The 279,136-nt window shown below is 40.0% G+C and overlaps 2 protein-coding genes across 2 annotated transcripts; one reads left to right on the forward strand and one right to left on the reverse strand.

The window, feature by feature from the left end:
• Positions 1 to 19,178: 19,178 nt before the first annotated feature.
• Positions 19,179 to 151,911, forward strand: luzp2 (leucine zipper protein 2). Its single transcript, XM_071896172.1, has 11 exons — positions 19,179 to 19,240; positions 90,743 to 90,860; positions 94,971 to 95,041; positions 97,995 to 98,076; positions 100,990 to 101,052; positions 125,245 to 125,307; positions 133,994 to 134,056; positions 138,536 to 138,610; positions 140,295 to 140,462; positions 149,013 to 149,117; positions 151,822 to 151,911. Exons 1-11 carry the CDS (start codon positions 19,179 to 19,181, stop codon positions 151,909 to 151,911), a joined length of 960 nt encoding a protein of 319 aa, XP_071752273.1.
• A 100,782-nt stretch (positions 151,912 to 252,693) lies between these two features.
• Positions 252,694 to 264,908, reverse strand: LOC139909194 (uncharacterized). The gene is made up of 4 exons (XM_071896183.2): positions 264,830 to 264,908; positions 259,355 to 260,194; positions 256,487 to 256,657; positions 252,694 to 254,820 (listed from the first exon to the last, which is right to left on the reverse strand). Exons 2-4 carry the CDS (start codon positions 260,172 to 260,174, stop codon positions 254,699 to 254,701), a joined length of 1,113 nt encoding a protein of 370 aa, XP_071752284.2. The 5' UTR covers positions 260,175 to 260,194; positions 264,830 to 264,908; the 3' UTR covers positions 252,694 to 254,698.
• Between the last annotated feature and the right edge of the window lie 14,228 nt (positions 264,909 to 279,136).

Raw genomic sequence — 279,136 nt, forward strand, 5'->3', positions numbered from 1 at the left:
TCTCTCTCTCTCTCTCTCTCTCTCTCTCTCTCTCTCACACACACACACGCACGCATCCATACGTGCCATATGCTGTTTGTGCCTTTATGCTTGTTAGTTAGACTGATAGTTATAGTTGTATAATAAGTTGTTGATTAACTGCAGTGTTATTGATTATTGATTGATATTGCTAAAGTTAAATAAACTCCATTATACTTTTAAAGAGAAGTTGTCTGTGATTCCTTGTGCATATGTGTTGCAATAACTGCTGGTTGTGAGGGCCTGTGTACGAATTCACCCTTCACTGTTCACTCATAAATGTACAGTGGTACTCAACCACTGTCATTTGGGGGTGAACAGCCATTCTGAGACTGTATTGAAGGTTCGGTTATTGGTCCCTGATTCCAGGGTGGTGCCCCGTTTATATTGACTCCCGTCAATAATTTTATGAATATTAATAATCTCACAATTATTAATTATTAATTGCTAATAACCAAACCTGCCCCTATCAAAGCCCAACAAATGGTGCCCCGTGTGAGGCCTTCTAATACCAGTATTATTGCAATATTTATGCATAATAATCCAGAATTTTGAAATTTTAATTTTTTGAAATTTTAAAATTTTTTTTGAAATTTTTATTTTTGGAAATTAACATTTTGTGTGACTTTCCAAGCATATAGCCAGTTGTGGTTTGTGGATTGCTTCAGTGTGTACCAGTGGTTGGTAATTGATAAATTACTTGATAATTATTGAGTTGTCAGATTGAGCTTGAGTTGGACATACTCTAACACTAACATAGCTGTTACTTATCAGAGCTACTGAGGTCACCTCATTAACGTCCTAATAGGATAGACAGCCAGAGAGTAACTAGCTTTAACACTTCAGCTTACAAACCACAGGTCTAAAGCCTCTCCCCTGTGCGTTTGTTTGGTATTACAGCGACACTCCTTGTCATAACAAAGGAGTGGGCTACTAAACGTGTTGATCAGGAAAGATAACAATGAGTAGCCAAGACCCCTCCGCGTCTGGAGCTGCAGCTCCCTGGGAGGTCGACGATCCAGAACTGCTGGATGTGGTCGCCGGTCTTATTTCCCTCACCCTTGAGGAAAGGAACAACCTCAAGAGCTATACGCTTAGCGAGTGTGAGGATGAGCTAAAGGAGCTCATAGGTTATGTTAACCACCCAACAGCGAGGTCACCCCCGCTCACCAAGCCGGACGTGCTCGGGCGGATAAGCCTCCTCTACCAGCGTAAAATGCAGCTACAGGCTGTAGCATACGAAGAGATGCTTGCCCACCTAAGGCAAAACTACGAGTCCGCGCAGCTGACTAAACATCACCTGCGTCAACAATTAGAAAACGTGGAATCAGAGAACTCTCAGATGAGGAGACACAGTACAGATCTGGTCAAGCAACTCCAGGCTGCTGTACGTACATTTGCCGACACCTCTGGTCAGGGAACACCTGTCGCCACCTCTGGTTCCCCAATGGGTTCTCTCCTCGACCCCCCTGGTTCAAACCTGTTTAGGAGAAACCCAGACGACCCGGCCGAAACCAGCCGGCTGCGTCAAGAACTTCAGGCCGCTCAAAGAAGAGAGATGGCCCTGACCCAACGGCTTGAAAGTGGCCGACCGAGCAGCCAGGCCACCCACGTCCATCCGGAGACCATGCCCAAGAACCTGAGAGCCCCTGAAAGAGCACTCTCTGAGTTCCTCACATTGGATAGCTATAGAGCACCCCCACCGGCAAGCCGCCAGGTGGAGCTAAGCGCCACACCCTCCTGGGACGTACTCCGGCCTAACCTCCGCCGTGCCCCTACGCACCTTGACCGGACTCCTTCCCCACCGCGAAGGGGGGAGGAACGCACTCAACTCCTGAGTGGACGAAGTGGTTTTGAGCCCTTGTCCACTAGTGAGCCTTACGCGTCACGCAGTTTGCGACCGCGTCGTGATCAAACCCCATCCCCCCCACGGAGGGAAGAGGAGTACAGGCGACTACCGAGTGGCCGAAGGGACTTTGAGCCCTCGACAACTGGTGAGCATTCCGCGCCGCGCCGTTCACGCCCACGCCATGACCGAACTCCCTCCCCTCAAAGAAGGGGGAGAGTTAGTCCTCATCGCTATGACGACCTGAGCGACTCGGGAGCTTCGGACGACTGGGACGGCCGACGGCCATACCGAGAACCAGAACCGCGCGTCCGCCTGATTGAGTCCCTAGCGAGGGACATAGAGCGATTCGACCCAACTAATCAGGAGTCGAATGTGGACGACTACCTCCGAGAGGTCGAACGCTGCCTCATTGAACTGCCGCGCGCCTCGACGCGCGAGAAACTCAGGTTGGTCTGGAAAACCACGGCCAGGAGCGTCCATGCATTCATGGAAACACTCCCGCCCAGGACTCGAGACCACTACTCAACCCTCTGTTGGGCCCTACGGGAGGAATACTCACCGTACACTGACCCAGCCTCCGCCACCCTTGGTGCCTTCAACATCACGCAAAAGAAGCAGGAATCCCCTAGGGAATACTACCGGCGCCTGAGAGCTGCGTATTTCCAAGGGCGTAGTGCTCCAGGAATGGAAGAGGATCCGGCGTTTAAGTCCTTGTTCCTACACAACCTCCATGAAAGCGTGCGCCATGATGTCACCATGCACTGCAGGGTGAACAACCTCACTATGCAGGCGATCCGGAGGTATGCACAGATGTCATGGGAGACACGTGTGCGTCCTGTCAAGAAGTACGACGACGACGCCAGAGTCCTGGGGGTCCAGACCTCAGAAGTCCCCTACTTAGCGCTTGAAGGCAACGAAGTGCCTCGCCCTAAGGGAACCGTGAAAACCGCCCCCCAGAGGCGTCATTCGCCTCGCCAACAGGGTGAGCGACAGGACAAATGGGAAGGGAACCAACGACGACCACAAAGACAGTTTGGACATAGACAACAAAACTCCTTTCAGCAAAACCAAAAGGTTAGCTTTGAGAAGCACTCCAAACAAGAGGGTAAGTACCAAGGTAAGAATGAAGGTAGAAAACCCCATTCCCCCAAAAGAGAGAACTCAATGGAGAGATTGGAGAGCCTGCTCAGGAGATGCGTGACAGAGACGGTGAGACAGCTTGAGAAGTCCCGTCAACCGCCAGCGCTGCCGGACCCCTCCACGAGGCCCGACAACAGTCCTCCTTTGGCATGACTAGGCCGAGCGCCCCTCCCTCCTGACGCCAAGGTTTACCTTGTAGGTTGGGGTAGGGAACCAAGAGAGCCCAGGGCTCTCCCTGGCGCCACCACTCCAAACGTCCCGCATCCACCTTCCTTAACCTTCTTGGGCGACCTTGTCCGCAAGGGCAACGCCCGACGCATATACACCTCCGTGGAAATAGAGGGTTGTGTAAGCACCCTCGCCTTGCTTGATTCCGGTTCCGAGATCAGCTTGATGTGTCCCAACACCTTTGCAAGGGTCGCCAGAGCAATGCGTTCCCTTGGTAAACCACTCCGAGTCGAGTCCTGCAACGTTAGCATCACCAGCTACACTCAGGACAAGTCGCACATCACCAAACGCGCCTGGGTCGACATCACCTTTCAAGGGATGAAGCTTGTGCATCCCATCCACATCTGTCTTCTCGACACAGAACCGCTGCTCATCGGCCAGGACCTTCTGGACCGACTGGCGCCACTCATCGACTGCCACCATGGACACATTTGGGCTCAGGTTGACTCCCCGAGACCACTTGGTCCCACAAGCAGTCTGCCAGATTCAGACAGACATGTCGCTGTCATCCAGGGGTCAAGAGGACCCTTGCCGATGCACATGCCTCTTTTGGAGCCTGATTCTGGCTCTGAGTCTTCTAGGCCGCCCATGAGCCCACGTCCGCCGCAGGCTGGCAGCCTTAACCTGTTTCACCATCACAGGTCTTTCTTGTGCTCGTTGAAGAACACTAACGCAGCACTGTACAGCCCCCGGGTGGTTGGAGGTGTACACCTCAACGGTCTCACGACCCCGGACGCGCTCCTAGCGCCCTGGTCCGAGAAATCCGGCATCAGTCAGGACCTGCACAACGACCTGTGCCGACCGAACCCTCCGCCAGCCTTCGCACAGCGAAGCCACTGCCTCCTTTCAGCAGAGTCACCACAGACTCTCTGTAAGGCGATTGGAGTATGCGCCCTCTCTATCCAGATTGGGAGAAAACAGGTCGAATGCTTTGTGAGCATGGTTCCTCAGCTCTGTCCCCCATTCTTCTTAGGGGCAGACCCTCTTGTCAGGTTCGGCGCCCAGCTGGACACAGTCAACCAGGTCCTGTGGTCCCAAGCTGACGCTGTAAGCTATCCCCTGACCGCTGAACCAGAACATATAACATCAGGGCAGACCATTCCCCAGGTGTGTCAAGTTGCCAGCGAGCTTGATGTGATGATCCCCGCGCGAACAGCAGGTGTCCCCACCCGCCTCGTGACTCTTAAAGGGCAGAAGATGCCTGGCACACAGGCATTCTTTCAACCTTTGCCCCATTTCTGGGAACTCCACTTGACAGTCTGCGGCACGCCCCTTCTTGAGTTGAACAGTCGTTCAACCTACCTTCTGGTCCAGATCCTGGTCAAACCCTACAAGCCGTTCTTACTCCCAGGAGGAGGGGCAGGCTCTACACCCGAAAGGGGGGAGCTGGCTCCACTCCAATAGGAGGAGGACGCACCCCAGTAGGACCACAAGGGGGAGTCGCATGCCCCAACTCACTCCGCCGGCATGCACTAGCTCCTAACCTTATCCCCCTCCCCCTGGTAATAATCTTTGGTAAAACCCTGCAGGGTACCATAGTCGCGGCGAACCTCCACTCCGCTCTCCTCAACAACACCTTGCATGCCTTAGAGACTCTGTCAAAAGTTGTCCAGGAAGACATAACCTATTGGTAGTTAGAGATTTGATGCAGGACCTCACTAGGGAAGTAAGCTCCTCAGCCAACAGTCTGAGTGGTGGAAGGATTCCATCCTATCTGGTCTCCCTAGACCTTGTTGAACAAATCTTAAAATCAGCTACTACCACTGTTGTGCAACCCTCACAGGTACATCTGGCATATAGTCTTGGCAGTGCAATTTCCTATTTTTCATAGGCCCTAGGAACTTCAACGACAATCAACAACGCCCTTCAGCAGCAGCTTCTGGCTGAAGGGACTAAATTGGTGCAGTTCAGTCTCAAACCGACTGGACTCACTACCACATCCTCCTTAGTGGTTGAATCATCACTGCTATTGTCGCACACTTCATGTATAAATACATCCGGAAGCTACAAGCCAGACTGGACTGTTCGTGTCACCACGATTCGCACACAAGTCTGAGACCATCACACTGGCCAGCTCCAATACTTTCAAGGAGTAAGCCTACTAACCACTAACCACCTTCCCTTTTTCCTTTTCCTCCCTTTTCTTAGAATTCCTTACAGGGATCAAAAGCAGCAAAGGATTGTGTTGGGGTTAATATATATTGCTTACTTAGGATGTGGATGCCTGTGTTTGATGTGTTTGTTCATTGTAGTTAGAAAAGTAAAAACTCTGCCCAGACCTTGCCTCACTGTCTGCCCAGACACCAGAGCCCTCTGTGAACTTGTGAACTCTATGAACTGTATGGACTGTTCCCATTTTCTCCTATCCTCAGGAACATATGGATTGCGTAACCCTCAGGATTACACCTATATGAACTGTCCGGCCCTTGAGTTGCTCTAAAGACTGCGGCCAGCACCCCACTCTTCAGACCAAAGGGGGGATGTTGGGCCAGGCCATGTGGTCAAACAAAGGAAAGGCCTACATGTAAGATTGAAAGCCTAAAACACCGGCCTAACAAGGGAATCAGAAACCTGAACTCTAGCCCACCCGCTGGGCTAGGACCTTAAACAAAGGAAAGCAGCGCCAAAATTCCAACAGGCCCTGAAGTTCACACCTAGGTGCGAACTGGCTGAAACCCAACCTCTGGTCTCTCATTGGACGAGACTCGGGAGAACCCCGGGATGTCCCCATGACGTCACCAAGAGTATAAATTCCAGAGATACCTTTCCTCATCGCCCCTTATTGCGACCCCGTTGCTAAACAAGGTGGTACCTGAAACGTTCGAACTATTCTTTTGTTTAGCCGAGGCGCAGTCTTCAACTCGCGGGACGAGACCAGACTGTTTAGTGTTAGCCATAACACTGTTGGATCCAGAAGGATTAGATTAGCTGTTTGTGCATCCGGCATTCTAACTCCTTACACGCACTGCCGTGTGTAGCAGACCTGCAGAAGTGGACTGGAAGAGAATACAGCTAAGGACACTCCTTCCCTCCAAGAAGACAACGTAAGGATACGTTTCTTCCACCAAGTCGACTCCTGGCTGACATCTTCGCTGCCTACGAGGAAAGCCAGCTGGCCGTTGTTCCGTGCACGGAGAGATAACGGTCCCGCAGATATCCTGGGAAACCCCCTGGAATCGATAAGACGGACTCAAACACACACCAATCACTCGAGAGTGAATCCCAAGTAAGAGGCTTTGGTTCTGGGCAGAGACTAGAATAGGTGTGTTGAATAAGCTTACTGATCAGAAGCTGTATTTGTGCGTATTGGGAAGCGCATCGGACCGCCGCGTCCATATTATGCTGTATGAATAATACCTCAATCATTATGCTTGCTGCTTAATTTGATTGTGTTAATGTGAAGCTGATTTGTGTTCAATTGCATGCCGCTGAGCTTGCATCCATGTTAGTAGCCACCGTATAGAGCCAATATACTGCCTTTTACCAGTTCAAAGACCAGTAACCCGGCGTACTATTTCCAAGTCGTACCCCGAGTTCCTGTGTGGTAAAAGGCTATTGTTGTGTCTCTAGACGGCGAGTAGAACCTCTAGGTTTACCCTGAGTGTTTCCCCCTTTCTCTCTCTCTCTCTCTCTCCCTTACTAACCCACACACACACACACACACACACACACACACACACACACATCTCATTACCCATTCATTGCTACTTTAGAATTAGATGGTGTTGGTTTAGCTGCCTAACTCCAACTCCATCTTGGTTCCAAAACCCCCTTTGTTCAAACTGCGCGGTCACAGCCGCCATCTTGAACTCTCGCGAGACCTCCCACTCACGTGGTCACGTCCGCCATCTTGCTCTCTCTCTCTCTCTCTCTCTCTCTCTCTCTCTCTCTCTCTCACACACACACACGCACGCATCCATACGTGCCATATGCTGTTTGTGCCTTTATGCTTGTTAGTTAGACTGATAGTTATAGTTGTATAATAAGTTGTTGATTAACTGCAGTGTTATTGATTATTGATTGATATTGCTAAAGTTAAATAAACTCCATTATACTTTTAAAGAGAAGTTGTCTGTGATTCCTTGTGCATATGTGTTGCAATAACTGCTGGTTGTGAGGGCCTGTGTACGAATTCACCCTTCACTGTTCACTCATAAATGTACAGTGGTACTCAACCACTGTCATTTGGGGGTGAACAGCCATTCTGAGACTGTATTGAAGGTTCGGTTATTGGTCCCTGATTCCAGGGTGGTGCCCCGTTTATATTGACTCCCGTCAATAATTTTATGAATATTAATAATCTCACAATTATTAATTATTAATTGCTAATAACCAAACCTGCCCCTATCAAAGCCCAACATGATCTCCTCAGTTAAGGGCTTGTATTTAGTGTTTACAGTTTCAGCTGAAACAACGCAGTTGAGTCCCTTGTTACCGTGGTAACCGCTCTGCGCGATCTGCAGAGGCTCGAAATTCCCTTAAGTGCAATCCATCAACAATAATATGAGGATGACTTAAGGATCTTTCATTATCTGCAGATTTATCTATGGATATTCCCAGAGGGGGGAGATAAGTGGGTTTTGTGCAACTCACTTGAGTTTAAGGTGAACCTTAAAGAGAACTTAAGGTATAAAACTTAACTAAGAGTTTTTGTGCAACCGGGCACAAACTTCTAACTAACTTCACCGCGGTAAGGAACCGGTGTTTGGATGTAGTAGTGATGACATGGCCGTCTAGCGTCCCTTTGGGGCTAATCGAGCCACTCTCTGCTGTTAATTTACATACATCCACATCTTTTGTTGCCCTATAAACTTTGACGTTAGGTAACGTTGTTACCTGTGGTATCGAAGTGACGTTAGTGGAATTATTTAACCGATAACCGTTGTAAAAGCTTCAGTGCATTGAATTGAATTGAACACACGTGCCGTGGGTCTGTACAGGATCTGTGCTTGTTTTGTCTCTTCCAGTGCTTTTGTTTTATTTTTCTTTCTGTTTTCTCTCTTCTTTTTTCAATTTTTTTAGATGCGTAATAACAAATGTTGCAGTTGTCTGCACACTTGGTTAAGTCATCATGATCCAATCCACTTTGGCTACTCTCATTTCCAACCCCCTTTATAGTTATCAGTATTTCATGTGGTGTAATATGTGGCACAGTCCTTGCAATTTGTGGCCTAATAAGTTGTATGTTAATATCTCCACCTGCATCCACCAGATGGCATCAGATGTTAACTAATGCGTCCCTTCAAATTCCCTGTTGCCTCCCCTTTTTTTGTCTACTCTCACCTTGGTCTTTCATAGTTTACCATGACCTTGCGGATATTCACAGAACAATTATTCCAATCACAGGATGCATCCAGTGCCTGAAAAACAGATGTAAGGGGAATCATTTTTGGAGCCTACTCATTGAAAATGATATCTCCCAATGCATTTTTTTTATTTCCGTATTTTTTTTTTTCACAATTAGAGAGAATAATGGTGAGGAGAAAGAGAGAAAGAAAGTAAAAAAACAAAGGGAAGAAGAAAGAAAATGATTTTTAGTGTTTTCAAAACACAGCTGTCATAAAACACATACTGTCAGACTCAAAAGGTTTTGATTAAAGTCTCTTGAAAGACTCTGACACTGACTTGGAGAGATGTGATCAAATTATTATTGTGCATCACGAAGATTTGTACCAGTTTCACCTCTGTGTTCATTATTTCTTTAGTTAAGTGTAAAGAGAGAGGGAGGGTTACTGTGAAAAACTTCACTGACTGCTATGTTAATATGGAAAAACATTTTTTTAAATAAAGGTGTAGTGTGTTGATTTTAGGACAAAATTGCTATTAAATGAGGACATATACAGTTGTAATTTTTACCTTCCATCTGAAGAAAGGACACAGTTAATGGCCTTAAATTAGACTCAGGCTACACTGTATTTTGCCGTTTTACCTTATCACATTCAAATAGGCTTTCTGTATTCTGTACTTGCAATTTCAAAACTTCCCTTTAGATGGTAGTAAAAATCTACCACTGACTTTAAATCAGGGAATGCCTTTGGATTTCAGCACTGTTCTCCCTATACTCCCCAAGACAATTCAGTTGGTATTATTGTATTAATCCACTGCTTCCTCCCATTGTTTGAACTAGAAGAGTTTATTAAGGACATGTAAACATGTGATGTCACGGCAATGTTTAGTTACCTTAACAATTATTTGGCAAGTATGAGAAGTTGACTGTGACAGTGAGTAAGATTGCATTTTGTAGTTCATATAGCTCTACCAGGAGGGACAGCTCATTTAGGTGCAAGGTAGATGCTCAAATCAATATTCTATGCAAACACAAATTCAATCACTCTCAATTCTCTGCCTATGGAGCAACTCCAATTTGTATATCATAGCATGACAGATGGGAATCTCGGTGGCTGTCTGGTTTTTCGTGCTCTGTAGATCTTGTTAATGTTATAAAATGCAAACTGAAAAGCCTGTGGCCACAGGAAACACATGGCTTGGACTAAATTATGCATTTTAATGGATGCAATGGGTATTTTAAAAGCTGTTTTATTGAGTAAACAATTTCTGAGATCAAAGTTGAAGAGCACAACTGAGTAAACTGATTCAACACATTATGAACTTGCCATTTCTGGCTCAAAAATATGAGTAATGTAAGTATGCCTGCATAATCCAATCCAATGCTTCTCCAATAGTGGAAAGTAATACTAATGCAATGGTTGAATGACTTTATATCCAATGTCATAGTTTTTTTGTGAACCCCAAGAAGAATAATTGCTGCTTTTGTTGGAGCTATATATGTACTGTGTGTGTGTGTATAGAAAGAAAGAAAGAGCATTAAGAGTCCTAAATAATTGTTTTTGCAAAGCAATGTTGCACCAAAAGCATAAATAAATAAAAAAAATAAAAAGATGAACATGATGGAAACCGTGGTTGTCAGAGACAAACTGACATATTGACAAAAAATGTTCATCAGGGTAGAATTATTCTTGCTTGATCAGTACTTGTTGCAACAAATTACAATGGAAATGACATTTTAGACATCAATACATTACCTTGCAGGAAAAATAATTGCAACATGATAAAACTTAAAAGGAGGTGAACATTTTCTGACCCCACTACTGGAGGTCAGTTTAGAATCCATGGTGCCGTACACTTTATATACCATACCATGTGCCAAGACGCCTTTACATGCCTGACACCTTTATGTAGACCGTCAGCATCGTGTTTTTATGGCAGAACTGACATTACAAGCGGAAATGCATTTGAGAACATTTGTCTTCACCACTCCATATAATTCACCTGTATTTGTCACATGGAGTCATCTTGTAAAGCCAAGAGCATGCACTCTCTAGTGAGAGCAGGAGTATGTGAAATTGTGAAAATCAGCCCCAGAATAAATGGTCATATAATGGTTCACAAACATTTGAATGTTGGAACATAAAACCTGGGGGTGACCACATGGCAAAACTGTCCAGCAGATAGTCCATGCCTATCAAGATGTGTTGTTTGAAAGGAACAAGAACTCTATATATTCATACATCTGCAAATGTATAGATTCTTTGTTCTGAACTATGGCACATACTATTAACAGTCTTTTTTCATTATATGAAATATTGATTACATGTAGCAGTAGGGCTATCTCCATTTCGAAGTCCCAAGACATGGAACAAATGGGCGGTGGACAATTGCCAATTTATTATAGCAAAATAGACCTGCATGTTTTTCTATAATGGAAACATACTTTCTGTTAAACATTCTCAATTTTACATTATTATTTTTGGTTGTGATATTGTTACAGTACATCCCTGTGTTTTGTTGACCTGTGACAGTTCAATGGAAACACATCTTGAGAAACATTTGTTGCACAAAAAATACATTTGATCCTCCAGATTGTCGACATACACAAGTCTGATAAGAAAATGGAAACCCGGCAACTGACAGTGAGAGCAGGATCTACAGTATGTTAGCCATCCAACCCTCCCATATCTTCCTCCTTTACCTACACTGCTGAAAACGCTCCTGTACTGGTTGAAATAACTATTTCTGTACTTGGCCCTTCTCTAACAAAAATGATCATTCTAGGGTCACAGAAATATTTGTTACATCTGTGTTGTGGCTTCACTCCTTGCATTCTTTACAATTAGTTCCATGTAATGTTGCTGCTACAGGAATTTAAGCTTATCCGGCTGTTGCACTTATTACAGTATAAGTCACTTTGAATAAGATTATCAGCTAAAGGCCTGAAATGTAAAATATAATCAGCACTTACTTACTCATAATCATCTTACTTATAATCATCCAATGGGTGAATAATTTATGTAAAAAATGTTCTGCTGTTTTCGCCATCACGCCAGGGTCCAGCCTGGTGCAGGGAGTGTAGCTCGCTGCCCAACTAACTGAATCACAATGACTGAGTCACAGTCCCACACAAATGCTTCTCCCTAGTGGCGGCATCGCCATGGTTTAAGTCCGAGGTGGCCCTGGTCCAACTGGCCTAGCTGGACTAAGATTACAATGTATTAGAGTGAACAAACATAGACAAATATGACTGAGGTTTTCCTGATTGGGTTGACTTGTGTGGGGTTTAATGAGTCCTGTACTGTGTAATTCAGGGTTGGGGCCATTGGAATTGGAATTGGAATGTCACTCAGCTCTAAGGAAACAGAATTGGAATCGAATTGGAATGACAGGAAACATAATTGAATTGAATTCATTAAATTCCATTAAAATCCATGAAATTCCACTTCTAAGAGAGAAAGACAGTTAAGCAAATTAAATGCATTCCATCATAATGTATGTATTGCGATTACATGTTATGCATCAAATACCACAAGAAAGGTCGCTTTAATTACCTTTATTTTATGATATTCAGTAGCCTATTGATCATATATAACACAATCAATTTTATTGAATTAAATTCAACTTCCTGAAATTCCAATTCAATTCTAATTCTGTTTCCTGTAGTTTTTTTTCAAATTCCAATTCCAATTCCTCAGTTGAATTGGAATTGATGAGTGGTGTAACTACAGCCGTACCAATGTATGGCTGTCCTGCCACTAAACATTGATGTCCTGCTCCTGCCTTGTTGCTGAATGTGGGTCCTGGCATCATACTGCAGCAAAATGTGGGTGTCCTGGGATTGTACTGGCTCTAGATGTGGGTGTCCTGGGATTGTACTGGCTCTAGATGTGGGTGTCCTGGCATCTTGCCACTAACTGTGGGTGTCATGCTACTAACTGTAGTTGTCCTACCATTGCAGTCCCCTGGTCAGTTCTGTTCAGCTGTCCTGCAGTTATAAGCTCTGGTGTGATGCTTCCTCTCTGAGTGCATTGACTCTTGCCTTATGAAATGAATCAGACTTCTTCACTCTACACTCTTGCATTTGTATGCATTTACACTAGCAACGTTTTATGGGATTGATACTATTATTTGTACCTCTACACTACACCTGACCTCTCTACTTAAGAATTGAGATGAAGTACAGTTAATACTAAAATGCTCCTGTATTGGTTGAAATAAAAACTATTATACCTGTCTTTTATTTCATTACCTGGCTGTTTTCTATACTTAAGCATAGAGGTCCTGTAAGATCATTCAAGGCATCCGCAGGCCAGTGATCTTTTCTTTTTGAAGAGGGAAGTCTTTAAATGTGTTAAGTACCCAGTGTATTGCCTTCTTGGTGTTCTTCTCACGTCAATCCTCCTTTACTTGATTGAGTTCCTTTGCTATTAATTCTATACGCCATATCTTTTTCTTCATTTCTTGCCCCACAGCAGTGTCCCACTCAGCGGAATTATTGTCTTCCTCAAAAAGCCTAAAGGGGATGTTGAAATAATTCAATTTTTGTGGTTGCTGTAGTGTTTCACATTCTGTTTTGTCAGCAGATGTTTTCTTAGCTTGTTTATTTTGAAGGTTCCAATAAAGGAATTGTAAATTGGTATCAAACTGTTGCTATGGATCATATTCATATTTAGTCAGCATTCAGAATTGATAACATTGATTTATTTTGATGAATTTGTTCTGGTGGATTAGTGGATACCAACCTACATACCATGTTCTCCCAATCAGGACTGCAGTACTTGAGTCTTCAGTTTTCTGTCGTCATGAAGTTTTATCTTGTGCCTATTTTGACTCAGACATGGTCTCACCCACTATTGGATGTTGGCTCAAAATTTTCAAAGATACATTTTTCTCCACCTGGTCCATCTTGATTTATTTTCTCCCCAGCAGCACTACAAACAATTTAAAGGATTACACCTGTGCATAGTCCTCCTGATTCAAACTCACCTGACTGGACCTGGTCTTGGAATTGACTTGAGCTCAACAAATGTCTTTACTGTCACTATAATGTATTGCCCAATGAAACAGAAATGCCTTTAAAACAAACAAAAATGTGAGTCAGTTGTGATGCAATGACTAGCCAAGTCTTAAACAGAAACTCTGTTTGTGTGCTGGTATTGGTTTGGGAAACTAGCAGCTCAGTGTTCAGTATTTACCTTCTCAAATCATGAAGGATGAGGTTGTTTTTTGTAGATAGAATAATGGACAGCTTAAATACAGTTGACACAAGTTTAGGGTTAAACATGAAATTTGTTGTCTCAATTATTTATTTATAGCTAACGTAAAGTATAAGTGAAAGATTTATTTTACACTTGCCTCCGGTTTTTAAAGGGTTAACCACTGACCAACGATAGCTGCCTTGGGGATTTGTATTTACCACTGACATCAAGACTGTTTTTCCAGCCTCTCCATTCATTTGTTGTGTATGTATGCTGGGAAGCTAGTCTAAACATCACGGACATGATGTTTAGAGCATACTTCTACCGGTTCTGTGAAAGCACATTTCCATACGGCTGCGTTGAGTGAATGAACCGCATGACAGGGAAATGCCTTAAGCTTCAGCTTTGCTGCCAGACTTCTCTTTTTTGTTTTCCCTTTCCTTTTCCACACAAAATGTTGGATGGCACAGTAGATGTTGACGATGGAAATTTATGGAGGGAGGGTTGGGATTTTTTTTTCCTTCTTCTAGTGCAAACCCTGTGTAAACAGAGATAATAGACGATGAAGATTTTAACTCTTGCTACCTTACCTTCATTAGCTTAATATTCATGCTGAGGAGGGATGAGGGGCATCTTTGCAGAAAGTAAACAGTCTTTAGTAAAAGTGGCAACGTTGTTGACAGGCCATTATTTTAGCCTGCTCAGAATCAGGATAACTTGATTTACTCAGGGAACTGTCAGTCAATATCACTGTCCTTGGATATGTTATTGCAGACAAGTGGAAATAATGCCTTCTGGGATGGTGGTAGCCTGAAGGTAAAGAAGAGGGTTTGTGACCAGAAGACCAACAGTACGAATGCCTGGACTGAAAAAAAGATGTGGGCTGGAAAAGTGGTTGAGTCACACACTGTCTACTCCCTCAACAACCACTGTCTGTGTGCCCTTCAGCAAGGCACTTGACCCTCAGCTTTTCCAGTGTATCTGCTCAGTGGCCGACGGTAGAAGAGTGTGGTTGTATACTGGAAAGCTCCATTGGTGAATGTGTTTATATCATTGATGTGTTGCTGAATAGGAAATCTGCGCTCCGAAAACCTTTCCTGGAAAAATAAAGGCTTAAAAAAGAAAGAAAACATGTACAGTCATGGTCACTCAACTACTCGACTGTGATATATGGTCGGTTTGACTACTGTTGACAAAATGCACTTACTGTAAGTCGCTCTGGACAAAAGCGTTTGCTAAATGACATAATGTAATGTAATGTAATGTAACTAGAGGCAGTCGGCTGTGCATGCTAGTTTTACAGCTAGTAGGAAAGGTCTGCATTTTCCTTGCTTTTAAAAGATCCTCATAAAGCCCCCCACCCCCAACACAAACACACACACACACACAGAGAGAGAGCAAGTAACATTAAAACATTAAACTAAGTGCCTACAAAGTAGTGAATCAGCAGCTTACAACATTGCCACAGCTAAATGAATTCTGACAACTGCAAACCAATACAGCATTCTATCAAATCATCTTCCCCCAAAGCCTGATTGTGCTGCTTATGCTCAATATTCATCATTTCTTCCATAGTCAAACACAGCAGGAATGAAAAGCTGAGATTGAAACTTTTTTTTTTTTTTTTTTTTTGTACTTCATAGCCAAAAATGTTGAAAATTGCCTGAGTAAGATTTTTGTTGCATCACGCTTTTGGATGTTTATGACTTTGACTTGCTTACAGGCATTAAGAGTTGATTTAAGGAAGTATGCGAGAAGAGAAATATGCACTTATAATAATGTAAATTCTTCACATGCCTCACGGAGCTCCACGCCAGCTTTTTTAATTTCTCATTTACTCCAAAGTGCCCAAATGAAATGATGTGACTCTAGGTTGTTGGGGATTCTGGAAAAGCAACTGAAAATACTTGACATCTGCAGTGAATCTGTTTTCCTGGGAAATATAAATGGCTGAGTATAATGGAAGCCCAGCATAAAAGCATGAAAGCAGAGAGTCTACACTTTCTGGCAGCAGACTGACATGTAATTAAGGAGGAAGCCTTTTCTGTGAAAGGTTGCTGGTTTGATCGCTGGTGCCAACAGTGCCAAGTGCCACAGAACAATGGGACCAAAAGACTTTTTTTTTTTTTTGTTTACAAACCCGCTGTATGGATGCTAGGCTTGTGACACAATGCCATTATCTGTATCTGTATTGATCAAGACTCTAAAATATCTATATCTGTATTCGGACTGGAGACCAGAGGTGGGCGTGGCCTAATTGAAAAATGTAAACCTGCAATAAGCGATATCAGACCTTATAACCAATCCTGAAGCTAATGTGTGCTATGTGGAGATTTCCTTGAGACATAATGATATAAACCAATATCCACACAGCAGACAGCTGTGTTGCTGTTTTCACCTCTTTTGCTTGTTGTCAAATTCAGCTCCTGAAGAAGCTCCTCCCGCTCCATTCAGTAGCTTTTCATTTTTTTAAAACTAGCTCGTCTCCTCCCTCGCTGTTTAAAAACGTCCCTCACCCCCTCCCATTCCTGAAAAAAATGATCGTAATGGCGGAATCGATGAAGCGAGCGAGTAAAACTTAAACTAGTAAACTTGCTACCTACCTCTTCACTTGTCATTGTGGGACATGTAACCTTCAGCGGGAGAAAGATCTGTCAAAGTGAGACTAACCGGTGAAACTTCTCTGTAGGTACATTAAGCTTAGCTATTAGCAGTTATCCTTCCATTTGTCCTTCTTAGGCCTCTGTAGTGCAGTGGCTTTGCTGTGTGTTATTTACAAATGCATTGCGGTCTATGTCGCCCTCTAGTGGTCAGAAAAATCGCTTATTGTGGCTTTAAGCAGTAAAATAACAGCTGACAAGATTTCTTAAAACAAGATTTCTTATCATGCCTTTTTGTCGCCCTGTCCAAATTCTTCACAAAAACCTTGGCAGACCAAGCGCTAACGTTTCACACAGTTTCCCATCAGAAGGCATGGCCTGCAATACAATCCATTAGTCATCATGAGACTGTCCACTAGCCAAGGATTTCTCTCATACCAACACTTATTCACGGTGGAAATTTCCTGAAGACTTGATCTAGCATCTTTCATTGTAAGCTTTACCTGCGGAGTCGGTCGTCCGGCGGTCTTGATCCGCAATTTTTCCACATAATCCAAAGTATGGAATGGGGTTGACAGCGTGCTCTTCCCCGTGCCTCTCTCTGCCTCCCTGACATTAGTGTTGTTAGCAGCACTCAGTGTTTGCTGGGCAGCAGGTGCCAAAACAATATTCCCACCGGGAGTGTAAGAGAGTTATGTTTGAAAGGCTCTATTTGCAATTTGCACTTTGAATCCTAGTCTCTGTTGTTCTCCTGACTGTCACAAGTAGAGAAGAAGATGTGTCAGACGGCTAGAAAATCTACACTCATTGGTTAGACAGGCAGTACGTGATGTCAATTGCCAATCACAGGCCAATATAAGAAAATTAAACCCATTAAATTGACATGATAAGACCCTCCCTAACGCAGGACAGCAGGATTTCTCCTCCTCACAGTCTCTCTGCTTTACTACCATTTCCCTCTTGCCTTTAGAGGCCGCTGCTGAGGCGTTTTGATTTCCAAAGTTTCACTAGTGGATTTTTGTCCCAAAGGGCAAAGAAGAAAATATTTTTTTGAAGTTTTTAAAGGTTTAATTTCATAGTTATAATTTCCTCTCTCTCTATTTTCTCTCAAAAAATAGAGGAGCATTCTCCCCTGCCTCCTAAAAATAATGTCTAGCCTATACACACACTACAGTCCTACAAAAAGGTTTTTGTCCATGCAGAACCCACAAAAACGTTACCCTCGGGTCTGATTGAATCAAGCATTCAATTTAGGCATGATCAAAATTCAAATGAAGCATTCATAAACAAAATATACAAATTAAACGTTGTGACATTTAGGATTAGCAATGGGATTTATCCGAATAAAATCTTGCATAATATCAACAATGTTAATTTTATGGTAATAATTCTTCATTATGGTAAGAAGCTCAACAGGTTGGCTCACAGCGCTGGGACTACAAGTTTCTGGCTGATGTGATACATGATTAAGACAGATTATGGTGGTCCATCGAGGACGCTCTCCCCGATAACCAAGGCAAGCTGCGGTCTAGCAGACTCATTACAACTGGTCACCATGGGTTTCCATGCATGAGCTTCTAATTAGACCAAATAAATGGGTGGAAGTCATTCAGTATGGTGAGTGGGCTACTACTCGGGGACAATAGACTCCAAACTCTATTAAACCTGTAATGGAAATCATTTATCATGCCTATGGTGTGTGACCTCCACCTTTTGTATGGACTGCTTAATATTCTGCCTGGATTACATAGCTTGGAGCCTCACTTGGAACATCTTCACAGTCCTCTACATCATGTTCAAGAGCTGCGTCCGCTTTCATGAGGTCAACCTCAAATTCCAAAGAGATGCATAGGGGAAATGAGGCTGGAGGTTAGATGTACTCATTACTGGATATTTCTATTCTTCTATCACTGAACAATCGATCGGTAATCGGGCGTTTGCCATTAGAGCCCCTACAGTGGAACGGCCTGCCTGAGGATAGGAAAGTCAGTGTCTTCTTTTAAATCACTTCTCAAGACGCTTTTATAGACTTGCTTTTAAGTAATTGTTTTTTGTGTTCTTAATTTTGTGTTGTTGTCTCTCGTCTTGTATTGTTGTATTTTGAGTCCTATTTCTCTTGCTCTCTGTTATATTAAAGTCCTATATAAGTAAAGTTTATTGTTGTTGTTATTATTATTATTATCCAGGAGTTACTTTTTGTGGTTGAGAACTAAATATGTTATCTTTATGACACTAGATTTCACTCATCCTGGACAAAATTGGGATGCTAGTTGCTAAAATATAAGAATTCATAACACATTGGTTTCAACTTTCACTGAACTGATAATGGCTGTCACATTAAAGCCTGAACCCAGTGGCGGATAAAGGACTGAGTGTTTGCTTGCACTGACGACCCTATCTGTCCACTATTCCAGCTAATTGTTCTATTGTATCTCCATCTCTCAGAGCGCAGGTAATAATAGGCAGATTGAAATGAATGGAGAGGTGCATTGTTGGAGCAACCGGCGCAGAACAATGGCAAGAAAACCTCTCACCAATGGCTGAACTGGGCGCTGACATCACATTGCCATCTCTGAATCACTCCCACATCTCCCTCTTGATTCAGCCCCTCCCGCTCCTTGCCATTAGCAAGTCGGTCTGTGTCCCTGTGTTATTTAAAGCCAGAGATCCTCCCTCTCGCCGAGCCACTGTGTTGCATCTGTCTGCCTCGCCGCTTGTGTGTCTGGGTGTGTGTGTGTGAGAGTGCGCTAAAAACCCAGGCAGCCAGTGGGAGAGCTAGAGAGCGGAGAGAGAGAAGCGAGGAAAAGGCAAAGCATCTGAGAGAGGGAGAAGGACCGGGAGTGTGAGACAGCTATGAAATTCATCCAGGCTATTTGCTTACTGCTTCTCTGTCCAGCTTTGAGTCTCAACACCAGGTAAGTCATAAATAAGAAGAGGGGCTTTTGTGTCAGTTTCACCCTGCCAGAGACTCTGAAACAAAAGGGGGGGAGGTTCAATGCATACAATGGCCAATCTTAGATTATACTAATCTGAGGGTCTGTTCAGTCCTGCCAAATAGGTTGAGCCTTCTCTCTGGCAGGGGCTTTCTGTGTGCTAAGCATGTTTTTTTTTTAGGAGATTGGAAGACTGAAGGCAGGAAGGAAGAGCTTATCTGTTGAACTAGGCTATTCTCTTTCTCAGTTCTGGGCAGGCTGAGAGACAGTTGTCCTTTTGTGGTGTAATTCACTGAATGCAACGCCTGCTGAATAGTGGTGACATTGCTTGTTGGGAGTTTTGCTGCTTACTGGTCTGGGAGGAAGCAAGTTGAAGTCAGAGGAACTGAGAAAAAGGAAAAGGCTACTTGTGTTGCAGTGTCTTGAAAGAGAGCAGGTGTATGTGTGTGTGTGTGTGTGTGTGTGTGTGTGTGTGTTCAGTGTAAGGCATTGGAAGGAATTGGAGGAAGAGTGATGGGCAAGAAGAATGAAGACAGAGAAATGTGTGGAGAGAGGGAGTTTTGATGATTAATTAAATCATTGATAAAATCATCCTTCTTCTCAACCAGTGCCTGACACCACTGCCTTAATGAGAGTCGTGAGAGAAAATCCAGGGCTTTGACTATACCATGGAGACATCACACGCAGGAAGGAATGCATTATGAAACTTGCCTTTCCTCTTTTTCTCAGTGCTAAAACAGTTCGATACTGTTTTCATCTTAGCTTGGTGAATAAGTGCAAACCTGGGTTTAATTCAGTTGTTGAGCAACGCATGCACAGGAAGAAAGATGGTTTTGAACTTGGGGCTTTGTTGTTGATAATAAAAAAAAAAAGTATATGTACCTGACTCAGTTGGTGGTGAGATACCGACCACTGTAATGGACTCTGTGTGAATTACTGTTTTTGCCTTTGGAGTTACAGCTTTACAGAGAGAGAAGTCAAGGTTATTACCTACATCCAACATACAGTATTAGTCAATACCAGCGAGGTACATTGATGATGTATGACTCATGTAACCAGGGGCTGTATTGATGTATTAACCTCTAGCATTTAGTAGTCAGCAAATTAAGCACTCATATACCTTTTAGTACACCTACATATTTAACCCTCCCATAAAGCAAGTCTCTAGTTACATAAATAATCATCAGGGAAGCTTTAGAAGCATCGGATCTGTTTTATCACCCTGCAAACACATAATTTGCCTCGCCTCTTTCAAGAGCCTTAGGAAAATATTTATACACTTAGATTTGATTTATTTATAAAATGTGTTTGTCTCTGTAGTTTGCTTTTTAAATAGGTGACCTTTTGGATGCTAATTGGAGAGGGGAGCGTCACGGTGGTAATTTGGCAGGTCAGTACAGATTGTATCTCTTGAGAGGGAATGTCATGAAAAGTAATTACTATAACACATAGATATAATCAGTGTTCTATTAGATAGCATGCTGCCAACCTCAACATAAAAGATGATGTGCTCATAAGGCGCTTTGTAAAGAGCTTGTTTTCGCTTGTTGGTGTGACGGAACAAAGTTTTTAGCTCCCCTTGCTTTGATCTACAACTTGTTCAGCCCTGATTTTTTTTTTTATGTAAAACATACTTGCTGGTCAGCAAAAAAAAAGCAGCAAAAAGGGAAAAATATTTCACGTACAGGTTTTCAAACCTTACTTCACTTGACTAGATTAGCTACTTGAATGCAATAGACTACAAAACCCCCCATCACCTTTCTTTGTTGTTATTCCGGGGGACACGGGCCAGAACAGGGAATTGCGTTTGTGACATCTTGTCTTTAAGTGGCATTAGTGTAACGCTGAAGAGACTGACTGTGCGGTGCATGTGGAACAGGAAAATGAATTGTGACTAAAGCGTTCGGTCCTCACATTGCTCGGCCATGCTTTGCTTGACTCACTAGCATCACATCAGTGGTGCATGAGAAAATCCAGTTCATGCATTAGCTGCAACCTGGATAGTCTGACCTGATAGAGTCGCCCCAGGTAAAGAGAATTAATGGCCTAGGAACAAGTTCAATTTGCTGTGTATGATAGCAACATTTTGTACAGCCTTTATTCTATGCTAAATTCAATTCTATAACCATAAAATTTTAAAGTCATCCCACAGGGTTAACTGATATCGGTATGATTGCAAAAGCCCTGACATACATTTCAAACGCAACACATTTCACAAGATACCCATTGTACAAGGGATACAATAATTCATAACCACGTAATAATATAAGTATCAGTATGCCAGAATATTATTTCTTTAAATCTGACAATTTGTAAAATGGACTATTTTTGTGCCAAGTCCTGGTCATCTTAGGGCTTGATTAAGAAAGAGAAATGTACCAAGTTGGGCAGGAAAGATTTAATTGTAATGAATTGATTGGCAGAGAAGGGTGGTGCAGGGCTTTTGCCATTGCAAAATCAATTGGTGCTTAGCCAGAACAAAGGCCTGCATTGACACCAGCCCCATGGGATTTGACTGTCCAGCTCTGGGTCAGGGTGAGGAGGCAACACACTGAGACTGCTCCTCTGCATGTGGCTTGTTTTTTTTCCTCCACAGATCAAACAGCTCCACCTTTTCACACTTTCAAATATTCCCTTTCAGAGGATTTCTTGGAATTTCTTTGACACATTTTCTTGACACTATGTTTGATGTCTCTTACCTTAGCAGACTCTTCTTGGAAACGGTGATGTCTGGTGGGATCTCCACAACATCAAATATTGAAGTGTATTTTGGACGGCAATTAAAAGGACTACAGAGAGCCTCGGATGATGCGTTGCAGGCAGGCAGCTGCATTGCTTAATATCTTCACATCTGGCTGTGAATATGAGCATATTGTAAACGAAATGGAGTCTCTCTTTAACGTTACATCGGGTCAGACGTTGAAAGGAAGGTAGTTTATGAGATGTGGTAATTAATGACGGAGCTGGGCAATAACGGTAATAAATGATACATTATATTATCGGCGCAGGTCATCTCCCTGAAATGCGATGGTTAATTCAGTGAGGTTTTGTAATGAGTCTGTTGTCCTTGTACCTGTGCATGACAATATCAGCCGATGAAACCCAAACTGATATCATAATTTGCATCAAAATGATTAAATGAACTGGCTATCCTCTTTGAAGACAGATAAGGTATGGTATGGGAATTTTGTATATATCTTTGAAAAAGTTGAAGTTCTTGTCAGAAAATATATATTCAGTATTATTGTCTTATTTCAAAGGATAGAACTATTTTGGGAACACCTCATTTTGTAACTATTTTCCTGCGGCTTGTGTTGTTATTGAAGTACTGCAGAAATTTATTCCAACTCCCTTTCTCATGCAAAATCACAACAGGAATTGCCTTCTCTGTCTCAATCTGTCACACGCTTACTGACCAGAAAACATTCCACAGATAATGATTTACATCCAATCGATACTTTCTTACAAGTGGCAATCAATTAATTCAATCAAGATGTGCGCCAAAGGAGAGAAACTCCACATGACATATCACGGAAAAAAACACTAAAAGCGATAGAACTCATCATGTTATTTTGCTTTGCACTTGAAAATCTCTGGATTTACTTTTTTTTTTAGACTTTTATCAAACAGATATACAGTCCGGTCGTTTACAAACACTGTCTGACACATTGGGAAAGTGAGAATTGACTAGAGGTCAAGTGTGGAGCAGATGGGGAATTAGACCTAACTATTGACCAAGGGGAGATGGTAATGTCAATCTATACATTGATGGACTGCAAATGGTTAGCAGGGATAATGACTAAGTGGAAGCAATCCACCTCTTCTCCTCGGCATTGTTTAGCACTTGGGTGATGAAAGGGCAGCCATTTTGAACAAATAACGCTTACCTAAGTAAATGTGGAGTGCAGTGCTTGCTGGTATTTTGTTTCTTCAAGTGGGGCTCGGCTGTGTTGCCAGTTAAGTTGTCTCGATTGTTATTGAGTGAGAGGTCCATCATTATCTAAATGAAGTGGTGGCTTATTTATATTGCAAGACTTTGCAGAAGTCTGGCATGTCTGAGTTGACACCCGCGTGTAAACAATCATGCATTTTGCAAAGCAGCAGTTTGGTGGGAAGCGGTAGCAGTGTCTGACTAGAGCGATGGCACACTATACACGATGGGGATCTTTTTAATTATTTTGTAATGGCAACGTTGTAGTGATTTTTAATGAGCAGCAATGATCTGTCTTGTGATTTGTCCCATGCAACATAACTATAGAGGTGAGTGTGAAAAAGGCTTGAATCTAATTCCCCTCCACATTGTTTTTTATGCCATCAAATGCCATCTTCTGCAGAGACATGATTATAGATATGACTTTTAGGGGTGGGGTTTGTACCCTGAAGATGAGAGAAAATGACATTTGTGTAGCTCGGTAATGTCCTCAGCGCAAATCAGACTGTGAATGATAATTGAAATTCGAAGGACACAGCGTAATGGCCGCACCATGGCAACCACATTGGCCGCATGACAGTAATGAAGTGGGCTACAATAAACAGAACCTTGGGTGGCTCCTACAAATGAGAAAGTAATTAAAAGGACACCAGGAACTGAGCTGGGTGAAGAATATCTCAGACGTTTTATATTCAAGACCACATTTCAGGTGCTGCGCTTGCTGCCATTCCTGTCACAAGACATTTGAAATGACAGCAGTGTTTATTCTTCAAACACAGGAAGCCTGACTCATAGATTGCTTGTTACCCCACTTCCTGGAACAAGAAGTTTCATTGTTGAGTAGCATCAGCGTCTCATGTGGTATACAGTAGATGGGATGATATTCGCCTGCTAGGTTGGCGTAAGAATATGGATGGGAAGGATGGAGAACTGCTTGGGATATGGATGATGGCATCATCAGAGATTAATGCACATTACAAAGCAAAAAGGCATTTTTAGGGTAAAAAAGTGAATAAGTCAAGGGAATTCTTGCAACAAGAAGTAACATTAGTCAAACTTATGCAGTGTGACTGATAGGCCATTTATCTGACCTGTCACTAACTTTGGCTTTAAAAGACAGAACAGAATTATTGATCCCAGCTGATAAGGTTCGAACATATTTTGACATTATTGCAAGCTAACAAACTAGCTAATGCCATTTCTATTTTCTGCGATAATTTCTTGCTATCTTGCTTTGCTGCTTTGCCAGATTCCCACAGCAGGTAATGTCGCACTGCGATTGCAGCTGACAGGAGATGAACTGCACCTCACACAGAATGTTGTTAGGCTATAATATGCAAGGAGAAAGAGGGAATCATTGCGGGAAATCGCTGAATAGTACACAAGAACCAGGAGGCTGAGAAACACTGGTCAAAGAGAATACTGCACATTACATTTTTTTCCCCATTACATTTTTTCCCCAAACAACAAATATTTTTACAAATATCATTTTGTCTGAAGTTGTGTGACCATAGCAATAAAAAACAGACCAATCAAAATGTTGCTTTCTCAGTATATGTGCACCTTTGCAAGTTGATGCCAATATATTTGTACATGGGGTCCAAAATTGTCTACTGTCATATTGTTATACTGGATAACCTATCATAAAATAGGATTGCATTAAAGCTACACCACTTTTATGGGTCATTAGAAATAAAGTAAATTATGTATTGACAGGTAATGACAATTGACCCTTCGATCAATGGGACAAGCCATCATGGCACACATGTTCAATACATTAAGAGGCTTATTAGCTGACATAACAGTAGAGATGAGTCTTACTCTTCAGTAGGAATCAGTGGACTATATCATCCCAAGAATTGTTCCAGTTTGTATAATTTTATTTGTTTAATTTCAAAATAGGGCAGACTTCATCTCTTACTTAACTGCAGCAGCAAGCTTGTTATGTTTGCCTGCTAGCTGACTCAGCAGGCTGCTAGCTAAAGAACACATTTCACAGTAGCTATAGTTGGGTTTTTTTTTTTTGTTCTTTTTTCCTGTTCTTTTTTGGGACAGGATTGTGATCAATACAGAACTTTTCAATTTTCACTCATGTTTGTTTAGGAGTTTCCTAGAATCACATTGCTCACCACATTGATTTCTGTCAGTCATTCATTACTGATCTTATTTCAGCCTCTACCCCATTTCTTCTTATGTTCCAAATAATAACAAATAATGCCTGGCAACAATAGTTTCGTTACATTGAGAGCCAATGTAGGTGCAGATATGTGTTTAGCAGAAACTTGTCACAATGCATAAAGTATACAAGTCTTTGGAGCACAAAGTTGAGGTTGTCCGTATCGGTCATTTGGCATTTGATGTAGAATACGAGTCAAGAGTCCTGAGATAAAGATATACAGTATCACAACTGTTAACACATCAAGCGTTACTGTCCTAAGAGTCTGAATTAGTCTTTCCCTTCCTTTTGCATCACAGGCTCGTCTTCACAGTTCATGTGTTGCTATTTTCTTTATACACTTTGAATTCATTAAAAACACCATGCTTGAAGTTGAGACTTGTTTATTGCTTATGCTGTATCAAGCAACACTTGATTCTTCCCTTTTGTAGCTGTCAGTATCGATGTTAGTGTTCCTCTGTCACAGTCACTGTTGTTATTGGCAGGAACCTAATTGTTCAATCCCTGTAAACGTGATGCTGATGTTCTTTCAATGATGAGTCATTAGTGGAAAGCATGGCTTTTTGTTTCACACTGAAGTGTGAGATGTATGACCATAATAAACAAAAGCTGAACACCATCCCTCGTCAGTATGGCATGACATATAAAATGGCTCTGTTGTTTTCAGTGGATTGTTTGTGAGCCAGAATGTAAACAGCTGTGAGTCAAAATGTGTTTTCCACAATGGAATCTCCTTCTGCTTGCTTTTGAAGTTTAAGGAAAATACAGCCATTATTCGCTCATATCTGTCATTCCAACAGTACTTCTGACCCTATGGATTGATGTTCAGGGTCTTTCATGTGTCGCTTAATGTAGATTTCAGTCATGGCTTTAGATATAAGTCAAATTGGCATTATCTTCTCCTCTTCATAGGATCCCATTCAGTTTGAAACTGACAGACGTCCCTGTCAATCCAAATCTGTAATCCCTGAATGTGATCTAAATAGTGTCTCAATATTTTGGGACCAGTAGCTTCTTGGTTCATTTCAGAGAGTCATTTTAGTAACTGGCACTGAGCCCCCAAGATAAGTAGCATCTGAATCAATGCACTCGGCAGGAACAGTGTAGTTTACATTAGGCTCATAACTATAAATGTTTGACAAGTACTATCAACTGGAAATCACCCAGCCTTTTAACACCCCCACAGTTTTAAGATGGAGCATCACATAACCTTTCATTAAAAAATTAAAAGTAATAAAAGTAATTTAAAAACAACGCTGATTGTAGCAGTCCTAGCTATTACATTATTGAATTTTACTGACAATAATTTTCCTGGAGTTATAAAGATCTATATTTTTCATATAATTCTAGACGTTGAAAATAGCCTCAATAAAATGATGCTCCATGACTTTTTTAGGCAATGCAACACAATAATAATAACGGATAGCATTTCCTTGACTGTGAGAATTCATAAAGTAACAAAAATGGAAAATTTAATGTAAATGTCAAATTTTGCAGAATAATAACTTTAATTTCAGTGAAAAACCCCTTTGACTGTGTTTTTAATGCTGGCTCAAGTGTCACTTCACTCTTTACACCAATAAGATTATGCATGCTCATATTAAACATCACTCTGGATGAGTGTCAGCTAAATAAAGCAGTTGAAGAGCAAAGCTCAGAAGTACTGGCTATATGAGGCGGACGGTGCACTGAGTGACAAAGACAGGTCATTAGCTGTCTTTATCCGCACATCAATCAACATTTTAGTGCGATTCCTGAGGGTTTGGGGTTGCAAACACTCTCTTGACAACTGAGGGTTGACACTCAAGTAAATATACTCTTGAAGAGCAAATCTTCATTAGGCCATTTTCTCTGCCCCAGTGTTTCTTTTGAACATTATGCAATTCCTCAGGGAATTCACATTGATTGTAACACTTACACAAGGTTTAAATGTCAGGCTGTAATGTCATCCTAAGCACAGGAGTACAACAGCATCACAACATTATCATATCTGTTGTTTGAATTATTTTCCTGCTTCCATGTCTCCCAGCTCACATCTTTTTTTAACCTTCATTTATCCAGGGAGGCGTTGCTGAGCAAGACATGCTCTTTTTCCGCAACACTGTGTTTCACATTCATAAAGTTACACTCATTCACACCTGGGAGCTGCCCTACACAACCATGGTCTTCTGTTCGGCTGTTTCACTGAATAGCTTCACTGATGCAGTTAGTTTAGTGCCCGCTCAAGCCCACCTCGACAATAGTTATCAAGGGATAGAGGAGTGTTACTCGCTCACCTTCCCCACCCAGATTTTCCCAGCCAGTCCAGGGATTCAACTCTCTGTCAGAAGCCCACTTCTCTAATCATTAGGCTGCCACCAGCAATCTATCCATTCCCCCATTTTATTCTTTTGGCTGGTTAACGGCCCATAATTGGTTCACTATGGAATGAACCAAAGTGCTCAGAGGCATTATTCACAAATTATTAGAGAGATCAGAGAGTGTGAAGATATTGGTTTTGGCATGAACAAAAGAAGAGCATTATAAATAATACAGGCCAACACAAAATGCTTGAATCAATCACGTAAGCAAGAGAGAGACAGAGCTCAGTGGTTTGTATCACTATATTTATATGTCAAAGCATTTGTCTGTTCTTTTTACTTCTGTCGCTGTCTGTCTGTCAAGACTGGTCTGTTTTTATTGCTGTCATTAATTGTCCCATCATTTACATTAAAATCCCTACTGATTTTTCTACCTTGCACAAGCCATGACAGCACACATGAAAATGATAGGATGTTTCACAATTGAGATATTCTCCTTTGATTCAAAGCACAGAAATATATTTTTTCATTCTCAAATCATTATACAAAAATTTGCAAGCGTCTCACATTACCACCATTATCACTGATATGCCCGTCATTCACACCTGATTCTCATCTGCACCCCTTCAAAAATCCCTTGATCCATCCTTGTCTTCTCTTATTATTCACAAATTCTTGTAGCAAAAACTGACAAAGGTTTCTATTTTTCCTGAGCAAAACTCATACAAGTCTATAGAGTAAAACTTGACCTAGGTTTAATATTTAGCTATGGCTTTGAATTAGAATTGGCCTGTTGGTATTTCAGGTGGAATTTTCAGCAAAGGATTAAATAATTACTTGTATCTAGCAGTAAAAACTGCTGGGAAACGTATGACCTTATGAATGATTAGCCAAGTACTAAGCCCTCATTTACAGTCAATAGTGTAGGTAAACCACTAAGGGAGATGTCACATGATATCTGTGATAGGTGCCATCTAGTATTTAAGAAAATCTCTAGGCGTCCCATGCTGTCTTAGCAGTGAAGCACTGTGTGGGAAGGAGATCCTTGAGTTACCTCAATTCAACCTAACAGAGCATTTAAAATGTGCAAAAATAAGACTGGAGTTAATGCTAACACTGTCTTAAAACACCCATAAGAAGCACTTAAGCTAGCGCAACCAGCAATTATACCTGGGGGGATATCAAGTGTGGAGGCCTTGGTCATGGAACAAACAAACCTGTATAGAACAAAGTGGCACCATTAGAAAAGAGGAAATTGGTTGGTTAATTGGTAAATTGAGAAAGTGGCAAGAAGTGCCATTTAAGAAAGTTTATTAAGCTAAGTAGGGACAATGAATGGACTGGGAAAGTGTGGCAAGGAAGAAGATTAGTTGGAGAGAAATTTGGAAAATGGAGGCATAACATTTATATTTAGGTTAATTACTGGTGCAATGTGCTGGCATCACTCCAAAACCTCAAACAGTTGCTAGTTAAAGACCCCACGTTCTCTGTGTCAAACACCAGCATCAAACAACATTAGACACACAGCATCCTGTCAGGGTGCAAAGTTAGTCTTTCCCAAGGTTGATACACTCAGCAGTGATTGAGAGGAAACAAACATAAATTAATCCTTATGCTTTACTGCTATGCATTAAATTCGATTTTTACATGCAGGAGAACAAGCCAGGAAAGAATCATTATTGAGAAGAGACACGTTGGGGCAACTGTGGGAAGAGGAAGGATTCGAACAGGCATAGCTCAGCAAGTTACAGTCCAACCAGAGATACTGTAGCTGGCACCAGCCAAAGCCCTGACCTGTTATTGTGGGCCAACACTCAGCAGTCTGTTTACTTTGTAGAGCTCACTGTGCCATGGGGAGATGAGACATATGACAGGAAGGGGGATGATGTGTTACATGAGGCATATGAAAGGAAGAAGCTGAGATTAACTGAACTAGCAGCTGAGGATGAACAGTTCAGTTGGGATGCCAGGGTCTGCCCAATGGAAGTTGGGTGCTCCAAATCTGTGGCTTTATCTGCCACCAGTTTACATGCAGTGAGGCATTCATGGTCACAGCTAATGCCCAACAGAGTCTCAAAAAATTGTGTGAAATAAGTACAAACTCTAAAGCGCAGAGTATGTGTTATGGTCATGAGTTATGCAAAAAAAAAATGCATTACGCTCTGGATTATGTGACAATACCATGAACTGGACACGCCATTTTCACCTGTCATGTGAAAAGGTTAGCTAATGGTTAAGTTTAGACAGGTAAAACAGCTTTGATTAAACCTGCAATAAGCGATTTCAGACCCTGCAACCAATCCTGAAACTAACGTGTGCTACATGGATTTCCGTGAGAAGTAATGATATAAACAAATAGCCACACACGCAGACCAGCTGTGTTGTTGTTTTCACCTCTTTCCTAAAACTTGTCAAAGTCGGCCTGAGTAATGGCGAATCGATGAAGCGAGCGAGTAAACGTTTTCAACTAGTAATCTTGCTACCTGCCTCTTCACTTGTCATTGTGGGACATGTGACCTTCAGCGGGAGAAAAATCTGTCAAAGCGAGACTGGTAACCGGTGATATTTCTCCGTAGGTACGTTTATTTTAGCCATTAGCTTTTATGCCCGGTTTGTCCTTAAGGGCTTCCGTCGCCCAGTAGCTTTGCTGTGTGTGTTTACAAAATGTGTTGCGGTTGCTGTCACCCTCTAGTGGTCAGAAAAAATCGCTTAGTGTAGCTTTAAGGTTAGGGTTTAGGTAAGGGGTTGGTGTTAGGTTTAGGGTTTTCCTAACATTGATCTTACTTTCTGTCACACTATTTCAACATCAAACTCTTTCTAATTGTGTCTCCTTCACGTAATCCTAATAATAACGTAATAACTTACTTCTGTCAGTTTTTGGGCTCAGAGCACATATTTGCATTTTAAGACATCATGCTCACTTCATAAAATTTCAGGAGGCCAGGCTTGGCCGGCCACAAGGCAGGCAGCCTCTGAATCAGGCGAAGGAAGCAGCAAGTGACCCCGGCTGAACAGATGAAACCAGCTGGCATGGTTCCTGGCAAAATTACGTGATGCAGTTAAGTCCATTGTTTGCCGATATGGTTCAATGTAATTTCAAGACAATAGATTTGCTGTGCCTTTGGCCTGTGATTGTTAGTCCAATTCAGTTTCTGAAATCCTGAGCAGCTGTTCCCCATAGTCTATTATTGTTGAGACTGAGGTGAGGTGGAACATAATTTGGTGAGATACTCTGGACAAAGTGTAAGTCTTTTTTGCTCATTCTATCATACCATACACCTATTTGACAATTTATGCTAAAAAAAAAATTGCAAACATTTTAATTTGAATTTGATTGAATGATATTGAATTTTTATATCAAAATCTCATTACTTTTACCTCCTGGAAAATGGAAAATTCCAACCAATAAAACCATCACAGATTTGTGAACAGTCCCGCCCCTCTGCCCTTCCCATCAAGTAGAATTGCCTTTCTCTTCCTAACTGATATCCCATTGGTTCACACATTTGAATGATCACGCCCCACATTATGTCCCGCCCCCAATATCTGGTTTCAACAGGAAATAAATGACATTAAGGAAGCAAGACGCTCTCAAAATGCAGTTTCATTGTGACTTTAATTCAACAAAACATCTATGATGCCAGTTGGCCAGTTGATAACTCTGCTCTTTCCCATCCCTCTTTCCTCTAAACATACAAGCCAGGTTTCTACATAGGCACTTGCCTTAATAGCACATTCTGTCTATTGGTAAATGGCAAAAGTAAACAAAAAAACGGGGTCTGAAAAAGATACACTGTCAATACTCAAGGACAAACAAAACAAAGCCTCTACATGCAAGAGCAGAAATTGATTTCCGAAGATATCATAGAGACCTGTCAAACTGATGCCGTGTTTTTCATTTCCTGTCTTTTATTAACCCCTCCTTATTTGTTCTATCCTTTCTACTGAGTATACTGTACATCACAGCCGAGCTCCCTTGTACCATTTTTCAAGAAACGTAATATCTGCTTCTTTCGGTGAAGGCTACATAAATCTGAATCCTTTATCAGCCGCCAGCACACCTCCTCGAAGACACCCGGGCGGATTCTGTTATTTTTATCTAATCATTTCCTGAGCATATTCTGGTGTCAGGATCCATCTTGGCTGACAAGTGCTGGTTCCATTTGAGTCCCCTATCGCCCTGTTTTCCCAGTGTTTTGCCATGACACCTGACTGATAAGTGTGTTGTTCTGTGTGTATGGAGAAGGGGAGGATTTCACCAGTGACACAGGGCATTTAACATGGAGGAGCCATTCAGTAATGCCCATGGTGGCAGTCTGTCTCATAAATGTTTGTGTTTTTATATTTGATTGGTTTTTATGCCTACAGACCTCGGTATAGGATGGCACTATTGAGACTAATGCTTATTCCATGCAAAAATAAAATGGTATCCTGAGGAAATGTGTGTCAGAGATTGAATTTGTGCACATGGCTTTGGTCAAACGTATCCACAATTCGCATGATTTTATGGCCACTGCGACCCTAATTCCAGATTTAGGTTTGAGCAATATTTCCACACTGCCCTTGCTGAAATTTTTGCAGCTGATGCTAACAATTAGGTTACTGAATTAGCAATTACACTAGCATTCCTCAGTTGATCATGCTGAGGTGTGTATCCCAACACTGCGCTTGTGCTATCGGAGCCTTTTTCATTGATTGGCAACTGTCCAACCACAGTGAAACAAGCACTGCTACGAGTCTGGCATGAGAAAATCTTAAAGATCCCGTAGCACACAGTATTTGTCGAGTGTCATCATGTTTGACTTAAAGCAATGTACTTCAGGGGACGCTTCCGAGATAAAGGGGGTACTGTCGTTTGCCAATCCATTTTTAGTGTCAGGTTTACTGTTTGCAGCTAATGGAAAGCTATTGATGCAATTCACCATCTTCCCGATTGCATCTCTATGATCAATCTATGCTATGATCATTTGCCCAAGATAACTGAACTGCCAGAAAGCGAAGAGGCAGTCCAGGTTACAAAACATGGCCTCGCTTCTTTTGTGTGTGTGTATGTATGTGCATTGAACCTCACCGCTGGGCACAGAGAGGGCAGTGAGAGGGTGTTATGTTGCTGAAGTCCACCTCTCCCATTTGCCTGTCTGTCAGATGTCTTGCTTGGCTGAGCTCCACACAGTGACGGTGTTGACAAAATGACAGGAGGGGGGCATACTCCAGTGAATGTCAATTTGGCTGCAAAGCACTGTTTCCCCAGGAGCGCAGAAGCTCCCGCACGCTGAAACAGAAAGGGAGAGAGCTGTAGTGTAGAAAACAATGCCGGCTCCATGCGATGGGTCATCGTCATGAGACACACACATAGCCACACACGTCTGTGTACAAATTACCCAGGGTGACACAGATGCATAACAACATAGACAATCACAGCTCTCCTCACACACATATGTGCACAGAAATTCTAACACAAACTATTAGTGAAATTACATCCCACCAGCTGCAAAACTTGGCAGGTAGAATATATCACTATCAACACACCAACCAACATTTTATAACTGTGACAAGATAGTTCTGGTGTGTGTCTACGCACAGATTCATTGCCATTCATTCACATGCTGTGTTCTCCTTCCTCCGGTTGCCTACTGTCCCGATTTGACTTGTGGGATTAGAGATGCATTCTAATGTGCCTCTAATCTTATAATCTGTCTAATAGGGGCACAGTTACAAATACTGGAGCCCTTTTAATGCATAAACAGAGATTGAGTCAGAGGACTGTGGAGGTTACTGGGGACATTTAGTGCAGAACTGAATCTACAAGAACCACATCAGAATTCACACCAACAGTATTCCCATTTGCAACTGCATTAAGTGGATGGAGTTGCATTCACAAGACTCACCTCAGATGTTTATTAAGCCATACCAAACAACCCCCCTTGCCTTGTTTGACAAATTAGCATTTTGATGACAGGTGTTAGGATTTAACACAGATTTAATGAGCTTTATGAAAGCCCCTGAAGGGTGAATGCAGGGCTTTGGAATCTCTTACTTCCAGGATACTGTTAAAGACAGACAATTGGAAAAGCTCTGCTCCACATCCATTAAAATGGTGTCCATGTCCTTAAATCCACAAACCCCAATAGGTACAGTAAAACATCACTGTTATACCACCACTTTCCATGGTTTATACTGATTTGCAGCTGGAACAGATGCCAGTATTGTAGAGATGTGAATCTCAGCTGTGCCAGCCAGTATCTGGGGAATGATGTTGGACTCTGTTAGACTGGTCTTTTTAAAATGATTGCCTTGATGGCAATTTTTTCTTGATGGCACATTTAATTGGAAAAATATGCAAGTTCATTTGCAGGGCGATGTTGTACAAGGTATATGTTTTGACCGGTGATTAGGAAACTAGCGATTCTGATGCCAACAGCAAGTTAAGGCGATAAAATATGACACAAATGTGTTTAATTTCTACCTCATTAATTTTTTCATTGCAAACTCCTCAAAAACTGTAATCAGTTGCTCCTGTGGAGAGTTTGGCTTACACTTCACCACCCTTCAACTTGTAAAACTTGTTTCACTTTTTTGTCTGATATGATCAAATTAGCAATTTTAAAATAAAGAAAAGCTAAAAAAGTTAATCGTTATATTTGATCACAACAAAAACCTAAAAGCAGATTATTATCTTATATTCCTTGAGTACTTATTCCTTGATTCCTAGTTATGACGTGACAAGAATGTCCTATTGTCCTGCCTTCAGACTGGACACCTGAAAAACTAGCTTTATCAAACATGCGTCTTCATGTACCGGGGTGTTACAAGATTTCAGCCTGTTCAACGTGTCTTTCACCCGGGCAACCTAATTAGTTTTACCACAGAGGGCCTCTAGGTGTCATGTGTGTTAGGATACAATGATGTGTGTGTGTGTGTGTGTGTGTGTGTGTGTGTGTGTGTGTGTGTGTGTGTGTGTGTGTGTGTGTGCGTGGTTAGTGCCTATCTGCACTACAAAGCACAGTCTGTCTGCCTACCTGCAGGCATGGTGAATAATTTGCTCTATAGCTAGCAGTGTTTTCATGGCTTCATTCTGGTGAGCGCATTATGCATGCTTGTTGCATAAATCCCAAAATGTACAACAAAAGGTTAGTGTTGCTTTCATACAGCACTTGCAAACAGAAATAAGCAGATGCAGAACTCTTGCGAATCTAGCTACATCAATATGCGTCAGTATTGGCATTATACAGTGTTATATTTTCACCAGAAACAAGGTTAGAGTGTATGCAGCAAAGATGGAAATTGGTATAACCTATTTTTTTCTGTCCGGGAGGGAGACATGGCCGTAATACACATAATTTCTTTCAGCCGATTCTTTGCATAATGTTAAGATTAGTCCATACCTGGGGATGCACCGCGCAGACTTGCCAAAAATGTGCATAAACAGCGTAAATTTGGGAAAATGGAAAAATCAGCTTCGTCAGTCCCTGCCTATGCCAATGCTCAATGCACATGTGCAGTTTCAGATTGATTGGCCAACCAGTTGAGGAGCAAAATGGATGCAGACAGAAGGACAGAGTTTTCCTCATTTTATAGTAGGATTGTGTGTAGCATGCAGTTGCCTGGGGATGAGGGCAATGTGAATCTGCCTGGACATTGCTAGTGTCGGCAAGTAATTCACTCCCATTAGAAAATACCATAGAGGGCACAATATGTTAAAAGCCATAGGCTGTTTTATCCCTGACAGTGTGTGAAAGATGCCCTTCCACATATTTAATTATATAACATCAGTGGAGGATGAAAGTTTAGTGATGAAAACCTGTATATGTGCTGCCACTGCTCAATATTATAATACAAATAATGAAAACTGTAAAACAAATGTAAAACTGCTTTACATGGGATTGGGTCTTATATGGGGGAATGTGGAACAGTGGAAACTTGAAACTTGACAGGTTTTAAAGACATGAATGTTGGTCACTTGTGGGAGTTTAAAAATGTCTCTGCAGGACATGACCTTGTCAATCTCTTCCTTATCAGCCACAATCCAGACAAAGGGTCTGCAGTGTCACCTGCCGTGGGCATTGACTGCAACTCAGTGGTCACAGTCGGCCTGTCTGTCCTTGAAGTTGAGAAGATACTTAAAGGGCCAGTCCACTAGATCCCTTCATCGTGTTGAAAGTGTTCAAAACACCTTCAGATAAAGAAGGGCACTCAGTTCGTACCGAGTTGCCGTTCGCCAGGCAATATGTGGATATACATAAAACATTTGAGTATGTGTCCCACAAATTAAGAAAATACTTGGGGGTGAATTCACAGAAGGACTGCGACTCTTGTGCGGCCATTAAAAGAAAAAAAAACCCTGTGATTCACAAACCACCTGCAGTGGGTGGAAAGCGCACTTAATTGCACTGCAAAGGAAATAGCGACACAGTGCGCCATCGCCGTTCATGCATATTTAAATTAAGTTATGTGCCCTTTCTATACAAATGAGGCTCATTACCGCGTGCGTCCAATTCACAAAGATCATCGCCAATTGCCACTCGCAATTAAGGTGAAATTGCTAAGATCTGCTGAAAGCCGGTGGTAATGGAAGTTTAAAAGGGATATGATGCTCACACTTTCCAATCACTATGGCAGCTGTGATTGTAGCCAGTCGAAGGCATCTCCAACATCCCAGGCGCGCTATTTCAAAAGGAGAATCTCACTGTTGCAGTTGACTAAGCCTGAAATTATTCACCATTATAGGTTGCAGAGTCATACAATTACTGATTTACTTGATGTGATCCAGGACGAGATTTGCGCCTGCCACTCAAAGATCCTATGCAATATCTGCTGTTGTTATGCGTTCAACACTTCAGGTTCTTGCATCTAGCTCCTTCCTGACACCTGTTGAGTCTGCGGTATCACAGCCGTCTATCAGCGGGGCAGTGTCGAATGTTTGTCAGGATTCATTTCAAAAGTTTGATCCAAAGTTTGTCTTGTCGCTGATTGCGATCAGCACTAATTGTGTGGGCGTGTCTGCGCGATTACTTGATTTCCACAGTTTCTTTAGTGAATCAGACCCTAAGACAGTGTAGATTACGTTCACAATTTAAGAGCAAAAAATGCCACTATCGGCTGTCACTGTACATTCTCTGTAAATTCACCCCTTAGTACGAATCTGCAAATTCATTCTTCTTCATCCTCTATGCTTCAAAAATCCAATGAAACATAATTAAAATTCGCAGAGTCAACTATCAGTGAAACTAAACTACTTGGAGCTACTACAGGTCGACAGTTCACTTTGGCTCCATTGTCATCGAAAATTGTTTTCATTACAGCCTGTTAAGCAGAATCTCAGCAGTGTATTGGGGTGTCCCATATCCCCGACTGTTCATTCCCTTAAGTGTCTCAAAGGTTGTGGAATATGTTATACAGCTTCCATTAATCCAACACCTCCCAACCTGGATTGACAATAGGTTCTGTATATAGTGCTTGGTTGCATAGCGAGCTGAATCCCATTACTTAAATGGATAGGACTAATAATAAAACATTACTTCCAACCTAACCGGATTAACAATGATCTTGTGCTCTTGGGAATTTGTTGAGCTGCCTGTCTACATAAACGCCTTTTATATACAAAGCCTTTAAGCAAGTTCGTTTCACTTCTGCTGCTTTTGTGTTCATGGATGGGAGGAGGGAGAATAGAGACATGTTGGCCAAACAAGGAGAGGAAAAAGGCAGGGCTCTTTAAATAATCTGTTGATATGTGCTTACTCCTGCACCTCACTGTATAGCTGAATTATTTCCAAATACACACAAGTTAGGGCAGCTAAGGATTAGGAAATACAGCGGATCCAGACTGTATACTTTGTAGAGCTCGCTGTGTCATGCAAGACACAGCAGATAACGCATATGAGAGAAAGAAGGGTAGATGCACTGAATCAGCAGGCTGAACAGTGAGGCTGCAAAGTCGAGGTACACTCTGTGAAAGTTGGGTGCTGTGGATGTGTAGATAATATATTCACTTCACTCAGTTGGCTAACTATTTGTGGTTAAAGGAAAAATCCACCCTCGGATACTCTCACACTGTAAATATCATTAATTTGGGATGTTGTATTCCAGGAGTTATTTTGTGATGAAGTGTTGTAATTTTGGTGTAGCCACTTTCACCTCAACCTGCCTCATTTGCTTTTACTTCAGTTAGTGATTTCTTATGTTTCCTGGAATGACTTTCGCCAACTTCCACAGAGAGTTCGTGAACATGTTGCATTCGATCAAAGGTGGGCATATGGGCATATAAATACCGCTAGATAGCCAACTAATTCATGAACATCGGGTTGTGTCTATGATCTCAGCCCCGCCCCTTACTCAAAATGAAACATATCTTGTGGCTGCAGTGCATTCTGGTCTATTGAGGCTACTGTCGGTGGAGAAATTGGTCTCTCTGCCTCTTCCATGATGGATTTCTTCCTGTATGATTGTTGAATGTCAAAATCATAGGGTCTGGAAAGAAGCTCTTGATCTTTGCTGACATTTACCACTGATGTTTTAGATCGCTGAAAGATTTTTTTGCTTCATTGTTGCTATACTGGAAATATCTCAGTTTGACGTCACTTTGTCTACGTTTGACCAATTACCTGCAGGAACAAGAAAAGTACATCAGCAAACAACAAAATTGGGCCCAGAAATGGAAGGTACTTCGCAAATGACTGTATGACGTTATTAGCGGTGTTAAAAGGTTTTACAGTGGAACCAGTGACGCTGACAAGAAAAGACATGGGTTAGGACCAAACTATGGAAATGCATCTCAAAATTAGCTAAGGAGCCATAATTTATCACATGATGGCATAACAGGGTAGGTACATAATTGGGTAGTCATACACTTATGTGGAGTGCAGTGTTAGGGTGTAAGTGCAGTGTGGATGCATGTAGGTCTAATGGGTGCTGCATGTGGATATAGGGGATTGCTCTGAGATGCTGTAATGTATTGTTTAGCCTTCTGGCGGTGTCATGGGCCCAATTGAATGAAGCTTACTATACGTACCTGCTCTCACCCAACCCATCTTTTCCTCCAGCATGCAAGCCAGATTTTATCAGTGCTGCTAATCTTAGCTTAATAGCACTTCTGATAGTTACATCAAATCCTCCACATTAGTAAATAAATGCAGGCAAAGACCTCATCTATTGTGACAGTGCTGAGAACTTATTTTTGACAGGAAAAGGTAATGTGCTTTTACTGCAGAATAAAATACTGTGGTTCTTGCTGCAGAGACACACGGAGTTGGCATTCCAGTCACAGCTCTCCATTAGGCCCACAGTTCAAATAGAGAGATACCTTAAGCAGGATGTGCAGTAATTGTGGTTGAAGAGTGACCTCCACAATCCACATGCCTGAATTTGCAGTTCTAAAGCAATGCACTGTACATTAAAACACTAGGAAGGTCAACTGACTGCTATTCTGAATGTTCAAACTGAAATGTCTCAACTTTCAAAATGTCCCTCTGCTTTCTGCACAAGCCAATATTTGCATTTTCAAAATCATATCAGGAATTAGGCCTTGTAGTTATAATTATATGGGTTCAATTGACGGCTTGTTAGCTTTCACTTAGACCCCCAAAATCCATTTGCCGTTCTAATGCTAACCCAACTGGAAATGAGAATGGCAAATGAGTTGTGAATGACATCAACAGTATTCAGGTTTGTGGCTGGGTTCATGTGCTGCAGAAATCTATCAGATGACCCTTTGCCATTTGGGCAAAGAGTAGCCTGCAGCCATACACTCTTCTTTTTAGTCGCTTGAAATGAGAAATATATATACTACACTGCAACAGCACCAAGTTTGTAGAGGTTGTCAGCAAATGAGAAATCACCAGTGATGCTATGAGGAATGGAGCAAATTATTTACCATAATGTCTCTCTGATCTATGTGTAGCATTTATCTCTGCAGTCAGATACTGTTTGGGTGTTCCAAAAGCAACTTGCGTGGCAAAGATGACACATAGGATAGCCATCTGAAGTCATTGTAGCATCTTGCATACATGCTTTGAGTAAAGCCAAAACCCCTGTAAGAGTAACCTGTATTTATTCTGTAACACTAAACTAAATTGCAATTATTTCCCTAAAAGCATTAGAGATAAATTAAGACTGAAAGAGGTCAGCAAGAAAAAAACCTGCTTTTTAGAAAACATAATGCATTAAGTCATGCAGCAGCAGGCATAAAGAGAAGGTTTGTGCTTATAAATATAACATGGAGCAACAGACAGAACCATCAGAAAAATTGCATTTTCGCCAAAGAAGTCGGCACAGTCTCCTGATATGAATACAATGTTAACTAACTACATAATGGATATTTTCAGAACCCTTTCAATCATTAATATAAAATTATTCCGGAAATGAGTCTGTCCATTACATTGGCGAATATGATTCTCTAATGCATTCGTGTTTTTATAATGCATTTGACATACAGATTAACCCTACTGCCATTATTGAGTCCCCCTTCTGGTATATTTCTCATTTTCAGTTCAAAAATAGATACTGATTATACCAGTTCCCAGAAGTGCGTGCTGGATATATTATTGTATTATTTAGTAGAATGTCCAAGTCAAGACTCTTAAGTGACAGAATTCACTGACAGCAGCCGCAACTTTTCATCAAAAGCACCAATGCCACTCTCATTTTGCTGTTTGATATGACACACAAAAAGATAAGACACACTGCTGGATAAGAGACACACAAAAAAGAATGTCAGCTTAAAATTGATGTCATTCTCATGCCTAAGCACTGTGTGGTCTATTTTGGTGAACATTCAATATAGTCTCCTATGGTTTCCAGCCACTCAGCCAGTGCTAAAATAATTTGGATATAAAAATTCAGACACTTGCTGATATGCCGGTATTAATGTGATCAGGATATCAAACTATGCTACTTTGATTAAGGTTATAATAAGATCATTCTGTGATTAAAATGTTAAGTACTATGAATGTTGTATGGGCGATTCTACCAAAATTGTTCAAATTATCAAATACAACGTCTAATATGATATGATTTTAATAATATGATTTTAGTTTGACAGGAGGGAAATGACTGATGTTGCTTGTAGCCTATATGGGAAGGCAACAATTGTCACATCCCATGAATAATCACATTGACATTGCATGAAATAGGGAAAACTAATGTAGCTTGCTTCATCAAAACAGTCTCATAATTAGAGTCATGGTGATAAGCAGATGTTTGTGTACATGTAAATGTAAATGTGAAGGTCTTAGGCTTTGTTTTATCCTTGTGTGAGTCTGCAAATCCAGCCACTTTTCACTGTTAAAGTCACAAGGAAACAGCATTCCGGTGGTGTCTTGTTTCAGTAATTCGATGTATTTTAGCATTAGCATTAATTGTTAAATAGGTGTACGTTATGATGTGTGGAATTAGCCATCAAGGTGAAAAATCCATTTTTCATTTTATTGTGACTTTAATGGAAAAGCTCCAGGCTGCAGATGGTTTGATTTATCACAGGTTAGTATCTTAGTTCTCTAGACTCACAGAGGCTGTTTGGTCCGTTCTGCACCACGTAGAATAGCATATGTGATTTATCTTTTAAGTTATGGGGCCCTTGACTCAAAGCTATGTCACAGGACAGCAGAGAATAGTAATTGGGTGTTGTTTGACCAAAGCATAATTACATCGGTCATAAAGGGCGTCCACAACACTAACCCAGCAGCCCTAATGGACAACAATATCCTGTCTTGTTGAACTGAAATGGTCAAGTGAGGGTTTATACGTATCGTATCTGTGCAGATAGTTTTATCTCATACTCCATCTCCAACTACAGCACCTTGAAGAGAGCGAACTAAACCAAAGTCTGTTATTGAATTGCTGTTATTAAATCCTCATTGGGGCATGAAAAACTCATTGCATGTGAGGCGTGCTTATTGAAGTTCATTGAACAATCCAATGGGCTACGTATGAGACTATGAAATTGCTTCTAATTGAATTTTTATGGGAGTTACATGAACAGCAGGTCTGCCTATGCTTCACAACATGCAAACAGACAATATCTTGGAGCTTGAGTAGTTTGTTTACAGATATGCCACCAATCTGAACTGTGACTATGGTTCCACCTTTCAGTGTGATTTTTATCAGCCAATCATGCCTGACGCATTAAATGACAGGGCTGGCTGCACAAAAATCTGATTTTGCTCACATTGCTACCAGATTTTCACAACAGATATGGAGGCTGTCTTGCATTGTGGTGGGAATTCTACATAATCTGGACACAATTTAGCCACAATGTGCATATGAGCAAAGTAAAATGATGGCGAGGAAGAGCAGGAAAAAGTTATGTGGGCACAGGCATAAATCAATACATCAAATGACATAGCAGTGTAATATCATAATGCCACATCTTTTTGATCACACCTCAGAAATGCCATTGAAATGACACTGTGAGCAGGACCCTAAAACAACAACCACGACCGCAGGTTCTGTGGCCACATGTCCAAACAACCAGACATATGCGCTCCTTCCAGGGATGCGGAAGAATTTCTTTTGAGCCAGTTTCCAACCCACCAGGGTCCAAACTCTTCAGAGGATATCAGGAGCTGCAGGACAGTGCCTGGCAGTGCCAGTAAATGATGGAATAATCTGGAAACACAGCAGCCAATACTCTGGTCTGATGAGTATTTACCTACAGGGGGTATGCTCATGCCTTCCGTTTTATCTCAGCGAGCACATATGGTGCCCTGTTGCAGGCGCCTCTAACAGGAACGTCTGTTTTCCAGAGGATGCCTGCAGTTTATTTGTGCTGTATTTTGCACTTGTTGTATGGCTATCCAACGTCAGAGAAGAGAGACCTCTTGTCTAAATGGGGTAGGTTTGGTTTGCTGCTTTGGTCAAGGTATGCCATGCTTTGATATGTCCAGGGGGCGTTGCAGCCACAGTGACAGCATGTTCCCATGATGAAGATTTCTAAACCATCCTTACCGGTTGCTGCCATCCCCCTCATCCTTCAGATGGCACAAAATCCTGTTGAGTCTACCTGAGCCAACCTGAGCCACTCCACTTCATTCATTTAAGTATGCTTTTACCCCTACATCTAACGTGACAGACAATTCTCAGGGGGGCATTGATTGCAGTGACCCTTATGGGAGTAAGGGGTACATATTTATTTTGCAGTGGACAGCTGTCCTTAAGAATATTGTCATGGAGGGCCACTGAGACAGACATTGACAGTGAATAGTGGCCCCTCTGGGGGCTTTGAACTGCCTGCATCATCACCTTCATCTATTCAAAAAAAATTTATATTCACTTTGAATTAGTTTATCAGCTTGACCTCCTGGCCCACCCTCCGTGATTTAAATGTCCCCTCAATCAATCGTATTAGCATAATGAGATTTACAATGTCAAATGCTTGTCAAAGACAACCACTTCCAAAAATATCTTCATTGGAGGCCCCCCGAGGTAAAGGCTGACTGTGTCAAGTTTCTGGAAAGAGTTCAGCATTTCATATAGAAGAGAGCTTCTTACAAATAGTATTGCAGTTTGTGCCTTTTGTGTGTTTTCTTCTAGAACCAGGATCAGAATTGATTTAATTAAGAAAGTATACAAGGGAGGCATTTGGGGGATTGGTACCAGATAGATCCAGCGTAGGCAACACATATTAAGAGAGTAATTATTAATAAATAAAAGAAAATCAAAAGTATACAAAATAACTGAGATCAATTTGATGCCACATAATACACCATGGCAGAAAATATTTTCATCTCACATATATTTTCATCTCACGCACAAAAATGTCCTATGCCCAATACATTTAAAAACAGAATCATAATAAATTGACATTTTAGCAAATCAAACCTGTGATGTTTATCTGAGAATAAACAATTTTTTGCAGTAAATATTTTCCTCCATATTGGCATGGCATTTACAGTAAATCGGCTTCCCTTCAGTGCTTCAAAATGCCTCAGGGCTAACTAAAAAAAAAGGTCACACCTGAGCTGCAAATCATATAAGTTTGGAAGCAAACTGTGAATCGCAAGTTGGTTACTCATATTGGAGTAAATGCAATGAAGTCACATTTTCTGCCAATTACTATAAATAATCGAATAAACAAATATTCTGTAAAGAGACACTCAAGAGATAAACACTGATGATGCTCTAAATATGCTTTATTCCCTCAGATAGAGAATTATATTAATCACCACCAGTTACTTGCTAATTTGTGCCCGCCTCCATCCGCCTTCTGAACACCTAACTCCTCCATCCTCACACAATGAGACACGTTAACTTTTAACTTATTATTTATGCAACACACTGTGCAGAGTGAGTGAGAGCTAATGTATGTATTATGTGTTAAGTGTTATATCTATTATGTGTGGCATGTATGATCTTTCTGATTGCACTCTCCTTTAGAAATGCAGTGCCTTCATTTAATAATAATGTAATTTGGCGAATTTGAATCAGCTATGAATTTTACCCCATTTGTGATGCTACGAGTCAAGTTGTTACATAAAAAAAACGTTCATAATCTACCATATACGTTTATAATCACTGAATACCTCACACTGTTCAGTAAAATCATTTTCGACTATAACAGTGATCCATATCGCCATTTCATACTATCCCAAGACGCCACCGGCCACCCCACCCCCGCACCCACTCTTTCCTCTCATCCCACACACACACACACACAGACCTTAACATGGTGTTCCATAAAAGGATTGCTGTGGAGTGTCAGAACTCCTGCAGAGTTGCTTGGCCTGAGAGCAATAACCACGCATTGTAGCAACAGCCTGACAATGCCGATATCCCCAAGCTACAGCGTGGTTTCACATATATTCACCTGACACAGCCTGGTGGGAATGCTGCGTGCGGCGCCTCGCAGAAACAAAAATTCTCCCTGCCAGTTAGCTACGAGCCGCACGAACCCAGAAGAAGCAAACGCGACTTTGAAGTAGAATTCTTTGAAGCTAATGTTAAAACTAACTGATAGCTATCAATCCTTTATTGATGCTTTTCACAGCATTGCGTGAATATGCTTGTATCAAATTTTACACCTATGAGTTGATTTAAGATCTCATGTTACCCTTTGATATTAGCGTCTTAGATCTTCGCCGTTGGATGATATGCTTCGCAGGACTTCTGCCTTAGGGGACTTTTTACGCTGTGTGATAGCAGTGTCCATATATCCAGCATCCCCATGGGAAACCCCGTAATCTCTAGCCCACTTTACACTTGACATTAACATGCGTCTACAGTAGTATCTGGTTTTTCCGCATTTGCATTAATATGCGTCTCCCGTGTCCACACTGATATCAGTTTGTTCTTTCCCTCGCAAAAACGCAAACTGCTGCAGAACATCACATCCCCTCATAATATTTACATCCTTCAGAAACATGGCAAGCGCTTGGGAAATGGGGTTGTTATAAGCATCAAACATAGGAGAAGCTGAGATCATTACTGGTAATAGTTTCATCATGACTATCCTGATTATTCCATTCTGACTGTACTTTTTATTTATTTTCAGTACTGGCTAGTTTTACGTTGCTGTCCGAGTTGTTTGCTTTGTGCTTCCTAGTTGGATCGTACTATTAAGTTTGGTTTATTTAGTTGAATATGGACAGGAGAGACAATTGCATTTACAGTTTGTTATTAATGTGGCCAAATAGTTCTCTGACCAGCTCCGGAGGTGGTTTGGGTGATCGGATCTTCAATATATTCTGGTTGCATTTACTCCTGGATTTTATATGTTTTTGTTCTATCCAAACACAATCCCATCACACAAATACATAGACTGCTATATAGGTTTGAATGAGAGTCCCCAGTTAAATATGGCTTTAAAGGACAACACTTTTTGGGAGTTTGGCCAGTTGGTCATCTTATACAACATCTCACAAGAATATTGGCATCAAAATCATCTCTGTGTCTCCAGTACATGACTTAGCAATGCTTTGTATACAGTATGTCAATTAATTATAGGTGACTAGCGTTATCCAAAGTAAGAAGACATACCTTTTAGTAATCCAAAGTTCATATTGGTTTTTATTCTATGGCCTGTATAGATTCAAAACCTCTGAGCAAAATCTCAATCTTCATCATTAGTGAAGTCCGTTCCGAATCAACAGCACAAAAACTTTAGCACTACACTCACTTCTGTGTAAACAAAACAAGTTACGCTCTAAGTCTCGTGGGAAGACAGATCTGGCATTAAAATAGTTCCAGAGAGGGCTTTCTTTATTGTTGAATTTTATGTCTGCTTTACCAATCTCCTAAAAAAAAGCCTGGCAGGTTTAGAGAAGTGTCGTTAAAGTTAACTAACCATCCAGCCTTAGAGGAGCTACAAGTTCTTATTTTCTCACTTTTGGGCTAATGCTGTTCGCCCACAATTACTTACCATACTTACCAGACAGACGATTTTGGTGCCAATGCTCTCATCCTATTGGGTAAGGTCACCAACTGGCCAAACTCCCAAAAAGTCAGTGTAGTCATTTAAATGGGTTCTCTCTTTCAAATTTATATAGAAGTCTAGCCCAGTTTTATTTAGGTGTGACACACCTAAACGCTTTTTTATTAAACGTTGTTTATTTTTTGTAAAGCAGATATATTTATTGATCCATGTATTGAATTATTTGATCATAAAGCAGGGGTTTGTGCACAAAGGAGGTGAAGATAAATATGTGTGAGTGGGAAATGGAAAGCCACTGTCACTTGAAGTAGTGCAGAGATGAACATGTCACTCGAGTAGCACTTCAAGATGAGCAATAAGTGTGAAAAACAGACCGTAGTCCTCAGCTAGAGGAGCCGATCAACCCAAATCTATCTCAATCCTGGGATTATGAAGCTTTTCTCCAAAACCACGAACAGATACAGGTCATGTTTGTGTCCGGTGTTTCAAGTTTCAAGCCTTGAGTTGTTTTTGGTTGTGTAAGACATTATATGCACTGTTAGCATCAAGTTATTATTGTTTCTCTGCACTGCTTCGACAGCCACAAAAAGTTCCATCGGTAACAGACAAGGAGTATTTCATGTTACAGTAATTAATAAAATGGGAGAAATAATAAAATGGGAACATCATAGTGATTAATTAGTCTGTCAGCATACACGAATAGCCAGGAACACTTTTGGCACTTCCACTTCCAAGACTTTAATAGACTGGATAACACTGTTTCTGTGGGCATAAATGCCTCCCTCTCCCGCCATTCTATTCCTGCAACATTTCTCACATCTGATGTGTTTTACCACCTCTGCTGTGTGCTGGTCAAGTGCTTTCAGAATTAGACTCTTCATTTTCAGTGATGAGGGTATGGCATGCTGTGAATGAGCCGGGCTGATTTGCACCGTCAACTAAAAGGTGGAACTCAAGACACTGACAGGCTGCCACCTAACACAAAACCCTCGGGCTGTTAGGTTTGAACTTCTATTCTCTGGCTATGTCTCGCTGTCATGTTGCACCACGCCGTCCCTGACCTCCCCCTCCCCAACAAGCCTCTTGTGAGTGTGCACTCAGGTATTGACTTCCTGCTTCTTGGCAGAATTTGCCAAAATAGCTCCACCTTGTGCGTGGCAGCTAATTTGACATCTGCCTGGTAATAGGTTCAAGAGAGATTCGGTGATCAAGGTTGAAATAATTCATATGCAGGTAATAATAAACGAATCCTTGGCGGCCACTCGCTGTGCATGAAGAAGTTCACAGTGTGGGGAGTGAATGATTGAATTGTTTAGTCTATAATGAGTCTCTCATTTAACCTGGTGGTTGTCAACTCATGACTGGACGGTATTTCCATTCATGATACTCCTGTAATGTTTCTGTCATCTTTCTGTAGTTTTTTATATGGTGATAAACATCCATACTTAAATGGATAAATATCAGTGGGTAAAATCAATGCAACATGGGCTCTGAGTGAATATATGAACAATGATGCTTCAAGTGAAAATGAATCTGCCCTAAATCAGAATTCACACAGTGTTAGTGTTATGATCTTAACAGTTCAACCAGTACTTGTGGACATGAATGCCTGTCACTCAAAAGCTTCAACATAGAGAATCCAGGCTTTGATTTGTGATGCAATAAGAGACAAAACCTGGTTATACTCCACTGACAATGATTTGGAGGCTAATTTGTGGATTCATGGCATGTGTGAGCTTTTACATCCAAGTGAGTCTCATTTCACTGCAGCGTTAGCAGGTATGAACCAGAGAATGTGTCAATTTTTCAACGTCAGGCTCCCATTCACTGGCAGCAGATAAGTTATTGGTCACGAATCAAGACTGGAGTGTCTAATATGGTGGAATATGTGAATCCTGGATTTTTCTTTTATTGTGTCTTTGCTCCACATGAGACTGGATCTGTTTGGTATCTTGCTAAGATGAAGAAAACATTGGCAAGAATATGCCAAATCTTTTTCATTCCTCAGTGTATTGCTTTTCTTTGTTAGCTTAGTGCGAGCTAACAAACAGATTTACAACAGTTGAACCTTCTCTGTGATACAAACTACTATACATGACAGAGAGTAAGAGTGGGGGAATCTGATCTGCAGTGGCATAGATGGGAAGCAAAGGCAACTGGTTTACACTGTCATTAGTGACACTTTAAATGATGACTACCTTCTGCAGTCACAACTGGTACGGAGAGACACTGAGCAGTGGAAACTCAAACCCAACGGACCGCTGTTTTCACTCAGCTCGAGAAACACTAAATCTGTTTTTGTGCACTTTGCACACTGCATCACTTTTATATCAAGTAATTTTTTCTCAGGGCTTTATATTGCCATTACTGTAAAACAAATGCTGTATACTGTAAGTAATACTCCTGAGCTCCAGGAGGAAGTACTACATTCAGTGGTCTGTAGAGTCCATTTGGTGAAAGTGAACACAGTTTTCCACCCTCAGTACAGTTCACTTCTTTAATGTAGTTTTTAGTGTTATTGGCAAGAATACATTTTCTCAGATCCCAGTCCGCCTTTGCAGTGCAATATGGCATTGGCTGAAGGCCTATCAACTTTTGAGCTGATTATTCTGAATATTCTGTTCTTTTGAACTGAATATATAATAACATTCCAAATTAGTGAGATAAATACAGAGATAAGCCTTTGTGACTTTTGTGTCAAAGAATGATTGGTGATTAGAGGGAGATAAAAATCTCCTTCACACATGAAATCATTAATTGTTTTTTGTGTCAAACCACAGTGCCTATAAATAATGTAAATCAACTGCAAGAACATGATAGGTGCCCTATCATTTTTTGGGATCAACAATATTGATAAGCTTACAAAATACACTTAATTCCAAATAATTCTATGCACTTGGCAGGCATCAAGCTCTACAAATATGGAGGCATCCTGCAGAAAACTGAATTAGAATTGCTCTATGACTAATATGTTTGATATGCTATATAGTGGAATAATGCATAGCTGAAATAAGCATCAATCAAGTATCGTGGCATTTCATTGTATGTTTAGCACTAGCCTGCGCATTTCCCCCTCATTATTTATCCGTCTGCCTGTCCCTCTCCTCCACCCATACTGATGTCTGGGTATTTATCCTGTCCCTAGTTGTATCCTCAGTGGATTGCTTTGTCCTAATTGGAAAGCTGAGTTAATTATCCCCTAGCCTGTACTTGGCACATCATCTAGACCTCCCTAGAGAGACTGTTAGGTTTGGCTCATAATCCTGAAAAACTCATACAGGGGTGAAGAAGCGGGACGTGGGAGCACTGAATAGGGCACCCAATTGATTGATATGGATTGGGGATGGAGAAATCAAGTGCATCCATCATAATCTTTAACTGTCAGCATTCACAAGGATTTCCCAGAGCTAATTGAAAAGGCCTGTGTAGTATAGCGGTTGCTTTTTTCTGTTCTCTGTAGGTTACATCGCAACGCTAGTGTTTTGTTTGTTTTTATCGTATGCAGGTTAGTCACAGGATGTCAGAGCCTGAGAAATGAACAAGACTGAGTAGCCTAGCGAGATGGTCCTGTTGTACTCCTGCTGTGAGTACAACAATGAATTCCTGCGTGTGCAATTTTATGGGCTTGTGCTATTTTATGCTGGACAAACAGCAATTTCATGTAGAAACCCTAGAAGTTTCTGTTTCAGCAGCAGACCGAAGGTACTGAGTCCAAGAAAGTATTCCACACTCTGGAAATCTAAGATGTGACATATTTTGTTGTTACCTCTCAGTATTTACAGTGTATAGCACATGATTGTCTTATCAGGGAGTCTGAGTTTGACTTTGATTTAGTTTGGCCGTCATTTTTTGAACAGCGCTGAAGTGATTGCAAAGCCAAAAAACACACTCTCTCTAACCTTGTGGGCTTTGTAGACCGATGCATTTGTGTAGCAAAATAACATTTTAAGCGACAAGAAAACATAAAGAGTAGAGCATCATCGGATTGATTGTGGCACAATTTCTCTCGGGGAAAATTGTATTCAATTTACCAAAAAGAAGTGACATTTTACATCTTATATTATAGATGATAGATCCTGGAGCAACCCCCACAAGGCTTGTGTGAATTGACAAAACTGTATAAAGCAGAGCTTGCAGATGCTATGCACTTACAAGTCTTCTGCAATCGGTGTGTGCCATTACTAGGCTACACTTCTAAAAGTGAGTGATATCTGAGAGTCATTCTAAAAAATGAATGATATCTCAGAGTTATTATAATTTAATGGAGCTCCAAGATCCTTCCCTCTTACGATTAAAAACAAGTTGAGTTCTATTTTTACTTTTGTTGAAAGTGCCCATAAATCTACAATAGTCGCGCTCTGAATAAAAATCAAGAGTGAGAGAGGCAGTTTCAAACGTTCAGTTGAAATACTATCTTGTTTGTACGTGTTGGTAGTAGATTATTGCCATAGCTATTAATGTGTCAGGATCAGTTATAGCCCTTATCTCTGTCACAATATGTCCAACGTTCTCAGTTAAAACAGAGATGTCCCCACCAAACAGCTCGTAGATGGATGTCGACTTGCAATCTATGCAAAAAGAGGTTTATGGTCAGAACAAACACTAGCAGGATGTCTCCCAAAATCAAGAGTATGAGGTGCAAATTTTAAGTGATCATCTTTAGCATATTCATGTGATCATCTTCATTCATGTCATGGCATGTCTGCATTTCCTCTCTGGTGGCAGCTGTGTCGCAAATAGTCTCCCAGCAGTTTGAAAATGCCTTAAAATAATGTTAGACAAAAAAAACATGGATATAGCCTATGGCTAATAACACATGCTGGGTTAATAGCAGTCATATTGTTTATCTAATTGGGCCATTTTATATACCATTTGCGTAACTTTATTATTATTCACTTAAAGTAGTAGTAGTAGTAGTAGTAGTAGTAGTGGTAGTAGTAGTAGTAGTAGTAGTAGTATTAATATTATGCTTAAGGGTCCAGTCCCTCTGTGGTGTAAACCCCTAATGAAACATAATGAATTATCTTGGTAAGACAAATGCTAAATCTAAAGCAGTTGCAGAGAGGATGCAAAGAATAAATGGATATATGAGCTGTGAAACTGCAAAAAGTGTTGGGCAGCAAGTGCATTTAATGGCCCATTAGATTTGTCACTCATTGGCACTTTGTGCTCTCTTTCTGGTAAAGGGCTTTCCCTGGTTTTGGGTGAAGGCATTGATGTTGCACACCTTGGACACCTCTGTGATCAGCTGCTCAGCACCCTTAAAAGAGCGTCTTGGCATTGCTTCTGTTGACTATCTCATACCCAGACTCCAACAAAATCACATGCTCCAGTCTAGTTAAAAACCCTGGAGTGAGGATCTCTTAATAGATGAGGCCTGTTGAAGGAGCTGGAGAGATACAGCAAAGGATAGACTTGATAGAGTGACTGCTTTGGAAAGCGATGAAAAAGAAGAGATACCCTGAAATTGATCCAAGTACTAGCTCACTGATTCAGTCTCCTCGTCATAGGCAGATTTGTGTGAAAATTGGAACCTTGTAAGCTGAATGACCGAGTGAGTGAGGTCTTGAATGAGTGTTGCCTCACATCTACAGCTCATGCACACCCACTTTGTTATCATGCATGGCAATGCGGCCTGCTATGAATACCAAGTCCAATCCACTATAAACCTAAACACTCACCTAAGAACTGCATTACCAAGGTGAAATGTTCACCATCCTGACCTAGCCAATCCCTCAAATCAATCTGCCACGGGGGTTGAGAGGAATTTCCATGGGAGGGAATGTAACCAAAGCAGTGCTTACTGTCCCTGTTACTGTGGACTGAAGCCCATTAGATTATTATTTTTCAGCTATGATTCTAGTTTTATTGCAGTGATTAATTTAATTTCACAGATCTTATGTTTCTCTCATTTTCAGTATGCTTTGTTGTTTTAGAGTCATGGCTTAATTAAACCACTGCTGACCACAAGAGAATTTTATTCTTTCATCAGTTGACACTCAGTTGCAAAAACAAATTGATTACTTCTTGCGACCAGTGCTGGAAATGGGCTGGAACGCGCTCAGCGGTGTTCTGGGAGTAAAATTCGATGGGGGAAGGAGTTCCACCTCAGAATAATCAGAAATGCAATTCAAACAAGATGAACAATTTAAACGTTTCACAATCTAGCTCAGAGTTCCCACCAAAAATCACTGAAAATCAAGGTAAATCACAATAATTTTTAATCTCAAACACAGAAACTTGAGTATCTCCGGGATCGTTAAACTGTTGGATAGAATTATTTTGCTCTAGCTAAAAACATGAAACGGCGATTCAAAAACCGTCTTCTCAACGAAGCTGATGCCTTCACAGCTTATTGTCGTTGCACTAACCCTAACTCTAACCCTAAACCTAACCCTAGCCTGGTGGAACCTCAGAGCTCAATGATCGATTCTTAGTGTTGTTTTTGTCAACCTTTTTTTCTTGGTTTTCTACAGACATAAGATTCAGCTGAATGGTTAGCTAAGCTAACAAGTCAAAGTTGAGGGACACTTTGGGAATGCAAACAATAATAAAAAAAAGGATTTAATCGTGGATTAAATCACAGATTTGGCTTCTCTTTTTCAAAATGAAGATCTGAAAATCATTATTTTGTTTGGATTTATAATGAAATGCTTAATTAAAGTGTGAATAATTCATTTCACAGCCAGGCAAGGAGAATGAGAGAGAAAGATAGGAGGTCAAGGACAGGTGAAGAAACAGTAAATGGAGTGATGAATCAGGCTGTTCAAATATTTTTTAGTCCAAGGCCAGAAGTTATTGTATCAAGTATCATTGAACTGGCAGATTCACTGCACAAAAAGTATTCAGAGAAATATCGAATTTTCAGAAAGAGCGGTCTGTAGGCTGAGCTTAATCTCATCTGTCTACTTGTAAAATTCATAGTGATGTGGCGTAAAATGTGAAAAAAAGGGCAATATTCATAAAGCCTCTTAAAGAAGTGGTGTAGGTCTGTGAACAGTTTTCTTTCTGATAGAATAAGGAAGACGTGAGAAAAGATCAGATATATTACTTAGAGATCCTCTGTGAAAATAAGCCCAGTGTTCTAAACATAATATTCTACAAGCAGAAATCATATGATTTATTTTCAATTTTACCACTCCGGCAGAATTACAGTGAGGAAAAAGCAGTTGACTAATCCAGAAGGCTATATATCACAGGTGCATGCATTACATTGCTCATACTGGTTTTCTAAATGATGATACCTGGAATCTCTCTGGTAGAATCTGGCCATTTCCAGCGCTGCTTGTGACCAACCATTGTAGGCGTGCACATAGCCCGCCTTAATGGAAAAGTTATTTTATAATATTGGTTATTGGACCGGAGGCTGGAAATTATTTTTTATCTTTTGTGTTCCATGAATTATCTCATGACCCTCTGAAATAATCTCTAAACGGCCTGTAGGCTCCCGATCCCCAGGTTGATAACCACTACATTAATTGAAATAATGGATAATGACCAATCTGCTGTTTTTTTCTCTCTCTCTTCCTTTCGTACCTACTGCTTTCCTAGATGCAGCCCCTAAAAGCATGTTGGAACAATTAGGCAGTTAGTGTAACACAAGTACTAAAGTTATTCCAAAATAAATCGACTGTTTTGTCAGCAATTTTGAAGCACAGAGCTTTGAACTACACATCAATGTCGAGATAACTAATGAACTTACCTCTATTAAGAAATTTAACAATGGCTGTGTTTGTTTACATGCCCACCAGTTCTCCCAATGTGATTATGAGAATGAATACTGCAATTAACGCGGGGTCGTGTAAACACCTCAACCCAAATGTTGCTGTGATTAAAGTCGTATTCAGAGTATTCCTGGTCTGCTGTGATGTAAATATGAATTATTGCAATATTAGCCGCATCAATATAACCCGCCGAGGGTTGTTTGAATATGTAAGCAAGCCCAACAGATCTTGAGTCGTTCATTTTTACATCAACTATCTTTGTTTATATCCAGCCTTCATGCCTTGAGTCTAAGTGTTTGATAAATAGTGGAAAAGTTACGTGGGTGTAACATAAATTCCAAGGCAACCAACACGAGTGCAGTTTATGACAGCAGGGAGATGACTGATGCTGCTGGTAGCCAAGGGGAGCAGGTACATGACAATCTATCCGATCGATAAATACAGTGGGTAAGATTGCATTAAAAATGGGAATACAAACCGAACCTTCCCTCCTCTGTACATGCAAATAGCTTTGTTAAGTTTCTCTCACGAGTAAAGTAAGGGCAATTGTGAGGTTATTGCGTGCATGGAAATTTGTTGTCAATTCTTTTGCATACAAATTATTCTGCTAATGGGGCGTGGGAGTGTAAGATCTGCTTTGGGATCTCAGAACCGGAAGGACAACCACATGCATTGATCAGTGATGATTATTAGCGGCTCGGCATGTTCAGGAGGCTCAAACGGTTATTAGAATACCCAGTGCATGGGGAGATAAAGCAAACATTGATGCGCTAGCCAATTAATGCAATTATACTTAACATTCTGTCCCACTTTAAGAGGTTGACCACAAATCCCTAGCTCCTTTCTTTTGACATAATTTGGTTTTGAGCCCTGGCTGACATCCGCTGATTAGATTTTCTATTGATTCTGCTGGAGCCGTTGAAGGTCAGACTATCACTTGACTCGGAGAGACTGACCTTCAAAGGAACTCTTGCACAGCCATTTACCCCGATTTCTTGTAACTATTGTAATTTTCATGGATGTTTTTGGATGCCATTAAGTTTTATTTTACATTTGTTACAGAACAAAGCTTTTTTAGAAATGTGTAGTGCATCATACTCTGGTGTCCAGAGCCAGATGTTGAGGGTTATGTGAAGTTTTGTTGGGTGTGATGGGCACTCTTAAGTAAACCTGTCCTTTAACAAAATAAGGTGATATTGAACAAAATGCTTCATTAATTTGCACCAGTGGTCTGAAATAAAGAAATAAATGCAAGTAAACACTGTATTAGCTATGTTCTTGTCACGTGAGATTTTTGAAAAAAATCTAGCCTAATATTATTTGAATGAATAATTTAAAGTTAAAATAAGTTAACTAAACTGTTGATTTTGCGCTTATTTAAACTCATTATTTTTTTAAGGTAATACATTAGTGTCCCCCTTTTCAAGTAGACTGAACTTATCAAGGCTGACATTATTAATCATCAGAGTATCCACAATTACTCCTGTTTGGCCTTGGGTGCTGTCAGTGTCCCTTGAACCAATATTCAAAGTCACAGATTCCTCACATCTTGCAATTGTTCTTGTGTACTGACAAATGTAAGAATCTTAGCCATTGCTTCCCCATCAAGCGGCAAGCTGGAGAAATTGCTCCCAGCTTACACAGTCAGCTAAGGAAAGTCAGTCACCATTTCAAGGTTAATGGCAAATCACTTTGAGGGATTTGGGCAACGGGGGTGGAATTCATGCAATGTCACACTAGCTGTTACAGAAGATTACTGTCCAAAGACAACAGACATTAAAAGCCCTCAGGTTCCAGCAAACACTCTGCTCATGAGGGCTCGATGAGGGCCAGCAGTGTCAATTCATGGGCTTTTTCTGAAAGATCAAACTTGCCCCAGATCACATTTAGTGAAAAATTACAGCGCTGTGTGAGCCTTCAGCTTCTCAATGACAGGAAAATGTCATTTGCACTTTCCTCTCAATTGTTGTATGCGCCTCATTTGGCTAATTAATGTCTGGTAGGTTGGCCAAATGCATGCATTAGTTGTATGTGTTTGCATTTAAAACCATAATGAAAAACCTTTGTGATAAAATGTAAATGTAATGCAAACACGGTTTGGATACATTTGTTTTTCTTTGCATCACCAATAAAGTTAAAACATGTAAATGTGCATTGCATTGCAATGTAGGAGCATTCATCAGAGAAACATGCTAACAATAGCAAGTGTACATTCTATGACTGGACAAACTTTCTTGAAATATATACAGTATAATGACACATACAGTATGTATAATGTAATACATACTGTATATCCATGTTACTCTTGTCTTTGTAGGTGTATTGCTCTCTTACGTAGTCATGTGGGTAGTCAACATATTATTACAGCTATCAAGTAAGGCTGCAGGAACGAATTTCAAAATTCTAATTCTTCTTCAGTCGAATGTCAAAAAATCATAACAAATTCAAAACCCATCCTCATTGAATATGTCAAAAAACATTTTTTTTTAGCACCACCATGCCTTGATTCATAGACTCATTAGTTGTCACTCTTGAGATCTCGTAATCTTTTCTGCTAGCCTGCTAGTGTTTTTTTTTTAGCACGCAGGTTTGCTAGCGGCATCATGTCAGAAAACACCCAGCGTAACGAGATTAGCCTCCTCCTCCTCCTCCTAACTTCTCCTCCAGGCGATTTTTGGAAGAAATTTGGATTCCCCTCAGTAAAAGGCAAGATTAGACAGAACACCAACTCAAGTCTTTAAAGAAATTGAACAACGGAGAGGCCGCACGTTTTGAATCAACTCCGGATAGAATCTCTATTTGTTTGGAATGCATTGCCCTGCTTTCGTATGTCAATTTTATCGTTAATATTTATATTTCAGTCGAATTTTACTAATTTCAGTCAATTCATAGTCAAATCTGAGTTTTAGGGGCAATTGTCAGCCCTGCCATAAAGCTTTGCTAGCAGGTAGCACTATGGTGATTATGTTAAATTTAAGTCTCATGCAAAACTAGTACCTTTGAGTGCCTGGTGAACTGTAGTCCATACCTGACAGAAACCCCTTATCTGCTTGGGACACAAATAAAAATAAATAAATAGATTAAATTACCTAACTACTAGCACACAAATACAACTTCTATATTAAGTTTAGCCAACGGTTACTTCACCTCACCTTCACTTTACATTATTTCAGCTTTTATTTTAGCCACAGGTGTAATGTGTTAAGCGTTAGTGTGCCATTATTCCTCCCTCTCTCCCTTTGTGACTCTCTGAGCCAGGAGACATTTCGCTCTAGGGAGGAAACAACACAGACTAGCTTAAGTAAGGTAGTTTTTTTGTTTTTTTTTGAAGCATCAACAGCACTCCTGGTGCCAGTTATTTTGGGCAAAACGATCACTGCTCCCATAGGCTGAGAGTAATATTTCACTTTCGTGCGACATTTACATTTTAAACACTGAACTTTGATACAGCTTTCCTGGGTATTGAACAGTTGACATTTAGTTGCCCTTCAAGTGTATGGTCACACTCAGTATGCTTGTTTTCCTTACTCTCTTTCTCCTTAATTGATATCTTGCAACATTAGTCAGTCAGTCAGTTTCCATCGCTATAAAACAACATGGTGAGGAACTATAAAGACGCTAAGTGTTGGAGGGGCAGAGACACACGATAACTCCCACCATAACAAAGTGAATTCTCATTTTAAGGTTAGAGTTTGGTAAATGGTGTGTTTTGGAGGGTCTGTGTAAAGCCAGTTGTCTTATCTACTGAGTGATTTTTGATAAAACTAGAGAGGCTACATAGTTCTGCCCGTCTCTTCATATCAGGAGCTACTCGCGGCGCTAGATCTCAGGGTGAAAGCCTCCGTTTTAAATCTGCTGTGCTAAACAAGCATGCACCATGTCCCCTTTCTTCATATAGCCATCTGCTCCTCGACGATACTGTGGACATGCAGAGACTACCTCAGGGGCAGTGGCTCAAATGGAAAAAGGGGCATCTGTAGCACACCCGCAGGCACAGAGATGGGAAATCAATACACAGTGCATTCTGGATATGGCATGGGATTTCAGTTTTCGTTGCTACACTTGTGGTGATATTTTCATGGATTGCCTGTTGTTTTCAAGGGAGAATAGCAGTGTCATTTAGAGTTTACTTCCATCTACGTCTAGTTTACATTTCCCCCTGTCATTTTAGATTTTTTGACATTTACTCGTTTTTCTGCTTTTTTTACAATACAAACTTTACGGTGTCAAACCTAGCTTGAAATTAACTGCTCTCCTGGCTAATAAAGACACCCTAAATAGAAAGACATGGACGTGGCAATAAAGTTCGTAAGGCGACAGGTTTTTGAGGGATTATTTCCTGGAGGAGACTTCCATTTCTTCCTGTGGGTGTCAGGTGATTGACAGCAAGCAGAGGGACGTGTTCCTTGTAGAAGAATGAATGGCAGTAAATGGCTTCTCCTGACGGGAGGAAAACGAGTCCTGATATCTCCAACTATGCTGAATGTGAGCAGACACGAGCAGGAATAATACACAGGAAATGGGCATCCTAGACAATTGGCACAAACTTAAAAAAACAGTATGTTATAGGACTGGTAATGAGACATGCAAAGACGGCTTCCTCATGTCCCACCTACCATGATTTGTCTTTACCTGTCTGTAGTATTCTTGTGAGAAACACATGGGTGAAAATATGCAACACAGTATTTCATATGTTTATTGGGTTTTAAGACGCCTGGTAATCAGCCAAAATAACAGCAGCATGCCCTATTTCTAGTATTGCTTCCAATAAATTAGAAAAATAGGCTAGCCTCCATTTGCTGTGCCACCAGCACCTGCTTTCTGTTCGTCTGCCGCTCTTGTCTCTCTCTCTGTCTCGTCTGCCTCTTCTGTTTCAGTCTCCTCACTCTCCGGCTTCATCTCTCTTCCGTTTCGCTCTCAGAGATACCTTAAATAGAATGAATTTGAATATGGCCCTAGTATATCATGATCACTATCACCGAATAACAGTAAAAATGTACAATTCTATTATGTCTCTGCTAGTTTTCATATTGTTATTTTCCTGTTGACATTCAGGTATAGTTCTATATTTGCTGTTATACTCATGATTATTAATGTCAATAGCGTCTTTCTCATTTTAGAAGTTGGAATACCAGACGTCTGAGCTGAGTCAGAGCCCTTGATGGGATTTCGTTCCCCACAGCCTGCCCCGACTAACATGTTCCTCTGACTGTCACCCCTTAACCTGTAGTTGTCTTTATCCAATTGAATAAAAGCACACTCCCTCTGGCCACTTCTCTCCTTTGCTTCCCTACCTTTGTGTGCTTGGCAGCTGTCTCGTTCTGTACAGGAGTCACTTTCATGCGGTGTTAAGATGATGATGTATAACTACAACAACGCATTCTGCACTCTGTCTACTCTCTGTCTTTGCATAATAGAAGTCATTTTATTTGCATGATTTCACAGTGACAATAAAGAGGTGTCATCTTTATTCTATGTGCTTGATGTTTGCAAGAGTTCATGGGAAGTTTTAAGTAGAGAAACTCCTTAGGTTTGGCTATTTATGTTCCTGTTCCTGAGCTGCATCAAGCCAGCTAGGGATAGCTAGAAAAAGACCAAAAGTAGGGTGATTTTGCCTTCAAAATAAAAGTGATGTTGTGGTGTGACATGTTTGTCAATAAGGGTTTTCTTTAGAAGGCTGTAATCTGAAATGCTATTTTTTATTCTAGCTGGCTTGACATTGGTCCATTCCTTGCAGGAGTTGAGATAGTGTGAATGAGTTTTGGGTTTTATATATTTTGGGGATTGGAAGCACACACGGTTGACTATCTGATAAGGTAAGCACTTGAATATGGATGGCGATGGGTATAGTCACTTGTCCAAATTGTCTGGTTAGATTTGCAGGACTGTAAATTAATGGCATAAAGGCCTAACATATTTCTTAATAAAAGGTGTGCTCAAAGATTAGACCTGTTGTCTGTATCCATGACTTTTCTAAAAAAAAAAAAAAAAAAAAGGTTCCTACATTACTTGCCAAGATGCGCACAGCTGACAAGCATGCAACTAGCACTAATCTAGTTTTCACTTTTGTCTTTATTTTAAGAGCAATTTACAGTTAATCTACTGTATGTATGACAGGCACTATGAAGATAGTGTTGATTGTCTTATAGCTATGATGTTTCATTTAAATCAACTCCTAAATAAATCCGTGACTAGAAACAAGAAAAAGTTTGAGAACATTAGACTAAATGCCTAAGTAGCAAGAAAGGCCTAATTCTGGCAATAAGCACAATAACAATATGACAGGTTAACTGTCATATAGCCAGGGAAAAGAGATAGGTCTGAACACAATGCAAAAGCAAAGGTGTCTAAACTCATTAAAGAGCACAAGAAGACGTCTTTGCATATGCATTGCTTTGTGTGCGGACCTCTCTCTTTTTACCTTTTGTGATTTTCACTGGTTTCACGCACCTAAGTCACAGAGATGGTTGGAGTCAGTTGGTGTTAGTTTTCCTCAGTTTAACTAGCCAGGGAGAAAGAAGGTTTGCACTAGCTTATTCATGGTTTTCTTACAGCTAGGCCTTTTCACCATCAATTTCACCATCAGATCAGCTGCTGAGTGAGTAAGATCCCGTTCTCTATAGCTAATGACAAAGTACCACTGCTGACGTCTGGGCATACACTGATAACGGAGCTCCCTAAAATGTGGTTGGTCAAAAGCGACATGGCAGGGGTATCTGCTTGATGAATGCCAGGCAGCCTCGCCCAGTACGAATTCAACGTCTCAGACAGAGGGAAAGGTATTCAGTCATGAGTGACATTTTTAATTTCTGCATATTTTACTTTTTTCTATTAGACGAAGACTCTAAGGACAGTAATTGCCATACTAAATAATTATAGTACTGGTTTTGTAACATGGAAGGGGGGTACTTTGGCCGACGAGGGGGAGCGTCTCAAGCCCTTGCACCTACCCTATCTACACATCACTGACTATGACACTATAACAAAAACCCTGGTGAAAAGTGGATTCACAGTGCACCTGCAATTACAGCCATTTCCACATCATCGCTTTTTGTCGCAAAGATTCGTTCCCAATATTAAACTAAAACACATTTTACATATGCAATTTAAAACCTCATTCACCTGAACAGACTTGGAAAAGCTTGTCTTAGTTTTATATGCATGCCCTTATGTCAGCTCCCTTGAGGTTACAAATGTGCAAGACTGCATGGTCTAGACCTCATTGTAGCCCATTAATATAATAAATGCACACAGCCGCATGCATGTTGTTTATCATACACATTTCGATGAGCACATTAGGCTGCGATTCAGCTGAGCAAACTTTTCCAGCAGCTGCTCAATATATTCACAGATTCCTGCAGATATTCCTGTCAATTCAGCCATCCTAGGGTGTTCATCATATACATTTCATTTCTTTTTGTTTTAGAACAGACCGATTGTCTCTTTAAAGAAGATTTTCTTTCATAGCGTGCCTATTTTGTATCCAATAATTAAGACAAAAGGCACCAATGTACATTTACAACGTACAATTAACGTTCTACCCCTGAGCACGCCACATTCAAGCCCTCTCACTGGATTTAGCTATGAAATCCATCCCCTGACATATTTAAACATGATTTCATGCAAAATTCAACACTGCAGATTAACAGCTCAATTCGTCCTATACCAACTGTCTCTCATTAGGATCTATTTCAATGGGTACTTGGTTCAGAGGCATGATACATAATCCCTTTTTTCCTCTCATACTCTGATAAGAAGCAACGCGCATTTCGGCAAATAGCCTTTTCTGGAATGATGGGAACTGGAAATGAATCACACAGTAAGGCAGATGTGTTGGAAAGATAGAAAAAGACAGAGATTGACATGGCTGCGTCTGTGTGTGTGTGTGTGGCGGGGGATGGTCAAAGGAAGGTTAACCACAAGGTTCCACATGTGAGTGATGTATCAAGCAATTGGGCAACCACCTGACATGCGTTTAATAGTCAAACCAGCAGACATGCTGTCTTGTAAGAGGTTAGCCTATTCAGAATGTCTGAAGGGGCCCATTCATGTCATAGGCTTTCATAAGCTCAGGCTGCTGCATCGTTGTAATGTTTGGTATTTAATTAATAAAATGGATATGAGCACCTGTGCAAGCATTCATTAGCGGGTCTCTTTAAAATCATCGGGTACTGCAAGTTGCAAATTACATGTCGTGTTGTACTATGGTCCGGATTAGCCATCGGAGTGTAAAAATGTCTGAACAAGGTATCGTCTTTGGCAAACTAGCATCGTATAAAGAGCTAGATTTGAGTCAGCCTATTTTGTCAGCTTTGCAACTCATTCATTTTTAAAGTCTTTCCTCACTGTCTGTTGTAAACTGGCTTGTGGATACTGTATATAAACTCATGCAAATTACATACAGAACAACAAAATGTACTTATCTCAGCAAAGCCAGTCTACTTAACTTCTCATCTGGGGAGACTGTCACTGCATTTTACAAAGTTTATTTTAGAAGACTGTTGTTCTCACAGTACCAGTGTGTGCCTTTTTGTGTGGTTATCCATTAAAAAAACAACTCTGGTAAGACGTGATGCAGCATTAACTCATAAGATATTCCAAGTGATATTTCACCTTGTTAAAGTGTGTACATTTAGTGCACATACTGTATCTTTATAGGAGTTGATGGATGGCCTACCTATCTACCGATATTGGCCTCGTATCATGGTGTGTGCAGAAAACATGCAGCTGAACACATTAAAAACTAGAGGAAGATCGACTTCCAAAAAAACCCGCCAGATCATCTTCTCTTTTAGTGGCTCCCTTTTGAACCCAGCTGACTCATTCACTGTCAGACCACCATCACCAATAATCCTCAAATAGAACAAGAACAACTTTAATCGAGGGCCTGCAGAGCATGTTCTTGCTGTGGCAACCGAAGGAGCTCAAAATCTCCAACCCAATCCATTTTTATAGATTGATAATCAAAGCATCCTCACATCCTTCATCATAGTCTGGTATAGCTCTGCCTCCAAGGTGGTGAGCGGGTCACTGGCTATCAGAGCTTCCATCTTTAAGAAAACGCCCTGGAAAAAGGCAGGATGGACTGCCACTGACCCTGCCCAACCTGGCAACCAATTATTCTGACTTTCCTCTGGGAGATGGTACCAGTCCATTAAGACCAGAACCACCTGTCACCTTTACAGCTTCTACCAAAGATCAGTCACTTTACTCAGTCCTTCCAAAGACTCAGCCCCCTCCATAATCTCTGGACTCCTCATTCAGCAACAAAAAAAAACAAAAAACACCTAGATACTGTTTCTATTATAAGGCTTTTTGTTATTACCTAAGTGTTTTTGCACAGCCTTGCATTATTTACAATATCTGCACAACCTTGCATATTTCAGGCTTTAAGCTATGACCCCTTTTCAGCCTTAGGAATGTATGTTCTCCAATGCTCATCATTTATTTCATTCATCTCCTTCTGTTCAGTCTGACATTGGACCCATGCACTGCTAGCCACTCACTACACTTCCGCCTACAGCTGCAGCAGTACTTTATGCAAAGCTGCACGCATGCACATAGATATTGAATATTGGATGTGTATATGTAGAGTGATACTTTCCATTGTTCCACTGCATTGTATGTGAGGTCCAGTCGCTCTTGTACCATTGATGTCAGTATAGACTATAAACTCATTGAAAGGGTCTTTACTGAAGCTTATAAGTGCTTTTGAACACGAGTCGTTGTTGGCGACCTGACACTGACTCTCCCAAACTGACTCTCCCGGTCTCATCTTGTATGGGACTTGGCAAGTCTTCCGGCCTTTTTTAGCTGGCTTTTGGTCAAGCGTTTTTCGTCACTATTTCCCTTCCTGTGAGCCTGCTCCATGTCCCAAATCCTGAGCTCCTTAGTAAACAATGGCTTAGTTTTATTGTACTTCACAATGGTCGTCTTTGGAAGACAGGCTTCCACATAGAAAGAGATGCATGAGCAGACAGTGTGTGTGCATCTGTCAAACTCTATCACTTGTGCATCGGAAGTAGGTCTGGAACAATAACTGCGATACCGCAATACTGCAGTATTTGAAGGCTTACTGTGGGGTTGGGGAAGTTACCGCCACAACAGCTGTTCCATTTTATTCTTTGTTTTCCCTTTTTACTGGTAAACATTACCCCATCCTGAACATGACCATGTAATTTTAAATAAGGATTAATCATGAATGTTGTTTTGTTCTCTGTCTTTCTGTTTGCCACACTCCACTGAGGCTCCTTTACAAATTGCAGCACTGGTGACTTGGCAACATAACTCTGTTGCTCTTTGGAGAGAAGTCGATAGGCTTAGCACAAATAGGAGAATAGTTTTACAGTCTTCAGTTATAAAATGTCTTGATTTCAGGTTGACTTGTGATACTTACAGAAAAGACAGACGTGAGTCAACAGTATCCTGGTGCCTAAAGAGTTTTGCCCTGAAAATGTCTGTGCTGTTTTTCTTTTTATTTGCAGTCACTTATAATGGTCATATGATAGCCCTCGTCATAGCATGGTGATATTTTCATTACTGGTTGTGGTATGTTGGGCACATTTTGGCTTTTAGCAGGTATGCACATGTAAAATAATTTCCTAAATGCAGATTCACTGCTCATTAGACATAAATATGTTATTTGGATACAATGTGTTTGCATGACATGGATAGCTTCAACTGTGTTCAGTTTGTGTCTGTATGTTGAAGCCATTTGAACTATTTCATGATCAGAATTGTTTAGGTATGTCCTGGATAATAAGAGGAATGCACCTTGTGGTATATACTGTAAGTGATCTGTTTGATGGTGTTTTTTCCATTCTGTGTTGGGTATTTGACCAGTTGTTTGTATTTGGGGATTTCATGCCTCAGATTGCAGGTCAACGTCCAATTTGGGCGTCCATTTAGGATGTTGGACTGGTTGAGATAATCCAATTTGTAGAAATACATAGACTGCATTATTGGAATTCATTGACTTCATTTTTAGCTAACCATAAATACAAAAATTCTTAATCTTTAATGCGAAATAGCCTACCATAAATAGTGAGTTGGATTATTATCACTAATATTTTATTGAAGTCTATTTTTCAGCACACTGCTCTGGGCCAGTAGTTATTGAATGCCTGAAATGGACCTTCCCCAAAAATACAAAGACTGATGCAAATATAGTCCTACTTTAATGCTGTTATGGTCCTATAGGCCTATAGCAAAATAAAAGCAAGTATTAATGGTAGGAGTTGTCAACAGTTTTGAGACGTATTTGCTGTTTTTTTTTAGATATGTATGTTACATGTCATGGTATGGACGCTCATAGAAATCAATGCGTATTTGAACAAAAAGTATTGCGTATAATAGTTTTATAATTTAGATCTCTGTAAGTGAAGTAGAAGTCTAGTGATATTGGTAACTGTCATAACAGATCATTCTAATATCTGCAATATTGTGGCGCTCAGGCTGACAAGACGTCACTACACAGCCAAGCCTATAGGCATATGAGCATAAAATCTTGGCACCATGGAGACAGTTGAGAAACGCTTATTGAGAATGTTCACACTTACAAACTGGTCATCTGTTGAATAAATGGTGGACAGTAATTAAGATGACAAGCTTAACAAATTTAATTAATAAAGACATTCCAAACTGTTGAGAAGTATCATGTAAAAAGACTTTATGAGTGGCACCTTGTGAACCTATCTTCAGGCTACTTTCTCCGATAGATTTTACAAAAACATTCAAATATCTCTAAACATTTAAATATTAAACAACTCACAGTAAAGGGACAGAATTTTATATTCTTACATTAATTCTATCAGCCATAAAACTTCATGGAGAATTAAAGAATTCATTTTTACTAAGCCTTACTCTAAGCTAATAGAGGGATGCATCACAATCATGCATTACAAGCATGATGTTTGACAAAAAGCACACACAGCAAAGTGAGCTACTACCTAACTTAATGGCGGCCAATTTTCAGCTCAACTGAAAGTCATTCTCTGCCCTGATTTCTGGTTAAGTCATTTTTCTGTCACTTGTCCTGAACCTGCACATGATTTTTCTCTTCAAACTTTAGAGGAAAATAGAAAGAATCTATTTGAACCTACCTGAAATTGCAGCTTTACTGCAGAAGCTGAGGTACATTTTGTGTATGTATATGCACTCATCTGTGTTTGCAACCTGTTTTGACTATAAAAGTGTAGATGCATTTGACTACAAAGTGTTTTAAAGCCTCTAGAGTAAAACTGAACCTATCCCAAGTTGATTTACTTTCCATATTGTGAATTTTACTGTTTCAACAGCTACTTGTGTGAACACAAGCTGCATAAGAAATTGCAGTCAGCGGAGCCAGTTACATTGACAAGTACTTTGTTGTACCCTGATCTTGAAAAGCTGCTGCATGGGAATGACAACTTTGTGCTTAATTACTCCAACAAATCTGCTGGAATTCTTGTGATATTTTTGTCTGCCCAAAGGGGAATATGCCATTCTGTATTTTTTTTAATCCTTCCATCACAGCTTTCTGCATAGGCCAGCTCTTTCTTCTTCACACCTATTTCCCAGCATTGATTTATCAGCACATAATGCTTCATTTGCACATCAGCCCACTTTGAAGCTCCTTCAAATGCTATTCTAAATATTTAATCAAAACCTGCAGAAAAAGAATGGTGAACTGAAGATAACACTTTGTGGCTTATCTTTAATCTAAAAGGTCATGAATGAACTGAGGACCCAAAGCAACAAGAATAAGAGATTCTCCTGACTTTGACACTCACACAAAGAGACAGCAGAGCCAAGAGGGAGGGAGGAGGGGTGAGCCAGAGCCGGCACTCCCTGCATTGCCTTTGTTAAGAACTGGAAACACTGTGAAGAGTTAGTGCTTATTACAGCATGAGCCGCGTTGAGAGGAGAATACAAAATACAAAGCGACAAATGAGGCATTAACACCTAAGTTAGTGTGATTTTTAGGCACTTTCTGTCTCATTTCATCACGGGCATCATTTTATGCTCCTGTGGCCTTCAGTCTCGCAGCAGAATTTATCCAAATGTTAATGGTCTTGGCTGGGGAGCGGCGGCAAAAGAGCTTCTGTGTTGTCACTGGTCCGGCCAATATGTGAAGTGGAAGGCCAAGCTTCTGCCCCAGCTTTTAGCAGGGCAGCTGACTCCTCAGGGGAAAGACACACTACAGTAGCTCCCTAACTAGTGACTCTGTCCCTGCACAGCGCCTAATATTCCACATGACATATTCAAATAGCATGTTTATATTATGCAAATATGGAAAGATAATATATGCAACAACAGAGGAAGAGATGACCTGACATTTTAGTTTGCATTAGTTAGTAAACTGATACAGTATTTATTTAGTAATTGCAATTGAAAACTTGATGGGTTTTTTTGTGTTAGATTAAAATGTTTTTACATTCATTCACATAATGCATTTACCAAAATACAGTGTGTTGGGTATATGGTGTTTTGAATGTCATTTTTTTCTGTATGGAGCACATAGTGTGAATGACATTTTGAAAAGAAAGCAGCCCCTCCATCCCCTCCCACACACACACACACACACACACACACACACACACACACAAAGCATGGGTAAACTGATTCTTAGAACCCCAACCAGAATAGACACCTTAGTTAGAGACTTAATTATCCATGAATGGAATTTCTTCCTGTGCAAGTCAGCATAGAAAGACAAATAAGACAAACAACATAATAAGCAAAATATAACCCTAGCCATATATATGAACCTAACCATAACCCTAACCCTATAACAGGCAGCATAAGGCACAACACCTTAATCTCTTTCCACAAAAAACCCAGAAAAAAACAAAACAAAAATCCTTTACATTGTTCATATTTGTTTTAACAATAAATTATAATATCTATAATAAGCGTATTGATAAAAGACATTGGTCAAACAAAACAGGTATACCTTATTGTCTCTCTGCTATCTGTGTACCATGAGTCATTTCAACCAAAGCCTGGCCAGTGATCTATTTTTGGCCCCGCTCAAATTGAAAAATGCAGATGGGACATCATTAAAGAGTGGTCTTTGATGAAATTGTCTCTCGTGCCCGGCCTGCCATTCTTCCTCCATTTGTTCAATTTAGGAGGAAGAATGGGGCTCGTCAAGCATACGTCACATTTATTACACTGCAGAAGCATATTGTACGGGTCCCCACAGTAGGATTACAACTCACATCAATACTGCGCTGATAAAAGTCATTGTCATTGCTTCATTCTGTTTCTCCATCACAACTGGTTCCTCAGTGTGCCCATTGTTTCTAATAAGGTTTTAGACCTGACTTTAAATCTACTTCATGGCATTTAGGGGGTGGTTAGGTTGAGGTTATGGCTAATTTTTGAAATCTACGGCCATTAGTGATGGTAAACATTTTTTGCAAATGTATAATACTTTTTTTGGAGTTTATCATGATCTGCAATTGCGCAAAATCATTACATGTACTATTGCAATTTACCAGTTACAAGAAAACCCAGACTCATAACAACATTCATCTCGGCACTGTACATGATGTTACTGCATCTCACTAAATCAGTAACAAAGTATCCTCATGATCAAGTTGGTTCTGTTTCATGAGTTCCACAAGATCTTAAAGGAACCCCCCCCCCCCCACACACACACACACACACACACACACACATCTTACACTGTTATATAACATCAATCTGTGATGTTCACTGCATTCCAGGGGTTTATTGTGTGATGAAGTGGAGTAATTTATCTTTTTGTTGCGCCCACCACCTGCCTCGTCCACTTCTACTTCAGTTAGTGATTTCCTACGTTTCCCAGAATGCCTTTCAACAATCCCCATGCTTGAACATGCCTGAGCATTTCAGCTGTGGGTGTTACATGTAGGTGGATAGAGCAATAGTCAAGGCAGAGAGAAAGCTTTTCCGGTCGAGAAGAAGCAAGCGTCCTGTGGCTGTGTTGCACTGCGGTCAGTTGAGGTTACTGTCAATAAAGACACTGGTCTCTCTACCTCTTCTGGTGGATTTCTCTCTGTATGATTGTTGAACGTCAAAATGCAAATGCAAAATGTTGAGTCTAGAAAGAAGCCCTTGCTCTTTGATTCTGAGGGACTGACACCAAAACATGATGTTAATTGTTGGTGTTTTAGATAGTTGAAAATCTTTCTCCATTGAAGAAATGCTGGAAAAATCTCGATGTGAAGTCACGTCATCCACATTTCGCCAGTTATCCACAGGAATAAGAAAATAACAAAATATACCCATAAATACAGGTACATCGCCAATAGCCATTATTAAAGTGTTTTAGGGTGGACTTTAACTTTAAAGCAAAAGAAATATCGCTTCCTCATCCTTCATTTCTGCCTGGGCATTGCAGTCACCTTTTGGCAACCTGAACCTAGGGTCGGTTCACACGCAGTGTATTTTTCGCGCGCAAATCCATCATTTTCAATGTGGGCGCACTGCAGACGCGCTGAAAAGCGAGAGCGGCGCGGTTGCGGTGCGCATACGTTGCGAAGCTTCTTTGTTTTTTTCAGGCGCGACCATGACGTCCTGAGTTAAAAATATCTCAACTTTTTGGAACATTGCAAGCGCACCACCTGTCACATAGCCTGAAAGCCTTGAATCGTTCACAGATCCAAACAAAAGTCTGGATCAACCAGTGATATTCTCTGTACTCTTGTATTTCTGCGGGCTTGGATAGAGGGATGCATTCAGACATCTGCTCCATATGTAGATCAAGAAATAAAGCTACTAAGAGGGTTTTACAGCGGTAATCTATTATTTTAGATAACTACTAACAAACTTTGTGTGAAGTCCTGGTTGGCTTTGGTTGCAGCAACGCCAGGTGCGCCCGTAGCGCGACCTTCCAAGCACACTTGCATGTGAATCGGCCCTTAGAATAGCTCTTGAGCTGTCTTAAATAATATAGAAGAAGGTGAGTGTGCTCGAAAGACTTGAACATGTTTATGCATTAAGTCTTACTTTAGTTGAAGGGAGGTCTCTCTAGGCTACTGGGCTGCGCCTATTTAGTACAACAGATCTCTCCCCTTTCCCACACACACACACACACACACATATACTGGCTTCATATCTCAAAGTTATGTGTTTGTTCTCTCCTGTTTTCATCTTTTTATCTGTATTTATGTCCTTTGTTGCTTTGTGGGTTATGGTTAGCATTTGGGGACACTCATGTTTTGTTGAAAGTATTTCATAATTTCATAATTTTAGCTAACCTTTGCAGGAGTAAAAATGTCCACAATGGATCTTACTGTTTACTCTTTAAAACAACAAAAACAGCACAAGTATCATGGCCTCTGCTGAGTCAAGAAGCAAGTCACCACTAAAGTGCAACTTCTGAAGCACCCAGAAATTTGTGAGAGAGCAGTGTCAGTGTCATCTTACTAAATTTAGTAATTAGTATTTTGTGTATTTTGCTGTACTTTGAGAACAAAGTGAAACATTAGACTTTCTAATGAATAACTTGATAATGCAGCTGGCATTTATTTTTCTGAGATGCTGTCATCCTGCAAAACAGAGGCGCCCTCTGCTCCTGCTAGTTTGTATTCAGAGATGGCCAAACCAAGACATGATACATGGTGCAGGTCATGCGTCCGACTCAAGTGCGGTATGTCAGACAGTTTGCAAATTTAAATTCAGTCAGGAGCTCATCTCCCTGGCATTGCTCATGTACTATGCATGTGTTTTCCCTTAAATTGACATCAAATGTGCGACAACAGAATCTCATTTGCACGAGGAAAAGGATGCAGATTGTGATCCTATAAACTGCTAATACATTTTGATATATCAGTGACTGATCCAGTAGCTCCTTGGTATTGTCCCAGACATTGGTTGAGATACATTTCAATGGCAGGGTGTTGCAATATATTGCATGCCTTCCACCAAGGATTCAGTGGAATAGTGCCGATGGTTGGTATGGCAACATTTTTTCCTCTAAGGTATTGAAAACCACTGATTCCTTTTTCAATTAAACGTAATTATTTAAATTAATTATTGAGTATTTGATAATGATAAACAGCTACGTACAGTAAATAAGTTGGAATCAAACAGTTATATGGCTGAAACACAACTAATTGCTTACAGTCACAGTGCTATAAAACGAATCCTGAGGAGTAAGAGTGAGCGTGGTGTATAAAAATTAGATGTAAAATCTTGCTCTTTTTAATAGCATTCAAAGTGTTAATGCAGTCCATTTATATATTCAGTGACTCCTGCTAATATGCTTGAAAATATAGAGTTACTATGTGAGTGGCCAACAACCTCTACATTAAATTTTTTCCAAAATGTAATTGTGACTGAGTGATACAATCAATCAGCATGTCACACTGCATTAAATGGGCAACATTAAAAAATCAGTAACTATCCAACTATATCCAACATTCAAGATAACTGATTTAACCATTTAATTTGAATGGATACAGTGGGCACTTCCTGTTGTATCATGGTTATCTCCTTCCGTACGCCTAAAGTAGCTGTTACAAAAATGAGATTATGTTTTTATAGAAAATGAGCATTGCTTCATGTGTGGACAGAGAGTCACGATGTGCAACACAACTGCCGGTACAATGTGGACTCCATTGATGTCGTGATGACACATCAGCTCTCTGAGTCTCATACACCAAACCCACCGGACAAATTACCATTCAACCAAGCTGATTTGAATGGGAATGTCCATTTCTATCCAGTCATGCTGTGTGGATTCAATCCTTACATCAGCTTTCATAACGTACTCAAGCAATATTTGTGTTATTTGAGATTTTGTCACTTTGTTGAGGAAAAATGTCAAAATAAATGTTCCCCTGGCAATTTTCCTTTTTAACTGAAACACACGCCTTGGGATTAGATATGAGAAAGTGTGTTATGAACCTGTTTATCAGACATTGTCTGCTGGTTGTTATATGCACTACTACCCCTTTTTGTCACACACCTTTTCATGTGTCTCTCCTCTCTGAACTTGTGCTCACAGTCCAAGTGTAACTGATTATCTCCTGCCAGTACATGCTCAGTTAATTAATGTCACATGGAAGTGGATGAATCAACTCTAGACAAGTCAGTGGCATTCTAATAGAAGAGAGTGTTGAAACAGGTCTTTGCTAACCATTTTCCAATGTATATGTTGTTTTTACTGTCATACCGTTTGTGCGTTTGCATATGTGTGTGTTAAATTTGTGAAAGGGCACATGTCTGGTGGTTACAATCAAATAGGGAGGACCAAATTAAATTAAAATGGACTCAAGGGGTTCAGTAGAGTGCCAGTATAGTGACAATTTAAAAAAACAATTCTTATCAACTTTGTATCCCTATCAACTTTCCAACCACGTCGAAATTCCCATATTACATACCTCACTACTATTACATAGGTCCAGATTTACTAAGCATTTGTTGGTGGCACTAATGTGGTTACAAATAAAACGTTTCTGATCACTAGAGGAGGCTCTGGTGGGATCCAAACCTAGACCAGCAGGGACACACATGGATCCAGAGAAGTGGGTCTTACACCAATACAGAAAAATCCAAAGTCTAACAGAGTCATAATTGATTCCATAACAAATGTGGCAACATTTCCCCAAACAAATTTTCTCCTCCATTGTTGTTAATTCTTATATTCCTGTGAGATTCCCTTTAATCATAATGGACTATTTCTCAATAAATGCTAATTTGTCTCTTGTTCATCCTCTTTAATATTGTCTTTAAAAAAAATAATATGACATTCATATTATTTACCCTCCTTAGCACATTTTTCTCTCTTGCTTGTTGATAACTTCCATAGACGCGCGCTGAGGCCCTTTTAGTACCTTAGTGCCCTTTTCAGACTGAACACCGACACAGAGTTTCTAAAGAGGCGTTGCTGACGCTGATCACCTGCTGAGCTATAAGCTAAAAGTGTCACATAACCAGCCTGAAGGGCATTTGTAACATAGCAACACTATATGATGGCTATTCAAACCTTGCCTTGCCTCTCTTCAAGAGCTAGCATTAGCCATTAGTGAGCATTGAAAGGGCATATGAATGTTTTTGCCCTCTCCATAACTCATAACACACTTGCTTCCCTCTCTTATCCAGTGTGCGCTGATAAGAAGCTCCTTCAGATAGAAAAACTTCTACACACAACGTTAAACCTAAGCCTAGATCCATTTCACTCCTCTAATTTCTTAGTTGATGGAAAATGGAAATGGAAACTATCTTGCAAAACAAAGAACGTTATTGGTAGGGTCCTACTTCAATCAGGAGAGACTAAGTGAAGGATGAATGACAGGTTTTTATTGCACAATTGAAAATTACAGAAGAGCCAAGAATTTACAGAAAGGCTTTGGCGATGAGACTCCCATCATGAAATCAGACGCTGGTGGTGCGGAGAGGACTGTAGAGATGAACTTCCAGCAGGTGACCAATGGATCCTCATTCCTGGAGTAGGAATTTCCCTCTTGAGAAGCTGGATGGCCTTGACCCTGGAGTTAAAATCTCCCTCTTGAGGAGCTGGATCGATACAGGAGGCGGTGGGGTGGAGGTGGGAGCGGATAAACATTCAGCGCTGAAATGACAGCTGAAGGCAGACGAGCAAGAACCAGTTTTAAATTCTGGCACCAGCGTGATGATTGGCTCTCAGAACACGTGGAGAGATCCGATTGGTTAAATGTCAACGGCAGAAGCAGCAAATGACAGCTGACAGCGTGGGAAATCTCAAACTATCTCTAAAACGAGAGAGAGAGAGAGAGGGAGAGAGAGAGAGAGACAGAGAGAGGGAGAGAGAGAGAGAGAGAGAGAGAGAGAGAAAAAATAAGGAAAGTAGTCTTCCTGATTGAACTTTCGCTATGGTTTCATTTGATATTTCAAAGTTTAATGTTGCATTGATGTTTCATGTTGCATTTCATTTTATATCTGTAAGTTTTAGGTTGGATAAATATTAATCACAGTGCGAGGCCAGAAATGCAGATATATCGCATTTTTCTCCCTTGAAAGAGTATGTACCTGTCCCTGTACAAAACTCAGCAAAAAGCAGATTTTCAAAACATTTCCTTCCAGAGAAGCATCATGCCCCGGGATCTCTCTAGCATTTCTTGCTAAGTGGCCTTTTAAAGATACTTTTTATGGCATTTCTGCTTTATTATACAGTTCACAGTGAAGAGAGACCAAAATGGAGGGGGGAGTGACATGCTACAAAGGTCCTGGGCTGGATTCAAATCCAAGACGCTGCATTTACACAGTAGGCGCCTTAACCCCTGATACTATTTTTAAGCTGATGGACGTATGCAAGACCAAAATCGTGTAAGCATGCCTTGATGTTAGAGTCCTTAAACTGGGCAAGAGCTGGGCATTTCCTGTCCATTTTCATGAATTCTAAAGCTTGCTTTCCTATGATAAGAGTCAAAATCTGAACTTGTGTGATGTTTTCTCTCTTTTCTGTCAAAGATCACTGCTGTATGTGATGTATACTTCAGAGTATCATGTCTGCCAACACTTGAACACCTCAAGTAATTATATACTATGTATGGGTTTAAATCTAATCCAGCAAATAAGTGTGACCATAATATTTCCATTTAGAAATGAGTCTGTATAATCCCCTTTCATGCCCAATTAAAGATAGCACATGATACCCATACCTCACCTCACTGTATTATGCAAATGGACACTTAAAATGCATTTTTTCCCCGCATTTAGCTGCAAGACTATTACTTTATTCCATTAATATTCATTGACAAGTAGACCTATTTGCAGGAGACTTAAGAAATGAATGATGAACCCATTTCAAACTGTCCTGTGCCTTGGGGCAAAGTGGCTTCCCGCAACAAACATAATCAAGTAGTGGTTTATTCCTCAGACAAGCAATTTCAGAGAACTTTCATAGCAGCTTTACTCATGTGAAAAAGATACTGAGCCAGCAGGGTACGACATAGGGAGATGCTTTTTCATGGAGACATTGCAGAAATGTGTTTTGAAATAGGGTCAAGCTGCAAGAGAGTCCAGTGTATTAACCTACCTGGTACTCAAGCAGGGTACCAGGTAGCATACCAAAAAACATGTTCCACGGTTTCACTGAAATTGCACAATAAATAAGAGCTCAGCTATGCCAGTACAAGGGATGGGGGAAATTCACTGTGTGCCATAAAAACTGTCTAAAATTTCTGTCTAAAACCAACCATTGAATTTGTATTTCAAAGTATACTTTATTATTCTTTCTGAATAAAAGATAAATAAATAAATAAAAACTCCCACACACAGGTGCCTTTCAGTAGTATTTCGTTAAAAGCCTGGGAAATCTGTTCTTTAGAGAAATGTGAATTTCAAGACCTACAAAGAAAAGAACTTAAAGTGATTCACATAATGAGAAAAAAAAAAACCTTAACAATGAATTTTGACTTACTCTCAGAATGAATCTTGTGAGACTAAATTCCTCTAAATTCAGTGGAGGAGAAAACTTGCATCCATTTCAACCCGTTCTCATTCCCAACTCGTCCTATGTTGACTCTTTGTCAAATCCCTTGGCGTCGCTATAACGGCGCTAACGGTACCCTTCTGCGTCTGTATAGGACACACCGGGTGTTCCATAGACTCCATGGTAAAGCCTCTCGCGGCGGTATGGGACGCCTGCAACTTTCTCTCCTGGACCACGGAACACACAGCCTGGCGTACATTTTCTGCCCAAATAAGGCATTCCGCTTTGATGCATTTCTTTGCTTGAGCTCTTTGGTGCTAATGTTAATTAAAAAAAAATGGTTAGTATGGTTGTAGATCAATTTCGAGGCCAAATTAAAAAAAAAAAATCGCTTGCATTTACTGCAATATTGCCCTTTGAACTCTGACCCCGGGCTACTTTTGAAGGCTTATTATGCAACAACACAAGGAGACTAGGGGGACTTGGGGTTCTTCTTCTCTAGAAAGCTATATTGAGCTGTGCTTTCATGGGAGTGGGGTTACTGATGGCAGGCGGCACTGAGTTGGGTTGAAATGCAATATTTTCTGAAATTCTCCTGCTTCCCATTAAGGTGGCTGAAATCTGACAAAAGATTTGTTTTTTTTCCACCCTCAAATACCCCAATAACAATGTCAATTCCATGTTTACAACGTCAACTATGGGAGAAACAACAACAAAACAACAAAACCCACGGAGCAGGGAAGTGCTCATAGGAAGTGCAAACCGTTTGGTGTTCACTGGCAAACTGCTCAATATTAGAAAGATGCAATACAATCTGAACCAACAGGTTGATGTTATAAGAGGATATAATCAAAAAAATTACAAAAATATGCTTTTACTGGTGCTATTTCGCCGCGATTTCATCAGCTCTGTTTCATGGGCAGAAAGAGGTATGTTCAATGACGAAACGGATTATGCAACGTTTAGAAACGTTAACTCCCGACTGCGTTCTATTTAAATTGTGCTTATTGTAAAGTAGATGTAACGATACAGTCGTTATAAAGTGCTATCTTTTATGGAGTTTATTGAGATGCCACTGAAATAACTTGTTATATAGGTTACGAGCCAAATTTATTTATTTATCTAGCAGGTGACATCAAATGGTAAATGCAAGCGATTTTTTTTTCCATTTGGCCTCGAAATTGATCTACAACCATACTAACCTTTTTTTTTTATTATTATTAATATTAGCACCAAAGAGCTCAAGCAAAGAAATGCATCAAAGCGGAATGCCTTATTTGGGCAGAAAATGTACGCCAGACTGTGTGTTCCGTGGTCCAGGAGAGAAAGTTGCAGGCGTCCTATACTGCCGCGAGAGGCTTTACCATGGAGTCTATGGAACACCCGGTGCGTCCTATACAGACGCAGAAGGGTACCTTTAGCGTCGTCATAGCGACGCCAAGGGATTTGACAAAGAGTCAACATAGGACGAGTTGGGAATGAGAACGGGTTGTCCATTTAATTCTCTTGATTCTACTTTTCTTGATGTCATATAAAAATAATATTAAGTAGCTCGGTGATATGCTGTGTGAATTATTGTCTTAACTGGACTGTTAGAGACTGATCAGCCAATTGACAATCTGTTCTTCCGATGCCTGCTGTGTACGCTCATAAAATGAACCGACTTAGATCAGCCTAATTTTCATCTACACTCATGTTACTGTAAATAGCTCTCATCCAGTATTCAGCAAAATAGCATCCAGCTCTCAGTGCTGTTAGCTATTAGACAAGGCAATAATGCTACTGTCTTATGAAGGAACTGTATCGAATAAGGTAAATGGATAATTATTTAAATAAGACTTGCCATACTAAGAATAAAACCCCTATCTATTCATGTGCTTTCTTGTCTTGCTCTTGAGCGAGGCTGCAGATTTCCACATACAGTAGTTCTTCTCAATTTAAGGCAGAGACTTCTATTAAACTTTCCTCATTTCAGTCTTTGTGAGAATGGCAATATTTGTGGCTGTGATACATCATTTGTTTTACAGTGCAGCATAAAGCAGCGTGGCACAGTTCATGAAAAGCAATGCGAGAGCCTTGCAGGCAAGAGTTTAATTTAATACTAAAAGATGTTAATAAATGTAATAACAAATTTGATATGAAATCCATGAGTGCAGACTATGTGGAGAATCTCCCCCTCTTCTACATAGTAAATCAGCTCATGTAATGTGCCCCACAATACCCTTTTCCCCTCTGATGGAATTAAACTGAACATGACTATCATTAAAAGGCAGATTTGGTCAAATTTGCATGAGTTAACATTGCATTAACCTGTTTTCATATACACAGGACAAGTGGATCTGGTCCTCCGACAATTGCTTTAAGTGGAGGCAGAGAGCCTGTAGGTTAGGGGGGTTCAACCGTGTGCCATGGAGGCCAAGTGTATGCAGCACAGAATTTGAATGGATAGAACGATCTTTCCACTATTTTCTATGGTATTTTGACTAGTACACTAAAAAATGGCATCTATGGTTAGTTGCTACGGTGACAACGGAAGTTTGGCCGTAAAGTGTGCCACACTGGCTGCCACACAGTGTGAATGGGTTAGCTTTGTAATGTTACAAGACCGTTAAATGAATAAAATATGACGACTTACCAACAGTAATATAGTATATATAGTTTTCCACTGCTTGGTCCTTGCTGCAAAACCTCTCTCTGCCGTAAGTCAGTTTATATGGAAGTTAACCCAACGGTACCAAGGAGGTTTTATATTATCGAACAGTACACATAAAAATGGCCAGGAGCGTTGATTTGAATGGGAAAGACGGTTCTATCCATTCAAATTTTGTGGTTTGCAGGTTTTCATTCCAACCAAAGACCTACAGCAGGTGATTCACTGATTAGCACACCTTCAACCAGAGAGGAGGAACGAATCAGTGAAATCAGCTGCTGTAGTCTTTGGTTGGAATGAAAACCTACCTACACTCGGCCCTCCTTGGCACATGGTTAAATTCTGCTCTAGGTGATCTGTGGCTGCTGTTTACATGGTTAAAATCAAGGTTATCCTTTTGACCTGAAGGCCTCTATTAGAATGCTATCGTCTGTCATCTCCCTCATCAGACAGGACCCGCTGCTGGTCATCAACTCAATCAGATTGTGTTGTGTGGTTTTACTTTCCAGGAAAACTTTCCACAGATAAAACCACAGGAAAGCTTCAGGTCGCAGCCAAAACAAGCGATGTCACGATCATACAGCGCAAACTGCAAAGTACAAAAACACAACTTTCTTTAGTGACTAAGTTCTAGCCTAAAACAACAGAACATCAAGCCGAAAGATTTAAGCTGTGTGATGATACAAACTTAACAACTTTACAATTTTATAACTTTACAATTCCAGTACATGGAGTTTTTATTTAAGATTAATTGCAATATGGCTTGAGACAAATTAAAAGATTAGTTAGACTAATAGGCAAAACAAGTAGCCTAACTACCAACGGAGCTGAAAAATGCAGCAGCAGCAGCCTCAACAAACACCTGAAGGACAGTAATTACAGATGTGCAGCATCTCCAACGTTCGATAAAACTGCCATTTCAAGTCGAGTTTGAGTATTCAATATACGGTTTCATTGTACACTTGTTTCCTATGACTCTATCTTGAAGAATTAGCCATATTATTATAAGGCATCCATTTGAATGCCATTGGTAATCTAAGATAAATCTCTAGAAATGTAATAAACCTTTCACTACTTCTTTCCATTTAATTTTACATCTATAACAATTTGAAATTAGCAATATCGTATAGATTATCAGTGCCAGACTGCCAGTATAATGTGCGTTACCTGTTCAAGCATTTCTTTAGTATTTCTCATTTTTCTCACATTGAATTATCTCCAAAAAGTTGATGAATTATGAGAAATCAACATATGAATCTCCTCTGTAAAAAGTCCATAAACACAGAACAGTCATTTCCCTGCTGCAGCAGCAATGTCAAATCTGTTGTCGAGGTCAGACAAAAAAAAAAGCCGCTTGAAGCTTGTAAGTCTGTAGCAAATCAGTCCTGCAACTTGTGTGTTGCTTAGTTCTTTAGCCTGAGGATGATTTGTAGGAAACTAGCAACAACGTCAGAGTCAACACACCCAAACAAATATCCACTAGAGATGGTGGTGCTTTCCTAAGCTTATAAATTGCTCATTTAATGATTAGATTTGTAAGGGCGAAGTAATGAAAAATCCACAACTTTATGTGGTGCAGTTGTAATGAAACGGTAAGCTTTTGATAAAGACATAAAATTAAAACGTCTTGTTTTAGCATAATTGATTACCTTAATCAAGTTGCTTTAATAATAAAACGAGCACAAAACATTGTGAGGTTGCGGGGAGCTGCAGCCTCTAATCCGAAGCTCCACCACCACCATATTTTACTCTGTCACCAGATCATTGTAGGAATGTTAAATAACAAGGTCCTATTAGACTCATTTTTGTATTAGAATCTAGCTTGGCACTTACCCTATCTGGCCTGTTGTGTTGTGATAAAGTACAGCCATGCTTACACCAACCAAATTATGGTATTATCGCACCCTATTAGGAAAAGCTTCAATGCCAACTAAAGGTCGATTGGCTAAGTAACAACATCTCCAGTACTGGCCTTTGAATATCAAAACACAGTGCATCAATGCTTTTCTTCTGCTTGTCATAACGATGATGTATTAATGGTTCTGACTTGCTTTTGTTTGCTTACATATACTTTCAAGACGAGTTTTCTGTATGATCGTACACAGTACACTTTGGAAAAAAACAAATAGAAGAGCTTTTATGATATAGTTGTAGTGGAAATAGCATCATTCCCGTTTGGCTATATGCAGTTGGATCTTGGATGGATCCAGGCTAAATTCAGGCTAGATCGTGACCTACATCAGGTTTTCAAACCATGTTTTTTTATCTGTTATTGAATCACTGGTGAGCAGCAATTGGAGTCAAATATAGATGTGTTTGAGAACTGTGCATCTTGGTCCATAATGTGTACCATGACACGTTGGAGTCCACACCCCTCTAACACTCATATTTCACCCTATTGCCGATGTGTGAAAGTGTTTGTCAATTTCAAACCTGCCAAAATCTCTTCTCGTCAGCCATCCCATTCTTCTCAGCCTTCCACCTTCCTTAATTTAGCTACAATTTGAGAAAAAGAGACACATCGCATTGCATGCTTGACTTTTCTTTGCATTTCATCATGTCAGTCCTGAATGTTGCCAGAAGATTGTGTGTGAGGCCTGTAACCTTGTGGCTGGTGCAGGTGCTTCAGTGTACAAGCAAATTTGATGAAAAGCTTGATTGGGGATTTTATTAAGGAGTTGGTGCAGTGACAAATCGCTACGGCAAATAACAGTCAGAAAACAAACTCCCAAGCTCGCTCCAAGGCACAGGGCCCTGTAACTGTCAGCTTGCCTGGAATGAAACAATAGATTCAAATGGGGTCTTGCCTACTCCAAATTGATAATCCGGCCGCCAGAGGGTTTCTCATCCAGATCGGAGTGGTGCACCAGCAGGGGTAGTTAACCAGTAATCAAGTCACATCCGTCATCCAATTCCAAATTCTCCACCTCACACTCTCCCCGCCTTCCTCCCCTTTCCCTGGCTTAGCTTGTCCTCTTGTGCTTTCCCTGAGCGACACTTGGAAGTTGGGCAGAGGCTCCGCTGATTGCCCTTGATGTGAATCAGATGCATCTGCCTGCCTATTGCCAATTCCTAACTTCTTAGCTATCGGTCAGATAGGGGGAAAATCAGACCTGGAGCCATAGAGCTCCCGGTAGATAAGTACTATTCTTCAGCATCGCTCTCTTTTCAGCTATCATTTTGCACCTTTATATGCTATGTCAAAGGGGAGAAGCAAAAAGCCATCGACTTTTCTTCCCTACTGCAACAGAAATCAAACTGTTAGAAACTGTTTTTTTAACATCTGATAAAATAAACGTTTCCACTTTAATACAGAAGTTGTTTTTGGATGTGTCCGTAAGACGATTATTCTACTTATTTACTCAGAGAGAAATTCTTTTGAAGGACCAAGGGAGCTTCACTCCTCTCATCCCTGTGTTTATCCTGTCTTACCACTGCACTGCATTATACTGAAGCTCCATAATAGCGCTCTTCCCAACCTCAGCTTAGTAAATCACATTACGCCGTGGCTCATTGCACCCCACCCCTCCTCATGAATGAATGAATGAATGAATAAATGTAATGTGTCATTTTGGAAAGGCTTAGACTCTTGAAAGACATATCATGTTTTAGTTTACCTGAGCTTAGAGTAGGTTTTCTTGTACTATTGTGGGCTGCAGGTTGAATTTCATAGTTGTTACTCCTATAGTATATAGTGTTCGCACCATGGATCTTACAAGTTAAGGCAAGAAACATTCAGTATTGAAGGTAAACTGAAAGAAAAAAAAATACAGTAGTGTTATTGTGTTGAGGATGTTGCCTCTGGTGTAAAAAAAACTTGTTTCTTGTAGCATTTTAAGGTTTTGGGTTGTTTTTTTGTTGTTTTTTTTGCAACGACATTGCAAACAAAGCGGAATTAGGGGTTGTCATAAAATCTCTTTGAGGGAAAAGGTAAGGCTCTCCCACACAAAAGGGATTGCTTTATTTTTTTGCAATAGTGGTAAGTATTGATGCTTGGCGATGTACGCCTTTCAAAGTAAAACAAAAAAAAAATCCAAGCTCAATCCAGCTTGATTATAGCACAACAATTACTCAAGCAAGGAACACAGCGTTAACACATCTTTGAAAAGCAAGGATGGGCGGAATTGCATTAGATACACTCAAATCCCAGATTTAATTGAAGCTGGCAACCATATGAGATTCTAGGGATGCTTTTAAAGCCGTAATTTGTGTGATATAGGTCCCTAGATGAGAGATGCTGCCACAGGAAAAGAGAATGAGTCACATCAACAGTGTGCATCAGGCGGAAGAAAGACATCCTAAGAGCTGAGCGTTTCATCGTGTCTGTTGATGCCAACCATATTTATTAAAGTGCAGAAGGGATGCAGTGAAAACAAACACAGCGCAGATATGAAATTAGCCTGAAAAGTAGAAGGGGTGTGTGAGGGGGGCCCCGGCCTGGTTGTTTTTAAATCAAACGTCTGTTTCCCAGCCATGACCCTAGTTTGATTGAGCCGGTTTTCATGTCGGTGTGAAAATGATTTGGAAATGTACATGACAAAGGAGAGACCGGAGTGGATTGTCTGATGAGCTCAACTCAAGCAGAAAATAGAGAAATACAAAAACACTCAGGCGAGATTTACTTTTCAGGTTACATATAGGCTCAGGGTAAAACTGAGCAGAGACAAAGAGAGAGAAACTGATTTTTTTCATTCAGACTAATTAGAAGAAATACAGTGGTTTTCCTTTCTAGAACTTGCATCATGTTAATGTTATAATGTATGTGTATGATAATGGGTTAACAGGGGGAATATAGTGCTTTTTTAAAATAATTATTATTTTGTTTTTTATTTTTTTATTAGCATAAGTATAGCATTTTTGTTGTGTTTTTTTTGTGGGGTTTTTTTTAGAAAGTGTGTGTTTCTGTTGTGACAGTTTAATTTCCCTCCAGGATAAATAAAGTATCTATCTATCTATCTATCTATCTATCTATCTATCTATCTATCTATCTATCTATCTATGTGGTGCTGAAAAAACACTATTGTTTCCAAGTACACATAGAAAAGAGAAGAATGATAGAGTGTTAAATGTCAAGGGAAAGCAATTGGCATCTACTTATGCATAAAAATGCCTGCAAGTAATCATTGAATTATTCATCTAATATGCTAAGTATTTCTATTTCAATGCCTTAAACCTCCCTGGGTGGAAAATTACATAATTTAAGTGATGAACAAATTAGAAGGCCTTGCTGTTCAAGGATATGAGGATGGGGGGATTTCATTGTCAGTTCATAGAATTCCACTGCCGTAAAGTAAAACCAATTGTTGTGATGCAACCTGAAACAAATAAATATTTGTTGCATGGCTTACATGATTAAGCAGAGGTCATTCTTGTTCACGTCACTTCCCCCCTGCGATCTTTCCATCCACACGCACAAAGTGAACACAGAGGAAGACAGGCAATCCATTACTTTTCTAAATGCTCTATCAATTTCATTCCCAGATCCAAAGAAAGAGTGAGAGATATGAAATATCAGCTCTTATTGCTCATGTGTAAAATTGGTTTACACTACTTTAATTTCATCTGTCTGAATGATTAAATACTTTGTAAATTGAATGCAAATTACTCTGCGATTAATTATTTTGTAATAGATGTATTCAGGCTCTCATTGTTGGACACAACTTGCTTTCAAATCGTTATTTTGAGTTGTGTGATCGATTTTGACTTTTTAATTTTGCAGGCTGTTTTATAAAGAACTTTTATGGAGAATTTTAGAACATTTTATAACTTTGCTATTCAGCTTCATCAGCCTATATACTATTCTAGAGCATACTATTACTACTATTTTTGCTCATAATGCCATTTGGTGGAGGGTGTTTTATTCACAGGACCTTTTCGTATAGTACCACACTCGATCCACTGTGTTATACTATTCAAATAATACCCAAGAGCGCATTCTTTGCTGTCATTATTATGGGTACAACATTAATGCAATTGTCGTATGTGGGAAGCACAGAAGTACCCATAACTATATGGAAAGTTTTCCTCAGAAATAATAATAAAAAACAGGGGAAAACATAAAAAAACATTGACTATCTGGTCACCCTGGTCACCACAAGTATTGCCATAGCAACTAATAAAGCACCGATAGCCATGCGTAATGGGAATAACCAGCATGGCTATTTAATCAAATTGCTTGGATAAAATTACTCATTGTAAAGACCTTTCTATACATTTATTGGTTACAAAAAAATGAATACACCGTTAAAGAAAAGTATGAGTCCAATCCAAATTGTTTCTCTTCATCAGTTCTGCAGAGAAACAAGTATTTATATCTGTTTTATTTAAGACAATATACAATAATACAATAAAAACATTACATTAAACTTCTCATTCTTGTAAAAATGTTTGTATATGTATAGTTTGGCTCTTGCATTGTGTATTAAAAGTGTTAAGGTTGTTTTTAGAAGTTATGATATTGATTATTCTTGCTTTGCTTTGACCTTTGTTGACAAAGCAAAATTGGCTTCCTCAGCAACCATTGTTTTATCATGTTCCCCCACTAAACAATTAAAGAAGATTTAGTGTCAGATATCCCCTGACATGCATGCAATTAATATTCCCTGCTGTCTGCGATGTTTATACAACAGTTGGTAAACATGACTGATTGATTTCTGTTGCAGATGTTGGGTGGTGGTCATGCTCTGCTAGAGGAATATATTAATTCCCTGACAGGCCTTGGGCAGTCCCCCTTATTAAAACTATTTATTTGCCCCCTCTTAATGGCATAATTAATCCAGCCTGAAATTGGAAGTACCACATAAACCGCTGTCTGCCCATAATCTGCATGACGGCAAATAAACTCCTTTTATGCTCAGTGGAGTCACACTACAGCTCTTAGAAATAACTTAAGCTGTTGGTCTTTTGTGGCTGCTGCCTTGTAAAATATTCAATAGTTAAGCTCCACCCTACAATCAGGGACATGACATGGTGTGTCAGCGCAGAAAACACTGGCACATTTACTCACCTTTTTGAATGTGTTTTCATTTTCAAGTCCGTGACATGGCCTCTAACATCGAATCACTGATTATACTGGCAAGTTTCATTCAATTTTATATTTTATTCTAATTTATTTTACTTCACCATGTCTACTCTTACATCTGTACTGAGTTTAAAGTGAATGAAATCCTGGCAGTACTCCTGGTTGTCTTGGGGATTCAGATATGATATGTGATAACACTTTACGTGAACTCTGTTTTACACATTCATAATGCCTCAACTGAAGCTTTATAGCAGCTATTGTCAGCTGGCACATTGATGAATACTGATTCAGTCTTTATGTCCACTTTCATCAGATATTCAATAGGTATTTCATATGTGACAAATAGGGCACTGTGTGTCACTTCAGTGAGCCAAAAATTTGAAAATAAAAGTGCTCCTGGCAAAAGCCATTTCTAACTGAAAAACACACCTTAGGCGTAGCCATTAAAACATACTGTATATCCATGTGTTTCTAATCCGCCTCTCTGGACTCTTGCTTACAGTCCAAATTCAACCTAACTACTGTTATCTTACATTCACATCATATCGGAAGAAGCATTAGAATGGGATGACATCTCGTTGCTGCTACTTGGAAGGGCTCATGTGTTTAACTTGTTGGAACGGCCACATCCAAAATATTTTTTATTCATGAATCTAAAATCAACCATAAATGAACAGCAGCAGATATTGCATGCTTTTGTTAGAGCTGATTGTATTAGTGTGAATATAACAGATAATTTGGATTTTTACTGCCAAGGTTTGTGTTGCAATTTGTGATGCAAAGTTGGAGATATAAGAACCTACAAACAAATCCCACATGTCCTACTTGTACTTTTCGTTGACATGAATGGTTTTTCCCAGTTTTTTATTTACGATAAATCTGACATGAACGGGCCATTAGCTCATGGCTACTGGTTGGTTAGCTGTTAATTGCTATTGTCATTGAAAAGACATTTGGCTAACGCTGGATTGCTAGCCCATGCAAAAAAGCATTATATTAAAAGGTATATTATACTAAAGGTACATTGGTGCAGGCACAAAAATGAATGATGAATCTAAATCAAAACAAAGACAGAACCTGCCTCTTCTTGTTTTTGAGCTTGTTCATTCAAAGTCAGTGTGGCAGGACTACCAGGTTGTTTCTGGCCTCACGACCCGCTGCTCCTCCGTCATATTTTGCAGTACAGATCCGTCCCTGAGGGAGCTGGTTGAGCCTGAACATTTATAAGTTCTGGGAGGGGCTCCAATAGGGAAGGAGCTTTTTTACGGGCTAGAAAAAATACATTGAGCTGAATAAAGGACACAACAACAAACCAAATGGGGCTCCGCCTGTGATCATAGAACTGGAGTTACAATGTGTAACTATCAATGTTGGTGGTGGTATTTATAGTTGTAGTAATAATATTAGTGTTATTTATAGTACTATGATTGATTGATTGATTGATTGCTTATACTGTGTCAACTTATTGACTCCCTTGTCTGCCCAATGGCAGTACTGTTGCTCTTTGGTTTTATGGTATGTGGTGTGATGAATTGTTAGGGACAGTTATGGGACAGAAATAAGTTAAATTGAATTGAATTGAATTGAATTGAATTGAACTGAATTGATGATCTTATGGCGGACTCTATAGACATTATTCACCATAATCTGTGGTTTGGGTATGTTTAACACACACAGTTATATTGTTTGCTTCTCAGGGTTAAGGAGACACGCTCCCTTTAAGAAAGTCTGGTTTTCTGAGTCTGACGTCTGCTCGACGTAATGTTGTGTTTTTGAGCGCGAAGAAAATTGTCTTGCTCTGTGGTTAAAATAAATGACACACGAGTTGGTGTAGTCAACTAGAGAAGTTGTCCGTCTCAACTTTCTTGCCACTTCTACAATCTATCTATCCAGCTTCGACTTGGCAATATCAAGAATGTCTTTTACAAGGGAGACCTGGCAAAGACAGCAGCAGGACATTTGGTTACAGACAGAAAAACACTGAAAAATATTTCATAACAAGTAATAGATAATGCCAGAAAAAGTGAGAGGGAGACAATAAGGAGACACAAAGAGAAAGCAACAGACTGAGGAACAAGACAGTAATAGAACAATTGTGCAGTCCTGAACCAAACAATTGTATCTATCACACAATCAAAGTATCAACATTTTGCATTACAATTTGCTACATTCATCTAATACAGTCCTAACAACTGCTTTAAACTTACTCATTTTACTAAGTATTTCTGCTGACTGTGCACTATTAGAGGTAATTCTCAAAGTGGGTTACATAAAGAGATGCCACATATATCAAACTAGATACAATGTCTGAGAAAGAGCTTCCTAACACATTTTCATAGCTGGCTGTTCTACTGCTTAGATTGCATTCATATTGCATGAACACCTAATGAAAGCTGACATAAGGAATTTAATCAGCATTCATGAATGTGGCATGTACTGCAGCTATTATGAAGCTCCTGTCAAGTTGTTATGAATGTGTTATAAACTGGAATAAATATAAAGTGTTACCACATTTGCTTGCACATATGCATTGCATGGATTCACATAGTATTTATTCAAAACTCTCTTCCGCCTGTCACACCCTTCCCTACAAAATGTCATATCTGTCGTTAGATGGTGCAGATGTGGATGGATCTCATAACCCATTAGCCATTATTGAAATGCGAGGGTGAGTGGGGAGGGGGGAGGGGTCAGTACCTGTTAACTGTGCGTTTTGATCAAGCATTTACAGGCAGGAGGGAAGCATGGGGGCATGTCTTTGAAACCAGCTCTCAGCAGAGCGGGGAATGTTGCACTAATGGCCAGAACCAATTCACACTGGTGCAGATCTAATGTTGGTAAAAGCATGCATCAGTGAGCTAATCCCTTTGGTTGTAGTTTTCTAAATCTGGCTATAATGCATTGAACCTATTTGGGGATTTACATTTGAGTAATATTCCCAATAATCTAACAGTTTAATTAGCAGGGCATGATTTACTAGTTTTTGCTGGTGTAATGTCATCTTAGACTGAACCTGCTGAACCGGGGTTGATTCCTGTGTTCATGCATTACTTGTGAGTGGTGGAGCTGAATACAGGCTGCAGGACCAAAGTTCCACTAAAGCGCATTTTATACTTTAATGAAAATGGCATCTCTGCACGTAAACTGAAGCTATTTGACGCGTATTTGGGGTTGAAAAGGGTCTCTGCGTATGGGAGTAACGTGGCAGGAACATGGTGCAGTAGAACATGAAAGTGGTTACGGAAAGTGTCGAATGCGACACTTTGTGCAGAATGGCTGTAGCTATGTCTTACTGTATGTATACTGTATCAGTCTTTACAGACCAGCCTGTCAACAGAGGCTCCTGCAGCTCTCTCTCTGTGAGGCAGAATGCCACAGCCTTGGCTTCCTTTATTGAGCCATCGCCTGGCCATTGACTGTAGTCTTCAGTGGTTTTTCCTTTAGCCTCAGCAGTTCTATTTCACACTGCAGGGTCAGTCTCATATAACTCAGAAACCTGCTGTGACTCCAAGGCTAAAGAAATGTTTGTCCTCAATAATCGGATCCAATAAATGATGCCTCCCCCTCACTCTCGGGAGTTTGATGAGTTTCATGAAGCCAGTCAGGGGTTGATTTAAAAAACAGGAGAGGTCTGAGATGAAAGATTTCATTATCTCATCACTAGTGCTTTATGGACATGCGCCTGGTGCCATTTCTGATCATAAGCCTGTTTGTCAGACATTCAGGTCCTCATTAGCACACTTCTCTGCCTTCCAAAAAGGGGATCTTTGTTGGGGAGGAGGGTGCCAGAACACTGGACTCTTAGGAGGTCATGGTGTAATTATGCAGCTGGTGCCATTTTTGGCACTAATGACCAATTTATAGTAGATCTGCTAGAAATAAAATCTACACTTTTCGCTGTTATCTCTGAGTCTCGTGATATAGCTTATTTCTGTGTCAGCAGGCCTCAAATTATAAGTCTTATTCATTTCACAGATACCGAAGGGCCTATTCCATTGGGTAATGAATAAGATGGCAGACAGGGAGGATTCTCTCACCCTCTCTTCCCCCGTTGCGTGATCCTGCAATAAATTTCCCACCGATGCCATATGGTGGCAAGTCATGTGCGGGATTCAATATGCTGTGTTATTTATTTATTTCCCAGGTGTTGCTTTTCTATTACTGATTTATGTGTTATTGTGCATGATCTGCTGCTGGGATCTATGACATGGGATGTGCAGGGTTTTTGGAGGAGGGCCCAGGTTGAAACGGAGCCACAGATTCAGGATAATGTGGCAGCACTATCTTCCATCCGTGAGCATTTTGGGTTTTTTTCTTTTTTGTTGTTGTTGTTGTTGTTTTTTCCAGACTTAGCCAGTCAGGACTCGCCAATACCAGAATCTTCTCTTAGAGGTGATATATGTAAAAACAAGAAGTTTAGCGAGAGTTTTGGTGAGGAGCAGCAACCTGTTAGAGAATTATTAAACTTACTTTATCAGTTTGTCTGTACTTTCCTTGGGGCTTTTGGAAACCTTCCTGTCAATTGGAGTTTCTGATTAGATATAGAATTGAGCTGAGAGAATGTGCATTTGAATTCTTTTGATCAATAAAACATTTTTTTTTCTTCTGTGGGAAACAAAGTAAATCCTCATTTTAACAAGCTCTCTTGCTGTGTGCTGGGGCTGTTGTTATTTCTTCATCCATAGTTCCTGGTTTTTGACTGGGTATGTCTCTTGATCATCTAGCGACTTGTTTATTCAGTGCTACACTGTCAAAACTAGGGAATTTGTCGGAGTGAAAAGTTAAGTTCTTAGTTTTTTGGGGTTTTTTTTTTCCTCATCTATCACAATTTGAATTTAAATGAACTGTTGGAGGTTGAATCCATACATTGTGGCACGGTAAAGGGGATATTGATTGTTTAGTTAGCAGGGAAACCATAGGCAGATAATGATTTTAAAGACCACCCAAAAGGTTTATCCCTCCGCTTGAATTAGTAAACAAGGACGTTGTATTCAATGAATGATAGATAGATTTTTCAATTTTTAGATTGGTGTTGGGCAGTGAAATGGAACATGTAGTCCAGCTCCCTTATCTGTATTTCTGATAATAGGAAGGAAAGGAGTGAAAAAGAGTTCCCATGGTTAGCTATGGAGCCCCAAAAGGCCAAAGCTGTCAGTTCATCTGTTAGCTCTCAATTTGCCAATCCTGCACTTTCACTCTCTCAATGTCTGTTCACCTATGTAAACCACTTGGTCCCCTAACTTTGCCTTCTGTGCTCAGCTCTTGTACCATTGCTTCTAGCGGTGCTTCAGTCAAGCGCAGTATTGTATGTTTGTATAAATCCTATACAGATATTCCACCGTACATCACTCAGTGGGGATAATGTCAATTTAAAAATAAGAAAATCTTCATAATGTCCGTATTTCAATGCAAATGTGCTGCAAAGTAATGTTTGCCTCTTGGCAAGGCCGATAATAAATGACAAAAGTACTTCTGCATTGACATTTCAATACAAGTTCAGATTTATAAAGAGAGAAACAGGATTTGACAAATGTGCCCTGTAGTTTTTTTTTTTTTACCCTAATAATTGGATGGACTGTATGCATATTTAAATGGAAATACAGAGGCATTCCTCTGGTCAAAAGACCTATCTCTGTAAAACGAGGTTTCTCTAAATTGGTTGATTGAAAGGAATAGTTGTTTTTTTTAATCTTTCATCCAAAGGACTGTGCTGAGTAGATATTAGTTTTCTGCCCTATTGCTGTCCCCTTTAGCTCTAACGACGATGCTTTTAATCCAGTTTAAAACACCTCTTTCACCCAAGGGTATCAATAAAGAGTGATTTCTCTCAGCCAGTAGCAGACATTTAATAGTGAAATCTCTCTCTCTCTCTCTCTCTCTCTCTCTCTCTCTCTCTCTCTCTCTCTCTCTCTCTCTCTCTCTCTCTCTCTCAATAGACAAAGCTATGAGGGGCTGGAAAAGAAGCTAAAGGAAGTCTTCAGTGAAAGAAGCGGCATCCTGCACCAACTCTCCAAGACATCAAAGGAGCTGGACAGCATAAAGGGCAACCTTCAGGTTGGAGCCTCACCGTTTCTTTTTGAAAGATTACAGCAATGTTCAAGGAGTTAGCTGGCCATGAGTGCCGGGCCTGAGGTGATTTTCCAGCCTCTTTTTCTGGGAAACCAATCATTCTCAGTAATTTCATTTATTGTTCTCATTCATTTTTCTAGCTGTATAATGATCTCCTGCATACCCGTTTACTCATTATCAAATATGGATGTGCAAATGTTCTGCAATTTGGTGAGCCCACCCTATGTTAGAGATGTGATGTCTTAGTGGAAGGGCAATTGCTGAATAAGTGACGCAGGGATGGAAATGTAGATCATGTCACAGAAATCCAGCCACACTGCTCCACCCCATTATTAAGGCTTTAATCTGTGATTATTGATGCTCTGTATGATTGCATCCCACATGAAATAATGATACCAATTAGTTCTGAAAGAATATAATGGTCCTCTTAGGTGTAACACCAGAGAGTAAACAAACCCGCGGCTTCACTGAGAAGTCCTTTTCGGTTTCTGCAGCTTTCATTTGCAGCAGAAATGTAATGTCAAGTCATTTAAAGGGATGTTTGTATACACATAAGCATATGCATACGTATGATGGCAGGTTTCTAGAATTCCTGCCCTAATTAAATTTGCCCTGAAAAATAAAAGATGTAAAAATATATATCCCACTCCTACAGCAAGGTTAACTTAAGTATAAAAATGGGTTCATAAGATAATTGTAGATGGAGGATAATGAAGATTATTATCCCTGTTGCAAAGGGAGGTATCTGTGTTAGTAATGTGAAAAGGCAACGCTAGTCTCTGATATTTTATCAAGTGATACACCTTATCTGAGATATTATAATTCTGCGAGCCTTTCACAAAACACAATTATCTCAAAGCCAGATATCACTTCCCACCAGTCAATTTAGGTCAACTTCATTACAGCTCTTGGCAAAGACAAGAAATGAACAGAAACTCAGTTGTATATTCAAATATTTTAATCATTCAGCATGTTTCAATCACATTAGTGCATGCAACAATGATACTGAAAAACATACTTCCCTCTTGGACCTTTAGACCCCGGGTGCCGTGGTTCCCAGGGTTTCTTCAGATGGAATAGCCCTCCCAAGGCTGCAGTGTGAGTGATAGTGTTCACTTTGCAGAGGCTTTGGTGTCTTTAGGCTAGACTTGGAGGCAACACGAATTGTCAGTAAATCAATAACCAAACAAATGATATGTACACTTCCGTGAATGTGTGTACGTTTGTGTACAAGGGGTGGAAAGAAAGAGAGAGAGAGAGAGAGAGAAAGACAGAGATCATGTATGTGGGTGGATGGGTGGCGATTTCCTGGCCAAATGTCCCATGAGCTCCTCTGTCTGGCAATTCTCATGTGGTGTGGCTCCCATCCTCCCCCAGGGCGGGCTTTGATGTCGATCCACCCCAGGCTAGCTCGGCTGGCATCTATCTTCCCCCCCGGGCTCGGTGCCAGCACACTGGACAGGGCAGAGGTGCGGTTAGATTTGGCACGGTGCGCCGTGGAACAAATCTGTTGTTTAGGGGGGGGGGAAACATCATCGAAATGAAAATCATCAACCTTTTTTAAGAAACAATCGCATTAGCATGGAAAACCGTTCAGCGATTTTGGAAAAGATGTACTGGAGCAAGTGTTTATGTTTTTAACGAGTTGCCCCCTAGGTGCGGGTCAGTCACCCTCATAATTAAAGTTTGTATGATGGGGCTTGTATTCCTGGCAGGGGCTCCCAGGAGAGCGGCTATGCAGCATTTACTCTGCTCTGCCCCTCACTGTGAACTTTGCCAACAATTTGGAACTCGCTTTGAAATATAGCATTAATATCATCAATCACTGGGAGACATTTGCACATGAGTTGTAATTAGCAGTTTTGGTTAAAATTCAAGAAAGATTGTCGTCTCTCCCTGTAATTCCCCCACAAGTTTTTATCCATGATGCTGCTGGAAGAAGTCACAGTATACTACGCAGAAACATCTTGGTTTTGACCAAAATAAAAGTAGCTCATGTACAGTATGTGTAGGACAGTCACTTCTCAGATCTCCAATGAACTCTTACTTCACCCAATCTAGATGTAAAAGTCTTATGTAGCATTTTAAGATCAGTAAATCATTACCACATTTATTTTGAGACATTAGTATAATTACTAAATGAGACCATTGCTGAGAATTTACTGCCTTTACATTACATTTTACATTTTCTTCCACTGGGTCAGATTTGGCAGGAAATCTAACGGATTGCTTTATGGCACAAAGGGACATTGCTTTACGGAACAAAGCAGGAACTTTCTACTTCTCTACTTTGCAAGTAATGCACAACTTTCCAGTTCCACTATTCTAACTGCGAAATTTCAACTTCACATCAGCTTACCTTGTCTGAATGCATATTGGCTGTTATCAAGGGCTGTTATCAGCTCTTATCCGTCTTCCTGCTCTTCAAAACAAACACATGAGGCGATGCCAGGGAGCGGGACAAGTAGCAACATCCTGTTTGTGACAGGAAGCAACAGACTGAATGGCCATTTAGTTCCCACTCCATTATTCATCCTGAGATTGCCTCCTCATTAGCCGTTTTCTGTGCGTGTGTGTGTGTGTGTGTGTTTGTGAGGGGGTGGGGGGGGGGTTGATTTTCCCCAAACCAATCACTAGTGACTCATGTATCCGGCCGCTCTGACATTATTTTCCGTGACACTGATGCTGGGCCTATTTACTAACTTTACCAAGAATGTTGGTCATTTTTGACAAAAATATTGTCTTTGCGAAGACAATATGTTGGTTAAGGAATGATTTCAACAAATATTATTCTTCTGAAGCGGTAATTAAAAACCGTTGCACGAACGGTTCAAACTTTAGTCCCGCCCAGAAAGACGCTGATTGGCTCGATTGTTTCTCCGAGCGAGAACAAGCCGTTGACTAGAGCAACACCAGAGTCTCTGAATCGCCCGACAAATCTGAAGAGTGGGCGGGACGCGATTCAGGAGTCTGGAACCAGGCTAGGGAAGTGTGGGAAGTGTGTGAGAAACACAAAATGCTTCATGTAGCACCTTCAAGCACAAATCAAAAAGAAGTTAATTTTGCCATTGAGTCCACATTTTCTTTCTGGATATTGCTATTCAAGTCCATAAAAAAACGCCCTCCTCTCTTGGAGGGCAATCAGAGACCTGGCTAATCCATAATTAGCCATCCGGCAGGTGCTCAGCCTCCAGTTGGACCCAATCTGTGCACCTGCCTGCAGCCGTGTTTGGGTTTTCTGAAGGCCTTCATCACCTGTTTGTTATATAATGAATCATTTTCCTGAGACATCAACAGCTTGTAAGCTCTGCCTCATCATTTTATGATACTCACCTATCTTTTCATGATGTTTGATCCCCTCAACATTGTTTTACAATGTTCTACATACATTGTGTGGATTAGTTCCCATATGAATCACAGTGAAGATGGAAAAGAGTGAGATTACAAAAGAAGTGATGTGAGCCTGAAGCTGAATTGCAGTTTTTTGTGATGTTGTTTTGTATATAGGTTTCTCACTTGTTTGTTTCCACTAGTAATTTGTTGCCTGCAGTATTTCAAAACTGTAATCTCACAGAGCTGTAGCTATTTAAATCAATTTAAAGCATTTCTGAAAATGAGAAATCATATTTTTAATACAAAAATGCCGTTTGAACATTATTTATTTCACAAATTATTTCACAGAAACATTCTTTCTCAAATTATGTACTGCATATTTAGAATTGAACAACTTTCCAACCATAATATAAAAAGCATGTGTCACTTTTTCAGTTCTAATAATTTCATTAGTACTTAAAAGGAGAATCATCCTCCTTAACCACCAACCTCCATTAGGGGGCAGATGCCTTAGTTAGCATTGATGGTTTTGACTCTTTGATTCCTTCAAGAAAACTTCCAACCTTAAAAGCCTGGGTCCATTTCAAATAGCCAGAAACACGTTTACTATATGGTTCAAGGGAACTGTATATATTTGCCTTTCCCTCTCTCTCATGAGTGCTTTGAAACAACCTCTCATTTTGGAGTGAGTCAGTGAGTTATCATGTAATATGTAAATTCCTCTTTTTCCTGGAACAAAAAGTCTCTCCTACTCTCTTTTAGTCGCTGAAAAATGATGACTCAGTGGCCAAGAAGGATGTCCAGAGGATTCTGGAGCTCAGCCACAAGCAGAGGTAAAGTTAAGCATTGCACCGTCTCCATAGTAACTGATCACAGAGACCGAATAACTTACACATGGAATATTAACAATAGCTACTATTTCTACATACTAATGTAATACAAAAATGGTAGTAATTTGTGTTAAAACTTTATAAGAACCACCACTAATAAATGGTTAAATCATTAATTTATGATTAAATAATGTATACTACACCATTCACTATTGTTTAGTAAACAATCTAGAAAGTTACCTAATCCTCAATTAATTGTTACTTGACCATTAAGTTCTAATTAATACCTGTATCTTAAATAATGGTTAATTCACCATTTATTAATGCTGGTTATTGTATAAGTGTTTGCTTGTCTGCTATGCTAACCCACTCAAACAGCCACAGATGCATATGGGGCAATGTGCAAACAAAATGAAAAACCTACTACACTACAAGACAATCTGTCTGTCTCCTTTATGTTGGAAAAGGCCCACTGCATGCATCTGTGATTCAATGCTGCACCTTTTTCACAGGCAAGCTGGAAAAGTGTTTACCTAAACTGCTCCAGCAGTTAGGATTGTCCGATTAATGTTGTGTGTAATGAGTCTGTTAATGATGAGGGGTCATTTGTGGCCTTCATGCTCCCTGAAATGTCAGCTTGATTGAGGTCCAGCCTCCTGTGCGCGGTATCTTGATAGCCGATCAATAGCCCATCACCAGTCCATGACAGCTCTCACATGTCATCGAACTAAAAACCATAAAGCAGAGCCCTGGCTGAATGTTGCCTACCTAGCGTTCGAGAGCTGCAGTTTTTTTTTAGTGTTATTAATCCACCTTTTGAGTTCCATGTCTGCCAAGTGAGATTACCAGCTGACTCCATCATGGTGGGTGCAGACAGGTGATTCATTGCGAATCATTTGTTTCTGACAACTCTTAACCGTGCCTTGATTGCTTTCTGAAAATAATTTTGCTACAAAGTGTAATGCAACATAAAAAATATTTATTCGACGGACCAGCCGTAGAAGTTAGAAATGAATTTTGAGGTTACAAAATAATAACACTTTTAATTAGACTTCTCGTTAGATTTCTAACCATCTGTGATTTGCAAAACCCTGCAACCCAATTCACATTCACTTGTCATATTCTTGCTACTCTGTGCCTTCATGCTATGTCAATCTCACATTTGCTGTGCCCCTTTTTTGTCAGTTTGGGCAGTTTTGATCTTGTTTGAACAAAATGTTTCCAAGTCTTCGGATGCAGGAGATGAGAATACAAATGAAATGCCAGCACAGTGGTGGTTGGCTGGTCGCTGAGAAGCAAAATGTTTGGTCGGCTGAGCTTATGCCAAGAGACAAGACCACTGGCATGTAAAATATTGCAGTACATGACCGCAGAAAAGTGAGATCCTTCCCACACAAACGGAGAGTGTTGCAGTATTGACTTGAAGATGTTGCCCCCTGACTGCTCCTCTGGCCGAGCGTGACCAAGTCATGCGCTCTTCAACTGGAAACTCAGAGATACGCTATAGGAAACAATAAATAAATTGTTACCGTTAATTTAAAAGGGCTGCCGTGTTATGAGAATTCCACAAGGGTTTTTGTAACCACTGACCCACATCACTTGGCCACTTGATTCATAATTCAGTTTGCGTTGCCGTTATCTGTGCACAGGAGCATCAAGCAATGGTGAAATACCCTTTGCATTTTGATGCATACATTACCATTTATGTTTAAAGCATTATGAATGCAGCTCTAGTCTTCACACAGCATAAATAAAGTCAGTGTGGGGTGATGCCATGTTTCAAAAGCGTATATATCTCCATAATACATTATAGTACATACTACATGATACAGTATGTCTTCAAGATACAATCTCTTTTTTGGCTTACAGGATCTAGTACAGCATGCAGATTTTCAGCCCACTGATTTCTGGCTGCTCTTTAAGATTTTTTTTTTTTTTTTATAAAATATCTCATGTATGTTTAGTTTTGCATTTCATCTAACGCTGGCTTGCTAACAAAAAAATAACCAGCATATTCAAACTTTCTGTCTGTATTTCTACCACCACTTACCCAAAAGCATATAAAAAGCACATCCAATTACACCTACTCACTTTTTTCTGTGTGTGTGTGTGTGTGTGTGTGTGTGTGTATGGCATGTATGTATAGTTTGCTGTGCATTAATTTGAGGTTAACTGGCTGCGCTGAAGGAAACGTATGAGATTAATCAAGGTCACATTGTGTTTGAGCTTGTGTTTTGAGACGTACAGTTAGATATCGCCATATAAGAATGTGTGAAAAAAAATGCATGAATAAATTAAAATGTGTGAATGTGTAAAAAAACAAACTGAAAATGATTAAAAATGATTAACTTAAAAAATCTGCCGACAGAAAATGGCAGACAGATCAGGTAGAAACATTCTAGAATAGATTTCCTTACTCGCTCCCTGATTGGATAATCAAATAAATTAATCTGAGCATTGCCATTTGTTAACATTTGTGGTTAAAAACTTGGAGTCACAAATAGAATTGAGTTTTGTGAGAACTTTTTTCACCCACTTACAGAGGCAGATGTGCAGCTACAGACCTGCTCTCACATATTCACAAATTGTATCTCTTGTTAAAATCTGTTTTAAGCACAACTATAAATCTTTTCTTACACTTGCAAAACTTATATATATTTCATCAAATCTTTCTTACTCATTCACATTTTTGAATTTATTCATACAACTGTTGTATGAATAAATCAACACATTTGAATACAGTCATATGCAACTGTAAGTGTCAAAACATTTGTGAACACTGACCCTGATTTAAGCCTGCATAATGGATGGCGATACTTGAACAAAAAAAAAATTTATATATTAAAGAAAAAAACTCATGTGATTTCATTCAGCGGCAGTGCAGTGTGGCCTCAGTGTGGAGCGGTGGAGGAGGATGTGCTAACAGAGTGTTTCTCACTTCCTTCTCACTTGACAGAGAAGAGATGAAGTCCCTCCAGGCAGCCTTGCAGAAGCAGCTGGATGAGGCAAATGAGAGAGCGGAGAAGCAGCAGGCCACGGTGAGACAGAGCTGACCTGACCATCAACATCCGGTCTGCGCTAACCAGCCCCGTCACCTGTCACACAGGGCCCTCAGTGATCCGTGCTCATTACCCAGCAGCCAACTCTCCAGGCTCCTCGCCTCGCCACTTAATTAAAACTCTCAGATATGGCTAGAGAGAGCTTTGTGTCACTCCCCCCCCACCAAAAAAAATAGAGCACCCATGAGATGGAAGTGTGCTTTATAAGATAAAGCCCCATAGAAATAATTCATCTACTATAACCCCTAATATTAGGCTGGATAAAGGCGTTATGACCGGATAATTTCAGAGCAAGCATTGATTAAACAAACTCAGAAATACTTTGAATGTAAAGGCCACCTTTCTGTTTTGCAGTCTTATGAGAATGCGTTGCTTTTCCCCAGAACTGAAGGCTAGTACAATACATTTTGCCCAACTCTGTATGCAGCTCATTGTAACTCATCCTCCAAGCACCAAACGTTGTTTTTTTCCTACCCAATAGACTGTCACTCTAACTCTAATTAAATTCCATCCACACGGATGTTTTTACAAACACTATCTGGCAACTCCAATAGCAAAATAAATCACAAATTAAAGTAAAAAGAGCAGAGTTGCATTAGCCTAAAAAATAAGATTGCTTTCTAAGAACATTACAGTATAAAATGTACCACTGCTAAAAATTGGTAAATGTTTGGAGGACAAACTTTTATATCTCTATGCTGCCATTATAAAGTGAACTCCACTAGCCTCTTACCCCGCTGCCGTAATCATCGTATTTGAGCCTCAGCCTCAGCTTTCCGGTGTAAACAGACTCTCACTCGTGTTGTGTTCCAGCAGAGGTTGTGTGCCACGTTTGTGTCCCCAGACAACGCTGAGAGATGGCCTCTTGTTCCCCCACCAAACTCCTTATCAACAAATCAGCAGGATGCCTAATTAGCTGCTCAGACAGCCGGCCGTGGAATGCTTTTGAGATGTTCAATATATGCTAATAAAAAACTCCGGCCTCTTACGCACAGTCTGGAGGCTTAATGCCCACTGTGACATTAAGTTCAACATTCAAATCATCACCGCGCCGCGAGAGAAACAACAGTACAGGAACATTCCATGTGACATTCTTGCCATTTTCCTAAGAACAGTGACAAATCCCTGTCGCAGGGTCTTATGGTTTGGTTTGACATTTATGTTCTTATAAATGGTATTTATCACCCCCACTGAGATGCAGGTTTGAAAGGAACATCTTCTGCAGCATGCGACACACAGACAGACAATAGAAGTAGGAACTTCGGCTTTTTTTTTTTCTTTTTTTTTTTACTTTTTTTGCTTAATGCTGAATTACTAGAAGTCATAGAGGTAGTGTGTTTCAAATTTTGGGCAAAATTATCTTCATTTAGCATAAATAATAATATGGGGTAGTTGTAATTGTTGATTTCAGATGATTTAATGTTGTTTGATTTGATTTTACATACATATACAAATATATAATGTAATGCACCTGGTTTGACCAAAGTGATTGGATATGATTTATGGTGCATGCTATCGTTGCCCCTATGACTATGTTTCCTTTAGCATTATATTTTGGGTAGATTTTACTGATGCCTGACAGGCAGTTATTACAGAAGCAGATTATGCAGAGATACCTACCTGTCTCAATCTCAGCTCATGCTGTTTCACATTTCCCTGCTCACTTTCCTGTCTTTCTTTATATTTCACAATTTATATGGAGCATGGATCGCCCTCTTTGTAACTCAGAACTACATGAGAATAATAAATAGGATAGTTGCATGCAGTACGCAACATTTACACTTATTGCTAATGTATAGACGCTAGTTTCATTTTCCTCCTCCCTTTTTACACTCCCAACTCAAAATCTGAACATTGCACCATGCAGGGTGTTTTTTTTCTTTTTTTTTTAGCATTCCCGGGGGCAATGGCAGTGACTGAAAGGCTCAAACATGAACTTTGATGTTATCATGCCCTGCTTGGGGATGTGAGTCAACTGGTGAGGTCTGGTTTACAGTCCCCCGGGTGCCTACCTGGTATGAGGTCACCAGCACCATGAATCTTTTCCTCTTTGTCCTCGGGACTATCTTGATGACCTCTCTCAAGGACAGCCCATGCATTGAAACTGTCTTTTCAGAATGAAAAACAGAAAGAGAGGAGAAACCCTGACCTATCTCTCTTCCTCACAGAACTCATTCTTTTAGATATAGCCCATGGCAGCAGTTTGCCATCTGCAGTTGGTATTTGAGCCCCTGACTGGCTGCTAAACACAAGCCACGAGGGAGGGCTGCACTACCAAGACATGCTGAGCTCATGATAAAAGGATTGTGATAAACAAAGATATCACTCTGACACGATAAGCATATGGGCTATTAAATCAGGCACACAGTGGAAAATAGGCAGTCGTTCACTGCAGGAATAAACGCCTCGGCGCATCGTATGTGGTGCAATCCAAGATGTCATGGATGGAACGTTTTCTGGAAACTTATTGTGCCAAACTTTGTTAGGCAGCAGAGAATCGTAATATTTGACATTGGTTTTATCTGTGTTAAAAATCGTTCAACCCTTGAGGAGTGGCCAGCTGAAAAGTGAAAATGTGGAATCAAACTTTATTATATTAAGGCGATACTTTGTGCTTCTGTCTGTTTATAAGACACAACATTTATTTATGGTAGGACCTTCAAGTGTATGATATTTAATATGTTGAGATACCTACCAACATTGGCCATTTTGGTTACTTTGAAGACTATGAATCAAATGCTGACATTGTTGCCAGTAGTTATTGTTGCTAGTTAGCTACATTGGCATAATCACATTTATATATAACCCTCAATAGTCTAATGAATCTGAAAAGCTGACTGTGAGGGTGCATTTTCAGTGTGATTATCATTTATTTTGTCTTTCTGTCTTTAGATCAAATTTCTTAAGATGGAGATGGAGAAAAAAACTAAAATCATCAAGGATTTACAGCAAGAGGTGAGTATGACTTAGGGCTGGTTTACATTACACTACATTACAAACTGCTGCATTAATCCTTATTAATCCCCAATCTATGTCTTCATGAGGTATTCATGTAACCCTCAGGACAAATCCACCATTGGATTCTCTCACACTGTTGGATTGCATCAATTTGTGATGATTCAGTGCATTCCAGGAGTTATTCTGTGATGAAGTGTTGTAATTTCCCTCAACCTGCCTCATCTACTTCTACTTCAGTTAGAGATTTCTTACATTTCCCAGAATGCCTTTTGACAACCCCCCAGAGAAGGGGCGTGAACTTGCTGCTTTCAGTCATAGGTGGGCATAGCCAGCTAACCAACTTGTGAACATTGGGGTGTGTCTGTGATTGCGGCCCTTACTCAAAATGTCCTGTGGCTGCATTGCATTCTGGTCTATTGAGGCTACTGTCAGTGGAGAAATTGGTCTCTCTGCCTCTTCTATGATGGATTTCTTCCTGTATGAGTGTTGAAAGTCGGTGCAAAATAGTATAGAAAGAAGCCCTTGCTTTTTTTATTCTGTGGGGCTGACAGCAAAACTTGAAGTTTACCGCTGTTTTAAATAGCTGAAAAATGTTCTGCTATCAAATTCCATATAGCTGCACTGGAAATATCTCGATGTGCATGTTGTCTATGTTTGGCAAGTATTCTGTGGAATAAGAAAAATACACCACCAAACAACAAAATGGACCCAGAAATGCAAGGTACATCTCCCAATAACTGTTTTTTTAAACTGTGTTAAAGTGTTTTAGGGTGGATTTTTCCTTAAATGTTATTTAGAGTGGTTTGTCTGTCAGTGAAGTGACTTGGAAATAGAGGCACGAACAAGGATGTCAAAATAAAAGTTCTCCTAACCAATTGGGTGTTAAATTAAATTAAATCCTGCAGCACTAGCTACCTCGTTGACCTTAGCCAATCACAGATACATTAAAAGTCCTTTACTCATTCCAACTGTAAATGAAGAGAGAGCCGGCTGCAGAAAGTCATAAGAGATGTTACTCGAGACAATTTTCACGCTCAGATTCACTAACTAGGTTCTCAATACAGGGAGGACTGTATGTGACTATACACTGGCATATGGTGCAGCTTACATTCCCCATAATGTTATGGCCTAATAAATAAATCTGGCCTATGACATTCGTCACATCATCCTCTCACAATCTGCCACCTTCCCTATATTCCTCTGCTGTTGCATTTAAGGACATTTATAAAAACTTACAATGCACTCATAAATGGTTACTTTTCATTGAACATATTGCTTCATGAACATAGTTATAATAGCACATGATACCTCATTGTGTTTTGTAGCACTTTTTAAAATCTTTTTTATGCTTAAATGATAAGACAGGTCATAATACGACACACATTTTCATGTTACTGCTTACAGTGTAATGCCACACTAGGTACAGAGTAAACGCTTTGTTTTGGACTGTGAGCTTCAGGAGGACTACTTATATGAAGTTACATAAATCATGAAATTGTTCACCAACTTTTGCTCACTGCAGTGGTGAGAAAACTGACTTTCAGCCAGATGTTCCCAATTAATTTGGGATGAATTTGAGCTAAATTCGGCAAGCTTCTACCGCTCTTCAGTAACAGGGTGTCAAGTGTTTCAAACAAAGAACTGAACATTGATATAATGACATGGATTTGCATGTCATTACTGACTCAAAAGCAGTGATGCAAAATCTCACAGCTTACAGTCAAACAGAAATGATGTGGTGTTTCCACTGTTTCCACTATAGAACAACAGGTAGGCCCATAAGGCTTTAATAAATAAGCCATTTTGACAGGTTTGTATACATATGTAAACAGAAGAGGTGACGTCAAATTGTCGTGTATTCATGTAAACTGAATAATGGAACTGGAATAAACTAAGTAAGTGTAAGGAGGCAAGTTATTTTTCTCACAGCGCAATATGTGTTCATCAGGAGCCGAATTCAGGTCAGTCAGTCTATCAGCCAGTCAAACGGCACTCCCTAACCACATATTAACCCTTGTGTGGTATTCAGGTCAAAATGACCCATTTAAAATTTTTACTATAAGAAAAATGATGCAGTGAATTCTTTTTTTAACCTAAAACTCCATGGCCTTAGCTTATTTTCTGTGAAGAACATGTGAAAGAACACATTTGTTTGGTGTACTCAATTTGACAATTCAAGTCAATTTGACCCGAGAGTAATGAAAGGGTGGAAACACACACAGACACACACACGCACACACACACACACACACACACCTGCCATAAGGTTGCAACACTTATATATTCCAAGCACCAAGAACCCTCTGCTCCCGCTTTCCTGCCCTCTTCACCCTCAGTAGTGTGGTAACCTGCACAATGTTATTCCAAAACATTCTAAATATTCAAAATTGTCTCGCACTGTACCTCTCATACTTGCAAACAGATAAATAGCTCTGCATCACAGTGTGTGGGTCACTTCCACATATCAATATGATCAGAAGAATCTCTACTCAGAGGGCCTTGGAGCAAGTTGGAATACTTGCACAGAAAGAAACAAATAGTGATGTGGAAGATGAAGTTTGGTTTAGTGTCAGAATACGAGGATAATATAGAAATCAATTCTGAGATAAAGATAAATATGATTTGTGCCACCCATGTCTATTATAGTGGATTTTTTTACATAAGTCACAGCTTTATTACAAACAAGCACAGATCCTGTACAGATCCATGGCGCGTGTGTTCAATTCTCTGCACTGAAGCACTGCGACGCGGTTAAATTACCTAATTCCACTAACGTTACTTAAATACCACAAGACGACATCACCTACCGTTAAAGTTTGTAGGGCAGCGAAGACGAGTTACTGTCTGTAAATCCCTGTTACTGACTGGGGAATGTTAAGTTTCACTTTTGTTTTCACATCAGGAGACTCTGTGGATTGAGTTCAGCTGCCGGTCTGCTGTCTGTACATCTCCAAATGACAGACATGACGTGATGCACACATCAGGCGCATTAGAGATCGATTTAGATACATTTATACATACTGTGAGCCACTTTTGATTTTGTGCCTCTGGATGGGAAACACTGCATCTCACAGTCAAAAACGGCCTCTAGAGGCCATCTGACAAAGCGCATCATCTCACTAAGTGTTACCTGACTGACTGACTGACTGACTGACTGACTGACTGACCTGAATTTGGCTCGTGATGCCCTCGGCTGTGCCGTGGGAAATACGAATGCCACTTCCATTGCTAAATGTGATTTAGCAGAGGTAAATGACAAACATTAACCCCATATGTTATCTATATTGTTTGGAATTGAGACAACATATGTTAAGTATTTTCCAAAAAATCCCAATAATGTCCTGGTTCAATTTGACCCAGCGAACCTTACCAAAATGTCAAAAAGTAAACATAACACAGATGCTTGTTCGCCTGGTGTAGAGTCTAGTTTTGCAACTGCAGTGGCCAATCTGTGTGCCGAAAAATATTTTAGTTACAACTAGATTGAGCTAGTGAAGCAGTTTTTTGTGCAAGAATTCTGGAATTTATTAAGTTTGTCCAATTTTAACAAAATGTCTCCCACCATGTATTAGGTGATGCTCGCTCGACCAGTGTTCGTATCACAATGTGTGTTTGTAACTGTGGTGACAAAAAATATTTTTGCTGGTGAAGATTCTCGTTACAACTAGATTGAGCTAGCAAAGCATTTCTTTGTGTAATTGGTGTGGAATGTATTACGTTTGGGGATGCTAACGAACCATTTTGGCTAACAGGCTACTATGATAATGAAAGACAGTGAATCTACCGGAGCGTAGCTGTAGAATAGAGTGGATCTATTCTATTTTTACAATACATTAAGTGAATGATGTGGATATCCTGATTATTTCAGGACTGTAGTAACTTCAATTATAGAAACAGTTGATGTTGCACATGTGCTGTGGGACTGGACAGCATCTGGACTTGTCTGTGTATTTGTTTACATATAATGTAATATAATGTAATGTAATATAATACTCCCATGCTCTAAACAAGTAGATAGAGGCATTCCTCTTCTGTTTTGTCCTTTGTGCCGTCCTGCATATTTCCGTCAAAAGTACCCGACCCGGGGACAAATACAATAAACACATAGAAAGCAAAACATACAATAAACCAAGAGATAAGGAAAGGTTACACCAACATTTTCCCACTGACTTTCTTCTCCTCTCCTCTCAGTCGGCATACATTAGCCTCTCTCCACCTGTTTGACACCCTTGATAATTGGCTTCTGACTGGTTCACAACTTGGCAGGTCAACAGCTCAACATCTCCTGTACATGCGTATTTCACACACTTTCTCCGAAAGATGTGTATCTGTGTAACCAGTTTAGATATTGCACATGTTCAAATCACAATTTAAAGTTTAATTTGATTAATCCTGCAGCCCTTATGCATATACATGTTCTAGTTTTGGACCATTCGGGCATACTAATTGTGAAACTAGAAAAAGATTGTAAGTAAAGGGATGTAACAATATGCAATTAAAAAGCCGTGAGAAGTAGAGAAATGCCCCAAGGAGGTTAGAAAACATTCAGTGGCATCATTAGCTTTTTTTTTTAGCCAACAGGGGGCTTTTGTATGAATGTTAGATATAGGCTTTGTTCTTACATGCTTAACTCTATAGGGGATACTCAGAGGCAAATGTAGAGACACTTCCATAATCAATCCAGTGTTTTTCACAGTAGGGGGTTGCACATGTTAGCATGCTACTGTGCAGCAGATTGGTTTAAATTACTAAATGACCATGAAGGAGACCGTGATTTGACTTTATAATGACCAATTAGAGACTCCTCTTCTCTTAAACAGCAACTTGATTCGGTAATAGAACAAGTATTGAAGCAATGACAAAGAGGCATGGACATTATCCTTGTTATATTGTTGGTCAATTAGTAAAGCACTCTATATGGATTTATGTTTTTCTGAAACCTCAACATTTTATGATCCCAGGCAAAAAAGATAGATTTGCAGATATTTCTTTCTAAGTAACAGACCTCCTGCTGCTATGTACAAGCTCATTACCATAAGGCACTCAGTGATGTAAACAGTAATCCAAAACAAAGAGCTGGTAAATAGCATTGCCACACTTTGACCTGCATGAGAGTCTGTTGAATAGTAATTTAGAGAGCTTCAAAACATTAACAATAGTTTTTGCAAGAAAAACTGCTTTTGCACAACCAACTGAAGCTGTATTTGAGGCGAGCCACTGAGATTTATTTCACTGGCAGTAGGACTAGGCAAAGCGCTGCCATACAAACTGAAATCACATTTTGTAGACCCATTGCTCCCCTATCATTTGAGTTTTGTAGCATTGACATTTTGAGGTTTGGCTTTTTACTGTTCCAGATCTATCCTGGAAAAGGGGCCTCTCTAGATTTGAGGGCCTTTGTAATCAGATACAGCGGGGTCATCTGTGGTCAATAGAAGTCTGGGAACTTCTCTGACATCTGTGAAGCCCTGACATTTAAGTCGAGGCTACATCGAGGGAATCAGGAGAAATATTCCCCTGCATCTATAATGCCCGTGTGCGTTTCAGAAGATTCCACCGTAGCAAAAACCCAAAGGTCAAAACTGTTTCAGCATTATCATTTTACTATCTCAGAGTCCACTCTCATCAGCTTTATGGTACGCCCTCGACTCTGCTGAGGTTAGGTGGACCCACTCTGACAAAATGATCACATAATGGCGAAGACCACTGACACTAACGTTCAGGGTTAAAAGCAAATTGTAAAATAATAATCTATAAAAATTGCTTTGGTGTTAGTAACATAATCTATAACATGATTAAGAATCGCTAAAGTGGTTATTAAAACATTTACAGTGGGAATATGTTCTTCAGGTTCTGGTATAATTAATTAAATGTCATCTATGTAGAAAGCTCGGCGGTGTCTTTTTCCTCTAATTCTCCTATTATCATGCATACTAACTGACACAGAGAGAAGTTCAAGATCAATATGCAAATGCAGCAGAGATAGCGGACTACCCTGCCACTTGCTTCGGTCCAAACTGCAGGAGAAGCTGCTGCGCTGATTTCTTAACACGTCTAGTCCTAAACTGATTTATAGATAAACACAGTCAATACCACAAAGATCAAAAGCACAGCTGTGCAATAAATAAGCGCTCCAATTTATCTGGTTATGCTTTGAGACCCTTCTAGTCTTCGTGTTAACTCGCTGTAAGGAATTGTTATGGGAGCTGAAAAAATACTTCTCAATGGCACATGAGGAACAAAATAAAAACGCTCTACCAAGAATTATGGACACTGTCTTGGTGCCCACATTTAAAAGTAACATTAAGGGTCTCAAAGGTGCTGCTATAGCTTCAACCTTGTTTTTCTTCAGTGGTAGCAATAATTGTATTTTTTGAAGGAGTGTAACCCGTGTTGTCTAACACATGTAACATAAAATATTTACAGCCTAGTCTGTATAGGGTTGTCTCTATTTTGCTGACAAATAAATTGGGATAACAGCATCACTCTATAAATACAGTAACTACATGTAGACCGTATGAGCTGATTTGCCATCAGGTTTCATTATCTTGCCTCTCTATTATTTGCCAGTCGACCATAAAGGAAATCAAAAATTGTGCACATTTTCAAAGCCAAAATGGAAAAAATTATCCAAATTGCCAAACAAAAGCAGAAGAATATTGTCGATATCACAAGCATGTATTATAGACCGTTTAGTTTCAACTGTATGTGAAATACAGTCAGCCATCGCGTTTCTTGCACAAATAAGTGGTGATTGCATTGCAGTCAGCACTAAGTCGTCGTCTTGTCAGGTTGCAAGTCAAGATACAGTGCACTCCTTTCCATTTAGTAGAAGCTGTAATAAAAAGGATTATTTCCTCTTTTGACAAAAAAATCTTGAATATTAACATGAGGGAAAGAGCAGATATTTTCATTTCTCTGTTTCTTTTGTGATGTTGATGAGTCTAGGGATATGTTTGATATTAGATGCTATCTGATCTATTGTTTGATTTCTATTGTGTTTCTCTGGTCATGTAAAGCTCTGTTAGAGTAAACCAGAGTTTTTATACTCTTTGATACATCTGAATGGAGCAGAGTTTGCAACATTTTTCAAACCTAACGATGGCCTTTGTTTACACCAGTCTCTCACTGCATTAGTTTCTAAAATCTGTTTTCATGCTGCACATCAGTGTAAATTGTGTTGTAGTGTCAGCAGGGAAGCTTTATGGCTGCAATTCACTGTAAAGTCATTATCAATGATTTGCTTTCAGGGCATATTATGAGTATTTTGAGGGAGAATGATTTACAGATTGACTGGGATCCTGCTGGGATTCATCAGCTTCTCACGGAGCATTGTAATAGACAGCTTTGCCACACGCTTTGCCTTCTCTCTGCTGATGCTGATGTTTTCAGTCTGAAATGGCTTCCTGTCATTGTCTTCTTCCTTTTCATTTTTCCTGATGTAATTTCACTGGCTAACCAGCAGTAAAATCATGCGTGAGACATCATCTCTATGTGATGCTCTCACCTGGAAAAAGTAGGCAATGGAATGGAAACTGCGTCATTACACTTGATGTGTATGGTGTGACGTGATATGAACATGACAGAGACAAAGTAAAAAGACTCATGGAAGTTAACAGAAGGTTAATATTGTGGTCTAGCAAGCTATGCAGTTTTTGATTGTTTTTCATTAGGATCAACATTGATTGATGCCATAGAGACACATTAGGCGTCTCTGTGATCCTCAGAAAATTGAAACCACAAAAGGAAAAAAGAAAAACAAAAGATGTAATGAGTAATCTTGACTAAAAAGATATCTATTTTCAGTGAAGTCAAGTCATATTTATTATTTATTCATAATTTTGCACAATTTTAACAAAACAGGTTTGTCACAAAGTGCTTTACACAGCAACAAAGGATATTAACACAGATAAAACGAGAGAAGAAATTGCATAATGTGCAAATGCAAATGTGTGCAGAGAGAGAGAGAGAGAGAGAGAGAGAGAGAGAGAGAGAGAGAGAGAGAGAGAGAGAGAGAGAGAGAGGGGGGCACTGGGGCAGCACCGGGGCATTCTGCAGGAACAACTCCACTGGATGTTGAGATTGAAATTAAATTACTCCAGTAATGTAATGTACCCATCCTTCCATGACTTTCTTTAATATTTGGGCTTTAAATGCCTGAATTATTAGAATTGTAAAAAAAAAATGACTTTGAAAATTAATAGCTTTGAGAAGTTTCTCCACACCAAATACAATGAGCTGCATTGCGTTATTGTGAATGGCTTTCCTGCTCCTCCACCAGCATACTGCTCCACAACTGAATGACCACTGGATTTACCCATTGAGACTCTCAACACGGCCAACACTATCAAAATTAATTTCACACACATGATTACTCCCACGCATTAAGAGCAAAATCGTACTGATAGTAATGAAGGCTCAAGTGAAAAGGGGTGAGATGAGAAATGGCATGGGATAGCGTTTGTTTGTACTGAACAGACAGGCGATGTGCAGCCTGAACAATTGCTTTCACAGAGCAGAGACAACAGGCCCGACTTGTTGCGCAAAAACAAAAACAAAAACTGGTGGTTGACTTGACAGCCTTCTTTGTCTGTGCAATTTGGACATGTTGACACACGATGCACCCGTCACTCCAGGGAACAGCGTCAGCTCCAGATGTACAAGAAATAACTGAACTAAGCCTAAATAACTAAGTGCAGCCTGTGGAAACTGCAGAAAATGCAGCTGATTTGTGTGCGAAGCTTCTCACACAAATGTCTGAAGCTGCCTGTTGAGTGTGGCTGGGGGAATGTCAATCTCTTCTTCTTAGACTCATTCTATATTAGTATGAATCTAGTGATTCAATACAGGAAAGATGTGTTTGGGCAGGTCAACGATTCAATGCAATTACTTTGAATTTTGATTTGATCAGATTAAAATGTAAAGCATCCAAATTGAACCACTGAGGAAGTGACAGTGTTTTTGTAAATAGCAGGTTGTGCTAGACTGCAGTGCATAAAATGAAATGGCAGGACACAATTGCCTATAATTTTTTTTGTATGCGGTTGACATTGCAATGTTTGGTTTGGTGTAAGACATCAACTCAAATGTATTACTCAATAAGTGCATGTGTATTAAGCATGAAAAAGCTGAGAACATTATCACGAGAACCAAAGTCTACAGAGTCGAATGCGTGTATACAATATTTTTGAGCAAATCATTTTCAAGTTGGATAGGTACCAAATCAGCAATGATATGTACTAAATGAACTGGCAAGCCATTCTAAAACGCACATTACAATGTTGTTGACACAAATTTCCCCTCCATGAATAGGGTTATGTAACAATACCAAGAATTAGATGCGCCATCGATTAAGTTTAGGCAAGTAGGACAACTTTGGTTATGGTTAGGGTTAAGGTTACAGTTTGGTTTAGGCAACTAAAACTTTGGATAGGGAAAGGTTTTTGGTCATGGTTAAATAAAAACAGTCTAATAATGAAAACTTTACTAAGAGTATAAAACTTTTTGGCATGAATTGGGAATTGAACCCAGGTCGTCGGAGTTGAAGACAAATGTTTCCGTCCATCCACCACCCTAACTCCAACGCCGTTACTTTTCATTGTGTTTGTTCAGTGACACAGACCACTACCTGTTTCTAGTCGTGGGAAAACGTATTTTCTAAAATTTCCTGGGACCAGGCTCCCAAAGGAACTGGTCACAGCACTTCCCCCACACAGCGTCGATCCTCCCTGCGCTCAGAGCCGAGGGAGACCAGGACAGCTTGTCAGCAGATCCTTGGTCTCGCTATAGCGAACACACAAGACTTCCATCTCATTGGACAGCTGCTGTCCAATCAACTGAAGCCCGGGGGTGAGCCAATGGGTGAAGAGACAGGACCCGTCAACAAGCTCTCCCTCTCTTTCTTCTCAATCGGTGTAGCAAATATATTCGTATGTATCTCTGGCGACTTTTTGAGCAGCCAATAGCTACTTTCCACAGTTAAAGGATAAGGCTGGTGTTTTTTAATGCATTGCTTACCGTCAACAAATCCTATGAAAATAACAAAATCAACAATGATTTTGTTTTGCCAACAAGTCTCGTCCATGTAGCCGGTGCCCAATGCAGCCATGTCCCAGCAGCCATAGAACTCCATTGTATTAAAAAAATGATTAAAAACACGTCAGAGCCATGCCGTTGCTCTGGACAACATATTTCATCATCACGATGTACCGGGCCGGCCGACTTTTTCCTCAAACAACTTAATAAGCCGGCTGTAAACACTTTGCGATCTCAGGAAAGTAGTTCCGTAGCACCAAAAATAGTCCCCGGCGTAATGAATAATTTGTTCCATTTGAATTTGATTTGGTAATAACTACAACAGCCTGACTTTTCATGGTAACAGTTAGTGATTTTTAAAATGTAAACTATGTCTTTGTGAGCTGTATTTCAAGGTTTTTAGCTTACAATTGGAGCCAATGACTTCTGGGTTGATGGCTAAAAACGATACGTGGGAAGTCAGAAAGTAACGGGAGTAGAGCAAACGCATTGTTGATTTTGTTATTTTCATAGGATTTGTTGACGGTAAGCAATGCATTAAAAAACACCAGCCTTATCCTTTAAGAAGGGATGGGACGGAAGAGAAAGGATGGCCGGTATTGTTGGATTTAACGTACCTGTAGATTACAAGCCGCTTTAAATAAATGAGTCTAAAGTCGGGGCGAAAATACTAAGCCAGTGTCTGATTCCCTGACATTGACAGGAGGCTTGTTCCAAACGGAGGGGCAGCGCAACCTCGTCCCCCAGCGCTGCAGAGGTTCATTGCAGTAATCAATTCTGGAAGAAACAAAAGCATGGGTAAATTAATCTTGGTTTGTAAAGTAGGGGACTAAGGGCCTAACTCTGGAGATATTTCTAAGGTGAATATATTCCGGTTTGGATATTTCCTCACAGTGATAAACTGAAAGTCGGGATCACGAAGAACACCGAGATTTTTTGCCAGATTCCTTTGGGTGAACTCTGAAGTCAAACACATTAACTGAGAGGTCTGGTAAGTGACTTAATTCTCTGCTGCTTAGGGCAAAATGGACAGTTCTATTTTTGTTTTCCATTGTCTGGGCACAGAGGAGAAGAAAGGTTTTGTCATCCATCTTTTCATGTTTAAAATACAAGGTTGATTTTTTTTTTTTTTTAGCTGTGTTATTGCTATCTGGAATTGGTAGTGGGCTGCTGGGGGTATAACGTTTTGCAGTATGGAAGATTGGAAATTGGTCGTAAATTTTCAGGATCCAGAGATTTCATAACTGATTTTTCGAATGAATCAAGAGCAATGACAGAAGAAAGATAACAGTGAGTAGTGAATCATTTCGTGGGGAAGGGGTTCAAAGGGAAAGTGGAGGGTTTAGATGCCAGGACCAGCTTGGAGAATTCCTGCAGTGGATTGGAAGGAAAATGTTTGAGACTTTCTCGTGTGGGTCAGGATGCAAACTGTGTCATCTACAGCAGAGTGTGCAGCATTGGACTTCTGAAATCAGATATTTCCTGTTGTATTTTGTTGATTTATTATCAACAGGGCTGCTTAGGCGATGGAGAGAGTCGGGGAGAGCAAAGTTGTGAGCCGTTCCAGACTTAATTGGCTGTCTTTGTGTTGTTTTCGAATTAGAACTGATAAAGTGTGTCACATCGAGATAAAAATTCCTAACCTAAAGCTAGGCAATTGCCAGAGATAGTCAAGCCTTTGATATTAAAACGGTTTGAGAGGACTAAATATAAGGTGTGCTATAGGCTCCTGACAGTGAGTCTGTCCAGAAACACATTGGGTAAAACCAGCAGAATCTGTGAGAGAAACAAAGGCCCTTTAGACAGCATCATCAGGTTTCTCAATTTGTATATTAAAATCATGAAGCACAGCAATTCTGCCATAGTTTGTCTATAATGAAATCTGCAAATTGTTGAATAAAAGGGGATTAAAAACCAGGAAGTCTATAAATACTAATCAAGTCAAAGGATCCTGGATTGCCTGCTGTCTGGTTGGAGTGCAACTGTATTGCCAGGAGGGGAAGCTATGGCTAGTTTTAGGCATAATGCTTCATTTCAAATCATATTTTAATGCTATTCCCCTTATCTTTCTCGGATTCTTGTGGGGCACGGTGGCACGAAAACCCAGGAGGAGACGCCCCATTAAAAGGAATGAGTTTGTAACGTTTAAGCCAGGTTTCAGTCAGTGCTAAGGAATTTAATTTATTATATGGAGCTTAAGATCGTTTTTCTTTCTTCATTTGTAAGAGTATAAAGAATTACTGTGGGACTTTGGAGCGGCACGTAGAGCTGAAGGCAGAGAGGCAGACTAAAAAAAAAAACCCAAAAAGTTGTTGGTTCAATTGCCAGCACCAGCAGGAGAGTGTGTTCCAACTGTGAGCCAGAGGGTGGCTGGTATTAAATCTGCAGTTCCCACCAACACTGCCAAAGTGCTGTGATATGCAAAAAGACAAATTGCAGTTGCCTTCTGTGAAATTGCCAATACAGCAATCTTCTTTTATTTACAGGTAATATTGCTCAATTTCAGAATTCTCATATATTATTTTTACAGCCTAGGATATTCCAATTAGTTTGTGACCATAAACAATTTTCTCACAACACTAGAAATCAGAGAAGCAAGTCTCTAATCTGTTGTCATACTGATGTACAGCCTGGGGATGCTCCATTTAAAATGAACTGTTTCATGCAAAATATCATCATATAAAGCAATCTATCTGCTCCAAAGTGTAGCCTAACATACATAGAAACAGGATGCTGTCACAGGCAACGTTTCCATCTTTTGTAATTCATTTTTATGTAGCTTCACACGTGACTTTATAATCTACAGGATGGAACAAACTCCTTTTTCTTGTTTCTGGCTAATGGCAGCAATCACTATTACAGCCTGAAATGCCCTAAAGCATAGAGACACTGTTTTCAAAGTTGAAATTCAGTGGTATTCCCCTTAAAGCAGCAGTCGCTGTACATTATTTATTAAGACTACATAATATTCATTGCAGTAGTATTTATCTTAATCACAACAGGATTGGAACTTCATCAAGAGGCTATATAGTCCATTGTTTACACAGTAGGAAGTCAGAGCCAATATGTCATTTTTGGAGATTTTGTGCATCTTGCAGGTAATATTCATGTAAAGATATTCCTTACTACTGAGGTTCAAGGAATTCCATACTAGAAACCATGCAGTAGTAAAATAATATAGTTTTATCAAGGTTATATATAACATATAACAATTTGAAATATGAATTATATATAATAATATAAATTCTATATAACAACAAGGTTATACATAACACCTAGCAGAATTGTTGTATATTTCAATAACTGAGTAAAGGTGCCAGGCGAAATGCAATCTTTAGTTGCTGTAAGATCTAAAGGACAACTGAAATCAATACTACCTTGATAAACAAACCATTTTCATAGTCCATTTCAAACAATTGGTTGCTTGTTTTTCCCATTGTTTTTAATCATTTTTAGAGAATTATCATAGAAATATTATGAGGTGCCAAACAAGTGTTATAGGGGCGTAAAAGGGGGCCAGGCTTATTATTGGACAGAAAAATAGCAGATATTAACAGCATTGCACACTTTAAAAAATGTTCAGCATTGTTTCAGATAGCCATAAATATATAAGCCAATCAATATATGACGCAATAAATCAGTCAAAAAATAACCAATTGCCTATGAATGGTGTTGGTGGGCCACTATATTTCGACTTACAGCCTGATTTATTGAGGACTGCAATGGTCCAAAGTTGTCATTTTTATACTGTTGCATTTTACAAGTCACCAGAGCAGATTGAGTCATAGCGACCCTCATCTCTGCAGTGAAAGCGAAATAACAATCAGCAACAAAGCGCCCTCGCCACCAATGCGGTACTCCTTTCTGAGCTTTGCATCGACTTGAAGTGGAAAAAATACTTCCTCGCCTGCAAAGTGCGGGCTGTCTGTCTAGGTAACTCACCCACCTGCTGACAACTCCTGCATTTATGCATAAGTCTTAGTCTCTCTTCTACAAGTAAGATTAAATTTCTGTCACTCTCCGCATTGTCTTGCACTTAAGTCTAAATTTTCACTCTGCGTGGCTTTATACATGCTGGCACAGAACCCATATCATAGAAACTTGTTTGAGAGCGGTAAAGACAGGCATGGTCTGTTCAAAGCGCTGGTGTCATGCTGTCACTTAGCAGCATTGCTTTATTCCTCACAACCTGTCATGGATATTGATTTCTGGCCCTCGGCTTCCAGACAAGTGACCAGTTTTCTGTGTTATTCAGCTGTGACACTATAAACTGGAAGGTCTATTTTTACAGAAATACGTCCAAGTGCTTCAGACTGATGACGGCCATGAATACAGTAGATTCCTTCAAGACGTTAAGAAGATCACATTTTATTTTGATGTTGATTTTATGATGCCAGTGGAGCCAGAGGCCGTCTTCACAAACACTGTGGCTTTACAGCGGGGCTGAAATTTGAAGACGTCGTGACACCGTGGGACAGTGATTTGGACGTGACTTTGGAGAAAGAGGTTTTCAGACCAGAAAAGCAGAGTTAGCAGTGACGCTTCACTTTACAGTGGTCTTATTTTAGTACACAAATGGAGCTTTTGCACACCTGAGTGTCAGTCTTGGTGGCAGGTGCGTAGGAGAAGGCTGGTAGTCCTTAAAGTCAGAAAAAAACACCCGCACACTGTCTACAGCAGCACATTAAATAATTTAATGAGTGGAGGCAACGTTTCAGTCGCAGACCTTCATCAGGCACCTCACTTTGCTGAAATAATCTCTGGGAAAGCATTCTAAGTACTAGGCTGTAATGTAGAGTAGAGTTTTTCCACAGCGACATTGTGACATTACTGTGCAGTTTTGTGGTTTTACCATCAGTTGACTGGGACTGAAAACTTTTTAATTGATAAAACTATTAAGCGAGAGTTCACTGTTGACATTTGTTTACATTTTCTATAGGTAACACAAGTAAGTCTACTCAGTTTTAACTCAACTACTCCCCCAATATGGACTAATGATGGCCTATTGACTGCTCATCCACAGCAGTGTGGCAGAAGGATGGAGAACAAAACAATATTCATGAATAATTATTTAAAATTACTCTGTGAAGTTCAGTTCATGGTCAGTTTTTACCTGCAAAAATGGGAAAACAAAGCATAACGGAAAAACTCAGCTATACCTCAGTATGGTATTATGTGTTTTGTTGCAGCCCTAGTCTTTACACAATGACTCTGTGAGTAGGCTGCTTACTGAAAATTGCCCTGATACATTATGCACTTAAAAGGTTGTAGCAATGCAATGCAAGCACAAAGTATACAAACATGATGTACTGTAATAAGTACTTACATAATAACTTACAGTTCCAGCTGAAGATTATTTTTAGCACCCAGTTGACAATGACCCCAAATTTTTATCACAAATTCAATGTACCAGAATAACTGACTGCATAAAGTTAAAATTTAAATTACATACATTATAATTAAATACATTTAAATGTATTTTCTGCTGGCATGGCAAGAGTTACAGTGCAACTCATAAACACCTTAGTAGGGCCTAATCAATGAGATACAGTACCATTTCAGTAAAGAAAACAGCAGGAAATCACATCACTTAGTTGCTAGAATCTTATATTTTGTGCCTGACTTAGTACATCACATTTAGCTTTACTTGTGTTGTGACACCATTTTAAGCAAGTTATATATTAGGGAGACTTTCATTTAGTACTTACAAAGTATTGTGTACTTAGATGAATACACAGGTTAATACACTGGAATAAGGCCACTGGAAAGTTTACACCTTCATTACTTTTTCTTAATGAAACCCATGGGATGGAATAGAATAGAACGACCTCTTCTAGTGGTGTCAGGAAACAATATTGTTTATTTTCAACACCATGAAGCATAATCAATGCTCACATCCACAGATTATTGATTGTTTAGAACAGTTCTAATCAGACATAATTACTCAAACTAATAAATCAGTTGACCTTCATGTAATGTAATACTGATGCAGGCAGTTATGGTATTGAATCTTAACTTAACACAACAAGCCTTAGTGAGAGAAATTCAGCATTCAGAGAACCAACTGAGACCAAAAATGGAAATCGAAATGAGACCATCTACGATGAAGTTAATGTCCAGTGTGCACAGCTCAGCCACCATCAGGTGAAGCTATTTGGGCTGTAGAAAAAAATATCAAGCTATATGAACTTTCATCACATGCAATATGCGCCACCTGAAGTGTGTCTCTTTAATTCGGTACTGTTTTTGGGTCCATCAAAACTGGCAGGGTTTGATTTATTCTATTTGACTGCTCCATATTTTACAGTTGTAGTCATCCAACCAAATCTCTCAGACGATTCATTTTCGGCATCAGAGGCTTCACTGTCATCAGTTCCATCTGATTCATCAGATTATTCAGTCATTCCTGATTCAGCTAGAACAAAAAAAAAAAAAGGAATGACAATGAATGAAATGGCCGGGGACACAGGAAGAGATTAGTGCAGGGGTGGGTGGGTTAGCGTGGTAATGAGCCGCAGCTCTGTTGTGATGCTGATAGTGATTCTGGCTTCCCTGCATGGAGTATCTCAACTGTTCTGTGAAACAAAAGCCATCCCCAATTTCCCTGCGAGGATCAATAGAGTTCATTTTATCTCTTATCTTAAGATAGCCTGAGGACTTGATGAGCATCTCTCCCAACGAGACAACAGCTATTTGATGAGGAATGCAGAGAGGCAATAACTATATTGAAACACTGAGCTGATGAGTTGGTGGGCAGGTCAAGTGAGGATGAGGCAAGACAAGGAAAACTTTATTTATACAGCACATTTCATACACAAGTGCTTCACATAAAACACAAAAAATACATAATTTGTCAGGTAAATTGACATTATCAACATTATTATCTCATAAAATCACATTAAAAATTAAGAAAGAAAGAAAGAAGAAACAAAGAAAAATAGGTAACTAAGGATCATAATAAAACATATAGATAAAATAAATAAATGAGGACAATATTTCCATCCAGGCACAAACTAATATATGACAAGAATACAACAGTGCATCTGGATTGGTAAGAAAGACCGTTGCCTGTAAAGTATCAACTAAATTGTGATATTTAACTTTTTTCAGTTAGTCCTTTCTATGCAATATACATGCCATAATTGCCTATGAAGTTAAATATTATAACCTCCAGGCAGGAAACATTTGCCATCATGTCTTGCTTTTGATTAACCAAGATTTCTTCATAATGTTTGGACAAGGTTCTTAGCAAGTTCTTAGCAAAACAAGAACATTACTGCAAGTTTAAACTATCTTGATTTCCCCAAAATTTTGTAAAAAGCAATTAAAATATTTTTTGTTAAAAGTACTGTTAATAGTCTGATCATAGTAAAAAAAAAACAAAAAAAACATGTCTTATATCGGTTCAATCTTGAAATAAACAAATATAGCCCTGCACACACATTTCTTCTTATTTTATTGTGCCAAAAAAGAAAGACAAATGTCAGGTTATCCATATTAGCAGACACACCAAAAATAAACATCAGACGTCAGTTTTTTGCACGAGTTTCTATTTGTTAGATGAAAAGTTTTTATTTGATTTCATATACTTCACTAATCGCTTAAGGGGTAAACTCTGTTTGCCCTCTAGTCGGGGCACAGGTTCAGTGCGGCACGCTGCAAGCAGAGGTTCAGTATCTTCCTCAAAGTCCTGCTTCCCATATATACTGTATGTACACAACTTTAAGTTGTATGGGGCAGCGAGAAGTAAACAATCCTTTCACTTCTGCATATCCTTCCTTTGACCTCAAGAGTCTATAAGAAACTGCCAAGATGAGTTTATCTCAAGCTGCCAACCGTCTTGTAAGATATCTGGGGGTATGTCATATTTAATAGTTTATCCTCTGTGAACATTGACTTTGTTAATGCCAGTAATTTAAATTAGACGTGTTAGACAGCGACTTCTGCAGGTCCTGGCAGAATTTTTGCAGTGTGAGTTTCTTATTCTTGGCTATGGGCAGGCAGACGAGCCTGTTGTGGGACTGTACTGACAGAGAGTGTAATTGATGATGTTATGCATAGGATGTGCTCATTAATATGTGACAGGTGCTGTCACATCACCGGTGACAGTCCCAAGAGTCTGGTTTTTATTTTAGAATCTTATTTATTTATTTAGGGTTTTTTTTACATTATGTGGAAGACCAAGATCCAAAAAAAATGATTTATAATGCACTTAAATAAGAGATAAATCTTAAGTCTTGTTTTATTTTGCCATGGTGTGAAAGATAGTTTTGTGATTGTCTAAACCAGTGATTCTCAATCTTTTTCATATCAAGGACCCCTAATTTAGTCCACATTAGGGCCACAGACCCCCCATTTGATGACATTTTGTCTCTAGGACCCAAATCTGAGAATATTTGTATTGTTTGATATGATTTTGTCCAGAAATCCACGATTATCTGTAATGTAGGTAGAGCGATAACAGTGAAACTATGATCAATACAATCATTCTTCTACATTCTCTTATTGTGTTAACTTCTTGTAAATGAAATAATGCTGAAGTTTAACAATTCATGAATTTGCTATGGGGACCCCCGGGAACCCTCTCAAGGACCCCTGGTGGTCCCCGGACCCCACTTTGAGAACCACTGGTCTAAACAATAACCAGATAACCTCAGTAAGCACACAGGAAGCTAGCATCACAGTGATATTTACTAACTCAGAAAGCCTCACCAATAGCATAATAATCTGTTAATGAAGTGATACTTTTGTTCGCAGACTGCATGGTTCAGTGTCACTCTTGTGTCGCTCTCTGTTGTTCACAGTGTCACAGAACTCAATCATCAGAACTGCTAAAGCTGCTATTAAACAAATCACTGCTTTTGATGCTCAAGACTTAATAAACATTGGTAAATAAAAATCCCCAAAATGCATTTCTTGTTATTTATTGATAATTATGTACTCAGAATGTTTATAGCTGAGCTGACATTGAGTGACAAGCTAGCTATCTCTCTCTTTCTTTCTTTCCTCATTGTCCATTCTGCATGATCAACAGACTGCTGAAACTTTTTTTTTTTTTTTATTCGGATGCTTCTTTTACATGTTTATGTTGAAACGTTGCAGAAAGGATTAGCTGAGTATAAGATATCTTCAAGATTGCTTTTCTGACAAAAAGTGAAAAATAACCTCATGCCCCAAATAGGGGAAAAAACAGCCTTGCCAAAAAATGGGCTGGTGTGATGAACACCTCGCTGAGTGTCATTTATCACTGATAAATTGATGATTTGAAAACTTATGAAAACTAAAGTAAAAGAGCTATCTTTTCTGAGACACCATTGCATGGGTCTGTACTCCAAGCAATGGGTGAAAATCTAGTTTCACATTGTTCACTTGTTTTGTGTTTTTGAGTCTTCCAGTGCTACAGATTGCTGTAGATTTTACTGAGGATCAACCAAGGTTGTTTTTTTTGTTTTGTTTTGTTTTTTTAACTGAAAAGAAATACATGTGGAACATTGTAATGCATCACAGGAAAATCCTACAAACCCCTCAACATATGGTGTTGAAAAGACTTCAGTACTACGTGAAAACTATGCAGTGGATATAATGTGCATAATTGGCTTGAAGTTTGGGTACAGAACGAAGTAAAACTTTTTCAGACTAAGTTGTTTGAAAATAGATGATGTCAGCAAGTCTTTTGATACATAGCGACTAGTGTGTTCTCATCCATCATTACTTATGGATAGACATAAGATGCGTTTGATTTATGATCCACACAAGCTGTACAAGTCATTGTTTTCTCAGCAGAGAGTGAGTCCCAAGCACCATTGATGTTACATTATCCATGATGTATTCAGAAAGCTGGACCGCTTCTTAATGTGGTAGTTTTGAGTTAAGCATACATTTTTGAAAACGTTTATAAACTTCAGCAAACCATTCACGACAACATGTCACTGGGAAAAGTGTTATCTTAAAGCGGCATTAAGTAATCTATGACTTTTATCAACCTCTACTGACGACCAAGGAATTGCAACAACATTGACAAGTTTCTGGCTCAGCTTACGGTGGCCTGTAATTGACACAAGTAATAAAGTCTCATTTTTTTTGCAATAGAGACGAGTAAGCTAGGTAATTAAAGCAGAGATTCAACAAAAACATCTTGTCATTTGCCTTTTTGGCTTGAGAACAAGGCTTATTGGCATTTGAATTTTGCAGCAGTCACTCATAGCAGCGTCCTCCGTTGCTGAGCCTCAGACTGGTACATTTGTTTGGACTGGAACAAACTGTATTCAAAAAGATCACTACTATCTTTGTAAGTGAAGAACAAGGTTTCATCATAGTGAGCTGTGTTGGTACTCTTGAATGGATGCTGTGTTGGGGAAAGCACTGTCCCGTTTTCTGTTATCTGCAGTTACAAGCGGATTTTCTTATTGACCCCAATGACAAGCAAGTTGAATGAAAGGCTATAGATTGTCCCATGTTGTTATTTTGTGTTGTGTCAGCCAATGTGAATGCCATGTCTAGTGAGATTGTACTTGTTGAAAATAAAAATGTCTTGTCAACAGTAAATGTATCGTACTGTTGATGATTAATGTTTTAGCTTTGTAGTATCGGACAGCGGGTCGCATGGGACCGAGTTTATCACTTTACGGTTTTACAGTGGAAATCACATTGGTTTGAGAGATGAAAATAGAATCTAGGAGAGTTGATTGTGCATCACTACATTCACACCCCAGTGTTAAAATAGAGGCGGCTCTAGCAGAATTAAATAAAAAAGTATATGTTATGTGGGAGAGTTGATTTCTGACACTTCACACCAAGGTTGAAAGGATGCAACGCCGATGTGTGTTGAGTAGTGTTAAAGTTGAACTAGATGGACAGTTAAAATCAACTCTCAGGGGCTGTCAAGATATCAACACTTTCAAATGTGTGAAACTAGCTCTGCAGAGTGGACCCAGAGACATTTTCTGAGTGCTGAAATCCTTCCTTTAGTTGTTTAGTGATTGCTGATATTGCTGCTATGAGGAATTTTTGAGAGTGAAATCATCAGGTATAACAAAGATATATAAACCAATGTTGCTTTGTGCGATGTATGGTCAAAGTGGGACTGCACAACAGTCATGGATCAGTAGGCATCCGGTGAAAAAGGTCACATGACAGACTGAGAGAGAGAGACTTTGCAGAACGCGTTTTCTGTGATTATGCATTTTTCTAAATGGAAAGCAAGAGCACAATGAATACGTCCCTTTATTTTCAAGCCCACAGTATGACAGGGCCTGGCGAATAACACATTATGACATATGTGGCTCAGTGTATCACATTTTGCATAATGCACTGTGACATATAAGCTCCAGTGGATCTCATTTTCACTCCGGGTATGTCCCGGGGCCAAACTACGTCACACTTTATGACAGCTGCCATTTCTCCATGTTCTTGGAGGGTGGTCCTTCTTTAGAGGTGAGAGGAAGTCTAAGTGTCTGGAATTGACACTTGGCCATTTTTGCCTCACTGAATCACAAAACAACTGCCATTCCAGCTCATTAACTCCGTCGAGTGTGTATGCATGTGTGTATGTGCTGGAGTGTATACATGTGCGTGTGGGAGTGAGATTGAATGGCAAAGGAGAGACAGAGGCCACAATGTATGTGAGAAATTGCCAGTTTTTGAATTGATCGTGCCCAATTGCTGTCAAATTATGGTACTGTAAACCTGAACCATGCCTCAGCGTGTTTGAAAAGTTCTTGTCTTTTCAGCTACTAATTAAGTAATGTGGAAGCAAATATATTTTCATAACTTAGTCTATGAAGTGTTTTGAAAAGAAAAAAAACATCATACTATCTGCTGTGGTGGACTTGAATCTTTTCAGATTTGAGACAGAACATTTTTGGAAGCCACCCAAAAGGGGAAAAGCAATCAGACAAATTAAAAACAACAAAGTTGCTGATAGTATTGCATTTGTGTGTCATGGCCCTTATGGAAAAAAGCACATGATTTCCACATGTGATAGCATGTGTTTGAAATGTTATACTATGTGATATCATGTATGTGTGTACACATATGGAATCATGTAAGCACGTGAAAAAAACGTTCAAAAAATGATCATGACAGTGTATCTTCAGGGTTGTAATAAATATAGAAATAGAAAATAAAGAGAAACCAGGATCAGCTCCATTGGGATGGTTTCTCAGTTGGATCCAGCACATACAGGACCATGTAACAGCAACATCCTGGGTTTGAATCCGGTCTGAAGCCGTCCTTGCATGCATCCCTCCTCTCTCTCTTGTCCTTCCTGCCCCTCTCTCAACTGCAGAACATCAAATAAACTGATTTTTAAGATTTATTCTGTTTTCAGCGTTGTTTGTGTAGAAGGAATGTGAATGGTTTTTCATGGGATTCACATGTGCTGCCCAAGTAGCTGCCCTACCAAGCCTAACTGTGTTCATTTTGTGCTTGTATATTTTTTCAGCACTATTTGTTTATCTGTTTTTGTGCATTATACGGTTTGCCACCTTTTCTATTTCATTCGCATGTGCTGTACATGGGTCCCACATGTGATCACATGTTATCACATGCAGGTCATGCTAAAGGTCCCATGCGACATGTGCTATAGGTTTACTGATAATGAATCCATGTTCCCTAGATTCTTAACTATCAAAGGAGGCCAGAACCATGCACATAGGCCTTAAAGTTATGGAGCTATTCTTAATTCATTTTGGGTATGTCATTTTAGGCGTTTCTTCCTGATTTATGGCTGGGGTCTAAGTGGTTAAGTCACACATTTTTTCACATGTGGAAGTACACATTATATGTGAACTCACACATGGCCATGTGGACAGTTCACTTGTTAGTTTTTACATGTGAAAGTCATGTGGTTTTACTATACGGGATGATACCAGTTTTCTTTGATTAGAGTTAATGAATGAATATTCATTGTTCTCACTTGAGTTACGCTGGATGAGTTTTCGAGAGTGGCTGAAGAGTAGGCCCTCGATTACAGGTAATTAGGTCATTGATAAACTCATTAACAATTGTAAATGTGTTGTTGAGCCAATGCGAAGTGCTGACAAAACACAACTGGCTGCTATGATGAAGTTGTGTCTAATTACATTTGTCTCTACAGATAAAACAGAAGGGGTACAAGCTTAGTTACGGAACAATGGCAGCAATTTCCTCTCATTACCCAATGGCATGGGATCACCTTTAGGTTTCCTCAGGCTTCAAAATAATTTTAGGCCCCATATTCCCTCAATCCATTGCTCCTCCAAAACAAGTTTAGGCTTTATATTCCCTCCAGTATTTCCCCAGTCCTTGAGTAAACACCCACATTACCATTTTAAAAGAGTGTGAGCATTTCAACCTCCTTGAGCATCTTATAGTTTGTCAAACAGCCTGTGATAGCACAGCTGGAACTACTGAGAAGTGTGACAGCGTAGTTCCTCCCCTAAAATTTGCAGCTACAACTTACATTTGGTAAGATGCATAGTTTTAAGAAGTAGTGCTAATCTGCTGCATTACAAGCCTGTCTCATCACAAGACCAAGTCATGCTGGACAGTCAAAATATGATGAATTGGTATGCCACAAATTTTCAAGCAAATTTTGCAGGTTTGCCGCAAGCATTTATCATGCTGTATGACATGTCAGAGCTTTCTCTCTCCTCTCTCCCTAGATGTTTGCTTGCCACATATGCAACATGCATGCAAACACATACACGCACACGCACACGCACACACAACATGCATGCACAAAGGTCCAGCAGGACATATCACACCCATTTTAGCTTCTTTGCATTGGCTTCCCATCTGTTCAGACGGTATGACAGGCTCTTGTTTAGCCTCTGTGCCTCTGTGTTTTTATGTCTTATTGTTTTTATGTCTTACTGTTTTTTACTGTTTTCTGGTCTTATTTGAACTATTTTACTCTTGTGAAGCACTTTGTGACTTTGCTCTGTGAATGGTGCTATATAAATAAACTTTACTTACTTACGAACACACACATACTGAGTGCGTATAATGATTGTCATTATTGTGTGGAGGGAGCGTATGTGAAAAAAGTGGAGAAAATGCAATGAAAGGAAAACAGGCTGAAGGACTGTTCAGCCTCAAATTAGAAAAAAAAAATTTAAGAAAACATGCGGAGAAGAACACAGAGTATCACTTATTTCTTTCCTTTTTTTTCAGAACAAGAGCCTGAAAAATAAACTACTCTCGGGCAACAAACTTTGTGACGCCTATGCAGAAGAGGTAAGGCTTTTGAATTAGTTCATTCTGGAGGGTTTTATTTACATGCTTTAGTTACAGCTCCAGCTACTTAAGTGTATGTTCCTTGTACATGCAATAGCTGCAATGTATGACAGGCTCTTGCAGAAAAATTTTGTTCTAGTGACCAAATATGACCCAGAAAGTTTAACAACAAAAACAAAATGCAGATGAACTGGAGAACTTAACAGTGATTATCTTTAACCTGCTGTGATGTATAAATGTCTTTATAAAGATGTGGATGCCTTCTAATATAACTTTATTCTTTGAAATTACAGCACATTACAGTTGCCATCATTTCTAAAGCAAATTAGTGAATTCTTGGTGTTATGTGGCAAAAGGGAGATTCACAAAAAAGACTCTCTAACAGACAGGCATATGGTCTCTCTCTCCCCCTCTCTTTGCTGAGAAACACAAGTTGTACTGCAGATGGAGCATTTTTGTAAATAGAACTGATGATGGTGGCAGTCATGAGTGCGTTTCCACTGTGTCATTTTTGCTGTCTCTTAGTTGTCCTCTCCTTCTAGGCCGCTCTGCCTCCAGGTGTTACGGTCAGCAGCAGCGTCCTCCAGGTTCACATCCTTAGTGAAGCCTTGCGCTGATCTTTGAACTGCTTCTTTTGCCTTCCTGCTGACCATTGCCCACGGTGTAATTAGCCATGCAGGATCCTACAAGGCAGCGGGTCTTGGGGCCATCCTGATGACACGCCCAAGTCAGAGCGACTGGTGCCGTGTAATTGTGGCCTCAATAGTTATGCAGCTGGTGATTCCTGGCATGTGCTGTAGACTTGCTACGTTGAGGGTTTTGATGTTGCAGCTGTAAGCGCAGACAAAGAGAAGTGTGGCGATGCGCGCAGCTTGATAGATGGTAACCTTGGTGTGGAGATGGAGATTTTTCTTTTGTGAGACCCTGGGCTAGACTTTCCCTAAGGCAGCTGAGGTTTGTTTGATCAATGCTGCAGTCCTTGGAGAGGATTCTACCAAGGTATTTGAAAGACAGAACTATTGTTAGTGGTCTGCATTCTCAGGAGAAGACGGGCATAGTGGACGGAGGGTTGGAGTTCCCTGGGCAGGCCGCCTGTGGCTTGTCCCCATCCTGCTGTAGGTCCTGGAAGCTAAAGCAAGAATAGACTGAAGCTCCTCTGCAGAATAGACCACAGGACAGGCTGAGCAGCCAAATCCAATTAGGACACTATAAAAGTTCCCCGCTCACAGTATTGAAGGTGTTGGAAAGGTCCTGATTGTTGTCATGTTGTCAATCAGTATCAGCTTTGCCAGAATCTTGGCAGCAACAGCATGGAGAAACCTACTGTTGCTACAGATTGACTGGTTACCCTTGTACTTGTAGATGCTAACAATATTTGCATCCCTCCATTACTGGGGGACGCCCTCCCAGTCCCTGCACTCTTTCATACTGGTGGTGCATTCCTGTGCAGAGCTTTCCCCTCCTGCTCGTCTATTTTTTACAGATTTGTTGTGAAGGCCAGGAGGCCCGGTGTTCTTTAGAGTGCAGATAGCTGCTAGAATTGCCATGAACACTGTTAGATGGCCGAGGTCACTGTCTTCAATTACTTTGGAAGACAATAAAAGCTCAAGTTAATCAGTGACAGGAACATTCATTCATGCCCCTTACTTTCATCCTGGAGAGATATTTTTGCTTAAAGGGGACAGGTTCACAGATTACACCTGTAATCACACTGTAATTGCTTTAGAATGGTGAAAAGAGATGGATACTGAAGCTGAATAACAATTACCACAAGAGCAGGTAATTGTTAACTATATTACTGTATTACAAGGTCGTCTCTTTGTAAGGAGCTGCTCAGGTTTGCTTACTCAAACCAAACATCTGTTTATGTTGTCTATACTCTGGTGAATGGTCTGTTTATGCAGAGGCTGGGAGGCTTTTGTGTTGATGTTTTTTAGTGGCAAATCATCACTATTGAGCTTCCATTTTCATTGAATTATAAATCAGTTATCACTCTAAACCCCCACCCCCAGCATAAAAAGTTGAACCCACATTAACCCTTACAAAAACATGTTTACCCCTTTACCGTACTTAATTGTCTAAAAACCATCCCTTCATGTTTCACAGATCTTTTCAATTAAGCTTTCCTCGCAGCATTTGGTGAGTCAGACTGAAAAAAAAAAATGCTTGAGATAGAATCTTTGAATCTTAAATCAGGGCTTTGAAGCCATGTCCAAGAACTGAGATTAGGCCAGATCTGGTTTAGCGGGCCTTGGATAAATTTTCCAAGCTCAAGCTCCCTTTGTTGTACATGTACAGTTTAAGAGTCTGTATGAGTAAACAGCAGCTTTCCTTTATATGCAGTGTGTTTTCTGATCTCATGAAAATTGGCTTTTTTAATTCTTTCATTGTATATTGGAATACACTCCATTTGGTGTGGTAATCTTTTTATACAAAGCTGCTTTAACTTGTGCTTGGCTTTTCATGTTATTTGAGGTCTTGCTTCTCCCAGTCAGTGTTGTATGGAGAAAACGACTCTACTAAAGTACATCAAAAAGAAGCTGAATTACACTTTACCAACACTAAAAATAGGCAGCAATAGGTAGCAAGGTGGCTAACACCACTTCACACTCCTGTGCTGATCCATTCTTGATAAGAAATGACAAAGGCAAATAGCAATATGCATAAATGAATACTGTATCTTCACTCACTGTGAAATTGATAACTGTGAGTGAGGTTGACTGAGTCCAGAAAAACTAGGATGAGCTATTATTTGGAGGCATTAATATCAGCATTCCTACTCAAACACAATATGTCAAACAGTCTGTCATACTTCTGAAGTGAACATCATTAAAGGGCAATAGCACAGCGTAATGACATCGATTTCAGTATTTCCATAAACATTAGGGTTTAATTAATCGTGGTAAAGTATCTTAGACATCACTTTTAATTGTTATATCTACTTTGCTTAACAAAGGGTTCAAGGAATGAGACATGTTAACAAAAAAAGGGGATAGAAGCGAACATTGGACTGTATTCCTCCAAAACCCATTAAAAGCTTATGTAACAATCAGGTTTTATAACACAGCAGGACAGGAATGCAATCAATCAGTCTCAGTTTTATCTCAGTCTCTCTGATCGATTTTTATTTTAGAGCTAAATACAGATTACACAATACTTAACAAGGGCGCTGATTGGTTCAGAGAGACATATGGTCACTGTCAGGTAAAATCCTCATATCCCCAAAATGTCTTCTTTGCTTTTCAGAAGCTAAGAAAAGCAGCCTTGTTTTTTTTAGCTTGACCACCATGCATGTTTGAGTTCATCTTATGGGGTTTGAAAGGATTTTTAAACTGAAGGATGGTAGAAGAGCATGTAATCCTTAAACCCATAGAAGAGCATGTAATCCTTAATTTGAAGTGAAAACATGAAAATAACAAGGTTACAAGGTTTTAATATGACAACAGCAACGTGCTTACACTTATATTAAGGATTTGATGAGTATGCAAGATTGGACAATTATGATTTTCGAACTTTTTTTCCCAATAACAATCCACACCTACGAGAAACTGTTGTCTAGATAAGCCTCAGTGTAACTGGCCACATTTGGTGCATTGTGCCTCCTGTTTTAATTCCATGCTGCTTTATAATCCTAATCCCTTTTCACGGTTATCATTTATCAATTCATTTTTATCCCGTTTGCCACAACACCATTGACGACAAACTGAGGATGTTTTACAGTGTGTGCGTGGAGGGAAGCACATTCTCCTGCCAAGTTTGTCTTTTATAAATCTCAAAAACTGTACGGCAAGACATTAGTCGAACGGTCACTGTTCAAACATGACCTTAGGAACAGGGATGGGTCACTGAAGAAAAATGAACACGAGCATGACAAGTTCAGTCAGGGAACTCTCTCTCTCTCTCTCTCTCTCTCTCTGGCAGCCGACCGCTGGCCTGACTCAGCTGTGTGTTTGCCCACTTCACCGATCACACACACACACACACACTTCACTTCACAAGTTCGGCAGTCCATTTAAATCGAGGAGGAAACCTCTGCTGGCGAACGTACCGCTGCATGCTACGCATATCGGGGCTGTTTTTGCTCGTAATCCGATTCATTGGAAAAATGTCGCACAACCTTTCGGAACCAGACGACGATGTCCTCAGGGGAAACATCTGATAGCTCCGAAAACCCGAGTCAATGTCAGAGTTAAGGCTGCTCAGCGAAGGAGAGAGAGACGGAGCGCTCTCTCGCATTCCAGATGTCATGTAACCCGCATCTTTTCTCAAGAGCGGGAATTTAGGCTATCTCCTGTTTGATCTGTCATATTTATGGTGTTTTTGAACAGCCATCATGTGGATGAAGGATATTGTCAGGCCTGCGTGTTCGAGTTCTATCTCTAATCACTAGAATCGCATGTTATTCTTTCATCATGATTTCATGGAAACATTTAGCTCCCCGAAATCTATACAGATAATCTATGATCTGCTGGATTTGGGGGGGATTTACTGTAATGAGTGGTGTGCAGGTGAATGGTCACATGTAATTAAGTCTACAGTGCTGTTGAATTCTGCCTCATGTGTATTTTGGGGTAATTAATGATCTAGGAAACAGATCAGTATTCTGTGATAATGAAACCTTTTAACAAAGGTTGTTCCTCAGCTGCATTTATTACTATAATAGACTTGGTGTGTGAGAGTTTTATGCTCTGTGCTCAGAAGACATGCCTACCAGTTTGAATTTGCCCAAAGCAAAAAGAATGCATTGCCATGACACTAATGCAATAAACTAATCTAAAACGAATCTAAAAAATGCTTGCAGGTGGTTGCTGGGCATTGATTTAATTAAAGTTAGAGTGTCCAATTCTGATGCAGATGCCATGCTGTTTCTTCCCTCAGTCTGCAGTGCTTAATCAATATATCAGTTTGGACTAACAGTTGGTGTTTGGTACACAAAGCTACCGCCCTCGCTTGGTTCATTATAGAAGTTTTCTAACCTTCTCCGGAGTCAGAATGCATGCAGCATGAGGAGACGTGTCAGTCTTCTTGTCGTATCAGGAAGTGACAAACAGCTGGCGTACACCTAGTTAGATGTCATGTAATATTAGAAAGGCCGGCACCTAATCCAGGAACAGGAATCTCAGGAGTCTCAGGAATCAGAGGGGAGTAGCTATACATAAAAATGTTTCATGTTTGGTTGCTTTGATGATGTGTTGTTTTGGGGGATGCACTGTGCTCCCAGCGTTGTGCGCGGGGAGTATATAAAAGCAGATCCCTTAAACGAAGCAAAGGCTTTGCTATGTGGTTCTAATTCAATAACTATCCAAACCGAACGCATCCGATTATCCTGACTGAAATGAATGAAATATCAAGTCCAGTCTGGAAATTTTTGCTGGCAGCCAGCCACTGGTCTGCCTCGGCTCTCCTGCTTCAGCCAATCAGACACACTTCACAAATAGGGCAATCTGTTTAAACTGGGAAGGAAACTACCAGGTCTGCGCTGCTCACTGCTGTGCTGCTACTGTGCTGCCGCTGCTGGTGAAGAGTACTGCTGTGTGCCAAGCATATCTGGATGCTTTCACTCACCTTCCACCACCCCAGCTGTCACCTGTTTGGATCTGCTTTTATGTGCTGTGGGGCAGTTGTTCTCTCACATGGCAGATTTATAGTGCTGAGTTATGTGCACAGAGAATACATACAAATGGATCTGTACTTTGCCAAAAACCACATAAATGCATTGTCATCATTCTATTTCAATAACAATGTAAGATAATATATGTGTGTCCTTGCTGAAATTGTTATGACACTGATGTGCAATGACAAATGATGAATAATAATTCAGAAAGACATCAGTATATTGACAACTTCTGAAGTTGTCAATATACCGATAGTTCTTGAGTTCTGCCTGCTTTAGCTGTATTGTGCTTCTGTTTTTTGTTTACTGTTTGTTATGATTTCCTTTGCTACAGTTCAAGACCTGCTCACACAATACATGTTGTAGGCTATTTGAGTTTGAAAAATGATATTTCAGAAGAAACCCTCCAAGGTTGTTCTATTGTACTTGTGGGTACTTCTTTTTAAGATATTGAACTGGGTGGTTTGGCTCCATCTTCTAGTCAAAGGTATTGACACTGTCTGAAAATGAAAGAGCACAAAATCAATGTTTTTAAAAACTAATCTACATCAAAGAATGGGGCCGGTGAATTGCACATATATAGCTACGATACAGCCCATAAATTGAGTGGAGAAAATGAGGCAAGATGAGGCTAGAAATGGGAGAGAGGAGTGTGAGCTAAATTGAAAGGTAGATGCATGGATTTCATTACAATGTTTCCAAACAATGCAAAAGTTGGCAAACATCTAAAGCTTAAAAAAATGCATTCAAACTCATATTGTTTCTGTCAGGTTAAAACATTATTACTCCAATTGAGAAAATTGTACAACCCTCAGGTCCAAACAACCTTTTGAGAACCAATTAGCTAAACTGAAAAATGCATGGTTGTGTTTTTCATAGTTCCTGAAAAGTTGACATTTTGTAGATGCAAGGTTTTCATCCAACAACAATGATATATACTGCAGCTGTTGGATATTGTTGATATTTGTGGTTAACTACCAAAGTTATATGGATTAAAGTACCTAACTACTGAGACTGTTCAACTACCACTAAACAAGTGCCAAATGTAGTTAATCAATCAAAAAAACTGCTCCCAGTGACATGTGGTCTCGCAAGAGCAAAACTCTTCAGAATCTGACAGACTGGAACATTGCCTTTTAGTTTGATCTTGTCATAAATAATAAATAAATAATGAACTAAGCAAAATGTAACTGCCAAACACATTTGTACGCACTGTAACACGGAAGCAAACCGCCTTGGGAGAGGATCGCTGTAGTCTAACAGTCCTACACTATCAGCTGCAGAATATCGTCATTGTTGACAATACAATGATAGCAGTTTGTTGAATATTATGAAAAATTGAGAGAGGCCTGTTCAGCTGTCCTGTTCCCTTGTGTAACAGTGTGTTTTTTCTTTAGTTTATAAGTATTTGGCACGCATGTTTAACATTTGCAGGATTTTAATCATACAATAAGACATAGAAGATCTGCAATGGAAGCAGCTCACATGATTTATTCTAAGCAGATAGTAGACCGATGCTTTGACAATTTGGAGCTCACAGCATTTAGAGATTTGGATTTTTTTTTAATTTATGAGTTAACACTTCATATGGTTCGACTCTGTAGCTTCTTTATATGAATCGTTCTGTTACCGGCTTGTATCCGAAAAGCTCCACTTAGCTGATGCAAATAAATTTAATTCAGCCGCATTTAATTTCATGACCTGGGCACACCAAAACAGACTTAACGATCCCTGATCAAATATATGGCTTGCCCACATTGAGCTGCAGTTTTAAACTTACCTCGGTGTTTATTTAACCTTACAGTTTTTTATGAGGGGCCCCGGGATGCAATATTTGAATCTAGTTACACGAGCCAGCGATGGGTGTCTTGGGACATGGAGGCTCCATGGGAATAGGAATAACAAAATAAAGAATCTCATAAAAAGGAAAAGGAGCTGGCAAAGTACACACAATCCTCTGAAGTGAATTCGTCCCTCAGCGCAGTGTAGAATGCATTTTGGAATGCATTTTAGACTTAATGTCACATTTTTAATGGCTATAGATAGATAGATAGATTGACAGACAGACAGACAGACAGACAGACAGATGTGATAGATAGATAGATAGATAGATAGATAGATAGATAGATAGATAGATAGATAGATATACTTAGCAGTTAAGCTAACAGATTTACAGTTCTTAACATTAAATTAGTTATTTGGAAGAGATGAGAACTTCATTTTAATGAAAAACTGGAATATTACTCTTTCACATGAACTCCAAGACTTTAAGTCTTCAGAAAGTGTTCATTAATTAAACAAAACTTTCATAAAGGCTGAACCTATTCATGTATTCTTTTCAAACTTGAACTTTCCTCTGTTGATGGATGCACAGTTCTGGGGGTGAAGTCAAGTCAAGTTAATTTGCATGTAGCCCGTCCCGAAGGGCTCCACAGCACAACGCCCACATTATGAAAACAGTAAATGAAAACGACAACCGCCCCCCCCCCAACCTCACACCCCCACCGTGGACGAGGGAGAAACCTCTGAACTACAGCAGAGTTGGGTGCAGAGGCTTTCAGTGTCCATGCTCACATCATAGGCAGCTTTGAGGATGGCAGTGTATCCTGCTATCTAGGAGAGAGCCTCCATGTTGCATGTGCCTACTGATGTGCAGCAGAGGAATGTCAGGGAGAGCTGGTCACTGTGTGTGTGTGTTTGTGTGTTTGTGTGTTTGTGTGTGTGTGTGCGCGGCTTACAGATGACAGGCGAGAGAGCCCGTCGCAACCTAGGAACCCGCATGTGTGCAGCGGTGGTGGCGGCTGTGTGTGTCGTGGGAGTGAGAATTCAGGTTTAGACAGTGGGCAGGAAGCCAGTGCATGACTGCATCATTGTGTGGACTTTGCAGTTCAGTGAAGGGGAGATTTGATATTTTCTTCCTCTCAGTAGGGCCTTCCTTTAAGCCACAGCTTTGCCCAGGGAACACTCACAAAGGAGTCTTCCGCAGCAGCCGGCAGAATCCTGCTACGTGATCTAAAACCAATTTCGCTATTTGAATAAGCTAACACTTATTTCCTTATCTTTCCCTTGCAGTCCAAAAAAATCCAGGCTCAACTGAAAGAACTGCGGTACGGGAAAAAGGATTTAATTTTTAAGGTAAGCTCAAACTGAAGGGGGTGGCTTTATAGCAGTTCCAGACCAGGGGTAAACAGGTACTTCAGACCACCTTGAAAGGATGATCCCATCAGGGGAGGTACTCCAATTAATTCACTCTGCAATTACACAGTCCCTTCCAGCAAGGCAGTCAATTGGCCGGTGCTGATTTCACGTACTGCTAAGTCTTGTCCTCTATTTCCTCCGCCGCAAGATCCGTTCCGTCCCTTTCAATCACGAGAGGTGTGTCCATAAATAATGCGGACAGCGGTGGATGAAGTTGATACGGAATTATGCATTAGATATTTGGAAATCTTCGAGACACAAATTACAAATGACACTGTGTTTTGGTACAATTCAGTGGGTAGCACATATTATAGGGCATCAGAAATTTGGCACTTACTTCGTCTGCATTATTTCTGTGTGCTGTGAAATATCATATAAATACTGGCACCTAAAAAATCTACTGTACGCTTATATAACACAGCCTCTTCTATTGCAAGGACTAAGTGTTCTTTGATCTGAGTACTCACGCACAGTAATACTTATTGGCATTTACTGGTACAAGGTCTGACCTTTCCGGTCTTGTTTGCAGTGTTAAGTTTGAGAAATGCCAGTTGACATTTCTGCCACAATGCCCTGTAATGCCATTTCATAAATGTACATTTTGATCCCTCAGACCCATCATTTCTAAAGCTTTGTCAGACAAAATAGTGACAGAAATGAATAAAAAGGACTCAATCCTCAACCACTGAATTTTATGTCCCTAGCGCAATGCCTGAATATATTGTCCCTGGGTGTCCGATCCTTGTTCTATTTCTGGCCTGTGAATGATGGATGCATTGACTTGTTTGCTGGTGTCACTGGCCGTAAATCGTTGTCACTAAATTGCATCAGTCGCTCACCCAAACAACCTTATTGCTCAATGTCACCAAACATTTCATGTGGGCCTTTAAAACATTATGGTCTCTGGTGATTTGCTGTTGCAGAGGTAAGGCTAATTTGCCCGCGCTCTTTGTCTTGTCAAACGATGCACAATGAACAATCAGAAGCGCCAGTCATCTGTGGGAGATGACCGACTGTTTTCTTTCTTCCGGCGAAAAGGTCAGAGTGAAATGCATCGTTAACTCATTGGTTATTCCTCCAAAATTGTCTCCATTCCCCATTCGCTCTGCTCAAATGCCCAGTGGGGGACAGGGACCAGGAAGTAGGGAAGAGTCACTTAAGATACAGAAAATGTCATCACACTCGCAGAGGAGACTCAGCCGTCAGTCACAAGCAGCCTGACCATGAGACGACTGAAAAGGCTGTGATGGTTACTGTAGCAAATCAAAGTGCATTTTTGCAACACAACGCCACAATAACTGAAGATAATGTCAGATATACAGCAACCTTGCCGGAAAGGAGACAGAACGGGTGTGTTGGATAATTTGGTACTTTTTTTCTTTTCTTTGTATATTTTATTCACTGAGCCTTTTCAAATAACTGAGCCATTTATCGGATACAAAATATGACCATGAAATGAATAGTGAGTTAACGAACAACAGAAAAAGGGTAGAGTCACAAAACAGCCTTCCAGAAGCACTTCTCTCCTTGTTGGAAAGCCCTTAGAAGTGAGGGACAGAGGAGAGAGAGGCTTGACTCTCAGCATCCAAACCACGCAGTCCCAGTGCGAAACACTAAAGACCAGGCGGAGGTGGGTTCTCCTTCACTTGCACAGTCACAGCATTAAAAAACGGAGGAAAGGAGCGTTTTTTTGCCTGCATTCTCCTGTGAGACTGTTTTTGGCAGAGGAGTCCTATTTAGGCCTTCACATCTTCTTTCTCTGTCATGCCACTCTTAAATTTGCCCCAGGGCTGCTTTTTCCGTAGACTGGGAAAGTAAAAAAAAAAAAAAAAGTTGACGGCTTGATGTAGTTGCATGCCTCGTCTGGCAGAGTGGCTAGTACCCCACTGACCCACACCTCTTCATAATGGACTCGGCACAGAAATATGGAACTTCGGACTTGGAGGCACTAACCCTGAAAGTCAGCATTTCTGGGTCAGTGGCCATGTGCCTGCAGTGCTCAGAGGACTATCCTGTGATGATGCTGCATGTAATGGATGTAATGGCTCTCCACTGCAACCTATAGTGCTGCACACACGCATGCGGCACACAAACACACACACACACACACACACACACACAAAGTCTTCAGATCCTTCAGAAGATAACTGAGAGCGGGCTGCATTTTTTTTTGTATGTGCTTTTAAGCCAATTCAGCCTGGACTTATAATTATTCAGTAGTCAAAACATTCTTTTACTCAGTACTCATGCTATTTTTCACTGTTTAATCTCTACTCAGCACAAATAAATACACAAGCTTTTATTGCTTTTTGTATTGGTTTCCTGGATTAAAAGAATCTTGCTATATTCTTATGGCCAAATGTAATATCATACCATAGTCTCCCTCTAATAGTACGGCACCCATCTCTTTGAAGTAAGACTCTTTTTTTCTCAATTAAATTGCAAACAGCACGCTTGTGTTGACCCGACAGCATCCCCTATATCCTCTATCTTCTTGAAAATAATTCAGTCCTTGTACCAATGAATGCTTCTGCCTTTCAATTGCCATTTGCCACAAAGAGATTATATACAAGCCTTGGTGTCCATGATTAAATAACTATTCCTCAAACTTTATTACTTTGGATCCCCTCTTGAGCACAGCCCCTCAGCTATGAATGGCTTTGTGCGATAGTCTCAAATTCCCTGTAATGGAAAACGGACCTTCTGAGAGAAAGATCTGATTCTTTGGCTTCTTTGAAAACCGATGGTGAATGTTGCCCTGTCCTTGACTGTCGGCGCATTGAAACACAAATGACTCATCAGTCAGTGAAAAACTTAAACATAATTTTTAGCTGCGCTGTTGAGTGGTAGAAGTGATAGACGTGTTCATCATTAAAATTACCACTTTGCTGGCAGAAATAATCAGATGAAATCAGATGAAATGCCAGGCACCCCCCCTACTGCTTTCAGACAAAACTCGCTAAAATACCACTTAACTCACTAAAACTCATTAAAAAGTACCATCAATCAGCCGCATTACCTCCGTCAAAAAAATTCCCCATTGAACACTGCTCTTTTCCAGAGATTGTGGCTGTTTGTTGGGGGTAGCTGACCTTGGGTGTTTCAGAATGGAAGGCCGTGCAGTTTATCATTTTGAGAGGCCAGTAAAAGACGCACTATAAACGTTCGCAGCGTGAACTCCATCACCAAGGCCAGTTTTACATAGATTGCATGTAAATTTTCCCCTCCTATTACGAGTGCCCTTCTTCTGGCTGATGAATTTATCAATATTGTAACGAGAGGCTCTTCAGGGCCCTCTGTTGATACTGTTATGAAGTTATATTGAATTATTGACTGAAAAAGCCTTTTGTGTGCAAGTTGTTGAACTCGTGGATTAAATTCTAGCAGAGTTGAAATGACACTATTCGTTAGGGGGGTTTGATGATTTCAGTGGATCTACTCTTATTACTGTCAAAATTAAACCTTTCTACTCAGGGATAGAGCATATCTTTTTCAGTGTGGCTCTGAATAAAACAAGCTAGATAGTAGATCCTATTCCTATCTTACTCCTTACCCTCCTGATGTCGCCCTTTCCTGTGTGACCGGAGGCATTTTTACCTAAAGCATTTTAGTGCTAAAATCAAACTAGCTCCTTGTCCATATAATAGAACTAAGATCTTTTTTTTTTTTTAGATCCCAGCACTGCTTCTACATCAGAAGCATATAGAGGCAGATATGGACTGACAATTGCTGGGTCTGCTTTTCTTTTTGAAAGACAAAAGGGATCGTTTGATAAAAAAAATCCAAAAAGGAATGTACATGTCAAATTTCAAGTCAAATTTTAGAACGTTTCATACAAAAAGCAACACAATGTGCTTCACAGAGCCAAAGTAAAAGTAATACATACAGTATATAATAAAATATAATACGAACATACATGTCATCATACATAAAAACACACATACATGCACACAGGCAGAGGACATAGACAATTTAAAGTACATATAGATTCAAGTAAAACAGCAGCAAACACTTACTCTTAAAATCCAATATTAGTGTATTAAGTTAAAAGACCGAGTTAAAAGCAGCAGAAAAAAGTAATATTTTAAGTCTACTTTTAAAATAACTAATTGGGGCACCTCTAACGTCACTTGACATGTGGCTGAGTGTGTGTGAGTGTGTGTGTGTGTGTGTGTGTGTGTGTGTGTGTGAGAGAGAGAGAGAGCTGTGGATCCCGAGGAAGCAGTGCCTTGATGGAGATTTGAAAAGTCAGGCCAAAACTGATGACCAGCGAAATAATAACAAGGAGTCTCAATCTTTTGTGCTACGGATATTTGTTATTAATAGTGGTGGGGAGACGAGGCGGGGATGGAGAAACGCTGTGTTTGCAGAGTACAAAGAGAGTTCAATTGTTTCAAAAGTCATGTCTTTCTGCAGGGGCAGCAGCTAATGGACTTGGAGCACAAACTAACTATAGCCAAGGAAGAGCTGGAGAAGACCGCACTAGACAAGGTGAGTAACAAAGACAAAACCTTTTATTTTACCTTTTTACTTTTGGAGGTTGATATTTTGATATGTTGTCTTCCTAGGTATAATGGTTTGGTTTTTAGTCTCCGCTCTCGAGATAATGTCTCTGATCTGTTCAAATAGAGATGCCACCTGAATGATCTGATGAATACAGTACAATGTACAGTTTGTGTGTAGTGAGACGCATGTGGCTGTGGAAGTTTCTCCTTTACAGAGTGAGCTTTCGGGGATGGGGGGTGGGGCGTACTTGCCAACTTTAAACATGGGTATAAAATAATGAAAATACAGTATGAATCCTGCATATGGATCTTTTAATTTCTTGCAAAAAGTATTTTATTTACTAAATATAAAATATATTCATATATCTTTTGATAAAATTATAAATCATTTCACTCTCATTTCGCAATTTAATTTTAACATAAAGTTCTATACATATTGGCTTATAAGTTCAATGTCTTCATTTGGCTCCAACGTCCACTGAACTAATAACAAAGATAATGGAGAAGAGAATTATGTACAACTGTCTAAAATTACAATAATACCACACTACGCATGTGTAGAACGGGAGCTAAACCTGCTAAACGAAATTGTTTTTTACTAATTTAAAGACGTCGTCCGTAGCTTACCAAAACCTCAAACATGACAGTATTTTGCCTAAATCAATAAGCTTCTCACAGTTATAAACATATTGGTCTGAAACTGAGACTCTCTCATTGACTCCCAGCCTCTGCCTAATGGTGTTTTGACAGAAGTGAAGACAGAAATGAGAACTGCTAATAGCGTAACCATGGAGACTGCATTTTTGGTGTAGCATTTGTTGACCAGATTTTTTGAGGTACTATTTTTAACAGGTATAGCAAATGGGCAGATTTTTTGAAATTTGATCAAAATATGGGAGGAAATGGGGAGAAATGAGACGAGGGGAAGAGGGCCGTGAAAATCAGGAGTCTCCCGGGAAAATCGTGAGGTTTGGCAATTATGGGGTGGGGGTAAAGGTGAAATAACTCCGTGTGGGAGTGAAGAAATAAACGTTTTCACAGAGCCATTTTCTCATTATTGAGCATGTATGAGAGCGCTCATTGCATGTTCAAAATGTTTTTCTGCAGTTGGTTGAAGGCATGCTGTCGATGTGTTATTTATAAGGTGTGATGTTATTTTTATATGTGGTTATTGATAAAGACTGTCACTGGGGCAAAGTTAGATGAGCTGCTAAATGCATGTGAAGTAAACGGCTGATTATAAAACAGATCGTTCTGGTCCTGAGCTCTGATTGGCTGAATTCGAAGCTGATGTAAAATACCCAGTAAACACACACCTGTGACTGTAGAAGGGCCACTCATACTGGTCCTTATGTGTCATTTAACTATTATTATTATCATTTAAGTATTATTGATTAAAAGTGAAAGATCTATTGAACATTTGCTTTTTTTTATTACAGTGGTGAGTTCTGCTTCATGCCTCACACGCCTCCTAGCTGCTCTAAAATCACTTTAAAGCACGGCCTCCCATGTATTATTGCTAAAGTAAAGTACTCATGTGGATGAATGGATGGATGGAGGGATGGATGGATGGATGGATGGATGGATGGATGGATGGATGGAGGGAGGGATAGAGGGACAGAGGGATTCACATACAAAATCTTCTCATGTGTAATCTTGTTTTGGGACAGGAGTCTCAGCTGAAGGCGCTGAAGGACACAGTTCACATCTGCTTCTCAGCTGTCCTGCACAACCAGCCCAGCAGCAGCCACAGATTCCCCACCTCCCCCACCCACTTGTTCAGATACTCATCACTCATCAACAGCTCCAGAGTCACCTTTCAGCAGCCACATGCCAAGGTAATTCAATATTCCTCTCAGTCCCATCGGATTTCATGTTTATCCAAAAGAAAGTTTGGGTGGAACAAAAACTGAACATTTTGTATTGCAGTGATTCTCAACCTTTTTCATATCGAGGACGCCTATAGTCCACATTAGGACCACAGACCCCCATTTGATGAGATTTTGTCTCTCGGACCAAAATCTGAGAATATTTTTGTTGTTAGATATGATTTTGTCCAGAATCCCATGACTATCTGTATTAGAGATAACAGTGAAACTATGATCAAAAACAGTCATTCTTCTACATTCTCTAATTGTGTTAACTTCTTGTAAATGAAATAACGGTGAAGTTTAACAATTGATCAGTTTGCTGGGGACCCCCTGGAACCCCCTCAAGGACCCCTGGTGGTCCCCGGACCCCACGTTGAGAACCAGTATTGTTTGGATGTATTGGTCAAGTGATATTTTGCACCAGTGTCACCAAGACAAATTCCAGTATTCATACAGTCTACAGTATTTATACCAACAAGATTAACAGGTTGTTGATACTTTGAAAACAGTTTCATCTCTTTTTCAAATCCATATTTCCCAGGGTTGTGACAATGTTTTACTTTGCTGGTACGTTCTGTAAGACTTGTTTTTGGAAATGGCTCCAAAATTGCCAGAATCCCTCTCTCTCTTTTACATCTTGTAAACTCATGCAAACTGCCAAATGTATCTATTAAAGACTAATAAATATGGTGGGGGCAGTCTGTTCAACTGTCCAATCCAAACACTTTTTTCTAATCAGACCAATTAGGCAACAGATTTTCAACTCGGCAATTAGCAAGGACAGATTTATAACTAATAGGAACTCAGCTTGTGTGTTTGGTGCCTGCCTTGTGGAAAAATGTTACTATGGATGCATTGTGAGTAACAAAATTGTGATGTTTATTTTGGTTTGATGTTTATGGTTTGTAACAATGTGGGAAAATTTGAAAATTTGCAAAACAAAAAAAAACACACAAGTAAAACATTTCATAAACAAAAACCTTTAAAACCTGCAACTATGTAAAAAGAAATTGTGAAAATGTAAAATATGTAGTTTCTTGAGGGCAATCTGACTGCTAAACCTACCAATAACTAACACCTCACAAGGTAGTGTAGTGTTTTCAGTGGGCACAGAATGAAATCAAACATGGGTCCACATTACAGAAACATCTTAACTAAAAACTTTTATCTCACTGAAGAATGCAGTTTAGGGTTTTATATGTCAAATTCCAAGAAAAAATCTGTTGTTGCACATGCAGACTAAATTTATAATTTTGCCAATGCTACCAGCTGTAGTTTCACTAATTGTGTCTGTAGTTTATAATGGTAGCTTACCTAACAGCGGTATACAAATAATAGCTGCAGCTGTAATCAGATAATCACAGCAGCATATCATCATGACATTCATGATCCATCCATCATATGTCATTACGATAATCATGGATGATTGCAGCGTTGGAGCACTTTTCAGGTTTCATGCACAATAGCCTTTGATGAACAATGTAGGCCTAATGCAAAAGGCATTTCTACACCCTGGCATACAGAAACATGGCAAACAACATAGACTTTGCCTGGCAGTCGCAGGTCAGTTTCAGTGTCAGTAACCTCCGTTTGATGGCAGCGGTTTCGGATGTCCGAAAGTAAAAATAAGAGCGGTTGGTAAAGTTAAGATAGGAAACCAGGTTGGATTTAGGATTTGCTTCTGTAATGGCAAAGTATGATTTTCCCTTCGACTTTTGAGATAAGATAGAGCAGGCAGGCGGTTGGGATTTTATTCTGTCTAAACACTTTTGCAGTTGGAATTCATCTCACACTGTAAAACTCCCAGCTTGGTGACATCATGGAATATAACTTGGTGCCAAAGTATTCACCTCGCCGCACATCACAGCGCACATAATGCACGGTCTGCGATATCAATTTAAGTGTTAGCCGATTATTACCTCCTTTTCAAGTGGCTATTTGTCAATCTGATGCCCTGAGTATCACTCTCCAGAGAGAAATAGCCTCGGAAATAATTACTACCAAATATAACAGTTGGGCAAACACGATTCCAGAAGTTGTTCAGAATAATAACGTGTCTAAATCAAGCAGCAGTCTAAGTAATTTATGTCACTCTTTATATTCCATGGTGCGGTAGCTTTGGAAGTGAGACCCAATTACTTTTGGAGCATTATGGGAGTTTTGGTGTGTTGGACTTTTAAATTTGTTCTGTATGAAATTATTAAATGAAGGTGACACACTCTTTGTTTGGAGCCCCTCAAAGTCAAGGTCACAGAAGACTCGGCTAAGGGCTCAGGAAAATAATCCGTTTTAGGAGCAAAGCAAAGGTGACTGCCGAGAGTGAATTCACTGTAGAAATAGGATTATGCCTTGAGTGTAGATATGGAGCTTGTTTTACTGCTGAAACACGTGGATGTTTTTTTGGACGAATGTCAAGTGTCAAGGTTTTATCCAGTCACTGTCACCTTTTTGTTTGTTATCAACAAGTCTTCATTATACGCTGTAATCCCCACTCTGCTTATAAACCTAATCCTGTGATGTCCGTAATTTGGCATCTATTCTGTTAATGCCGTTCCTTAAATCTGTGACACAAAGCTCTCCACAGCGAAGAAAATAACCCCTAAAACCTAAGAAAATCCAGACTGATTCAAATAAGCCTTTCTACAACCTTTCCTGCGAGTCCACTGGCTTTCAAAACAATGAAGCTGAAACGGAGCAGAATATACCCATCACTTTTATTTCTTGAAAATACTTCATGCTACCTATACACTTATTTTTCCACCACCAAGCGGAGTCGTGTCAGCCTTAATCAGAGATTGCGTTAGTTCTGATTTCTGAAAAGCAGCCACTGCAGTCACTTTGAAATCATCAAGTCGGCCACAGCACTGCGGTGCCTTATCTGCCATGATCCTGGTGAGCAATTCTGTCTTTAAGAGGCTTTTCTCTCCTCAATGCAGTCAGAATTTACTCTGCTTCTCTTTCGTGGGTGCCTAAGAGATTTGACATGCCACCCAGAGGACTTTTTTTTTTTTTTTTTTTTACCCAGTTCTTTCTGATCACGCTTCAATACCGCCATCCCCACCACTGTCACCACTGTCCCTGTGCAGTGGCGTCATACAAAGCAGTGTACTGTAATGGGCACTTTACATCCACATTTAAACTCCAGTCAATGTTCACAGCGGAGCGGGATGACTCCATTATAGCAGATGTGTTTTTTTGGGGGTTTTTTTTTCCCCCAGTCTTCTTTTCATTACTGTGAGCCAAATAAATGAGTTAGCCAACACTTGGGTAAAGAAAAACACAAAAGAAAAGACAAGTAAAGGAAACTCTAGGTAGGTATGAGTTGATCTTTTTATGCTAATCAAGTTGTTACTTCCCACTTCATTAGCATACAAATAGCAGCACTCCACTTGTGAGCAGTTGCTAGCTCCATTATTTCCTGCAGCCACTGTACACTTTGACGGGCTGTCTGATGGATCTGAGCCGGCCCTCACTGTAAAGATTACTGGGGCGCTCCATCTGTCCTCACTGTCTGTACATGTGGAGGGGGGTCAAATCTCATTTAAATCACTGCCAAATCTATCCCAAATTAAGTACAAAAAAAAAAAACAACCCACAATAGCACTTACTGTGCATAAAAGAACCAAATCCCCCACAGCTGAGAAGTTGGGTAGCAATCCACTGACAGAGAGGCAAATGTCAAGAACTTGGCTCTTTGATGGCCGCGTGGCGTGCCTCATTATGCTCATGAGCAGCATGAGTGAGCTCAATATGCTTACACAAACTGGGCCTCTTCAGAGCATAATTACATCTTTTATCCCAGTTTCTGTTGTGTAGTTTTGTACCTATAAAGTATTTAATAGAAGTGAAATGTAGCTGAATGCATTTTGTTGGACATGCTAATATTTCTGGGACTGCATGACTAATCATATGGTAATTATTGTTGGTGATCAAAAGGCAATTATTTTGTACAGAGCATGGCATAATGGCACTGCCACCAAAGTGGAAAGAAAAAAAAAAAAGGGTTCAGAAGCTTTTAATAGTTCTCCCCAACAGCTTTTCTTTGAAAGTAACTTATGGAGAAAGCCTTTATCCACTTGCTGGATGATAAAAACATACATTCGAGTTTCATGAGCACACTTAGACTAAAATCCGCTTTGTGTTTTTGAAATCCAAAGTGGATAAGTGCGGAGATGTTTGTTCAAGTACACTCCGCCCCCCATTTCAGCTTCATGCTCATAGTTTGAGTTAACATAATGGGCCTTAAGCTCTGGTAGACACTAAAGATAAGGCTTTCCTGGTCTTCACACACACACACACACACACGCACACGCACACACATACAAAATCCCTGCCTGGTGAAAGATTCATTAGCGTAAGGTTGCAGGGATCAGCAAGATTGGAGTGGAAGTTGCTTCATATTTAACAGTCTGGGGGAGAGAGCCAAGTCCTGTGGTCCGATAGCATGCAATTTTCATCCAAGTAATGGGAGATGATGTCTCAGATGCTCGGGGCACTGTGCCGGAGGAGAAATCAGGCATTTCATTGCCCTGCTCTCAGCACTTACTATTTACTTTTATGATTGTTTCCTTGTCTATATAAATCGATGGTATAAACACTGTTTATTCATCTTTGGCGTGGAGAGGAGTGGGTAGTGGGGGGTTGACAGTGCAAAAAAAAGTTGCTCCAGGATATGTATCAGTCAAGTTTGGATTGTCGAATAACACTGTCACTCAAAACGCTTTTTATTTAAAAATTCCTTTTTTATTTACTTGGACTTAGACATGAAAACCCTTGGAAGGGCTTCACATAGAGGTGCGATGCATGGGTTTAGGTAATAATAAAAAGGATTCTTTTTTTTCTTTTTTTTCAGATACAGACCCCCTCCAAATACAGCTCAGATAGAAACCTTGAGGTTTTCCCAGTAGCGGCAAAAAAAAATCATTTTTTCTTTTTTTTTTGTACCATACAGCTGAACAGTCCTAATAATGAAAGTTCGCTGTTTAAGCCATTTAACTGGGGGAACACTGGCCTTATGGAGACAGAAAAGCATTTTAAATGGCTTTCCTTCTTCCATAGCTGTACTGTGGAATTCTGCTGATTCTGATGGATGCTGTCAAAAGTTAAGAAATAATGCATGATATATTCACCCAAAAAGGGTCACTTCCACAAGTAAAGCCAATTCCAGTGAACATGCCTAAAAAGACGTTGCTTCAGCTGACAGAATAAGAATGGAGTGTGACACTGACAGGTTCGGATGGCTTGTGTTCATCTCGCAACCATCTTGCTTTATGTTCTCAAGAGACCACTTTTGACCCAGTTAAGGAAAGTACTGTGTAAGACTAGCCTTAACAGAAGACTGGCTGCAGCAGCGGAGACAGACTTGCTTTTGGAGAAATATCTGCTGCACAAAATCAGTTAGGCTTTTTCTGTTCGGCTCCTAATAGACTCTGAAGCCAGGAGGAGAGAGGGGCAAACCCTACATGTGGTAGACAGTGAGAAAACATTTCCAAGCAGAGACAGGACAGGTTTGATAAGCGTCTGTGTACATTACAACTTTCAGATATAGACTATGAAATGTTATGTGTTTACGTCATTAACGTGCAACCCTGTTAAAAGCCACACTGCCACGGCCATGCGTTAATTATTTATTCATTTTTTCTACGATTATTTTTTGGCATTTCTGCTTGATTGGATGGTTCATGGTGGTGGGAGGCCGGAAGGGATGGGTAGAGAGAGTTGGGGGGGGGGGTGTCATGTGACAAGGGTCCCAGGCTGGATCGATGCCCAGGGCGTCACGGGTACATGATGCCCCTTAGCCAATCGAGCCACCAGGACGCCCGAGGGCTTTGCACAATTTGTTATATTACTTTTGCATTACACCCTAAAATTAGAATGATTATGTTGCATCGTCTCTTCAAATATCTGGTGAACATGGTGTTTTGTTTTGTTTTTTTGCTGTAAACAATCAAAACTATCTATCTAACTATTGATCAGCTGAGCGCAGGTTGCACAACACCTTACCTGAACTGCACATGCTTGTATAGTGGAGAATCCTACAGATTATTTTGCCATATACTGCAAAAGTCTTGTATGATGTTGCAGTATCATATTTCATGTTGATGTAGTTCATTATTTGTCATAATTTTTCTGTAAACTATGATGATATTTGCTGGGGGATGTTTGGAGTATAGAAATTCTGATAAGGCTGTTGCAATGTTGCAATGGCACCACTTTGCTCAAAAATCAACATAATTATGGGCCATAAGCCCAAACTTTCACTGTGGGCAAACAAGATACATAGACAAGAGACCACGATTAGAAATAGGCAAACAGGCCTAAATAAATAAAATGCAAACTTACAAATGTATCATTTTGTCTTCAAGATTACCGGAGGGATAAAATCTAAAGAATTTAAAAGGACAGACTACTAAACATAAGCTGTTGCAATCGAAATTAAAAATTGAGCAGGAACATTTGATAACTAAATCTAGGACAAAAAGGTATAGAAATCAGTGTGTGAAATATTTTATTACTTTTTAAAAAAAGCCATTTTCATAATTTCAGAAGCCAGAAACTAAGCCTATAGGCTCCTTTGAAAACCCTGAGAAATCAGCCTGGTGCACGGAGCACAAGTGTCCGTCTCCATGGAAACCTGGACCTGTCAAACAGCAGGGGCTTGGCAAAACGGAGATAAAATTGATCATACAGCACTTTCATTGTATGATTTTGAAAATGTAAAAACACTTAAAACACGTCTCTAAAGACAGTACTTATAGGAAAAGCCAAGGAGGGAAATTTCTGCACAGCTTGTAAATGTCGAGATATTTCACTTCAAAATACCCGTCAATTGGCGAGTTGGCCTTTCTAGTGTTAACTTTTACAATTGGCTTATACAAAAACACTAAAAGTGGCGCACTGTTCACACCGGCTTGTTGCTGGAGCATAGTGACTGCTTTGTACCGCAGAGTGGGTGAAAAGTGGAGCCGGCCCTAAATGACATCAACATGCCAGGTCAAGCAGTAGATACCTGAAAACATTCTCTATTATAGGCAGATCTCAGTCAAGGGCCCTGCATGGACATCATGGCATGGAAACTGGAGGAAAAATGTGCCCCAATTTTTTGTACCTGAGACCTATGGATGCCAAATTATCAGAACATTTCTTTCTATGATACAGTAGTTTGGAAATGAAAATGACAGAATGGAATTGGCCTTGGCCTTGTGTGTGTGTGTGTGTGTGTGTGTGTGTGTGTGTGTGTGTGTGACATGTTTCAAACTTTATAGAAACAATAAGTAATGTGAATATATTTCATATTCAGTTTCTGATGGAAGAACAGTGGACAACTATGACACTGACTTTATTTTCTTTTCTTTTAGATTGTATTGAATTGACATATGCTTTGGACCTTATGACAACTGATGGCCTTTTCCATGGCACTCCCATGGCATTCTCATTCACTGGTTGCAACAAGATTCACTGGTTGCAACCTATAGACCTTTATTTTTATTATTTATCATTTAGATCTTTTTTTCTACTATTCTATGGCCTATAGTATGGAATGTCTTATACCTCTGGTACAAAGCACATCAATCTAACATCAATGTTACCCACCAGATGTGTGAAATTCATGATACATTTATATTTTTTCTTATCGCGATTCCATTTCAGGTAGTAGTATACACTGCCTTACATCTCCAGATAGCATCTCTCTCTCTCTCTCTCTCTCTGTCTCTCATTCCTTAGGCTGCTCATCAGTGGCGTTGGGTCAATTCTTCGAAACATGATTGTAGTCCATCATTTGCAGCTCTCACAGTTCCTGTAAATCCCTCTTAGGTCCACATCCCAGACTCACGCTTACTCTTCTCTCAAAGTTGATCTGAGTATATTTATACAAACGCTTTTACTTTTAGGTCTGACTTTGAGACCAAATTTCAAGAACTTTCCCTGGCTTTATAGATATGAGCGCTGGCTTCTGGCTACAACTCAGATCTTTCAAGAGGCTGAAGAACAAATCACTGGATCATTCAAATTCTGACACTGCAATATAACAAGCAATGATCACAAAAGTGACGACTTACGTTTTGAGCTGTAATTGTAATATTACTCAAATTTAAAAGTAATTTGTACAGTAATATTCATTACTGAGAAAAGTATTAATAATAAGCTCAACCATTTCTTAGTCGCATATTACCTTCCAACAATGATTATATTATTAGATATTTGGTTGTTAGATATTATTGGCTACTTTTTTACATCACAGTATTTCAACAATTCTCTTTTTAGTTGTCAGCAATCAGTGTCTTTTGCCCCGACTGCTGTCTGTTATGAAATATCGAGTCCTTTCAGCCATAATTTACTATAAATAAATAAACTGAATATAGATTAAATGAATAAGTATAGATGAAACAGTTATGAACTTTTGAGTCCTGACTCTTAACTGTTCAAGAACTCCAGAGCCACTGCTGTTTCTACAGTTCATTTTGCACATTTTATTTCCAACCATAAGCTGAAATTTTCTCTCTTTTCTTTTTACAGGATATCTCCAAAGTTCAGAGAATTGTCACAGCCAGTAAATCACCCATGAACATCGGAGTAATGAGGAGAGAGAGTGGCGGAGTCAAAGAGTGCCAGATGGAAAAGGTGAGCCTTTAGAGTAATTAAACTGTAATAGCCTATTTGTGACCTGGGGGCCTGAATCCATCAGGTTCATCTGTTCATTGAATTCCTGCTTAATTCCCTCATCAGAAATCAGACAAGCCACTTCTGCTCCAAGTGTCTTCTGCAGGTCTGATAATGGAAGAACTTTACTGCAACAAGTTTCAGCTTACAATTTTCCCGATCCCCAGTCATGATTATGTTTAAAAGCAAATGGTGGTTTACAGTGTATCAAACATATACAGCAACCCCCCTGCATATTACCAAAGGATTCAAATTCTACTGTAAACAACCTAACAACACATTTATACTGCAACTGCATGGGAAGGGATGTTTTGCAGTTTTTGCAGCTTTGCAGTTTCCTCATACAATCACAGTTTTGTACTGAGTAGCTTTATTAAAGGGTAACTTCGGTATTTTTCAACCTGGACCCTATTTTCCCATCTTTTTGTGTCTAAGTGACTAAAGGAGACAACATTTTTTTAAATTGGTCCAGTATTGAGCGAGATCGCTTCAGCCGGCAGCCGCGAAACGAGCTGCAATGTAATCCGACGGGGCAAATCACACCGTCAATGTACGTCCACTAAAAGTGCTTGTTTTTGCCACTGACAGGCTCAGATTGTTATTATAAGTGTCTGACAACATTATGGAAAGGACCCTACAGAGAAATTAAACGTTTTTCTTTACCTTTCGCTTGATCCGGTCTGTGTGTAACCAAGTCTCGCTCAAGTCTCGCGAGAGTTGAGTTGTTGCAGGAAGTTTATATTGCAGCTCGTTTCGCAGCTGCCGGCTGAAGCGATCTCGCTCAATACTGGACCAATTTCAAAAATTGTTGTCCCCTTTAGTCACTTAGACACATAAAAGATGGGAAAATAGGGTCCAGGTTGAAAAATACCGAAGTTACCCTTTAACCCAGCTGAGGGAGTTTAGTGCCTTGCTGAAGGACACTTTGAAAGTAGTTATTAAGGGAGGAAAGAGAGCATCACTCATTCATCTCTCCCATTCAGATGTTTGTCAGGGAATTGAGTCACCTTACAGTCGCAAGGTTGCTTCTCTAACACTCACTGAGCTCAGGATGAGTGTCTCCAGCGCTGTCAAAACCGAGAGGATTTGAAGAATGCAAGGGGAGCAAACCGAGTCCATAAGGCTTTTTGACATGTGGCTATCAAGAACTATTACAGATGTGAGGTGGGAGACCACTGGAGACAGGCTAGTCCAGAGGGATGCCATCCAGAGAGGAAATTACCCACTGTGGAAACCGCATCAAAGAGATTGTTCCTTAATGAAATCGTGCCAAAAACAATGTTCACTGGTGTCCCATAATTGATGATATAATTTTGGCAGGGTTGTAAAAGGGAGAATCCTGCAGCAACAGGAAGAAGCATTCTGATATAGATAAGAAGAGACATATTCGAAACGGAGACTCAGATATTGTGTTTGCTCACACCGCTACTCTCCCTGTAGGCTTGGAGGAAATAAGGAGAGACAGTTTCTATGAGCTCGGATAATTTGCAATTTCAACTTCAATTTGAAAATTAAATGTGATAGGTTTGCTGCAATCTAAGGGATGATTTCCTTTTTAGAGAGAGAACTCACACTTGTCTTTGAAATATATGTTTCATGCAAAATGCATTAGCCTTGGGACTGGCATTGGGACTGGAATAAGAAGCAACTAGGCTTTGTTCACCTCAGTTCACCAACTTTCTAAGAAAGCACTTGTCCTATATACTAGTTAGATGCATCCAAACATTCTCATGTACAGCAGGTTGCCTCAAGCAGGATGAATTCACAACTTGCTTGGTAAGATCAGTGAGAGAGCAATGATTAATGAGCGATGGCTTTGTGATGTTGCTGCTGTGTTTTTGTCGAGAAACAGGCAGGAATGTCCCCAGATATGAACGAGTGCTTTCTTTATCAGGTTAGCAGCTTCCTGTATTCTAGGAGACTGGACAGAGTCAACACAGTTTTGGATAAACACCCTCTATCCTTTTTCACTCATGCATTTTTAGCATTGAGCAATGTTGGGCATTAGCAAATGCTACACACTGGAAGTGCAGCACCTGCACCTGCAACTGCAGTGCTGCACCATTAGTCACATATTGTTTGTGTGTGTGTGTGTGTGTGTGGGTAGGTGGGTGGGTGTGTTGGTTAAACACGTATACATCATAATCTAAGTAAGAAACTCCTCCCACCATATGTTCAACTTGTTTGGAGCTACTTTTTGTTGTTTACAGCCTGGGCTTCACGCTGTTCAAGTCTTGTCACATTTGCAGGAATGTTACATGGGAGCAAAATGGCTGCAGTTTATAACAGGAGGAAAACGATTGACATTGCTTGTAGCCGTTAGGGGAGGTGGGAATTGATTATTCAATCAATAATCGCAGTATGTAACATGCTGTAAAAACAAGAATACTGATAGAACATTGTTTTTCCAGTACACATATAAACAGCTTAACCAAATTATTGTCGTAATCAGCGTAGGGATGTTAATTGGATGATTCCATGCATGTAAAAGTAGTCAATGAAACATATGTGCTTTAATACATGGCCATGCTGTGAAAATGAACAGGCCCTATTAATGACACTGTAATGGGCCTTTTCATCTCATGTTTTTTCATTATATACCCTCTGTCACAACTTCCCAGCATGCACAGTCTGCACACTGAGATATTTCCCTCTCCTCCTTCAGACTGGGGGAGACTGTTTCCAGAATCAGACGGAGGAATCGGCTCCGGAAAGTAAAACGCTACCAGAGCAACAGCAGGTGAGCGTCACTTGAGTCTTTATGGAAATAATTACAGATGTAGCCATTGTAGAATTCCCTCTTTTTGCTCTTTCTGCTCTTTCTGCTCCACTTTGGATCTGTCCCATGAGGAATTGTTTGGAAAAATCAAGTTTTCTTCTCTTTCAATGAGAGCCACTGGCGTTTGATGTTACAATTTAGTTTTTTCTCTTTATTAGGATCCCCATTAGCTGACATTTAATGACAGCTAGTCTTCCTGGGGTCCTCACAAGGAAGCAATACAACAAATAATCAATGATGACATAAGACAATGCTTAAAATAACAATAGTAATGAAAAAGGGTAAAAGAAATTAATTCAAACTAAATCCAGTGATGAAAATGTCGAAAATTTGGTGGAAATGTGGTGCTGCTGTTTATTCATTAAGGGGACTTCTACAATGGTTGTTCATTATACTTGTTTTTTTTTAGACATTTCTAGATATTTCATAGAGTGTGACTTGAAAATTAATTGTTGCATTGGATAGCTGTAGTGATCATATGTCACCAAAAAAAAAGAAGAAAGAAAGAATATAAGAAAAACAATGTGACATGACTTAAACGCTCCATTTTGGAATCATTCTGAGTAGTTATTTTCCAAGGCAGCTACTGCAGTGGGTGGTCTGTGTGTGGGATATGACAGAATAATACACATTGAGAAAGAGGCAACCAATCAGCTTCAACGTACCAATGTGACCTACAGCATGTGATATCCAATGCCCTGCCAAACCCATGCATAACTGCCTCCTTCATCATGCTGAATTGAGTCACACCTGTTTGGAGGTGGCAGATGGTACAGCAAAACAATGCATCTCATCTCAATGCAGTGCAATACTGTGTAACTGAGCAACTGCCTTGCATCCTAAGTGGCAGCGTTCCATTTTTAGACGCAGACTACTGTTTGCACAAGAAAACAAGAATATTTTGCTCTCAAAGAAATCTCAGCAAATGGGCAGATTTAACTTCACTGGTTTGTTTTGTACTAAAAAGATATACATGAGAGCCGGACCATTCCTTTTCATGTAATACAACAATGGACTGTGTCAGTGACTCAAAGCACTAAAAGATAATGGTATTCAGTTTTAGATATAATGCAGTGATATAATAGCTCTAAACAAGATGCAAGATGAGCAAGATATGATAACATTAGCAAGATAACATTAGCGAGAAACTGTGTAAATGTTACAGTGAACGCTGTACACGTTGACATTGGCAAATTAATTTGGAAATCCAGAGATGATTTCCTTCATTCTTTAATGCTCCCATTACTTCTCTCTATCATGATCATCATTCTAAGAGCAGTAGCACAGTTGACAGACATGATGCTTTAGCAAGTTCATTTTCAATAATAAGCATTTTCCAATTTTGTTTTTGTTTTATTTTAATTTCATTGATTGTAATTTTTTCAAATCTGTTAATATTTGTTGCAGCACTACATCTACCTCAGCTTTCTGTTGATGTCCAATTCTCTATTGGCATCCCCTGTGCACAACAATTACCATTCATGGCGTTGTATACAATTTAATTAGTAATGATTTACATTTCAGTCTCTGTGGATCAATCTGCATTAAAGTGCAACCTATTCCGCTCACTACTCTACCTTCATTATGTGTTCTCATGTTCGATTGGTAACAATGAGAACCTCAGTGGCACCGGCGGCCCGTATGACCGGCTCTTTTTTGTGAGAAAAAGCAAATTTTTTTTTGTAGTCTTGCACCTGTAACTTGGTTGTAAGTGATACCACACCGAAAGAGAAAAAAGGTTTAACACAAAAGAAGCAACATGTTCAAGCTGTAGGTGAGGTATAAAATAGGAAAGCACCCAGTTCAGTGGGTTTCCTCTGGCAACGACCAGATTGATCAGAAAAGTCTCCTCTCATTGATATAGCCAGGTGGCAGCGAGCCTCTCTGTTACGTACTGAACATCAACAGCCTGACTGACCGAGACTAGAGACCGACGGTGGTGTCAGCAAGATTAACTAGCAAATGTCTAGAGCATGAAACAAAATGGCATCGATTTGGTTTGGTCAATATGTACTGTAAAGCCATAATATATAATAGAATGTTAATATGAAAGTACAGTGTATCTGCTTGAGGAGCCTGTTGTTAAAATACTTTGTGTGTCAAGGTCTGTCTTGCTCTCCTTAAGTCAAAACTCCTTAACTCTTCTGAAAACCCTGGCATTCTTAGACACACAGCATCTCTCTACAGCACAGTGGCATCCGTCTTATTTCGGACTTTCTTGAATTCATTAAAAAGTGCAAGTGGAACCATGCAAGCTAGAATGAAAAATTGCAAATTGCGATTGTGAGGAAAAGCAATCTAAAAATCCACTTATGCAACAATGCGTAATTGAGACATGTACCAGATATACAGTATCAAGTATCCTCCCATTTTGTTGGGATTCAAAATTATTTCAAAATTTATTAATGGCATTTGTTCTCAGAGAACAAACCCAAGTGCTTTACTTTATCAATGTAAAGATATTTTTTTAATAAACATAGGAATCTTCAGAATGGTTGTAATTCTGCCCATTTTGCTATTCAGGACGATATGAGGCAACTCCCGTGTATGTACATCAGATTTTAGTATGTAAAGAGGGCTGCAGTTCTGAATATTCAAACAAAATATGGTTCTCTTATGGATGCCATTTGCATTCAGGTCCTAAGGTTTCCCAAAAAAAAAATCTTCCACCCACCCACTACTGACTGTGTTTTATTATTATTTTTTATCATTATTTATGTGTTATTTACCCATTAACGTCCATAATAAAGACAAGAGGAAGTATTATTCACCTTTGTCACCACACATACTGTAGGGGCAGGAGAGCGATGTTTTCTTTTGACACCGTAGGAACTGGAATTCTAAATGAAGTATAGTAGGAATTTGGAATGAAAATATAATATAATGAATATATGCAATTAATTCATGCAGGCAAATTATTGCCCTTGAGGGAATTTAGCCAAAATGAAACGAGGAGTGTGAATACTCTTTTAAATAATGTTTTATGTAGTATGCAAACTGATTCAGCATTTCTGCACACACAGTAAACCTTGCTCCCACTCCTTTCAGAAACTTCGTAAAGTTCTCACTCCATCTTTTTGTTTATGAGAAACTGGCCTCAGAGCAGTGGAAACATGTAAATCAAAACTATATTTAATAGTGAAAATATGAAATAGCTGTTGGCTGGTAGGATATGCATTTGTTTTAAAGCAACTTGTTTGGTTCTCTGCTGACATACTGTAGCACTGCTGCTTATAAAATGTGAACAGGAGGCTGCTGCCAGTTTCTCTGAAACTCCATGCTGGCGTTAAAACTTCTTGAGGTCCTAAAGGGAGGTTTTGCTAGTGATAAATAACATACACAAAACAGTAAAATCCTAAACCACCTCGTAGTGGGCGGCAATTCAGGTTGGCAAGAAGCCACAAGAGTGTGTTAATGGAGAGATCATGTTTGCCTGCAGAGTCTGTGATGAGTTAGTCACTCATTGCAGAGCATCACTCACTGAATCACATACATTAGTCAAATAATGTACAGTGGCAAGCTTTGACACCTTGAACTAAAGCTCTGTGTTTTATAATTACATGATTGGCAAATTATTTTATAAGGTCAAATACAGTTTCTCAGACAGATTCACGGATTCCTTTTCACGCCTCTCTCATGTATTTTACGCCCGACTGAAAGTGATGAGACAAATGTAGAAGTGCACGCCGTTTCTTTTTTGTTTGTTTTGCTTTAAGCCAGGTGATACAACTGTAACCCACTGCCAGGCAGAGTGATGTGGAACTCAATAATTTGCAAGCAGCCAGCAAGCCTTAAGGCATCCACCAGTGTGACATTGGTAAACACAAAACAGATGCTTTGCTTCACGTTGGGGAATTGGTTTCTAGTGGCTGTGTGCAGTGCTTAAACATGTCAATGCCAAATATAACTGAAATTATTTAAAATACCAAAGAAAACTGCCTTCCATTAATATAATACATTGGAGCCCAATCTTTTTCTTTCTTAAGCTGTCTTGAAAATGTTAGAAGGCTATTTGCGAAAATAGCAGGGTGACAGGAAAAATGTTTTAAATATATTTTCCTCAAATCCACCTCTTGAATTGCATTGTGTTTGAAGGTGCCACTGAACTGGAAATAGACCACTGTGGCCCCCTCTAACTAGCATGGCCATATGCGCTATATCAGAAATTGCCTGATTATTATGCCCAGTAGTAATGGCAGTGAATGGTTAATCATCAGCATTATTTTGAAATGGAGAAAACCCATGCGAGTTGTTCCACTTAATTAGTATCCCAATGATATTTAAGTGTAGTTTGTTTTTTTTTTCCCCAGTTTACAGAACACCAGATGTCTACTGTGGAATATTATTGTGTCAGTCTTGCTCATTATGAATCCTTGTCTTCTGAACTCAACAGCAAAGGAGCCAAGCGCAGATTGGAAAACTCAACACAAAGCACTCAGACGACAGCGAGGAAGCAGAGGGAGGCGGCAGCAAAAAGACAAAGCCACACGAATCCAACTGAGCGGACGGCGTATCAACCGAAATGCAGAACCCCTGCGTTGCCTGGAGGATCTTTCTAAGAGCACACACTCGCGCACTCACACAAAAAAACACACGTGCGCCAACACACACATGCGCACACACAAACACACACACGCTCTCACACAAACACACACACACACACACACAGTTACACATACGCATATCAACATTGTTTGCAAAAGCTGAGACACTGGAATTGTCAACAAATTTCTCGACAAGAAATTTCAAACTCTCATTTGAAAACCTCCATAGTAAAATGGCATGCATTCTAGAATTCTTTTAAAGGTAGCAATGGCACTGGTAACTTGTTTCATGATTGTTCATTTGTTGTTTACTTAATTGAGTTTTTTCTGAGTGAGGACACTGCTTTCTAAATGTGTGATCTTTCTAGAAAAATCCCTTTGCACTGGTGAGGTCTGACACTGTATCCTGTGATAAGTACACCAATTGACGATGAAAAAAATATATACTATTAATACCTAACTTAGAATATTGTTTGTCACTCATTGTAGCAAGGTTAATTTACTCTTCCACATTTTGAAATATAGAGGCTCAAGTTGGCTGGCCAACTGTTCAACATTTAATATTTCTGCGCTCTTTCTGCCTTTAACACTCCAGAGGCAAAGAGCCAAAGACTCACAATGGGTCGTCTCCCTGAGAATGTGCCATGCACTGAGTAGTTACTCCTAGCTACATTTATCCGTGTTATTTGACCTTTCTGTGTCCTTTCAATAAACTGTAATTTTCAGTAAATGTGTGAAGAATAAATGGTTATTTGTGGGAAAGAAATGAGTGAGTATGTTTCTAATCAATAGAGGAAAAGGTTGCACTAAACAAAGACTGAACAGTCCTTATGCCCTATGAATATTAACTATATTTTGCAAACAAGAGGAAGGCCAGCACTAGTCATTTGTGGAATTAGAAAAGCTGATGTTCTTCTAAAGTGAAAATATTCATCACATAATTTGCAGTGTGTTATCTGGTATATGCTGTAAAAGTGAGATCTAGCTGTTTAGAGTGTAATTAGACATCTTTGATGTAAGATGTAAGAAGAGGTTTTTTCTCAGACTTTGACCTTAGGGGTTTATAGGAGTCTTGCTGCATTTGGCCGCCCAAAACCAAATTTCCAGATTTCATTTTAATTTAGTTTATTTGATAGATTATTTAACTCATAAGTATAAAATGAGACATGAAATGCATCCAATTCACTCGATCAAAGCTAACAGAGCAAGTATACTTTCAGATTTGTAAATCAATTAGCTTTTCTGTAGAGATATTGCTACAGAACAGACTGATACCCCAATATTGGACCAAACATATGCTGTGTGTCTGTTCTCCATCTTTTAAAAACTTGGTCCAAATCTTGAGAGACATGATGCGTATGAAGTCCCTAACTAATTCTGAAGAACTTCTGTGGTTCTCTCTTTGGGTTTTGACAGTGACCTATTGCTTAAAGCGGCTTAGTGATCACAGCATCTCCCTTCATGTGACATTTGGTGCGGTCACAGGATCCAAGAGTGTCCATGCTGGAAAATGTTAGATGACAGGTGCACGACTCTATTTTAGCCCTGCAATCCATCTTTTTTTTGCAAGTTTGAGTACCTCCTCCAGGTCCGGTGTGCGTCTTGCTGAGAAGCCGACAATAGGGCCTGTTGCCAGGATTTGGAGACCCATGGCGGATTCTGCAGATGCTGCCATAATAGCCCAGAACTGCTAGTGTCTGCAGCTACGGAGGAGATGAAAGATGGTCAAAGCTCCGCTATGAAGTACACAGACTGGGATTGGATCAAAGCGACATTTTTTTACATGGCATCTTCATTTTGCAGCCTCCCATTCACACACGGCTTGTGGAAACAAAGAAGTATTTTTGTGTTTTTCGAATTCTTCTGGCATCACTTCGCAGCCGAGCTATACAAGAAACCTGTTTTGAAATGCACTTGACCAATGGGGAAATACAAAACAAAACACTGCCTATTGTAAAGATAATACAAATTAATTTTAGTGTAATTTGCTTTACTGTCTAGCAGAGGCAGGTCATTAGAATCCTCAGACCACCAATAAATCCAGACTGGTTCCCCGTGCTTCTCCTTACACAATAAGAAATGGGGGAAATAGCTGTGTGGCTAAGTTTCAAGACAGCAAAGGTCAGCTGTATTATCCCAGTGAATAGCCCTCGCTACTCTAAGCACACAAACCTAATTAATAAACACTCACTCTAATTACACAGCCCGGAGCTTCCTCTTCTTTTTCAACTTCTGCAGTTGGGGTGATACCGAAATGAGGCACACATGAATGACTGCAAAATCTTTATAGAGTGCGTACGAGTGTGTCTAGATTGCCCACTTCATCTGCTCTTTTATCCACAGCTCTTAAAGCTCAGCTTACTAATGCGCTGAGAGAGTAAATGACTTTAATGAGGTGGATGGGTTGTGATGGAAGAGCTCCTTTACACCCCCATCAATCCTGACCGGTGTGGATGGCAGACCTGCGTCGGAAAGTATTTGCAAATAATTATTTTTAAGCTTTTGTTTTTAACCTACATTGAGTACCAGGAGGGCGGGGTTTACCAGTCCAACAGTGACTGGTAAGATTGTCTAACACTCACACTCTGACACATATTCATTATATTGCCCTATATTGTGGCAGACACCACCCACTTAGCACCTAATTAGACTAACAGTGGAAAACTATTTACAAAAACTATTTCATCCAAGCCTGAATTTTAAAACGTTTCTTTCATGTCATGAAGATAACTGTCATATCTATCATATACCGCCACATGTTTGCAATGTTTTTTTCCCCTCAATTTTAATATACCTTCAATATACTGTATCAAAAGCTAAAACCAACTTCTATCATTACCCAAAGCATGCAGGTCATAGTTGTAATTTTGTTATTTTTATCAGATTATTTCTAAATAATCACACAATAGAATCCAAGATGAAGAGCCTTTTTCCAAAATGAGGCTGCTGGTTTTTAAGCAAATGAAAACTAGCTTAGTGTTCGTTTCAAGCTCGCCACCTGTTTTGTCTGTGAAGCTGATCAATATAAGAGCTTAAAGTATCAAACCCAAGTATATCAATTGCACATTCAAGATTTCCAATAATTCCCAGCATCTAGGCTAAGGTGATGACGACATCACCCAAACAAGAAAAATCAAGAAGACCCAAGGCAACCTGTTTATAGACCTATAAATGATTTTAGTCTCAGATGGGGTGAATCTTGCATGACATCCATATTGCACCCACATTTTGTTTTATTATTTACCTCAGTTATGGGCGAGCCATGCATCAACCGCAATGTAGGTTTCCTTTATTTTAATTGGTCTCCCCCCTCACGTTTTTTTCGTTTCAGTCAGTGGCTTCAATCAGGAAGCTGAACTCCTGGCACAATAAAAAGGTGACTTTATATATTCATAGAGCTGACAAGACAGATAAACTAGGCTACAAAGCAATCTAACCTAGAGAAACAAAAAGCAGGCAAACACAGCTTGTCATCATTCATTCATTGGTTCAATCAGGAAACTGAAATAAAGAGATCATTTAATATATTGATTTTCTATTTCTTCTTTACTGAATAGATACACACATATTGTATTTTCATGCTTCACAGATGCTGGAATAAATAGACCAGAAGAGGAAAAAGCTCAGTCGTTTTTCTGCCACTTGCAGAGAGACCCACAGAGGGAATATAGGCTCTGATTGGTCGATTAACAGCCCAAAAAATTGACAACCTACACCAAATCTAACACATAGAGTAGTGGCTCGCATAAAAATGGACAGGGGCCTCATTTATAAAATGGATATGCAATCAAGAAATATGTCTAAGTAGAAAGCCACATCTGTTCACTAGGTATCTGTTCACTACCTTGAACAGGTTTCCTACTCTGACGCTCTTAACATGCACATTTGAAGCAGCTGTGACACAAATATTGATACATTATGAAAAAAAAGCACATTTACAGGTCAGCAAACTGCAACTCATTCATGTGTAGAAGCATTTATAAACCATAGATGGAAGGTGCTTGCAGCTTTCTTCACTCATAGTCATTTTTATACAGTAGGTGTACATACAATTTGAATTTCAAAATGCTTTTAAGATCAAGTTGATGAGAAAGTCCAAGTACAACTTTATAAAAGAGCAGCAGACACAGAAGTTATCCTCTATCTGTAGGACTGTTGGTTTTAAAGAGAACTGGAACTGACAATTGAAGCAGAGCTCACTGCTTTGTCCCTGGAAAATAAAATAGAATAAAATAAGAAAATCCAACCCATCTGTCTACCATTTCTCTACCATTTGCTGACCAGACTGTTTTTTTGATCATGTCCCAATAACTACTTGAGGTATGATGTCATTTCAATCCATCTCTAATACTCCGTTTTTGAAAATGTCAGCAGTTTTCCCACTCGCTACAGCTTTCACGCACATCTGACCAAGTGTGCATCTCTTTCAACGTCATCCTTCAAAGTCGAGGAGAATACAGTAAAAGGAGGTTCGGGGTCAATCCTTGGTCAGTTTATCGGAACAGTGAAGATTCTCTTTTCCGTTCACATTTGACGAGCTCTGGAGGAAGTTGTTATATGTGGCCTTTCACTCGTCAGAAACCACTTCATCTCACTCTGAAATTCAAACCGAATCACTTGAGGCAAGATCTGGTGTAATCTCATTTATTTTGTTATGTTGTGTATCTAAATTTGCCACTAGCTGTGACACATGCTGTGAGACAAAACCTCGAATGATCTCACTATGGTGTTCATCGACAAATACACACATTACATTCTTGCCAGACAACAAAGTGTAGCTGCAGATGGATGGACGTCGAAGAGAGCGACAATAACATGCAGTGTCCTCAGGATCCTTCTGGTTTACATCAGTGACCAAGCTGCTGCTGCCCACCTTCCAGTTTCAGCTTGTCACATAATATTGTATTTCCACTTATAGCTGGAGCAAACTCTGGTCTGGTTCCAACTAAACCAACTATCCCCAAATATAGCAGACAGAGGTGCGACCACTTTGCTCGAGTCCCAAGTCAGTCTCAAGTCTTGAGGCACAAGTCTCAAGTCAAGTCCTAAGTCTAAATGTAGAACACCAAGTCAAGTCAGAACAAATCAAGAGTCCAGTATCAATTTATATCTTAAAGAAATCTAAATATTTAGGACTTTTCAATGCAATATGGTTTTAATAGGATAAAAACTTGGTAGGAGCATCATGAGTTTGATTTCTATAATCAGTTTCAACTTCAATAAATTCAATCATTCCATACAAATTCAGAAAACAGAATTTAAATTCAGTCGTCTGGTGGAACAAATCTCATCACTTTCAATCTAAGTCATTTACACAAACACAAGATATTTTGTCAAGACTTTTGAAACCTTTTCAAGTCATCAAAGTCAAGTCAAAGTCAAGTCTCAAGTCTTCTCTTCATGCATCTCTTCAGTCAAGACTCAAGCAATACAAATTGATATCATCTGATATCAGAAAACCTATTTCATCATTTGACAGCAAAAAAAAACAAAAAACACTGCAAAACAAATGCCCTTTTTTTCCACTGGCCAGTTTAATGAAGTCTTGGAAATCAAGATTAATGAAACTTTGAGGTGAAAAAAAACCATATGTGACCATATCCATGTCAATTGGAATTGTCAGCAAAATCAATGATTTTGTTTTAACATTTTATTATTAGTTGTATAATCTCTAACAATAATTTGATTTGTCCATACCTCACACACTGCAATATTTCTGGGGCTGCCATGCCCATGTAACACTTTATATATAGTCTATGTAGGCCTACAGTATATATGATGTATGTTTATAAATACATCAACCAGAATCACTTCCCTAGCAAAATATACTTTTTACTTCTGCTGACAAAAGGTTGTTTTCACCCCTCTGTCTGTCTGTCTGTTTGTTAGCAAGATATATCAAAAATTAACGCTGAAATTTTGTACACAGATAGGTGATCCGGATCTGGGATTTCCAGCATTAAATGATTTACGTTTTTTTTACCCATAACTATTATGCTGCGTTCATGTTCTGGTGGGAAAGTCCGCCTTCTGCGACTTCCAAGTCGGATGCTCAACAGCATTGCATTCACATGCTATTTTGTCAGAAAATCAAACCCAGAAAACAATCGATAAACAAACATAAAACCATTACGAAGGCTGCAGCTTTGTAGGTCGGAGAATTGTTCAGCATTGGAGGATTGTGCTCTACTGAGTGCCTTCTAGTCATGAAATTCACAAGTTCATACTTCAAACAGAGAACATGCTACTCGCTCTCAGATTACAGTCTACTCACTGTCAATTCTCCATAATATATGGAGGACCTGGACAGCTGAATAGTTACATTACATTACGTTGTGCATCTCTCAGCCGCATTTCAGGGACATGAGTCTGTGTTTCATTGCTTTTAACTCTTACTTCTATGCAGCATATTTAGGCTTAATGTATTCAGCAATTACAGACTGCAAGTCAAGTCAACTAAGGCACTTGCTGGCAAGTAAGGCAAGCACAATGAAGATTTGTGAACAGCTACCCACCGCCTGTCTTCCACTGTAGGCTGGAAACTCATCTTTTCAAGTACTACCTCACGACACTTTTTCCCCACTGAATCTTATCCTCTCTCCTCTCCTCACTCTGATTAAAAATCCCTTCTATCTCTCTCCTTAATTCTTATTTCCTTTCTTTTCCGAGCACTTCTTTCTTCCCTGATCGTTCCCTGGTCACAGGAACTAAAGCCTTGTCCCTTACACTTCCTCCTGGTGGATAGAATACAAAATTAATTTGATTTTAATATAAGAAAAAAAACACATGCCCTTTGAATCCACTTCATACTGTAATTGTAATTAGATATTAAGCTGGCCATATTTTGGTTACATAAGCTCTAACTTCAAAACAATCCAGTAGGCCTAAGTAAAGTCTTGTATCCCAAACCACACAATTTCCCAGCCATAACAAATTTTGAGGCAACAATGACAACAGGCACTCTCTTCAATAAATCCAAATGTGTGCTGGCACAGAATGAAGTATCCGTTTCAATTAATATGCCAAAGGATGAAAAGAAATAGCATTGTAATTACCATTTCCACAGTGTTATAAAAGCATTAATACACAGTGTGCGTCAGCCTGTGAAATACTCTGCTTTGAGAGTGCTTTCTATTCCTTCATATTAACAATCCATTCATTTTAGTGACTTCTAAGTCAGTGTGTTCATGCTGATCCAGCTGAAGCCCGTTCAAACCCTTTGGTCCTGGGTGTTGCCCATTCTGTCATGGTGAATGGTGGAAGCCCATGACAGAGCAGAGAAGGTCAGCACTTAACCATTTATATTAGTATACCATACTAATATACACCATAACCTTTTATATTAGTATTTCTCTTTTGAAAACAGATGCAAAATATTTCAGAAACAATAAAACAATAATAAGTAAAAGCCAATATGATAAACAATGAGAAAATTGGCACATGAAGAAAAACAAGGTTAAAGAAGATGAAACAAAAATATAAAGAAAAAGAATAAATATGGTACAAATGACAATTAATGAAAAAGCCTGTCTGTAATAAAGTGTTTTAGAGGGGTGTTAAGTAATTTATCGTCCTCTTTTGGCGACCAAGGAATTGCAACATCGACAGCTCTCTGGCACAGCGTATTTTGTTTTACCAATACACAGGATTTGATGTTGCAATCCTTTGTGCCATAATCCAAGGTGAGCATTCATACAGAAGCCCAATTAAACTGTCAAAACAATGATGTACTAATCCACAAATGTTGACTACAGAGGACATCAGGCTGTGTCGTCATAAATCTACAGGACCATCAGACAGGCAGCGCCATTCACCAGCCACCTCATCTAAATAAGCTTTTTCAAGATTTTTACTGTGCCGTAGCACAAAATGACCATAATTTATCTGCAGGGTTTGATATGGTTGTTGATCAATACCAAGGACTCAACGATTACTTTGCCAGGTGCTGAGATTTCTGACTTTCAAAACTCCCCACCCACTGAAGTTTTAATCCCCCCTCCCTTTTCCACCTACTCACATTATCAGCTGCTCAACAATGGAGGACGGTGCTACGAGCGAGCGCCCGGTGTTTCAAGACTACAGAACCTGAATGGATAGAACGGTCCTTCCACTGTTTGTCATGGCCATTTGGTGAGTACAGCATAAAATGGCCACTATATGGAATTTTAAGGGTTAGTTGCTATGGTGACGTAAAGTAGTTTGCTTAGCAAACTGTCAAAACTCAACTGAAAGCTGCTGTTTGGGACAAGGTTAGCGTAGCGTTATCAAAGATTATGCTTCTCTCGCTAGCTCTTCTCAGCAAAATCTGCATATTAGCAAACCTAGTTGGTAAGCATCATCAAATAGCCCCTTAAATGCTACAAACTAACATAGCTTAGGCTACCTAAGACTATGCTAAGGCTATGCTAAGAAAAGTTAGCATAATCGGCAAAAACAGATTAACTCAACTATATATAAACACTTCTACTAACTGTGCACATGTCAAAACTTGACCTAGCTTAAAAAGACAGTAGCAACTGGTAAAGGACCAACACCATGGTGGCATGAGTGTCAACTTACTTCAGCTGCAATGCCAGTTTTCCACTGCTTTGGTCCTTGCTGCAAAACCTCCTCTCAGCGTCTTGCCATAAGTTGGTTCATAGAAGCTAGTCCAACGGTTCACATAAAAATGGCTGCCGCTCCGACCATCCATCCCATTGATTTGAATAAGAAAGACCGTTCTATCCATTCAACTTCTGTGTTCAAGACATTTCGTTCCATGACAAAGCAGTATTATCATTACAGTATTCTGCATTGTGATATATTACCTCTTCGCTAAACGTTTCTTCTCCAATTAGCTAGCTAACTCTTAATCTGAGACACTTTGTGTCAGTTACCACCATAAACTGTGCCAGAGACCTGCTGCTGTTGTTGCAATTCCTTGGTTGTTGATAAAGGTTGATAAAAGTAATAGAATACTTAAAGTCTCAATGAAACCACATTTTGAGAGCATCTTCCTTCCTTAATGTGATGTATTTCCTGTTGAAACAGGATGTTGGTGCGGGACATAGGCTAACGCGGGCAAGAAGTGTAAACCAATTGGAGATCAGTTAGGGAAAGAAAGGCAGTTTCTTTTCTTTTTTTTCAGGAGGTAAGTACGGAGCCCGGGAGTAGCCATCGGGAGAAAAATTATTTATGTCGTGGCCACGATTTACTGTAACGTGCGCATGATATGCAATTCGTTCCCTCGATTTCCTCTTTACGTGCGCACGAATTGCCAAAACGTGCCCTCGGAATAGTGATATCGTGCTCTCGATATATAATACATGCGCTCTTCACGAGCTTATAAAGAGTCAGTGCACATATTGGTGATTATGTTTAAATGTGGCGCTGTCCTGGGTGTGTTGCAGCACCTGATTGTGTTTACATGGCCTGAAGTCTAAGAGGCTAAATATGTTGCAATATTTGGGGGATATGCCTATTCAATGTAAACAGACAATGGATATTAGCATACCAAATCCTTACTAGGCCTATCTGCAATACCTAAAAGGTACCTTTTAAGTTGCATTTTTTCCTAAAATACACAGTTTAACGAAATCGAGGGAACGAATTGTATCTCGTGCGTACGAATGAACTAAAACGTGCGCACGTTACAGTAAATCGTGGACTCGATATAACTTTTTTTCTCTTCCAATGGCCACTCCCGGGCTCCGTAGGTAAGAGTAATTGATATAAAAATACAATTAAATAAAATTTGTGGCATAAATTGTCAAATAGGTGTATGGTATGATAGTAAGAATGGCAAAAAAAGTAATTTTTAATTTCTGGGTGACTTTAATGCCCCTTTAAAATCAGTTCTCAACCAGGCAACCAGTGTAGAGCCTAACAAATAATATTATCCTATGACATGCATTTAGTCTTCATCAATATCCTGACAGCAGAATTTTGCATAATCCCGAGTGGTGCTACGGCTTGTTGATTGAGACGTGACAACAGGGCATTACAGCAGTCGTCACACAGCCAATCTAATATTTGCCATGGTCCTAATTTGGTAAAATAAAAACCTGTCTGAACCAGCTTATTGGTATGCCACTCAAGGTTTAAAGAGAAATCCTACATTCTTAGCTGCAGACTTGATGTATGGGATTAAAGAATCAAGAGACAACTGAATTTGTCTAGAGATGTGTTCAGGGCCGACAGCAAGGACCTCAGTGTGTCTGAATGTGACTGAAGGACATTTTGGGACATCCTCACCTTCACATGTAATGTTGCCAACTTACTGTGATTGTTTGGTTTAACTGAGAGATGCTGTACAGCAGTATACTGTCATTGCAACAGTGAAAGGGGAAACTATGGCCGAGGGGAAACATATATAAAGGAAACCACACAAAACATCATCAGTGAAGCAGAGGAAACATAAATAAAATCAGAAATAGAGCGACAACAGAGATGATTACATGATCAGCTGTGTTGAAAGTAACACTTAGGTCATGCAGGTAACACAGAGCATTCGCTGGAATCTGCATTCCTCAGAAAAACATTAGTAACCCTGACAAGGGCAGCTTTGGTGCTACGATGTTTATCAAAGCCAAACTGGAGTTTTAAAAAAAAATATGATTTCCTTCCACCACCTCAAGCAGCTGCTTTGATGTCATATTCTGCAAAATGTTCATGTTGTTTTGAAATGGGGCTATATTTGAAATGTTATTTATTTATTTTTTGTTTGTTTATTTGCTTGTTTGTTTGTTTGTAACCCCGGCAGCAAGGCCCCCACCATGACCTCTCATCCTGAAAAACATATGATAAGAGGGATGCATTTAGCCCAGCTGGCTGCGCTTACCACACCTCGACCAAATTTCAGTCAGGAGTAGAAAGTTAAAAGGACTTACAAATTAAAAGAGGAACGCAATAATTTAAAGCTTTAAAGCCATTGTAGAGAATGATCTCATGTTAAGATGCACCATCAGTTGACATTTTGAGAAACATTCTCCTCTGCAGGGGCTTTCTAAGGTTCTGAGGATCGACACCACACAGCAGATGTTCCAGTGTTAATAAGGTTGATTTTCAGTGACGATTGTTTTGAATTGACAAGTGTTGATTGGAGTGTTGTTTGTCCGCTCATACAGCTGATATGGCTCTGGAGCGGCTGTTCAAAAGTGTTAGATTCTCTCTGGTGGGTGTGGATTTAGTGTTATTTTTTACACTCTCAGAGTTAAGTTGACACTGACAATTTTGCTGTGTCCTATTCATAGTATTCCCAGGATGTCACATGCACTTCCTACCAATATGGTGATTTACCATATACACAGCTACTGCTCATTGGCTGTGGCTGCTTGTTAATTTATTAGAATCACCTGTTATTTTCGTACCAAGATGGCCATGTGGCGATGCAACAGAATACTATGAATAGAAAAGGGCCCAGGCCCCAACAGTCGGTACAGGCTGGAGGGCTAGATAGCTGTGCTGCAGGTGAAAACAAAAGGCTGTCCAGATCACTGTAGAAATCTTCTAAATTCAGGCGCTTGCTGAGAGCTGTCAGAATGGTTTCAGAAAACAACTGGGCACCATTAAAGTTTGGATGAATGCCATCCTTTGCCAACAGCAAAGGCTTTCTCCAGGCTACCAGAATTAAAAATCGGGTGCAGCTAAACTACAGCTTTCTGAATAATTTATGAATAACGTACAAGCCTTTGTTCAAAATTGCGCATCTCTATCTTAGATGCATTGAAAATGCACATGAAGGACCTCAGCAATCACTAACTATAACAACTGTCAACACTCTCATTAGCGCCATCTCCATAAAAATACATCCTACAGCAATCATGACATTGGGTAAACTTCACTTGCCAGCAAGGGTTAGCACAGCAAGACATTGTAATGGTCACATGCATCTCACTCCTCTCTCAAGCCTACACTAACTCAGCCCGCCAAAATAAAAGCTACAACTCTGGACCAAGTGTTGGGCAGAACTTCATGTAAAGTTCACGATTGATAACTACTTTGCCATTAATTTCTATGTTTGATATGACATTAATATGGTAAATTTTATCTATAATGGAAGGCCAGGTGTAGTTAAAATCCTCACACTCTAACCCTAACGCTAACTGTTATTTCACAGTTTAAAAAAGGTATCTACTAGACAACAACAATACATAATTTACTAAGCACTTCATTTTATGTAAAGCAGCGCCATGGCTCTTTAAATAACTGCATTACGAACACAGAAACAAGGAAATTTCATTTTAATATTTCATTGGTGTGACTCAATATGATTATCAGAGGATGATATGTTTTATTAAGCAGCATCCCCCACACACACACACACACACACACACACAGACACACGCACTGTGTGCCTTCTGTGTACCTTCCACTCTGTTCAGCTGCAAGCAGGCACTTGCTAGATCATAAAAAACTATTTGTCACTAAAAATGGCTGGAGAGAAAAACTGAGCAGAGTGCTGGGTACAGAAAATAATGGTTTCTTAAAAGAAGGCTGATTTCATGCTGATGTAGCATCCAAGATATTTTGCAACACAATAAAACTGTTTTTAAGTTTCAGTTAAATAATTAATAATCAGCGCTGGATAATCACAAAGGTGGTGTCACCTTCTATTTGGTTTTAAAGCACAGATTTAATTTGCCGTTCATACAGTAGCTACATTTATGAAAATGGAATGCAAATGCAACATTCAAATGTGATTTCTGTCCCCTGTTATTTAGTTTATATTAGTGAACACACCTCACTTCTTCTATAACCAGAAATGAGAGAGCAGATTTTATATCATTCCTTAAACTATGGTGTCACTCCAATGTACAGCTGCATATGGGTTCATTCTTCAAAAAGTGAAAAAGAGGGTAACAGTGGACAGTGTGATCCTCTGGGGATGTGGGGATGTTTTCCAGGTCAAAAGAGAGAGAACGCCCCACCCCCCACCCCCAAAGCTGATTCCCTGGCCTAATCAAACATTTTCTGTTGTTTATGATAATGCAGTGCATACCAGTGCCACCCTTCCTGCACCCCTTTTGTGTTTTTAGCATTGAACATTATCTGATGCTTGCTCTTTAATTACTTTGATAGGCAGATGCACAGACTGCTGCATAATGATGCCATGCATCTACTTTTGTTTTGCTAGTATTGGGAATTGGAATTCAAAGAACCGCTGAACAGCTGATACTGTAGACCTTTACAACAGGCTCTATCCTGGAATAGGTGGCTTTTCATGTCCTTGAGACTATTGTGATGATCTCTCTCTATATATGGTGTGATGTCATGTCCTGTTCTGGTGATCAGATTGCGCATTCATTTGCTATCGGATATATCGGAAAAACAAATTTCCTACTTCGAAATTTCACATTAATGCTCTCCAAAATCAGATGATTAAGTGGGAAACTAAGAAAATTTTGCCTCCCGAGTTTCGGAGTTATGACGCAATGGTGACCTTTACACATGCACCTTTATTGCAAGTTTGTTAACATAGAGGAAACTATGGTTCTTCGCATACCTATACCAGGAGACAGGTGCGTAGGAGAGGACTGGGAAGCCGGCAGAACATAAGAAGAGATTCCCGCACACTGTCTATACTTGCAAATAAAACATTTGTTTCGTCAGGCAAATATTTGCCTGATGAAGGTCTCAGTACCGAAACGTTGCTTATTTTCTAATAAATGTTTTATTTGCAAGCATAGACAGTGTGCGGGAAAGTTTGTTAACATAACATTTGTTTGAATGAAGTTCATCAACTTAACTTGTTAACCTGTGTTTGTTCATTGTATGTCTTTTGGGTCTGATTTTCTGACAAAACAGCACATGATTGCAACGCTGTTTAGCAGCCGACTTGGAAGTCCCTGATGTAGAGTCCTTCCCACCAGCACATGAACAACGAGCCCCAATTTGTGCCAATGGATACCAGGTGTGATTAGGTAGAGTCTACATACTATGGCTGATTATCAATATGCGTTCTTGTGCGTTCTTGTTTCCTCCATGATGCATTTTGCATAATATCTAACCGCTGAAGCATGAGTCCAAAATAAAAGAATGAAAGGACAGTGAACGGATAAAGATCCTGGAACTTTACTTGCCAGCCGAGGAATCATCAGATGGAGAATTGACCGATGAGAACGAATGGGCAGCCCCGAGATTCATTGTGAGAACGACGCATCACATCCGAGCAGCGCTACAGTCCGCAGCACAGAGCCAGATGAAACGGCTGGGAAAATGAACGGCTCTGCGTCTTAAATGGTCGCGCGTGCGATGTGAAGCACACAGTTCATCTCAAACCTTAAGGAAGCTTCTCTGTGCTTACTTTCATGAGAAGATTGTTCTCTCCAAGACAACTTGGGAAGAACTTTCTCCACAAGGTCACAAGTATCGACTTGGCATTCTTGGAATTGATAATCAGCTTATATGTGATGGGTAGATTTACTAAATTGTTTCACTGAGGAAGATGTGATCGAAATGTTTGACACAGATTTTGTACAGCACCTGTCACTTGAGCACTTTGCAATTTCTACTCTGAGTATCATGGATCATTAAAGAAAATATATTTTTATACCTCAGTGAAAAGGATCTTTTTTTTCCCATTGTTGAGTAGCGTGCGGATTCTTTGCATGGTTCTCACGAAATTTCATGAAATGAGCACGATGTCTTGAAATGTAAATTCGTGCTCCGTGCACGTAAAGTGAGAGAAATACATTTCCCCACCACAGAAGAATTACATGAAGGAGACACCACTAGAAACAAACAGCAGTTTGACATTGAAATTGCACGGTGGAAAGTAGGTGGGTGTGGAGGTTGGGAGGGAGGGAGGTGGTACATTTGCCTTCAACTCCGACAACCCAGGTGCAATTCCCAACTCATACCATGATTGTGAGTGAAGTTTTAAACCTGCAATAAGCGATATCAGACCTTTTAACCAATCCTGAAACTAATGTGTGCTACGTGGAGATTTCATTGAGACATAATGATATAAACCAATATCCACACACGCACCTCTTTTCTAAAGCTTGTTGTCAAATTCTCCTCTGGAACGAACCGACACTTATCCATAGTTACATTTAGCTTAGCTGTTAGCCTTTATGCACGATGCTTTACAATGTTTGTCCTTAGTAGGCCTCCTTTGACTTTGCTGTGCTTTATTTACAAATATTGCGGTTTCTGTCGCCCTCTAGTGGTCCGAAAATTTTGCTTATTGCACCTTTAATTTTTAGTGAAAGTTTTTCTTATTTAGCCATGACCAAAACTAACCCTAACTTTTACCAAGTTTTTTTTACCTGCCTAAACTTAACCTTTAGCCAACCTTTTCACATGATGAACAGATTAAAAAGGCCGTGTCCAATTCGTGCTGTCGACACATAATCCTATTCATGGTGGAGGAACACAATGTTCACATAATGTATGTCCACAATATGTATTCGTTTCATGAAATTTTATTGTGTGCTATCACAGTTACCTTGCTATGAAATGTTGTGTATTACTGTGAGGATACGTGGTATCTTTTGCACTTCAAGCACTTCAAGAGAAAACTGAAATTCCTCATGTCTTTCTCTCTGTGGACACATGCATTGAACAAACCCCGTTGGATTATCTGCTGATTGCAGTGTTCATTGCGCTGAATTAATGCCTGTTTACTATAGATTCAAGTATGCTGTTATTCAGTATTTACAAAGCAAACAGAATCCTGGCAGTCTATTAATTCTGACATTCTCTCTCACTCTGCAGGAGGAATATTATTGTTGACATACATTCCAGCTCTTATTGGAAAAGGTTCCAATTTAAATTAAACATTTATTTAATATATTAAAGAATTGCAGGCGATTAACTACCTGCAGATAAGATTTGCATTTTTAAAAAGGGTGTAATTTCTCATTGAAGAAATTACCATGGTTCATTATAAATGAGTCATAATATGACGTGGTTGTGATTCATCCTTAATAAGGATGAATCAAGGACTTTCCAGAACTAGCAGATACAGAACCAGGCAAAGCAAACAGCAGATAGAAAAGTCAATAAAGGGACCCATCTTCCTCCACCCTTGATTCTAACATTAAAGCGTCACTACACACGCAAATTTGGCTGTTCTCCAGTTTTAATTTGAGGGTATTTTCAGCCATGTTGAATGAACAGCAATAAGAATAAACCTGCTGGCACATGATCCCCCTACTACAGTGTATCAGGAAAATTAAGCTGGAAAAACATCACTCATAGATAAAGTAGTCAAATGAAGTCAAAAATTCTTAACATGCAAGGACGCCTGTAAGTGTAAAACCCTTAAACATCACCAAACTCTCACCACCTTATTATCAGCTTGTGTTTCCAGCTTTGTCACAGTAGTGTATCTTCATAAGGATTCAGCAGTGACCAGTTGGCTTGAAATGAGTCTGAAGCAAGGTCCATGTTTGGGGTAAATTATTTCAAGTGAACAAGGCTGGGGTACATTAGTACAAGAAAAACAAGGCTCTTATTTTTCAAACCAGTATCTAATCATTTACATCATACATTTTTTTTCAAAAAACCCTTAAAGCTGCACTATGTCATTTTTGCATGTTGGTGACCAGAAAATGGCACCAAGAGTTTGAATTTTGAGGACTTCAATACCCTGACATCATGTAATATGACATCAGTAAACATCATGTTTACGACTCGGTCAGTTTGTGATCAATTTATACCAAATACTACCAAAGGGACTAGAGTGACAAAAGATGTAACGTTTTATACATAAAGTTGAAAAAATGTTTCCTCTTGACGGTTCGCTCGCTTGCTGCTGTTTAGGAGTTTTTTTTATTTCGCTTTTAAGTTTCAATTCATCACTTCCACTGCACAGAGAAGGTTTCCCATCAGTGACCATGCCCGATACCAGAATTTTATTTAGATAAATAGATTGATTGTATGGCATCTTAGAGAGGATCGGGCGCTCTTCTCTGCTGAACTGGGTGTATTTTTAAATAGAAATCTTGCATAATGCAGCTTTATTGTGGGACCACTCAAAATGGAAAGAGCATTAGTCCCTTGACACACAGAGAGTGCTAGGCTCCTCTCATGCATTGGCTAATAGCGATGATGGTGGTTTTGCATCAATATTTGTTTCAAATATGTACCAATCTCATGCCCTCAATACCTCCTACCCTGTCTAAGTTGGATCAGTTCTGGAAACTGTCTGGGTACAAATTTAATTTAGTGAAAAGTAAACTTTACACAGTGAACTCTGCTGCTCAAAATCTGCCTATACATATTTGCAGGCCTGTGCCTCAGCTTTCCTCCCCAAGAGAGTGAGTTGTTACCGTAAATATCTAGGTATTATTGTTTCTTGATCTTTCGACCTTCTTTTTAAACTCAATTTCACACCTCTGATGGATTATTGTAAACAAGACCCGGAGCGATGGCACACCCTGTCCTTATCAATGGCAAGCTGCATCAATTTGACGAAAATGAACATTGCTTCTGGATTTCTGTATCTCTTCCGAAACATTCCCCAAGGCATTTCTAACAGAAAGCTTTCACATTTCATTTGGAATGGTGCATCCATACCAAAAATGGTGAGTAGAATGGACATGCCTAACCTTTTACACTACTATTGGGCAAATAACATTCGAAAGGTCATTTTCTGGGTTAAAGGCCACTCTGATGACAATGCGCCAGACGGTTAGGACTGGGACTTATAACCTTCCTTTCACCCTCTAGCCTCTTCTGCATTACAAGCCACTGGCATTTCCTTCAATATCTAATATGCTTAAATTCTGAATGCATTTGAGGAAGCACTTTGGCTTATAAAGCCCCTCTGCTATGGCACCTTTTCACTCCAGCTAGGATAGATCTGGCCTTTAGGACCTGGCATGGGAAAGAGATTCAGTGCATTAGACTCCTTAAGCACACTGTTTTCAGTCTGTCTCTGCCTACTACACATTTAAAAAAATGCCATTAAGTGAGGTGGAAAGCCACAGAGAAAGGGGGTGTGTCTGTGTGATAGAGGGGCGCACCTCATATACTCAGTAGCCCACCCACTTATTAAGCCTGCACTATGGAGAGTGACACAGAGTCTCAAGGCACTTCAGCCACTGAGGAGTCATTTGGGGTGGAGGACTCCTCTCCTCCAGAATCTCCCCTCTCTGATATTGAACCAGACAACCGAGAGCGTCCGCAGGTCTGGAGGTCCACCAGCTGCACCTCAAGCCCTCAGGGTGGTAGCTGAGCTTTTAGGGCCTGAGGCTACGGAGGTGCAGGACAGAATGGGAGAGGTATTGGAATAGTATGACGTTTTGAGCTACAGTTTTGACAAAGTGCTGACTGGTGTTCAAAGTAATCATAAAATTATTCATTTGCCTAAGATTTATATCTTGATGGAAATCCACTCTGACAAAATCCCAATCTTGGCTAAGTGAATAACGAGATAAGAAATGAATACTACAAAAGCACTAAATATGAACAAACAAGAGTAACAACAAACTGGAAAACTGTTATAAAATAGCATAGTAAATGTTTAAAAAAGGGGGGGGGGGCCAGTAGTCCTCACATTGATGGATCCACTCTAGTTGGGCGCGACAACAGTTTGGATCAGATTTCTATGCACATGACGCAACAGTACCTCAAAACCGCTGGTAATAGATCACAGATAGGGGTGGGGCCAGGTGTCCAGCAGGGTTTTCAATTTCAACTGATGGGGGGCAGGAAAACTGTTTTCTACCTCAAAAACAACTGTATGATATTGTCTTGGAAATGCTGAACTCAGGATTGATGCCTTTCACCATATAGAAAACATACAAACAAGTTTACAGCTCAAAAAAAATATGATATAGGGTTTAATTTACCTTTAAGGATCTATATTTGGATAGGGTATTTTCATTCTTTGAGCAGTTAGTATTGGAATACAAACAGCCCTGTGATCCCTTATTCTGCCATTTACATTTTACATGTTAAAAAAAACAACAACAATATCATTCTTTTTCCAATAGACTTCCATCTACTCCCACTGATGCGTTGGTTTCTCATACCACAGATCAAATGGGCATTATTTCCTGGATAATCCAAAACCTCTGTCTGCAATATTCAGTGTAAAATCTGAGAATGCAGTTTTGTCAACAAATAATGCTGTTTGGTCAAAAAATAATCTCGGCGGCTTTTTCTTTTTATATGGAAGCATCCTAAAGCCCTATCTCATGCCGACGGCTGAAAGATGTAATGTTTCACCTCAAGATCAAATTTACTTTAAGGGGTAAAAAGTTCAGGAAACTGTGGACACCATTTCTATCATATTTCAACAATTTTGCTGTAATAAGAAACTGGAATGAGTTCATGCAAGAAAGTGTGAAAATGTGTATAAGTAAATTGTGACTAGATCGAAATTACAACATGAAACTACCTTTAACCTATATTTGAAGGCCTAATAGCAAAATAATTGTGCAGTGATGGCTTGTGCAGTATCTATTTTTTAACATATTTTTTGCAAAACCTGCAATGAAAACTGTTCGCTGAGCACATATTCATTTCTTGAATGCAGTCTGTAATTTCAAGTCACTCTTAGCGGAAGCTTCAGGCAAAAATGGGTATAAAACATTTTACTTTTCCAGCAGAAATCCAGATGAAGCCCCTTCCTGAACTTGATTCAGAGACATGGCCCGTTACATAACCAACTGATTCCTGATCCTGCTGTGAGTGTCTCTCCATTTCTGCACAGAGGTGCACACATCCCAATTCAATTCAGTCCTTACGATTCTGTCATTGTTATATTTCAGTGTAATTGGTTGGGATGACACATGCTAATGCAAGCAAAAAAAAATGGCAGGCTAGTTGATTTTGCTGGTTAGCATACCCTCAAGGTCTTGTAGCGTGCTTGGAAGACCTGGAGCATGGTAACTGAATAGTTCTTCAGTATGTCGGCCAAGTCCTGGAAAAGGACAGAACGTTTTTAACTACTGCTGAGGCAGTAACTGACAGATATCCTGGTGTTTTGTTGAGCCAGTCTGTCTGCAGGTAGGCGGCTGCTCGTTGGTACAGGCTATATATCAAGGCAGAGCTCCCATTTATGTCCAACTATGACTTTATGGCTTTACTGAATTACCCAGGTTGAAACTCAGCTTCAAACTCTGATTCCAAAGCCCAGAGAGATATAACCGTAGCCAAATATGCAGCGAGGGAGAGCTGTGTGTTGCCACCAAGGAAAACTGGAGAGGTTTTATGCACATCCAAAATGCTCTGCACAGGAGCCGGACAAAAACAGAAACCAAACCAAGAGGAATGTCCGCTCACTGTTTCAATGCTCCTAAAAAGTGAAGTTTAGTAAGTAAAACTGTGACAATAACCTTCCAACCCAACATGGTATTGGTCAGATTGTCTCCACCCCCCTTAACCACACATGTCTACGCTATATATGGGTGGGGGTGGGGGAATGGGGGTGTCTGTCTGTCTATTATTACAGTTTTTACAGGAGCAGCTCCTCTTTTCTTCATCTGTGTTGCCACCACTGTGACTCTGCTTTCAGGTGGTTCCGAAAACCCTGACAAAGGTTTCACTAATAAATCTTTGTTCTCAGTACTGCAAATGTTGCTCAAATTTCCTCTTTTCCAGTTAGTCCTGAAAATAAGGAATAGTAGCCAAATTCTTCCATTTGCTGTCCCCAGGAGGCTAGCCTCTGAAGCCTTGTTATGTTTGAACATCTCTACAGGAGACATTTGGGTTGGGAAGTGAAGGGCTGAGCCTCAGGCAGCTTGTCTCTTACCTGAATCATGAAGGCAGGCCACCTTTCCAGGGCCAACTTTATGAGTTGGCCGCAGTGCATGCACAACTTCTAGCTGGCAAGGGCCTCTTCTGCAGGAACCATGAGTATGAGACTGTAGTTACCTCTCTCTTCTCTTCACAAGCGGACAGGGGCTTCGTTAACATTGCCCCCATGTCTCCTCTTTTGGGACACATGCCAAGGCTAATTAGTTAACTAAACAATGATGTAGAATCCTCTCCTTATTACCCATTACCAGCCAACAAAATATGACTTACGTAGCGTTCAGAACTGCAATATCCTAATGATGTAGAACCCTCACAACCTGCACAACTAAGAAAGTTGCTTGAGAATTTAAAATCTGTTTGTAAGAGAAGCAAGGGGCTCTGGAGCTAGGTGAAGTGCACTAGACCTGGGAATGAACCCATGCATGAGCTATCTGTACGCTTCAGGAGAGGGCCTCCCTCTACATGTGCAGCTTTTATTGGCTTGTCTCACAATAGCAATGTCCATAATGATGTATTGCAACTGACTGTACCAACTGAAACGGAACTATAAAATGCCTCCCACACACACAAGCTCCTACAGTGATAGCATTCTTTTGGCAATAATTGGCTAACTGTGCAACACAGACTGTCTTTACCGGGCAAAACTGTTTGCTGGTAATGTAATAGTCATTAGTTATGATTGGTTGGCCCCCAGATTTAGAAATAATGTTTCTGCAGCTTTCATTGCCAAAAGAAAATACTGTGGCGCCTAAATGCCTCATTGTTGCACCATTGTGCCAATGGAACACCTTCAGCAGTAACGACAATGCCCATTCTTCCAGCACAGGACAATGGGGAGGATAACTGATGTTACATTGCATGTGCTACATTCCCTATTTTCCACTGGCCTTCGTCTACCTCTTTTGAAGCAGAAGGAACCAAAGACGCCCCGGAGTGTTGAGACTCTCAGCAGGGCAGAACCACCTTGAGCCCGTGGTTCAGTAAGTGCTTTCATGCTGCCCGGTGAAAATAGTTTCTCATTATTGGCAAGTGGATGACTGTTGGGTTTTCTTTCTTTTCAATTTTTATTACGGAATTGTGAGTATCTTTATATAGGAAACTGTTTCTTGACTGGGATTGACTTGCTTTGGGATCATGGCCTGGAACATGGACCTGGACGTTGCCTGGAGTTACCCAGCCTATTCTCGACTCCCTATGCTGTTATTTCTTCTTCTTTTTATGTCTTTTATGTCTACCTGAAGCCAACAAAAAGATCATCTAACAATGAATGAAGAACAATGAAATCCACTCCAGTCATGAAGGGAAGATGACGATAAAGGTGAGGGTTAAAGACGATATTTAGTTCTTTTGGCAATCCAGATGGACATGCATTGTGGGGTGCAACTCCACACTAGGAAGGAGGAGGAGTTCCTAATATCTTGTACACCTGAGTGTATATGCTAGTTAATAACCAGTCACATCATCTGATGGGACAGCGGCTGTAATTTACCCAGAGAGTATTCCCTCACATGCTCTTTTTCAGCAACATGAATAACACGCTCCCTTTTATATCTTTATGTCAAAGTGCATTCAATCTCGACTTGTCTGCCAACAGCAGGAGACTGTGGTTGTACAGAGGAAATCCCAGGTGTATGTATATTGTGTATGTGTAAAATACCATTTGTGTAAAACGTAAACCACAGAGTATGGAATCCAGGCCTGGAATCACAGCCTCAGAAATTCCAGATGCAATAGCACTTAATGTATGAAATTATCTAGATGCAAGAAAATGTCAAGATGCAGGGAGCTTGGCTATTACTGGGATTGAATGGGAAAGTTACTGGGAGGTACTAGATCATCTTTGAGTCCTTCCAGTCGTGTAATAGCTTGACTGCTTAATCGGCACTTTCTGACCATGTGTTTTTCACTCTGCTGAAATGTGCAATTCGATGTGAGCAATTCTATCAGCACATCTACAGCGTGATACCCAGCGGCTCCATTTTGCAGCAATTACCGCAGCAATCATAAAGAGCAGCGCACATATCAGAAAACCCCAAATTTACACCTGCTCTTCAGAGGTGGAGAAACGGCCATCCAAAGGAGTCAAACTGAGACAGCTGTAGTAATTTCAGCAGGATATATTATGAACCAGGTTTTTTTATATCTCTGCCTGTTACTTGTGTGATTGTCCCTTAAAATCGTATATGAGGGAGACAAGTGCACCTTGACATGAGTCAGGTCGATTTACAGTAGGGTGCAAAATAATATTCGTAGCTGCTTCACCTGTTTAGTGCATGCTAAAAAGTCTCTCAGGCAAAATGTGCCTCATCCATGCCTGAAAAAATTCCGTTGTAAATCTGGCTCAGAGTGCTTGCAGGAGGAAGTACCTGTCCTTCTATTTTTGCTTAAGATACACACAGAGGAAAGCAGAAAAAACAGCAAATAACATTTTAGCAGGGTGTATCCTTTTTGACTACTATCCAAACAATGTATTGTATAGAGACCGGTAACATCACTTGAGAGAGTCTAAACATGCAGAGACGGACAGCAGTGTCATCAGTACAGTATTATGTCTCAAGTTTCCCATTTACATTCACCTTAATTCGTCAAAGCAATCTGACTCTCAACAGAAGCTGGTTCCACCTCTTAAGCAAACACAAACCACATAGCATTGATTGATAGAATATTTTTATGAAGATTTCGTCAAAAGGGATTATCCAAATTATGACCCAAGAACTGTTGTGATTCTTGTCTTGAAGCTAACCAGCTTTCACTTTGTATCTTACTGTTAATACTGGGTATACTTACTTACCTATCTTGAATAAATTTAAGGTTCGTACTGTAGATTAGCTCAAAACATTTGAAATGTAAAGTTTGTGTGCAGCCTAGGCTTGTAAAGACTCAAGTGTGTACCCTTCAAAAAGTGTAGGTTTTATTTAAACTGTGTGAGGAACACACTGCTGCTGCTACCTTCTGCTCACTGTCAGATTTAGCTCAAAATGAGCCAATATGTATGGGCACGTCTGAATTACTGAAATCCACTGAGATTACAGGTCTATTTGTTGCTGTTGACGATGATTAAAAAAAACTAATAGGAATTGGATGTGTTTATCTATCATTTCCCTTATGAGACACAGTATTTCAGACATACAAAGGTAAATTAATTGCTTCGTTAGCCAGGAAAACCTTTTATTTTGGCAACTGCCAAAATAAGTACAAAGTACAAAGTACGTATGAATGGGTCACGTATGAATATACATATATGAGCAGATCCAGTTGGCTTGAAGAAGAGATCTCAGTGACTCTGAGAGAGAGACGGCCATGTTTGGCAGGAGCTTCAGCAACAAAGGTTGCTCAAGTTGATGTTTTGTGAAGATCAGCAGCTAAGGTGATGTTGATGCCGTTTATCCTGTGGTGAAGCATTTTTATCCTAATGGGAGTGGAATCGTCCAGGATGGCAATGTCCCCATACACAGAGCGATCAGAGTGATCATTGACTGGTTTGATGAGCCTTTTGAAGTCGGCTATTTGCACTGGTGACAAACAAGTCCATCACAGTCTCATTACATTACAGTCCACTTTCAAAGAGGCTTCAAAAAGCCAGAGCAAGCAATAATATGCTTGTGTGAAGTCAGAAATAATTCACCCATCTTCGAATATTCAGGGGGACCTGTCTACTTCCAAACCTACATTTTTTTGCATTCATAAAAGAATATTTCTTCCAGGAAATGTTTCATTTCCTTGCACAACGGATGATTTCTTAGATCAAACAGAATACTAAAGAAATGTCTCTCATTGAGAGGAAAGACAGCAGAATTTGATAAATTGATCTTAATGAAACCAGCAAGCAATTGCAGAGTATAGAAACATATCAGTGGTTTCTAAATCAAGTCACAGCAGCATTTATACTAAAAAGCAGTGGAAACTGCAGTTTCATATGGAAACGAGCAGTTCAGCCCCACTCACGGAAAAGCCAGTAATGTGTCGAGGAACAAGTTGACTCTTATCAGTGAAGTGACAATGCTGTTTTGTGCAAAAAGAATGAAGTTATGATGGAGGTTAATGCGTAGGGGAAGGTTAGATTGAATCTAATGAAACTGGGGCCACCCAAGGAGAACTCCCCCCACTTTATGCATGCCAAACTACGATAATTATCTTTTTGTGTTGACATAGGCAGTACAGGCAGAACAGTGTACTGTAATCAGACGTGAGAAGAATCTAAGAAAGAAAGAGAAAGAAAGGAGTGCCTCGATTGTTACAGAACAACAATTACAATCAAACACTTGGTGAGAAAAGATTGTAGCCCATGGTTCATAGTATATTATCAATAACATTAGAAAATTAAAGTCGTTTTTTGTTGGCAAAGACCGCGCATTGTGATAACAGAGGCCAAGGATACATGTGGAAGGACAAAATGGGCCTTAAGCACCTTACCAGCATAAGGTCTCATCTGACTTATCATGTTATTATCTCAGGAACCTTGGAGTACAGATCGCTCCATAATGAGGCCAGGAAGGAGTTGTTGCTGAGTTGCTTGAGGGAAAAGTGTTTGTTTCCAACAACACTCAGGAAGATATGGCTGGTTACTGGCCACAAGAGGAATAGAATCACTTTGCAAGATCCTTAATGATTTTACAATTTCTGGAAAAGTTTCGTCCTTACGGGCAACAAGCCAATAAAATTCCCACCCCCCCACTCCACATTAACTCTAGTAATAATCATAATGTACCTGTCGGAGCGCCCCATGGCTCTTGTTGCCAGGTCCTATGAGTGACCATTAGTGAGAACTCCAAGTAGGTTTTTGTGTTGGTGAGGGATGAGCTACTCAACACGACCCGGCCAGCAGCTGGAGGAATGCACATCGACAACAACAACAACAACAACAACAACACAACCGGTCTAGTAATGGGAGTCGGTGAGAGCATGGGAAAACAGCAATATTCCTGTTACTCAGGGGAGAAAGAGAAGAAAGGGAAAAGAAAGCCAAAGAAAGAGTCATGAGAGGAGTGTTTATTGATGTTTTACCTCTGCTGTAATCCACAGTAGCCAAGCAGCATTGAAGCTACGGCTAGGTAGCAATTATTTCTGCTAATATGACTCACTTGACAAGTTGGTAATGTTATAGTTTTACCTTTGCATTCTTCTGAGTTATTGATAATGAATAACTGGCCTTGCATTGATTAAGTGCTCAGTGCATTTAATCCTAGCTTGCAGACTCATCAAAATAATAATATAAAAATAATAGCCAAATGATTGCACAGCAATGATTGAATCTGGTTTTAGGAGTAGTATTTTTATCTAAATGGCACTGCAAACATTAACATCTGCTCTATTTGCCTCCAGATGGACTTTTCAAGTACTTTGGTCCCATTCCCTCTGCAAATCCAGAAGCCTCTTAAGACAAGCCCATCTACAGAGCCTGGTGATGGTACATCAAGCCGCCCATTTACGTCTAGAAAGCAGCCAGTTTATTGTTGTTCAGCAGGAGCGCCAAATGTACTAGAGCTGGCCCTGGCGTTTGATGTATTGCATGAGCAGAAACAAAGGCAGGACTAGACTATACCAAACTATAAATACAGATCCATAATTTAAAAGCTAGGGACTGCTAAATTATTATCCAATAAAATAGATGGATGAAATAGCAGCACTTCAATGAACCTTCATCGGACATGCTCACCTTGAAGGACAAGGTGTTGTTGTCTGACAGCTGACTGACAGGAGCGCATTTCTCCAGTGGTTCTCAGCCTTTTAGGCTTGTGACCCGTAAAATCGAACAAAAAATGGCTTTTTGTTTTTAGGCAAATTATTAGAGGAAGCATCAAACTTGAAAACACATGGAATCTCTCGAGTTTTCAAGTAATTTAGAAGCTGAGAATATACTGAAGACTTTGAAAATATGCATAGTTCTTAGGCTTACTTGTAAACCGGGGATTAGATTTGCATCATTTTTAGGACTTTCTTAAGCAGTGAAGATCACATTTTCACTTACATTTTATATACTTGGACCTGGATCACTGCCTGGATTTAAGTGATGAGTTACCCATTCCCCCTGTCGCAGAGCCCGTGGTTTTTAAACCTCATATCCAAGAAGGTGCTGACAGGAAGAGCATAAAAGTTTTGAATACCACAGAATAGACAGGAAACCCACAGTATTTATTTGCCTCAACTCAGCTGATGGAAACCTACCTGATTTGCATTTTATTTTTTTGCAACATTTCAAACGTTTGCTTAAAATTCACTTGACAGTTGGATGGAAACGTAGTTATTGAGCAGCTCTAACAAGCATAAATGCATATTCTTCCGGATTTTAGGAGGCTTGTCATGATGGAAGTGAGCCTCAAGGGTGTCGCATGCTGTTTAAACTTATTTTACCTTGTACACAAATCCTTTCATATTCAACGTGTGATCGACCACAAACCACTGAACTACACAGTAATCTTACACTGTTAGTTATTTAGAGGTCATAGGAGATAGCAAGAGTTTCTATGGAGGTCTTTGGAGATTCAGAAGCTACAGTAAGTTTAAATATATTATGCATCATACACGTACTTCTCAATTCTCTGGAGGTTTTTTTTTTAGAGATCAAAGCACTTCCTCTTTCTGAAATAATGAGGTAGAAAAAAAGTGAAGATATCCTCATCAGACATGTCAGTCTACCACCTTGAATGTACCATCAGCAACCTTCAGCCTAAAGTATCATTAACAGCCTTTGGAGATAACTATGTATGGGCCACATGTCGAGCTAGAAGCCTGAATAAAACACAACCGAGATTTGGCACAGGCATCAAAGATGGCACTACACCAACCCAATTATTTAAGGGAGGAATTTTATATGGTCAAATCATTTTGCATCATGGACTCACCTCAAGCATCCTCACCATGGCACCCTCCTTTTCACTCACACACTCACAGGGTTACCATGGAAACAAGGAGTCTACTGTTCTAGCCTCCTTACAAAGTGCTGCAGCCCTACAGCAGACAAAACCCGTCCCTGTTACAGCGTTCCAAGAATGCGGCATTGTCTAAACCAGCTGCAGACAAGTTGATGTTTTCGCGGAATCTCTCACTGAATGTTTCTGGAATAATAAGTGACATATAAAATCCTTGAATATCAATTACATAATGATGTCCCAAAAGTAACTGTTTATATTCCCTGGAATACATGAAACCCTCCAAAACTAGGCTACGCCTATGGTGTTTAATCCTTTGATGTCTGAAAGGACCACACAGTGGGATTATTAACGGGATATTACTCTGTTAAAACCAGCTGTAAGGGGTAGCAGATTTCCTATAATAGCATGAGTCTTAGTCCTGGAACAAACCACTGATAACAAATCCAACTTACAATTGTATTCATGCTATCTAACAGCTGTTGCAGTTCAGTATATTCTGAAGTAATACAGCATGCTGGATAATGCCTTATCCAGTCCTTCAAGGCAGAGGTTGACAGATTGGAAAAGTAGATCTGACTGGGGAAGTGTGAAACTGTGGAGGTCAGAGGTTAATATCACACAAGGTTCCATTTATAATACATTGTCAGAAATGTATTTTGTTTTTACCTTGATTTTGCTGGCTATTATATCCAAATGAAAGTGAAAAAAAAGTCTGATTTAGTGGATTTTCATTTCAATTTAAGCCTCACGGCAATAAAAAATAGTAAATTCAAATGGGCATGTAAACCTTTGACATCGACTGAATATAAACAATATCATATCTGCATATACTGTACTGTATACTGTGACCTACAAAAAAAAAAACTATATCTTAGACTTATGACCTACACATGTACTTCCAGACAACAACCACTGTAGGTGCTCAGGACATTACAGCCACAACACTTCACCTGTTTCAAGGTTTGGAAATACATTTTTAAATGTAACTGTCTAAGTGGTTATCATGTTTGGTATAGTAGAGCAGCTGAAGAACGTTATTAATAGAGGTAAAATTAGCCTGAATCATTATCACTAAGGTAACACTCTACATTTATAATATATTGAACAAGAGCCTCGTAACAGCAACATGACACATTTATGAATACTGTTTTGATACTTATGTCAGCTTTCTTTAGGTGTTTGTGTAACACTTTGTCATCTGTGATATAACAGGGGAATAGTGACAGTTTATTGGACAGAAATGTCAATATAAAAGTCTTTGTGGAAATTGCTGTGTTCAACTGGAAAAAAACATGGGTTTAGCCATATTTTGTTGTTGTTGTTTTATTGTTTTTTGAACATGTTTTTCACACAATATAAGCTGGGTAACACTGGGTCTTTATATGCATTTTGTTAATAATATGAAAGATATTGAGTAATGATGTGGTAACTACCTCATCACCTTATTGCACCAAGGAATGGAGTATCTACAGAATAAAATCAGTGTAATACTGAGGTGTCAAGCCTAATATCAGGCCGGTAAGCAGATGTTTTCAAAGTATTACATAGTAATTATTCAGTAATGATTACAACTTACAACTTACTACATTAATGTAGTACTGTTATCATGCTAATAATTACTCATTATCACCAGAAATTACTGGGATTTAACATTATACATTACCATAAATTACCAATTACTTTCTGATAAGGTCTATGTAATTACACAGTAATTACCCTGTAATTTGTAAAGTGCTACCCATATTAATAATGCCTTAACAATTTAAAAGGCAAAAACTACAAAACATATCCATGAAACATTTCATGCCTAATGTCAGTTTTTGTATTGTGTTTGTAAAATACTATTTGGCAAAAAATTCAAGTCCATCAGGATCGGAATTCCTTTCTTTTTTTTTTTTTCTTTTTTTTTTACCAAGTACAATAAATAGGACTTTGTTTTGGTAACGTTGGTGCAGAGTGCTTCTGAGACCCGCCATTCACTCATCATTTACCCACAATTCAAAATGCATTTTAATACCTCTTCTGAACCTGCACTGATCAAAAGGATGCTGGATCTACCTACTGATTAGCCAAGAGTCCTGCTGTGCAGCTCCCATCTAATAAACATTGGCCTGGGCGGTAATCATTCTGTGCTTGTAAAAATGGAAGCCTAATCTGCTGACCAGGCGCTCAAGCATATTGCATGTTTAATGTGGATGGAAGGAAGGAAGGCACTTTTTTCCTGATTAATATGAAATTTGAGGTGTGTCAGTTGTAAAGCACAAAAATGGAAGAGGAGATTAATCAAATCACTCTGTCTCTGTGATTTACTGGCCAGAAAGTGCTGTTTGGCACACATTATTTAAAGCCCAGAGAAAGCATATCTTAACTTCCGACCCTGTGCCAAATTAGCTAGTGGTTCACTACATCCTGTACAGCATTGAACTGCATGGAGAAATGTCTTGATTGAAGAGAACGGACAGGAGGATGAGAAAGAGGACGATGCATATGAAGAGGAGATGTTCAGGTCAGGAATGCAAGGCACACAGAGGGGGAGTGATTCAGAATTTTTCTCATGGACATTTTGCTTTAGTTAAAATAAAAACAGAATAGAAAGAAGAAAAAAATCTTTCTCTATCCCCAATGCAAACATGGCCAAAGCTCTTCAAGTTTTATTATTAATTCCATGATAAATGGGACAACATGTCCACACATGGATATTTCAGCAGAAATGTTGCCCATTATTCATCGCACAAGACCAAGCGTTAAAGAAACTTATTGGCTTAGCAGTCTATAAATTATTCTACAGCCCTACGTTAAGTTATTTTTTCTGCCTAAGTAGATATGGCACACGTTTACCACTTCAGTCAGTAAAACTAAGCACATCCTATAGCTGTTTATTATTTTGGCAAATATCATTACATTAGTCATGAAATAGCTTGAGCATTATTTTTCCGAAGAAAAACAAAAATAAATAGTATGCCTGACAAAAGACTGTAGGGAGAGAAAGAAAAGGAGACTGCTTTATTCTGCTCTCACATTAGGCATGGTTGGTATTGAGCTACTTCTAATTCACCTACAAAACAAACATCTTCCCACTCTCATCCTTCCACCTGAGGCCACGTTTCAAGCGCACCAAGAACAAAAGCCTACAAGACCATGCTTGAGTAATGATGGATGGTCATTACGGGGCTAAGCGACTCAAATTAATAAAATATTTACTCAGCAAATGAATCCCATTTTCTAATGAATTTGGTTTATATAGTAGGCCTGATGGATAATATTAAGTATGCAGTAATTACAAAAATAGTTACACCATAACTAACTTATAGGTCTCTCATAATTACAAAATTGTTACCCCTTCATTCCCGGACTTCTTGCTTTGTTACCCTGTAACTGCAGCATTGTTATTTTACTAGTACCCCATAATTACAAACTAGTTACTCCGTAATTAGCGGGCTGTAAAATAAAGCCTTACCATAATAAGTTTGTTTGTTTTTCTTTTTTTTTACAGAAAACAAGTGGTATATTAAAAGCAAAATGGACTCTCAGTGAAAAAACAGCCACATTTAGAATAAATATTGATTATATTGTTAGTAATAGAGGTATAGAAAATGTTAATGGCCAACATATATTTACTAATTCCATTACACTTTCACTGTTTTAGGCTACAGGTTACCCATAACTGCAGGAATAAAGGTGTGTTTTGAAGAAATGCGCAAAGGCACTATAACAGTAGTGTGCAAATAAATGTATTCAAATAAAATGATTCAGTTGTTCAATTCTGTAAAGTGGATAGGAAGAGGACAGTTCAGAAGTGGACTGCAGGTGAGAGGGTGTTCAAGCAGGGCTTTGGCTCATCTGCTTCTGTTTGGCAGGTCTGTTGGAGCGGAATATGCCAGATAGCCAAGAAAAGAGGACACAGTTCTTCTTCTTTGGTTTTGTCAACAGGCTGTCTTTGGCACTGGAACTCTGAGGTCCTGTAGGTTTGACCAGTTGGACGGGTGAAAGTCAGGGTCAGACCGGACAGATCCTTGGTGTCCTTTACAGTTTCAACCACAAGGCTTGGTGGAGCTTTGACCTCAACCTGGATGGCTGGAGCCTGGGACTCCTGAAGCAGGTTGGTTGATCCTTCCTTAAGCAGGTGCATCAGGGTGTATTCAGCAAGAGAGACGGGGAGAACCTCCTCTGAGGTGGAGTTATTGTCAGATCCAGCAGAGAGGACAATGACTTTTGTTCCCTCACAACATTCAGGCTGATGCAGGACGGTGACAGAGCTTTCAGCAGCGGTCTCAATTTGTGCACAAGAGTTGACCGTTTCCCATGATGATAAAAGGACATTGTTCGTCCTCCTTCTCCAAGTCCTGGAGGAACAGCATCAGTTTACAATCAGCTTTGATGATTGGCTCCCATTCATCAAGATGATATTGAGTAGGGCCATGCTGTGGGGAGCAGTCAACTACAAATCTAGAGAGATGTGATGAAACGTAGAGGAGCTCCTCACCAAATCCCTCCCTCTCCAAGTCAAAGTGGGATTTGTGGGACTGGCTCCCGCTCATCAAGGCAGCCCAGAGTGGATCCACAGGGTGAGCAGCAATCAGCCACAAATCAAGATATGTCACCTGGGGGAGCATAGAGGTATCTCTTTCCAACTGCCTCCAGGTGGTAGTCATCGTCAAAACCAATGGGGGAGTGCTGAAGCAGCCTCAATCTCTCAATGATTTTGAAGTCATCAGTCATTGGAGCCTCATGGGATGGAGTCTCAACAAGGTGGAGCAGGTTGGATTGAGCCTCAACATGCTGAGCTGGGTGGATGGATGCTCCAGCATTACCTACAGCTGTGTCTTCGGTCATGAGAGGAGACTCTCTCTCTGTGGGAGGAAGGTCTCCTTTGTCCATATCCAAGAGAAGTTTGCATGCTGATGAAGCTGCACTGGCTATTGGTTCCCATACACTGAGGCTCTCAAATCCACAAGCAGGTTTGGAGACGAGACCAACAGCAGACTGAGGTGAAAGATCACAGTCGAGCTCAGTCACTCCAGAGAAACTAGAGGCTTCAGCATAAAGGTATTGCTCCTTGTTCAGGACTTTCGCAAACATGCAGTTGATGTTTTCATGGTGATCGTCATTAAGGGCATTGAGTTGAGCGACCATTTGCATGCCATCAATGAGAGCCGCTGCGTGTGCATTTTCTTTGGCGCCATTGTGTGGCGGTAATTGTCAACAACAGTAGAAACACAAATAATTTTCTTCTCTCCACATGAGTATCGTGGGATTTCACAAGAAAAGACTACTGGTCTGGGAGTCTACGTGTGACAAAGAAATTTTAGAAGGTCAATGGTACATGACAGTAGCTTATATAGCCATTTGAAAAAACGTATTGGGCAGGACTGCAGTACCGCAACCAGCCGCTTGTTTTCTGTGTTCAGAGGTCCCTGCCAGTCCCTGCCCCCCTGGTCAGTCTGCACAGTCTACAAGTAAAGTTGAAGTTGAAAGTTGACCAACTGTTGACTGTTCAAGGTCTCGCAAGGTTGGGCAACGTTAGAGAGACACTACGCAGCAGAATGAGAATAGTAATTTATTGTATCACCCATGCCATCTTCTATTCTTGGTTGGATTTGTTTGTTTATATATATATATATATATATATATATATACTTTTTATTTATTGTCACATTTCATTCATGCCTGTCAAGCTGATTGACCATAAATATTGAATATAATATATCTATTTTTTTTTTTTACAGTAACAAGATAAACAAATCATAAACGTATATGTAAAGTAAAATGTAACGTAAACATAAATGTAAATGAAACAAACGGAAAGAGAAGAGAAACTACATTTTTCTTTGGTCGGAAAAAATGGTTTACTTTTAACAGTTTTACTGGCTAAATGATTTGTTCTCTATTGTTTGTTGCACAACTTTTGTCTTTGGATTGGGATATAGTACTTAGCTACTTTGCTTTCAAGTGGCACTGTAGATTAGCTCATGTTCACGCTGTTGGAGCTACAAGCAAAGTGCCCACAACATTGGATTACTCATTCCATAATCCCATATTCACTGTAAGGAGCTTTGGATATGCTTTTCATATAAGGCCTGATTTGACTTAAGCACTACGCACAGATGCACGCTCCTCGGTTTGAACACCCCACTCTGCCTCCAGCACCCGCCCCAGTACTCTCGCCCCTTTACCCCTATATCTGCTCTAACCCTAACCCGAACTCCATTTTCACCACACTGACACTGCCTCTACCCTTAGGCTTACACTCAGCCCACAGCATCGCAGCCAAATAATTTCCAAGCCCACCATCAATCTCAATAACAATGGGCTTTGTACCAGCAATCAAAGACTAATGGAACAACTGAACCTGTTGACTTGAAATAGCCCATTCAGCATTTAGGAAACCACACTGTATCAGCAAACAATAGCTTCAATTATGAAATAAATAAATACACTCAGACCTGTGGATGGTGTATGGCTACCCAATTCTGCGATGATAACGGTACTGTCATATGATAAATTAAAGCACCTATCTTAGTTATAAGATAGATTTTCATACTTTGGGCCCCAATTGGTGTGTTTTTTTTCTCCAGCCAGTGCCACTGGCTGCGCTTTCCAGTTGCCTCTGAAGCTGCATGCCTTTTGAGGCCTTACGCAAACCCTGACCACGAATCCCCAAGTCCCTGAGTAAACTGGTAGTGGATGGAGCTACAAATACACAGCGCCCAACATCCACAGGGCATACCCTCGCTTTCCAGTGTCGCCGTTCAGCCTTGGCTGCTAATTTACTGTATCTAAGCTTCTTTCTTTCATACACTTCTTATAATCGACCATGAGCATGCCCCATTAGGTGGACATGGCAAGCAGAGCCCGATTCTGAGAAGATGCTGCAACCCAAGTGAGGAGGAACAAGGCTGCAGGGAAAATGTGGCAAATATTATGACAAGTTTACATTGTTGAGTGCGACTCCTGACACAGTGGCCCAGTTTTTACCCCTTGCTGCTGTATTTTTTATGTTTTTATTTTGTTTTGTCTCTCGAAGCACTTTGAGATTTGCTTCTAATGAAAAGCGTACTTTATATTACAGTATTCATATTCTTACTATCAATATTATTCCTTGTAAATCATTTAAATCATTTTCCATTTGTCAACTTTCACTCATGTGAGTGAACACATAAATTGATTTTTATTAAACACATCCTGAGTGTTTATAAGCTTGATTGACACAATTGCCCAATCTGTAATTTCTAGTCTAATTTCATACTTTTGTTATTCATTTTCCTGATGAACTTCCTTGTGTTGTCTGGAAAACAAAGCTGATGGGGGATGATCGAGGCACCAAAAGGAATCAGAGATATAGAGCCTAATATTTATTGAGCGAGTGGTGGATTTAGTGGTGGATTTAGTTTTTATTATTTTTCTCTTGTAAAGAAATACTACAGCCAATGCTCCCTGTGCTTACAGTAGAACCGTTTGCCATGGCCATAAACCAAACTAAGACTTGTGGATATAAAACTAAGAAATTCCCTCAAACCTATTTTATGAAAGAAAGTAAAAAGAACAAAAGAAAGACAGAATTCACAGTTATTCCATTGCATTCATCATCTTGGGCAGTTAAGTCTGAATTAGTTTATATAAGATTCTCCCAAATCCCGAAACAAGAGACTGAAGACTCAAATCCATGATGTCATTAAGTGACACTTTTGGGACAGCACCAATAAATAAGAGCTCAGCTTTATGGACACTGAGAGCAGCTGGGCATATGGATGCAACTTCTAGCACAAAACTGTCGGTGCTACGGTGAAATAAAGCTTGCTGAAGTGTAAAATTTCAAATAAACGCTCCATGATTTCACAAATTCAGCCTCCTATACAGTGAAGCAAAGCATCCCCAGAGAGTATTGATCGATGACATCACAGATTAGATTCTTGATTCTCCATCGGTTCTGGTTTTGTGAGTTTGTGAGTCTTGTTTACATATTGATCGACCCATGTACGGCCATACAAATAACATGTGAATTGTGTTACAGGGTGAGATTTTACGTTTAATTCCAAGGTTTGCTGTATCACTGAATATCCAGGGTTTTCCAAGGCAAACTTCTACCCAAGGGTCTGCACTACCTGCAATTCTACAAGTTTCACAGCATTTTTGTGTGCAACAGAGGGGCTTGCCTGTGAGTATATTACACAGGGTTTGTGAAAACTGGGTCAGAATGAGGCAAAAGAGTTGGAAGTGGAAAATGTGCACCTATGCTTATTAAAGCATGTCAGCCTCCTGGATTGATTGAACTATACAGGATATCTAACTTCAGGCAAAGAACATTTATATTTTGAGATTTTCAGATATAGATATTTTGGAGAGAATGATATTGATAGCTCTCAGAGAATTGCAGTTGGCTAGATGAAGATGAAACAGCCCTTTGACCAATGCAAGTCCAGAGATTTTTTAACAAAATCAAACACTCCTCATTCACATTGCCTCACCTCATGGCTCTTATGAATAAATTCTCGATTTATTGTTAGGAGAGGCAGATAAAAAGTTTATTTCCATGCCATAGAGGTTAGCATACCTTCTGATTTTCTTAACACAATTTTAAACTGTGACTTGTACAGTGCAATAGGCTGGCTGCAAGGAGGAAAGAGTGAGAGAACACGAACGTGTCTGTTTTAACAATGTACCATATGGACGTGTCCACGTATCCTTTTATCATGTATGCAGGGGGAAATTACTCGTATAGAATATTCTCAGTGTGTTTTCATCTCTCCTTTTCCTCATTGTTGTGAGGTGATGTCACCTTGACATGAAGGTAGAAAACATCTTGCATTCCCCCTGCCGTTCTATCTTCAGGCTGACCTGTGGGTCGCGGGGAATTCTCAATGGGGATGGACTTGCAGCGCAGCATCTACCTTTATCTAATTATATGACAGCTTCAGGGGAGGGAGCTCCGACTCCACGATCTCTTCATGGTGCCTAATATCCCATTCCTTTTCATACTGAATCTTTTTGTTCAAAGCAGCCCTTTAATGCTCGCTGCACCATCATCACCCAAGCACAGGGAAGAGAGAGAGGGGGGGGGGGGCAGGCTGAGGCGAGGGGCTTCGAGCAGGAAAAGGGAATGGTTAGCTTCTCCAATCACATCTATCGAAGGATGTGTCAGAAAGATTGCATCACTTCATATTTAGGTCTTTCCCAAGTTTTTCCTGTGCGAGGCCCTGTGTGGATCAGAGCCTCAGATGAAATACAGGATGTGTGTGTGTGTGAGAGAGAGAGAGAGAGAGAGAGAGAGAGAGAGAGAGAGAGAGAGAGAGAGAGAGAAAGTGTGAAAGGGGGAGAAAGAAAAAGATGCAAGTTTTTGATCTCTTTGATCTTTATCTAAAAGCCCAGTTAGATTTATATCAGAATATCAGAATTTGCTTTATGCATGTCATTACCACAGTGAGTAATAATGCATATTAATGCCACAGTCGAAGGATGGTTCGACGGGCTCAGAATTATGTCTCCATAAGCTGTCTTTCATGAGCGGAGAAGTCAGGTTTGATAGTTGTTATTACTGTTGCAGTGCTGCATGTTAAGGGCCAAGGCAGAGCTCAGTAAAAATTGGCGTTTGTGTCGACAGAACTCTACCTGATGATAACAAGAGTGACTGCTTCAGTAATTTTGCTCCTAGTTACACATCCCACTGTGGAAGAGATACAAGAAAGAAGTCTGCTGCCACGCACCCATTTTCCCTATTGAAATCCATTTTACTATCATCTACTCTGTTTCTCTTGTCTCATACATTACAGAAAAGAGAGTCATTGATGGAATTAGTCTGAAATATAAAGCCCTGGAATCAAATATGTGGGAACTATCCATCAGCTCAGTTAACGAGGAAAAAGGGTAATGCAGTGTCATAATAGAAACAGTCAAAGTCTTTGGTTTTCTTTTTAAAATGTTTTAATGGTTTGTGTCTCCGGAGTTAGTCACTGCATGGCCATAGCTGTGACCCAGCTCAAGATATTGCAACTAAACACAGTTTGGGTCCCACAAAAATACATGTCCTTCCCCCAAAAGAACAGCCATGAAGGAGACGATACAAGGACAGTAAATAACCTGAGAGAACTGGAACTCAGCAGCACATACCGTTTGTACATCACAGAGGTAAATAGTGCACCCCACTTGCAAAGACAGAAGATTGATAGAGACTTGCTGTATTGAGGTCAAGCCTACCATCAGTTCTAGTTCAGCAGGGTGAGGCATGACCTGTTCTATATCAGGTTGGAGCAATTAGCCATAAACAAACCTCTGAACATCAATATGTCAAGGCAAATTCCTCAAATTCCAATACGTCAGACTCAGTTCCTCCTGCACAAGCTGTGTTCTTGAATACATGAATACACATACAGTATTCATTAGTGAGGGACAAGAATAATCGTGTTTGCAAGTTATGTTGGAGGCCTGGTAGGCTTAACCATGTTTTATTGAAAAGGCCCTGACATCAAATTAACATTCTTCTCAACTGAACAGCAGCTGGGCATTTTTTTTTTTGCGTAGCAGCTCCAGCAGATGCTCGCTAATACATTTTAAAATCACAGATTTTGGCATGACTCCTGGCATTACCCATTCATCCCATCTCTCGACAGCTTTGTTTTCTTTTTCTTTTCTTTTTTTTTCCGTTTTCCATAGCAATGCATATGCTGCGGTGAGCATCCTTATTCCAAGTTGATCCTTCAACTACGTGGCCTGTGATGAATCGCCGCACCACTTGGCACAATTTTTACACTTGTGAGCCTTAAATGTGTCAGGATAGGATGGAGGGAAAATGGAAAACATATTGCCCGTCTAAGTTGTATCCTGCAACTTTGGTGCCATTTACACTAAGATTTAAGAAAACCTCACTCAGAAGAAAAGAGCGAGGGGAAGTGGAGGGCAGCTGAGAAGGCTTAGGAACATGGTGGGCCGGGGCAGCTAGTGGGAGTAGGCAGGACTTAATAGCTTTCCAACAACTCACTCAGTGTAGGACCCAAGGCAAGCTGACACTGACTGGAGGAGGTTCTTCCAGCCAGTTACTGAAGGATGTAGCAGACACTATCTACAGAGTCATCACCCAAGGCAAGCCACTGCTGCTGCCAATGCGGAAGACAAGCAAGAAGACCAATTGTGTATCTCGGGTCGACCTGAGGAAGCAGCACAAATTCCCAGAAACCACTACAGCGACAATGCTTAGGTATAGGCCAGACATTGTCCAGCTGTCTGAAGCATGAAGGCTTGAGCTCACTGTTCCCTGGAAGGATCCAATGATAGATGCAAACAAGACAACGTGATCACACAAATACGTGAAGTGAACACGAACTCTGAAACGCCGATTTATGTGTTGTGGACACAAATTATGTGAAAATAACGTTCTTCCGCCACAAATTGAAACACGTTCCTCCGTCACAAATTGAATTATACATTACAAAGGTTGGCTAACGGTTACATTTAGGCAAGTAAAACAACTTTGGTTAAGGTTTGGGTTACGGTTATGGTTAGACAACTAAAACAACTTGGTTAAGGTTAGGTAAAGCATTCGGTAATGGTTAACTAAGAAAAACATTTGCTAAAAATGAGAATGTGACTGAAAATGTGTGCTTCTGTGTGTGACACTACTTCCTGTTTATAGTTGTGTCTGGTTCACGTAACCATTTTGTGCTGTGTACACTTTACGTGCCACCAATGCGAAATTTGGTGTTAACAAGTCGTGCTCATTTCACGTTTTTCTGTGAGATCAGGTTGAACAAGACGAGGGCCAACTATGAGAACTTGGAGAAAGAGAGCTGCAGGCAAGCGTGGTGTGAACGGTGTATGACCATTAAAGCAGGCTGCAGAGGGTTCGCAGACCTGTCTGTCTGCAGGGCCGCCGTCTCTTCACAGGGGCACACAAGTGAGGGGCCATCAAACCACCTCAGAGGCTGCAGAGAGGGTTTAAATATGGCTCTGGGTCAAGAGGAGTCATCTGTGGACCAAGCATGCTACTTGAACACAAGCTATAGCTGAGATGGAAGTGTGTTTTTATTTTTGGAGTCACATTTTTGGTGTCGACAACTCTAGGCTCAGCTGAATACTTGATTCTGTGTAAACAAGATATGATTATAGCATAGAGGACATACAGTAGTTTCCACTGTACAGTCAATATGAATCCCTTCCAATTTTACAGTTCTCTTTTCTCTGTGTAGGTGGAAGCTCATGATGTATGACGGTGAAACTCACCCGGGTCCGAAGCGCCGCGGCCTTAACAGAGCACAATTCTCCAGTGTTCTTGTCACCTCCGCCACTATTTATAGCTGGAGCTCTCCAGACGGACATCGTGTGGCTGTGGCTCCGGCAGGAATGAGGCCATCCAAAATGCAGGGAATGAACCTGTGCCAACTGCCAAGACTCTCACCCCCTCTGCATATTCATTGTCCAAAATATAACATCTGGGACATTTCCCTGTCAGCCTGATTTCCACACTCACTGTAATGCCCCACTTTAATCAAATGATTTGCTCATCTCACTGTCCCTGTGAACCATTATTTGAAAGGCCAAGTGACAAATTAGGGAATGCCAGACGGGATATGGTACATGACAGGGATTTGGCCCAAGTGTGTGCTGCATGTCTGCCATGCTTTGGAAATGAATGGATTGCCTCTTTGTGATAGTTTAAGTTTTGACAGATACGCGTGTTTGTATTTATGTGTGTGTGTGTTTGTGTGCGTGTTTGTGTGTGTGTAGATAGGCCTGCGGTGATCAAGTATCTGGTGGGAATTGACTGGCAGATTTCTCTCCTCTGTGCTGCTTGTGTATGCACCACTGTGGCATGATCTACAATCTGCTGCCCCATAGGCTATTTTTCTCCATTTCTGTATGACTCTATAGTAGCTAAGACCAATGTTTTTTTTGTTAATTTTACACAGCAAATTAAACTTTAACTGCCGTTGTATCTTGCACCATGTAGTATTTTACACTGAAGTGGTCTAGCAATACAAGTCTTTGCAAACAGCTACCCACTCCAACACACAGCTAATCTAGAAACCTGCAGGCTCTCTGTGGAGGAGCAGGGTACAGTGCACTTGTAGCAGTAGTAAGGAATTGAAGTCACAGTGAAATGAAAAATAGTTTTTTCACCTTGTTCGCAAATGTTCCATATCATAATATACACCTATTTAACAAAAAATGCCAAAAGATTTTTACTTTCTCAGATTTGTATACAAAAATCAGCATATTATTAAGGATTAGTTCATGGCGTACCAGTAGGTGTACAAAAAATTCCAACCAATAACACCATCACAGATTTTTTAACAACCCCGAACATTTCAGTCTCCTGGACATTCCCAATGTTAATATAGTCATTATTTGAATTCACTTTGGTTGCTATGGAGAAAGATGGAGCGACAAGACTGTCACACACTGACACACACACACACACACACACACACACACACACACACACACATTTGTCACACTGAGACACTAACCTACACACACACACCAGGTAAATTAAGATAGAAACATGCATTTTTATCCAAACCTCCAATCTCATAACTTCCTCCCGCAAGGTTTGGGATCTTGGGTCCTCTCTCAAAAATTAGGTCTGGCTCCAGCCTGCTTGGACTGAAATACCACAAAATATTGGAGTCACTTTCCACCAGGCCTGGAAACATACCGAGCCACAGAGACACTTGATTCGCCTCTTGAAAAATGAGCTCAATCGCTGCGGAGAGTATGTGGACCTGAGAGGGTTCAACAATGTGAACTGTCGCCGGTTGTGTTGGGAACATGCGCTCTACTGACACCCGCACACCTGCATAGCCACGCATTACATTTATCATGGACACGCCTGACCTAAATCGTCCCTTCGCATTAGTAACTCATGCACCCGCTTTACTCAGTCATGTCCATGCATTGAGAAAAAAAAAATTTGGTGTCACCTGGCAGGCTCCACACTTTCCACAGTATCCTACAACAAAATGTGTAGCAGGGCTAATACTGTGTTGTCTTGAGTGGGCAGTGCAGAACTCAATCAAACTTCAAAACTTTATTTATATAGCACCTTTCATGCAAGATTGCAATACAAAGTGCTTAACAAGATAAGGTCAATAAAGAGATAGAACTCAATAATGAAAATGGGAATTATAATAAGAATAAGAATAATAAAATGATTAATAGTACATGTATTATTATTATTATTATAAAATAAAGTAAAATATGACAGAATAAAATAGATAAAAAGGAACTTTATTTATATAGCACATTTCAAACCAAGGCAAATCCAATGTGCTTCACATAAAACACGAAAAATACACAATTTGATAGGTAAAATGACATTATCAACTCATAAAGTGACATTAGAAAGAAAGAAAGAAAGAAAGAAAGAAAGAAAAGGTAAGTAAGGATAATGTAGTATTGCATAATTTGTGAGCATGGTGAAACTGAAACTGAGAGACCAATGCATTACAGTAAAAGGGGAAGATTAAAACAAAACGGATTACTGAAAAGCTCTAAAAAAAAAAAAAAATCAAGGTCAGACTAGCAGATTAGAAACCTGGAAGGATTTTATTCAACAGGGTGATTCTGTTGAAGTGGGATCCATATGGATGCTTCATTCTGTTTGTGTGTATTTAATAAAATGTCCTCCACCAGATCAGCGGGGGTCCGCTTCTTGCACAAACCTCCCTCGCATGATCGCTCTTTCTAGCAGCTCTACCTGCCAGCCTCCGAGAGGATTGGACTTATTTCACATTCTCCATTTAAAATTTGTAATTTAGTTGCCAGGGCTTACCGTGTACAATCCAGTTAGATGGAACACATCAGATTCATTGCACAATTCAATCTGTCATACTTATGTTGTGCCGCATTTAGCCGCAGCGTGTGCACATGTTGCTAAAAATGACTCTGGGTAATTTCGTTCTCCTGGGGGCTTTGTTGTTGGACAAGGCGATAAGTGCAAAACTTCACCGCTGTGACATTATTTCAAAAGCCCTGAGCATGCTAATGACACAGAAACAACACTGCCTCTGTGCTGTTTTCATCCTCTGTTTTTAATTATTGATGGCTGCTGTGCCTGGTTCAAAGGACCAGGTATGTAATATTGGATTCCTGAATTGGTGTCATTCGGTCCTCCGGGCCTATCACAGGGTGTGATGCATACCGATTGTTTATAACTCTTGTTCTTTTCTTACTGGAAAGAAAGGATTTTGATGTTCATATGCTTGTCGTTATGGGACAGGGATGGAAAAAAGTCATTCAAAACCTTGATCTTTACACACTTGGTCTATTGTATCTGCTTGACAAATGATTTCATACAAGGCAGTCATACATAATAAGTGTGCTGTGTTTTTCATATAAAGCATTGCTTATATGTAAGGTTTTACATATGACTTGTGTGACTCATGATAATCACTATAATCACAATCTGAATATGAAACTTGATCCTAACATCGAGTACAAATCTACTGCAGATATACACTAATGTGAAAGTCCTGTGAACATTTCCATCCCATAAAGAAATAGGAAAAATGCATTTTAAACTCATATCTGACACACACCATGCTGACTAACTGCCAAGTTATTGACAATTTAGGACTTACAAGCTGTATCCTGACTTCAGCTGCTGAATGTGTGTTAGTATTTTATGAGTCTGTGGCTCTTTGGTAAAATGTAACTACTTGGCAAGCTAAAAATGGTAATAATTTGCACTGGGGCTGAACCAGTAAAAACCTCAACCTGGTTTGACTGTCGGAATGAATTTAATCAGCGTGCATTCTTGAGGGTTGTTTGTGGTCAGGAACGGGTAAAGTTCAGCCACAGTGTATCTGTAGTGCTCAAGAAAAGTTGCTTTATTGAAAATGAATATATGAAGAAAAAAAAAACATCTTTAGTTTGTGTTTGCACCAGGTTTGGTGGCACTTTTCTGAATCATTATTCATTACTTCTATTCACCTTCTAAATTGGATGATTTTAAACGACCTTAGGTATGTCATACTCCACCAAAAACTTTTAAGGAATTTGGAGCGAATGATTGAGTTTGGAGCGAACAATCTACCGGGAACCCGTGGATGATTGGTTGACCAAAGGGCGAAGCTCCCACAAACTCGGTCTATTCCTTTAAACACACGTATGAGAATATAATATTGTTGAGGCAGGCACAGGACAGAGTATGTGACGATATGCAATGTCAGCGTCCAGCTCAAGTTGATTCAGTAAGACATATAACTTCATTTTTTTAATGTAGTTTGTTAATGAGGATTGATGCTTTAATTGCAAAATAATAATAACCTCTAGAGCAATGCTGCTTGGTAATAGAAGTATTAAAATATCCATTAGGGGGAATTCAATTGGAAAATGAAGGTATGGATCTTTCTCAGGGACACAGTGGAGACCAGTGACCTGATGCTTTCAAGGAACCAATTTTAGCTCACAAAGTTGGACTTTATCTACACTCAAGAAAGGCCTCAGATAGCAAGCAGCTAGCAGTCCATCAGCATCTGAGAGGTTAGCAAGCTGATAGTCCCCTATCAGAAACATAGAGGCAGCCACAATAATAGCTTTTCCGCCCTAATCTGACAGTGCACCAATCATAGCACACCGGCAGTTGTATCCTAGCAGTAACTGACTCTAAAATGCCACCTACTAGCCTTTTGCCACTTGTGGCCCAACAGCGCACTAACCAACTCACTGAGGTGGCCCTGACACCATTTTGCTCCTCCTATGCCACCGTTTTGTCACTGGTTTACCACTCCTCCATTGTCCCACTGCTCCTCTGTCTTTTCTTCCACCATGACGTTGCTCCTTTGTCACCGTCTTGTTATTATTCTGCCAGTAGGATGATGACAACCACTGGGCTGGGGGTGGGTATGTCGGCGTAGGATTGTTGGGTGCTGGGAGTGGAATGGGGATAGTGCAGTCAGGGAATGCAGGCTAAGCATTAGAGGATGTGACTGGCTGTGACTGGTGCGTCTCCCTTCTGAAGGGGTTCACACTACTCCGCTTTTGTAATGGAAAAGGCGCTGCCTCAATCGCATGTTGTGCAGATGATGAAAAGCAGGTCATGATGTGCAGTTTGTTTCCATAGCTACTAAATGCACTCCCTGCTACTATCACCAAATAGGCACAACTCTCAATCTTAAATCAGAAAAATGTTTTCCCATACTGACACTTTATGAGAGTTTATGAGAGTTTCTGGGTATATGCTACATACTACCAACTTTTCTACATTCTCCATTTTCATTCTGTTTGTTGTTGTTGTCCTAAACTGTCTGGTGCTGTGAAAAAACTGTGAAACCCCACCTCTTATTGTATTGTGATTGGTTGGTTCCCAAAAAACAGGTCCTTGCCATGTGCACTCCTCTAAAAAGTTGCACTTTTCTCGACTTGAGAAGCCCTCCGCTCTGCCTAAAAAGAAGCCGGCACTTATTCAAAGTCACTTTTTTTCTGCCATGCAGCCCCTATGCCGTTAATATAAAAATGGCGGTGGATTAGAGTGATCCAGGCCTAATAGGGGGCTGTTACGGGGCTGCCCAAGCTTACCCGAGTCTGAGTACTTATTTGTCCTTCAGAAACGATAGGTTGTGCAGTTTGGGGGGAACCCATTTGGGTAAAGCAAAAAGTGAAGAACTGAGAAGAGACTAAACACTTTCTTCTTTCCAACTGCTCCGCACTTTTCTGAGGTTGGGACCGGGTGCAACGGAGCAGCAGCAGGGTGGTCCAGCAGTGGTGGAAAGGTAGGAGAGCAGCAGCCAAAGCCTGTCAGAGAAGCAGTGATAGAGTGGCGAAGGCTTGGCAGACGAGCGGTGGAAGAGCGGCAAAGAAGCAGCACAAAGGTGGCAGATTGGTTGCCTCTACCAGTCTGATACAAGGTGCCTCCACAGTGTCAGTATTTTTGCTAGATTTCACAGTGTTGCTGGAGCCTACAGCGTGCTCAAGGGCCGCTATTCACCTCAGAACAAAAAAGGAAGAGGACGCAAACAAACAAAACACACGCAAGGAAAAACACAACTGAGACAGTAGACGACAGCGTAAATCACAGCAAAATACAAAATGGTGGGAATGAGTTTGACAATGCGATGCATAGAATGAATACAAAATGAAGAGAAATAAAATAGTGCCGATGCAAATCATGAATTCTCTAGGGAAGTGGCTTGGTAGATGTGGTACTGCAGTGTTTCCCACAGGTTGAGCATTTACTTCTGGTGGTGGTTGGTGGGGGGTAACTTAATTTAAATATATAGCCTATACACGGCCTATTATAGATTATGGATGAATTACTTGTCCTTACCTACAGTGAGAGCAGTGTGTCCGGGTGAATCCAGTGGTGAGCAGCGGCTGCACTGCCCTCCTGTTAACGTTATATGTGTTCGTCAGTTTTACACATCTTCGATTAAAATGTATGTGCTCCAAACACATGTGAGTTTGGAGCAAATTGTAGAATTTAAAGTTTTGTTTTCACAGCAGGAGGCTATTGGGTCCCTGTCAGACTGAGTGCGGTGCTCCTGGTCTTCTGGTCTGTGCATCGCTAAATGACAGCTGCACAGCCGGCTCTCTATAATGTGATGTGAATTTGACAAACTTGGGATTACAATTAAAAAAACATTTTAAATAATCATCCTTGGCCGGCCGCCCAGATAAAGCCTATGTATGGGAAACACTGTAGTGACTGTGTGTGTGTGTGTGTGTGTGTGCATGTGTGTGTGTGTGCATGTGTGTGTGTCTGTCTGATGAAGAAACAGTGCAGAACTATGAGATGGCATTTTCCCTGGCACCTCTCCCCATTCACTGAAACAGAGACTGAATTTATTAGTTGTTTTGTAACCTTTATAAACATTTTTCTTCCTTGCTTCCTTTCTATCTTTCTGTCTTTCCGTCTTTAGTTTCTGTTTTACTATTCTAGCTTTGAGTTTGGAATTCCTTATACCTTAAGTGAGTAAGGACCATCAATCTAGGTTTAATATTATATATTAAAGCTAGACAGATCATATGCATGTTACCCATATTTATTATAGTCCGTATCATATTGTCATCGTGATATTTTCATTTGTTTCTTCTTGTCACTTTGTTTCTGAATCTGCTTTTTCATTGGTTATACAGCAATTTACTGTGAGATTAATAAGTGAAACATTTACCAACCCACAGGCTCTGATGTAACAATCCTTTGTTCTATTCTGGGGGACCACCTATGAAGAAAATAAAAAACAGTCATAGGAAAGCAGTAGCAGGGGGTCACTTCATTGAAATGTCATTGTAGTCTTTCATTTGAAGCTTTCAGAAGTGTCATAAACGTCTCTTAGATCCAATTCCCAAAGTCATGCTCACTCTTCACTCAAAGTTGATCTGACCGTGTTTGTACAAAAATCTCAGCTGCTACTTTTAGGTGATAATTTTGAGACCAGATTCAGGGAACTTTGTTAGAGGTTTTAAACATACAGGCACAGGTTTTGGGCCGGTGATGAGTGTCTCTGAGACTATAAGCTGCTGGCCTACTGTGTGTCTGCTCACATTTCCCAATAATAGGCCTCCTCTAGTGACTTGTGCCTACTCAATAATAAGTATTTCCAGGCCTGTGCATATTCATGTTCAACGCTATTTTGATACATAGGTCTCAAGGAGAGAGGATTTGATCGTTTTGTGTCTGTCCTGTTGTTTAGCGTCTTGTCTTGTGTAATGAGGGTCTTGTACCATCAGGTAGCTACTGTGTTCTGTCCTGTAAATTTCTGTTTTTTCGTCCTGTGTAATGTGTGCCCAGTTCCAGTTTGTTGTCATATGCTGTTGTCGAGATTGCTGATTGTCAACTGTTTCATATTGTCTGCTTTTCCATGCTGTTGACAATCAAGTTTTACGTTTAGAGCCGTGGTTGCTAGTATATTTGTGAGACAACAGCAAAGCCTCTATACAGGGCTTTCAGGTGATGTAATGCACCCTCTGCTGGCTATAATGGAGGACCCAAGCTGTCGAGTTACAATGGCTGAAAACAGATAATTGCATTTCTAAACTTACGACTTGGCTGTCTCAACTATATGGAGTAGACATGGTACATTTCTGTGCTGTTTTTAACTGGGAAGTGATCATTTCGCCACTGATACATCTGATTGTGTTTAAATGATGTGAGCTTACTGGTAGCTAAACATACTATCTGGTAAGCTAACCATCACTGCCTTGTTAGCACAGCTGATACCTAACTTTTCATAGCTAGTAGCCAAAGTTCATATTGGCTAGTTGTTGCATGTTAACATTAAAAATGCAACTACCAACTGCTTGCTTAGGTTACCTGAGCTGACTCTTCTCAAGCTGCAGCTCAGTGCTTTGGAGTACAGACTAAGGCTGAAGAAAATACAGAAAATACAATTAGTGTATCATGGTAAATTAAACTTGGAAACAAATCAACCTCATCAGACCATTTCACTTTACTTACAATGTAACGTTACTGAATGGACCTAGACCCACACTACGACTATCTAGTGAAGGACAGACAATTATTTAACCCTTTCTGTAGTTGCACTGTATCAGTACAAGAGTTTATCCTTTAAAATTATAAGTTTCGATTAGCTACAGTAGTAGTAGTAGGCGGGATACTATGTCTACTACTACTACTGCAATTGAATGGGTTTTTTTTGTAGGCTATGTTATGGTATGGTATGATAATGCGGTAATAAATGGTGCAGTATAAGTTTCAACAGTAGTAGCAGTGTTTTAGTGGATTATGCCTTTACAACTATAAGGTAGTAGTGTTTTAGTTTCATATACCTTTAAAAGTGCAAATGTCAATAGTATTGGAAGTAATAGTAGTACATGTGTTTTTGCAGAATTCCTCAAAATGTATGAGCAGAAGCAAGAAGAAGAAGAAGTTCTATATTTATTAACTTTCCTGTATTCTTTTATTTTATTACCTCTTTTTTATTACCTTTCCTGTACTTGACTTCCTTGGCATTGTTCCGCCAATTGCTGCTGTGGCACCTGAATTTCCCCCAGGGGTTCAATAAAGTGCAAAATTATCTTATTTTACCTTATCTTATCAATTATAATATTTCAGGCATTAAGATATTGGTAGCTCATACCTTTTAAAGTATGAGTGTGTCCTGCACTGTGCCTCGTGTGCTTTGTCAGACCCTCTATGGCTTTACCTATCTTTGTGTGTCTTTTCTAGATTTTCTAGCTCCTGCTTTGTTCCTTTCAGACTACCACTTTTTGGTAGGTAGTAGTTTTACAAATTTAAAAGGATCTTTGTAAGATACTACTTGTTTCTTCTCTCCAGTCAATACTATCAAACGATTCTTCAGCTTTACTTGTTGTGTATTGACATCTGTTTTCTTTCTATCTTTTGACACCTCTGCTTTTTGAGCTGCCTCTCTCTTGCACTGCAGTAGCTAACTGTACAGTTGTTTGCTGTCGCTTAGACCTCTTTGGTTCTGACACTGCCTTTCTCTTTTTGTGAACTCCAAACCTTTCTACTCTGGAGTCAAAGATTATATCCCCCATCTTATCTATTTTACTCTCGACTGTTCCTTTTAGCCCTGTCTAGTGCTATTTTCAAGACGGTTTGAACACATCCCCATTCCCTTTTGTCACTAGCCCAAGGCCATTTCACTCTAGGTTTCTGCCCGCTGGTCTTTTCCCTCCTTGCTTGCATGACCCTTCTGCCCTCCAGATCCTGCGTTTTGGTACTTGTGCCCGCCGCCTGGCTTGCTACTTGTCACTGGACTTCACACGACTGAATTCGCTGACTTCAGAAGCAGTGATCAATATGGAGTCCCTGTTTTACCTCTGTCAAGGACCTCTTTTTTCCTTGGTGTTTTTCCAAGGCCCTTTAAAGTAGCTACTTTCTCACAGCCACATGGGCAGACCCTTTTTTTCCCCTCTACTGCCGTTCTACCAGCTTCTAGTCATATGCTTGTAGTCCTTTTCATGCCACTTCATATTCATCTGCCTGCAAGTCATCTTTCACCTCTGCTCTCACAGAAGCAAAGCATATTCTTCCTCCATACCTTTTCACAGCTTTTGGGGGGTGTAACCAACATGCTGAACCAGCCTTAGATGCTGCTCCCTTGGCTTGATAACCCATGACAGCCCTGGTGGGGTCTTTTCCCTAACATTAGTACCGATATGAAAATTGTTAGTTTGTTCATAAAAACATCTGCCGATACTGAAGGTTGGCCGATCATGCCTGTTTCTCAATTTGAGTTTCACCCCTGTGATGACAGAATATTCCAATAAACACAATTTCAACTACACAACTACCAAGTGATGTTGTGGAGCCTAATGTTTACTTTCAACAACACTGTTCCACATACAGCATTGTGGGAAGTTTTCCTATTATCAGCCAATAATAACAGTAGGCCGATTACTATAATCGGTGCATCCCTAACCATGAGCTGCCTCTCCAAATTGTCACATCTTTTAATAGCTGTCAGAGGCTCTATTCACAAAGTGACTAGATGAATCTCACTGAGACAAAAAATAAGTAATGTTTAGAGTAGAACTGATACAGTGTGTCACTTTAAGAGAGCACAGAATAACAAAGGCTAACAACATAGATGGGGAACAGGACTAAATCCAAGGTACTGTATGCCATTGGCAAAGAGAGGGACCAGAAACCAACAAAGTTAGTGAGAGTAGAGAAGACAAGAGGAGAGGAGAGGAGAGGAGGAGAGAGGAGAGTAGAGAAGAGGAGAGGAGAGGAGAGGAGAGGAGAGTAGAGAAGACAAGAGGAGAGGAGAGGAGAGGAGAGAAGACAAGAGGAGAGGAGAGGAGAGGAGGAGAGAGGAGAGTAGAGAAGACAAGAGGAGAGGAGAGGAGGAGAGAGGAGAGTAGAGAAGACAAGAGGAGAGGAGAGGAGAGGAGAGAAGACAAGAGGAGAGGAGAGGAGAGGAGAATTAGGTTGTTCAGTATAATAAAATCTGTAGAGAATAGGGCAAAGAAGGCTATAGGACTAAACTGGGAGTTGCCAGGATTTCAAATTTGTGGAAGCTGAGTTTAGGCATAATGCATAAGTTTGAATCGTGTAGTGATGCTAAACCTTTCCCTTTCTTTGATTCTTTGACACAGCTATGACACCGGCTATCAGCTATCACACAGCGCTGACAACAGCTATGACACCGGCGACTCCTTGGGTCCCTTAGTGGTACAATTTTACGTCAGCTGTCGCAGAGACTTTCCACTTGTAAAATGAATAATGAAACTGGAATACACTTGTGTAAGGAGGCGAGTTATTTTTCCCACGGCACAAGATGTGTTCATCAGGAGCCAAATTCAGGTCAGTCAGTCTATCAGTCAGTCAAACAGCGGTCTCTCACCTCATATTAAATTCACAATGAAACTGCATTTTCAGAGCATCCTGCTTTCCCTAATGTGGTGTGTTTCCTGTTTATCCGGTAAGTTTGAACTTTTCTGGTCTCTCTCAACATGGTTTTCTAATTTGTCTTTTCTGAAGGTTGTGGCAGGGAGCTCCATAAATTTTCTCATTTGGGCCCCCTTCTGTGCAGGCTGTTTATGAGCTCTGCATACTCTACGAAACATCCCCACAAAAACATACTTAATCAATAACAGGCTCATCATTATTTATTAACAGGCATATTATTTATTTCAGTTAGGCTACTGAATATTTAAAAATGTCACTGGCTTAGCATTAAGCATCCATACGTCTGTCTTTCTGTCTGTCTGTGTATTTGTTCGCATATAATATAATATAATATAATATAATATAATATAATATAATATAATATAATATATTATAATACTTCCATGCTACAAACCATTACAGTCTTCTTCCTGTTTTGATTGAAGCCCCTGTGTACCTCAAGTCAGTCCTGCACATTTCCTAATACTTGTCAGTTTGATAAGGTTGACTCAAGAGTAAGAATGTGTGTGAGATTTACATTTCCTGGTAATGCGGCATGAGACAAAACCTGGCTCAGCGGGACAACTCTGACTGAGAAATGAAAAAGAATTAACTGCAGTGAAATTAGATCTGCTGTCCTACAGGCGCCCTGGGTTTTGTGCGGCACAGACACCCATCTATGTTTTTTCGAGTTGGGAGTTGGTCAGCTATAGTGGAGGCCATCTCTCTTTAACAGGCCAATGCCCCAGAAGACAGACCAGTAATCTAACTTTACTGGATGGACCCATAGCAACAGTAAGTCCAGCAGCAGTAAGCCAGTCCATGCTTTAAGAAAGGGACTCTTCTGTACTAATGTATACTTCATCACTACCTCTAACTGCGAGGAATACTCTCTCAGTATTGATATAATGTCCTACTGTAGGTTTTTCTTCATGATTATGACTGTCTGAGTCTTTCACCGTTCGTGCCAACATGAGTTATGTCGCTCTAGTGCTTATTGTCATTGGCAAATAAAGCTAAATTTGCAGCAAAATCAGTGGCCCAAGCCCCCAAGGCAGTGGGTTTCGGCAGGCTGATCTGATCTGACACTGCCAGTGACAAGAGTCACCAATTACAACGAGTTTCAGATTTGAACTGGAGGTTATTTTTTGCCACTGTTGCATTGGGATGGAACTTTTCCAGGGACCCCAGACAGGGAAAGAGCAGTCGATTGAGATGGGGACCTTGCATTTTTATATTGGGGTACAAAACTCATATATAGAGAGATTTGAAAGCAGCGAGAAACTGTTTCCTGACAGTGTTGGGGGGATATGATATTATTAGGGCCAGAAGCTTAAGCACCAGGGGACTTGAAAATTCATTGTGTTTTGGTGGAGGAGGAGAGGTGGTGGTGATCGAACTAAGCTGCAACTGGCGCTGGGTGAGATAATGAGTCAAGCATTGTCTGCGTGGATACGTCACTCTAATTCTAATAACTTTTTGGTCAGGGTCTCAGATTGCACACTTTTTTGCAGGTTCCTTTGCTAAGCAGTATAGAATGGGAATGACAATAAAGTGTGGAAATGTAGTCTGAGAGGGAGGAGGAGACATTTCCCATAGAACGGGGGTTGAAAGTAAAAACAATGAAAGCAGCCTAGTAAAACAACTGATTAGAAGCAAGTAAAAATAAACCAAAGAAGAGTTACATGGAAGTTGCAGATAAAGTGTGCAGAAAGTCAAGGAACTAAAAGTCTATGCAAGGTTTTCTTCTCTTCAAGTGTTGCTTGATGAACTAGAAGGACTGTAAAGACAAACTGAACAGTAAAGAGATAATTAAATGATGAGCACTTCAGTATAATGCACATAAATGAAGAATGGAGGAAATATATCATGCCTACAACCTTTGCAGCCCACACTAATGGAAATAAACTAACATTGTATTTCATGCCTGAAACTCAATTTCATTCCTTAGTCACATGAAGATGACATAGTTACTATTAACTACACTTGTACATTTGATTAAATAAGTTTACAGCATTAGAAGGTTAGTGGGCCTTTTAATTTTATCTCTGAGGCATGGGCTCTGTTTTACTGCCTTTATATAGTCTGTGCTGAGTGAACGTCTCATTATGAATACAGCAAAAAGACAAATAGTACAGCCACTGGTTCTACCCCACTGAAAGCAAAGGATTCTCATTTTCCAACTGAATTCCTCTAATTGATTTAATAACTATTTCTAACTTCCTAGGCTCACATGCAGAGTTTAATTGTGGTGTTTCTGAACTTGGAATCACAAATCCACATTTTGTTGTTTATACAATTAAAAGGGTCCATGCATGGCTTTTTTTACTGGGTGACAATTGCCTATACCACCAGTGCTTGGTCATTATGTTTTTTGGTGCATTTTAATAGTATTGTTTCTGTTAGTTATTGTAGCACCATATTAACAGAACATTGGCTTTAGTTTGCAGGCTTAAATGATATAATGCACACCTGAGATATTGAGCTTCACTTGACCAAGTGACTATTTAAGATGAGAAATTGTTATATATGTATGTCTATCCTGTGAAAAGTAGGGAATTGTGGTGTTCAATATTGGTTTTCAAAACGTTCTTACTCAGTGGATGTGGATGTGGATTCTTGGATTCTTTTAGTACCTGGTTCAACTCAAAACCATGGAAAGTTTAGTTTTTGGTCTAACCATTTTTCTCTTTGATCATTTGTGTGTGTTTTTTTCTTTTTCATCCTATTTTAATGGCAGCCATTATACATCATAAGCACTTTATGTGCTCTCATCTTTATTGAACAATCTACTTTTTTATCAATCTGTTCAGTTTCCCCCCAAAATTGAATTGTTAATTATTTCATCCAGCCGTGCTCATCCACATTGCTTATTATTGCCCCATTCAGAAAAAAATCTACAGTTAGATCATTTGGAATTAGATCCTATTTTTCTCTGCTTCTGTTGCTAACTATGAGAAATTATTAACTTTTTTGTTGGGAAGATCAATGCATCAGATCTAAGATTTCTCCTGTTGTTTCTCCTGTTGATATACCTCACCCCAGACAGGACTTGTTAAGACACTTCCCAGTGATTTCACTGCAAGACCTCTTTGATATTGTTGGACACATTTGAGACCATCCTCCAGTCTCCTAGATATTATTCTCACTAACTTCCTCAAAGAGGTTATGGGGCAATAGGCTGTAGCTTGCTCTCCATTGTGAACAGCTCCCTCTACACTGGTTGTTCCTGATTATTTCATTTTCGTTCAGCCTCTCTGTTATTTGACCAGTCCTTAACAATTATAGACCAATTTCAAAATCACCTTAAAGCCACTCCAAGAGGTGGTGAAAACATTTAAGAAAAAAACAGTCTGGCTTTTGTAAACATTGTATTGAAATGTCATTGTCTGGGTTACTAATGATCTCCAGCGGATTCCAGCAAGTGCCCCATGTTAGTGCTGCTTGACCTAAGCGCGCCCTTGGACATGATTAATTGTGCTATTGTAACTGATAGACTGAAGAATAGTTGGTTGGTATTTCTGGGAATACTATGGGCTGGTTCTTGTCTTACCCAACAAACAAAGTGTTCAGTCTCCATTGGTGTTTATGCTTCTTCTGCTTCAGGCTCAATTCTGGCGCCAATACTGTTTTGTTTAACCCCTGGCCCAGATTATTTGTTGGCATGCATCTCCATTAACTGCTATGCCAACAATACTCAGTGCCAAATTATACCAGTAAGTTGCCAATATCAAATGACTGTCTGGCTGATGTCAAGTGATGAATGACCTAAAATTGAGATTCTTGTTATTGGCTCTGACAATATCTCTAGAAGAATTCAGTCGTCTTTAAAATCCTTTGAATCCATTTATCAAGCCTGCATCAAATAATTCTTTGATAAATGTTTAAAGGTACAATCCGCCATTTGTGCTCCAGAGGAATTACAAAAATATATTAATGTAAAGTTTGTTTCTAGCGAAGGCTAACCTTGCTGGCTAGCTAGCACGATAATGACATCAAAAGTTCACTAACTAGTGTAGCGAGACTGTCTCTTCATCACTGGAAAACCTTTTTGAGTTTTTTAGCGCTCTCCATTCCACAAATGTTGAGTGAATATTGATCCGGTGCTGGGAACGGTCATGCACAAGTTTCTATTCTGTTTCTTAGTTGTAGGTGGAGGATCAGGAGATGTAGAGTCTGACAGTCCCAGGTTGCACATCATTACCGCTAATCTTATAGATGGCCAACTACCAACTTCAACTTCAAGCTCCACTCTCTGCCACCATCAGCTTTTTAACGACACTGAGAGCTGTATGCACTATTTTACATCATCGCTCTTCAATTATCAACTCCCCAACTAGCCCTGTTTTCCTGTCTCAATCAACAAACCGTGGTACGGCTCCAGATTTTACAGAATTCCACTGCAATGTTGAGAATAAACACATCTAATGTGATAATATGATGCCCATTTTAGCTTCTCTGCGACGGTTCAACTAAATCTAGCTCTTCACTACAGCAGATCCTTCAACCCACGTGTCACACTCGACATCAGCCCCGCGACAGCTTTTCATCCTGCTGATGTATGAATCTTGGGTGGCTTTTGACTTTCTACTCTTTCTACTACTCCTACTCCTACTCCTACTAGTGCTACTACTACTATTACCACTAGTACTACTGCTACAACTGCTAGCCTAGTACTACTACTATCACTACTAGGCTACTACTGTCACTACTATTACTATTACTACTATGATCACTGCTACTACTACTACTATCACTACTAGGCTACTACTGTCACTACTATTACTATTACTACTATGATCACTGCTACTACTACTACTATCACTACTACTTTGAATTTTTACACATCTCTTCGCCATGTTAAAGTGCAATAAAATACGTGGAAGAAATATAAAATAAGTAGAATGTATCTGTTGGCCTCAACGGAGGGCAAAATGAGACAGCAGAAAACTAACAATCTATTGTGGCATCTTTTAAACTCTGTATGCCCTGAAAAATACAGAAGCTCACATATCAGATCAATAGTCTATAACAAGGGATCAAGGCGTGGGGATGTTGTTACCGAGCCCTGACGTGCTCCGGTCTCCATGGTGTGTCAAAAGCTAAGTCATTATATTCACTTCACCTGTATCAAGTTCCTCCACCCTGCTCCTCAAGAGCTACACTAGCCCGCCGCTTTCAGTATGATGCCCCGAGGCAATGCTGATGCGGTGAAATGTGCTGTGAAAATGCTTGGGAGAATCCTCACAACTCTTCCGATCAATAGGATTTTTTTTACCCCTTAGAAGTCTAAACTGCGGGGAGTTAACCCGGGTGAATTTCATTATGACAACAAGCAACAGAATAGCTTAAAATATGTAGCAAGGATATTAGCGCTGACCTTTTACTTTTAATCTACTTATCATTTCACATGAACAGTACAAAGTCGATGCTCCTTGGGACTGCGTCTAGAGAATTCGTTTTGATAAAGGTCATGTTTGTTAACCTTCTCATATATGAATGTGTCATTGTCATAGCAGATGGATTAAAGAAGGAGAGGCTCAACTGAGAAAGTAGGAATATATTAATAGAAAGTGACACAGACGGAGTCACAAAGACGCATTGAACAGTGACGCACTGATGTATTGGCTCCATCCTCTTATAACCTGGGATGTGAAATGACATCATGTTTAATTTTAGTTTTTTTTTAGTTTATTTTAAATGAGAACAAGTAATCAAGGGTCTGAGCTATCAATTCAGCCTTGAATTGTAATGCATTTCACACACAGCTCCAAGATAGGCATGAGTGAATTTATCTTTTTTTTTTCTTTCTCTCTGCTTATTTTCCTACAGTATCAGGGAGAATTGGTAAGAGAAAAAAAGTAATTCATGCTTATCTTGAAGCTCTGTAGCAGGGACAAGACGATTCAAAGCTGATTTGATAACACAGACCCTTGTATGCTTAATTTGCTGAAACTCCTTACTGCCACAGAGTAATTTCAAGTCAATCATAGAAATATATTGTAATGCAAAAACGCTTCAAAGAAAACCTGTTGTTGCAGTTTTAGAGGTCACATTTGACTATACAAAAAATGAATACTTCATCGATTGTAGCGTTAATCTCTCTTTATTGATTATAGTCTTAATCTCTCCAAATGCTATATATTCAAACAACATATTAGGCTAAACTACGTGCAACACAATCAAGATTTCCACTGTTGCACCATCTAAAAACAAAACGAGGTGAAGCTAAATTGCAGGCAATGTATGTTCATGTTCATGTTGATACATTCTATTACTGTGATCGTTGCTATACAGTTTGTGTTCCTGGTGTGACAAGCAAGTATCCGATGCCAGTGATATTATTACATCCCACTTACTGCAGCGAGCTGTCCATCTGCTAGTTTTAACCATATCAGACTAAGGATCAGAATAAAAATCCTCTTGTATTTTGTATAAAATCTAAGTCCTGTGCCTGTAAGCAGTTGCGATGCACAGGAGCTCTTAGGGGGACACTATGTCTAAAGTGAGAGCAGCTTAACTATTTCAATGAACTCACTGTCTCCATATACTGAGGACAGGTCTCGTTTGAAAATTGTGTGCTGAAATTGTTGCATGGGGAGACATAAAGTCACTGTCTCTGCAATTTATCCTGTATAAAAGTGTGCTTGAGATGTGAATGAGATGTGCCACCGTTAAGAGTTGTTTGTTGAATTTTGTAAAATGTAATCTTGGGAAAATGTTCACCCTAACACCTCATCAGGCATAGGATTTACACCCAGGTGCACTGCTACATCACGATGATGGAAGAGATGTCATTTCTAGCTCTCACTTATTGCACATTGTACATTAGACCTATCCTTGAAGCTACAATGTGCAACTTTTTGATATTAAAATAACAGTAAATAAACACAATATATTATACCTTATCAGTCTGTGTGTCTATGACCCTGTGTGTACATGCATCCCTCTGTATGCCTGAAATTGGCTTTTCAGTGATGTTCGGGATGTTTTTGGGCGTATACCTCTTGCTGTGGGCGTGGCCAGCGGTGAGCTGGGTTCACCTATCAAGACCAGGGAAGCCATAGCAACTATAACAATGGCAGAAAGTATGAAACAAAAGAGCAGTGGAGCTAAAAGTGTGCGGCAAGACCCTTTCAAAAACACAGTGAACTTCAGCATTCCTTTTTTCTTTATTGCAGATTGTGTTCACTGTCTGCTTCTTTAGCTGTGTTGTTGCTTTATGCAATTTCAAGGTAGACAGCTCATCAGGATGAGCGACAAGTGTTGGGGCGGGAACTTGACCAACTGAGGGGAAGGAGTGCAGGACTAACAATACACTTCCTGCCACAAGGCAAAAAGCTGCATACTGTAGCTTTAAGACCTGGCTTACACCCAACTGGTGCAACTGGCCCTGGCACCATTAGTCATTGTCATTTAAAATCCAAAGTGAAAGGAAGCTAATATATCACACAATATGTTGCTGTTTCAATAGTTATGGCGCTCACTGTACACACACAAACACAATCATATACACTCACACATATGCAGTCTGACACAGAATAATGCTCAATTCACACAGGACCATTTCCTGGAAATACAATACTTTCGAGGAATTATTTATTCATTCAGCCTTTCATCGCTACTATATTCTGCATAACAAATTTCAAGACTCGCTCTTTCGCAGCCACCCTGCTGGTCTTCTATCCAAACTGTGTATTGCAACCCCTGAACAACTGCCCACCTTGTTCCAAACAAACTAATTGCTTTGCAAAATTCATATGAATGAGCATCATCATTGTTTCAACAGCCTGTATAGCAGACAACAACAACCACCTCAGGATTTTTAGAACTGAATCTCAAATTAACTTCGACCAGTCTGTTTCCCAATGCCGCTAACTAATAACAACTAGATATGCGCATCATTAATTCATGAGTAGTGGGGGTGGCAGTTGAGATGTGTTGATGCCTCAGAGGAGGGTAATTAAACAGATAGAGCTGTTTCCATGCAGTAAACTACGCTTTGCACTGCGGTACCATGGGAGAAGAAATGTGTCTGTAGATGCTCATGAGAGCTTTACAATTTAATACAGCCCCGAAACTCACACGTATGTCGACTCCATCTACTCTGAGCTTCAAAGAGCACACAAGACGGGTGAGTCAAACATTTCTCCCTCTGGGCTGTTTTGAGAGAAAACCTGCTCTCAAGTGGTGCTATCACATATGATCTCCTTGAGGACACTCTGCTTGCTGAAGACCAAAGAGCATATTTGCCCTACTGTTCATTTGCTGATATATTTGTTTACATTTGAAGCCTATGAAGATATTGTCTGTGATGTGTCTCACCAGGTCTGTCTCTGCTTCAAAATGTGCTACAGCATCCCAGTGGATTCTGTCAGTGGTTTCACAGTTTGTCCTTTCATTCGTTATAGTTTTTGAGAAAAATACCAAAGTGCAGCTTTAACTTTGAAAGGGTCAAAGACAAGCAAGAGAAAAGGAGAGGATAAAGATTGGGCAATGGTCACTCACACACACGCACACACACTCTCTCTCTCTCTCTCACACACACACACACACACACACAGTTATCTTGATATCCAACTATGGCCAGTAAATCCCCACTTCCAAGCTTTAAATGTATCCTCTACGAATCAAACACTCTTTTTTTAGGATTATTTATTGGCATTTTAGCCTTTATTCGACAACGTGGAGAGTAAGACAGTGAAAAAAGGAGGATAACATGCGACAAAGGTCCTGGACCTGATTCCAACCCGGGACATTGTGCTTACATGGTGCGCATCTTAGTCCACTGAAGCACCAGGACGCCCCGTATCAAACACTCATAAAGGAGCAATGTTATTGCTTGAGGAAAGATAAACATGCTTTTAGTGCCCCATATAGGATAAAAGTCTTCATATATGGTATCTGTAGGGTTTTGATAGGGTTGTTGATCAAACCACAAAAGAAAACAACAAAGCAGTATTATTATCACAGTATTTAGCATGGTGATATATTATTTCTTCACTAGGTGTTTCTGTTAGATCTCTGCTCTAATTAGCTAGCTTGCTCATCTCCGTTGTGAGAATGTGACTTTATTTTTTTGTCAGTTTGAAGCCGCTGTAGCTCAAGGGTAAAGGAGTGGTGGGGGTGTGGAGGGAGACTGTGCAGGATGAAAAAAGTTATCTCAATGTTGTAATTCCTACTGTTGGCTGAGGTCATAGATTACTTAATACTCCTTTAATGTTAATACCCCTTAATACCCATTTAATGTCGTAGGACTCATAGACCTCTCTGCCATTCCACAGGTCAAGAAGCCAACTTGGTCAGAGTCTATAAACTACTACAACCCACAATAAGATCTGACCAAATTCAATTTGAAAAATTTTTTCACAGCACTGTATTTATAGAATGGACAGTGACACATCGATGTACTGTACTGGCTACATCATCTTATAACTTTAAATTCAGAATGTCAGCAGCCTACAGAAAGAGCATGCAGACCCCAGGATGAAAATTTCCACATTCAAATATACATATCCTACTTAAGAGCACAATTAAAAATAACTGTGACATGTAGAGGATGGTGACACAAAGAAATTCATTTCTTGCTGCTGCATCCATTTGTGCCAAATAACTATTAGTCACTAGAGCCTGTGCACAATCCTCTGCTGCAAGTCTGACCTGACCTATTTATTCCCCTGGAAGCGGCACATTCTGCCATCCTTGGACAACACCTCATGAAAGGGGTCGTATCTGCGCCGGGCCACTTACAGTACACCGTGATGATTAGGGAAAACAGCTTAGAAAACTACTGAAGATTTTGCACACCAGACTGGAAGAACCAGGGTCCTAGTAAACCATGTAAAGCAGTGATCTCAAACCAGGTGCCATGGTACAAGTCTGCAGGCTTTTATTCCAACCAATTACTACAGCAGCTGATTTCAATGATTTGTTCCCCTGACTCTGGCTGAAGCTGTGTTAATCAGTGAAAACAGCTGGTGTAGTGATTGGTTGGAATGAAAACCTGCAGACTCTGGGCCCTCTATGGCACATGGTTTGAGATCACTGATATAAAGGACTGTTTGATTCACAGGGAGATGAAGCCCCTGATTATCATGAAAAGCAAATCACATCTGAAGTTGGGGACTGGCATGAGGTGTGGGTGCAAAGAACTTGAATGGATAGAACGGTCATTCTGCTGTTTGTTGGCTGGTAGGCTACAGCATGAAATGGTGATTATGGAATTTTAAGGGTTAACTGCTGTGGTGGCAATGCAAGTTTGGGCATTAAGGCTGTAAAGTCTATCACACTTGCTTGAAAACTGCGCAGATGTGTTGTGCTGTGGCTGTAGCCTAAAAGCACATCTGTATTTGAATCTGTGTGTCAGGGTCTGTTCACTGCAAAAAAAAAATGTCCATCCTAACAAGTCATTTAGTCTCATATTCAGCCTTCAAATCTTATTTTTCTTAAAACAAGAGAAAATTTCTGCCAATAGGGTGAGATAACTCCACTTGTTCAGATCACTGCACTATCAAGAAAATGAAACTTGATTCTACAAAATTTGCATTAGAGTAAGTTGATTTGCATTAAAAAATTGAAATTACTGGCTGAGCTTTTCATTTATTTTAAGAAAATTAAGATTTTAGGACTCAATAATAGACTAAATGACTTGCTAAGATGGAGATTTTTTGCAGTGTTGCACGAGTGCTTAGCAAACTGTCAAAACTCAACCAAAAGCTAACGTTAGCGATAAGGCTAACGTAGCATTATCAAAGCTTGTAGCCTACTTCTTTCGTTAGCTCTTCTAGTCAACATTAGCATATTAGCTCCCCTCTCGCCTCAGTGACTTACCGTAAGTTGGTTCATACAGAAACTAGCCCAACGGTACACATAAAAATAGCTGCCACTCCAACCATCCTCCAACGGTGATTTGAATGGGAATGACCGTTCTATCCATTCAAGTTCTGTGTGTGTGTGTGTGTGTGTGTGTGTGTGTGGAGGGTGTGGGGGCTTGGTGACTTTTACGACTTCAAGCCCATGGCAGACAGGGGGAAAAGGAACTGTGTGAAGGTCAGGAACCTTGCCGGGCTTCGCAGGATGTCAGAGAGCAGCGGCGCTCGCTGCTGGTTGACTACTGCAGTGTTACTGAAGCTAATTTCTTCATTTCTCATTTAACTCTAGCTTGCTAATAAGTTGGATTGCAATGGGACTGGGTCAAATTTTTCCCTGATGCAAAACAAGTTGCGAGCCACCGCTCTGCTGCACAGATTGTTTCTCGCTGAGGGACACTGAACAAATGCATCACCGTTGAAGCTGGTAAAGTGTGGAGCATTGATGAATTAGATGTGCCACAAAGCATTATTGTTCTCTGATGTGTTTTGAAGCAATAGGCTCAGAGTCACTTTGTCATTGCTGTCTTGCACCAAGAGAAACTCACAGAAAGATATTTACCCTCAGTATGTCTGCAAATTTGATAGAGAAAAACCTAAAGCAAGTTTCTGGAGGTGCGGTCAATTTTTGCATTCTCAGTCAGTAATATAATGAACAACACACAGAATGCATTCCATGGCTTTTTTCACATTAAGCTTTTGGGTTCCTCAATAAAAACGGCTAATAAACAAAATGCTAGAACTATCCTCTACTTTTTACTTGTTCATGCTCTCTAACCTGCCATAGGAACACCAATTAAAATGGAGGATGATTCAGTTGGAGGTAAATAGCCTTGAAACTTTTTGAAGACCTTATATATGGGTTAATGGTGTCAGATTTCTGTCTGACTTCCATTGTCCTCATATTACAGATGCTCTTCCAAACAAAATCAATACCTTACTGCAGCTTCAGCAGTAGGGGTGAAAGGCCAGGAGGAAAAATGGAGTCGACAGAGAGTGGACAATATTGTAACAAGAAGTCAGAAATTGGGTCAAACCACATGAAGTGACAGGGTTTCCTGGTGGTTCAGCTGGATAAGATGCTTAACCTGTAACCACAATGTCCTGGGTTTGAATGTGGCTTTGGAGCCTTGTTGCCTGTCATCTCATCTCTCTTTCTCTCTCCCCCACTCTTTCTTGTCTCTCTATACTGTGGCCTATCCAATAAAAAGTAAAAATGGCAAAAATAACCTCAATCAAACTTTATTTACATAGCAAGATTTCATGCAAGATTGAAATACAAAGTGCTTAAAGCCGCTATGTGTAGCATTTGTATATGATTATATCATCCTCAAATTATAATTATAATTGATACCATAAAAGTTTGTCAGTAGAAAAATGAGACCATCGTGGAGAAAATTGGTTTAGTGTTGCTTCCAGTCTGTTCATGTGACCCCGGACCGCGGCAACTGGCCGTACTGACTTACGGCAGAAAGATGGCGCCTAAACCAAACCAGGAAGAAAACAGAGGCAGTTTGAATGCAGACTAGTTGCTTAGATTGAACAGCGTGAAGCTAATCAATATGGCAGATGGTGGTAACATGGAAGACAGGACTGTAACTGCTGGACCCTCTGCAACAAAACAAAACAAGAATCCTATAACAGACGAGGCTAAAACAGCTAAGAGGGAGAGGGAGGGCAGCGCGAGACTCCAGGTAGCCCCGCGGATCGATCAGCTTGAAGTAGCCGTTCCCCGGCCCCTCGCAACACGGCAGACCGAAGACTCTGGTCACCAAACCCCAGCAGCCCGACGGACCCATCGGCGGCCAGCACTAGTTCTATAAGAGGCTAAACGAGCAACGAAGAAGCACGGCGTCAGACCGACCACAGTTAACCGCGGCCGGGCTTTCACTCGCCGGAGAGCTAGACGGGAGCTGAAGGGGTTCAAGACCGACATACAGCTGGCTTCCTTTCTCATACACATGTAAGTGAAATACCAATAAGGGTCTCAAATTGTGTTACCGAAGCTTTTAACTATTTTTTAGGCCCACTGTGGTTTATATCTGCGGTTATGTGTAATGGCATAGTTTACTTAGGTTAGTCAGCTACCTGTACAGCTATGTAACCTAACCTAGAAAGTTAGCTTCACTTGTCGGTACATAGCCGGCTGCCGACAGCGAGTGGGGCTACAGAAGGGAAAGAAACCATAGCGACTTACAGTGAGCAGACCATGGCGTCCCTTCTATCCAGTGTGTGTGTGCGCTGTAATCGCCGTCGTTTAGTCCACATTTGCCGTCTGGTTCCGACGTCCTGTGTCCGGTTCATGTGTCCTGCCTTCTGCCAGCTTGATTGTCCGTAATCGCCACATTTAATACAACTCCATACTCCGATTACGTTACTTGATTTGTGTTTAGTCTAGTTCGTTAGCGGTAGCATTTTCCATTAGCTGCAGCTCGTAGCATCAGAACAGTACATTTTGGATGGGCTATGTTCACAACGACAGTGATCCCCCAAACATCTCTTAACTCAATTGTCACAATTGCAAACTACTTCATATAGTGCAATGCTGTGATTAGGAATAATATAGGAACTAATGTTTGAACTACAGTTATCTGCAGCAGTATTTTGTTTACATATTGTGGCTGTTTGAAACGGGTATCACAAACGCCGCTAGGAGATTGCAAAGACGTTTGCGACAGTGTCTTTTTTCGGCACTACCACTAGAAGTGGCCAAAATCAACAATTTTCAAATCCTACACACAGGGGCTTTAACAAAATGAGAAGATAAATAGATACAACACAATAATGAAAATCTGAATAATTTATTAATAGCAATAATAATAAAAGTAAAATAAGATAATAAAAGTAAAATAAGAAAATAAAATGGATTAAAAATTCAATTAAAAGTAATGAATGGAATTGGGAGCATAGTGAAACTGAAACTGAGAGACCAATACATCACAGTAAAAGGAAAGATTAAAACAAAATGGACTGCTTAAAAGCTAGGTAAAACAAAATCAAGGTCAGATTAACTGTGGTTGTAATAACAGTCTTATGTAAAAGCTAAACTAAAAACGGTACGTCTTAAGATTTTGTTTAAAAGTGTTGACAGATAAATAAAACGCATATAGTGAGAATGATCAACAAAAAAGCAACTTATATCTTTAATTATAAGACGGTAAATCATGTAGTAACCCCTTTTGTGGCTCTCCATTACAATGCTGTCTTTGTTCCTTCTAGTCCTGAGACATTTTTTTTTTAATGGACAGAAATGTGGAGAGAGTACTTTAGGTAAAATACACTCTTGCAGCCCGGTCTAATTCCTCATGGAGGGAGTGCAATGGGGGCTGGCGAAGGAGCAAGGAGAAGGCCGATTAGGTGGCATTAATGGGCTTTTAATTTAAGTCTGGGCTTATTAGATGTCAAACACAAAGGGCTGAATGGATTTCAGAGATGAGTTGAGTTAACCTGCCGTCAGACGTGCGTGACACCTGCTCCATTACTATTCCCGACTACTGAGGTGCTGCAGATTATACGAGACATCTTGAAAACCTGAACTCCCACCAAAAAAAAAAATACAAAGCCCAGCCTTTCACAAAAAAGAGAACCTCTTGTTGATCTCAGAATGAGAGCGAATGGAAACCAGTGCTGTGTGAGACATGTGCCTTCGTTTCTTTGAAGTTTTTGTCATGAATTAAAGCCCAGGGTTGTTGGTCAGTTCCCAGCTGCAGCACCCTTTCAAGTCCCCTATTTTCTGTCACTGCTCTCGAGCCACAAACACTCCTTGAACCCAATTTGATGCCAATGCAATGCATATTTAAAGTACAATGTGCAAGACAATGTCATGGCAACTTGACAGTGAATACAGGGAATAAAAGATGGCTGAGAAAGAGCATGTTTGATGACAGCCATGGAGGAGTAAAGAGTGTGTGTGTGTGTGAGTGAGAGAGAGAGAGAGGCAGAGACATGAGCGCTGAAACGGAATAAGTGATAAGACAGGTCTTGTGTGCCTGCTACACTCCACCAAAACACAATTGTACAGTCTTTCTCTGCAATGGCACGGTAATGAAATCATAATGCTCCTAATTTGACTTCATCAGTAGGCAATTAGTAGTGACATTAGTGTAACTGTGTCCTGTTCTGTCTAATGAAAAAACCTGATTGTCAACATCCCAGAAATTAGGTTGCATCTTATAGAAAAATATATGAAATAAATGACAAATAATATAACCTAGAACCTGTTTACAGCATGTCACTGCCAAAACATGATAAGACTATCAATGAAAAACAATGCTTTTATGTTTTTGTTTTTTTTCTCCATACGTACATTTCTTGATTCCCTCTGAGCTTGGCATTTTCCTTCTGCTAAATGTAGCTGTAGGTTTACAGCGTTCAAATGTGCAGTGTATTCATAGTGCTAATTCATAACAATTAATTCCTTTATTTATTATTGTTTTTTCACTTAGTCATCATGTGTAGGGTCGAGTTGTAACCTAGCAATCTTGATTACATCCTTATCTTGTTTAATAAAAACACAACTCACTTTCTGACATGTTTTGTGAATGCGATCTCCTTTGGTTTTCATAGTTTTAGCTCTAAAAGCTTTTTGTGTCGGTACTAAACCATAGCAGATTGTAGAGACAGTGGAGCACCTTTGCAGACGCATCAGTCCTAAATTGATTGGACAGTAAAAAGGGTGGATGGAAAGCATGAATTTATTGATTGTCCCTGCACCCCGCAGTAATAAATGGGCTATACATTCCCAAGAGGCTTAAACATGTACATATACTGCTTTGAAGTATGATTTGGATGAAATAATTAGCCTAAGTCAGCCTGTGTTCCACATCATAATTCACTGGTCAGATAACACAAAGGGAGCCAATCAGCAAAAACAATCATTGCCTCAGCATTTCTTGAGTAATTATTCGCCTTCAGATCCCTCTCAGGTTTACAGTGCATTAAATCCAATTCTCTCCCCCTACGATGGAGTATTGGTATGCGGTCGCTTAAAAATTTTGTTTGAACTTTGTTGTGAACTTTTAGTGAAATGCATTGCATCATGAAGTCAGTTTTAAAGCGATACCTCACTGTTAAAGATAATTTTCAAACATTTAGTTTTCATCACACATTTCCCCTTAAACAACAATCAGTTGTCATTCTTGGCTGCCTCAGGCTTCCACAGTAATGTCACTTGCTTGCTTTCATTTTTAAAAAAGAAATGAAAATGAATATGAAAGTAAATAGTCCAAAATTCATGCCCATGACATATGCATAGTATATTGCTGTTGCTGTGTGGTGATTTTCATGTTTTCACTTCAGATGAAGGATCACACGGTTCCTCTATGGGTTGAGAAAATTCTCCAACCTCTTAGGCTTATGAAACCCTTTAAAAACCCATTGGATAAACTAAAAAATGCATTGTCATCAAGCTGAAAACAAAGCTGTTTTTCTTAGTTCCTGAAAATGTTGGAAAAATTCCTGACATTTTGGCAGAATGTGAGTATTATAATCATTGGAAAGCTCTTGTTGAGCTCTATCTGATGGTCAGAAGAACACATTTGTAACAAAAATTAAAAGAAAGTGAAAAAACCAAAAGACTCAAGTGAAAACTGTAGATTAAGTTTGGTTAATAGCTCATGTTATGTTTTAAATAAAAAGGTGCAATCATGTAAAGTTTTGGTTTTCACTCACTTTCACTCTAAACTCTCGATATGAGGTTTTCCCCCGAAGTTATCTATGGTAATGCTATTCTCTTCATTTGTCAAACTGTTCAATATTTAATGTCTCTTTTTCTAAAGTATTGATAAGTCTGAAAAAAGCAACGTCTGGTATAGATTGTGTCTGAGAATTGCCAGAGCAGATAATTTTGAGAATTTGACTGATCTGGAATTCACAGAACTCAAGGAACTCACTTAAGGATGCAAGTTAAAAATGTAAATGCTCTTCTAAAATATAATGGCCCTTTACAGTCTTGATAGCAACTGGTTGACGGAAGAGAAATTTACCATTGTGGTCCCATCACTCGATCACTGTGCAACTGCGGTCAGAGTGAATGGCAAGTAGGGGAGGCTTAATGGGGAATCAGAGGTTTTGATCAGAGGTGCAGGGGCCATAACTCATTCAATAGATGTAGGGTCTCAAGAGATAAGTCCCCGAGCTGCAAGGGGATTACACACTGTCAGATGAAAACCCACAACCAAAGCCTCTCCATGGTGCAAAGAAATGAATCATTCATTCGCCGATGCAATGACCAACATTACGACAGACATCGTATTCTAAATTGATGAAAGTGAATCTTCTCTTTGAAAACATACAGTAAATGCTGAATAATTTAACTGTCTTACAGTCGGTCACTAACAGTTCGGTCAGCAAGGGAAGGATGTTTCTGATTCATTTCCAACAAGGCCCACATCCAGAACGTCAGCCAGATGAATACAGCTGCTTCCTGATGTCATAATGCTTTTATCATATTCCTGTGTGTTCCTGTTCTTTTGCCATTGCTTCACAAAAATTGCTGAAACGGTCACAGAACATGTCCTTGACAAGCAAGACAAGGATTACGATTGTTTTCCCTGCTGAAATACCACAAGACAGTTGATTAAATCTTCTGCCATTTTCAGGTGAGATTTTCCATCTCTGCCCGCATCTCATTGTGTCTCTGAGCAGGGTGAAAACCTTTTTCTTCTTAGGTGAATTATTTTTATAGAATTGTCCTTTTCGAGATATTCCACTAAAACTCAATGTCATTCAATCAATGCCAAAGACAAACTGCCTTCACATCACACTGTAAGTCCCTTGTTCCCCATGAATCTCCACAGCAAGTTTCGCCTTTCAATAAATGGACATGAGCATAAAACACTTGAAAAGAGTAGTTGGCTCCTTCCCAGGTGAATGTTTATCTGAAAAATAAGCAGACAAACTCTTGTAGAAAAGCCCAGAGAGGTAAGGCAGAGAAGCTAGAATAACAATCCCCATAATGACAGATTTCGGTGCTTTAATTGAGTTACACTTAATCGTAAATTAACCACATAGGCATTTTAACATTAGCGTTGTTTTAAGTCGTGTTCCCTGCAGTGATGTATGTTTTGTGCTCTCTGCAAAAAACATCACTTTTTCAAACATTATTCATTCATAAACTGCAGTTTTTTTGTCATTTGACATTTAAACATGGATAACGTTAAGATCCCAAACTGCAATTTGATGTCGCTCATAGATAATTAATGTTAGAATATTCTCCGAGCTGCAAGAACTGGGAAGGCGCTTACCTCAAGTTTCCTCTCAAATGTTCCTGTTATATCACGGATGGCGAATTTAAGGCCTTTTATAGATGCTGCTTTTTCACATCCTGTTCATACTTACAATAAGTACTGGTGTAAAGTTTGCAAAACACTTTTTTTTTTCAGTGGAAAGTGAAAAATGACCGCTGACATCCAAAATGATGTTTTGAGCCTCTAGCGGCTTTCCACCCACTCTCAGACAAACTCTATCTTAAGATCGAGCCCTCATCCACATTGACCTCAAAGTATTTCACTACTGGGGCAGCGAGTGATTATTTTCAGCGGCAGGCTTTGTCACTTGCAATCGACAAATTTCCCAAGTCATTTATGTGTGTTATGAGAAGCAGAAGTAGCTGCTTCTACTTTGGTGAATACTGGTACTGTTTTCAGTCAGGTTTTAGCTTTAGGAAGATATTTAACTACAGTATGTTACATCCAGCAGTTTCATAATCAATGTTGGAAGTAATAATATTTACTGACGTTACTGTAATTGAGTAGCTTTTTTATGTAAAAAATCAATATTCCGGCGCACACCAGGATATTAGGATAGACACTATTTTATTAACAATTACATTAAAAACAAAAAGGAGCGAACTACGCGTTTCGCACTGCTGTGCGCGGGGTATCTTCAGTTTTTTAGCTTTTTTATGTACTTCTACTTTTTTTAGTATTTCTTTAAGTCAGTACTTTTTAACATTTTAACACTCATCCATTACAAAGTACAGATTTTTTGGGTCTCCATAAGCAACAGAAACTGGACCGACGTAAATTGACAAATTGTGGAGCCATTTTAATGAACAAACTGCACTGATCTACCCCCCTTCACTCCCTGATGTGATGTTTTTGTTTTATTGATGTGATTTGTTTTTTATTGATGAGATGTCTTTGTTTTATTGATGTGATGTACATGGATGTGATGTTGCGTTTTAACTGGTGAGACCAAAAACAATTTTTCTGCCTTGGCGGGACAATAAACTTCTATTCTATTCTATTCTATTCTATTCTATTCTATTCTATTCTATTCACAGTGAACGGTCAGTCAGCAAAGAAGAGAAGAGTAATCTGGCTTTACTTTGTTTGTGCACTATATTTTGTATTTTCCAGATTTCCCTATTAATTTAAAAGAATCTGAACTCTGTACTCTCGTCCTTCTAGAATATCATGGAAAAGATCACATCTAGCAATATTCTCTTTTCTAAAAAGTAGCTCAGTAACTTTTGCTCCGAGTACATTTTAAATTAGGTACATTTTAGTTTTACATCAGTAGATTTTTACACCAGTACTTTTACTTTTACTTAAGTAAAATATCAGCAAAGTAACAATAGCCCCTTTTCCACTAAGGAACTTAAACCCAGGAACTTAAGCCCAAGAACTTAAGCCTCAAAAATAAGCAGTACGTCCAAAAACTGTTTTCGTTTCCATTCGTTTTTGATTTGGTCTTGAAGCCCCACGTGTGCAATGGACACATCAGCTGGCTTGGCAAAATATTTCTCCTAGAGTAGGACATTGCAGTACTCTTTCCACCACTGTTCATCATGCTACGCCTTGAGGAGAATCAAAGTGAAAAGCCATTAAGTTGGTCAGGGAAAACAGAGTGATCAGACCCAGAGACACCTTTACTTCTCGGGTAAAGGTCACACCTGAGAAGAACTATTGATTTGTCAACATAAGCAGTGTCCTAATCAGACATTTGAATGCTTTGAGGTTGCGCATGGGTCTCCTGACGCTGGAGGACGCCCTTAAAACTGAGAGCGGCCCTTGTAGAATACCATAATAGATGGAATGTGAATTGTGACTAGTCAGTCGTGTTACAGTTTTTCTTCACTGGACTCATTACATATTTCACTCAAAAAACCTGGCCAGACTCAGCGAAAAATCCAGCCGTGGGATTTCATATCTCACCTGGCTCAGTACCCTCCTCTCCGCTTTCAGCTGCGATTTTATGTGTAAAAAATATTGCTGAGCTTATTTTATCAATAGTATTAAACTCTTATGATTCACTCAGTATAGCAGGCCCATACTAAATCTGAACCACAACAGCATAATGAAACGGTTGTCTAGTTCTCCTTTACACTTTGTGAACCACATCTCTCTCTCTCTCTCACACAGTGGAAGCCAGTAAGAAAGCGTTATGTGCATAAAAAAAAGTCTGTAGTCTGTTATAAACTGCTTTATGGCATGGTGACCTTCATCAAATGTTAGGATAATGAGCAAGCCATAATAGCCACACAAAGGCCACTTATTAATATGATGCAGATTACAATAAAAAGAAATGATGTCTTAACCGTATACAGGACTAGTGTGATCTCACGGAATTAAGAAATATCCCTTTAACGTCCATTTTATCCTGACGCTGACCTTAACTAAACCCCACATCTGACAGTTGTTTCTTCCTTTATGTTGGCAGTAGCAGCTGAATGTGTCTAGCAGGCGGATGTTTCTCACAAGGTGAATGTCAGCTTGGCCCTTCTTTATGGGAGATTCCTTTCTAACAAGCATTTTACTCTAAATGATTTTATTTCCTCTTTAAAGTTGGATTTTGAACCTTTGACCGAATCTTTGTACTTGGTTGAGTTGCGGTGAGCGTGTGTCCGCCTGAGTTCGAGTTTTTACCCTCTCCCAGGAGCAGGAGGCTTTGCTGCTTTGTTTAAAAAAAAAACATTTTAAAGGTGACCCAGTGTGACCCCGTTAGTGAGTTTTCCAGCATCCTATTTGTGTGTTGTTATCCTTTGCCCCAATACACTAAATTCTTTATATAGTAGTTTACTGCTGAATTGTTTGAGTCCTTACCCTGTACTGTGCAGAAAATGTGTTATTGTAGGTAATTTTATTATTCATACAACTGCACAAAAGGGTTTGCCCCTTGTTTTTTTAATATTACAATCTTTCATTTTAGTGCAAATTGTGCTTGGTTCAGGCACAAATTTGGTTTTAAAGGGGAACTAAATAATTTGACTCTTATCAACCTCTGTTGGCGACCAAGGAATTGCAACAATATTGACAGATCTCTTGCACTGCTTACGGTGGCCTGTAATGGACAAAAATAATAGAGTCACATTTTCACAATGTATAAGATAGCTAATTAGAGCAGAGATCCATCAGAAGCGTCTAGGGAAGAGGTAATATCACGATGCAGAAAATATTTTAATTATAATACAGATTTGTCATTTGCTTTTTTGCCTTGAGAATTAAATGTCAGGCTGAAGTACGGGCCAGAAAGGAAGAAATGTCGGCTCCTGGCTAAGTAATAATCGAGTCATTGGTATTGATCAACAACCCTATCACGTCCCTGCAACTTTTTACTGCTAATCAGCGTGACTGTTTTCATTTAATACCATTGATCACCTTGTGAACCCAACTACCACTGATGTTCCTGCTTCTTCTGCTCTTGACTGTGAGATTTTTTTTATTGAGAAGTTGTTGATGGTATCAGATATCTGATTACTAGTCATCTCCAGTTCTGGGGCCCAGAAGCCCAGGGCTGCAGACCAGGAGGGCCTGCTCAATTTTGCACTTTTTGCTAATTTCACTGAGGGATACAGTTTTACATCTGAGACCGAACTCCAGTCCCCTAGAATATTATAATTCCTACTCACCTCCTCAAAGACATTTTGAGGACTGTAGGCCCTAGCTTGCTACTTGTTTTGAATAGCTCTCTCTGCACTAATTAGGTTCTGAACTATTACAAGATGGCAAACATTCAGCCTCTCCTGAAAAAAGTTCAGTCCTTAATAACTTTAGACCTATTTTAGTAGCGGTCCTGGTATTTTTGGCATCCTAGCTGAGAACAGGATTCACCCACTGAAAATGTCCTTCAGGACAATTTAAAAGTGCATCTGAATTGTAACTTATTACTCCCACAAGCCATTATTTCAGGAGGACCTGCTAGCGACAGCAGAAATCTACAGTGGATAGATCTAATTAACATCAAAACTAATTAAGCAATAATACACATGAGGGAGTGCTATACTGACGCTGCTGTGCTGCTGTCACAGGCCATGTGCGACCTCGACTGCATTATTTCTGCTATACAATCATTTTTATGTGTAAAAAAAAAAAAAATTATAATTTAAAAAGAACAATGCAAAGTAGTTCCTCAAGTTTGATACCGTTGCCATCCAACATCACAAAGGATAATATCGACTGATGAAGACTTTATGGCGAAACACGTAAACCTGATGAAGCCAAAATTTTAAAAAAATGGTAAACTGAGGCCAAGTCTTGCTGTTTTCTGGATTTTCTGAGTGCCGCTATCCCATGTTCCCCAAGGTTTTCTTCATGTTTTAATGACAGCAGAGCATCCAGCCAAAAGGACCACAAGACGAAGCGCACCTGCTCTACGTTTCAGATAATATCAACACTGCATGATCATTCAGCATGACGATAAATAACTAGAAGAAAATTAACGATATACTGTGTGTTCTGCTAAAGCATGCCATCTCATCTGTTGTGCACATGTATTGGGAGTCCAGAGCAGAGGCGGCACTGCAGCTCTCCACCGGGCCTGTCACAGTCACGTTGGACTGGAAGTGCTGTGTTATTACTGTCACAGCCAGACAGCGTTACTCCATTTTCTGTCGGTGAGAGACGGCCTCCAGTAACTCTTCAAAGAGCTTTCTGCCCTTTGCCCACTTACAGCCATAACTTCTCTCGGCATAATTCGCCTCTAGTCCGGCATCAGAAATATTGTGGATTGTGCTGCGCTGGTTTGTGTATACTTAGGCTGCAGGTGGAGGGATGGAGACATTTTTTAGGAGTTTGGTCAGATACTTCTCTAAAGAAATAACTTCCTGACCTCTCAAACATAAACGACACCTGTCTACTTTGTCACCTTCTTGGGTTTTGTTGTTTTGCTTTTTGTTTCTTTGTTCAATGTGATGATGACATATTTTTCTCTGTTTTCATCCTTCTTGAAAGAGTCTGGCCTTAAATACCAATTTCCCTCCTTCCCTCTGGCCAAAATGCAGTTGGATATCAAGCCAAACCTATAGACAAGGCAGAGAAAGGGAAAAAGGTATGGAAGAATTATGTGAAGTTGAACTAGTAATGCTGTAGTTCACTGTATTAATAAAAAAGCCAGGCTGGAACCTTGTGCAGAAGGCCTTGTGGACTGGCTGCGTTCAGCAGCTCAGACTGATATTGAGTCTGCACACGTCATGCGCTGACACTGCTGGGCGGTGTGTGTGATCTTGTCATTTCCCTCCTTTCTTATCTTCTCCACCACTCCCATGAAAACATGGCTGGCAATATATGACGCTTTCATTATGTTATGTAGTTTTTGTCTTTGTTTTATTATATGCATGGTAAACCAGCCTGACTTGACCAAAGTACAGGCATGTGTGAAATGTATTAAATAAAAAGTAATAAAAAAGAAAACATGGCTGGCAGAGGTGAACTCTGAGTCCCTCATAAGGCCCAGCGATGGGCTGATGGAAGGCTCATTCAAATATCTGTTGAGCCGCACTCGCAGCCCAGCAGAGCCGCCCGCTGATGCCCTGCAGTCCCCCCCCTTCCCCTCCTCACTGACCCGTAAAAGTGATGTCGAATGTGTTTTATTTCAGCCTTTTCAATAGTTCTTAAGTCAACCTGAATAGTGTCGAGTGTCATCCAGGTAATGAAACTTCACAGTACCCGGGCCGTTTGTTTCACTGTGTTTATTTCATTTCTTCCTTTCATCAGAGTGTGGATGACACCTGTAGGCTGTAGATCAGGATCGGGGTATATTACATTCTTCATCCCGCCATTCTACAAAGGTCACAGCATGGAAAAGATCAAAAGTTCTGTCCTCAAATCCCTCTGTTTCTTCCAGACGGCGGTATTATGGAAACAAGTGGTTCTGACATGTTGTTAGGTTGGAGTTTCTGATATGTCTGACAGAGTGTAAACAAAGCAGCCTTTTGCAGTGAGGTATTGCTAGGCTACGAGTGTCATTGTCGTGAGGTTTTGGCACTCAGTGGAAATGCCTCTCAGCCAATCGTAATGCTCAGTTTGGAACTAACTGTTGTATAAATGCCCATCGCCCTTAAACTGAGCTTTACAACCTACCTTAAGCTTCAGCCGAGTCAGAACTTACTATTTTGTCTTCTAACAAGAAATACAAAAAGGCATTTACTCCTTTTTTTTGGTGCTGCTGCAGGGGCACCTGGGCAGTGAATATATTTTCGTTGGTGGGTTAAGGCTCATGGCACCTTGTAAGCTGAACTTATTATAGCTCAAAAATCTTCCTCTTTGCCTTCACCCACCAACAATACTCCACTGACCACTTCTGACCTATTTCAGTTATTTTCTATCCCCCCAAATTCAGAGAAATAGTGCAAAGAAAAGCCTAGTTTTGATGGTGCAAACATCATAGCGCTGAAACAGCCCTTCCCAACGCTACTAATGATGTTCTGAGAAATGCATTTGGTTGGTATCTGTGGGACTACTCCGAACCGGTTTACATCTCACCAGTCAAACAGAAGATTTTCAGAATCCATTGATGATTGTGTTTTCTGCTTCACTGGTTACATGTGTTACAGCCAGTAGTCTTTTCTTTAAATATACAATCCTTGGGCCAATTTATCGGCAGAGCGTCTTCTTTCTCTGTCAATGATACTGTATATCTCTGTTAAACCAAGCAATCCCAGTGAATCGATGGTATTATTTGACTGTCAAGGACTGTCTGTCCCCAAAACTTTCGGCACATTTCTAGACACATACACCTATCTCTTGGTACTTTTAATTCTGTACATCAACTCACAGTAAAATTGTCAGTGTTGATTTACCTCTGAAAGTGTTGAAATCAACACTGCCAGTGTTTATATAACTCCAATCAACACTTATTAACACTCAAGATTTTTCTGTGCTGTATCTCATGATATGGTAGTTATGTTTGATTCATTTGTAAACTGTGGTCAGCACACTCAGTTGGTTCAGATGTGTTTTTACTCTAATATTGCACAGATGAATACACTTTTGCCATTGAACAATAAGGAGACACGTTTATATTATCTTTATCGTTTATATTAGCTCGACAGCACTAATGTCCTGTTGTCCTTCCACAAGCTGTGCCACAGCTCCAGCTTACTGTGTGTTGATGCCATATTGATGAAGACTGAAGCACCTCATCATATTGCCCCTGGTCTAGTTTCTCTGTACTAGCTGTGTAGCCAGGACTTTATAACTGGCTGGCCTCATGAAATTTAAGTTTAGGCTAAACATTGGGTTTTAATAGACACAGCTGAGAGAATATAGCCTACTTTTGTGATTCTGATCAATTTTATTTCACATTGGGAGAACTGTTTTGCTTACTAATGTTGTACAACAGAGAGAAGTGAGGAGAAGTTTTTTTGCTAAGCTTTTTCCTAATGTAAGGTCAGAGTGTCAGATCGACTGCAGATTCTGGCCTTGAGCGCTGCATCTGTGAAGTTTTTGGAGTCCACATGTTTGATTTCCAGCTTTACTGCGGGGCAAACTGCAGCCCGGCAGAACTAGACCAAAAGCTCGCAGAAGATTAAAGATGAAGATTTCAAGGACACTTTCACCACTTTGCTCACTCACTCACTCACTCACTCACTCTCTCTCTCTCTCTCTCTCTCTCTCTCTCTCTCTCTCTCTCTCTCTCTCTCTCTCTCTCTCTCTCTCTCTCTCTCTCTCTCTCTCTCTCTCTCTCTCTCTCTCTCTCTCTCTCTCTCTCTCTCTCTCTCTCTCTCTCTCTCTCTCTCTCCCCCCTGTATGATAGGACTAAAAATCGACAAACTGCTCCGGTGACAAAGACTTAAATTCTCCACAACACACCGGTGTCTTCTGCAGTCGGATGGTGATTGACTGAAAATTGTTTTATTGTTGTAAATGCTAATTGTGGCATTTGGGAATTTACCTGGAGCATTTAACTTAATTGGATGTTTTGATTGATACATTGGTTCATTTGTAATTACCTGCAAGTATAGCGTGGGTGTAATGATACTTAACTGTAACTTGCACCAAACTTCATATGTTTCCATTTATGTTTGTCTGAGTTATTCCCTGTGGAATCTAGGAGGCTAACAAGAAAATGTGTTTTTTACCTTAGTTTTTGATTTCTACACAATTTATTGGTATAATCTGGTCCTAATATTTCAACCTGCTTCCCTGCATGTTATTGCATTATTATTATCAGCTGTGGGATAGTTACATCCACATCGCCAAGTAATCTACATTTTTTTAATAATTTCAAATTATAGACTCAGTACCCATCTAATGAGCCAAACTGATTGGAGTATTGTCCAAGTAACTCAACACACAAACTCTCACTCTCCCTCCTTGCCACCTTCTTTGCACACACACACTCACACACACGCACACACCATCCCACCCCACCCATGAGGGCCAGTTTAATTTATTTTTATTTCCCTTGTCATTTTATGCATCTTATGGTTGTTCTGTTCCGCACCATGTTGTTTCTGTTATCATCTGGATTCTGTTATCTGCTGTAGTTGTGTCTTACTCTGACTTTAATTAGCTCTGTAATAAGGGGTGCCAATAATTATGGCAATCACTTTATCATACATTCAAAATTACATAATAATGCATAATATTATTCTGAGCAATTGCTACTTAAGAACAGAAAATCATTTTTAAAATTTTCCAAGTGCAGAACATAGCCCGTACTTGTGTTACTTATTTTTTAGAGCCTTTTTTGGCTTATCTATATTAAGGGTGCTGATGATTTGAGGGCGCTTTCATCAGAACAAGAGAATAGCATTATAACCACTGAATTAAATTTTACTCAAGAAATGTAGCTGTGGAGCTGAAACCTCTGGCTATTAAAGCTCAGAGAATACACTATTGTATGAGTAACTGCTTGGTTGGTTCCCAAACAGGTAAAATATGTTGTTATAATTTGGCATACAAGTAGAAAGAAAAATCGGGCCGAGAAAAGCTCTGATCTATTATGCTCCATTACCAGCACTGAAGGATTGTATGGGGAATCGTGAATAGAAGATCCAGTGAAATACTTGCACTTGGAGATGAAGTGTCACTTCGGCTTCATTCAGGGCTTATTGGGCAGATGAAGTATCAGTATTCAGCTGGCAGATTGAAATACAGTCTGAATGTCTGAAGTATAACACTCTGATGGGATAGTGGGGAAAATGCAGGATATTTCACTCTTGCAAGTTCAAGCTTCTGACAACAGCCTCCTTCACATGTGCATGCAGCCAGGTTCTGATTTCATAGGACGAAATTGATTGACTCCGTTATCCTGTTTTGTGTGCTGAATATGCACATGAAGAGCCGGAGCTTCCTCAGCTCAGCTAAGCAGGGCTCAGGGTTAAAGGCGTCTGCGGCTCCTAGATGTTTTTGATTGGATGTTGGAGGCCTGTGATGCTTCCACGCCGCGCAGTTAGTCCCCACTTCTAGTCGTTCTGCCAGGAAGTCTTCTAAACCCATTATGAGTGGCAAATAGACCTCTTGCAATCTGGAGAGCAGACTTACTTTACTGGCAGGGAGAGGAGACACAGAGCCCACAGCAGGTTTGTAGATAATAAATGGAAAATCACATCTTATTTTGGCTTGCTGAACGTAGAGAAGAGACCGAGGATTGTGATTGAATTATCAGAGTTGCAGACCATAAATTTGAAGCTGCACCGAAATATAAATGAGACATTTTGAGAAGTATATACCTGTACGACAATGCAGAACGTTATGAAGCAGCACTAATAGCCCTATGATATATATGTTTGATATTAATTTCTAAAAGAAAATGCAATGCAATATGTTACAGCAGATTGCCCCATACAGGGAGTAAATTGAGGGCTGGGAAAGTGGCTTGATTTAAGGCTCTTGTTGGAGGCAGTGTGAGGATTTATTGACGAACTAGGATATAAAAAATGTTACATTGTTGTTATGCCAAGTTTCAGAAATTCCTCCTGTGCGGTCATCATTGGCAGTGCTGCAATCAGTTTTGGGTAACACTTTAGATTAGGAAACACATTAACTATTATTAAGTTGCTTATTAACATGCATATTAGTAGTGTATTGGTTTTATTATTAGCCATTACAAACCACTTATTAGCACCTTATTCTGCACTATTATATTATACAAGTATAGCCCATTAACTATGGCTTTTCCCTCAATAGCCTCTTAATTAGAACTTATAGCAGTCAGTAAAGAAGCTGTTGCAAATCAATCAGGCTTTCTTATTATGTATTTCCTGGAAACCAATATATTTTGTTAGTGTATTGTAAACCAATAGAAATGTTCAATTGATTCATATGTATTAAAGTTATTCAGAAAGCCTAATTAAGGGAGAATAAGCATTCTTGTGATATTAGCACCTTATAAGCCCCGTACTGAGCAAATCATACTAAGAGCCTGATATTCATGTGCAACAACTTTCTTACTGATTGCTATAAGCACTAATTAGGAGGCTATTGTGAGGGAAAAGCCATAGTTAATGGGCTATACTTGTAGAATACGATGTGCAGAATAAGGTGCTAATAAGTAGTTTGTAATAATGAATAATAATAATAATAAAACTTTATTTGTATAGTCATCGTTATCTAATAACGACAAAATATTGACTAATAATGAACCAATACACTACTAATAGGCATTTTAATAAAAAACTTAATAATAGTTAATATGTGTCCCCTACCCAGTTTTGAATATATTCATGAAATATCACATGAAATGCAATGAAGTGTTGGTGTTATCAACCAACATAACTATTATTATTACTATTAGCAGTTATTATAATAACTGCTAGTACTACTACTACCACTACTACTACTAGCCTAATAATTACAATAATATGTTGGTACACCGGTCATATTTGTATTTCGGTTGCATGGGACAGGAGCCAGTGAATAGCTTGTCTTACAGGAAGCTTTTCCTAATCAGTTTTGTTTTATTGCACTATAAATAGCGGCTGTGTAACTATGGTGAGACTGCTGCTGTCTCTGATATCACAAGCTACCCTTCTTGTTGGATATAGCCCCGGCGATGTAAGTGCATATGCTGATGGCTTGTCAGCTACAGGGCTTAAAGACGGCACTGTTTCATTTATGTAAAGGAGTGTGGGCAGTCCACTCTGCTGCGGTAATTTTCTGCTTTTTTGTAACAGAATACAGTGAAGGCTAAGAAGGAATGAGGAAGAAAAAGATGTGACAGCACAGCAGTCAGCAGGCAAGCACTTGTTTGACTAGTGTATGATTTAAATGTTTCACACTTGACAAGACACACAATTTGTCAGTGACGCAAAAAAATTAAAGTTTCCTCACAGGCGACCGGGAAAGACTGGAGCAATTATTTTATCGTCCCCACCTTTGCTGACACAGACACATGGAAAAACACATCCTTATAAAACCATCTCTGCGTAAACTTCGCTGAATCAGCTAGGAAAATTGGTCATTTTTCTCAGATGTTGAAATTCCTCATGTCTCCATGTCTCCTATAGCCTGATTTACTTCAGGTTGTTCAGTCTGTATCCTGTGGAAGTGGTGGAAGACTTTCTGTTGAAAACGACATAATTTAGGTGAATTTTTCATTAAAGCATGGATAGATTTAATACTCCAGTGTCCCCTAGTGCTTATTAAATCAGGCCAGTTTGAGATAATGGATCTTTAAAATTCTACAAGCAGCTCTAGTAATCTCTTCCCGCTCTCCTCCCTCTCCTCCCGCCGGACTCTGTTCCCTCACACCATATTTATTACAGGATGATTCAAGTTTGGGGAAAGGGAGAGTGAGAGAAAGAGCGTGTGAAAGAGATTTCCAATAGATAACGTGTTTATAATATTAACTAAGAGCCCCGTAGCCTAAGAAAAGGAGCTGCAGGTGCCAGAAGTGCTGATGATTTCAAAAAGCAGCAGAGAGAGAAGATTAGGGAAAGAATAGACATTCCAGTTCACACTCAGCCGACACAGTCAATAGCGCCTTACTGGGGTGAGGGACTTGAGAGGAAAGTAAGGTAACTATATTGAAGTCAACTTTTTCTTTGAGATGCGGGCGAAGTTGTTAAATCTATAGCTGTCACATTTGATGTCAGTATTGATTTATGAGGTTGGCACACTGAAAAGACTGGCAGCTTCAAGGGATCGCACTGTTTAGCTATGCAAAGCTTGCTTTTAATCCCACAGCAGGTTTAGGCGCTTCCTGCTTTGTGTGCAGTCCTGGCTCGGCACGGCAGAGTAGCATAATGTGTAATGATTGGAATATTGAACTACACATGACTAGAAATAACAAGAAAGAAAGTCTCTCTCTAAAGGAACTTCTCCTGGGTTGCATTTTTCCCAGAAGGAGGGCAATGAAACATATTTCAATGAGTAGCAAATCAGGCCTGCATTTGTTGTCCAAATCGGTTGCTTTTGAACGAGCATTTTTGTGCTGCAACTAAATGGAAAATAAATAAAGTTGCTAGCTGCAAGCATCAATTACAGGCTGGAGATAGTGCGTAGTTATTTGAACTGCAAGGCACAGTGTTTGGCAGCGTGGCATAATGAGACCCCTGTAAAATAAGGCAAAAAAAATTAGGGTGCAAATTTCACATTAAGAGTTTCAAGGTCATTTTGCCCATCCTGTGACATATTGTCCCGCGCTGCAAATCGGCTCTGAAAGAGCCACAAGCTATTTTTTTTCTGATGCGCTTCCATTAACGCGTCTCCCTTGTCCATGATGGCCTTATCACGATTTTAGCATCTGCCCTCAACGTTGGCTTCCCTTCACCCGTCATTTCAAACCTTAGGCCTTGCAGTGAAAAGCTCAATCATTGGAGAGATGAGGCTACAGGCCAACATTATGTGCAGCAGAGTGTGATGTAAACACCCACTTCTAGCCAGCAGCATAATTTTAACTTCAAAAAAGAAAGCACACAGCTCTTGTTGTCAATGTCACCAGATGAGGCCTCCACTCATTAACACTTTACTTTCTGAATAGACCATTTTCCCTCTTCTATTGAATCAAGACCCAGTGAGCTCAGATGGACATGCTGGCATCCATGATGCTTCCTGGGCTGAATGGTTGATTAGTAACACATTACTAACACTCTTTCAACAGCCACAACCCTTTTCTAAGCTTTTCATGGCTCACTCTGTAGACAAAATGCTGTATTTGGGTGTTTGAATATTCAATGTTAGTAACTATTTACTGTATAGTACATGAAAGTTATCTTCAGGCAGAGTTGGTAAGGTAAGTCGGTAAGTAAAAGATAAATATTAAGTTACATCATCTACAACAATCATCAATATTTATGTGTAAAGTGAGGTTTGTCTCAATAATTTACATGTCAAAAATTACCTCCCCATATGTTTTCCCTTCTAAAATGTTTGAGAGCATACTGTACATATTTCCATATTTCTATAAATATTTGTAATCACATTATTTGCATTTGTCCAGCTCCTGCAACAGAATACAGTCACTGATTTTTGTTATTCAATTACTTAACATTACATGGAATCTGTTGCCCTGTCCTGAAGTCATACATTATTACAGCCATACTTTGTTACAAAGCTGCACACACCAAAGAGTCACACCAGTTCACTCCAATGCAGACCTTTCTCATTCCACTTTTCCTGTGCAATATATTTACATCAGTATACATGTATATATACCGCCATTCATGTTCTTCACTGATGACACCCAAACAAGCACTTCATACCAGCTACATGCCACATTCATGAATACTTCTAATTAAGTCCTTATGTTAATTTTCATTAGGTGTTGATCTAATAATATCATTTAGAACATATCAGTGGAAGAGTCTGTCACATTAATGAGTGAAAATGTCAAAGTAAAGGTCATTTGCATTCTCATACTTGCCAGGAGAGAATGCAGGCATCTACATGTGCTGATGTTGCTAAGAGACTGTAGGATTTCCATTAGGTTCTTGTTGAACTGCACCTGTCTGAAGTTGTGCATTTGCTACTGCTGCTGCAGGTGTTTTTCAGCGAAGTTGCAGTGGAAGATTGTTTTTTCCCTTTGACATCTCTCAACAATTTAAATTGCTTGTGGAAGTGTTTTGCGAGCTAGTGAAAGATTAATTTCAAATTCCCTGGTTTCTTAATAAAGTAAGTGTCATTTTACAAATGTGACAAGGTACAATTTTAATATGTGACTAGGCCACCGACGGCCTAACACCATAGGAACCAACTAAAAGGTACGCGAGCCTTATACAATTTTTAGATTACACACAAGTTACATTAAGAACAAGAGACGTGCATTCCCTTTATGATCAAGCAAAGGCTTTATTTAAAGCTGCACTAGGCAACTTTGCAAGTTGGCAGCACCAAATGCCAGTGAGAGGTGACTGTTTGAAAAATGTGAACTTTAATACCTAGAAATCATGTAGCATGATGTCAGTAAACTGCACACAGCATGCTTGTGTTTACCAGCTTGGCCAGTTTGTGATGTTTTATACCAAAGAATACTGAAGGGATGAGAGAGGCAGAAGCTCTTTCATTTCAATTCGTCATTTCCTGTGGGTGGAGAAGTGTCCATACCTGACACTAGAATTTAATTTAGGCAAATACGGTGAACGTGCCGCGTCTCATTTAGGAGTGATCGTGACACTCTTCTCTGTTGCAGCCCACTTTGTGATTTGGGCTGATAAGATGGGTGGATTTTTACATGAAAATCTTGCCTAGTGTGGCTTTAAATTGTTGTTAGGGAGGAACATTTCTGCAAGGAGGCTGAAAACCAAACTAGGTAGCCCAACTATAATCTCTTCATTAATATCAGAATCGGGAGCACTATTAAGATGCAAAATAGTTGTTGGGAATGGGAGGTATTTTAACAAAACACCAGCAGGTGGCAGTGTGCAGGCAGGGTGTTGACGACAAGGAGATTCTACTCGTAAACCCTCCGCAGACTGGACACCACACATGCACAACATGCTACTAGAAACCTGCTCTACTGCAAATCAAATGTTTCGGTGATGACTGTAGCATTTATGCTTACCACAGTTCATGCATAAAAGAAAAAAAAACAAACAGGATTAGGGACCGGAATAACATTTACCACTCCCTATGACGAAGTTAGACTAATTAAGTTGATTCATGGGCAGTTTTTCCAGTGCACTCAGAGAACTTTCTAATAAAAATACAGTTAGCAATAGACTATAAAAGTATACAACAACTCATAAATATCAGAGAGCAACTATTAAAACAAAACATGTTGACTTAAAATTGTGCAAACATCAGTAAACATAGGTAAACAGCAGTCTGGCAATATAGATCCTAAAAGGGAGACAGGAATACAATAGTGAATAATCTATACAAGAAAGGTTAAGAAATACATACATTAGCTGGGATCTGGATCTAGAGCCGGAATTACCGGGTCAGGTCACATAAGCGGCTCACATACAATTTGGCACGCTCCCTTTTCAGTACAATGCAATGTCAATGGGAGTTTGGATCTAAGACCAGATGTTGGTCTATCTTTATGCAACAGGCCCCTGGTCTTAGACTTTAATCTTACTTTAAGTCAGATTTAAGCATAAGCATGGTTTCTCTAGGAAATCACAGTCGCTCCACTACTTGATTGTTGTAGATCTCTAATGGGTTGTCTTTAAAGACTTGCTCTCTTCTTAAGACTCTTTGCAAAAACCAAAGATTTGCCATCTTGTACGAGACAGCTACAGTATTTAAACCTCACACCCTGATAGTTAGGCTGACTCGTTGCCATAGCAACAAAATTCTTAACTCCAGCTTAGCCAGGGAGAAGGTGGCTAACTTTCCTACCTCAAAATAAGTCGGCCTTAAAATGTATGCAACAGTCTTAATTAGACTAGTCTAACCTGAGGATCTAAGACCAGTCTAAGGCTAAATTAGATTGACTGACATTATGATTTAGGTTTGCTGGAGTTCATATTGAGTAATGGAAGGATGTTTGTTCAAGACCTGATGCTGTGAAGATGGCAACAAAGCCAATGAAAACCATGCAAAAAAGGGAAAGCACCACTTATGCTTGCGGTATACTTGTGTATTTTTTTATGTCAGCAGGCCCATGCTGCTCCTCTCTGAGCCCACTTGGAGCATCAGAGGGGCCAACGGCCTGCACCTCATTCCTCTCCTTCAGGGACCAGGTGTTATATTAATTGCTTTTTACTTGGTACATTTGTTACAAGGCATAGCTATGGAGGATCTATCATCACGCCCAACAAATTCAGTGTAAAAGGAAAAAATATGTCACACCTCAATGTCGCCACAGTTAAGATAGCATTTGCTACACCAAGGGCCATTACATCCAGGCAGTAAAGCATCAGAATGTATTAGATGAATCCCAGTTGGCAGCAGTGCAGACATTCTTAATTATTTTCAACAATGCCCACGATGCGGACATGTCTGTGGTGCAGCGGCCCTGTTCATTGTGTTATAACTTAAATCCTTTCTTGCTGTAAGCCCGGAAGAGACTTAGCAGCAATGTTATACAACATTTGTTGTGTTTTTATATCTTTACTGTGGTGTATTTTATGTTGAGCTCGGCAAACCAAATTCCATGCCCTGGTTGCTATGGAAATAAAGAATTGAATCTTGAGATAACATTTACAATCCAGTGGGAATAGGCTCTGTCTTGACAGCAGTCTACCCCTGGCTGGGTTAGCAAAGCACACAAAGTGCTGGTTACAGATTTAGAATGGAAAGCCTGTGTTTCTGCTACGCCGGCGTGCGAAATGCGCACAGGAGATGTAGTCTTCTCTGCTCCTCGGAGGCAAACAAGGGGGATGAGAACGCAGCTCAGTCAAAGGCCACGAGCTCATGGGACATGGTTGGAACCTGAGCACACAACACTAGGTTAAGGCATGAAAGGACCTTAAAACAAGAAAAAAAAAAAAAAAAACTAGTGGAGATGGGGTGAACCTGCAGCGAGCTCTTCATACATAATCGGTTGAACTCTGACTGTAGGCACAAGTCCAGAGGAAAGGATGAGAAAAAACATTGGCAGGCGAGCAACATGATATGCATATACAGTAGCTTCACAATACATATTTCATGGCTAATCTGAAGGCATGTTTTTCTGTAGGAATTGCTAGGCAGGATTTTGTTTTGAATTTGCATTCGCTAAATGAACTCACAGTTCCATTGCTGTAAAATGGCATACATAATGAAAGCTGACTGAAGAATTTAGTCAGTATTCATGTTTTTGCCATGTAGCTGTTTGTAAGATCTTGTTCAGGTATTATGAGTCTGCTATAAAGTAAAAATGGCAAATAGCAGGACTCTGTTTTTTTTTTGCTCAGTAAATTGGCCTGTCCTGAAGCTATGCAACAAATAAAGTCTTAAAATCTAAAACAGCATTCATGAGTGTGCAATATAGTGTGTTACAAACCAAAGTTCTTGTTAAGTGTTCCCAGATTTTGTTCCTACTATACTGGCAGGCAGCTAATTTGTTCCTTCCTCTAGTTCATTGATAAAAGAAAGTGACAGTCACATGTTTACCACATGGGTTCGTACTGCGTGTTTGCCATAGGTGTCTAGGGTTTTTGTGTGGCCAATATACTACAAAAACTGCACATCAGGCACTTCCAGGTTCTTTTTGACCGCTGACTTGAAACCAGCACAAGTCTACTCTGGAGCAGAATGATAATAAATTTGTGTTTGGGGGTGCGAACAGGGTTTTTGGAGAGGAAACGGATTGCGGTTCTTTCAGTCCATTGGGGTTTTTTCGGTTCCCGTCAGGAAAGTTGGAGCAGGCAAAACAAAAACAAAAACAAAACAAAAAGAAGCCTGGGTGAAAAGATTAAAGCAAGAAGAAGACCTGGAGCAACAAAGTGCTGCTTGCTGGTCTGATAGGTTTGCTGAAGAGACTGATTCTTTTTGGAATTGGGAAAGACTCCGATATCAACTCATCAATGTGTTTGTGGAAGACACAAGTAGATAATTTACTTTTTCTCACAGATTGTAGCTAAGAGGAACTACACATTAGCCACATTAGCTGTCTGCTTTAACTATTCTATCAGTCTTTAGTTCTTTACATGATGTGAATTATCAAGTAGTCCTGTTCATCAGTCTTTCTGTTGAGTATCACAATCAAACAGGTTTTAATTTAGTTCAGCTGAGAGGCATGTAATTAATTCACCGTAGGCAGTAATGAGCTGCATTGTAATGTAGCATGTAATCACAGCAGATGCAAAGAAGAACTTTTCTGTGTCTACACATACAGATATCTTATATCTTTTTCATAGAAATGGATTCAGCTTCTTCAATTTTCACTTTAAAGTCCTTAAAGGCCAGCTCTTTTTCCTTCTTTTGTTTTAGAGACTTGAATACAGTGAGAATAGTGGGAAACAAGGTGCAATCGTTTTGATGACAGCGAGAGCCACTGGAAAAGGAGTATCATCCTCTGCATTGCGGGCTCCAAATAACTGTGAGTGTCCTCGGTGCACTGGGCTGTGGCAGATTTTAATCAGCTCCTTGCCTCAGCCACAGCATGATACGCACCATAGGAGCAGTGGGACCCAGAGACACAAGAGACTGACACTGAGCATCTCTTAATGGCACAGAAAGGGGCTAATAACGCAGGACATCAATTATCAATAGAAGCATGGTGTGAACATTGATGGTAAACTGTGTGGCACCTCAAACCACAAGAGCAACAAAGAAAAAAGTTAGGGTAAATGTAGCGTGTGTGTGTATGTGTGTGTGTGAGTGATAGAGAGAGAGAGAGTGTGTGTGTGTGTGTTTATTTGTACACATGCAGACAGAAAGGAAAGGTATCCTACATCCTTTTTTGTTTTTTCATAAAGAAAATTGGTAATTGAAGACTATAATTGCAGCTATTAGGTCTCACATCAAGTTATAACTCATATCTTTGAAATTAGTTTTTTGTGCTTTGAGGACTGGATACAGCAGGGTGATATTCAAAATAAAAATTAGCAAACACTAATTAGCCGCAACTGTGCTAACAGAAAATGCTCACCACTGGGGATATGTTGCTACAGTAGGAGCCATCAGCCTTACTGCAGTGGCTGCTGTACAATCATCCCTTAGCTCAGAGTGTTGTCTGTGCAGGCCTTTCCCGCAGAACATGTGCTTTCAACTCTCCATTACTAGCCATTATTGTTTGTGTGCTTCAGGTTTCACTGAGTGATCTCAGTGATAAATGGCGGCTGGCTGCTGCCTGTTACAGACATTTCCACCCACACTATCCAAGATAAAATCAGCGAATGAGTTGTAAGGCATCATGGGACCTAGACTTGGTTAAATATCATTTTTCATAATTTGGATTAACACTATTGGCCAGTATCTTAAAGCAGGCTCTTAATGCTTAATGTCAGAAAAATGGCATGAAGCTCCAGGTCCAGAGCACACAGAAAAATGTGTGCCGATGTGAAAGGTGTGCAGGTCGAAAGTTATTACTTCAAATGTCAGTGTTTTTACTGCAACGTTCAAATTAACATAAACTACCTTCCATGACCCAGTTGCATACAAGATGGTTTGATGTTGTGTTTTTTGTGATCAACCCAGTGTCTGTCACTAATACTAATAATCTCCCCCAGATATTGTTTTTCCAGAGTTTCATTGCACTATATATTTTCATTGCATCTGCATTGCTTCTGTAATAGATATGTCTGCTTTCCAAAAGACAATAAAATTTTCATACCCACAAATAGAAACTATCAAATCAGAGAGGCAGTGAATCTTCTCCCAGAGGATTCACACGAGCAATAGCTTGGTTGGTCATGTAATGGGATCTGGCTCAGGAAGACAGACTATGCATGAATCTGGATATTGTTGAAAATTGTTGCAACATTCAGCAGCAGCACTTGTGTATAGTTTTTGCATCTTTTTAATGACTTAAATCCACTGATTGCTCTGGTGTAAACTTAGACATCCTGTTGGATAATAATGGTGATAATGAACCGAGCGCTGAGGCCCAGCACACTACACACCCTGCATCTCAACAGTCTGGCATATGGCGTGAGATTTCCATGCCTCCTCAACATTTGTTGACCTTGATTTGGGCCTACCTGCTTCCCATATATAATTAGTACCTGATAATTTCCGCGTTCCTCCCCAGTCATCTTAAGTGAGGTGCAAAGTGAGAACTGGCAAGTGCTTAACCAGCCTTTCCCTGTTGTAGCGAGCTGAGTTGTGGAGGCCCACTTGCTGACCGGCTAGCTGGCTGGTGGCTGTCCCGCTGACTCACTTAGCTGATCGATAGCTAATTCCCTTAAATAATCAAGGGGCCTCTGCAATGGGAATGCGGTGGGAGGTGTGATAATTGATTACTTTTGCTCTACATTTTCCCCAGTGAGTTCTCTCTGTACGATACCCCGCCGCATTTTTCATTGAGCTGTTCACGAGATGCTGAGGTATGCGCCTTCCACCCATCACATTTGGTTAGAGCCAATATGAGGATATAATTCTCCTTTGGTAGGAATTTATTTTGGTGCAAATCTGCTGGCCTGACTTCTGTCTTACGTATGGTTTTAAAGGGAACTGCATATCTGTTCCACTGCTTTTTACGATGTGGTATAAATTTGCACATCATGCACCCAAGAGATGCATGATGAATGATAAATGATTAAGAGGCTCTCTGGAAACACATGTCCCCTTGCTGCTTTCTTTAAAACTTAGAAACTTTGTGGTCCTAAGTGAACCACAAATTCCACATTACACTCATGTTTTCTGAGAGTCCATCATACATCCCAAAATCCCACCGAAATATATTAAAAGGGACCTGATATTGTACATCCATAAGATCTGAGTAACATGATACAAAACATTGAACAAATACTGCATTTACCAGTGACCCCATTTAGTCCAAAATGACACAATGGTATGTGTTTTTTTCACACAAAACCTTTCTTTTATTTGAATTGTATTTTTAAATTATGTTGTAGTGCAACAAAATGTGCTAAAAGTTTCTGAAAGATAAAAAAAAAAAAAAAAAATTCTTTTTAGAGTGCTCAGATGTGTTTTCCCGGACCCAGCTGTGGTGCTGAGGAGAGGGAAGAAGATGAAGAGGACCAGAGGCGAGTTTTTTGCCTGGCTTGCAGTTCTCATGCCTCAGATCTTGTGTGTGTGTCAGTGTGCGTGTGGGTGTGTGTGTGGGTGTGTGCGCGCATCCATGGTAGGAGGGTAGAACAGGAATAGCAGAGAAATAACATTTTACTATGGGACAGACACTATGACTGACACAAACTATCTATTCTGTTCCTTGTTTATCTGCCAAAGCCACAAGCGTTGTCAGGAAAAGACATATAAGGATAAAAGTGCACAAGAATAAAGCCAGCAGCAAGTCAACACAAATTGTTATATCATGACTGAACTCACCTGATTGATTTTCAAGCACTCTGGGTAGTATAGGGAGGAGTTGTGTGTGCCTACATCCTTTTTGAGGACAGGTACTTTCATCTCTTACTTATGTATTTTTCTGGTATTTACTCGCACTTTTATAGTGTTATTGTAAGTTTATTTTTAGACATAAGAGTAGTGGGTTCAGTAATCCTTGACTTGACCTTACATTACCTAATTAGCTTTGTTCATATGCATCCATCTACCTTGGGCTGACAGTGACTGATAAGACTTTCTGTGCTATTTTGAGAGGCAATTTTGGAACATGCAAAAAATATGAATTGTTTTCACTTGAAATTAATTTAGTATGCATGCACTTTTTTAGCATGCTACTTTACAGATTAAGCCTTAAATAATCATGTGTTATCATGTTTGTTAGTTGTTAAGTATGCTTCAGTCATAGTCGACTAATATGCTAATTACCTAATAAATGATGATTCGTTACTAGTACTGTATAAGTAAAGTAGGAGGATTCTCCAATTTACTTATGGGGCTACAAAGTGTGGTATGTAATGGTAAGGTTTAAATAATTAAAGATTAATTAATATTCAGATTACACTGGAGAACTGGAAAAACACTGGACATCTGCTCATGATGGAGGATGAATGAAGATGATCAGGCTATGGGAATGAGAGGCTGCATGCAATGATAATAGAATATGTAGACTCTCATATGTATTTAGAACATAAGAACTAATTCATTATTGAAAATGACCCTATTATCAGATTTAAAATTCCCTCTATTTATATATGTTTAAAGATGATTCATGTAGACATTGTTGAAAGTTAAAATGAAAGGTAAAATTTAAAGTTACGGCATTTTCAAAAATCCATCCTTTTTTTTTCAGGCTGTTATGGACAAATTCCAGTCAACACATGATGACTGGGTCTTATTTGGCTTCCCTCAGTAAACAATTACTAAAATCCTTCCAATCAGGCCAGTTTGCAGCATTTGAACCGGAAAGCCTCCACTCAGCAGGTTTACCTCATTTGAATTAGAGGAGCTGCTGTTGTCGTTGTCAGCCAATATTGTGACTGCTCTGCCTGTGAAGACTTAGTTTTCAAATTCATTCAATGTAACTAATTTAGTTGAACTTTAAACTACATTTATTTGCAAAACATTATGAAGAACATTATTCTTATGCTGAGCCATACTTTATTGAGAAAACAACAAACATGAAAACTGAATAATATGGGACCTGATGCTAGTTACTGGTTTGTTATTAAGTGGTTGCCATACAGTAACCAATATCTTCCACTGTTAGTTAGTGTTTCACTTATTGACTTGTGTGTACATATTACAATATTCATCGACATTATACTTATTTGTGGCTGCTGCAGAGTTAATGAATAACTAAAATGATTATGTTTCAAAATGATTTATTAAACTAGTAGTTAGCACTGCAGTTAGTAACTCAGTACTCACATACAGTATTAATCAGCATATTGGTTGGCCATGACTGACGCATACTTGATAACAACCATGTTAACACATGATTAGTTAATGGTTAATCACTAGTTAATTAAGCATTCATTAGCAAAGTGTAATGTAACATCTTTCTACAGCTCCAAAAGAAGCATAAAATGTCCATCCAATTTCTTAAAACGGCTCATGCAGCATAATCAAAGTGTTTTGTTTCCAAATCAAGGCACTCTGTCTAAAAATCCAATATGCTACTGTGCTAGCGCACACAGCGCCCCCAAAACGTCTGCTATAGGCCGAGTTGTAAACAGTCGTCTAACTCCCACAGAGTGCTGCAGGGTTTGCACGACTGTCTGAGGAAAGTAAAGGAGATAATGATGTAAATATTGGACTTTTGGACCCACAGTAAAATTGTTTGGTTACAAAACACTTGGATTATGCTGCACGAGCTGTTTGGAGAAATTTGATGGTAATTTTATGGGTTTTTTTTAGATGTAAAAAGATAGCCCATTCATTTAAATAGTTTGGGAGAAGGCTGAGATGGAACTAACGCGGGCTATTTGGTGGTCCTACGAACTTCAATGGAGTTTCAACTGACATGAGTGGATAATGACAGAGTTTTTATTTTAGGGTGAACTGTTCCTTTAAGTCAAACTACACGGATATTCTTGACCTGACTACTGTGGCAGCAGTATATTCTGTTCAAAAGTTTATCATGATTTGAATAGACAAATGAGGAAGAAAACCCTCCTCATTTTACAGTTGGCCTTGAGTTTTCACTGCCTATGCATGCAAATATTTTTTTCCCGCTGCCATCTATATGTTTGCAAACCTTTTTATTTGTTTATTTTTACCAGGAGGAGGAGGATGCTGACTTTTCAGATCCACACTAGTGACCTACCAGCAAAAGCAACCACTGTGGAAAGGTCACTGACAGAAATACCCTGTCAGAGACAAAGGTACAGTCTAACCTACAGAGAGCACACCGTGCACCGAGACAACCACTGTTTGTCCCCGGTCCGCTTTAAGCACACCACAGGAATCTCTGTCACGTAGCAACAGCCACTGCTGTAGCCATCCTTTTAAAAGTAAGCTGTAGGCATGTGCACATGCATGTGCCTACAGCACATACATACAAACACAGACACACAGACAAACACACACACACACACACAAACAGCTGGAGAGCCAGCTTGTTTTCCCATCTCTCTCTCTCTCTCTCTCTCTCTCTCTCTCTCTCTCTCTCTCTCTCTCTCTCTCTCTCTCTCTCTCTCTCACTCTCTCTCACTCCCTGTTTCATTCTCTCAGTTCTCTTTTCTGTTAGCGACACTTTCCTTCATTGATTTATAATTGTACTTCTCTCATTTTGATCCCCCTGGCATAAAAATACATAACAAACCGCATCCCATATTTATTTATTAGGGAATGCAACATTTTCCTCTTCATTACGGGACAATTATAAGGGACGGCTGGAAATTTAAGCATTAGAGCAGGGGTCTCAAACTCAATTTACCTGGGGGCCGCTGGAGGCAGAGTCTGGGTGAGGCTGGGCCGCATCAGGTATTCCACAAGAAAAGCTTTGTTAAAAAAAATCCAATCTTCTCAAATGTCTTTATTTTTATTTTTTAACACAAAATAAGATTTAAACGTCTTTATTAACAGTTCTTTAACCTCAATGGGTTCTTCTGAATATGAATTGTCCTGAACATGAATGGAACATTGAAGAACATGAACTGTTCTTCTGAACATGGCTTTTCCGCTTTTTGAACGTCATTTCCGCTTCTTTTTCCTGTGACAGCAGCACGGTGGTCGGCGGATAATAGCCCGGTAGCAGTCTCCTTTGTTTTTGCGCTCGATGTTCATGTCTTTCATGATGACATGAACACCATGGCATTTGTAGATGGTAGAAAGTACCGGGATAGCGAGCGCAAAAAGGCGACTGCTCCCAGAGTGTTATCCGCCGTGCTGTTGTTACAGGAAAAAGAAGCGGAAATGACACCGTGCTGTTGTTGTTGTTGTAAACGTAGTCATAGAAACAAAAAAAACAAATGACATCATATAGAAATATATGTAGTGTTCATCGTGTGAGGCAATGCAAATAGCGCGATGCAAATAAAAAATAATGACCCACAAATAACGGTGCGACCCTATAATTGGTCCGGGTTACCGGGGACTGTTATCGCCGACGGACAGGTGTCGCTATGTGACTGCAGACTACATTAGGCTACATTGAGTTCCTTACTTTTCTTTTATCCCGCCGCGTACGCATCACTTTGATTTATTTTGTCAGAGAGAGACATATATACATATAATGTCCCGCTGGGCAGCAACTTAAAAAACTTTTTTTTGGAAGTGTTGTGAACGCAGCGCGCTGGGACGAATGTCCGCGTGTGCCCAATAGAAACGAGGCAGCCAGCCAGGCACGGAAGAAAACTCTCCATGGCAACGCTGCTGTAACTTTCACTCATTGAGAAATGTTTCTCTGCTTGCATCAAGCCCGGTCGATGTCCCACCCCCGAGAGCCATATACCCCACCGTGATTGGTAGGTTCGTTCAGCTCCGCACACAAAACTGTAAAGTGCCATCCATATAAAACTTGCGGGCCGCACTAACATTAAACTTTCATATTAAGGTGGGGGCCACAAAATATCGTCTCGCGGGCCGCAATTGGCCCGCGGGCCGCGAGTTTGAGACCCATGCATTAGAGTCATTTTATGTTAATATTATTATTAACTTTGCAAACTGCATGGGCCAAATGTTTTTTTTCCAGTAACTGTAGCAAGCTATTTAGCAGCTCATGAGCTCCCAGTTGCTATAATTACTAACTAACCAAACAGGCTTGTTGGTGCACTAGCAGTAGCTAATCAGTTAAACCAAGACTGGAAGTACAAGTTCAGAGAAAAATATGAGAACCACATGGAATTCTGGGTAGTGTAAAAGGGTTGTGCATATAACAAACAGCATACAATATCTGAAAAGCAGCTTATTGAAGAAATTTTAATTCTTTTTTTCTATTAATAGTTAAGCCTAAGGCAGGTTTTCCAGTTAAAAACATGCAATCACCAATAAGACTTTAATTTTGGAGGTTGACACTCTTCTGCTTCGATGCCACAAATAACTGGTAATGAAAGCTGACAGACGGATTGATCAGTATTTCCTGAATGTGCCATGCAGCTGTTCTGAAGCTCCTGTTCAGGTGTCATGAATGTGTTGTGAACTGGAGTTGATGCTGTTCCTTTCTTCACCAAAAAGGACTCAGCAAATCAACGAGGCTGATTTCCGTCAGACTCCAGCAGCAGCTGCACATCAGCCGCCATATGCCACCGTTTCCTCCCATTCCTCTGTCATTAAGTCAAACTGGGGAATTTGAGGTCCATTAGGACCCTCGATTTATTACAAATAATGACACACTTTTTTCACCATATGTTTCATTGAGATCAACATGGCTGATCCATGATAAGAAAAGAGCATAATCTGGAACAAATTCCCATGATGTTTACCTAAACCAGACATTGTTTTTGTTCTAATCACTTGATTTAAATGCTGTAATAAATGTTAGTATTACAAAATTATTACAATATTGTTACAGCATTATTATAACAAGGACATTAAATATTACAGTGTAATGTCTTAGGTAAATGAGATCTTAAGCATAATAAAATATGAAGGTTTACAGCAATATTGTGCAAGTTGCAAAGCTGTGTGACGGGTCAAGATTACATGTTTTGGAGAAAACCACAGAGTTTTCACCTGGTGTATGACTAAACATGCAACTTTGTTATTTCAGAAAACTTATCTTAATCCCCATCTGGAAAAGCTGAACCGTCTGCTGTGTCTGTGAGTGAATCTGGCTTTCCTTTCCCCCTCCTTACCATAAGAATTCACCCTGGAGACAACAAACTTCGAGGTCAGCATAGACTGTTAATTAAAAAATACAGGATCACAGCAGAGTTTAGCCTGCTGTTGACCGTTTTATTGTTGAGAGGCTGATCTGATAAAGAGACAGTGATTTGGATTATTACAGCAGGCTAGGTTTAGGTCAAATCCATTTCCGTCCAGTTAGCTTGAAGAAAATGAATTCAAAATTGGCCAGTAATATATTTGAAATAGCTTCAATTTAGATAGCAATCATTTAATTTCATTCAAATTAATTTGTCCCAGCTGGAAGTGTCAATTAACCTGACCAATGAAATATGTACATTCTGTAGCAAGGACTTGGCATAAGTTAATTGATTTCAGCACCCCACCAAACAATCGCATCCTGTTATGCTTAATTAAAACAGGCACAATCTCTCCACGGAGCTAGCTTTTATAATGAATGAAAGAAATCTTCGCTTCTGCAAAAATGTTTGTCTTCTTTTGTTTGTGTGTGTGTGTGTGTGTGTGTGTGAGCATGTGCGTCTTTGTTTAATAAAAAGTATGATGTCTGTTTGGATTATATCTTGATGTTTTCTGCTAAATCTGAATCCAAACAGTGATAATGGAAATATCTAGATGCTTTGTAAACATCTTGTGAAAGCGTTTTCTCATAAAGTGATAAAATGAGAAAGAATGTTTTTTTGTTTATTTAGGCAGCATCCAGTTCCATAATATTTTACATACAATCATAGCCAATGTAGAAGTCTCCCATTATCCATCTATCCTGCATAATTAGCCACTGCAATTCTTTAACACTGCGACACAAAAACTCCTGTCTCTCAGTCAGCTGAGGGACAAAATATTTCTACCATCTGTACCGTCTGGTGGCTGAAGTGAGAGCATGCAAACCTACTGTTTATTAATTGCCTGCTCTCTTGCACACGTGCCACTCAACCATGTAATCGCACCAAAGAGTCATATACTGTATCTCTAAGTTATCGTTGGCTATTTAAGCTGAGCTGAGGCAATCATATCCATCACAATCAGGGCGGATATTTATCAAGTGCAGGCTTAAATCCCTTGTGTCACTCAGGTAATGACGAATGAAAATGGAATAGGTATCAAGATCTAATTTCTTCACATGTACTATAATCAAGGCCCTTTTTTGTCTTATAGTAAAGAAAAGGAATAAAGGTTTGGAATCAATCAATTATGAGAAAATGTTACGTTTGGTCACACAAAGGCATAACACATAAGGAAGACTGAGTACATTTAATCCTTGCATTTTTCCTGCCTCTTTAATCATAATAAATTGTGTAGTATCTTCAAACCATGATCATGCCGTATCAGTCAAATAAGGGAGACATTCTTATTCTTGTGCATTGCAGTCTCTCAGTCAGTTTGTGAAGGTTGTTACACAAAGTCAAAGCAAAGCTGCCTGTAGTTTCCAAACTTAGGAAAAAAAACAAAAAAAAAACAGGTTTTAGTTGGTGAAAAGGCAAGCTTGTTGTTAGGTATGTCCTAATTTTACTCTAGGTATGCAGCAGGTAAATGCTAGATAACTCTCCAAGGTACATACTGTGGCTAAAAGAAACTCAAATCTCTGTTTAGACACCTGGAGGTCAGAAGATTTAAGCACTCTATTATGATAATGTACTTGATGCTATTGAACAGACCTAAGACCAAATACACAACTCCCTTCCTGAATACCAAAACCTCAGTCTATAAATAACAAAACAGTACCAAGGCCATCGCCCTCCACCTTTCTCATTGTTGCACATAAACAAACTCAAATCTCAAGCCCAAACTCAAATCACGGGTGATGTTTCACTTCTCTACATTTCTTTCACATAAACTGTGATTACCAGTTGTGGACCGGCTGCCATTGCAATTCAAATGCCTTTGTCACTGTGTTCATCTTAACTTCTTATTGCCTTCCCATGGTTATTGTTAATCTGTTTGCTCGCCGGCTTCTGAATTTTGCTGACTAGGCTTTACCAGGCCGGCTGTGTCGGTTGTCATTTAGGCTGCAGTCTGATTGTGTATTTGTTTGGTTACAACAGTATTTCTGTTACATAGTCATGCTATTTCTGTTCTGCTGAGTGCAACATCAGCAGGAGCCCAGTCTGGTACAGGCGTCGTCTCTTTGCTATAGCTGATTTTCTGTTAATGTTTGTTTTGCTTGTCTTCTTTTACAGCACTTGGGTGAAAAATCTCCTATACAAATAAAGTTACAATTAAAATTCCTTCATATACTGTACCTAAAGCATTTTAGTTATAACTGGTATTGTGATTTAAAAAAAAAAAAAAAACATCCTTCATTGAGTGCATATCTTCATGAGGAAAAACTTCATTCCCTTTGGCAACATACTTAAATGGCTGACAGTTATGCCCTCTTAGTTTTGGCTGTTATTGCAGTGTACTTCAAATATATTTTCTTCAGCGATCGCCTCTATTTCAATACAATAATTCTAATCAACGCAATGCATAATCTGACTTAAGTATTCATTTGTGGTAGCTGACAGTAGACATATACAAATGCCATTGTAATGTGCCGTCCACAAATGTCTCTTTTTGTTTTGACAGTCTTATTTCCATAACTCCAAAACATAGGTTGTGTATCAAATGCCAGTAAGCATAATGGCAGACTTTCTATCAAGGGAGTGCATGACTTGGTCTTGGAGTCTTCTCAATTCTTGTGGTTCCCTGGCATGTTGGTCATCTGGATGTTGTCCATTTGGAGTGCGGGGTTGTAGTAGGCTGAACCACCATAGTTCAAGTCCAAAGGCTCACTGTTGTCTAATCTGAGAACTAGAGATTTGACATGTCAACATTTAACGTACTATACAGCTCTTCATTTACATGCCTTATTATGCCCCTGTGGTACACGGGAATATACTATATGTTCCATTCCACTCTTTTAGTTGTCAGTGACATGTAGACATTGTGATGGACCCTGCATTCAGTTGGTGGCGGATTTACAGTCTCCAAACAGTAAGTGCCACATGAACACCTTATTATGTCAGATGATCAAGTCAGAGAAATCGGGATTGTAGATGCAGCACGAATTGGCCGAGTTGTGACGTAATCGGGGGACTGCCCATTATTCCGAAACCCCAATAGTCCGAAAAATGTCCCACATTGGACCGAAAGACCATTTGTCCGACATCCCGGAGGTGGTTGGGTTGAGGCATGGGGTCACTGAGGTTAGGGTTAGAGCAAGCTTACGGTCAAGGCTGTCAGAAGCCACGGTTGTGGATGGAGCCAGGCATGGAGTGTTCGGACTATTGGGGTTCCGGAATAACGGGCCGTCGGAACAATGGCATGGCACCCGTAATCGCTCTTTCCAACATGGCCGAACACGTACGTGAATGTAAGGAATTTCATACAATAAAGCCGAAAATGAACCACAAGTATAAGACATGGATATTCCTTGATAACTGCAGTGCTACAGCATTCAATTTCCTGTGGTATTTACATTCGTAATCGCCTGAAATAGCCGGAGATTGCTTGCTAGCTAGGCTATCGCTAGCTCGATTGCTAACGTTAGCCTAGAAGGCTGGCAGTGTGTGTAAACAGTTGAGGAAACGTTTTTCGATTATAAAGCACATGAGCGCGAATTACTCGGATGGCCGAGTTGTGACGTACTCCCGACTCGGAGAAAAGTACGACCCGACATCACTTGAATGCAAGGTAACTCCTTGACTATAATCTTGGACTTGGACTTGGAAAATCCACCCTACAACACAACAGCTCTTGGCGATGTACTTTGCATTTCTGGGTCCATTTTGTTGTTTGGTGGTGTATTTTTCTTATTCCCATGTTTAACTAGCCATAGACTAACATAGGCAGCATGACATCTCATTGAGATATTTCCAGCTAAGCTACAGTGGATGCAGTTTAAAAGCAGAAATGTTTTCAACTATCTAAAACATCAATGGTAAACGGCAGGTTTTGGTGTCAGTCAGAATCAAAGAGCAAGGGCTTCTTTCAAGATTCATCAATCATACAGGGAGAAATCCATCGTGGAAGAGGCAGAGATACCAGTTTATCCACTGACAGTAGCCTCAATACCAGAATGCTGCAGCCACAAGACATGGTGTGTTTTGGTTAAAGGGCGTGACTCACTTTTTTTTTTTTACTTGAAAAACACGCTTTCTTGTTTTTACTGTCTCATCGCTTGCTCTCTCCACCTACACCTATTGAATACAACGCGTTCACGCCCGTTCTCATGTTGAAAGTCATTTTGAAAAATGTAGTTGTAAAAAGTAGACGTAGATGAGACAGATTGAGGCAAAGTGGCTGCACCAAAAATGTAAAATACAACTCTTAATCACAAAACAACTCCTGGAATGCACTGGACATCACAGATTGATGATATCTCACAGTGTCTGAGGGTGGAATTTTCCTTTAAAATGTGCACAAAGATCGTCATTATGCACTTGATAGCCAGGTGTGTTAGTAGGAAGTCATTTACCTGGGTCTGAGGAGAACTCCTCCACCAGCTTCCTGTGGGAAAAGTCCTTCTGGTTTCTCTTCTTCAGAATGACGTACACCACCAGTCCCACACAAGCCACAGCCACTGCCGTTCCCAGGATGGCACCCCACGCTTCATTCCTTTTATTACTCTGGAGATCTGATGCAAAACCTTTAGCGGGGGGGAAACAAAGACTAATAAATAATTTGTCAACAACAACAAAAAATCAACTGCTCTCTCTCTCTGTAAAGGTTAATTTCCAGATAATTATCAGTGCAGTGTGTTTTGGAAATTATGTTTACAGTGGGTGCTCTCTCTGTAGATACAACTCAATTAGACAGCTGTACAGTTTTGTTTGTCTAATTTGCACTGGGATAATTAATGCAATTAACATGCCAAAAGACGTGATAATTTCATGAAGACATTTGAATGTTTTTGCGCAGCAGATTGTATTCATCAACTAAATGGGGTTAAATGTAGTACTCACGGCAAGATAACTAATATTTCAACATTAATGTAGTTCCTGTTGTATGATGCTACATTCGGCTTAATGTGCAAAAGATTTGAGTGACGTGACTTATTCGTTTTCTCCTGGATGACTGATATATTCCCCGTCCTTACAAATAAATCTAGCATAGAGCAAATCAAATTGCCTGCGTACATACTAAATTAACATCTGTGGCATCACATATTGACAGATGTGAAATCCACACATAGAGGCGGAGTCAAAGTTGAAATGTGTGTGTCATCTCAAAGGGCGTCCTTACACTAAAACCTGCCATCACAACAGACTTAAGGTGAGGTGCTGTGGAAGGGATGAGCCAAATACCAACATGCTGAGCAACATTCAACAACATTCAATGTTTACTATCAGTGTTTTTGAAAAGTTTAAACCATTTACTTTGCCAAGTGGAATTGTTAAAATTGTAGAGAACATAGTTGTCTTTTTTATTGCAAAGCACCACCTACACAGTTTTTTTCACAGACTTTATAGATTATAAAAACTTGGTTAAATATCCTATGTATGATGCTCTGATGAAGGCTTATTTGCTGAGATGTGTTAGCCTGATTAATTGAGGTTAAGTCTTATACTTTTTATATTTCTTTAATACGTTTTATGGAGTGCCATCACCCCCATGCTTTCCTCATGGACATGTATTGTATGATTTAGCAAAACGCACACAAATATAGCTAGATGAATGTGATCCAAAGCCCTGGTAGGCGTTAAGTGTCAATGTTATATATTCATTAAAAAGATGAAGCTCAACCTTGATTATGATTCATAAAGCATCTGAAATCATTGTAACAGATTGTATGTAGCCTTGGTGAAGTAAGGTCAATTACTTAAATTGCCTTGCGGAACAATATTATCTTTATCTCAATAATTGCTCTCAAGGACTCAGTGACAAATGTTTTCTCTGACATTTGCAGTTGCCTTGTGAGCCGGCACCAACACACCTCATGTTCACCTGAGCACAATCCACTGGGTTTTTGTTCAGAGTTACACACAAGCTGTGCCTGTCATGGTAAACTGTGAAGGTGTTTTGCCTTTCTGTAATGTCTGCTGTTCCCCATACTGTTTTTCTACAGTTTATTGCCCTCATCTGTTAGTGTTACGTCCCGCTGTCACATCTCTCCATGTAAAGCGAGTTTTCTTTTAATCCTAACACCATGCCGCCCCTCACAAGGCCTTTTCCTCTTGCCAGGTTCTTAATAGTGAGCTAGTCCGCATATTCTCCACAGGAAATGTACCTTTCCTAGCTGTAAATAAGCTTCATAGACTTCCTAGACCAGTTAAACAAAGGATAGAGAGATAGATGGTAGAGTTCCTACTACAATTACTGACTTTGCTTATTCTTTATTGTACTATATTCATATGTATTGTACCCTCATTTATCCTGTACTGTTGTAATATGCTTTGGCAAAACTCAGTAATACTTGATTCATGGCAGTTAAGCTTTCTCTGAATCAGACAGACAGACAGATAGATTGTATGTAGAGTTCCTACAATTACTGAATTTGCCTATTCTTTAATGTACCGTATTCATCTGTATTGCATCTTATTTTATCCTGTACTATTGTACTATGCTTTGGCAACACTCAGTACAACTTGATTCATGCCGATAAAGCTTTCTCTGAACCTCAATCTGAATCTGATAGAGAGATATAGATATAGATACAGAGATAGACGGACAGATTACATAATATATAACAAATAAGCTACAGACACTTGCACCGCATATCACAAGCAGCCTTTTCAAGTCCTATCTGCCTGATCTTGTGGTAGACACCATAGCGTAGTCTCACGCCCCTGCACCGCGGCAGCAGAAGCAGCTTTGACCTCAGTCCCTGACCGCCTCTTTCAGGGTGTTTGACTAAAACAGGGTTTCATTGTCCTGCTGAGAAGGTGGCTGTAATAGACCCCTTCACTCATTACGGGCACATCGATAGCACCTGAAATCCAATCCAACCTTGTCCATTGAAAGAAGGGGCGTTTGTGCTCCGGCAATGGGAAAATAGATGCAGGCAAATGTGGGTCAGGGAAAGAGCAGAATAAAGCAATGTGTAAAATAAGCAACAGTGATGTAATTTAAGTGCCTTTGAGCGATGGGTGTAATGTTACATTCAAACTAGGCTTCAACAGCTTTTCGCGTTATTTGGCCTTATTGCTGATGCATTCATTAGCGGTTATCAAACCAAACCACTGTAACAGAAGTCGGTAAGGAGGTCATGAAATTTCACACAAATTGTATTTTTCTCAGTGCCTTTCTTTACAGCAGTGTCACGCTGCTCGGCACAACACGCACAGCGGTTCCCCGGACACAAAATGTGCACCAGATACTGTGACACCTGAAACTGCAGCCGTACCTCTTTCTGAGTTGCTCCCTGAGGCTGCACCTTTGTCTGTCATGTTAGCCTCTTCAGCTGTGCTAGGAGCAATGGTAGTCATAGTCGCAGGGATCATTTCTGTAGTCTCAGAGGGGAACTCCATTGTAGATGAAGGTGTGGCGGAAGCCTCGTTTATCTCTGGTGCTTCTGTGGCTGTAACATTGGTGATATTTTCTGCGTTATTGGTCGGCCAGGTATCTGTCTCTGGAGTGGATTCTTGTGTATCGTTGCTTTCTGGTGCTAAGGTCGTCTCGTGTAAATCAGTGTTGTTAGCGAGGTCTGGAAAGCTGGTGGAATTTTGTGCGACTGGATGAGCGGTGGATGAGTTTTGAAGAGCCGTTGTTGAATCCTGATTTTCCTCTTTTGCTCCTGTTACATTGACTTGGCCTGACTGTGAGGGACCTGTTGTTGGAGCTGTAGTTTCTGGCAATTCAGGTTGCTTGGTTGTATTGTTGGGAAAAATGGGAATCATGGTGGCAGTGACAATGGTCACATCATTAGAGGTTCCATTAGCATCCTTGTGTTGATTGGCCATGTCCCCGTCTTCTCCACTAACGATTGACATGGAGCCGTATGGAATCCCAACAATATTATCATCACTTGACACCATGCCAGCCCCGTCCATTTCTTGATCTTCGACTGCAGTGTTTTGGCTTCCAACTGCAGTTCTGACTGGTTCACGAAGCCAACTTTTATCAATTGTGCGCCCCGGAGAGTCAGTTGATTCCAGGACCAGTGCCATGTGAAAAGCTTGGACAAGCAGAAGGAAGCCTGCTGTGATTTTTAAATACAGTTCCATTTTCCCCCGTCCGTCTTGCTCTGAAAAGCAAGAAAGAACATAAAACATGATTTCATTTCTTGAGATAAATCTAATGAATTCCCTGTTTCAAAGAGCCAAACATTGGGTATAGGTCCAGATTCACAATGTAACCAATGTGACAGCAACTTGGATGTGTATGAGCTCACTAAACAACATATTATCCTAATGGAGTCCTGTGTTACATATATATAGTATGTTAAAATAACCTGAAATAAGCTCAGGGCAACTATCTATCTAAGTTGAGATGTAGCAAATGTAATAGCAGAATCTCTTCATTTGCCAAGGACAATAGATGTACATAATTTGTCTAGGTGGCATTGATGCAGGGAGACAGTGACACTAGGCCCATGGTAACAGTTTCACAATATAATTATATGGAATAAAACTACAAGCCCTCCTTATGTAATTTTGAGCCAATTGCAAAAGAAAAATGTGATTGTCTTTTATACTATGTCCACAACTAGTGTTTTTGATCTTTTACACTCTTAAATTGTTTGACAGAGCTTTTGGTGCAACAACTGAAGAATAAAAGCCAGTTTTACATGTATTTAAAGTTGTGAAAGTTTTTCTAATGTTTGCAAATATCAAGTTGAAATAGATCAATAGTTCTTTCAGTTGCGATAGGAGGGGAAAGTTACAGAACCTTTATTTTGCATTTCTATGCCAATCCTCTTCTCTATCCATAATGACTCAAACAAACAAAGATTGTGGCTTTAACACCACTAGCCAAGTGAGTGCTTGCCCTTCTCCACTCTCTGCCTACTGTTGCACCCCGCCCCCTCCTCATCCACACACACACACACACACACCCCTTCTCTCAGTGACTGAGGAGCAGTGTTGGAAAAGCTACTTTGGAAGTATAGTTTTACAAGCTACCACTTACTTCACACTGGAAGAAAGTGAACCACAGCAAAGCTGCCCTCAAGAGGAAATATAGTTTTCTAGTTAACTAAAGTTACTTCGAAAAAGAAGCACAAACAACTTTGTAAAAAAAAAATCATATAATCATATAATACAAAATCACATGCCTGCAAAAATACCACTAAGGATGATAACAAAACTTTTATTTTATTTGAAATAAAGAGCGAGTAATGTTCACAGTGTTTATAATGCCCACACTCTGACAAATGCCTGACAGAAACTCAGCAAATCAGCAAATTTTGGGTCAAAAAAAAAAAAAGAAGCAATTCCCTTCTTTTCTTTTACACCCAAAATAGATGGTAGCTAATTACTGTAGTTAACTACACCTCATAATGACAAAAAAGTAATTAAAAACACTTAAATTGAATTGAAAAACGCTATAATTGAATTTAGTTTAACGACCACCAAGCTACTTCAAATTTATGTTAAACTACTACTTTAATTACGTGTAATGAAACTGCTTCCCAACACTGCTGAGGAGATAGACCATCAGGAAGGAGGCGTGTGTGTGTGTGTGTGTGTGTGTGTGTGTTCACCACAATCTTACAAACCCTCCCTGACCACATGCAATGACCCCATCTGCATCAAGACATCCGCCGTTGTTCCCATTCCTCAGAGGAACGAGCTCAGCTGCCTTAACGACTGCAGGACACCGTCATAATGAAGATCCTTGAACAACTGGTCCTGTCCCGCCTCAAATCTCTCACCGACTCACTCCTGTTTGCCTACAGAGTGACCAGCTCAGTTGACAGTGCAGCGAACATGGGCCTATGTCCTGCAAAACAACATCCCTGGCTGCTACATTAGGATCCTGTTGGTGGTCTTCAGCTCAGCATTCAATGCAATCATCCCTGCACCGTTACACAGCAACCTATCACAGTCCGACGCAGCCCCGACACAATTTCCAATGGGATCAGTGACTTTCTGACAGGTGGGAAACAGTATGCGTGAATGTGCACAGGTGCCTCGTGAGCTATGTGCTCTCCCCTCTGCTCCACTCCTGTACACAAATGACTGCAGCTCCAGTTATCCCTTACTGGGCATACTGTGACAGATTGTGTGCGGTGCGAGAGCCTCTGATTGCATCTATGTAGCGGCCTGCAGCTACAGGCAGGCAAATCAGGTGTTTCTTGGTATGGCTTGTCATAATATTACACTGTTTCAACAAGTTAACGTAGCCTCCTGGCACAGCACTAATTAGGTAGCATTAACTGAATATAAACAGTAAACGACTCAATACAATTATTTTCAAGCTTATAATCGACCACAGTGACGGATGCAACCATTCTCCAAGCATCGTTTTTATTCCTGTAGTCTTTCAAACTAGAGAACTGGGAAGCTTTGAAGCTGTAATCAACTTCTCACACATTTCACACTTTCCAGGCAGAACTGTTGTCCATGAAATTAAATCACATCAGTAGGAAAACGAGGAAGTACGCAAATCGGATTAGCTGTTGACGGGCGATGGCCACGAAAAGTTCAGCCACGGTCAACTTTTCTCAGACGACAAGCTCTTTGACCGTCCACTCGTCGGCCGAGTTTCCCTGGTCGCTCAGCTCTACAGGAAATGAATAGACTACCGGTGACTTGTTGATCACGTTGCTTACAGTGTGAGCGCATGGCTGGTCAAGCTGCTCAGGTTTGCTGATGATACCATACTAATGAGCATCATCAAGGAAAATAATGAGTCCATCTACTAGGGATGTGGCCCAGCTGGTCATGGTGCAGTGTCAACAATCTTGAGCTTAATGCCCTCAGAAGAGTGAAAATAAATAAATTTGGGAATTACCACCTCTAATAGGATCAGTGTCAGAAATTCGCTTTTTGGTTCATATGCGAATGGCTGATAAACTAAAAAGATTCACCTGCCAAGAATGTTATTTACGGACAAAATATGTAACATACATTTTTCATAGAAATATGCCCTGCTTCCAATGCTGTTTTGGGCGTAGAATGAGGTACTGTGTTCATTTAAAACACTCACTCACAAACATTCACTCACTTATACAATGGATCAAGTTTGTTAGTTTATAATTTATCATGAAATTGAACAGAATTCAACTTTTGCAAAGCGCTTTGAAGCCTGCGCCTAACACACACTCTGTTGATAGAATGTTTCGCATTTTGATATTAGTCCTCAAGTAATGTTTGGCAAATGTAGAGCCAGTGTAACAGGCAGCCAATCAGAGTTTTGATACGGTGTACGATGGTCAGCAGGGACAAAGTTTGAGAACAGTCAAAGACAAAAGACTGTACAGTATATAACCGAGGCATTCAAATGTTATCGTCTGAGAAAGTTACCAGCCACTGTGACAGGTGACCCTTGTTGATTTGTCAGGCAAAGACAAATCTTACCAGTATTTGCTGCTTGGTAAGTGTTCATTTCAGACCTTGGATAACAACATATGACAACTTAAGGAAGTAAGCTCATGAGTGGATGTTTTTCCTGCCTCAACTAAGCAAGCACAACGCGTCACAGCCTTTCCCGGTACAAAACAATACCCTCACATCCTCCATCACATTGTACATCAACGTGTGGTGCAACTCCTGTCTCCCCCCCCGCTCTAAATAAATGCAGCAGCACATCGCCGGCCCTGCTGAGAGGATAGTTGGCTGTCAGCTTCCCACCAGCGAGGCTCCGCACCACGCCGGGCCGGGGGGACAGGCAGGGCCTCCGACCCTGCCCACTCACACACCCGCCAGTTCAAATCCGCTCCCGCTGGAAGAGGGTGCCGGTGTGTCAGAGCCCGCACCACCCATCACCTCAACAGCTTCTCTCAACTGCTGTTTCTGTCCTCAATCAGCCCTCATCAAGTCCCACACACACACACACACACACACTCTGAACCCTGAATACACTGAACGCTGTCTGAACCCACGCACAGACTCTGATTAGCTTGACATTCCTGCTATAAATCACCCTATTTATTCAAAGTTCAGTGCAGTCCGGTGCTATTTATCAACCCGTTAACCATAGTATTATTGTCATTGATATTGATAATTATGTTGTTGCACTGTTTACTGCATCTTACAACCTCAGTAGAATATCTCATGCTAGTCTATGATACACAGGACTTCTGCTCTACTTGACAATACTGCTAACATTTGAATTTACATTAACATTGACTGTATATACCTGTATGATACCTATGTAACTGTATGTCTTGTGCTGTCTAGGCGCACTTTATGTGAGCTTCTGTACATCCTTGTGCTATATGTGTCACTCTGTAATGTGTAACTATGTTGTTGTGATGTGTCGGCACCAAATGACTTTGATGCCGACACATCACAGTCCTTTTACATTCACATAGACAATAAAAGCAATTCTGACTGTGACAATCTATTTCCACTTTCATAGAAGCAATCTTTTGTAAATTGGTGAGAAAGTAATTGCCAGGTGTTGTCATTTACATTTTGAACAACATGAACGAGGTAAAGCTAAAAAAAAAAAATGTAAATGGTAACACATTTTTTTTAGCTTTAACTTCTTCATGTTGCCAAATATGACACTGATCCTTTACACTATCATCCCTCTGTACAATAACAAGGTTATTGATTTTTGCTCTAATTTGTTTTCCTTAGAGAAAATATAAAGAATTCAAATCTGATTACTTTTTAAGCATTCAGGCAAAAGGATTTACACGAAATTGATCCATCCAATATACAGACACGACGGGAAACAAAACAGAAAGCCTAGCACAGTAAATACTCACCTTATTCTTGGGCTAAACCAGATGAGAACAGGTGTACGGGCAATGAAATCTCTTCACTAAGCAGCTAACGTATGAGAGTGAATCAACAATAGGCCCGGGGAGAGAGGGAGGAGGGCCACAGTGTGGCATTCAGGGAACAACTAGGAACCTGCTCAACCTGCTTCTACACCTGCCAGCAATAGCAACACACCCTGACTTCCATCCAGTTCTTCACTGTTAAAGGCCACACTGGACGAGGATGAATATATATATATATATAAAACATGAATATGATTTAGTGGACGAGGAAAAGAGGATCAGGCTGTGGGTTTTGGGGAATGTTAATTTGTTACCGCCATCCAATGCCATTTCCCTATGTAAATGACTTGATTCTGTTGATATGCGGTTGCCAAGTTTCCAGGTTGCCAGGTTAGATCTGTGAATTCCCCTAGTGGGCGGAGCCTCTGGCCACAGGTCCTCAGAGCTTTTCTCGCTGTGGCATTGGAATGGCTGCTGTCGTCATGGCAACAGAAAAGAGGCTGGCAAGCTCAGATTTCATCCATGCCTTTGTCTCCGGTCTATATCAGGCTACCGGTGACGTGTGGCTATGTGAACTCACAGGTGCCGTGCGTCATGAGTCAGTATTGTATTTGTATTATTCTGCAGTCAACTGAGCCATGTGACGCTGAATTCATTAGAGTGGACCAGCGAGCCGGCTGAAGTGGCAGTCATCGCTTGTGATGACGAGGTAAGAATAACTTAAGGAGTGGTCGTCCTTAGTTTTTCGAATGGACCTAAAAAGTGCTTCATATGTTTCAAAATTGAAGCCCATTCACAACAAAATTGAACATACATGCATATGAGCATTCTGTTTTCCAGCTGACATAAACACACACACACACACACACAAACCCACAGAATAGAATAGAATAGAATAGAATGGAACTTTATTGTCCATCGCAGTGGAAATTTGCCTTTGGCTTCACAGGTTGGTTAAAATGTGACACGATACAATAAATAAAATACAATTCAAAACAACACACAAAAGCAATAGGAGTTAGGAGTTCAGTAAGGTGATACATAACACACTCATACACACACAAGCACACATCAATGTTGAGAACATATGTCCATTAATTATATTTTACATGTTTATTAATGATATTTCCTTATGCTTCAAGCTGTTAAACGACTTAGAACATCAGTCTTGAGCTGGGTTGAGGTTTTCCTTAATTTTAATTTTTCCTCAATTTTATGCATATTATTGCATAATAACCAAAAACATTCACGCGTATTTGCAAATGGGCCCTAGTGTGCGGCGAACATATGGTGCTGCTCCGTTTGTTAACTCAATCTAATGACATTTAAAATACTGCAGCGAAGGTATCATTGTTACGAGGTCAGCTGCAGATACTGGCATGAAATGCTCATTCACGGTTGCTGAACAGTGGCGCACTGTTCCAAGTTCCCCACAAACAGCTTGTTGATTGCACCTCACGTGGCTCGCCAATGTGTCGAAGCTAATGGGATCGTGTAGTGGATATGTAGCCACACCAGGGGGGATGGGAATAATAAAAATGTATAAATCTTGCATCAAACTTTTGTGCAAAATAGTAAACAAAAGGCACGGAAAAAGCAAAAAAAAGACGGGGTACTTTGAAACCTGGTTAATAATTTGTAATGCTTGACGAAGAGTTTGAAAACGGCTACAAGGCACATTCATGAATACTGATTCAAGTCTTATGTCAACTTTCACGCAGCGCTCATGTACAATTTACATCGTTTGTGACAGTGATGGAATGCTGTGTTTATTGCGATGTGTGTGTTTATATTAGGCAAAGTCTATCAAAATGATACTCACCCTTGCAATCACCACTTCTGTAACTGTCAGGAAGGTGTTTTTTGCAGACACACCAGCCCTCTCTATTATCCACTTTTCCATTAAGTAGACTTCATCTTCTCCTCTGGACCTGAACTGAGGGGGCACATCCAGCTAGACTAGAGTTGGCGCTCTCAGCATCCAAACAGCAAAGCGTTACCGATGTGCAAAAACTCATAAAGGAGAATACGGCGGTTCAACCGAGAGAAGACAAAGAGCTGATTATTGAATTTTTTTTTATTCTAAAACACTGAAACAAGAAGAACTCAACCTTGTCTTCATCAAAGACTCGCAGGGAGTCTGTTGTGCTTTAAATGCCTGGGAGCAAAACTGATTTAAAAAAAATAACAATTAAGCAGAAGAATACCAATATTGTTTTCAAAATGAAGGTTTTATTTTTCAGATAATTTCAAATATCTATGTCAGCATTAGTTGAGTAGTTGAGACTTTGGCACATGTTTTATTTAAGTTTGATGGCCAGTCTGTCTGCATTTGAAGTGGAAGTGCCATTGAGCAGTGAATCAGAAGAATTGAATCTGTCAAGCGATCAATACGATGTTAGAGAGCCATCATTTGACCTCAGTACCAAGTTGAAGGTCAAGATGAGGGTACAAATGATTATGCAGCACACTACAGTGTTAGTGACCTGCTTCCCTGACCTGTTTGTTTTTGCGAGACACTCCAACGATGGCGTAGAAAAAATTCCCACCTCTGATTTTATTCGTTTTCGTTCATTCATTCGTGTATTAATTTGGACCCCCGGAGGACTAGCAGCTGCTGAGGCGCCATCTAATGGGGATCCTAATAAAGAATAAACTATTCATTCAATCATCCATCCATTCATTCTTTCTTGCATTCATTCATTCTGTTTGAATAAATTCTGTTTGATGCCGAATGGCAAAATGAAGTGTGACGGTCCGGAGAACAGCACACACAGCACACACATTTGATGCTAGAATCACTACATGCACTAAATGAAACTCTGATAGATTATCTGTACTGAAATACCAGATACCAAGAAATTACTATGTGAAAAATATAGTTGAAATGGCATTAAATGAGTCTGAAGTCTCCCTTCTGCATAAATTGGTATGACTTGTGTTAGATATGCTCTTTTGGGCCTGAGAAATGATTTCCTAATTCATGATTAATAATTCAGCAATATTAAGATATGCTCACAAAGGTATCTACTGAGATATCCGCAGAGGTTTTAGGACAGTGAGGAAATATTAAATACAGTATGTGGACATGGACAAGCTGTTTCAGGGATCTGAGTAGTGCACGCATACATTTAGGATGCGAACATTTAAGATTGTGCATGATTATAGACACAGACAGGATGAGAAACAGGCCATATTGTAGTTTAGTGATCACTACTGTACATGGATATTTGTCTGCATATTATAATTGTGTTTAGGCTTCAAGATATCTTCACAAGACACATTGTTTCCATGCTTTTATGTGCAGGTGAAAGCTGTTTCAATATGCTTTTGTATTTCTAAATGATATTTTGAATTGGCGCATGGTTCTTTGTGTAGAATCTAAAATCTTTTTTTTTTTTTATCAGTACGAGTTCCAACAGTTAATCTCTCAGATGCTCAGGATACACATTTGGTTTTGATGAGTGTTTTCTCATTATGATAAGGATTCTGTGGTTCAGTCTGAACAGAAGCACTTTGGCAGCGGTCTTTGGAGAGCCGTAATGGAAAACCCCAAAATATGCTTGCTTTTGCTTATTTCCTCAGTTGACCATAAAAAGCACATAACTTTTACCGAGTCAAATCCTGTGTGTTTCTTTGGGAGGTTTAACTGTATTTTGAATCAGAGTCAGTGAAACTCAAATTTACCTGTAAATTGCCTCTGGAAGAACACAGTACCCCTTTGAGGAAACAGTATGTAATCACACTTAAGGTGAGATCCATTTTATAACGCAGTCATAACTTTAGAATAATTTTACAGCTAAATGGCACTTTAATGCATACTGATTCGATTCTGAAGTCGGCTTTCCTGATGTGTCCACGCTATTTGTCATGGAATAGCAGTGTCAATTTAAAAAAAACAACTCCTGACTGTCTTAACTGAAAACATGCCCTCAGGTTATATAAAAATGTATGTTGTAAAGCTGTTCAGACATTGTACTCTGGTTGTCACTCTATATGCTGCAGCCCTTGATCCACCTTTCCTTGTCCTGTGAGCCTTCCCTCTGACTTGATTACAGTCTATGTTCAACCGATAAGCTACTGCAAGCCCCCAAAAAAAGTATTAGTGATACCCTCTTACAGTAGCAGGTGTGTGCGTGTGTGTGTGTGTGTGCGTGTGTATGCGTGCGTCTGAAAACACATTTCAGTGGGTCTGGGGAGGACGCTTCAGTGTCAGAGGTGAATTATCTTCTTTAGGTCCGTGTCTGTTGGCAACCAGTGAGGCCCAGAGGCAGGAGAGGCAGCTGAGTGGCTCTGCCTCCATTCCTGATGTTTAACCCTTCGATACATCACAGAAGTCTAAAATGTATTATTCTTTAGCCTTGCTTGGCATTTCATAATGCCTCATTATTAGAGGAAAAAGAGAGCCAAGGCACTCTGAAATAGGTTAAAAAGCCTTTATTCTATTTGGCCTTCATTCTATTATATTCTTTTTCCTCATGGCTACTAGACTCTTCTTTCCACAGAGCACGACGCGCTACTATCTCTAACATCAGAAACTAAGAAGCTTGCCAGCCTCCTGTTAGTTTTTCAAGACCTTAGTGTAAAACCTTTGTGTTTTATTAACACAAAGAATTGAAAAGAGTGTCAGTGGAAGAAGACAATGCAGTGTGTTGCAGAAAAAAACGTATGCAGTTGTTTAACTCATCCTGCCGCTCAGAGTCTACCATTACATGCACAGAGAATGATGTTCTTTACCTGTTAGTTGTTGTCAAATGTATTGTGTTTTATGTACTACTAATATCTTATATAGTCTTTGTTCTTATCTGTATTGTATTTTAATGTTTCTGCACTATTTACATTCTTAATGTTTCTGTACTTTCTGTTTTAACCCCAAAAGCCTATAGCCAGGGACAGGGGTTGCAAATTAGCCTTTGCTAGAAACAATGTTTAATGCATTTGTCCCTGTTAAATAAACAAGTAAAAAAAAAAAGATTATGAGAAACCTGGTTAATATGTCTTGCTTACTCCCATATTAAACAGGTTACTGTGACATGGAAACATCCTACTGCTTTCACTTTTGCTTTTCGCCATGTGCACAAACCCAGACTCACGCAGCATTATGGGTACATTTTGATGTCAACAAACAACATGCCAGCAAGCAGTACTTATTATTACCATTACTGCTGGGATCATCACTTCTTTCCCCTGTGTGAACCCACTGCTCAGTCAGAGAGGGCAGCTGGCAGTCGAACCTTTTTCATATGTGTTTTTGCTGCTGGACTGTTCTATCTGTGGCTGGGACTCCTCGGGTGGACAAGAATATTGTGTTAACTGGTTTATTCATGGCCACAGGGAAACTCAATTGCGGGGTATCAAAGCTGCATGTAAACAGTTTAACCTGAGTAAGACCTCAACTGGAGTGTGGCCAGTAGCTGGGTTATTCTGTGCATGTACACATAGCCAAAGGGCAAGTGTACATGCAGACTAATAATCCAATTTTAACATAATTTGGGCGATGCTCTTCACAATAGCACTGGTCATGTAAACGCCCCAGTCTGATTATCTTACGGTTATGTGATTATTCTCAGTAAAGTTCTAATCATATTATAATCAGTGTATGAGCAGAGCCCAGTTAACACAGCTAGATGTCTGGCCCTCTGGCTCGATTTCATTCAGATTTTTAAATGTGTGTGTGTTTCAAAAAGGTCACAGAGGAAGTTGACGTGGATTCTGTGTTTGTGGTTCTCAACGTGGGGTCCGGGGACCACTAGGGGTCCTTTGAATGAATTGTTAAACTTCACCAATATTTCATTTCTAAGAAGTTAACACAATTACAGAATGCTGAAGAATGACTGTTTTGATCATAGTTCCACTGTTATCTCTCTACCTGCAATGCAGATAGTCATGGAATTCTGGACAAAATCATATCTAACAATAAAAATATTCTCAGATTTGGGTTTGAGAGACAAAATCTCATCAAATGGGGGTCCCTAATGTGGACTACATTAGGGGTCCTTGATAGGAAAAGGTTGAGAATCACTGGCGCGTGCCGGTGTAAACAGGAAGCAGATTGTCTACTCTGCGGTTGGTTGCTTAGTTACAGAAAATACTACGGAGGAAGAACAGCAATGGCGAAAAGTACGACCAGAGATTTGTTTGCTTGGACCGACAACGAGGTGGAACTGTTACTGACTACATGACGAATCAGGGAAGGACATGTCGTGACTGATAAGACCCAATCAGGAAGCGAACGTGGGTGTCTGTGTCATCGTTTTCAAAAGTCTCCGTTTCCGCCCGTCCAGACTAAAATGCAATCCCGGAGTTTTCCAACTAAAACGGGGTCAGCAGCGTTTTCAAAAGTCTCCGTTTTAGGGGTCCGAAAACGCCAGAGTAGTGTGGACGCTAGGCGTAAACATAGCAAAAGTTATGCGTTTTAAAATGAAAACTTATTAGTGTGGATGTGGCCTTAGATAAATGACAACATACCGGTCTTTCAAGTTCTTTCTGGCATCTTCCACTGTCAGCTGACACTAACACCTCTGACATCAAGGTGTTTTGTCTGCAAGAGTATCTACAGGAAAAACAACAAATACCAAAACAATGACAAAATTTTCCAACATTTTCCATCTGATAAAATCAGAACCACAGACAATCTGATGAACCAGACTCAGCTTTACCTGGTCGGCTCTTGTTTGCACCCTAAACCAATTCCTGCTCTTAGTAAAAGAAATGTAGGTGAAAGCTGGCATGAAGTTTTTAAAAATGCCTATAAATAAGTTGATGTGATGTTTTCTTTTTTCTTTTTTTTCAAACCCTCTGGGACACTGATAAGCAGGGAACAGCAAGCACAATCAAAATAGCTTTGAATAATCATGCCAACCAATACTTTCAAGACTCCAGTCCATGTATTTGGAGATTCTTGCCAAAAGACAATGTCTTGATTGATCTTGGTGAACACTTTTCGTGCCATAATTTCAACAGATAAATTATCAACAACACATCTAGGGTAGTTAACAGATATTTTCTGAGTTATTAAGTTGTCACCAACCATAAGCCATCTGCTGACTTTCAAAGGCTGAGATCTCAAAGTGGTTTCTGTCATATTTTTCTTTATGTGACAAAAGAAAGGCTGAATTATCAGCATAAAGCAAAATATCGCAGGAACAAGCTGCTTTCAACTCAGTAACATATGACAGAATGAAAGTGGACCAAGAATGCTGTCTGTGGGAAACAACAGTCCACAGGTTTTTCTCACAGTTAATGGCAGAGTGATTAAAACCCAAGTCTTTCAGTTTCATTAACAGGATCGTGTGATCAACTGTACTGAACGCTTTTGGAGGTCTAATGAAACAATTGCTCACTATTTCTCACAGCTATCTCTTTTCTAATATATGATCTGTTAAATACAACAAATGTGTCTATTGAGTGAGATTTCCAGACTGACGATGAAAACGATATATTAGTCTGTATTCTTTTCAAGTTGTTTTAACACATGCTATAGTGTTTATCTATGCATCGCCAATTTGATTATAAACTTGTTGGGGCATATCATATCATAAATGAATAAAATCATAACTTAAAATCATCACTTTGACCTTTCTTGTATCTAAATTTGTGCATTTTTCTCTCACTGAGATCAGAACAAATAAGCAGGTGTTCGTCTGTTAATGTGAAATGGCAGTCTGACGCAAGTTTATAATTTGCTTTCATAGATGCGCAAGTAACTAAAAATATTTTTTATTATTCTACAAGATCGAATGCTTCAGTATTTTTGTGCTAGATTTTTAAGACAATTTAATTAAATATGCTGTGTGCTAAAAGACAGCAAAGAATATTTAAAGGAATATAACTCATATTTTTCAGGGTTAGAGGTTTATTCTTTTTTATTTCAATATTATATCAAATTTATATTCTCATCTCAAATGTTTAGTTAATTAAGCCACTGCTGTTTTTTGACATAAAACTTCAAAATGTTCTTCATCTTCTGTGTGATAAAAACAAGTCTTTTTTTGGAGCACGCAAGCAGATGTCAAATAAATGTTGATGAATTTTCATGAAGAACTTCCCCTGGTAACCGACTGAGTAAGCAACTGCGGAAGTGACCCATAGGTGATTTAATGGGTCATCTTTGCACCTCGACTCAAGGGTAAACAAATACAGGTTGATGAATTTTCATGAAGGCGTGACCCGGTATGAGGTGACTTTCAATCACCTTTAGGTTTGAAAAATGCCCTTATACAGCAGTTTGAATAGGCTTCAGGAGACTGAATGAGCAGTTCGAAGAAGAGAAGGAAACTACAGTGTGCCTCAAAACTCAATTGGTGTTCCTCTAGCAGTGATGATATGGTGCTTCAACACTCTCTACCACTAGATGTCAGTATCAACCAACACCTTCGCCTGTGATAGACTGATCTGCTCAATGATAGAGTGGCCTGCTGAGCTTCTCTATTTGAATAGTCTGACACACTGATTGTACAGCTGAGAAATTATTTTTACTCATTGGAGGGCTTAGTGAACTGATATCTCTATTTCTGCTGTAATATGCAGTATAGATGGGTAAAAATACATCAAAATGTATCTTGTACAAATAGTCCTTTGACAAATGTAATAACAAGAACAAGATCTGTCGCAACTTTGTCTTTAAACCAAGGTGCATGAACTGGAAATAACTACAAAAGGGAAACATTCAGCTACTCTTGGAGGCTGATGGATGCTCTTGAACTGATGCAGTAATGTAATAACATAAATGACAAAATTCTGGTGATAGGAGACATTTCAAATACTCCTTTGAAAACAGTGATAGCTGAACAAGAAAGGTAGTCATGTGACTGAACTGGCTGGAATGTACATATCCCATAGGGCATCATATAATGAATACATATTGGTTTATTTTGTATTCATAGTGCTCAGACATCCTTACTGTTGTGTGCACAAGGTCAAACACACACACACACACACACACACACAGTGACTGAATACATAGTATGCTGAATCACTAAGATGAAACAAATTATTTCAATTGAATCAATCCCACTAACAAGACTATGACTAATGCAAAGCAGTAATAACTTCCTTCCAGTCTTGATTTGTAGTCCTTTCAGTTTGCTGCCTAGAGACCTCTTGATAGATTCTGTTTGTTCCGGTTTGGGTCGACTCCAAGGACACTGTTACACACGTGATGAAGGTGATCCTTGTGAAGCGGAGTGTGGCCTCTTTGGAAAAGACCAGCAAGCAGATGAAGAGCAGAGCCTGTCAACATCTGCATGGAAGAACGTCTCTTTGTGCAGCAGGAAGCAAAGCAAACCTCCCCCTGTGTCCTGCCACTCACAAAACACTGTAATGGAGCACCAAACACCACTTTCCGATCCATTGATTACATTGACAACATTATGATAAACTTATAATTAACTTTCTTTATGTAGCATTTTCCACGACGTAGCTATAAAGACCTTTATAAGCAATAAAACTGGTAAATAAAATGAGAATTAAATAGGTAAAAGCAATTTTTAAAACAGCATCTCTAAAAAATATGTTTTAAGAAGTGATGTAATAGCCGATGCCATGTTTTCCAGCCTTTCAATTTCACTGTATTTCCATAAGGAGACTATTCTAAAGTCAAGGGTTAAATCCCATTCAAAAGTCGAACAATTCAAATGTCAAGAACTAGGTGAGAACTCTCTCTGGAAAGCTTTATTCCTCCGATTCCACTGCTGCCATACTGAAAGAAATACACACATCTATCACTCTTTGCTGACAGTTAAAGCAGCTGAGGCTGAACATTGTCTGACCTGACTGGGCCCACAGGCTGGGTGGTAGTGTTTTGGTGCAGGGGGGATGGAGGGCATGGCTGCTGCATGAGCCGGGATCCTTATATTGACTTTTATTGGTTCTTTAATCAAGGCAATTAAGTCGCGTCAGTTCCTATTTCTTACAGCTCCGAGAGAATATCAGGGGACGCCTTTGGTAAGACTTGCTTTGTGTCATCTGGCTTGCCTACATGAACAGCAACGGACTGTTGTGGGATACCAAATTTCTCTCTGTCTCATTTGCACAGGGTAAAATCAAACTCTGATTAAGTGTTCATCTGAAGTGTTTTTATCCATTTTGATGCTGTCATTCAGGAGATCGGTCGGGACAGTCTGCAGGAACATGCTCTGAACCAAAGCCGGGTCACACTTGAGCCCTGATTTTGCTTCAGATGAGGCGGAACGTTTACTTCCCCAAGTAAGAAGAAGCCCGCAAGAAGAAATTCTGAGGTCTCTTTGCTGCGTTGGGCTTCTGATGTCAGTGACTTGGAGAGCTCTGTGGCACATTTTTCTTGGAAATGAGGGCGCAGGATTCATTTGAGTGTGGGAAATGTTCAGTTGGGCTGCCCCTCTCAGTAGCAAATGTGTGCCTTGACATATAACTTTAATAACAGCATCTAAATCTCTAGTTCTGGACAGCCTCTACTCTGTCAAGCTGGTGAGGCAAGCTGGAAAAGGCGAGTTTGTCTTTTTGGCCTGGTTCACCGATCTGACCAACATTTCTAAAATCATTGTGCTGAGAAGAGCCTGATGCTTGAATCTGAGCTGTGTCTCACTGCTGCATCTCAGTTTGCTTTTGTCTAATGGCATTTTGCTATTCTTCCAAATCTTTCAGCACTTTGTCTCTTCGATTGGTCCGATGCGGGTCTACTGGTGCAGTTTCAATGGCCGTATTCACTTCCATGGTCTTTTCTTTAAACTCCAGCAGCTCTAAGAATTTTGTTCGTTATCAAACTCTGCCACAACGTCTCTCTCAAGGTGTGATGCCATGAGAAATAAAGCATATGTGGGTTTTCTACTGACACATTTGCTCTATTTGGACTTGATATGTTCAAAACAACATTGACTTCAACTCGTCTGTCTTTGGACAGGCTGTACAGAATCCCTGTTGCCTCATCTTGCAAAACCTATAATTCTGCAGCCACCATCTTTGCAGGACAGTGGGCACTTTATATATGGGCTGACCTGTGCAAGTGCTATGGAAAAAAAAACAACTTGGTACATCTCACCTAGCAGACGACTAGATTTTCTAAGTCCAGCATTTGTCCCTTAGTACCAATCGAGCATCGTTTGCCATAGTGTGCCTAAATATTGCTGCAGACCAGGTGCGTCCCTTCATGACCACAGTCTACCAGTTTTCAAATGGATACTTCCAGCAGGATAATGGGCCATGTCACAAAACATGCATTGTCTCTAGATGATCCCAGGATCATTACAGTGACTTCAGTTTACTCCAAAGGGCCGCACAGTATCCAGATCTCTACCCAATGAAGCACATTTGGCAGAGGGTGTTTTGCAGCATGAATGTGCCGCCGAAACATTTGCAGCAACTGTTTCACACTATTAAGTCAGCAAGGATAAAGAACATTTTGAAATGTTTCCAACACCTTTTTGAATTCATAGCTTGAAAAATTCAGGAGGTTCTGGGGGCAAAGGGGCGTCCTACCCAGTATTAGCTATGTGTACTTAATAAAGTGGATGCTGAGTATGTAGTCAGCTTTTCAAGATCAAAGAAAAAAATACCAAATTATTGCATTTTTATCTAATTTTGTTGCACAACGAATGTGCTACTCATCAAAAGATGCACAAACCTTTGAGAATGATTGGAAATGGATGAACGCTCCACATTTATTGTTCCACAAGAGAGACAGAGAGTACACTTCAGTCTCAGTTTTTGAGCATAAAATTAAGCATAAAAACTAAAAAAAAATTTGTGAACATTCATAATAACAACTCTGTGACAGCGCTGCACCGTCCTGTTGGAGTGAGGCAGAGGAAGAGAAACTGTGGCCTTCCACAGTGATGACATCACCATCCAGCCGTGAGCTGCATCGACAGCCGCCCTAAAATCTGGAGTCACACGGATAGTGTGAGAGAGAGAGAGAGAGAGAGAGAGAGAGAGAGAGAGAGAGAGAGAGGAAGAAAGTGTTGATAGAAACTTGGAAAACAATTCAGGGGCAAGGATTACAGGACTAATGAGAAGAAAAAATGTAAAAAGATGTACAAAGGAGCCCAATGGTTTAATTTCACTGTTCCTATGAGGACATTTCTTAGAAGTTCAGCGTATCCAATGTTTCATGGAAATGGGTCAGTGGGATGAAGTCCTTGATCTTCAGGCTTCATAGATTTCACATACAATCCATTTTCTCCCCACCACAAGGCATTTCAACTTGAGTTGAAAGAACGTGTTTCCCTCTAAATAGTCTGTTCATTAAGCATGTAAACATCTCATTACGTTACTTTGCCCTCCTGCAGTTAGGTGTACAGGAAGCAAAATTTAAATAATTTGTTGTATTTCAGTATAATTATTCCAGTATATGATCAATGTTTATTTATTTTTTCACTCTAGACTACAAAATAATGCACAATCTGTCTGATTAGTGCAGATGCAAATCTTGTGTAAGCAATTTGGAGAGAAAGCACTGGGACAAATCCAATCAGACTCTGCACCTTTGATGAAAACTCAGCCAGAATGGTTTTCGGTAATCCAGTGCAACTTTCTGGCTTCTTCAGCTGGGGGAGAGATGATCTAGTTTTATCCTCCGTGTAAATATAGTCAGTTGTTTAGTATGGTGGCTTTAAAGATAACTGCTGTAATACGGTCTTTCTTAGTCAAAGTTACCACTGTAGAGGTATTAAAGAGAGTCTTTTGCCTTCCAGTAACGTTTGTCCTGCTAGAGCAACATGCCCATGATTTTTTGGAGAGCGGAGTCTGCATGAGCGTTTTATAGGGGTTATAAGCCAGAGTGGATTAGAGCTATTGCTGATTTGAGTAGATTTTGTAGTGCTGTGGAACAAAATGGCCACTGGCTAACCTGCCCATAATCTTTGATCTTCCTCTGTGTGCACCTCAGTGAATATTTGACCAGTGATTAGATCATTCTCTATAAATGTCAGTCTGACATGCCCAACTATATCCTAACGTGTCCAAGATATGTCTCATAGGCCCAATTTCCATCACATCCAAGAATCCGGTTCTGAGCGATCATGTGTAGGACTCATTCAGTGTTCTCGGTGACCAATGGAAAGAGTTGCGTATTCATCACCTCCTCTAGTTCACTGTGGGCAAACTGGATCGGAAAGGTTTAGTTTCATGATGCTTAGATAGGACATCAAAACCACAACAGAAAGTCATGGCAACACACCAGTTCTCCCTGTTGTTGGTTACCTTGAAAGTCACAGTCCACAGCGTTAAAAGTGACTGTTTATAGCTGAAGTTAAATAGATATTTCTCCTTGAGTTCTTTATGATGTGGGAGTAATTACCTCCCGAAATTAATTCATAGCATGAATCAACCATCAACCATGTGATTGGTTATGGGACCTAATTAAAGAGAGACACGTTTCCCTTAGCACAAAGTGAAGGACAATCAGATGTCTGCTTTGAGACCTATTATACGCTGCTGAGCTTGAACCGGTGAACCCTGACAATCAAACACATGCAGCCACTCATTGAATTACAATAATTTTGTCCAGCCTGAAAAAAATCCATCTCTATTCGAACTTAGGAATGAGTGTGCTGCAAGCAAAATTAATGTAATGTTACACAATGGACAAGTGTGCTGTGAGAAAGCCTTTGAGGACTGTGACATAAGATTTCAATGCCAATGTTCCACTTTTATTGGCCGGCAGCCTAGACGGGGCTAAATCCCACAAAATTTTGAAAATAACACTATATATCATGGTTGTTGTCATGCAGTTTGCTCACACCACATTGATCTTAACTTTAACTAGGATGGCAATATAATTGATGCTCAAGAAATACTGTGGAGTACGTCCTCCCTAACCTGCCAATGTGCTTTTGGTAAAAAAAAAAATATGGGAAAGAATCAAAGGAGGAGAATATGGGACAGAGAAGAAGGATGCATTCACGTAGAAGAACTTTCTGTCCCGGTCAGGTACAATATGGGCATTAATGGTGTTGGTCATTGGCAGACAGTGGCGGAGATGGGCTCATTCCTGCGGGCTGGCATCCAAGCAGACAGTCAGGATACTCACAGCGCCTCAGCCACCATTCATGTAGCAGCACGGTCCAAAGATTACCGCACTGGTTCAGCTGTCTTGCCAACTACCACACAAATTGCTTACAGCATATGGAAAGCATGTGCACACACCGAGCTAAAATAAGCGGCTGCGTGGCAATGTTTCAAAAGGCACTCAACAACTCCATTGTATGTATGAATGGAAGTTTTAAAGGCTGCAGCATACAGATGTATACATACCTATACAGCACTGACAGAAATTCCTGCACTAATTGAGGTTTTGTAGTTTCAATAGTGGAT

Source organism: Centroberyx gerrardi, chromosome 1 (genome assembly GCF_048128805.1).
Source record: "Centroberyx gerrardi isolate f3 chromosome 1, fCenGer3.hap1.cur.20231027, whole genome shotgun sequence".
NCBI classification, from domain to species: domain Eukaryota; kingdom Metazoa; phylum Chordata; class Actinopteri; order Beryciformes; family Berycidae; genus Centroberyx; species Centroberyx gerrardi.

Bases quoted from the DNA above. Each gene is read 5' to 3' on its own strand.
- luzp2 (XM_071896172.1), top strand. From the start codon at position 19,179: ATGAAATTCATCCAGGCTATTTGCTTACTGCTTCTCTGTCCAGCTTTG. The intron at 101,053-125,244 runs GTGAGTATGACT...CTTTTTTTTCAG, and splicing joins TCAAGGATTTACAGCAAGAG to AACAAGAGCCTGAAAAATAA. The intron at 149,118-151,821 runs GTGAGCCTTTAG...CTCCTCCTTCAG, and splicing joins AAGAGTGCCAGATGGAAAAG to ACTGGGGGAGACTGTTTCCA.
- LOC139909194 (XM_071896183.2), bottom strand. From the start codon at position 260,174: ATGGAACTGTATTTAAAAATCACAGCAGGCTTCCTTCTGCTTGTCCAA. The intron at 256,658-259,354 runs GTACGGCTGCAG...CCCCCGCTAAAG, and splicing joins AGGGAGCAACTCAGAAAGAG to GTTTTGCATCAGATCTCCAG. The intron at 254,821-256,486 runs GTAAATGACTTC...TCAAATCTCTAG, and splicing joins GGAGTTCTCCTCAGACCCAG to TTCTCAGATTAGACAACAGT.